The 288,358-nt window shown below is 45.1% G+C and overlaps 2 protein-coding genes and 1 non-coding gene across 9 annotated transcripts in view; all 3 read left to right on the forward strand.

Moving 5' to 3' along the window:
• Window positions 1–11,776: 11,776 nt before the first annotated feature.
• Window positions 11,777–159,531, forward strand: csde1 (cold shock domain containing E1, RNA-binding). 5 transcript variants are annotated; one of them, XM_070858801.1, is made up of 21 exons: window positions 11,777–11,877; window positions 25,644–26,007; window positions 59,376–59,522; window positions 61,441–61,639; window positions 71,136–71,245; window positions 76,973–77,071; window positions 84,208–84,305; window positions 94,570–94,651; window positions 95,458–95,586; window positions 99,120–99,245; window positions 101,322–101,534; window positions 101,842–101,982; window positions 103,583–103,747; window positions 120,997–121,104; window positions 127,121–127,296; window positions 133,832–133,944; window positions 137,489–137,608; window positions 139,343–139,521; window positions 150,321–150,484; window positions 155,459–155,591; window positions 158,527–159,531. In XM_070858801.1, exons 3-21 carry the CDS (start codon window positions 59,385–59,387, stop codon window positions 158,572–158,574), a joined length of 2,541 nt encoding a protein of 846 aa, XP_070714902.1. In that variant the 5' UTR covers window positions 11,777–11,877; window positions 25,644–26,007; window positions 59,376–59,384; the 3' UTR covers window positions 158,575–159,531. The 5 variants fall into 5 exon arrangements, with proteins under 5 accessions (XP_070714902.1, XP_070714906.1, XP_070714904.1 ...); XM_070858802.1 differs by lacking the exon at window positions 11,777–11,877 and adding an exon at window positions 11,928–11,951; XM_070858805.1 differs by lacking the exon at window positions 101,842–101,982.
• On the forward strand, window positions 146,433–146,571 carry LOC139228416 (small nucleolar RNA SNORA14). Its single transcript, XR_011587564.1, has one exon. It is a non-coding gene; the product is annotated as a small nucleolar RNA SNORA14 (small nucleolar RNA).
• Window positions 159,532–247,537: 88,006 nt separating the features above from the next.
• LOC139227776 (AT-rich interactive domain-containing protein 2-like) overlaps window positions 247,538–288,358 on the forward strand; it is a 277,411-nt gene continuing 236,590 nt past the window's right edge. Inside the window, exons 1-2 of one of the 3 annotated variants that reach the window (XM_070858808.1) lie at window positions 247,538–247,595; window positions 249,130–249,223. In XM_070858808.1, the coding sequence (XP_070714909.1) occupies window positions 247,549–247,595; window positions 249,130–249,223 (141 nt within the window). In that variant the 5' untranslated portion in view covers window positions 247,538–247,548. Of the gene's footprint in view, window positions 247,596–247,619; window positions 248,330–249,129; window positions 249,224–288,358 lie in introns of those variants that run through there. The other 2 variants (XM_070858807.1, XM_070858806.1) reach the window with 2 other exon arrangements.

Raw genomic sequence — 288,358 nt, forward strand, 5'->3', positions numbered from 1 at the left:
GTTTCTGTTCCTGAATTATGAAGCAGCTGTCTTTGCTCCTAAATATATCAAACAGCATCACAGGTTCCTTCCTTTGAGAGGGGTTTAATTTCACTGCCATGAGCCCAATCAAACTGCATCAGACTGTCACACCAATCCAAACAGTAGGACAGTATTCACTTATTACTGCTCGTCACTAAAAGCTATTCTCATAGTGTTTGAGGATTTCAGTAATATTTCGCCTAGATTCCCATTTTTTTTCTTAGTTGAGGATTGGGTGAACTATTGAAGGACAGGACCAAAGGTCAGATTTATTCCTTCTCTTGCCTATCATTACTGGTGACTACTGTGTATACTTTCAAGGACATGTTTATGTTTTTTGTAGCTGAGGCACAGTATATCATTTCTGAACATAAATCTGGTAACCTAGCAATAGAAATACACATTGTGCAATCATACAAGCACACAAGTGTCACATTTCAAGTAAGCAAAGCAAGGATTTCATGATGCACACACCAAAAGGAACAATTGTAGTCAGAATATTCATATTTTCTTAGCTTGTTAAACAAGCCATTTGCGTTATAACGTATGTGCTAGTAGAATTACACGGTCAGTGACTGTCGGGAACAGAGAATTGATGCTATGGTGCCATCAGATATTGGGCTGTATTGCCAAGCTCCAGCTTAATTTCATTGAGGTTATCAGATGATATGGACCACACCTCAGCTCACACTTCAAAAAAATGTTCCGATGTCAGGTGCTAAAATTGCTATGGCACTTAATAAAAAATGTAGTACACAAAATACAAATTCAAAACACAACCTTCCCATAGAATTTAGGGATTTAAAAAGAATTATTAGTGAGATTTGGAATATTTACTGTGAGATTGTGAAAACAGATAACATACAATGATCCCAAAAGGAATTGAGGCACTCAGGCAGTACATTTGGGTGCACTGGAATTTGGTTGTAGTTTGACAAATTCAAATTTCATAGATCAGTCTTTGCTATTAATCACTACGTAGTACAGTGTATATAAACTGTTCAGGAGTATTACATCCAACAGAATCCACAACCATTGTACCCTTGTGGAAAGAAGGTAGTGTCCAGTAATCTCCAGCTTAAATGCTGGCCTTCACAGAGGTGACACCACATTTACACTGGCAATCAGAGGCCATGTTGACATAAATATCAGTTGCTAGGTTAAATGCACCAGATTCTGCACTCCAAATCAATCCTGTAATAAAGTAAACCCACTTCTGGATCCATTCAGATGCCCAGTGTAAACTGAGTTGCCTAGTCACGAATCTATTCTGCCCAGTACCGTATCCTTTTCTACCTGCAGTCATACGCTAGCTAGGATTAAGGCACCACGACTCAGTAAAAGTAAGACTGAAGTATAATGTTGATCAACTGCATGGCTACAAGAGACAAACAGACAGAAGCTTCATGGACTAAGGTGGGTAAAGCCTTGAATAAAATCACACCAACCAAGGATTGCCTGGTGGCTCAGTGAGTTTATCCAATGGAGCTAAACCATTGAAATTAATCACTGGTCTCGCTGATCTCAACAGGGACGGTGGTTGAGATGCTACAATTTGTTTCAGCACTCCTAGGTTAGGGAGGGGAGAATTGGCCAGGATTTCTTCTCCTGATTGCTGTTTACTGACCCCTGCTGGATGTGTTCATTGATGGAAGTTGTTCGGACTGGATTGCCTTTGTTTCTCATCTTGACAGTCTGTGGGAGGGAGGGGACGGATACAGCAATTACACGATAATGATTGAAGTCGCAAAGCATTACATTGCAATAGAAGCTTTCTCCTGGCTTTGAAACTTTGAATGTCCCAATAGTTTTTGAATTACAGCTAACCAAATTATGTATTCTTTGATAGACAACGATTTTCTTTGTTGATCCAATCAGGCACGCGTCAAAGAACGCCAACGTACAGATCAGGTACTATCTCTAATGGCCAAGTCATCAAAAAAGTTGGCTGTGATGCATATTGTGTCAGAAGTTTTTTGGGTAGCACAGATGTTATGTGCTAGTAGCCATTAACATTCTGTATGCAGGGCCTTTCAGGTTGGCTTAAATTCAGCAGAGTTTTGACCATATCAATAATTCACTTAGCCAAACTGGAGTTATACTATGATGAGGTGGAACTTCATGGGTGCTAAAGCACAAATTACATTCATCCAAGATCCTGTAAAGGAATCTGAAACGGGACTCTAAATTCAGAAACATACTGTTATTTTGATTTCAGAAAGTGGTTTGATAAATCAGTGAAGGTTAAATACTAGACCACTCTGTATCTGCAAACATATTTTGCTTCCATATAAATTTGTGTTTAACAATAGAAACAATTAGTAATTCAGCCTGAAATATATACTCTGCTAGTGTAGTGTTTTCCTATCCACTGAAATGATTAGGAAAGTATGCTGGGCATCTTATACATCATTCCAGTGTGTAAATCGAGAAAAGGGTAATTGTTAACCCTGTGACATATTGACCCATTCACACTACTTGTGAGTTTTATAAATTTCAGTTCATGTGTGCAGTCCCATAGAGATCTATAATATCTTAAAAATCTTACCTCTGCACAAAGTTCATCTCTGCACAACATGACTTCCTGTTATCGTGTTTTTGTCATATTTTTTGTGTCAATGTTTTCTCATTTTAAATTCCACAATCTGTATTTATGAGCTTTGCCGATGTAAACTCATCATTTTATTGTCTTTTACTACCATTATTGACATTTTTACTTGAAAGCCACTGTCTCTCCCGAAAGCCTGGCTTTGATTGGATAGTTATACTTCACAACAGTTAAGTGCGAGCTTTCAATTGCATCTGTATATTCGGAACATGTGCAGTTTGCAGAGTTTTCCAGCATACAATCTGTGCATCCCCAGAAGCTGAAGGTTGTGTTCCCTCATCCTGTGAGAATTGGATCATTTATTTTTCCAAAAGACTGAAAGAAAAAGAAGATTGAATTCTCAAAGCATTTATTTCAGACGTGATGAACTTATATAAATATAATATAATTGTGATTTTATGGTATGAACTCACAGAAAAACAGAGGCAGCACGTGAAAACAATAACAACTGTTATCACATGAGGGACAGCAGTGGGTTCAGTAAATTATCTTATTGTGGCTTCTTTGTTAATTTTCCTACATCATAACAGTGACTATATTTCAAAAGTACTTAATTGGCTGTAAAGTGCTTTGGGGTGCCCCGAGGTTATGAAAGTGCAATCTAAATGCAAATTCTTTCTTTATGAGAAGAATAGATAAATTAAGTACAGACAATAGAGTTTTTATAATTATAATTTTTGTCACTGGGTCAGAATCCTGGAACTCAATACCTAACAGCATTGTGGATCCACCTTCACCACACGGACTGCAGTGGTTCAAGAAAAGGGCCCTCCACCACCTTCTCAAGGGCAACTCGGGATGGGCCATAAATACCGGCCTTTCTAGCGATGCTCACATCCCAAGAATGAATTTTTTTAAATTTACAACTTTTGAACCATTTTTGAGGTTTAATGATTTTTTATTAAAGGTTGGAAACTGCAGAAATAATTAACTTTGAGCATTTTATTGGCTACTTTTTATTTGCTTATGGAAACTCAAGTTTATTAAAGACAATATAAATTGCCAAACTCTCTGATGCTAACATTTCTAGTACATATCAGGAAATTGGGATCTTCCAACCAATGATTTTCCGTTCATTCATTTTAATCAGCAGACAATTTGTCGCTAAATGTTTTAAGATACAAACATAAACATGAGAACTGACTGATGACGAGGGAAGTACCTGACATGTTGGAACATGTGGGGGTGAAGGCTTAATAGTTCAGAAGGGGCCAATAACAGTATTAGTCTCATTCTCCTGGGTTTCCTTCCCCACAAGGGTGTTAGACCCTGCTCTATGGTCAGTGAGCTCTAGGAATACATTCTCGTGATTTACCGGCACTGAGAGGAGTCTCCGGATCTTGGACCAGGGGAGGTTCTGGATTTCCCCAACATAGATGCAGAAAGAATGTTCCCAATGTTGGGGAAGTCCAGAACCAGGGGTCACAGTCTAAGGATAAGGGATAAGCCATTTAGGAACGAGATGAGGAGAAACTTCTTCACCCAGAGATGAACCTGTGGAATTCTCTACCACAGAAAGTTGTTGAGGACAATTCACTAAGTATATTCAAAAAGGCGTTAGATGTAGTCCTTACTACTAGGGGGATCAAGGGGTATGGCGAGAAAGCAGGAATGGGGTACTGAAGTTGCATGTTCAGCCATGAACTCATTGAATGATGGTGTAGGCTCGAAGGGCCGAATGGCCTACTCCTGCACCTATTTTCTATGTTTCTATGTTTCTAGGACAGAAAGTTTGAGGAGAGAGATCTTGAAGTTCAGCAGGACGTATGAAGTCATTTTGGTGCTTTGGTGGTTGCTGGTATCTGAGACTATTAGGGGCAGCAGTGTCTATCACCTTAAAAACTCCCTCCCCAAATCCCAAGTTTCCTCTCCCAATGATCCCAGATCCCAGGACCTGACCCAATGTTCCTAGCACCTCCTTCTCAAACATCATGGCACCCTGCAATGTCACTAGCAGACATCCAGACCCTGGGAACCCACCTCAAAGTAGTTAGACCCTGAGACCCCATCACAGTATTGTCAAATCTCAGGACCACCGCTAATGCTGATAAGTTGGTGTCCTTTTGGTAATACATCACTGTTCTTCTCCAATACACTGTAGGCAAATATACATTAATAGAAATACAGGTAATATAATCCCCCATGACATTGCTCATGAGTAGTCTGGGGTCTGGAACACAACTGTAATGCTAACATTTTCTGTCTCTTTAAGACCACTGCACAGATACTCCATGTGAGGAAGTGTCTAATGAGCTATTTGGTTAAATAGAGGTTAATTATTGCTGTTGGAAGTTTCTGTCAATTGGCTTCTATTTTTAATCACAACAAACTTCTGATTCAGTTATACTTCCTGCTGGAGGATTTTGACCAATCAGGGCTGCAGAATGATGGCCGTGTGTTCTGGTTTGTCCAGCTCAAAGGCTGGAGGGGAAACCATTGACTTTCTCTTTGTTTATGCCAATTTCAGCATTGTATCCCACTCCAGAATAAGGTCTATGGACAGCAATTCATATTCATTTTGTTTGCCTCTCCCTGGAGCTTGTGTGACTGGATGATGGGGAGAGAGTTGCACCATGATAGGAATGGGACACTGACAAAACTCCTGACCAATCTTTGGCATCGCTTTTTTTTTAATAGAATTGTTTTCTTCCAATTTATCCAGATTGCCACATTCATTGTTTACTTACTTGCAATTAGACTTTCTGGCTTTAAAGGGATACAGTTTCTCCTGAGTAGTAGAGTAATATATTGACCATGGTATAGATAGGTCTGTGCTTATAAAAACAGTTTAGTATCCAATTTAGACTTAGCAAAACCACAGTGGAATCTCAGTCTCTCATTATATGTATGTATGTATGTATGTATGTATGTATGTATGTATGTATGTATGTATGTATGTATGTATGTATGTATGTATGTATGTATGTATGTATGTATGTATGTATGTATGTATGTATAGATAGATAGATAGATGTCTTGCATACATCATCACCTGTTACATGCTCTGTATAAGAAAAGCAACAAATCACAACTGAATGATCCTAAAAAAGACAAAGGTAAAGAAACCCAATTTCCTGCTTTTTTTCAGGCTCTGAAATGGTTATCTAATTTCCCATGGTTTTGCTTAAGAATTTATATTTATTAGAAACAAACAATTGAAAATGTATGAAATTAATATTAAAATGACATGGAACAAAGAATCTCAAAGAACTTCGATTGGCTGGGCTCAACTTTTTACAATTTTATTCTGTAAACTGTTGTCATTAAATTTTACAAAAGTTTACAAAAAAAATGTCTTACACTTTTCACTGAGGGGTCAGAGTATATAGAAACAGACTGTTTCCAGTGATTCCTGGTTACAGGGTTTTCAGATGGGTTAGAGAGGGGGGGGGGGTGTCAGTATTGAATAAAGAAATAATTACAGCTGTGAGGAGGGATGACATGTTAGCAGGGTTGTCCAATGAGGCCATATGGGTTGAACTGAAAGACAAAAAAGGGTGATCACACTGCTGGGAATGTACTATAGACCCCCAAACAGTCAGAGGGAGATAGAAGAGCAACTACATTAGGCAAATTTCTGAAAAGTGCAGAAACTATAGGGCAGTAATAGTGGGGAATTTAACTACCCTAATATTAACTGGGATAGAATTGGTGTGAAAGGTATAGAGGGTGCAGAATTCCTAAAATGCATTCAGGATAACTTTTTTAGCCAGTACGTAGCAAGCTCAACAAGGGAGGGGGTGGTTCTGGACTTAGTTTAAGGGAATGAAGCTGGGCAGGTGGCAGGGGTATCAGGGGAGAGCATTTTGGTACTCATGATCATAATTCAGTTAGATTTAGGGTAGTTAAGGAAAAGGACAAAGAGACCCAAAATAAAAGTTCTCAATTGGCGGGGGGGGGGGGAAAGCCAATTTTACTAAACTGAGCTGTGATTTAGCCAAAATGGACTGGAAACCACTACTAGAAGGTAAATCAGTGTCAGAGCAGTGAGAGGCATTCAAGGAGGAGATCATGAGGGTTAAGAGCAAATATGTTCCTTTTAAAGAAAAATGGTGGGACTCACATCTAGAGCCCCCTGGATGTCAAAGGGCTTACAGGGTAGGATAAAAAATAAGGGAGGCTTATGACTGATACCGCAGGCTCAATACTACAGAAACCTTGGAGGAGTATAGAAAGTGCAGGGGTGAAATTAGGAATGCAGAGAGAGCATTAAAAAAATATTGGCAAGTAAAATCAAGGAGAACCCAAAGATGTTTTATAAATACATTAAGAGCAAGAGGATAACTAAAGAAAGAGTAGGGCCTATTAGAGACCATAAAGGTAATCTGTGTGTGTGGAGGTGGAAGATGTGGGTATGGTTCTTTTGTGTCCGTTTTCACATGAGAAGGGTGATGCAGACATGGCAAGTGTGAAATATTAGATGAAATAAACAGAGGAAGTATTAAGGGGTTTAGCATTTTTGAAAGTGGATAAATCCCCAGGCCTAGATGAAATGTATCCCAGGCTGTCAAGAGAAGAAATAGCAGAGGCACTGACCATCATTTTCAAATCCTCTTTGGCTAGAGGTATGGTATTGGAGGACTGCTAATGTTGTACTGTTGTTTAAAAGGGGAGAAAGGGATAGACCGAGTAATTACAGGTCAGTCAGCCTAACCTCGGTGGTGGTAAAATTATTGGAAAAAATTCTGAGGGACAGAATAAAGCTTCATTTAAAAGACATGGATTAATCAAAGACAGTCAGCATGGATCTGTTAAGGGAAGGTTGAGTCTGAATAACTTAATTTGAATTTTTTGAGGTGGTAACAAGGAGGGTCGATGAGGGTAGTGCATTTGATGTAGTGTATATGTATTTTAGCAAGAATATGATAAGGTCCCAAATGGCAGACTGGTCACAAATGTAAAAGCCCATGGGATCTAAGGACAAGTGACCAGTTGGATCCAAAATTGGTTGAGGCAGGAAGCAAATGGTCGATGGGTGTTTTTGTGACTGGAAGGCTGTTTCCAGTGGCGTTCCACAGGGCTCGGTACTGGTTCCCTTGCTTTTGGTGGTATATATCAATGATTTTAGACTTGAATGTAGAGGGTATGATTAAGAAGTTCGCAAATGATACAAAAATTGGCTGCGTGGTTGATGATGAAGAACAAAGCTGTCGACTGCAGGAAGATATCAATGAACTGATCAGGTGGGTAGAACAGTGGCAAATAGAATTCAATCTGGAGAAGTGTGAGGTAATGCATTTGGGGAGGGCTAACAAGGCAAGGGAATAAATAGTAGGACACTGAGGTGTAGAGGAACAGAAGGACCTTGGAGGGCATGTCCACAGAGCTCTGAAGGTAGCAGGACAGGTAGATAAGGGGCTAAGAAGGTATACCTGATACTTGACTTTTTTAACTGAGACATAGATTATCAGAGCAGGGAGGTCATGCTTGAACTGTATCAAACACTAGTTGGGCCACAGCTAGGTTACTGCGTGCAGTTCTGGTCACCACGTTACAGGAAAGATGTGATTGCACTAGAGCGAATACAGAGGAGATTTACAAGGATGTTGCCTGTATAGAATTTTAGCTATGAGGAAGAATTGGATAGGTTGGGGCTGTTTTCTCTGGAACAGAGGAGGCTAAGGGGAGACCTGATTGAGGCGTATAAAATTATGACTGGCCCAGATAGAGTGGATAGGAAGGACCTATTTCCCTTAGCAGAGGGGTCAACAACCAGTGGGCATAGATTTAAAGTAATTGGTAGGAGCTTTAGAGGGGATTTGAAGAATTTTTTTCATCCAGATGGTGATGGGGCGGGGCTCGTCCAGAAAATGCCTGAAAGGGTGGTAGAGGCAGAAACCCTCACCACATTTAAAAGTACTTGGATATGTACTTGAAGTGCCATAACCTACATCATTGAAAGTTGGCATGCAGGTACAGCAGGCGGTGAATTATTGGGTATGTTGGCCTTCATAGTTAGGGGATTTGAGTATCGGAGTAGGGAGGTCTTACTGCATGTACAGGGCCTTGGTGAGGCCTCACCTGGAATATTGTGTTTCAGTTTTGGTCTCCTAATCTGAGGAAGGACGTTCTTGCTATTGAGGGAGTGCAGCAAAGGTTCAGCAGACTGATTCCCGGGATGGCTGGACTGACATATGAGGAGAGACTGGATCGATTGGGCCTGTATTCACTGGAGTTTAGAAGGATGAGAGGGGATCTCATAGAAACATATAAAATTCTGACGGGACTGGACAGGTTAGATGCAGAAAGAATGTTTCCGATGTTGGGGAAGACCAGAACCGGGGACACAGTCTAAGGATAAGAGGTAAGCCATTTAGGACTGAGATGAGGAGAAACTTCTTCACTGAGTTGTTAACCTGTGGAATTTCCTACTGCAGAGAGTTGTTGATGCCAGTTCATTGGATTCATTGGATATATTCAAGAGGGAGTTAGATATGGCCCTTACGGCTAAAGGGGTATGGAGAGAAAGTAGGAAAAGGATACTGAGGTGAATGATCAGCCATGATCTTATTGAATTGTGTTGCAGGCTCGAAGGGCCTGTTTCCCTCTAAAGCTCCTGCACCTAGTTTCTATGTTTCTATTACAGACCAAGAGCTGGAAAGTGGGATTAGGCTGGATAGCTTGTTGGCCACCATAGACATGGACTGAATGGCCTCCTTCTGTGCTGTAATTGTCTATGATTCTATGATTGAGGTGGCCATAGATGGAGTAGAGTATATGTGATTGGTTTAGGACAGAGAACAGGAGAAATCTTTTAAGTGTGTTGAGGCTGTGGAATGCACTTCGTTAACAATTTAACCAGAGGTCACACCATGTAGGTTTAAGGTTGGCAGTCCTCTAGGATTGTCCAGGAATTAAAGATTAAACTCCCGAAAACTGATGTGAGCAATCCAGGAGAAAAATCATAGGGGCACTTTTTCATGTCTGCAAGATCCATCAAATCCACTGGGAGGACAGACACACCAATGTCCGTGTTCTTGCTCAGGCCAACAGCCCCAGCATCGAAGCACTGACCACACTCGATCTGCTCCGTTGGGCAGGCCACATTGTCCGCATGCCCAACACGAGACTCCCTAAGCAAGCGCTTTACTCGGAACTCCTAAACGGCAAGCGAGCCCCAGGTGGGCAGAGGAAATGTTTCAAGGACACCCTCAAAGCCTCATTGATAAAGTGCAACATCCCCACCGACACCTGGGAATCCCTGGCCCAAGACCGGTGAAAGTGGTGGAAGAGCATCCGGGAGGGCGCTGAGCGCCTCGAGTTTCATTGCCGAGAGCATGCAGAAACCAAGCACAGGCAGTGTGTGGCAAACCAGACTCCCCATCCACCCCCTCCTTCAACCACTGTCTGCCCCACCTGTGATTGAGACTGTAATTCCCGTATTGGACTGTACAGCCACCTGAGAGCTCACTGATTGGAAGAAGTCTTCCTTGATTTCGAGGGACTGTCTACAATTTTTTTAGATTTGAAAAATATTTGTTTTGGGAGAGTGAGGAGGTGGTCATGAGATGAAATCACCAGAAAATGTTGGAATCAATCATTAAGGATGAAATAACAGCGCATTTGGAAAGCAGTGACAGGATCGGACCAAGTCAACATGGATTTATGAAAGGGAAATCATGCTTGACGAATCTTCTGTAATTTTTTGAGGATGTAACTAGCAGAGTGGATAAGGGAGAACCAGTGGATGTGGTGTATTTGGACTTTCAAAATGCTTTTGACAAGGTCCTGCACAAGAGATTAGTGTGCAAAATCAATACGCGTGGTATTGGGGGTAATGTACTGGCATGGATAGAGAACTGGTTGACAGACTGGAAGCAGAGAGTCGGGATAAACGGGTCCTTTTCAGAATGGCAGGCAGTGACTATAGTGGGATGCCGCAGGGCTCAGTGCTGGGACCCCAGCTATTTACAATGATTTAGATGAAGGAATTGAGAGTAATCTCTCCAAGTTTGCGGATGACACTAAACTTGGTGGCGGTGTGAGCTGTGAGGAGGACACTAAGAGGCTGCAGGGTGACTTGGACAGGTTAGGTGAGTGGGCAAATGCATGGCAGATGCAGTATAATGTGGATAAATGTGAGATTCTCCATTTTGGGGGCAAAAACACAAAGGCAGAATATTATCTGAATGGCGGCAGATTAGGAAAAGGGGAGGTGCAACGAGATCTGGGTGTCATGGTTCATCAGTCACTGAAAGTTGGCCTGCAGGTACAGCAGGCAGTGAAGAAGGCAAATGGTATGTTGGCCTTCATAGCTAGGGGATTTGAGTATAGGAGCAGGGGAGGTCTTACTGCAGTTGTACAGGGCCTTAGTGAGGCCTCACCTGGAATATTGTGTTCAGTTTTGGTCTCCTAATCTGAGGAAGGACGTTCTTGCTATTGAGGGAGTGCAGCGAAGGTTCACCAGACTGATTCCAGGGATGGCTGGACTGACATATGAGGAGAGACTGGATCGATTGGGCCTTTATTCACTGGAGTTTAGAAGGATGAGGGGGGATCTCATAGAAACATATAAAATTCTGACAGGACTGGACAGGTTAGATGTGGGAAGAATGTTCCCGATGTTGGGGAAGTCCAGGATAAGGGGTAGGCCATTTAGGACTGAGATGAGGAGAAACTTCTTCACTCAGATTTGTTAACCTGTGGAATTCCCTGCCACAGAGAGTTGTTGATGCCAGTTCATTGGATATATTCAAGAGGGAGTTAGATATGGCCCTTACCGCTAAGAGGATCAAAGGGTATGGAGAGAAAGCAAGAAAGGGGTACTGAGGGAATGATCAGCCATGATATTGAATGGTGGTGCAGGCTCGAATGGCCTACTCCTGCACCTATTTTCTATGTTTCTATGAATACTTCAAACCACAGTTGGCAACCTTGCGTATCTTGGGTGGTTAAAGCCATGTGGGGAACGGAGTGGCGCTTGTGATTTAGGCCAAATGCTCATGAGTATAAACAACATGCCCTGTTTTCTGTGGTGTAATGGCAATATATTTACTCCTGAAGAAATGAGATGCTGAGAATTGCATGGTGAGAGAAATGAGGCTGAGCCAGAAAGCTTTCAACATGAGGCCTCAATGCCCCTGAAAGGGTTAACCGCCCCTCCCCCTAGCTGCTCCTCCCACGGGGAGGGGGCGGCTCCATCACGCGAGACTTGGCTGGAGCTGTAGGCGTTCTCGCGAGACTTTGATTTATTCCTACGTAATGTGCCGTGCTGCTTATGGCGGCGCTGGAGTGCTTCTGCTGTTGGGGTGAGTGGCTGTGAGTGAAGATCGCCGGGCGCCTGCCGCTCCTTCCTCCCGCCCTGGCGCGTGCTTAGCAGGCCGTGAGTGGGCGGCGCGGCTTGTGGGGCCGGCGGCGCGTCGCGGGTTGTGGGCCGGTGGCGGCGGCGGGCCCCGGGCCTGGCCCGCCCCGGGGGTGGGGATGAGGTGAGGTGAGGGGAGGAGGAGGGGAGGGGAGGGGAGGGGTGGGGGTGAAATGTAGAGCTGCGGGGGGAGCGGAGCGTGTTATGGTTTTTTTTTGTCCGTCATGTCGCCTCAGACCGGTCGGCGGCTGTCGACACTTTGTGCGGTGTGGGGATGGTCCGTGAACCGGGGCGGGGACCGTAACCGGCCGCCTTCTCGCTCTTTGTCAACGAGTCGGTGGCTTCCGGCTGCATGTTTGTTTTATGTAATCCCGAGGCACCCCCCCGTGAAAATTTCTGGTGTGGATCACCTTTTATGGGTCGACGTTGATGGATGTGGCGCACGGCCAATCGCGGGCCGACGACGGAATAGGGTTGGGACTTCCTGCGCCGCGCGCTGCCTGCTGGGAGCGGTAGTCTTCGTTTCCGGGAGGTTGGGGCGGCCGGAAGGGAGGGTGGAGCAGCGCGGGACTACAAAGCCCACCGTGCGCAGCGCCGCGCCGCTCCTCTGCTGGCTGGCCAGGGCCGTCAGTCGATGCACAAAGTAGGTGCAATTGCGCAACCTTGTGTGTTCGGTGCTTGTAAACAGCGTGTAAAGATCATGGGCGATCTGTGCAATATTGTACTTCAACACTGAAGGCTGGATTCTCCATTAACTTATGTTAAGTGTTACGTTAAGTCTCCTACAGTTATTAATTTCAATGTCTCTCTTTTTGGTTAAGGACAGAACAAAGGGTTAGATGGAGGGGTAATGGTGCAGCTAACTTGGTTTGGGAGAATCCTTGTGTTCGAGTAACTCTCTGGTTTCATTCTCCAAGATTCAATTTTTAATATCTACATGCATTGCGTTAGAATCTAGAATGGTTACAGCATGAAAGAAGGCCATTCGGCCCATCAAGCCCAAGCCGACTCTCAGCTCGTCCCACTCCCCTGCTCTTTATCCGTAGCCCTGTAAATTTTTTTCACCTTTGGATACTTATACAACTCCATTTTTAAAAGATAAGATTGAGTCTGCCTCCACAGTCCTTTGTCAGTGCATTCAAGATCCTAACCACTTGCTGCGTAAAAATAGTTTTTTCTTGCATCGCCTTTGGTTCTTTTGCAATGCCAATCACCTTAAATCTGTGTTATCTTGTTCTCTACCCTTCTGCCAATGGAAACTCCTATCTATCTATCTATCTATCTGTCTATCTATGTCTAGATCCCTCATGATTTTCAACACCTCTGTCAAATCTTCTCTTAGTCTTCTCCACTCCAAGGAGAACAACCCCAGGTTCTCCAGTCTATCAACGTAACTGAAGTCACTCATTCCTGGAATAATTCTTTCTGCACCATCTCAAAGGCCTTCACATCCTTCCTAAAGTGTGGTGCCCAGAATTGGACACACTACTTCAGTTGTGGCTGAACCAGTGTTTTATACATGTTCATCATCATTTCTATACTTTTATACTCTCTTTATTTATGAAGCCCAGGATCCCGTAAGCCTTTTTAACTGCTTTCTCAATCTGCTCTGTCACTGTCAATGATTTGTGCACACATACCCCCAGGTGTCTCTGTTCGTGCACCCCCTTTAGGAATGTGCCAGTTAGTTTGTATGTCTTCTCACATTTTGGTAGAAAGAATATCACTTCACACTTTTCTGCATTAAATTTCATCTGCCACGTCTCCGCCCGTTTCACCAGTCTTCCTGAAGTCTATCACTTTCCTCCTCACTGTTCACTATACTTCCAAATTGTGTGTCATTTGCAAATTTTGAAATTGTGCCCTGTACACCCACGTTCAAGTTGTTGATATATGTCAAGAAAAGCAGTGGTCCTAGAACCGATCCCTGGGGTATACCTTACTTCAGTCCGAAAAACAACCATTCGCCACTACTGTTTCCTTTAGTCATTTCGTCAATTTTGCATCCAGGCTGCCACTGTCCCTTTCCTTTAGTCATTTCGTCAATTTTGCATCCAGGCTGCCACTGTCCCTTTTTATTCCATGGGCTTCAACTTTGTTGGCAAGCCTATTATGTGGCAATTTGTCGAATGCCTTTCGGAAATCCATGTACACTATGTCAACCGCATTACCCTTATCAACCCTCTCTTACCTCATCAAAAACTCGATTGCCTTTTAACAAATCTGTGCTTTCCATAATTAATCCACACCTATCCAAATGACTAAATTTTATCCCTGATTACTGTTTCTAAAAGCTTTCCCACTACCGAGGTTAAACTGACTGACCTGTAGTTGCTGGGTTTATCTTTGCACGTTGTTACAATAACTTTTTTGCAGTCTATTATTTGTGAATTCAGAATTGATTTATAGTTATCAGCTGACTAAGATCAAAATCGGGAGACTTTATTATGGCACAGTTTAATATTGGCATATCTATTACTTTGACAGTAAAACAAAAATACGTTGGAGTTCATGGTCAAGCCAATTTTTTTAGTCAACTCCCAAGCTGGGCAACTACACATCAATCAAGCCTTTATATGGAAATAAAATCTTGCTGATCTAATGTATAATTTAATTTACTTCTAGAATGTAACACTTTTACTTAAGTCAATAATAAATTAAAATTGCACTCTAGATTATGGAATCGTTTTTCTACATAGTAGAAGCATTTATAATATATAAATGTTGCAGGGTGATGAAGTCAAACTTACAATATACCTCTCTATCAGTGGGTCAATGATTAGTTGAACCATACAGACTGCTTGCAAATCCCCCCCCCCCCCCCCCCCCCCCCCCCAACCAAGGTCTCCAAATGAGTTACCTGTTTTAAGTCGGCGATGGTATGGCTGTTACAGTTGGCCTGAGAGCTGACAGGGGGATGGGTGGTTGGGGGCAAATGAGTCCGAGTTTCCATTTGTGATTGTTACCAAGCAGCTCCTGCTGCAGAGGTCTGCATATATACATTGGAGACCACAAGATCGATCTTTGCTGTGATTGCATTTGCAGTCTAATGTCTTGCAGCAGTCAGTGTCGAGGCTCACTAAAGAATAATGGCCATTTGGGCAGCGTACCAAAGAGCAACCCATGTTCATGGTATATCCATATGCTCTCTTGGAGAACTGAGAAAATTAAGAGAAATTGAGCTAGACCTGAGTCAACTTTCAATGGTAAGATTGTAACAAATGCAGTCTTTGCTAAAAGATTTGGTTCTGTTAAATTGCAGGAAGAGTAATTGTGCCAGTTAATCGTGATGCATGTATCTTGTGCATTTCTTTTCTTGTGAATAGATTGAGCAGTTGTTAATGTGGTACTTTGACCTGATAACATTCTAGCCTTCTTTCCCCAATTTCAGTGTACTATGTCTACAGACCTTCTTTCTAATTTATCATTACTTTTACTGTTATCTGCTTCCTTTCCTGACTGTTTAATTTTGCTGCTTTATGGTTTCATGGGTATTGATCACCCTCTGCTTTCTCGCCCAAGTAGCCATTGATGTGTGAGCCTTAACAGTGAGTGTTGGAAGCTTTGATTGTAAACTGAAGTGCCAGTAGCATATAGTGGAGACCAAATCTATCCTCATCTGCTATCCAAGTATTTCCAGCAGGGATTGCTAAGTCCAGCAGAGGCTGTGGACGACTTCTCCTTTACTTAACCCAGGGGTACTGAAGCCACTTGGAGTACCACTTTGGCTGAGATCAGCTTACTGGGGATTGAATCTGCAACCCTCTTGGTCTATTCACTTGCTGGGACAATGGAAGAGTTGGTATTTTCTTTGGGAATCATTCAAATTGTGTCTCGTGTGTTGTATTTCATATTTGTAAATGCATAATCTTTCAAAGTTACGGCATCAATATTGGGATTCATATACTGATCAAGTTATTGCAATCCATTTTTAATGGGCAGCCTGTATACTATTTAATTCTGTGTGCCATTGTACAAAATCCTTTGAACTTCAACTGCGGGGTGGGGGGGGGGGGGAAGCTTTTTTTTTTAAGGAACTGAATGATGATTCTGTTTTTATAACCCCATTCTGAAGGTGCAGCATCATCTTGATGTGAATGTACCTCCCATTGATGCAGCTGAGGCCACAAACTCAGCGACATGGTGATCACCTTGTGCAATGTACTACTGTCCTAACGTGTAGTAGAACCCCCAAGAGTCATCAATTAGAATATATGGCATTCATTAATACTTTATTTTGGTGTCTGATTTGATTAATTTGCCTCAATTGTATAGCTAAACTTTCTAAGACTAACTTCCAACATGGTGTCCTATTCTATTATTGGTTCAATCTTTAAATGTGTGGTCAGCAACATTGCACTGTTTTCAGTTTACTATGGTTAGTGAACATGCTGTCATCTGTTTCATTATAACTTGAGATGTTGGGCGCAGTCGCAGGCAATTTGAGCTTAACTGAATTGGAAGATAAGTTAAATTTAATTGAGGCTTCATGGTTTTTTCACTTTTTGATTTCAGATATTGCTGTAAACTTGAAATTCTATTGACCTGCCAGAAAAAGCTATCAAATCTCATCACAAAGTATAACTTGTACTTCAGAAAATTTATCAATTTCAGTTTGTTCTGAGGACATTTTGAAATAAAATTAGTTCTTCAGATCACTTTGCCAGACAAGTTGCCTTTGAATCTCCAGGCTGAAGGCTAGATATGCAGCCTGCTCCCAGTCCTCTGCTGTGTTGCTGTGTAACCAGCTGCTAAACAGTATCTTGCTTGTGGGTGTTTTGCATCACCCTCTGGGATGAAAGATCTGTCCTTTCCTCACTTTTTCTCTTGGCGGATCAGCTGAGATTGGGAACTCAACAGGTGGGAAATTGGACATATGAACTTGTTTCCCGGTGTAAATCTGAGTAACTGTTTATCCTCATCACCACAAGCCCCCTCCCCCAATCTCCATTTTCTTGCCTTTTTTTCTTGAAGGATTGGGTTCCACTGGCTGACCTTCCGTATCTTGCTTAAGTGACCATTCTTCTTTAAGCATGGACAGAGTGTTACCAGATAGGATGTGGGGGATTCTAGGCAAGATTGCATTTTTCTCTTCCGCCAAGGGCCATTGAGGACCATGTAAGTTGTGATATTGTAGACCAAGGGTGGAGCCTTGTGCTCTTTGTAGTTTCATGGTACACCAGCTGGTGTCTTTTTATTAACCAACCCATTGGGGAAACTAGTTCTGTTTCTCGTTATTCATAAGCTTGGGATTACAAAAATCTTTCTGGATTAAATGTGCCCTGAGATGACTGGTATATGTACCAAGATGAGAAAAAGTCATCAGATCCTTGTGCACTTAACCCATTTTTTGTCTGTCCAGGGCCACTTGGGAATCCTCTGCAAACTCAGGTGATTAGGCAATCCCCAGGAGGCTACAAGCTCAGGTTTTTCCTAAAATAACTTGTCTGTGATCTACCATTTAAAAAAAAAATGCATCTCAACACTTTGAAGGACCACAAGGAATTGATACTCGCCTCCACCCTTTGAATCCTGTTCCACAGATCGATTTACCCTCTGGGGAAAAGTCAAAAGTTTCAAACATTCAACTTCAGTCCCTGCTTTTGTAATTCAAATGGGAGGTCTCTAGTTCTACAGACCCAAGAATGTCAAAGTCTATCTACTTGTTTATCCTTAATAGTTTGAAATACCTGTGTCGATCCCCTTAAAGTCGATGCTTCTCCAGTGAATCCGAATTGGAGTCAAGAAGTTTGCTTTCATAGCTCAAGGCACTTAGGCCAAGGTTCATCCATGTTCACCTTCTTCTCTAATGCCACAATGTCCTTCTTGAAGGGGTACCAGAATTGTACACTGTACTCCAAATGAGGTTTCACCAAAGCATTGTAGAACACAATTGTGCTCCTAGTTTGGTACTGAATACATAGAATATCAGAATCTACAGCACAGAAACGGGTTATTCAGCCCAATTGTTCTGTGCCGGTGTTTATACTCTCCTCAAGCCTCCTCCCACCCTACCCCTGTATTCTATTCCCATCTCTCGTGTGCATGAAACTTCCCCTTAAATGTGTAAATGTTGTCTGCTTCATCCACTCCATGTGGCACTGAGTTCATTATTTGATCTGGTGGTGTATATTTATGCCCTCTTAGTCTGGAATTGGCCAGAAATTGAAACTGCTTCTCCACATCCACACTATTGAAGCCTTCATAATTTTAAAGTCCTCGATCAAGGCTCCCCTCAGTCTTTTTTCCAAAGTTTGACATTGCAGCCCAGAAGCCTGTTCACATTGGTTTCCTGATACTGCGCTTAAACCTTCAGGGAGTGGTTAGTGATCACTTCCAAACGTCTCACTTCCTGTCACGTTTAGCCTACTGCATGCTGCAGTTTATATTGTATTCTGCACACCTATGTGCATACCTGCACTATCATCGATTTTTGCGAATCTTGTCCCCAATCTATCCAAATTCAGTTGCAATCTATTTTCTATTTCTATAGTTCTGACTTCACTGCATCATTTACTATCATCTGCAAGTCTGTGCCCAGCCCCAGATTGTTAATAAACAGAAGGGAACCTAGCACCGAACCCTTGTGACTGGACCCAATTGGGAAGCTACCACATTTTGTGGTCTTTAGCCAATTTACGATCCATCTTGCCATATCACCCTTCATCACTTGATTTTTAGCTCCCAGGCCCCATGAGGCACTTTAGTAAAAGCTTTTCGGAATAGCTGACTTAGTCTCCAGGCAAAAAAAAGTTGAATGTCAATGCTGATCCTCAACTGTAATGTGTGGGTACTCGGTACTTCCCTCTTATGTCACTGAAGCATCACCAGTTGGGCAACTAGTAAAGACAAACTGTACTGATAAATATATGGACTGTTGTCTCTTCCTTGCTGCTGTTGCACTGTTTGCCTTACCTGTTTGGCTCAGTATTTCACTAGAATATTCCACTGGATTCAGATATAAGTGCTACATCCACATTTTCTTGATTTGCATTAGACAACATCAGAAGTCTGCGGTTCCAATTTCTCCATTTTCTTTTGATTCACTGCAAGGAGAGAGGTACAAATATTTTGGATTTTATTTCAAAACCCCTAAATCCTGAGTTTCCTTCTCCCATAATGCACTGAACATTAAGCAAAGTTTTGTTTCTGTATTAAATACAGGTACAACGTCCGGAAACCTTGGGACCAAGGTTTTTGTGTTTTTCCAGATTTCAGAGAAGAAATCAGATGTCACGAATCCTGAAACCCCTGGGCCGAGTTTTAGGTTTTTCCGGATTTCGGGGATAATCCGGCATCCCGAATCCGAAAACCCTTGGGCCGATTTTTGGGTATTTCTGGATTTCGTAGCCGAAAATTCGACAGTCCGAGATCGGGCCGTGCCGGTCTGTGTATTTTTCTGGATTTATGTTTGAAAAGGTATGTACAGCTTAAGTCTGGTTTTCGGGAAATATTTTTGGACGACGACTCCTGCGATCTGCAGTGTCCAGTTTTTGGACAATTCTGGTTTTTAGAATTCTGGATTTGGGACATTGCACCTGTACTTCTAATCTAGCACAACTTGTTCAGTGCACTTATTTCCAAAAAATATCCTATTTTGCCTCAATCTTTGTCCCAAAAACCCTCATGGTGACCTTGTCCAACTCTGGATTTATTTGCTTAACCTTCACGTGTAATATTCACCATTGAAAGATGCATCCTGGTGTTTATACTGTTCCATTCAATCTACCGCAGTCCTCTTCTGGGAATTGTTCCTCTTGCTGTGCGTACCTAAAGGGCTTATTCCAACCAATGATAAAATTCGTCAAAGCAAAATACTGCAGGTGCTGGAAATCTGAAATAAAAACTGAAAATGCTGGATAAACTTAGGTCAGATAGCATCTGTGGGGAGGTAAACTTAGAGTTATCATGTCATTTCAACCTTTTATCACAACGGGAAAATCTTGGCATTGAACAACTTTTAAACTATTACAGAGCAAGGGAAAAGAGGACAGGAAAAGAATAAGATGGAGGGCAGGAGTGATTTTAAGTGACAAAAATAATGGTGCAAGGCAAAAGGAGATGAGATTTATTGGCAAGATTCATAAGTTGTCTTTAGATTAGTACATCAGGGTGTATATGATCCACATCTGAGCCATATAGGAGGGCGGGTATCACTACTACCCTGCAGACCATAAGATTGGTACCAGATTTGAGGTCGTGGTCTTCAAACACACATTTCCTCAGGTGATCAAAGGCTACACTGGCGCACTGGAGGCGGTGTTGGACCTTGTCGTCTATTGCTGATAGTAGGCTCCAGAGGTATGGGAAATGGTCCATGTTGTCCAAGGCCACGCCATGGATTTTGATGACCGGGGGGCAATGCTGTGTGACGAGGTCAGGTTGGTGGAGGACCTTTGTCTTACGGATGTTTAGTCTAAGGCCTCAAAGCACTGGAGAAGTACCATCAGCGCTGCCTCTGCAAGATCCTGCAAATCCACTGGGCAGATAGACGCACCAACATCAGTGTTCTCGATCAGGCCAGCATCAAAGCACTGACCACACTTGACCAGCTCCGTTGGGTGGGCCACATCGTCCAAATGCCTGGCATGAGACTCCTATAGAAAGCGCTCTACTTGGAACTCCTACACGGCAAGCGAGCCCCAGGTGGGCAGAGGAAATGTTTCAAGGACACCCTCAAAGCCGCCTTGATAAAATGCAACATCCCCACTAGCACCTGGGATTCCCTGGCCCAAGACCGCCCAAAGTGGAGGAAGAGCATCCAGGAGCATGCTGAGCGCCGAGAGCATGCAGCAAACCAGACTCCCCACCCTCGCTTTCCTTCAATGACTGTCCCACCTGTGACACAGACTAATTCCTGTATTGGACTATAGTCACCTGAGTGGAAGCAAGTTTTCCTCGATTTCGAGGGACTGCCTATGATGATATCGGTGTATAATTGGAGCAATTTGAACTGTTCGTCCATGTTTATTTCCAATTTCCCCCCCCCCCCAATGGTTTGAATGTTTTAGTGCAGGCTTGTTTCACATTTTAGAAAAAGGAAATGTTTTTTTTTCACTGTTTTCAATTGGCCTCCTTCTAGCTAATGGTCTCTCTCCTCTCTCTAGCATTAATTGTCCTCCAGTACTTTATCCTATTTTCCATTCTCTAAGTATGAGCTTGGACAGTGAATGTTGGCAGGTTATTTGACATTGGGAGAAGAGAGAATTGCAGTGAAAGCTGATCCTGTCCTCAGCCAGCATTTACAAATGGGCACTTTCCAGCTGGAGTACAAGACTGTGGTCAAGAATGGGGACATGAGATATTTCCCCCTCTTTCCATCCCTCCCCTCCCCCTGGCTCCTTCCTTAGGCCAGGAGCACTGAGTTAGTATCTCTGCAGTCACTCTGGTTGAGATGGGCTCATTCATTTGAAGTCTAGAAATCAAACTCTTTGGTCTGTGGTTAGTTTATCAGTTGAGCCATTTGATCCCTTTTTTCTTTCCACCCCCCGCCACACACACACACACACAAACACACACACACTCATAAAAGCACTACTGTGTTTATATAGTGATTATCGATGTGAGTCATATGGTCCTCATTTCTGCTTGAGGCTTGCTATATCTTTGCAGCTTTGATCCTAAGCTGAATGTTCAGTTGTGCTTGTGCTAAAAGCAAAGATGTACAGTGTAATACAGATAGAATACCAGAGAAGGCTTGACTGATGCAGTCCCCTGCTCACCTCTACCCTCCAGTCTCTTTAGCAATAACTAGTCAGTGCACTTCTGAACTGTCTTTCTCCCTGCTTTATGTACTGTTCTGTATGCTCCTCCTCCCTGCAAGGTTATACTCTGAAATCAAGACCATCTCTTCTTCAACTCATTTCTTTCTCAGGACTTCAAACTGTGGAGTTCTTTACTTTCCACCGTTTGTCAATTGCATAAGAGCAAATCATTTCTTACCTACTGTTGACATCAGCTGATGCTTTCTGATCTGCTTCACCTTTTACTCTGCTCGGTCATGGTGTCCTGCATTATGTCCTGGTCTTTCAGTTACCTGGACAGGTAAGAGGCCTACTTCTTGGTTTGTACAGTTATAATCTGTTGGGATGGAGTTTGACTCATCCTGTTTGCTTTATGCATCATTTCACAACTGTAATGTCTTGCAAAATTGATGGTAGGTTACCTGGTTGAAATGAACTAAATTGGGGAAAACCTTCTGAAATTTTGTTAGTCTTCATAGTTCCTTATTTGGTTGTTTCTGGGTTCAGTTGATTCAATGAACTGTATTGATTTGTGTGAACAGTTTTAGTAGAAGAATTCCTTATTTTGAATAAATTTCAGACCAAATAAAAGTCTGCTTAATACAGATTATCAAATTCATTTTTAACATTAAATTACCACTTTGCTGTTTATTTATATTGCTTAACTCATGTTGGGTCATTTCTTTTTTAGTGCATTAAAAAAAAACGATTTGAACTTATGCTGGGTGTGATTCTAGGGTTTCTTGCTATGTTTCAACCTTGCAATTGGTGTCTGCTCCAAGGCCATCAAGAGGGGGAAATAATCATTTACTTACTCCTGATCATTATCCAGTGAGCCTCCACTCAAAGCATGTTCTGGTCATTGCATTACTATACTAGAGAGGGTACAGAAGAGATTTATGAGGATGTTGACAGGATTGGAGAATTTTAGCTATGTGGATAGATTGTAGTCTCTGGGGTTATTTTCTTTGGAACAGAGGAGGTTAAGGAGAGACTTGATTGAGGTGTATAAAATTGAGGGACCCAGATAGAGTGGATTGGAAGGACCTATTTCACCTAGCAGAGAGATCAATAACCAGGGGGCATAGATTTAAAGTAATCGGTAAAAGGATTAGGGGGGAGTTGCAGAGAATCTTTTTTCACCCAGAGGGTGGTGGGAGTCTGGAACTCACTGCCTGAAAGGGCGGTAGAGGCAGAAACCCTCACCACATTTTAAAACTTACTTGGATATGCACTTGAAGTGTCGTAACCTACAAGTCTACAGACTAGGAGCTGGAAAGTAGGATTAGGCTGGATAGCTCTTTTCGGCCGGCAGGGACACAATGTTTCTGTGATTCTATGTTATGTTGGGTGAAGGCAGGGTCGATCTTTGTAATCTTTCTTTCTCCCCCCCCCCCCCCCCCCCCCTTCCCGGCCTGGAGTGAGGTTGAGACGGATTGGATGTATCTATGGAACAATTATACCCTTCAAAAAAGGATGAGAATTGTTTTTTTTAAACCTTGCCTTTGTACTCTTTTATTACAGCTACAATCTAACTATATATTTTCCCACATTAGCCATCATCTTGGCCTTTCGTATTTAATTATTGAAAATGTTGTGGATTGGTTTTGTGTACATTAAGAACTGGGTTGCGACTAGACTGCCTGGATTTATTTCATTTGAGCCTTGCAGTCGAGAGTAGACTTTCTCCCTACTAATCTAGCTGGATTTAAACCCACCTCTTAGAAATAAAAGGGCCATAATATAATCCACCGCATTGCTTAGCCCTTCACCCCATCACATTTGATATTGCCTAAAACTGGGGCCCCATTTTCCACTTGCTGGATTTTTGGTGTCCGTGTATGTTTGTGGCAGGAAAAAAAAATCGGGACTTTAGCCAAAGAAATTTGGTGCCGCGCTCTCCGAAGTGGGGGGGCGGAGTTTCAAGTCTGCGCTAAAAACTCTCTGGACATGTGCGAAAAGCTGACGTTGCTAAGGCAACCAGAGATGCTGAAGCCTGCTCCCCCAAAAGGTATACCCCACCTTTGCCTCAGGACCACTGCACCCCCCCCCCCCCCAGGCTGGATCTGCTGCATTCCCGGGCCAAATGGCCCTCCCGCTCCTGAACTTCAACTCGGGGAGGGAGGGGGCTGCCGCCATTCGGTTCGGGACTGCAGCAGGTCCAATTGGTGGGGAGCAGTCCTTGCGGCCCGGAAATCTTCCCTTGCTCCAAAAAGAGTTCTCTGTGGAGGGGGGGGGAGGGGAAAGGTATCTTAATCGTGTATTCTTATTGCCTCGCTCCTGTCCTCTTGTACCCTGCGCTAAATTGTGGACGGCCAAAATCTGTTAAGTCCAGAAAAATGGCGCCCAGTCCAGTTTTGACTTGTGTCTGCGGCACAAAATGTTAAACTGGCGCACATGGTCGACGCTGGCGTCCAAGCGTTGGCGAAAGTTGGAAAGTTAGAATTTCAAGCAAAAAACGGTGCACAATCGTGGCGAAAATAGGGGCCATAGTACCACGACACACAGTTGTAATATTGTCCCCAAATGTTTTTGATAGCAGTTGAGATGGTAACGCAAGATTGACTGACTGCAGAGCAATACAGTGCTCTCAACTGCTCAACTTGCTCATTTGTAAGAAAAGTTAGATGAGAAAATTCAGTTTGATTTAAAAAGCTATCCTGGTACATTAACACTCGTAACATCTGGCCTCATCTTAAATTGCTCAAAGTTTTAGCTACTATTATGCACATTTTCCCCCCAAAATTCCCAAGAATTATTACTTAAAAAATATATATATCAATTTATTTCATAAATCTTTACTTGTCCTCTGGTGTGAGGTATGTGAGCCTGGATGGTGACTATTGGCATGCTATTTAATCATTGTATACCAAGTCTGATCTGGAGCTTGCAAGGGACACTGTGTAGTGATCAGAGTGGAACTTTTGGCTGAAATTCCCCCCCTCCTCATCCTGGGGTCATAAGACCTTTTCTCTGCTGAGATTCATGAGCTCAGCACAGACTTCAAATTATGAGTGCAGGTCTTTGTGTCAGCTGATTCATCTGGGAAATAATAAGCCAGTCCAATGCACATGTCCAGGCAAATGTTTGCTCCAGAAATGTGGGGGAGGGGGGGGTTTGCTTTGTAAGCAATTGAGACTGAACAAGGAGGTAAACAAGTTTAAAATGTCTGCAATTCCTTCACCTTTTTGAGTATCATAGGTATTCTTAAATGATTTGTTTACCACACCAGTGTCTTATTTCTCCCTCCCCCAACTCTAAATACTTTGGGCTGCTCCAAGGTGCTGCATAAACATAACGTGTGGTATGGGTAAAATTGAATTCTTTTGTAGCAGTTAACCGATAACATTTGGAGCCTGTAATACGCCAGCCCCACAGCTCTGGTACTATTTGATTATTCAACTGATACTCCATTAATGTAATCTCACTGCAAGATATGTATGTCGAGGGTTCGAGGAGAATCATAATGTATACTTGAGGGTGATTGTGCCAATCCCTTATTAATCATTGGGGGTTAAGGGCCCAGCGTCCTAATCTCAAATGAAGCTTGGGATTTGGATTCTGATCTGCAAAGTCCAGTTACATGCTGTTATTCTTTGTAATAGATATACTTCTAGTTGTGTCTGTTTTATTCTGTTGGTTTGTGTTGGCAGCTGCTGTCTGGGGCAGACAGTTCACACATTCCATGTTCTTGATATTTGATTATTTAATGGTTATGATGCAATTCTTGTAGATTTATTGACATCTCCAATTGATTGCTAGGAAATTCTACATCTAACAGGTTGGATATTTTTAATGTACACTGCAGTGGGATTGTAGATTAGAACTGGGGACAGCAGCTTGTGGCTTGTTATTCAGTCAAGCTGTTCAGCCTTTTTCTTGAATACAATGTTTTTTTAAAACAATGTAAAAATCCTTAAATGGCAGCTTTTTGCTATTTTTTTAATGTTGATTCTCTTTCTCTTTTCAGTATGAAGTGAAATAGAACTGAATTTACCATCTGAAACTGCTGCTTCAAGTTCGGATCACGTTGAGAAATAAAAATAAGCTGAAACAACCAAAGAGCAAACTGCAGCTAAAGAAAACTTGATCTGAAACCGAAGTTTGTGCCTACTCAACAGCCTACAAAGAGCACTTCCCAACGCTGCTAGACCTTCTACTCTTCTCAGTGCTGTCCTGGGACACACTCCCGTGCAGCAAGAATAGGAATTCTCTGCTAGCTTGATAGATCCTTTTCTCTGCCTCTTTGTCCATCCAGCATTTGTAAATCTCTTGAGCGTGTGCTAAACAGATCAGACAACGGTACAAAGTGCAATATTCAACATCACTACAAGGTATGTAATCCACCAGGATATTCACTGAGGGGGAAAAAACCAAATCTAGCCTCTGGTAGCCTTCCCTCCCTTCCTTTTTCAATAATAACCTGCATTTCTATAGTATGTTCAACATGAAAAATGTTGAAAGGTACCAAGTCTGGGAGAAAAAGACCTGAGCCAGTAGTGAAAGGGTTGGGAGTAGTGACCAAGGGCCTGGCTGAAAAGATAGGTTTTGAGGAGACATTTAAAGGCTGAAAAGAGATGGCAAAATGCAGAGTTTAGCGAGGGAGTTTGAGTAGAGCGGAGATGGTTGAAAGATTTGCCAATGATAACTTTGCACAAGATGCTGATGTATGAGGACCAATGGGCTTAGTGAAAAACTGGGGGAGGTTGGAGCGACAGCATGGAGCAAGGCTATGGCAGGATTTGTAAACTACTTCGCCTTTTCTCCCACTCCGAAGTGATGCACCTTCTCTTGCGGAACTCTCAATTGATGATGCACGTGCACCAGAACTTACTTAAAATCCATTCCTGTGCAACTTGCTCCACAGGAAATTGCTGTCCCTCTCTTGTTTTATTCATGTGCGGTGCATTGGTGGTATTACATCTTTAGAAATTATAAAACATTAGCTAATTCAGTCCTTTTACGCTAAATCTCACCCCTCCAGAAGAGAGTGCTGCATGTCCCAGAAGCGCGAAGACTGCGTGAAGCAAAATGGTTTTTAATCAGCTGAAATGAACCAAACAAAGCATAAGAATATAAAATAGGAACAGGCGTAGGCCATACAGCCCCTCGAGCCTGCTCTGCCATTCAATAAGATCATGGTTGATCTGATCACTGACTCAGCTCCACTTCCCTGCCCGCTCCCCATAACCCCTTATTCCCTTATCGTTTAAGGAACTGTCTATTTCTGTCCTAAATTTATTAAATTTTCCAGCTTCCACAGCTCTCGGAGGCAGCGAATTCCACAGATTTACTTCAGAGAAGAAATTTCTCATCTGTTTTAAATGGGCGGCCCCTTATTCTAAGATCATGCCCTCTAGTTCCAGTCTCTTCCATCAGTGGAAACATCCTCTCTGCATGCACCTTGTCAAGAACCCTCATAATCTTATACGTTTCAATAAGATCACCTCTCATTCTTCTGAATTCCAATGAGTAGAGGCCCGACCTACTCAACCTTTCATCATGGGTCAACCCCCTCATCCCTGGAATCAACCTAGTGAACCTTCTCTGAACTGCCTCCAAAGCAAGTATATCGTTTCATAAATATGGAAACCAAAATTGCACGTGTTATTCCAGGTGTGGCCTCACCAATACCTTATATAGCTGTAGCAAGACTTCCCTGCTTTTATACTCCATCCCCTTTGCAGTAAAGGCCAATCAGAGAATAAACCATTTATCCTGACTCTCTGTTCTATTAGTTAGCCAATCCTCTATCTATGCTAATATATTACTCCCAACCCCATGAACTTTTATCTTGTGCAGTAACCTTTTTATGTGGCACCTTGTCAGATGCCTTCTGGAAGTTCAAATACACCACATCCACTGGTTCCCCTTTATCCACCCTGTTACATCCTCAAAGAACTCCAGCAAATTTATCAAACATGACTTCCCCTTCATAAATCCATGCTGACTCTGCCTGACCGAATTTTGCTTTTCCAAATGTTCTGCTACTGCTTCTTTAGTAATGGACTCCCAACATTTTCCCAACCACAGATGTTAGGCTAACTGGTCTGTAGTTTCCTGCTTTTTGTCTGCCTCCTTTTTTAAATAAGGGTGTTACATTTGCAGTTTTCCAATCTGCTGGGACCTCCCCAGAATCCAGGGAATTTTGGTAAATTACAACCAATGCATCAACAATCCCTGCCGCTGCTACTCTTGACCCTAGGATGTAAGGTCCAGGGGATTTATCTGCCTTTAGTCCCATTATCTTACTGAGTACCACCTCCATTGTGATTAAGTTCCTCCCCCCCCATAGCCCCTTGACTACCACGGTTGGAATATTGTTAGTGTCCTCTTCCGTAAAGACTGATACAAAATATTTGTTCAGAGTTTCTGCCATCTCCATGTTCCCCATTACTAATTTCTCAGTCTCGTCCTCTAAGGGACCAACATTTACTTTAGCCACACTTTTTTTTTCCTTTTTTATATACCTAATAGAAACTCTTGCTAGCTGTTATATTTTAGTCTATCTACCCTTTCTTAATCATTTTTTTAGTTCTTTGCTGGCTTTTAAGTGCTTCCCTGTCTTCTGTCCTTCCACTAGTTTTGGCCACTTTGTATGCCCTTGTTTTTAATTGGATATCATCCTTTATTTATTTAGTTAGCCACGGGTGGCTATCTTTTCTCTCATCCTGTCCTCCTCACTGGAATATATTTTGAGTTGTGAAATATCTCCTTAAATGTACACCACTGTTCATCAACTGTCCTACACTTAAATCTATCTTATACGTTTCGATAAGATCACCTCTCATTCTTCTGAATTCCAATGAGTAGAGACCAACCTACTCAATCTTTCCTCATAAGTCAACCCCCCGCCCCCCAATCTCAGGAATCAACCTAGTGAACCTTCTCTGAACTGTCTCCAAAGCAAGTATATCCTTCTGTAAATATGGAAACCAAAACTGCACGCAGTACTCTGTGTGGCCTCACCAATACCCTGTCCAACTGTAGCAAGACTTCCTGGCTTTTATACTCCATCCCCTTTGCAATAAAGGCCAAGATTCCATTGGCTTTCCTGATCACTTGCTGTACCTGCATACTAACCTTTTGTGTTTCATGCACAAGTACCCGCAGGTCCTGCTGTACTACAGCACTTTGCAATCTTTCTCCATTTAAATAATAACTTGCTCTATGATTTTTTTTCTGCCAAAGTGTATGATCTCACACTTTCCAACATTATACTCCATCTGCCAAATTTTTGCCCACTCACCTTAGCCTGTCTATGTCCGTGCAGATGTTTTGTGTCCTCCCCTCACATTGCTTTTCCTCCTATCTTTGTATCGTCAGCAAACTTGGCTACATTACACTCAGTCCTCAGTCCCTTCCAAGTCGCACTGGTATTAAAATTGATACTTGCTGTTAAAGGTGCAAAAATAATTGGCAATATGTGCTACATTTGCCAGAAACTTGCTACTAAATAACTATATTCAGAAACTTGATTGCTTAATTCACTTGCTGAACTAAAAACAAAGTTTTCCATGACATAGTGGCAGATGAGATGAAAAGTGTTGTTTTGGTACCTTGTATGAAGATATCTCCATTTAAATACATATTTGTTCTGAACCCAATGTGGTCGTGGAATGAAAAGTTTTCAGCAAACCTAGAACATTTTTGAAATTGAAAAGAAGTCCAATGGATTACATTTGTGGATGGCTTTGGTAATATGCATCTATTTTTGTCAGGCTGGCTACATAAGGAAACTAGTTCATAAAGGTGCTTCTGTTTTTGTATCCTGCCTATGGTGCATGACACAAATGGAATTATATTTTCAGGAAAAGGAAATAATTGCTGTTCTTCACACTATATAACCAAACAAATGGGGCTACTTTTTTTGAGACCATATTTTGAAGTGAAACTATCCTTCTCTTGCAAAGGATGCATACAATGCAGAATTGAAGTGTTTTTTTCTTCAATGTTGTCTGCTGGATTAGTGAAGAGTGTAATGCAGTATTTTAGTACATTAATGAGGGGAAGCTGACAAAACATCTTTGGGGGGCAAATATGTATAGTTTGTTATGAGATTCTGGAAGCTCTCGCACTCGTGTGTTTATATAGATTATGAAGTAAGGTGTGACTGGCAGGTTTAAAGACATATTGACCCAAGTGTTCTGACATTGTTTCTAAATTTAGAGCTCAAAATATTTTTTTTTCCTTACTAGTCAGTCTAGTTGAGCAATAACATTGTACACTGGGTGTTAGACTAAGTGCAGTTTTCAGATGAAGCGAGATTAGAGATTGGGATGATTGGAGCAGGGTGCACAGGAATAATTCTGCAGTAATTGCACATTCTGTTGTATATTTCCATTTATAAATTCCTATGTACACATTTATAATGAAAACTGTATGTAAACTTTGCACACTGTAATTGCATCCTCCTGCCAGTTGCAACAGTGCACATAATAAAGTTTGACGAAGTGTGCACAGATTTTTTAATATATTACTAGCTGATTGCCCACTGCATTGTCGACACCAAGTGGCACAGGATTAGAGCGCAGAGGATAACGAACAGGGTGTCCAGATGTACATTTTTAAATAGGATAGAGATGGATATAAAGTAAACATACTTGGCCCCCAGTTAAAGTCAATATTGTCCCTATTGGATATTATTTATAGTCAGCTAAAAGTTACAGCTGGGCAGTGCAAAACTGAATCACTACAGCACTATCATCTGCCAATAAAGCATGTGGTAATTAGTTGGTGGCAAAATGTAATGGTTCGTTTTTTTTAAATTGGAACAATAACCCGAAGAAAGACTCACTGACTCTAATCCATCTCTCTCACCACCTCTCTTGTGTCAATGTGTGTCTCGTGTTTTTTTTAAGATAAATGTTATCAACAGTTTTGATTAGTTTAAGAAAAGCTACTCTATTGAGTGCGAGAAGCTAAAAAATGTTAAATCTGTACTGGCGCAAATTACGTATATTGCGTAACCTGAGGCCTTCAAGTATAACTTCAATGCAGGCATCAAGACATTTTGGTGGATGCATTTAATTGTTATGAAATATGTTTATATTGTTTAAACTTTTATTTTGGGCATTAGAAATTTCAGTGAAGGTGGGGGTAGTGGGGCAGGATGTTGAGAAAGATTGATTTCTCAGGACCTGTGGGCAGTGTGATCAGTTTACATAGGCAAACCCACTATAAATGTGAATGTAGCAATTTATAATGGGGAAGAAATTGACCGTGAGATGAGGTTTTGTAGACTATGTGCAGGTGCAAGATTTCTCATCTGAAAGATACACGTAATGTAAATATTTTGTAACTGACTATTTTGAAAGCTGAGAAGATAATTCATTATTGAAAATTGCATAATTGAAAATTGGGTTTCTAATGTCATTTATATTTGATACAGCATTAATGTGTGGCTGCAAATTTGGATCTCATTTATCCAGGGTTTGCCAAATTAGCATCTTTTTAAGTATCTTGCTACAACTAATTCAGATTGCTTTCTTTAAGAGCAACTTCCTATTTTGTCGTAGTAACGGTGTCTTGCATTTACAGATGTCATGAATTTGTTCTGCATCCTTTTATTTTGCACTTCTGTACTAAACCCCATTTTGATATTTCTAAATGGTATCTTGATTTTTAAATTGAAACTAGTCACTAGATACTAATGCACATGGGGAGTCGAGATCAAGTGAAGTTAAAGGGCTAGATATATTTGGATCAGGGCAGATGTAAGATTTTTAAAAATACTGATATCACCCTGTAGCAAAACTTGTAGGGACATTGGGAAACAGATGTAGACTTTGTTGGTGCACAGGCGTTTCAATGCCATGTAGTCTGATATTCGGTGACATTGCTGTTGGGAGGATGTAATCACAATGTGGTGAGTTTACCTAGGCAGTTCCCATTATAAGTGAGGGCTGCGGAATTTATAATTTGAAAATTACAGCAAGTAAGGTCATCATAGACGGGAAGTATGCAGAGGAAAGATTTTTAATCTAGTGGTATAACTACTCTGCTGCAGAAGAGCTGCATTAATCGCTTTCAGTAATTGCAGTCTAAGCCACTCCTTTGCATGCATTCCATGTTGTTACTTGCCTATACAGGAATAGAATCATCTATTAAATATTGCAGTACTAAATAAATGTCTGCACTGAACAGAATGAAATGGAGTGCAGAGTGTTTTATTTGGAGGAGAGGGGGAAGGAGTTGCTGTTTTTTGTCTACACTAGTGGTGCTTTGTGTTGCATGTAGATATTTAATTTAATTGCCCATAATTTTAATCTACATCAATTTACTCGAACGAAGCTGTATACTATATTACTTGGGTATAAATCTAGGGATGGCAGTACAGGTGGTGTTGTAAGGGCAGCATGTGGGAGTTTCTGAAGAGCATTGTGATCCTGAACAACCACGTTTGCAATAAGTGCCTGCAGCTTGAGCAACTTCAGTTCAGAGTTGTTGAGTTGCAGTCTGTGGTGCACACATTGTGGGACATCAGGGAGGGGTAGAGTTACCTGGACACTTTGATCCAGGGGGCAGTCACACCCTTGGGTAGTGGTCATTGACAGGAGGGTGTGACTGGAACTCTGGCAGGTAAGGAGATCCCAAGAGCAGTGCTGGAGGAGCCTCGGCTATTGTCCTTATCCAACAGGTATGAGGTTCTTGCTGCCTGTGTGGATGAGGGAAAAGCCTGCAGGATGGATGAGCAGTCTGACCATGGCTCCATGGTGCAGGAGGCCATTCAACTGGGGAGAAAGGGAATGCAGTTGTAGTAGGGGACAGTATAGTCACAGGGATAGATACTGTTCTCTGCAGCTGCAACCAGTTGTTCTGAAGGTGTGTTGCCTGCCCGATGTCGGGGTTAAAGACATCTGGCTGGTGAAGAACTTGGAGTGGGGCGGGGAGGATCCAGTTGTCATGGTCCATGTAGGAACTAACAACATAAGTAGAACTAGGAATGAAATTCTGCTGAGTGAGTTGGGGTCCAAATTAAAAAGCAGAACCTCAAAGGTGGTAATTTCTGGATTGTTACCTGAGCCATGTGCCAATTGGCATAGCGACAAGCAGATTATTAGGTTAAATGCATGGCTGAGTAGTGTTGGGGGCAGAGGTTTTGCTTTGTGGGGCTCTGGCACCAATATTGGGGAAAGAGGGAGCTGTTCCGTTGGGATAGGCTCCACTTGATCCGGGCTGGAACCAGTGTCCTGGCGAATCAAATAACTAAGCCAGTAGACAGGCTAATGAAGGGTGGCTGGGAGGATTTAGGAAAGAGTAAATCTAAAAGCAGCAAGAGAAATGTCAAGACTCTAGAGCAGAGCTTAGGGTAAAAAATAAGCAGTGGACCAGGAAGGGTCAGAGTAACAAAGGTATTAGGGCATCAGTGACTAAGGTGAAAAATAGAAAGTCAAAGCTGGAGACACTATCTGAGTGCGCAAAGCATTCGGCACAAGATAGATGAATTAACAGCGCAGATAGAAATTTAATAGGTTTGATCTAATGGCCATCATGGAGATGTGGTTGCAAAGTAACCAAGGTTGGGAACTAAATATTCCAGGATATTTAACTTTTAGAAGAGATAGGTAAAATGGAAAAGGTGGGGGTAGCCCTGATGAAAGCTGGGATAAAGACGGTAGCGAGAAAGCATCTTGGTTCCGAAAATCACGTAGAATCAGTTTGGGTGGAGCTAAGAAACAGCAAGGGGCAGAAAACATTGGTGGGAGTTGTTTATAGGCCCCAAAATAGTAGTTGTAATGTAGGGCAGAGTCTAAATCAGGAAATTAGAGGTGCATGTAACAAGGGTAATACAGTAATCATGGACTTTAATCTAAATGTAGACTGGACAAACCAAATTTGCAGTAATAGTGTGGAGGATGAGTTCATGGAATGTATACAAGATAGTTTTCTAGATTAGTATTGCACAGGAGGCCCATGCTTGAGAGGTGGTCAGTCTGTGACCTGTCCTTTATTCCTTAGCACTCAAGTGATGAAGGTGGGTGAGCTTCCCCTTTTATACCTGAAGGTCCAGGTTAGGAGTGTTTCCCACCTAGTGGTCATTGTTCTTAGTGTACAACTTAGGTCAGATTATACATGGGTTACAATGCTGGTTGAATACATGACATCACCTCCCCCCCCCCCCCCCCCAAAGTCTTATCACAGGTTGAGTCTCTCTGGTGGTTTATGCTCTTGTAGAGCGCCTGAGTCGGGGCTCCGGTTGTTGGGCGCTGGCCTGAGTGCTGTTTGCGGTGCCTCAGGCCTATCCAGACTGCGCACAGTGATTGGGCTCTCCTCCCTTTGGTTCTGGTGTTCAGTCACCTGTGGTGGAGTGAACTCTACATCGTGTTCTTCCTCTGCTTCTTCTATGGAGTTGCTGAACCTCCTTTTTGTGTGATCCACGTGTTTGCGGCAGATTTGTCCATTGGTAAGTTTAACTACCAGAATCCTATTTCCCTCTTTGGCAATCACACTGCCTGCGAGCCATTTGGGCCCTGCAGCATAGTTGAGGACAAAAACAGGATCATTTACATCAATACGTTGCGCCCTCGGATTCCTGTCATCGTAGTCATATTGTGGCTGACGCCTGCTCTCGACAATTTCTTTCATGGTGGGATGTATAAGGGATAGCCGGGTTTTGAGCGTCCTTTTCATTAGCAGCTCTGCGGGTGGAACCCCTGTGAGCGAGTGTGTTCGGGATCTATAGGCCAACAGGAGGCGTGATAAGTGGGTTTGTAGAGAACCCCCTTGGATTCTGAGCATCCCCTGTTTGATTATCTGCACTGCTCGTTCTGCCTGGCCGTTTGAGGTGGTTAATTCCATTGCCTGCCATGAAGTCCTGGAATTCAGTGCTTGTGAAGCACGGGTCATTGTCGCTGATGAAGACGTCCGGTAGACCGTGGGCAGCGGACATTACCCGTAGACTTTCTACCGTGGCAGAGGCTGTGCTTGAATTTAAAATGACACACTCGATCCATTTGGAGTAGGCGTCTACTACAACCAAAAACATTTTTCCCATGAAAGGACCTGCGTAGTCCAAATGGATGCGTGACCAAGGCTTGGCGGGCCAGGGGCTAAGGGAGGGGGGCTTCCCTGGGCGCATTGCCCAGCTGGGCACTTGTGTTGCACCTGCGAACACAAAGTTCCAGATCTGCATCTATCCCTGGCCACCAAATGTGTGACCTGGCATTTGTCTTCATTATGACCATGCCCAGGTGCTCATTGTGGAGTTCTCTGATGAACACCTCTCTGCCCATCTGGGGCATGACTACGCGGTTTCCCCACAATAGACAATCGGCCTGAATCGAGATTTCATCCCTGCGCCTGTGACGTCGTTTAAATTCCTCAGGGCATGCCCTGTACGTAGCTGCCCAGTCCCCATTCAGGACACATTTCTTGACTAGAGACAATAGCGGGTCTCTTTGTCCAGACTTTAATCTGATGGGCTGTCACGGGTGAGCCTTCGCTTCCAAAAGCTTCAACAGCCATGACCATCTCAGCAGCATGCTCGGTAGCCCCCTCAGTGGTGGCTAGTGGGAGCCTGCTGAGTGCATCGGCGCAGTTTTCGGTGCCTGGTCTATGCCGAATTGTAACGTCATAGGCGGCTAACGTGAGTGCCCACCTCTGTATGCGGGCCAATGCGTTTGCATTTATGGCCTTCTTGTCTGCCAAAAGGGATGTTAGGGGTTTGTGATCTGTCTCTAGCTCAAATTTCCTGCCAAACAGGTACTGGTGCATTTTCTTTACAGCATATACACATGCGAGCGCCTCCTTTTCTACCATCCTGTAACCCCTTTCTGCCTGGGACAGGCTCCTGGAGGCATAAGCTACCGGCTGTAACTGACCCTTGACATTGACATGCTGCAACACACACCCGACACCATAGGACGACGCATCGCACGTTAACACAAGTTTCTTACATGGGTCGTATAGTGTTAAGAGTGTTGGAACATAACAAATTGTGTGCTCTATTAAAAGCCCTTTCCTGGCTGTCCCCCCAGACCCATTCGCGACCTTTGCGTAGGAGCACGAGTAGCGGCTCTAGCAGCATGCTCAATTTGGGAAGAAAGTTACCAAAATAGTTCGAGCCCCAGGAACGAACGCAGCTCCGTCGTGTTACGGGGTCCGGGTGCTCTCTGGATCGCTTCCGTCTTGGACGCAGTAGGGCTGATCCCGTCTGCTGCTACCCTCATCCCCAGGAATTCTACCTCCTGGAGCTAGGAAGACGCAGTCTGCGTAGCACCTCCTCCAGGTTGTGGAGGTGTTCTTCAGTATCGTAACCCATGATGAGGATGTCGTCCTGAAAAACCACTGTCCCTGGAATCGACTTGAGGAGGTTTTCCATATTTCGTTGGAAGGTCGCAGCGGCTGAGCGAATCCCGAACGGACATCTGTTGTACTCAAACAACCCCTTGTGTGTCGTGATGGTGGTCAGCTTCTTCGACTCACTCGCCAGCTCCTGGGTCATGTAAGCTGAGGTCAGATCCAATTTTGAAAAAAGTTTGCCACCGGATAGCATCGCAAAGAAGTCCTCCACTCTTGGTAGCGGGTACTGGTCTTGGAGTGACAACGGATTGATGGTAGCCTTGTAATCGCCACATATCCTGACCGACCCATCCGCCTTGAGCACCAGCACGATCAGGCTCACCCAGTCACTGAATTCGACTGGCGAGATGATACCTTCCCTCAGCAGGCGGTCCAATTCGCCTTCTGTCTTTTCCCGCATCACGTACGGCACCGCTCTGGCCTTGTGATGTACTGGCCTGGCGTCCGGGTTTATGTGAATCACTACCTTGGCCCCCATGAAAGTGCCGATGCCGGGTTGAAATAATGAGTCAAATTTATCCAGGATCTGTGAGCATGATACTCGCTCCACAGAGGAAATTGCATTGGCATCGCCCCATTTCCAGTTCCTGACAGCAAGCCAATTCCTCCCCAGTAGTGCGGAACTGTCCCCTGGGACAATCTGGAGTGGCAACCTGTTCTCCGAATCTTGTCATGGCCCACAAAGATTCGGAGAACAGGTTGCCTAGCACCGGAATGATCTGCTTTGTGTAAGTTCGTAGCTGTGCGTCAATCGGCAATAATTTTGGCCTCCTGGCCTTCGACGCCCACAACTTTTCGAACTGTTTGATACCCATCAGGGACTGGCTGGCCCCCGTTTCTAGCTCCTTTGATACTGGTATGCCATTGAGGAGCACTTTCATCATTATCGGTGGCGTCCTGGTGTATGAACTGTATACGTGCTCCACATGAACTTGCTGAACTTCAGCTTCCAGCGATTTTCCCCCAGCGTTCACTTCTGCAATTTTTGCAGGTATTTCGCTCATCTCTGCAAACTCTGGCTGAGTGTGTGCCTCCATGCCTCCAACATGAGCTGTTGTTTGAAACAAAAGGTCCCTTGTCAGTCGATCGTCCCTGACTACCCCTGTGACTGTCCTTGAATGCGCCATTAACAGGTGTTGATGGCCCCATTACTGGCCGCATTGTCTCTTGCAATAGCGTGAATCGCCGTTCAGCTTGCAATTGTCTCTGTCGAACTCCCCTTCTGGGTTTGACTACATGTTGGGGCATGCCCGATTGCCCTTGTCTGCCTGGAGAACTGTGTGCTGCTTTAACAATGTTGAATCTCCGTCCCAACCATTCCTTAACACAGTACCTCTCGTCTGTTCTGCTCGTGGCCATGCTCACGTGGTTTAAATCCCAGTTTCTCGTTGCCATTGATACGTCCTTACTACACAGTATAAATGCACACGCGGCCCATGCTTGAGAGAAGGTCAGTCTGTGACCTGTCCTTTATTCCTTAGCACTCAAGTGATGAAGGTGGGTGGAGCTTCCCCTTTTATACCTGAAGGTCCAGGTTAGGAGTGTCTCCCACCTAGTAGTCATTGTTCTCAGTGTACAACTTGGGTTACAATGCTGGTTGAATACATGACAAGTATGTTGAGGAACCAACTAGGGAACAGGCTATTTTAGATCTGGTATTGTGTAATGAGAAAGGGTTAATTAATAACCTTGTAGTAAAGGGGCCCTTGGGGAAGAGTGACCATAATAGGAAAGAACGGTTGAAAGTGATTTCGTTAAATCCGAAACTAGGGTCTTAAATCTAGCTACGTAGGTATGACTGGTTGGCTAAGGTGGATTGGGAAACTACATTAAAAGGTATGACTATAGACAAGCAATGGCTAGCTTTTATACATTCCTTTTTTGAGGCATAAAAACCCCACAAGAAAAGTGGTCCAACTGTGGCTAACAAGAAGTTAAAGATAGTATTACATCAAAGGAAGAGGCTTCTATTGTCAAAAAGAGCAGTAAGCCTAAGGATTTTAGAATTCAGCAAAGGAGGACCAAGAAATTGATAGATAAAGGCAAAGTAGAATGAGCGTAAACTAGCAAGAGACAACAACAGACGGTAAAAGTTTCTATAGATGTGTAAAAAGGAAAAGATTAGCGACTGAAACAGGAGAAATTATAATGGGGAATAAGGAAATGGCAGAGAAATGAAACCAATATTTTGTGTCTGTCTTCATGGAAGAAGATGCAAAAAAAATTCCTGGAAATAGTGGAGAGCCAACGGTTGAGCGAGAATGAGGAATTGAGAGAAATTGATATTAGCTTTTTAAAGTACTGAAGAAATTAATGGAACTGAAAGCTGATAAATCCCCTGGACCTGATGGCCTACATCCTAGGGTTTTGAAAGAGAGATACTGGATGCATTAGTTACATCTTCCAAAATGCCATAGATTGTAGAATTTCTCCTGCAGATTGGAAGGTAACCAATGTAGCTCCACTCTTTTTAAGAAAGGGGGGAGAGGGAAAACGGGGAACTACAAACCAATTAGCCTGACATCAGTAGTAGGGAAAATGCTCATATCGATTATTGAGGACATGGTAACAGGGCACTTAGAAAATAGAAAATAATAAGATTGGGTAGAGTCAACATGGATTTATGAAGGGGAAATCATGTTTGATTAGTTTTTTGAGGTTGTAACTAGCAGAATAAATAAGGGGTAACCAGTGGATGAGGTGTATTTGGATTTTTAGAAGGCATTCGATAAGGTGCCACACAAGAGCCTATTAAACAAAATTGGGGGTAATATACTAGCATGGATTGGTTAATGGACAGAGAACCGAGTAGGAATAAACGGGTCATTTTCGGGTCGTGGGGTACCGCAAGGCTCAGTGCTTGGGCCTCGGCTATTCACAATCTGTATCAATGATTTGGATTTGCTGATGGTACAAAGCTTGGTGGGAATGTAAGTTGTGAGGAGGGTGCAAAGAGGCTTCAAGGGGATATCGACTGGCTAAGTGAATGGGCAAGAAGATGGCAAATGGAATATAATGAGGAGAAATGTGAAGTTATCCACTTTGGTAAGAAAAATAGAAAAGCAGAGTATTTTTTAATGGGGTGAGATTGGGAAATGATGTTAGTGTTCAAAGGGACCTGGGTGTCCTTGTACACGAATCACAAAGTTAACATGCAGGTACAGCAAACAATTAAGAAAGCAAATGCTCAGTTGGCCTTTAATACAAGAGGATTTGAGTAGCAGAGTAAAGGTGTCTTACTGCAATTATATAGGTCCCTGGTGAGACCACACCTGGAGTATTATGCACAGTTTTGGTCTCCTTGCCTAAGGAAGGATATACTTGCCATAGAGGGAACATAAGAACATAAATAGGAGCAGGAGTAAGCCATCTGGCTCCTTGAGCCTACTCTGCCATTCAATATCATGGCTGATCTGATCTCGGCCTCAACTCCATTTCCCTGTCCTCTCCCCATAACCCTTGACTCCCTTATCGTTCAGAAATCTGTCTCCACCTTTAAATATATTCAATGATCCAGCCTCCTCAGCTCTCGGGTAGAGAATTCCAAAGATTCACGACCCTCAGAAGAAATTCTTCTAATTTCTGTTTTAAATGGGCGACCCCTTATTCTGAAAGGGAGTGCAATGAAGATTCACCAGACTGATTCCTGTGATGGGGGGTGGGGAGGAAAGAGAAGATTGTCCTGTGAGGAGAGGTTGTGTAGATTCTGTCTATATTCCCTCGTTTAGAAGAACGAGAGGTCATCTCATTGAAACATACAGAATTCATGCAGGGAGGATGTTTCCCCTGGCTGGGGAGTCTAGAACCAGGGATCACAGTATCGGAATAAGGGGTAGGCCATTTAGGATGGAGATGAGGAAAATTTCTTGTAGAATCATAGAAATTTGCAGCTCGGAAAGAGGCCATTTCGACCCGTCGTGTCTGCGCTGGCCAACAAAGCTATCCAGCCTAATCCCATTTTCCTGCTCTAGGTCCGTAGCCCTGTAGGTTACGGCACTTCAAGTGCACATCCAAGTACTTTTTAAATGTGGTGAGGGTTTCTGCCCCTATCACCCTTTTGGGCAGAGAGTTCCAGACCCCCCCCCCCACCACCCTCAAATCCCTTCTGAACCTCCTTTCTACCTTCACTGAGGGTGGTGAACCTTTGGAATTCTCCATCCCAGAGGGCTGTGAAGGCTCCGTCTTTGACTGTATTCAAGACAGAGATCGATTTTTTTTTGGATATTAAGGGAATCCAGGGATATGGGGATAGTGCAGGAAAGTGGAGTTGAAGTAGAAGATCAGCCATGATCTTATTGAAAGGCTAGAGTGGCTGAATGGCCTACTCCCCCTAGTATGTTCAAATGGTTTGTAACCACTGGGCTTAGTGTTTGCTTCAGACTAAATATTTCACTTGACACTGCTGTATTTCTTGATGTTGTAATATATTGACCATATGGTCAGTGGAAAAATATCAATGATTATAGTATTTTGCTTTGTAATATTTTTGTTCAATTTCTACCTTAAATTGGCATCCATCAAATATTAATTGTCTGGACTATTTTGGGTTATAAATATTGCAATTTATAAACTCTAGTTTTTGCTGTCTTTTTGTTAGTGCTAAAGATGTGTGTAACAAAGTAACTTGTTCCACCTTAAGCGCCCATTGTTGTCGAGTACTTCCAGGTCAGATATGATGTAGGTCAAATGGAATGTACAGGTTCTACTCTACCCCAACCACATCCATGCAGTCCTGTCTCCACTCTATTTTCAAACCCTTGTCATACCTGAGTAAGACTCATAATCCTGCATTGTGAAACTTTGTGCTTGGTTCAATAGTTGCTAGGTTGGCATTGCTTAAAAGTTAGGTTCTGGATGTCTGGCTAGACTTTTGTATCTCCCTGATGGGGAAATAAGATTTGAAAGCAAATTGCCTGACTTGTGTATCTTCCATTTGTTGACCGAGCCTAAAAATCAATTCCTTTGGGCTCAAGTTTTGGACTCCCGCTAGAACGGCGCACATCGGAGAGGCTCGCCTAATTTGTAGAACCGAAATTACGCCAAATACTTACCTTGCGATTCTCCGATATCTGTAGGCCCGCTTCCAGATCGGCGCAGGAGCTGCTGGGGGGCGGAGCTACAGCCCTGCGCCAAAAACAGTGCCGGCAGCTGCGCGCGTGCGGAGTGGCTCCTGGCCCTCCCAGCGCATCCTGTCTCCGGCCGACGACCCTATCCCTGGCCGAAGGGATGTCGCCCCTATCCCGGGCTAAGTGGCCTGACACCTCCTGCCTCGTCGGCGGCGGGGTGCGCCCAGCATCTCCTGGGGGCGGTCCTCGCCCGAAGTCCTCGTCGGCGGCCCGGCTTCTCGGTGCGGGCGTCAGCATTGTCGTCCTCGGTGGCGTGGCCCGCCCGCCCGGCATCTTGCTGGGGGTGAGCCCTGCCTGAAGTCGCTCCGTGGCGACCCAGCTTCCAAGTCGTCGTCGGGGCCCATTCAGCCCCCTCTCCTCTCTCTCTCGCGCTCTCTCCTCTCTCTCTCTCGCGCTCTCTCCTCTCTCTCTCTCGCGCTCTCTCCTCTCTCTCTCTCTCTCTCTCGCGCTCTCTCCTCGCTCTCTCCTCGCTCTCTCCTCGCTCTCTCCTCGCTCTCTCCTCGCTCTCTCCTCGCTCTCTCCTCGCTCTCTCCTCGCTCTCTCCTCGCTCTCTCCTCGCTCTCTCCTCGCTCTCTCCTCGCTCTCTCCTCGCTCTCTCCTCGCTCTCTCCTCGCTCTCTCCTCGCTCTCTCCTCGCTCTCTCCTCGCTCTCTCCTCGCTCTCTCCTCGCTCTCTCCTCGCTCTCTCCTCGCTCTCTCCTCGCTCTCTCCTCGCTCTCTCCTCGCTCTCTCCTCGCTCTCTCCTCGCTCTCTCCTCGCTCTCTCCTCGCTCTCTCCTCGCTCTCTCCTCGCTCTCTCCTCGCTCTCTCCTCGCTCTCTCCTCGCTCTCTCCTCGCTCTCTCCTCGCTCTCTCCTCGCTCTCTCCTCGCTCTCTCCTCGCTCTCTCCTCGCTCTCTCCTCGCTCTCTCCTCGCTCTCTCCTCGCTCTCTCCTCGCTCTCTCCTCGCTCTCTCCTCGCTCTCTCCTCGCTCTCTCCTCGCTCTCTCCTCGCTCTCTCCTCGCTCTCTCCTCGCTCTCTCCTCGCTCTCTCCTCGCTCTCTCCTCGCTCTCTCCTCGCTCTCTCCTCGCTCTCTCCTCGCTCTCTCCTCGCTCTCTCCTCGCTCTCTCCTCGCTCTCTCCTCGCTCTCTCCTCGCTCTCTCCTCGCTCTCTCCTCGCTCTCTCCTCGCTCTCTCCTCGCTCTCTCCTCGCTCTCTCCTCGCTCTCTCCTCGCTCTCTCCTCGCTCTCTCCTCGCTCTCTCCTCGCTCTCTCCTCGCTCTCTCCTCGCTCTCTCCTCGCTCTCTCCTCGCTCTCTCCTCGCTCTCTCCTCGCTCTCTCCTCGCTCTCTCCTCGCTCTCTCCTCGCTCTCTCCTCGCTCTCTCCTCGCTCTCTCCTCGCTCTCTCCTCGCTCTCTCCTCGCTCTCTCCTCGCTCTCTCCTCGCTCTCTCCTCGCTCTCTCCTCGCTCTCTCCTCGCTCTCTCCTCGCTCTCTCCTCGCTCTCTCCTCGCTCTCTCCTCGCTCTCTCCTCGCTCTCTCCTCGCTCTCTCCTCGCTCTCTCCTCGCTCTCTCCTCGCTCTCTCCTCGCTCTCTCCTCGCTCTCTCCTCGCTCTCTCCTCGCTCTCTCCTCGCTCTCTCCTCGCTCTCTCCTCGCTCTCTCCTCGCTCTCTCCTCGCTCTCTCCTCGCTCTCTCCTCGCTCTCTCCTCGCTCTCTCCTCGCTCTCTCCTCGCTCTCTCCTCGCTCTCTCCTCGCTCTCTCCTCGCTCTCTCCTCGCTCTCTCCTCGCTCTCTCCTCGCTCTCTCCTCGCTCTCTCCTCGCTCTCTCCTCGCTCTCTCCTCGCTCTCTCCTCGCTCTCTCCTCGCTCTCTCCTCGCTCTCTCCTCGCTCTCTCCTCGCTCTCTCCTCGCTCTCTCCTCGCTCTCTCCTCGCTCTCTCCTCGCTCTCTCCTCGCTCTCTCCTCGCTCTCTCCTCGCTCTCTCCTCGCTCTCTCCTCGCTCTCTCCTCGCTCTCTCCTCGCTCTCTCCTCGCTCTCTCCTCGCTCTCTCCTCGCTCTCTCCTCGCTCTCTCCTCGCTCTCTCCTCGCTCTCTCCTCGCTCTCTCCTCGCTCTCTCCTCGCTCTCTCCTCGCTCTCTCCTCGCTCTCTCCTCGCTCTCTCCTCGCTCTCTCCTCGCTCTCTCCTCGCTCTCTCCTCGCTCTCTCCTCGCTCTCTCCTCGCTCTCTCCTCGCTCTCTCCTCGCTCTCTCCTCGCTCTCTCCTCGCTCTCTCCTCGCTCTCTCCTCGCTCTCTCCTCGCTCTCTCCTCGCTCTCTCCTCGCTCTCTCCTCGCTCTCTCCTCGCTCTCTCCTCGCTCTCTCCTCGCTCTCTCCTCGCTCTCTCCTCGCTCTCTCCTCGCTCTCTCCTCGCTCTCTCCTCGCTCTCTCCTCGCTCTCTCCTCGCTCTCTCCTCGCTCTCTCCTCGCTCTCTCCTCGCTCTCTCCTCGCTCTCTCCTCGCTCTCTCCTCGCTCTCTCCTCGCTCTCTCCTCGCTCTCTCCTCGCTCTCTCCTCGCTCTCTCCTCGCTCTCTCCTCGCTCTCTCCTCGCTCTCTCCTCGCTCTCTCCTCGCTCTCTCCTCGCTCTCTCCTCGCTCTCTCCTCGCTCTCTCCTCGCTCTCTCCTCGCTCTCTCCTCGCTCTCTCCTCGCTCTCTCCTCGCTCTCTCCTCGCTCTCTCCTCGCTCTCTCCTCGCTCTCTCCTCGCTCTCTCCTCGCTCTCTCCTCGCTCTCTCCTCGCTCTCTCCTCGCTCTCTCCTCGCTCTCTCCTCGCTCTCTCCTCGCTCTCTCCTCGCTCTCTCCTCGCTCTCTCCTCGCTCTCTCCTCGCTCTCTCCTCGCTCTCTCCTCGCTCTCTCCTCGCTCTCTCCTCGCTCTCTCCTCGCTCTCTCCTCGCTCTCTCCTCGCTCTCTCCTCGCTCTCTCCTCGCTCTCTCCTCGCTCTCTCCTCGCTCTCTCCTCGCTCTCTCCTCGCTCTCTCCTCGCTCTCTCCTCGCTCTCTCCTCGCTCTCTCCTCGCTCTCTCCTCGCTCTCTCCTCGCTCTCTCCTCGCTCTCTCCTCGCTCTCTCCTCGCTCTCTCCTCGCTCTCTCCTCGCTCTCTCCTCGCTCTCTCCTCGCTCTCTCCTCGCTCTCTCCTCGCTCTCTCCTCGCTCTCTCCTCGCTCTCTCCTCGCTCTCTCCTCGCTCTCTCCTCGCTCTCTCCTCGCTCTCTCCTCGCTCTCTCCTCGCTCTCTCCTCGCTCTCTCCTCGCTCTCTCCTCGCTCTCTCCTCGCTCTCTCCTCGCTCTCTCCTCGCTCTCTCCTCGCTCTCTCCTCGCTCTCTCCTCGCTCTCTCCTCGCTCTCTCCTCGCTCTCTCCTCGCTCTCTCCTCGCTCTCTCCTCGCTCTCTCCTCGCTCTCTCCTCGCTCTCTCCTCGCTCTCTCCTCGCTCTCTCCTCGCTCTCTCCTCGCTCTCTCCTCGCTCTCTCCTCGCTCTCTCCTCGCTCTCTCCTCGCTCTCTCCTCGCTCTCTCCTCGCTCTCTCCTCGCTCTCTCCTCGCTCTCTCCTCGCTCTCTCCTCGCTCTCTCCTCGCTCTCTCCTCGCTCTCTCCTCGCTCTCTCCTCGCTCTCTCCTCGCTCTCTCCTCGCTCTCTCCTCGCTCTCTCCTCGCTCTCTCCTCGCTCTCTCCTCGCTCTCTCCTCGCTCTCTCCTCGCTCTCTCCTCGCTCTCTCCTCGCTCTCTCCTCGCTCTCTCCTCGCTCTCTCCTCGCTCTCTCCTCGCTCTCTCCTCGCTCTCTCCTCGCTCTCTCCTCGCTCTCTCCTCGCTCTCTCCTCGCTCTCTCCTCGCTCTCTCCTCGCTCTCTCCTCGCTCTCTCCTCGCTCTCTCCTCGCTCTCTCCTCGCTCTCTCCTCGCTCTCTCCTCGCTCTCTCCTCGCTCTCTCCTCGCTCTCTCCTCGCTCTCTCCTCGCTCTCTCCTCGCTCTCTCCTCGCTCTCTCCTCGCTCTCTCCTCGCTCTCTCCTCGCTCTCTCCTCGCTCTCTCCTCGCTCTCTCCTCGCTCTCTCCTCGCTCTCTCCTCGCTCTCTCCTCGCTCTCTCCTCGCTCTCTCCTCGCTCTCTCCTCGCTCTCTCCTCGCTCTCTCCTCGCGCTCTCCTCGCGCTCTCCTCGCGCTCTCCTCGCGCTCTCCTCGCTCTCGCGCTCTCTCTCTCTCGCGCTCTGTCTCTCTCCCTCTCTCTCTCTCGCGCTCTGTCTCTCTCCCTCTCTCTCTCCCAATGCTGCAGTAGGTGAGTAGAAACTTAATTTTTTATTTATTGATTTTATTATCTTTTTGATTTTATTGATGGCTCTTTATTTGTAAAAGTGAGGTGTTTAATGTTTGTAAACCACCCCCCCCCCCCCCCCCGTACCCAATCTCTCATTCCCTACGCCTGATTTTCTAAGTGTAGGCAAGGTTTTTCTGAGTGTACAAACAATCTACACTTACTTCATAGTTAATTTGGAGGAATTTTTCGTTGCCTAAACTTGCAAAACAAACGTAAGTGGCTGGTAATGCCCCCTTTTGGGAAAAAAAACTGTTCTAAAATGAAACACTTCTAACTCACTAGCATTGGAGCAAACTAAATGCCAAGAATTGCAATTTCTAAGATGCTCCATTCTAAACTCGTTGCTCCAAAAAAATAGGAGCAACTCAGGCCGAAACTTGAGCCCTTTGGTTCCATCTCGGGGTCAATGGTGCACGGCATACGGTAACCCAAAGAGGTTGGGGAAGGGAGTGAGGAACAGAGACAGATTTTCTTTCTGTTGAGAAAGAATAACTTGCATTTATATAGTGCCTTTCACGACCACCGGATGTCTCAAAGTGCTTTCCAGCCAGTGAAATACTTTTTGGAGTGTAGTCACTGTTGTAATGTGGAAAACACAGCAGTCAATTTGCGCACATGCAATCTCCCACAAACAGCAATGTGATAATGCCTGATAATCTGGGGTTTTTTTGTTGTTGATTTGAGGGATAAATATTGGCCAGGACACTGAGATAACTCTTCAGCTGCTCTTTGAAATAGTGCCATGAGATCTTTTAAGTCCACTTGAGAGAGCAGATGGGACCTCAGTTTAATGTCTCATCCGAAAGACAGCACTACCGGCAGTGCAATGTTCCCTCAGTACTGCACTGGAGTGGTCAGCCTAGATTTTTTTTTTTTCTTTGTGCTCAAGTCTCTGGAGTAGGTCTTGTCCCCACAACGTTCTGACTCAGGCGAATGTGCAACACACTGAGCCACAGCGGACTTTGAGAAATTGGAGATACTGAGATGATGGGGAAATTAACTGTCACTCTTAGACATAAAATGATCCTGTTTCAATTGCCAAACAGCCAGAAGTTACGCAATAGCATGTCGTGCATGGCTCTGGTCCATAGTTTTCTGTTTTTCCCCAGTCTATCTAATCCGGGAAGTATGACAGGCTGAATGAGCCATACAAAGATTCAAACCCACGATGCTCTGTCACTCGTCTGACTGAGCTATCCGACCTGACGTATTGGTGGAGCAGATTCTCGGGTGGAAATTTTAGGCAGGATCATGAGGGCCGCTCCATCTGCTTTCCACTGAAGCAAGTTATTAACAGAGCTTTTCATGTATCGCTACTCTTGATGTGCTTCTGGTGATATGGATATGATTTTAAAATACCTGACTGCTGTAGTCAGAAGATCCATGAGTGATCCCTGTAGCTTTTTGATTTTTAAACAAAAATCATTTAGACAGCTTTTAAAGATGTATCCTTTCCTTGCTCCTTTAATTTGAATTTTCAGTTGCCAGAAAATTTTAGGTAAGTAAATTCTGTAGTTGTAGATATTTCTATTGGAAGTTGCTTAATTCAAGTTTACAGGAGTAAACCTGTAAAAAAATTTAAAGCATTATTGTACAAATAAAGAGCACAAGTAACCTTCAGCTCTAGTAAAGGTACATTTCACCTAACTCAGTTTGCTACCTTTGGTTTTATCTCTCCTGTTTCTGTGGTACTGTTTATTTTTTTTAAGTTTGTTAAACTTTTATTTGGTTACCAGGCACAGATGTGCAGTGTTGATTCAGTGTAGCTTAACCTATTATGACCCATAGTTACAAAAAGTGCTCATGTCTTTGTTTTAAAAGGAATTGTCAGATTTCAGTAGCATAGAGATGTGGAATTTTGTGTCTAACTTGGCCATGAAAAAATTCATAACTTTGTTTGCTGTTTTTTTTTCTCTTTATTCATATTGGCTGAAATTACTCTTTGATCTTTAAACCATTTTAGTCCATAATTCTGTTGTACATTGATATTTACCTAAAGAGTGTTCATTCTATAAACTATTGCATTAATTTCATAAACACTTACACAAGACTACATTTTTTAATTTGTAGATGCAATATTCCTGAGTCGCTCCTTTACTTTGTTACAGTAGACGTTACCAGTTGTCCCTATGTAATGGTTTAGTGGCAAAGTATAGCAAGTTGACTTTGGTGTTCTGACCAGAGGAACAGTACAAGGGATGTATGAGTTGGATGATCCTGTCTATCGCACTCAGTTTCTGTCTGGATAATGAAGATGAGGGGTAGTTTTTGAGGTGAACTGAAACGGGCAGCTCCAATCCACACAGCAGGTCCCTTGCAAGGTATCCGGAATATTGCTACAATTGAAAATGCCTTATTCAACTGTGGTTTTTTGCCATCCGTTTTCTCCCCTTTCCTCCTTTGTGGCATATGGTTCCACAGGCATTGGGCACCTTCCAATATCATTCAAGTGGCAATATGGAAACCCACACAGTGACCGTTAATATCTGGTCCAAAATTAATCCTGTTGTTCCTTTTGTGCGCTTCCAGTAGGAGTTGCATGTAGTGAGGAGGAATGAGAACCCTGATCTCTCCTTTCCCTGCCCCTCCCCTCAACTCAAAATCGAGACATGCTAGATTGTGGATCAAATATAGAACCTTCCTGGCCTGATGGCTACTCAGTGCCCTAATTAGTTGTTGAGAGCATTTTTGTATCTCTTAATTGCCTCATTGTATTTTGAGTTGCCATATTAATTCTCCTGCCAGTAGTGATGATGCGTACAGCTCCAGCAGTAAGCAAACGAGTTGTTATATCCTGCTCAATTGTATATACATCCAACAAAAAGCTCATCGCAGCATGCTGCTGTATCTTGCAATGTTTAACTTCCTCACAGGTCTTAGTCATTCTCCCAACTCTCCCAAAAGAGATTCTATTTTATTTCTGACTTATAATTTACATTAACAGAAGTGTACTGATAATTCTTAAGATCACATGACCACTTTACTCTGTAAACCAGGGTGCATGCGTTGCAAACGAGCAAATTTTATATTAAAAACTGGCGTTTTTAATATAAATATCAATGTAAAACAGTTTAATCACCTGCTTCAAGTTATCAATCAAGCTGCTGTTGGTGTCCAGGTAAGTTCTTTTTTTTGCAGAGCCTGCAGTGATGGCCCTTCCCTTGGAGGGAGGGTGTCTTCCAACGTGGCAGCACTGCACAAGTACTGCCCCGCTTGCTGCCTCTTTCGCTCCAGGAAGGAAGTGGAGCGCTTGATTTAGTGCTTCACTTCCTTCCTGGAGCACAAACACCGAATTTAAAAATGTTTTTAAAACATTTCAGACTTTTAAAAGTTAGTGCCCCAAACAGGATGCTCCTGAATTTCTGCCCCTAAATATTAACACCACGCTCCATAATGTCAAAATTGCATCTGAACTGAAAAACCCTACATCCTGCAATAAAAAGATTATGCTGATGTACAATTCTTCACCTTTTATACTATTGGGGATAAAATTTCTGCATGGGCTCTCCTGGACTCCCACCTTAACTTTGTAAACCCTGGAAAACTGCAGAAGCAGTTGAAGTTTCTGCTGAAGTTATAGAAGTGACGTTTTTGCAGATGGATTAAATTAAATTAAAACTCTTGGGATCCAAAATTCAGTACCGCTGGAAAGCTGGTACCCCCACTCCAATCTATTTGTGGCCATTAGTGGCGCAATTTTTTCGTGGCTGGGCCACCCCAGATTCAACTCCAAAAGTGAACAAATGGGTCTCAGTGCTACTGAACCCTTCCAAAGTAGAATTTTCAGCAGTGTGGCTGTCTTAATTTGAGTGTTATCGCCACTGAGAAATTCAGCATGCAGGCAAGAGTTTCTAATGAACCAGCTACTTCCTGACCTTTTTTTTTAAAAAAGGCCAGCGTTTGCATCAAGACCCTGAGGTGGGTGGGTGGCGGGGGAACGAGGTTGGAAGGATGGCTGGGTGTAAGAGGTGCAAGGAGAGCCAACACGTTCACTGATATGGAGCTGGAGACACTGACGGACAGTGTGGATGACACAAGAAGAATACTGTTTCCTGACATGGGGAGTCCTGGCAGACCGCCAGTACATAATGCATGGAGGGAGATTGCAGGGGAGGTGTCTGACACCCCCATATATGTGAGAATGCACCCTCCCAGGAGCTGGCCAATTTGCACCCAGCCCTTTCAGGGTGGCGATGGGTCGACGCTTCCTAGCTCTGGGCGACGGGGATCCTTAGTCTCCTCCGATGGTACTGTTGGCTTGACCTTCAGTGGCTGTCCCCTCATGATGGCCAGGCTGTGCAGCATGCAGCAGACCACTGTGATTTAGAGACCCGTTGAGAGTACTGCAAAGTGCTACCAGAGTGGTCCAGGCACCAGAATATCTGCTTAAGGATGCCTATGCATTGCTCAGTGATGCACCTGGTGGCACAATGAGCGTCATTGCATGCTCTGTTGCTGTCTTGGGATTCCGTAGAGGAGTGAGCAGCCACGTGGACAGGGGCTATCCCTTGTCCCCGAGCAGCCAACTGCACTCCTGATTTGGGCCGGTGAAGATGGCGGACTCACTGGTCTGGCGAATCATGGCTTCTGCCTCCCTTGCCTGCTGCCTGTCTGCACGGTGCTGATGGCGACACCACCTCCTGCGTGCTGTCCTGCTTCTGACCAGGTGTACCAGGTGTCGCCCTCCCAACACTCCTATCCTCGGGGTGAACCCTGCCAAATGGGTCTCTGCAGCCCACAGGACTCCACTAAAGAGTCATACCTGAAAGTTGTACAAAAGTAGAGGGGCATGTGCAAACCTCCGCGCAACACTCAACAGGTTTAATGGAGCCAAAACGATTTAATAAAACTATGAAAAGCTAAATACTGCGGATGCTGGAAAATGAAATAAAAACACTAAATTAATAAAACTACAGGTTGAACCTCCCTTATCGGGCACCCTCGGGACCTGACCTGTCATGAACGGATTTTGCCAGATGAGGGGTCACGTGTTTAGGTGGACTGCGCCTTTAGGTGCTGTTGCTGGGGTAAGTGTGTGTGTGTGTTGGCTGGCTGATTTTTTTTTTTCTCTTTTTTTCAATCAACCACCCAAACTCTTCCCTTCGGGGACGGTTAATTTTGGGCCCTCACTCTTATTCTCGTGGGTTTTTTAAAGCTTTCACTTTAATTTCATTATCCAATGTAATTTTGTAGAATGTTCAGGCTGCTGCTGGATTTTCCTACAACTTTGCTCATTCTTTGTTGGCTTTTTTTTTTGCTTGTAAAATGTCTGTAGGCTGGTAGAAGGTAAAACTAAATATCACAGGATGTGGCATGATGGTTTACAAAATCATGTGCATTTGTAGCTTTGTGTTTTAGCAGGATTAAAGTGGCTTTAACTGCAGCTGTGTTGGGGGCTTCTCATTCCTAAATATTATTTCACACCTGAATATTGCAGGACACCATTTGGAATATCTCTGGAAATTTTCCAAAATTACTTGTCTGAAGTCCTGAATTACCAATACCTATAGAATTGGACAGTGCCTCGTTACCAAAGGCACTGCACAAAAAGGAGAGCAGTTGAGGAAAGCATTGAATCTTTTTTTTCCGTGAAACAATGTAACGGTCGCATTATACTTGCCATATATCTGGTGCAACACTGGTTTCTAAACCAATACTTAGGATTTGAATTTTAAATCATCTCGGAACATAAGGAAATGTCTATCTTGGATCAATGAAAGTTTAAAAAAAAAAACATTTATTCCCTCCAAGAAATTTGTTACAAGTTGACTCTAATTGAAAAATCAGAAATTAACATTCTTCAGTTTGGCACATCTTTTGATTTCATATTTATTCGTTTCTGGGATGCGGGCATTGCTGGCGAGGCCAGTATTTATTGCCCTTCCCTAATTTCCCTTAAGAAGCTGGTGGTGAGCTGCCGCCGTGAACCGCTGCAGTCCGTGTGGTGAAGGTACACAGTTCCACAGTGCTGTAAGGAGGGAGTTCCAGGATTTTGACTGACAATGAAGGAATGGCGATGTATTTCCATGTCCGGATGGTGAGACTTGGAGGGCCTGCTGCCCTTGTCCTAGGTGGTAGAAGTTGTGGGTTTGGGAGGTGCTGTCGAAGAAACCTTGGCGCGTTGCTGCAGTGCATCTTGGAGATGGTGTACACTGCATATTGAACGCAGTTTGAACGGTTTGCTGTGATTGAACAAAATTCAATCAGTTGACATCTACTGGTATCATGACTAATCAGATTTCACTATAAAAGTTGGAGAGTAAAGGAAAGAAAAGAAAGATTTTAGAAAATATGTTGCAAAAATCCAGTTAGAATTGGGAAATTGACTGATCAAATGTTTATTCATATTGCACTGCTAACCCATGTGTTTTTCATTGTCCTTGTATAGGGTGAGTTATAGTACCAAACTTGGTACAGGTGCAATGTTCTGAATCTGGAACTCTGAAAACCGGAATTGTTCCAAATCTGGAATTATTGTCTGAAAACTGGACATTGAGGCAAAACCCAAAATCCGGCACAGATTCGATCGAGGATTTCAGACAAGAAAATTAAGTCTGAAATTCCGAATCCTTGCCGGATTTCGGACCTCACCGCTCAAAACCCAGCATGGATTCGGTCGAGGATTCTGGATTTCAGACTCTTGATTTTCTTGTCTGAAATCCAGAAAATCCCCAAAAAGGAAACTGACTCAGTCCTGAGGTTTCTGGATTTCAGACGTTGTACCTGTGTGCACTCTAACCTGGGATTACTGCCAACGGCAATACACTTCATACCTCTCAATCTGTACTCTTATTCTACAATTCATTTTAAGTATCAACACAATACCAACAAATTCAAGCCCTAATTTTAGGAAAACCATGCAGTATTAGTGTTTTAAGCTCCTAGATTGCACTAACTTATTAGTTGTGTGTGATAACTTTGAATGTACTTCAGTAGAAAAGTGGAGTTTTTGGTAATGGCACAATGTGCATATTTAAAACAACAAAATTATACCATACATGGGCTCCTTAAACTACTGTTTAGTTAACTTGATAATGCTTCTACAAACAGTAATTTTACATTTTCCACTACTCTAACACGGTTTTTTTTCTAATCATTTACTCGCACACTTTTAAAACCATCGCAACCTCATGGATATGGCTGGCGTTTGGAAGGACTTTATAAAGTGTTGTTTAGTAGCTTCGTTCCCCTGTTGCACTGACTTTTTTTCTGCAGCCAGGATATGAGCAACACATTCCTTTGATGGAGCGAACTGGTCTCAAGTCTTGCTTCCCATTAAAATTATATTGGGCAGAGTCCCAACCTGTAAAACAATATTTTTAGAAGTTTCATGACTCCTGTCCATAGGTGGTACTATTATGATGCATGCAATTCACTCTCTCAATTGAAGTATCTGAATACAAATGACCCAATAATTAAAGTTTTTGAACACTAGTTTCCTACTGTTTAGGTTGCTTAATTCAAATCATTGGATCAAATTATTTTCAGTGCAAATATGGACTGAATAATTGAACTTGCACTGCACTTGTCGATTAAACTGAAGACTGTGTAATACAAAACTCTGAAGCTTACTATTTCTAGCATACCGGCTTTTGCAGAATGTTAGTTTCACAGAACCACTCCTTCAAAAAAAGAGCATTTCATATTCTATGTAATTAAATCCTTGGCTGGATGGTGGTTCCTTTGTGATGAGGGATTCTGCCCAGCTTCTTGCAGAAATCTAGGAAACCTGCAGTTAATGCAAGGTTAAATCTGCCTAGGATAACAGTAAATTATTAGCAAGTTAGTTTGGTTTTATATATTAAAATGTTGATTCTCAACCGAGGAGCTACAATTGGTCTCTCTGCCTCTGGGCTAGGAACAGTAAAAACAAAATCAGCCAGGATTCGTGCTCCTGATAACTATCCAATGCCTCTTGATGGAACGTGCACGTGGAAAGAATCAGGCTCAGCTGTAGTGCCCTCCCGTGGTTGAAAAGGCTGCTGACAATACTATCTAGACCTCTGAATAATGAATGGTCACTTGTACACTGCTGTCATCTGTAGAACTATCGCCTAGTATGTGTCCTCGGTGGGGCAGGGGAAGGAGGAGTAGAAGTGAAGTATTGTTTACTTGCCAATGCTGTACATCATGTTGGTCATAAAATCCACATAGTGCTATTTCCTGTACAGTCCCCGCAGCTTGTAATGGGCGCATTTGTGCGAATGTGATTTGCTCTATTAACGCTGGCTGTATGATTTATTTGGATACATGAGTAACCTGATCTTTTGGGTGGTTTGTCTGGGAACCGATGTCAGTAGTGTTCTGCCAAAGCTTCTCTGAGTGACTGTAAATTTGGCTCACCAAGCCTGTGTTTCAGAGGAGCCTGCTTATAAAGCCCACGGCAGCTGTCATCTCTATGGTCATATCAGCTGAAAGTGTTGTTGATGTACCAGCGCCCAAGGGACTTACGGCAACATTCTTAACTTGCATTTCTGTAGCACCTTTTTAACTTGGTAAAACACAAGGCACTTCACAGGAGAATTATCAAACAAAAGCAGATGGAAATATAAATACTAAGTTTCATATATTTTGATTGTACCTGTACATGGTTCAATTAGCCTGCTGCTTCCACTTTGCCAGCACCCTTTCCCTGTCTATAAACGTGGCAGCAAGAGAGGACAGTTAAAATGTTTGCAGATAGGAACAGGAATGACAGAAAAAAAGCATTGAGAATTGTCCTTCAGCTGAATTAATGCACCTACAATATTTTCTGTGACTTGGATAAAGACTAAAATGGGTCCATTGGACTAGCCTGCTGAGGCAACTGTGATAAGTTGATGAACATTATTAATTTAGCACCGTAACTTGGGAATGGCTCTAAGTTACATAAGAGTACCATTCTTAGTTTGATCAGGTGCCCGTGATTGACAGGTGGATAAGCATAGCGTTTGTCAAAAATAATTGGAGAACTCGAGGCTATAAACTTTGAAATTGACTGCCAATAGCTGCAGAAAATGCTGGAAATCTCAGCAGTCAGGCAGCATCTGTGGAGAGAAATGGGGTTAACATTTCAGGTCTGTGAACCTTTGCCAGAACTGGAAAAGTTCGAGATGTAACAGATTCTTAAGGCAGTGAAGGGAAAGAAAGAACAAAAGGGAAGGTCTGTGATGGGGTGGAAGGCAGAAGAGATTTAAGAGACAAAAGGGATGATGGGCAAAAATAAGATGTTAATGGCACAAGTTAAGAAACACTAGTCTAGATGGGGTATGAATGGTGGATTTGTCACCAGCTGCCATGGGGAAAAAGGGAGGGATTTGTAAAAAGAAAGAGGAAGGGGGGAAAAATATATGGGCAGAGATTATGGTCTGAAATTGTTGCAATCGATGTTGAGTCCAGAAGGCTGTAAAGTGCCTAAACGAAAGATGAGGTGGTGGTCCTCGAGCTTCATTGGAACAATGTAGGAGGCCGGGGTCAGAGTGGGCGTGGAGAATTAGTGAAGTTCGGGATCGCACGTACGGACTGAACGAAGGTGTTCTGCAAAGCAGTCACCCATTTTGTAGAGGATACCACATCATGAGCAGCGAATACAGTATACTAAATTGAAAAGTACAATTAAATCACTTTCACCTGGAAGGAGTGTTTGGGGCTCTGGACAGGGAGGAAGTAAAAGGGTAGGTATTTCATCTGCGCTTGCACGGGAAGGTGCTGTGGGAAGGGGAGGGGTTGCTGTGGGTGATTGCGGAGTGGCGCAGGTGTTGAGGAGGGAGCGGTCCCTTTGGAATGTGGCGGGGAGGAGATGGCGGGGGATGATCCGTTGAACGTGGAGGCTGGTGGGGTGAAAGGTGAGGAAAAGGGGAACCCTGTTGTGGTTCTGGGAAGGGGTGAGAGCAGAAGTGCAGGAAATAGAACGGACACAGTCGAGGGCTGTGTCAACCACGGTGGAGGGAAATCCTCAGTTGAGGAAAAGAAGACATCAGAGACACAAGTGTGGAAGGTGGTGTCAGAACAGATGCGACGGAGACGAATGCCAATGGCTATTGCTTTTTGGCCGATGTGGTTGCACATTTAAGTGGTGGGAACTGTTATCACTTACTGTAGTGTTACTTATTCTAATTTAAGACTGCTTTCACTGCTGTTTTTGATTTAAGGTTATTCAGAAAGCCTTGAATTTTTGTACTGAAAAAATACAAATTTAACCTCTGACTTGTTAAATAATACTGCCTGAAGATTTTTATTTTCCCAAAAATTAAATGGGATTTGATTTTGAAAACGAGCTTTCCTGGCATGTAATACATTCTCGTGCTGTGCGCTAGCTAGAGATCTCTTCTGACAGTTCATTGCTATTCATGTGGCAGCTTGCCACTCCATTAATGTTGCAAGTCCAGTGACTGGTGATTGAAAATTCTGGAAGTACTCAGCAGGTCAGGTAGCATCTGTGGGGAGAGAAACCGCTAACGTTTCAGGCCGGTGACCTTCCGTCAGAACTGGAAAATGTTAAATGTAATTGGTTTTAAGCAAACACAGACCAGGAAAGGAGGGTGTCTGCTTGCAAGAGACCTGCCCTTTCACCACCTCCCTTCCCACTGTCCAGGGCCCCAAGCACTCTTTCCAGGCAAAACATGATTTTTTGTACTTTTAATTTAATATACTGTGTTCGTTGCTCAAGACGCGGTGGTCTCTACGTCGGGGGACCAAACACATATTGGATGATTGCTTTGCTGAGCACCTCCATTCAGCCATTTTATTGTCTGTCACGCTCCCACTCTGCTTCCTACTCTGTTCCAGTGAAACTCGACGGATGCCTGAGGAACAGCACCTCTTCTTTCAATAGGCACTTAACAGCCTTTCGGAATCAACGTCAAGTTCAACAATTTCAAACCCTGCTCCCATTTTTTTTACACACCTGCAGGTGCTGGAAATGGCTGTTATTTTAATCACTCCTGCCTTCCACCCTACCAGACTGTCCCTTTTGTTGTTTCCTCCACACCACCACCACCACCACCACCAACACCAACCGCCCCCCCCTCCACCCCAGTTTCCCTGTCTCTGCACTTGTCTCTAACATTTTCCAGTTCTGACAAAAGGTCACCAGCTTGAAACATTAGCTGTTTGTGTCTCCACAGAAGCTGCCTAGCCTGCTGAGTATTTCCAGCGCTTTTTGTTTATATGTTTTGCCTTGTTTCGCTGTGACTAAACTAAGTTTCAAACCATCAGTACTCTTTAGGGTTAGTTTCTGAGACTTTTGCAAACTGTGGAACTCTCTTCCACCCTGCCCCCCCCCCCCCAAATTGTAAAGTGAGGTTACTTTGTCCTCTGATCTCATTAACTCGAATGTTCTGTGGGTCGAGTTCAACTGAAGTTGCACGATGTTGTAGATGTGGGATGGGGGAGAATGGAATCAGCAGTGTAGTATGTGTATTCATAGTTCTTCAATTGGTAACTGGCCAGTTCAGAATTAATGAGCAAGTGTGACTGGATGTGCAAATGTTTCAGGGATTTTTAACAAATTGCTTTTATGGTTTCAGCAAAGTGTCAACTATCCTGATGTGAAACATCAGCTCTGTTTCAGTACCATCTTCAGTTAATGGTGGGATGCTGTTACTGGTCTCTTGTCCACATTTGTATTAATTTCTCCAATTATCTGATTTTAGCTTTTTGTAATTATAGGCTGTTCTGAAGCTGTATATAATTTAACCATGGAAGTGAGCTGCTGTGAAATCTAACTGGGGTGACGATTTCTGTTACCTGTGTGAAGAAAAGAAAATCAAATCTGAGTTTGATAGCTAATTCTGCCATGTTTTGTGTAGGATGGGCCTGGGTCAGAACTACCTGAATAGTAGTGTTCAGACAGTCATCGAAATAAAATTAGTGAGTGCGATATGACCGCTCTCCACTTAATAGTTAGTAGGGACAATATTTAAAATAAAAATGTGTTGTCTATATACTTAAAAACAAGAACTGCAGCCGTTCCCAATTTATTTTAGTGAATCTGCTCAATAATGAGCGTCAATGACCATTGGGCAGCTTCCTATATTCCACTTCCGCTTTGCATGTCCTGGCTGTTCCTGCGTAAGACATGGAGAGAAGGAAGCATTGCACCTGCCACATCTGAATGAGATTACCAATTTGTGCTGGATTCTGGGAAGCTTTGTGCTGGGGTTTGTGCCCACTAGGAACTAGGTAGCGATAGCCCAAGCTCAGTTTATGTTCGACCCTTTGCAGCTGGCAGAAAGACTTTAAAACCCAGAACCTGGTATTGCAGCACTTCCAGGAACGGTGCAGCCTTGGCTCTAGGCCTTTTGGCTAAGAGCAAAATCATTGGTGCAGAGTGATCTTTGTTTGGGCGCAAGGTGACCTTTGGCGTTTATGATCTGACAAGTTGATCTGACAAAGAATTGGAAAGATTGGCAACGAATAAAAGATTTTAAAAAAAGATTTTAAAACCCTTTGGTCTGGACCTAGAAACACTGAACCCAGAGATATAAATGACTCCAGTCTAACCATTTGACTGCACCACCAATCATTTTTACCTTTTCCATTGTGATTATCTAGTTAAATAGAGCCAGATTTTTTTCTTCTGCATGCAAGTCCATGTTAAGCAGAAACATGTGGTTATAAAAGTAGCAAGTGATGAGCAGATTGCACAAACTGGGAAAAGTCTGCAACGGTAAATGTACCATGTTAGGTTTTTTTGAAGTGTGCAAAGCTGTAATGGACTCTGCTAAAATGTCACTTCAAACTCCATGTGCTTGAATCAGAGCTGTTGCATGCCAGGGCAACACTCTGCGTTTAGCATGAACTTTTCAGTGTTTAAGTGATTTCTTGCAAGGCTACTGATTGGAGCAGGAAAGGGGCAGGAGTATTGCGTCAGAATATGTAAACTAGAGTGAACTATCTTTGTACAAACTTAGATGTTTTCGGGAACAACTCTTAACTATTGATATAGTTCTGGCTGTTACCAAGACTTATTTTTAAGAATAAACACACACTGCTGCTTTGTAACTCTTCCTGTTGAGGATTTACTCCAAATAGGCTGTGATCATTCTCTGAACCACAGGATTGTGCCAATCTTGTCATTAAATCAAATCTCCCAACAGCATAAATTTAAAATAAATTGGAGGGGATGGAAAGTCTGCAGATAATCTCTCGTTCAAAGTACACCCTGCCCTTTTATCAAATTGTCTCTTTTTTGGCGTGGCGACCCTAGAGTAGTTTCTCCTCCCTGCTAAGTTACCCTGTTGGATATTGATGGGGAATGTTCAGAACAGTTCCAGAGCAAACTGCTCTGGAGTTGTGTGGCCCTGAGCAATCCCCAATTGTGAAAATTTCCCAACTGTTACTGTGACCTGGGAGTGGGCAATTTGAGGATGCCACCAAGGCTAGGTTGAATTCATGGTTTCTGTTCCCTACAGAAATGCATGGAACAACCCAGCCCCAAGCAAGGCCGCACTTGAACTCCATGTTCACGTCCAATAGTTATGACTTTGTTTGCTGCATTCAAACTGTAATCGTACAGGTTAGCTCAACTTCAGAGGCATTTGAAATGACTTTTTTTAACCTGTTTTTCTGCCCAGTATTTTTTTTCTCCTCCTTTATCGTCCCTACCGCTGCACTTGGGTGCAAGCTTCCCTCTGTTCGCTTGCCCAGGTGAACTTCATTCAGGCCTGCATAAGACATCTGAGCCTCCCCCTGGTGGGCACATGCATTGCCAACCTTGGCTTCCCTAAATCATGAATGCTAAGGCCATCATAACATTCTCACTACCACCCTGGCTGAGCGCATCGAACTCCAAGCAGACTGAGGATTGAAACTGGAACCTCCCTGGTCTGTATTGGCCAGCTACTCTCTGGATTAGCTTGTTGATCCATTGAGGACCCCAATTTGTTTTGTCATTTCCATCTATCTTGTGGTTTATGCTGAGAATTGTGTTTTTTGAAATGAATTTGAATTTTGAAATGAATTACATGGATCTGTTCTATAATACTGTACTTTAATACTCCAGCTGTATAAAATGGAGAGCCTCTACGCTGTGTCTTCAGAGCATCTTGCTCCTCCAGCTTCTAGTACTCACTCTCGCCCTCTTTCAACTACACGCTCTGCCTCAATCAGTGCTAAAAAACAGAAGAGAATTCCTCTTTACCAGCGATCAGTAAGTGGGGAGGAACTGATCCAGTAGTCATGCTAACAGCATGTAGTAACGGTAGCATTACCACTGACTTGGGACATAAATGCACTTGCATGTACTGAAGTTGAATGCTTTTCCTTAAAATATGAATTTTTGACTAACTGAGGGTGTCTCAGCATCACTAGATTTCTGTTTGTGGTTGGTAATATAAAATGGAAACATTTCTTTTGGGTAGAATTAAATATAACTTGAATTATACCAAATATGATACTGAATCCATAGTATATTAACCATTTCTGTTTTGACCTGACCAGTCTGAATTAAAATTATATGGAACATAGAAATGTTTAGAGCAAGGGCAGCTGTTTTAAAAACCTGGAGTAACTGATACTGGGCTTCAAAGGTCATTCTTGGAGCAAAAGGAAGAAAGTCTGCATCTGGTATAATTGTTGGAAACACACCAAGTCAGTTAGCATGTATGGAGAGAATAGACAAGTTAATGTTTTGGGTGTGGACCCTTCAGAATTGGAAGGAGGTGGATTGTATAATGTTCACTTGGAATTTAAATTGTTATGAATAGGAAAAAATGAAGACCTAAATAATTACTAAAACTATACTTTTTATTTTACTAAAAAACTAATCCCAATAAAGCTTAGACTGGAGCACAAATCTTAAGTTGGTCTGAGGTAGATATTGCAGCAATATTATATCTTTGAAGTTCTGAGTCCCATTGAACAGGCAGAAGTAGAAATGATCCCATATTCAAATGCTGTCAACTCAAACTTGTATCCTGTAGTCACCTTTGGTTTTGCCAAGTGTTGGGCAACTGTCTTGTTCTGTTCAAAGAAAATGTTCACAGCCAGGACTCTGCGATCCTCATAGTTCAGAGGTAAGGCTCGTTACAAACATTTCTAGAAATCTAACCTCTGGCAACATCAGTTTTTAGAAGTGATGAGCATATGCTTTTAACTGACTCAAAGCTGGTTGTTTGTGCTAATTAACACGGATTCACTGATTGATGTAGATGCACGTGGAGCTCAAGCTAACAATCTCCGAACTTCCGCAGAGATGATTATTGATTTTGTTTAAGTTGACCAGTTGGGTCCTTTAGCTTTTTCTGCACCCATTTCTTTTTAAAAGAGCTGTATTGATCATTTAGCTGTAACTAGTGTGACTAGTTGCTGAAGGATCTGAGTTTTAACCCCTGACTCTGGGGTGTTTTGTTTTAAGAAGGCTAGAAGTATTATTTTGGTTGTATACTATAAGCATTCATTTCTCTCCATACTTGAATGCTTTCACATTCGATTCTATGTCCTTCATCCTGAAATCCAGGATCCTGTCAGTTGTCCATGTTTCCTATTTGCATGTCTAAAAAGTGATGTCCCCTCTAAAACTACCTCAGAGTTGTCACAAAACTTGTGGTTTATTTTTGCTGAAATGGCTGTGGTAGAAATATCTATACTTAACGGTGTGATGTTGTGATAAATATTCTATTTGAATTATCAAATCATTGTATTTTGAAGCTTCAGATGTCCCTTGGCAACCAATTAAGCTCCAATAAATTTGTGTTGAGCCAAGAACTTGAGATAAGTAATGTGACTTTCAGTGACTTTGAAGAATTGCTAAAAATATAGTTTCACTGTTTTTCCCCCTTTTTTTTTCCCCCTCCAAAAAAAATTAGCTTGTAGTAAAAGATTTGCATGTCTGTGTACATCACATGTTTTTGAGTGGTGACTGTGTCTTAATGAGATTTTTCTCTAGTACACCTTTGTTAAATTTGCATGTTTAGTACATGAAAAAAGTGCCATTTGGAAAATCCATCTGTGATCATTATCGAAGTCTGGTTACAGCCTGCTTTGATTTGCAGTGATTCTTAAAAGGGGATGCTTCTGTGTGAGGTCTTTTGAATGTTGGATTAATACGTACCTTTTTTCCTGTACAGATGAGCTTTGATCCAAACCTTTTGCATAACAATGGCCACTCTGGTTTTGCTAATGGTACCTCAGGAGCCTTGCGCGAAACAGGTATTATCGAGAAGCTGCTGTCATCATACGGTTTTATCCAGTGCACTGAACGTCAAGCCAGACTCTTCTTCCATTGCTCACAATACAGTGGCAATCTCCAAGATCTCAAAGTGGGAGGTGAGAAATAGTCACTGCTGGGTGCATATAATGTACCAGCTCTGTCGCTTGTAGGAGCTTACTACTATGCCAATGAAATTGTTATATTCACAATATAGTTCTGCTGTTGCATATTGTAAGTGAAGCAATAATTTTTTCCAAAATTCCTTCATTTTGACCATTTGAATTGTTAATGCAAGCATAGCTGCTATTCCTGGAACATGTGGACAATATGTAAACTACACAGTTCCAAATAAAAAGAATACAAGCATGTCAAGAAAACCATTAAACCAAATCTGTGGCAAAGCTGATTCATTACAGTAGAAATTGCCTTAAAGGAAAACACGTACTCCCCTATTACATATTCAAAACATGCAAAAAATCAAGGAAGACCTGCAGAGTCAGTGCTCGGACCAAGATTGATCTGGCATAGAAAATAGGCGCAGGAGCAGGTCCTTCGAGCCTGCACCACCATTCAATATGATCATGGCTGATCATGCAACTTCAGTACCCCACTCCTGGCTTCTCTCCATACCCCCTGATCCCTTTAGCCGTAAGGGCCACATCTAACTCCCTTTTGAATATATCCAATGAACTGGCATCAACAACTTTGTGGTAGAGAATTCCATAGATTCACAATTCTCTGGGTGAAAAGGTTTCTCCTCATCTCGGTCTTATATGGCTTGCCCCTTATCCTTAGACTGTGACCCCTGGTTCTGGATTTCCCCAACATCGGAAACATGCTTCCTGCATCTAACCAGTCCAGTCCTGTCAGAATTTTATATGCTTCTGAGATCCCCCCCCCCCCCTCTCATTCATCTAAATTCCAGTGAATATAAGCCTAGTCGATCCAGTCTTTCTTCATGTCAGTCCTGCCATCCCGGGAATCAGTCTGGTGAACCTTCGCTGCGCTCCCTCAATAGCAAGAATGTCCTTCCTCAGATTAGGAGAGCAAAACTGCACACATTACTCAAGGTGTGGTCTCACCAAGGCCCTGTATAACAGCAGCAAGACCTCCTGCTCCTATACTGAAATCCTCTCTATGAAGGCCAGCATGCCATTTGCTTTCTTTACTGCCTGCTGTACCTGCATGCCTACTTTCAATGACTGATGTATCATGACACCCAGGTCTCATTGCACCTCCCCTTTTACTAATCTGTCACCATTCAGATAATCTGCCTACCTGTTTTTGCCACCAAAGTGGATAACCTCATACTTATCTACATTATACTGCATCTGCCCACTCACCTAACCTGTCCAAGTCACCCTGCAGCCTCTTAACATCCTCCTCACAGCTCACACTGCCACCCAGCTTAGTGACCTCTGCAAACTTGGAGATATTACATTCAATTCCTTCGGTCTAAATCATTAATATATATTGTAAATAGCTGGGGTCCCAGCACTGAACCTTGCGGCACCCCACTAGTCACTCCCTGCCATTCTGAAAAGGACCCGTTTATTTCCACTTTGTTTCCTGTCTGCCAACCAGTTCTCTATCTACGTCAATACATTACCCTCAATCCCATGTGTCTTAATTTTGCGCACTAATCTCTCGTGTGGGACCTTGTCAAAGGCCTTTTGAAAGTCCAAATACACATTCACTGGTTCTTCCTTATCCACTCTACTAGTTACATCCTCAAAAAAATTCTAGAAGGTTTGTCGAGCATGATTTCCCTTTCATAAATCCATGCTGACTTGGACCGATCCTGTCACTGCTTTCCAAATGCACTGCTATTACATCTTTAATAATTGATTCCAACAATTTCCCCACTACCGATGTCAAGCTAACTGGTCTATAATTCCCTGTTTTCTCTCTCTTTTTAAAAAAAAAAAAAGTGGGGTTACATTAGCTACCCTCCAATCCATATGAACTGATCAAGAGTTCATGGAATGTTGGAAAATGATCACCAATGCATCTACTATTTCTAGGGCCACTTCCTTAAGTACTCTGGGATGCAGACTATCAGGCCCTGGGGATTTATCGGCCTTCAATCCCATCAATTTCCCTAACACCATTTCCTGACTAATAAGGAGTTCCCTCAGTTCCTCCTCCTCGCTAGACCCACGATCCCCTAGTATTTTCAGGCGTCTTCCTTAATGAAGACGGGACCAAACTATTTGTTCAATTGGTCTGCCATTTCCTTGTTCTCCATTTATGAATTCACCTGATTCTGACTGCAAGGGACCTACATTTGTCTTCACTAATCTTTTTCTCTTCACATCTATAGAAGCTTTTGCAGTCAGTTTTTATGTTCCCTGCAAGCTTACACTCTCGCTCTCTTTTCCCCCTCCAAATTAAACCCTTAGTCCTCCTGTGCTGATTTCTAAATTTCTCCCAGTCCTCAGGTTTGCTGCTTTTTCTGGCCAATTTATATGCCTCTTCTTTGGATTTAACTCTATCCCTCATTTCCCTTGTTAGCCACGGTTGAGCCACCTTCCCCGTTTTATTTTTACGTCACAGGGATGTACAATTGTTGTAGTTCATCCATGTGATCTTTAAATGTCTGCCATTGCCTATCTACCATCAACCCTTTTAAGTATCATTCACCAGTCTATCCTAGCCAATTCACGTCTCCTACCATTACTGAGGAATGTTCCAAGCATTCCCATTAATTGCTGCAGGGAATATGTCTTTGGACTGGCCTGAAAGGTGATCTTGAGCTGCTCCATCCTTAGCTCAGAAGCCATGCAACTGACGTGAGCATCCAGTTTAGTTTCTAGGAGTCGGTGGCTCTGCATCTGTGATTAGTCTGGTCTTGAAGTCCAGGTTGCCATTGCTTTCAGTGGGGTTGTTCATGGGCAGACAGGATCAATTTCCCATGTTGATTTAACAATAAGGCAAATGTAAATTGGTGGGCCTGGAGAGGCTTTAGAGGTGAAGTAAGCCACATGCCACAGAATAACCAACCTTTGACACGCTCCCGTAGCCATGGCATTTCTGTGGCTGATCTAGTTCGATTTCTGGTCAATAGTAATCACCAGTCTGTTGACTGTGTGAGGGACCTAACTATGGTAATGCCATGGGGAGGTAGTTATGCTCTCTGGTTGGAGATGGTCATTGCCTGACACTTGTGTGGCATGAATGTTACTTGCCACTTATCAACCCAAGTCTAGTTGTTGTCCAGGTCTTGCATGCAGACTTGTACTGCTTCATTTTCTGAGAAATTGCGAATGGAGCTGAACCCTGTGCAATCATCAGCACACAGTCCTACTTCTGACCGTACAATGGAGGTAAGTTCATTGATGAAGCAGCTGAGTACCTCCAAATGCTGTCCTGAGGAACTCTTTTATAGCAATGTCCTGGGACTGAAATTATTGGCCTCCAGTGACCACAGCCATCTTTCTTTGTGCCAGGTATGACCCCAGCTAGGGGTGTTTTCCCCTTGATCCCCATTATAGAAACTTGAACAGAAGTAGGCCATTTAACCCCTTGATCGTGTTCTGCCATTCAATGATGATGGCTGATCTGATCTCTGACTGGTTTTACTGGAGCTCCTTGGTGCCAGACTCCATTGAATACTGCCTTGATGTCAAGGACAGTCATTCTCAACTCACTTCTGGAATTCAACTCTTGTGTCCATATTTGTACCAATGCTATAATCAGGTTTAGAGACGAGTGGCCTTGGAGGAACCCAAACTGAGCATCGATGAGCAGTTTGACGAGTAATTGCTGCTTAATAGCACTGTTAATCACTGCTTCTATCATTTTGCTGCTGATTGGGAGTAGGCTGATGGGACAAATAAATCATTTACTTCTGTTTCTGGTTATATTGGTACAAGGAGTTCAGCATTTTATAAAGAAGTCCAGCAGTTACATGAAGATACAGAGACTGAAGCTTTCAAATTGTTTGGTCGATTTTAGCTTGTTTTTCCACACTAAAATGTTGGGCCCAAGATTAATTTCTCAATGATACTTATTTACAGAGCACATTAGATTCTCCAAGTGATGGTAAGAGGATATTATAACTTCGTATGTGTAATAGACTTGATGATTACATAGAATTTACAGCATAGAAACAGGCCATTCAGCCCAACGGGTCTAAGCTGGTGTTTGTCTCTCTGCAGCTTCCTCCACCCACCTTGCTTCATCCCACCCTATCAATAGATCCTTCTATTCCTTTTTCCCCTCCTGTACTTCTCCAGCTTCCCCTTCAATACATCTGTGCTATTCACCTCAACCACTCCATGTGGTAAGAGAGTTTCATATTCTCGACACTGAATAAAGAAGTTTCTCAATTTCTTTATTGGATTTATTAGTGACCCCCAGTTTTGGACTTTCTCTCAAGTGGAAACATTTTCTCTGGGTCTACGCTATTGAGCCTCTTTCATAATTTTAAGGGCCGATATCCGGTCACCTCTTAGTCTTATCTTTTGTAGAGAAATGAGCCCCAGCCAGTTCAGTTTTTCCTAATACTTGTATCCTCTCTGTTCTAGTACGATCCTTGTGAATCTCTGTTGAACTTTCTCCAGTGCCTCTACTCTTGTAATGTGCACAATACTGTGGTACAACCATGGTTCTGTACATTTAACGTAACTTCTCTGCTTTTGAATTCTATTCCACTACAAATGAGCCCTTGCTTTTATAGCTTTGTTGGCCTGCATTGCTACTTTAAATGATTTGCAAATCTGTACCCCCTAGATCCCTTTGAGCCTCTACTCCATTTAGACTCTTATTTTCCAAGGAGTATGTGGCCTCCTTAATCCTCCTACCAAACTGCACCACCTCATCCTTGTCTATATTGAAATTCATTAGGCATTTTTGCAGATTATTGTTTGCTATTCTTCGAATCAATCAGTGCAAGAAATATCTAGATTCTGAAGTGTCTAAGCCTTGTCTGTTAATGTGTATTGCTAAGTATTGTGGAAGTCACCAAATTAATTTGGCAGTTGCAGAAGCATAACACATTTTAGCCGTTTAATTAGGCCGATGACCACTTTTCTGAATTAAGGAATTATCCTAATTCCTTAAAGCATATTTGTGAAATGGAACAAATTTTAAAAACACTTCAATAGATCCCATGTGTAATGAACCTGGTGAAATAAATCCTTGCTGATGAAGTTTGAAAATTCTGATTTGAATGAAGTTGTAATAATGCTGAGTGTGGAATGGCAATCAAGTATCTTGTGCATCTTTAACCCTGTGTTTCAATTTCCCATCGGCATTGAGAGATTTATCTGTTTGACCCCAAGTGGCGCTTTGGAGTCCATATCCTCTCCACGACGCATACCATCTATTTCCACCTCCACCCCTGCCTCAACCTATCAGCTGAAACACTCCATCCGAACCTATTCACGTCAACTATTTGAATGCTCCCCTGGCAAACTTTCCATCCTCCATGCTCTAAACTTCAACTTATGCCTGTATCCCATCGAGCACCAAGTCCTGTTCATCTGTCACTTCTGTCCTTGGCTTCCAGTCTCCTGATTCCTCCAATTTAAAATTCTCATGCTGGTATTCAAATCCTTTCATGGCCTCATCCATTCTGTGTAACAAAAGTTCTCCATTCCTCCCAACTTTTGACTTGTGTGCATCCCTCCCTCCCTCCCTCCCTCCCTTCACCCTACCATTGGTGGCTGCAGCTGCCTAGAGCCCATGTTCTGGAATTCTCTCCCTGAATCTCCACCTCCCTGTCTTGACCTTGCTTAAAACCCACCTGTTTTACTGCTGACAGCTACTACATTCACAGATTAGTAGTTCACATACTACACTTAAAACTGTGGAAACTATGTACCTTTCATTATTTTAATTTGGTACTACTTCAACATTGCAGAGACAATTACCATTTTTGCTGATGGCCCAAGATGTTAATGCATGTGCCCATTTTCGTTAACTGACTAGGGCTTCAGCATAGTTCACCGCTACAGTAACCTAAGCAGTAATTTTGCCATCATGTCTGGATCATAAATGTCAGCATAGACTAGTTGGACCAAATAGTTTTTTTTTTAAATTGCACTCGGGCAAAAATCCAGTTTGCCTCACAATTCTTAACTGCAGCCTAACCTCTGATATTTGTACAGGGTTAGTATTCTACTTTTGATAACTGCGTGTATAAAACCTCAGGTTCAAACTTGTGGGGTTAATCTCTATCCTTAGTTGTTGTCTTCATTCTCTCCCCAGTTGTTTTCTCCTCATGGTATGGCTTACGGCTGTCTAGATTGTCAGTCTTGAACTGTTGGGTAATGGTGCAATATACCATAAATTTGCTTTTAACACTTAACTGTCAGCATTCCAAAATGTGGTGTGTGCATCAAAAGCAGATTTTTATACTCTAGTACAAAGGAGCCGCCTTGCTCCACCTATTGTAATTTAACCAATCATGATTTATTTTAACCAGAATGTACTACCTTAATATCCCTTTGCAACTTTCTTTTGGTCTTGATTATTTACTCTGCCTCCAAATTTAGTTTCATCTGCAAACTTAACACAGCCCATGTCTAGCCCTGTATCCAAATCACGAACATACAGAAATGGTCCCATACCGTTTACTTAAATATAAAGTTGAGGTATAATACAATTCAGAACATTTAAATCTGTACTGCAGTGCTTTGAGTCACTCTGCATGGTGCCGTGCTCCATTGCATGGTGTGAAGTGAATGGAGCCGTACACTGATCAAGTTCCAGACACATTACACACTAACTCAACGTGCAGCTGGGTGATTGACAGCCTTGACATTGATCGTACACCATACTTTTTCCTTGTTCTCTGCCACTGATGCAAAAGTTCTAGTTTAGAATCTAGTGCGCATATATTATAAATGCACAAGATACAAAAAATCTAGAAATTTACAGCGCAGAAGGAGGCCATTTCGGCCCATCTTGTCCGCGCCAGCTGATAAAGAGCCGCACGGCCCTTGGTCAGCAGCTCTGAAGGTTACATGAAACCCATGAACAATGACTGAGAGGCAAAGAGCACCCAGCCCAACCAGTCCGCCTCACACAACTGTGACACCCCTTATACTGAAACATTCTACACTAAACCCCAACCGGAGCCATGTGATCTCCTGGGAGAGGCAAAAACCAGATAAAACCCAGACCAATTTAGGGAGAAAAAAATCTGGGAAAATTCCTCCAACCCATCCAGGCGATTGAAACTAGTCCAAGAGATCACCTTGGCCATATTCTAATGCCTGCAGTACTTGCCATTATATCTGCGCCGTCCAGCAAAAGGTTATCCAGTCTAATCCCAATTACCAACTCTAGGTCGGTAACCCTGCAGGTTTCGGCACTTCAAGTGCCCATCCAACCATCTCTTAAAAGTGGTGAGGGTTTCTGTATCCACCACTCTTCCAGGCAGCAAGTTCCAGATCCCCACAACCCTCTGCGTAAAGAAGCCCCCCGCCCTCAAATCCCCTCTAAACCTTCCACCAACCACCTTAAAACTATGCCCCTCATAATAGACTCCTCCACAAATATACATCAATGATTTAGATAAAGAAATTGAGTGTAATATCTCCAAGTTTGCAGATGACACTAAGCTGGATGGCGGTGTGAGCTGTGAGGAGGATGCTAAGAGGCCGCAGGGTGACTTGGACAGATTAGGTGAGTGGTCAAATGCATCGCAGATGCAGTATAGTGTGGATAAATGAGGTTATCCACTTTGGCGGCAAAAACAAAGACAGAATATTATCTGAATGGTGACAGATTAGGAGAAGGGGGAGGTACATCAGTCATTGAAAGTTGGCATGCAGGTACAGCAGGCAGTGAAGAAGACAAATGGCATGTTGGCCTTCATAGCTAGGGGATTTGAATATAGGAGCAGGGAGGTCTTACTGCAGTTGTACAGGGCCTAAGTGAGGCCTCACCTGGAATATTGTGTTCAATTTTGGTCTCCTAATCTGAGGAAGGACGTTCTTGCTATTGAGGGAGTGCAGCGAAGGTTCAGCAGACTGATTCCCGGAATGGCAGGACTGACATATGAGGAGAGACTGGATCGACTGGGCCTGTATTCACTGGAGTTTAGAAGGATGAGAGTGGATCTCATAGAAACATATAAAATTCTGACATGTCTGGAAAGGTTAGATGCAGGAAGAATGTTCCCGATGTTGGGGAAGTCCAGAACCAGGGATCACAGTCTACGGATAAGGGGTAAACCATTTTGGACCAAGATGAGAAGAAACTTCTTTACTCAGTAGTTAACCTGTGGAATTCTCTACCAGTGTTGATGCCAGTTTGTTAGATGTATTCAAGAGGGAGTTAGCTACGACCCTTGCAGCTAAAGGGATCAAGGGGTATGGAGAGAAATCAGGAAAGGGGTACTGAGGTGAATGATCAGCCATGATCTTATTGAATGGTGGTGCAGACTCGAAGGGCCGACTGGCCTACTCCTGCACCTATTTTCTATGTTTCTATGAAATAGGCCCTTGCTATCCATTTATGTCCAGGCCCCTCAAATATTTTGTACACCTCAATGAGGTCTCCTCTCAACCTCCTCTGTTCCAATGAGAACAAACCCAGCCTATCCAATCTGTCCTCATAACTAAGAATCTCCAGTCCAGGCAGCATCCTAGTAAATCTCCTCTGCAACCTCTCTAATGCAATCACGTCCTCCTTATAATACGGCGACCAGAACTGCACTGTGGCCTAACCAAAGTATTATACAATTTAAGCATAACCTCCCTGCTCTTATATTCTATGCCTCGGTCAGTAAAGGCAAGCATTCTGTATGCCGCCTTAACCACCTTATCCACCTGGCCTACTTTCCGGGATCTGTGGACAAACACTCCAAGGTCCCTTTGTTCATCTACACTATTAAGTGGTGGTCTGCTTAATGTATATACCCTTTCCTTATTAGCCCTCCCAAAGTGCATCACCTCACACTTCTCTGAAAGAAAAGGTTCACATTGAAAGATGCTCAATGCATTGTTGTAAAACCTCTAAGCTTAGCCCTGTATTGAATGTGATTTATGACCAGACTGTAGCCATTTCCATCTGCATTAAATATGCAGCTGCCTGTAACAAGCTGACAAATTGGTGTTGCTTAAGAGCCCACAGTGTAAAGATACTAAAGAGGTTTTGCTCCAGATGTCATGTTTAAATATTTTGTCATTCAGTAAGTACTTTCACACGAAGCATCCCAGAGTAGATTGCTGCACAGCAAGCAAGCAGGCAACCTTTTTTTTAATTTAGAATGATGCTGAGTATCATCATCTTAACTATTTCCAATGTGTGAAGCTGAATAATAAATCATGCCATTAAAGTTCAGTCAGCTTGCGCTACTCTCTCTCTCTCTCTCTCTCTCTCTCCACCTTCCCCCCCCCCCCGGGTGAATGTGCTGATTTGTGCTAAAACAGTTTCATGCTTATGGAGGAGACCAGACTTGGGAGTTCACACTTTATCTTTAAGTTATAGTGACCTCGCTTGCTTAGTGTCTTTTTGATATGAAATTGGCTATCTGAAGCTGCATTGGTGCTGGGAGCACTGCGCAACTGTTAAAGCATATATGTGTGCAATGTTGACTGTCACGTGTCTGGCCTAATAAGAGATCTGTAATGATAACCAATATGACTTGATCTGCAGATGATGTGGAATTTGAAGTGTCTTCTGACAGACGGACTGGAAAACCGATTGCTGTGAAACTGCTCAAAGTGAAGCCTGAAATTTTGCCTGAAGAAAGGATCACTGGACAGGTAAGGGCCAGTTACATTGTTGCACTCTGATCTGGTAAATGTCTTGTCAACATAGATTTTTAAAAATATATAATTATGACTTATGAACTGATTCTCTTTTATATATAACTTGGTAAATAAGTGTATTTTTTTCCATAAAATGTTTACAGTGGCTATTCTGTAAAACTACAATCCTGAATGCAATATCTGCTACAAAATAAATCTAACTCCACTTTTTCAGTAGCTATTGAAATAACTGATGAAGTCAATTTGAGTTTTTATCATGAAAGCATGCAGCAAGCCTGATCTTTTTCAAATCCCAAAATGTTAACCCTTTCAAAAGCTGGGGGTGGGGGAAGGTTGCTGCTTTAAATTCTTTGTTCTCCACATACCATTGGTAGCCCCTTAAACCAATAAATCCCACATGGAATGTTGAGGTTTGAATTCCTGCCCCTTTGAGAGATCACCTTGTCTGCATCTCCCACGTGGTGGTACTGAAAGTAATTGTCATGTTGGGCTTGTTGATCCAAGTTTGAGACTTTGTAGTCTTCAGTTGTACTGGGATTTCACATGTACCAAGCCCTTGAGATCTACATGTGTTCTGAAACCAGAGGGCGACATGCCTTGACCAGTGACTGCTCTGTTTCCGAGCTGTAAAATCGTGATGGCTGAGAAAGTTCTGTGCAAACTTCTACCGAAGGTCCAAAAATAGCCTTGCAAAGTAGAGGAGATGATGGCATATATGGAAGTGGCAACATCAGAAATGACCCTGTTGCACTTTCTCTTCCTGCTCTTGCATGCATGGGATAAGTGTCACTAGTACCAGTCTTCATACCAATTCAACTAACCTAAGTAAGCAATGGGGGGGAGGGAGGGGTGTTAAGTGTTCCTTTGTCTTGCATCACATGCCATTCCCTTCCTCTGCCATATTGTATAATTTGTTCACCCAATTTTGTTCCTGTGAAACAATGCTTGCAGTTCAAGATTTTTCCCCCATCTGTTTTGTCTTTGGCTGAGTTTGAGTATCAATTTTTTCATGGAGCCTCTAACTTTAACCCAAAGTTTAGCTTCAAAATAAAGTGCAAAGTAGGAGTGAGAACAGGGCTGAGTTGATCAAGTCAGAGAATTGACAACCTCCTGACACATTGAACCTTTCCATCAACTCAGTGGTTCCCCAGGAAACATTCCCTTCCCCTCCTCTTTTTCCAGCTATTTAGCTGCTCCATGTGAATGATCTCTACTCATCAACCCTATATGTGCTCTCCATTAGTTTCCAGTGTACACAACCTTCAGTAAGATGTTGAAAACGTTTCAGTCCTTCAGACACAACTGTTACTGGATTCACAAGCTGCTTACCCTTTGTTTCCACTCAGTCCTCCATCTATTCACATTCTTATCTCTCGTTGTTCTCTGATCGTAAATAGAACTGCACTTGCATTCTTCAAGGTGAATGCAAGAAACTGTTTTCTTTTTCATACCAAGCAGTACTTTGTCCAAAGCGGGCTCTTAATACTCAGTTTTGAATATTGCTGTTGCATCTGTAGAAGCTCTTCTAATACCTTCCTGCTTGGTGATATTCCTTTCACCCATGAAATGAGCACCTAGTTACTGCTTCTCTGAATCATCCTGTTTTGTTTCTCACATAGGCTCATAAATGTCATCCTACACCTGTTCCTGCATTCTCACTATTTTGAAATCAAAACTCATTGCCCTGTATCATGCTCTAATTCATTCCTTTGCGGGACCACAGTACAATGGAACGTCTTGACTTTGTTTTTCTCGTGTCTACAATCTTTTGGAAAAACTCAAGCTTGGTGCTGCCTAATTACCACTACTTGATTTTACTCTTTTTTTTTTTGTGAAACTTTGGGTTTCGCTGCACTAAAGGCCTTGGCCCTTCAATCAGTTTTCTCAATTTTAAAAAAAACACTTGAGAATTTCGGAATTTATAGAACTTTTACTGTTTCAAGAGGAGGCAGTTCTAATATCCATGGAAATAAACGGAAGACCCAGAATCTGCGCAGAAAACAAGTGTGGTGGTCAAATGCTGGCATAAATTCTGTGCCAGAATCCAAATCTGCACTGGTATGTTTGCACTTCAGTAGTGAAGATCTCATCAGGTAAGTGTATATAGAAATTCAAACTCATTCAGGGAAACAACTCTTGCTTTTAGGTGGTTGAGAAATCACTGATCAAGTGAACTGATGGTGGCTCAGGAGAAACGTTGTTATGCAACTGACATTCGCAAAGCAATGATTAAAATCTTCCATGACACAACTAGTGTCGAGCCCAATATTTCTGGTCTGTGCTCCTTGCTTAATTTGTAAGGAAAGCATGGATAGGTCAGGAAGAGAAGAACTCTGTGCCCCAAACAGTGAATCACCTTCTTTGAAAACAAATTAATTTGCTACTCATTAGACTTTTGGGCCATATTTACTGTGGGGGCTCTGCCACATTCAGGTATATGACTATCATGCTTGTATGTTATGGAGGGCTTGTTGCTGTCACTAATATTAGTGTTTGCAGATGGGCTTCATAACCATGGGTGGGAGCTCTCAGTTTTGCCTATCCTTTTCTGTGTGCTTGGTATATTGCTTTTACTAGTGGCCCAACTGGGTTAGACATTACAGACTCAGTCTTATTGAGGATGGTGTAGATGTAGTCTGCAGATACATTGGATCTGGACAGTCCTGGCATGTGGACCTGCCTGTGCTACAGGCATGCATAGATTAAAAAATAAAAATCAAATATGAATTTGTCCAATAGAATTGCCCTTCAGTTGCACCAGGCTTTTTATTAGTTTCTACTTTGTACAAATATTCTCTGCCCAATCTTTCTCTCCTCCTCTCTCTCTCTCTCTCTCTCCTCCCCCTCCTCTCCTCCTCCCCCCACCCCCCTCCCCCTTCAACTTTGCCCTGTGTGAAAGAGGCTGCTCTCTGTCTCTGAGGGCAACCCTGCTTAAGACTAAAGCACAATTGTCATGCAAAAAACAGCCACTGAACACAATAGTATGGTAGTCTTTTAAAACCATCATCTTGGCAGGTCCACCAGTACCACCAGAGACCTGGGTGTGGAGAAAAGGAGGGAGATTGCATGGTAAATGTAGCAATCGATTTGACCGGAGAGTACCAGAGCAAGGAAAGCTTGATGAGGGTACTCTTTTTTTTGAGGGTCTATCAAAATGTATATGGGGATTATATTGTGCGATCTCCAATGCACTTTTTGTCTCCTTTTTCTCCATTCACCACCCCACCTCAGGTCAACTTTTATTCCTACGCTATAAAGTAGACAGGAGAAATTGAAGTTATATTCATTCATTTGTGAATAGCCGCTTAATGAGAGCACACAGTAAACTGAGGAAGGAACTAGTAGAACTGCCCAGATATGTGCGAGGTAATGCATTAACTAAGGTGTTGTTTTAAGTTGGAATCGAAATTCCAGATTCTTGGAAGTGGAACCCTACTCATCAAAACAGAAGAGTACTGGGGCTAGAGTTGGTATTGGTTGTCCCATATGTTGGTTTGAGACCACTACGACTAAATTACACACATCAATCACCCAGCACATGTGATCATTAGGATGAGTACTACATTGGTGTAAGATTTTCAGTGGTAGAAAAGCTACAGATATATTGGTGGGCTTTAATGGTACAACTACCTCCACAGATCCCCCAACTGGATGTTGATGACATTTGGGGAACTGGTAGGGAGAGACCATGCGGTTTCTTTGTTTTGTTTGTCGTGGTCAGGTGTTGAGCATTTTCAGCCATGATGCAAGGTCTTGTGTGGATGGATAGCACTGCAGTGGTTGAATTTTGTTAAATCAAGAGGAATGTTGCCCCTTTAGGATATTTGAGATTGGATGTCTGTGCTGGCAACCCAAGTAGCTAGCCAAGCACTCGAGCAGATGAATGATGTACCATCACAAAAGGGTCCTCCAAAAATCAGACTGATCGTATTCCCTGAAACTGAAGGAAAGTGTGTTTTTTTTTTGATGGGGGATAAATTCCTGCTAATTCATCAGATGATCATCCAGGTGGAGAGATTACATGTGTTCTAATTCATTAGGTTATTGGGGTAAAGAAGAAGGGAATGGGGTTAATTCTAATTGTTCTTTGACCTCACCAGCTTGTGGAGACTGGCTTTTCAAAAGGGAGGACGTTTTGTATGTTTTACTGTCTTTCCCTGACACTCTGGCTATTTAAAATGGCAGATTAACTAACTGGTCCACAGTTACAGGTATGGCATCCAGTTAAACTATCACTGAGCGAATAGAAAAGATTTCTAGTTTTTGAGAACACAACTAGGTCTTGCCATGTGTGCAGTCCTTAAGTTCATGTTGCCTGCAGTGTTTACAAAAGGGTGTGGAACACTGTTCCATTGTGATGCACAAGAATTATAATTACATTCTGCACTCCATTAGTGGGGTTGAATGGGTAATCTACTTCTAAAATTATGAAGGGGGGCAGAGAAGAGTAGCACTAGTGTGTGTTTGGATCTGTTTATTAGCTATGGGACAGTTTCCCACATTAGATACTGTCCTCCTTGTGGCTTGAGTATCAGCCAGCAGGGTGAGTGCCTTTTTGTTTTGATGAGGACTAATTCCAGGTGGCTTCACAACATTCTACCTTTTATTACTCAAAAAAAAAAGTCGATATGGATTGCAGTGTGGACCACTGTAGTATATTCTTCATACTTTTAGCAAATACTGTGATTTGGCTGCTAATGGGGATATTAGTTTGACAGGACGGTTAGCCTGTCAGAATCTAACTAGTAAGGTCTTTCTGACTTGCTTTTTCTGAGGTATACGTGGTTTGTGGAGGATAATAAAACAAGTATATTTACTATTTTTATAACTTCAATTTTATTTTGAAGTAGTACTCTACATGTTGCTCCTTGTCTCTCCTCTTCCCCACCCTTTTTCTGTCAAATCTAGACCTTGCTTCAATAATAGAGTTCTTGTATTATAGCTTTCCATTTTGATACTATGTATGTTCCTGGTATTAAGAAACTCTTAAGGTCTGACCTGTTCTGGATTTCATAACGCCATGGAATGTACATACCCTTCTTGAAATTAAGTGAAAATGGACTTTTGGTGGTGGGAATTGGAGAGGTTTCCTGCATATATCTGGATGTGTGGAAGGGAAGTTGCATAATCCAGGGTAAATCTCTTGAAGGGACAGATGACTCTTGTGATTATCCCATTGTATCACTTGATATTTCCCATGGTATGTGGAGGATAACTTATTTTCATGATTGAAGGAAACTACCTATTGGTGAGTAAGCTACCTTTTCTTTAATAGAACAGTGTCTGCAAATTGCTTACTGTTGTCTTCAACTAAGAGTTTCTTGGCAACCACTGACCTTTTTAAAAGAGAACTTTTTTGCCAACAAATCATCTCAATCAGGGGTTGAAAAGTTGGATGTAGTGGTTTGGAAACAGACACTGCCAATATATTCAGGTTGTCGGGCCATTGCAGGTCTGATACTACTGTTTCAGTACCAAATTACTGCTGCTAGACACCATAAGTGTGTTGTAGTCTGACTGGGATACCCAGTGGCAGAAATCTGGTACTATAACAGGTCACAATTTTCCCACCAATTCATAAGACATTGGAGGAATATTTTCTGCTGGTCTAAACCCAAAAATAGAGAGACCTGGGGCCTTGGACCAGTGGCATTTTCAACCCCTGGAAAGCCTTCATGTACCCTCCTGACATTATTCTTTGTTATGTCATGGTATGTCCAGGTTGTCTGTGCTGCTCCCCTTAAAGTTGAGAACAAATCTGGGCTGAAACCTTCATCTCCTGGTCAGACTTCAGGCAGTGTGTGCTATGAACGCAATGGGGTAAGATTGGATTTTGTCTTTCCAGGTAATAAATGATCTTCAGGTAGGTCGCCCATACAGGCACTTGAGTTTAGGCATGCATGCATACGTCAGCCAGATTGTTTTAAATTAGATGGCTCCTATGTTGTGGGTAACCTCCCACCCCAAAATAAATTCCATACCCCAGTAATCTTGGTCCTTTTACTCTTAGCCATGCTAAGTGCTAATTTTGGCCTCTTTGTCAGTTGGGTAGTGTTTGAAGAAAGGTCATTGTAAAACACTTCTGTGTGGGGTAAACTTTTGTTTAATTACAAGTAGTTTAGCTTTTTCTAAACTTTATTTTTTAACGACTGTAGTTTCACAATGTACATAATGAAGCAAAAAGATCTGTTTTGTTTAGCAAAAGCATGGAAATGTCCAAATGTGGCTTTGAGATATCAACCAGGTTCTACCACTGCAGAAATTGTGTGGCTCCAAGCTACATTCCTTCAGTGTGTGCTGTGCATGATCTTTAAAACAGTTGGAAGGTTTGCCACCTTTTGTAGTTTAATGCAAATGCTTGTTTCAGTCCCTGGAAAAAAAAAACTGGATCCTTACAGAGCCTTACGAACATTGATTTCAGCATCTTTACCTGCAGATGGGGCCTCATCAGCAAGCTACAGGATATCACCCTGTATTGGTTTAAGGGAAAGATATTTGTTTATGCAAATATGCAGTACATAGAGGGTCAAAATGGACATAAGAATCCCTGGATACCAGGAATGCACATGGCTGATGACACCTGACCCTTATGTGAAAGAAGATGCATGAACTGACAGCATGTGATGCTATTATCACTGGGGCTTGTGTTCCATTCTTTTTATGCTGAGATGGCTCCTGCCTTCGGTTATTGGACAGATTTTCTGGCCGAAGCTGTCCTTAGAAGTACACAAGACAAAGCTATGGCAAGACTTTACATATTTCTCTTTAAACAGTAGAAAGGTTTCAAGTAACAGACCTTCTATGGCTGAGAACAATTCCACTTTAAACCATGTTGTCTGATTTTAGGAGCAAGAATGGTGGGAAGAATCTGCTGTCAACTCATTTGGAAGGGCTTCCAGTGGGAAAACAGATCACAGTTATGTACTTGGAAAAGATTACCAATTGTTCAGAGTGAATGGTTGGTTTCTATAAATCTTAAATCTGTATACTTCAAATCCTGACTCTCTTGGAACACATTCATTTGCCTTGTTCTAATCTAAGGATTGAGTATCTGATGCAAAGTTCTCTTCTGGTTTTCAAATGTAGCCAGGGTAATTATAAAGTGCATTTTAGTGATGGTGGCTTGTTTTAATATATGATTCCAAGATTGTGTTTGCTGTAGATCAGTGTATTGCCTGCACTCATCTCAACTAAAGAGGTTGATCTCTTGTGCAGTGACTAACTTGAACAAAAATGTCAGCAACAATGCATTATGTAAAAATGCTTTTAACGTTTCAACGTTTGGCAGTATCCCTCATGTAGAAAATGGGATTTCTGAAACTTTGAATTCCACACTTGCTCATCACAGGACTTCCTTTTTATATTGTGGTTAGTTTCCACAGCAAGCAATGAATTGGTTTCCTTGCCAGAGGAAGGATCCCCCCCACACAAGGATGTTATTTTGTGGAGAATCTCTCTTTAAAAAGTAATTGAGAATGCTCCACATCTAATAACTCATCTTAAAGAAGTTTTGACACGGCCAAGTTACACATGAGATAAGTAAATGGATATAACTAACTACAAACTGATAAGTCAGGGAAGAGGTTTCTGAAACCATATTGTGTTGACTCCACACTTGGGGAAGTAACTACAATGGGTGTTTTTTTGTGCTTCAGGATTTTGTATTAGACCTTTCAAAGATTCCTGGCCAATTGCCAGTTACGTCGTAGAAATAGGCAACTAACTGTACTTCAGCGATGGAATATTGCTGAATATTGGCTATTCAACCGCTGGAGTTATTTTGCAACAAGGCCAAAATTGACCCGCTTCAAATTTTGGTAATAGGCATTTGCTGTTTCTCCTTGGATGCTTTGGCATTTTCCTGGAATAATCAGTTGTTTTCTGCATTATCCTCCACATACCATGAAAAAGTCCAGCAATCCCATGAGTGAATTCACTACGGCATACCTTTTTAAATTAATTCCTTTTCCAAGTATGATTCTGCCCTGCATAGAGTAACCATGTGATGCTATTCCTGTAAATAAACCAGCCGACCGCATCACATTCAGTTTTTTGTTAATTTTTCATGAGTTTTAAATTTCACCTTCCATGTTTTTTGTGAAATTTCTGTTTACCAAGTACCAGTTTTAAAATTTCCAACTGCAAATTTCTTGTTTGCCCTTTGGTAGATTATGCTGCACTTTATGATGTATTTAGGAGAGGAGTAAACAAGTGGAAACCCCTTTTTATGGTGAGGATTTCATTAGATTGCGTTGTTGAAGCAGCATTTCCTTTGCGTGTTTCTTGAGACTATCATGAGAGCTAACTGCCTGTTTCCATGATGAAACATTGAGGAGTACAAATTTGGTTCAGCCAAAATCCTTGGGATTTGCTCCTTTTTATTGAGGACTCTGGGCAAGTCCATGTGGAAAAAGGCTGAGTCGTTTCAACTCCACACTCATTAGAACAGATGGGACAGGTAATGTTATGCCTGCTATTTGCCCACTACTATATCTTCAGAATAGATTGCGACCGGTTCCTAATCCTGTCAATGATGGAGGTAGCATTGAGGATATGTCATCATGTCCAGACACAGCTAGTGAGTTTGTGCAGCAGGTTACAGTGGCCCCCCAATTCAGATATAGGGCATTGCCTGATCTCCATATAGGTAATAGAGTTCAGGACTCCCGTTTCTTTCCTGATTTATAACTAACTCTGCATGCTTCGGATGTGGCATCTGTTGGGGATAATAAATGTAAAATGCTATCCCACAATTGGAGGGGAATTTGATGCCAGTCACTGGCCAAGACCCTTTGTCAGGTTGGCTTTGTTGCTAAAAGTGGTATGACATCTATATTTAGTAGTTGTTTAGCATTGCAATCCCCTGAAAAAGGTGTTTGTAGACAGGGATCTATGCCGTCTCTCAGTAACATAAAATTTTCCGTTGCAACACGTACTTGATTGAGCATACTTTGAGTTCTACATTCAGCTTTTTTGCTGTGGGGAGGATATAGAGAAGAAACTAGGTGTTCCCTTATGAAGTGAAGGCAGGGGAAATGTACTATGCAGTTGATTCAGAATGGTAGAACATTAATCTCGAAATAGGTTGTCTGCAGTTGGCCTATTGCTTGGAAAACTTTTGTGGTGTGTGGAGAGAAATTTTGGGTTTGTATTATGACAAAAACATTGTGCAAGTTAATGTTTCACTTTAGTTTGTTCATGGAGATACTTTAAGGGTTATCCTTTATTCCTACTCCATCCCCAAGCCTGCACCTTGCATAACCTGTAACACCCTGTGAATGAACTGCTTCCTCCTGCTGTTTAGAACTGGCTGGGGACAGTGTTTGTGAAAGTAGCTTATTTTTTTATCTCGTGAAGTTGTTCCTGATCTCCATTCTGTGCCATAACAATGTGGTAGAGATTTGGAAATGAACAGAGTAGAGAAATAGTGCTGTATCACCCTCGCCTCTCAATGTAAATTTGAGCTTCAGTGTAATGGCAGTAACCATTAGGACTATAATGTTGAGACCATTTTTCGTGTGGTCTATTGTCAGTTAATTCAGTGTTGCTAAAGCCTTCTCCTGAATTACTTCTCAATTTGTCTAAAATTCCAACAGTCCTAGCATCCTGGTCTATATAAAATTAAGACTATATACATTTTTTGTTTATTTAAAAAAAAATGTTTGGGGAACATTAGTTAAAGACCTATCTTTTGTGTACATTTTTTTTGATGGAACTATTTAATTTGTTTAGACAAGCACCAAAGAAAATGGATTGTAAGTTTTCTTGTCTTTGTCTTTGACGTCTTGAAACCTATTTGTTCTAATAGGGTGCATATGTTGGCTATTTAGCTCTTTGTGACAACATTAAGGTTACCTTTTGTCTTTTGTTGGGAATGGGGGTGGAAGAAGGGCAGAGCAAGAATCCTGGTATACCCCTTGAAAGGCGACTAGGCTTAGAAATGGAGTTCTTTTATGGTAGGATTTGGAAGGTCCTTTCCATGCTTATTGGTACCCACCTTATGGTGTTGAAATGCTATAGAAAGCTGCCCTTTATGGTTGCAATTTTTTCAGCATACAGAATGCAGTCTTGTGGTCTTGTAAGATGACCTTGAGCCTTTACCTAGGATAGGCTCAAAGTTCTATTAAACCAGTCTTGCTCTGTAGAGGCTCTAGTTTCATCCACCTGTGGCTTTCCTGGAAACAATCATAGAGAAATGTGGATTGTTGCAAGGCAGCTTGCTTTTATTGAACCATGTAGACTAAACTGGACCATTTTTGGCCCCTTTTTTTTTTAAGGAAGAGGTGTTTGGTTACTTCACCTTGTTTGTGTGTCTGTAGATTGAGCTCCCCTTGCCAGTAGGAAGTGCTGTATTCTAATTAAATGTCTTCCCAGCTGATGACTATCATTTCTGACTGCTTTTGGAGCTGCTCCTGTCACACCCAGACTAAAGAGCACTATTTAGCTTAGTTGCAAAAACTATGGGAGAAGAGGAATCTTGCAGATGGCATCAATTTCCTACCTCTGTTTCTTTGGCCATTTCTTCACCCAGGTGGATAGGTGACTTGTTCCTAGACCTTGTGTAAATATAAAGCTGTTAAATTAGTCACTCAAAATTGAGTGGTGCAAATGCATCTTCCCTTTGAATATTTTCATTTGTTCTGTATCTATACTCTTTCCAGAGATTATTGTGGGGAATTGCATTCTGCCAATACTCTGAGCCACTGGGCTGCTTGGCGTCTGTTTTTATAGTTTTTCTTTGATCTGGGTATTACTTTGGAAGTCTTTAGCACCGAGCCTTTTTCATAAAGAAATGTTACCGTTGTAATTCTCTCAAATGTCTACCATACGCTATCTTGCCCTTCTCCCCTCTTACCTGAATCAGTTTTCCTCCCGATACTGTTGCCATTGAAGCATGTTATTATAAGGGAAGCAGTTATCTGCACAAGTATGTAAAACATTTAATTGGCACGTTTAGAGCTAAACCCAAGTGTATATGGGAGACTGACCTTTTTTGAGGAATTTTATGACACTTCTAAATCTGTGTAATATGTTGAGCATGTGGCTAATGTCCATTTCTGTGCAGTTAACTTTCTTCTTTACCCACCAAGATGCAAGAATTTATAGATAGATTTGGATGATTTTGTGGGGAAAATCCGATGCCTTTTTCCGTTAACAGTGGGACCGTGTCATCCAACCCATTTACCCTCATCAAACTCACTCCATTTGTTTTAAGTGTCTTACAATGTGTACCAGTAAGAGGCTAGTACCTGTTTACAGCAAAAGACTGGCAGACCTGCTATCCTGCTGGCTTTTTAGTGCTGCGACTAGAGAAAATGGGAACTTTGCATTTGCATCCAAATTCTGCTTAATTTTATTAGTCAATAAACAAAAATTAAGTTCAAAATGTTTCAAATACTCCAGTTAAAGTTTGCTTCACTCCATCTTGAGTGTTGAGAGACTATCTATTGCCTAAATAGGATTTGGGTGACTTCCATCTGAATTACGCTGCATAGTTTACATCGATGCAAACTATGTAATTGGCCTATAAATGTTTGCTTCTCTTTCTTGCCCCCCCTCTTAATCTCCACATACTAATTTCTTGATCTCTGCTGTGCTGCTTTGGTGGAGGTGGCATAGAAGGTGGTGAGGGAATGTAAAAATGTTCTAGTGGCTAGTTAAAGAGTGGTATTCGAGCAGGTTGACTGCTTATTCAGATGGTATGTATTGAGGTTGGTTTGATGGGCATGAAAAATTACAGAGGAAGAATATTGAGATTTTTCTGTTGTACTTGAAAGAAGTGATGATTGGTGCATGCCTAGCGTTATAGGCATCCCCATTGGTTGTTTATCAATTGAATAGCTGAGCTATACAGACTAGAAAAGTGCGAGATTTGATCTGTGACCAGTGCTGAATTAACTGATCTCAGCTGGGCACCACTAGTGGTGCTGGAATTGATCTCAAAGGCCCTAGGTTTGGGGGAATTGACCCAGATTCCTTCACCTGATTGTCCTGGACTGGAACTACATCTTCATGAACATGGGGTGAGGACAGGATTGGGCTCAACTGATGATTCCTGCATTTAAGTAAGATTGACAACACTCTTGACACCATGAGCCATGTTACAAACTGTTAGATTTTAAATGGAATTGGTGAAAAAGATAACTTGGAGTAAATGCTTTAGAATGTTATTAGCTTGTACTTGAAATCCTCAATGCAGTGTTCCAATCTGAACCATTGCCAACTGATCACGATAAATGAAGGGACAATAGATTTCCTCCTGGGGGGAAAAAAGTAAATTTTCATCAGCCATGCATTTTTCCCACTGGCTAGTTGTAGAGCAATGTCGCACTGTGTCATGGAGAAATCCTCCAACAAAAATTTTGGTTTTTAAATTTAAAAAAAAATGATGGGCCAGATGTTTGAAATGTAATCTGTACGAGTCTTGTGCGTTTGTAATTGGTATTTTTATGTTGCTGTTTTAACATTTGTTGACCTTTAAAATTGCTATTTTTTTGCCTGCATGTTTTGAGTTTTCAGATTTTCCAGATCGTAACTGTTTATGTACCACTATCTATCTGCTAATTTTGTACTCTAGGGCTAGCAAAATTTTGTTTTCAAGGCTGTTTATAACAACCAACTTTAATCGGGCTGCCTCTTAATATAGATTAAAGTCTGAATAATTGGGGCTGTATGTCAGTGTCTTCAGTTGTAATGGTGTATTGTATTTATTTCAACTCGCTGAACAGCCCTAATGGCAAATAGCTACAAGCTATATAAATACCTTTTTTTTTTGAAACGTGATATTTAAGTGCTATTCTCTATCTTGTCTTGACTGTTTTAGCAGAAAGCTGGTGGTACATTATTGCATACATAAACATTGAAGTTAAAGGAAGTTTTTTAATATACTGTACATAATTGTGCTAAGGAACATGAGCTACCTTTAAAAGCTAACTGATTACTTTTTGGTGGTTTAGGAAGTATTTTATCTGACATACACACCTGAAGATGTTGATGGAAATGTCCAACTTGAAACAGGAGATAAAGTTTCTTTTTCCATGGAAACAAATAAACAGTATGTATGGCCACCTTGGTTTATTAAAATATTGGTATACTTTTTGTGATTGGACGATGTTGCTTGCTGAGAATTCCAGCAAAACAGTGGCGAAATGTTGAAGTCCTGATGAAGCGATTAATATCCTGAATAGATGATGTGTATTTTCATGAATATACTTGTTTAGTAATTGTCCCTCATTTATGCATTACAGCAATTCAAAGCATTTATGCTGTAGCACACCAACAAAATTTACCTTGCTAGAAGTATCTTAAGATTTGAATAATCTTCTATAATCCTTTTGTGATAACATGTACAGAAAATACTTAATTTCCATAGCAAACCGATAAATTTATCTTGACACTGTCCAATCGAGAATTATAATTTAACTACATAATTCTAAGATTTCTTTTTGGAAATCTTTAAAGTTTTTAATGACATCCATTTGTTGCCATAGTTAAAATGAATCTGTTTTTGGGAGAGGATGGACTTAAAATTGTAGTGGGAAGGAGGAGAAAAAGGAGATAAAAGGAGAGAACATTAAAAACTATGCAAATAAGTGAAAATTGTCAAGAGATGTATGTGGAGATGAAGATGTTGTTGCTGTTAAATTTAAGTATTGCCAGAATCGGCGAGGACAATATGTTGGACACTTAGACATGCAATTATCCCTTTCCACACAAAGGCACTTCAGCTAGTTTGTCAGTAGTTATGTACTCCTTCATTTCTACACATGCAAGTTTGTGGGGGAAAAAAAACATTTTGACAGGAAAATCAATTCCCCAACATTTAAGGTAATGAACATTTCTTGGAGCACCTCTTGAGTATAGGTATGCCCTCTGATCACGATGTGACCTTTTACAAAATTGCTTTTAAAAGCAGAAAATAATTAGAGCCGATTGTGGTGGAATTGCATTTTGAAGAGCCAAACTTGCTGAAGTGAGACGTTACCAATTCCCTCTGCAGCCAACATCTTGGGCCAAGGAGATGATATCCCAGAGGGTTCACAAACTGAAAATCCAATGCACAGGAGTTTATCCAATGCACAGCTGAGCCATACAGACTTGGAAGATCTCTCATTTGATTATCTGGTCTGTGCTCAAGTTAGCAGATCTCAACCAGGGTGTCTGTAGATCTGTTGCAGTTGGCTTTGCCAAGGCTTCCGGTTCTGATAGCTTTCTGGTGACCTGTTGGAAGTGTGTACGGATATAGATGGCGGTGAGCTGAGGGCATGGGTAGGGGAGGTTATATGAAGGGTGAAAGTGAAGGAGCATGGGAAATGAATTCAGAGAAGGGGCGAGGGAGCTGAGGTGCAAATTGAAATCCGAGGATGAGGATGTGCTTGATGCAGCGACTAAGCAAAGAGAATGGAAGAGCTTGAGGGAGTGATAAATGATCTTAAATAAAAGGTTTGAGGGATGTGGATGTGCCAGATGAAGGTGAGGCCAGGGTGTGACTTGCAGGTAAGAACTGCACTGTTTCCATGGCATTTTGGGCAGCGCCAGTGAGAACAAATGGAATCTGCTGGGTTGGGGACTTCTGTTAGGGGAAGCCCATGAGCTGTGTTTCAGTGCCAGGATGGCGGTTTAAAGTAACTCTGCCTATAGTTGCCAAGGGGCTTGTTCACATTAAGCAAATATTGTGGAGGAAAATACCAAGGGATCGTTACTGTGTGCTGAGGGATTGAGAGGAGTGTTGGAGAGGTTGACCAGTGAGGGGAGAGGTGGCTAGAGGGCAGAAGACTGGGCACGTGGAATTGCTGCGCTAAGGCAGTGATGGGTGCCAAGTTGGTCCATCTGAGATTTCAGAGAGGCATAGGTATACTGGGGCTAATTCATGGGAATGTGGGCCTTGGTTGGCAGCAGGTTGCAGAGCAGTGATCGGTGGAGGTAAAGGATTGGAAGGATAAAATACTAGGGGCTGGGTGGAGGAGGAAATGAAAGGTGAGAGGAAGCCGTGGAGATGGAAAAATGAAACTAGAAGTAGTGGGCCCAAGTCTGGTGTACATGTAAATGGACAGAAAGGGAATTCTAAAGACATGGTGGAGACTTGACAAAATGGTTAGCAGTTCAGAATTAAGAGAATATGTCCAGAATTTCAGTCTGGGGGACAGGAAGTTGTGCCTGGGGTGGGATGGAGGGTTGGGAGCCGCCACCACCGTTCAGTGATGAGAGGTTCAGAGTCTGAGCGAAAATGGGCCCAAGAACAGAGAATCAGAATATCAGCTAAGTTGGAGGTTTCATAGATTTCTATATTTCAAGGTGCTATACATGTGCAAGTTGTTGCTGTTGAAGGAGGAGTAAGAGAATTAACCAGGGGCCAGCGGAGACTGGTCCAAGGGTCCAGCAGAAGTGTTGTAGCTTCCAGTGCCAGAGAAGTAGCGGGAGGGAAACCTAGGAGCTGGGGAAGGTGGAAAATAAATCTAGGAGACCAGCAAATATGAGTCGGCATGGTTTTATGAAAGGGAAATCCTGTTTGACAAATTTGCTGGAGTCCTTTTTGAGGATGTAACAAGCAGGGTGGATAAGGGGGAAACCAGTGGTGGTGTATTTGGATTTCCAGAAGACATTCGATAAGTTGCCACATAAAAGGTTACTGCACAAGATAAAAGCTCATGGGGTTGGGGGGGGCGGGGTAATAGCATGGATAGAGGATTGTCTAACAGAAAACAGACAGTTGGGATAAATGGGTCACTTTCCGGTTGGCAGTGACGAGTGGGGTGCCACAGGGATTGGTGCTGGATCCTTAACCATTTACAATCTATATTAATGACTTGGATGAAGGGACAGAGTGTAATGTAGCCAAGTTTGCTGATTTATACAAAGATGGGTGGGAAAGCAAATTGTGAGGAGGACACGAAATCTGCAAAAGACAGGCTAAGTGAGTGAGCAAAAATTTGGCAGATGGAGTATAATGTGGGAAACTGAGGTTATCCACTTTGGCAGAAAAATAGAAAAGCAAATTGCAATTTTTCTCCCATTTAAATTATAAAGCGCTATAATGCAGAGGGTCCTGGGGGTTCCTTGTGCATGAAACACAGTTAGTATGCAGGTACAGCAAGTAATCAGGAAGGCAAATGGAATGTTTAGCCTTTATTGCAAGGGGGATCCAGTATAAAAGCAGAGAAGTCCTGCTACAACTGTACAGGGTATTGGTGAGGCCACACCAGAGTACTGTGTACAGTTTTGGACTCCGTATTTAAGGAAGGATGTACTTGCATTGGAGGCTGTTCAGAGAAGATTCATTAGGTTGATTCTGGAGATGAGGGGGTTGATGTATGAGGATAGGTTGAGCAGGTTGGGCCTATACACATTGGAGTTCAGAAGAATGAGAGGTGGTCTTATTGAAATTTATGATGAAGGGGCTAGCCATTGTGGATGCAGAGAGGATATTTCCACATAGGGGAAACTAAAACTAGGGGGCATAGTCTCAGAATAAGGTGCTGCCCATTTAAAACTGAGATAAGGAGGAATTTCTTGAAGGTTGTAAATCTATGGAATTCTCTGCCCCAGAGATCTGTGGAGGCTGGGTAATTGAATATATTTAATTCGGGGGGGATGGACTGATTTTTGACCGATGAAGGTTATGGGTAACGGTCAGGGAAGTTGGCTGAGTCCATGATCAGATCAGCCATGATTTTATTAAATGGCGGAGCAGGCTCGAGGGGCCAGGTAGCCTGCTCCTATTATGTTAAGATTGAGTAGAAAGAATCACCGAGGATGAGGATCTGGTCCAAGTTCAGTCCAGCAATGAAGTGGCAGTGGGAAAAGACAGCATCTGCAGCCATAGGTAGCAGCAGAGTGAACATTGTTTAGCAGAATTGTCCCGAAAAGCAGGGCCAGAACAGCAATGGGTGGAGTCCCAGTGGAGGAACAGAAACTCAGCTTCTGGAGGCTGGTTGTGCTTTTTGGATGTAGAAGCAGACCATTGGTGAATGTAGTCCCAGCAGAAGACTAGGAGCATTTAAAGCTCAGAAGCCAGCAGGAATAGTAGAGTTCCACTCTGGGGCCCAGCAGATTTCTAACTGAAGCCCAGAAGCCAGTCAAATTTACCCCAGGAAATGTTCTTGGCTAAAGGGGTAGCTTTGTGGAGTGGCATCTGGTTGAACAGCAGATTCCCTGCAACAGGGAGTTAGGGAGATTGGGTGTGAGCAAAGACCCAGAGGTCAAAGCAGCATCAGTGTGAAGGACAAAGCTACATGGGTGGGGGGGGGTGGGGGTTGGGCACTGTGGTTAGGAACTGCTGGCTTTAACAATATTTGTATGTAGCAAAGCATAGTCATAGAATCCAAGGAGTCTAGGGTGGTCCAACAGAGCTGCATTGTCTTGGTGGAAGTAGAGTCCAGAAAATCAAATGGGAGCCGAGTCTAGTGGAACAAGCAACCAGTTGAAGCGAAGGACATCTGGATGAGGGTGATGTAAGGGGTTTTCACAGGGTTGTGTTGTGCCTTGGGTGTCTCTCTCTGGGCTTCTGCCCTCACAGCTTATGCCTGGCCTGTGAGGTACCCTGAGTGCTGCAAGAGCACCCCTGGAGAGACTGTGTCCACAGCTTATGAAGGGGGTTTTGAGACTCGTGCGTCCCCACAGCTTATGCCTAGCCTGTGAGGCACCTGTGAGTGTCAAACACTCCTAACCCCTTCTTCCCTAGCCTGTGACACACAGTTGAGCGTTTTCGAGGCGCTCCTAGCTTCCCTTACACGGTTCTGACATAAGACTCACGATCAGATGTAATACAACAGAACTGAGACAAGGTGATTCCAAGAGGAACTTTAGGCTTCCAATTTATTTGACAAGGTGTAACTCAACAAACAGCAATACACCAACAAAACAATCCCCCTAAATCCCACTAAAACAGACCCAACGAAAATCTTTACACCAGTTTAGCAGTACAATGCCCAACCTCCCACCTTTCCTGGCCTAACTGAGTTGGGAGTTCTGGGGACCAGAGGTTATACTCACTACTGTGCCTTCCGCCGTCTGGTGGTTTGTTTCTTCTGTCTTCGGTGTCTTCGGACACTGGTTTTCCTTCAGTGTCGAGGGGCTTGTGGTTGTGGTTGTTGAATCACGAGGGCAGGGAAAATCATCACTTCTTTTTTTCACTACGTCAGAAACCCCTTTTTTATAGCCAGATTATCCAGTCCGCCTCTCCTGCTGAAGTCGATTCTTCTCATTGGTGGACTTTTGATTTTGAAAAATGCAGCAGTTTGAGGTTTTTAGGTTTTTTTCCTACTCAAGGTTTGAGTGGGTGTTGATTGCATTGGCCTCCTGTAGCCATTGTGCTAGTCTGGCCTGAGCCAGATATTTCTATGCCTGATGAAAAAGGTGTTGGAATATGTATGTGGCATTGTTTAAATGCTAATGTTTTCAAGGGGCAAGTTTCGAGGGTATACAGTTCCCAGACAATTGGATTAGTTCCAATGTCCAAACTGGCCCTTTTGATATTGACCCCACCCCTTTTCTTGCAGACCTTTTTAAAAAAAAAAAATCCCAAATTCGATTAAAGTTCGTAGTTTCTTCCATGTGCACTTTAGGATTTCAAACTTTCTGGTAGATAGTTCCAAATTAAATTCCCTTTCCTATGAGTCCAAACACTGGGGGGGGGGGGGTCTCCATTTGTGTCCCAAAGTTTTCCTTCCATCGGTTTCAATTCACAGCACAGACTGATCCCACAGCCCTTTTCCTTCTGGGTAAAATGAGGGGGGTTTTCATCCTCCCCTACAGTGAGCAGCATGCCAGAGTGGGTTGCTGGGACTTGTAGATTGAGCTAAAATGTAGCAGCTATTCAAGAGCAGTGGATCATGAGCACTGAGGGAGAGGAGACCGGGGGCAAGGGGCAGTGAATGGTAAGAGTTGCAGAGGAGGGAACTCCATAGTGAGCAGATTGGTCAAGTGTCATCGATCTATTTAAAAATTGTATTGCATTGATGTCTAACTCCAGAAGGTTGTAATAAGGATCCTGCTGCATCGAGGTTGGATACGCTGTTGGTGTGTTGTACAGGTTGAAGGACTTAATAAACCAGTTTTAGGGGAGGAAGTGGACTGCACTATTGCCTAATTTAAGTGTGGACATTATCCATATAAAATTCCTAAAGACTGTTCTAGGCAAAGAGTGAAGAATGGCACGTGTCTTGGAAACAGTGACAGCAATTGAGGACTTGCCTTTAATTCCCATTCTGAGGCTGGTTGATGGAATTCTGTTTGAGGCACTTGTATTCTACAGCACGCTTATGATCTCTTTCAATAAAGGAGAATCTAGCGAAATAACCTGGAGCCTTGGTACAGGTTTAACCTCCCTTATCCAGAACCCTTGGGACCTGGCCTGTTCTGGATAAGGGATTTTCCAGACAAGGAGTGGTCAACGTTAAATTGGATGGTACAGGTACTGAGCAAGGGGATATCGCGGCAGAGAGATCATGGGGTGGGGGGGTGGGGAGAGAGGAGGAGAGAGAGTGACTTCAATTTATTAATGTTGGAGTTCTGCACGTGCGCCACCTGGTGGCTGGGAATGGTTCTGGATGAGGGAAGTTCAACCTGTAGTTTGTGGCTCAATGTGCTGCTTTGGGTTGTCATAGCATAATATCTGATGCATTGAAGGAGTATGGCTCTTTGATAGGTTTCTTGATCCATTGCAGAGGAATGCTCCTGGGTTTCAGGTAGGCAGAGGGTGACTGAGGGCCTAGCCTAAAGAGGTCATTCTCAACAGAAAAGCTTTTTTTTTCCCCCTCTGCATTTTGTATTTTTTTAGTAACAAAATGGTTTTGCAGCTAACTTTTATGTGCATTGGTACTTTGGTGTCACATTACCAAAACGTAGGCCAGTTTTGACTCTTCTTTGGCAACAGTTTATTTATACTGGACACTTGAACTAATGACTTGCAATCTTAAATCTCTGAGCTTATTTTGTCACATTGGGTTAGCATTCTGATAAACTAAACTAAATGTGAGTCTTTGGCATTAGAAAACTAAATCTAAAGTTTGCATAATATTGCGACCATTTCATTTACCAGATAATTGTTGCCACACTCCTTTTTGAAAGGAGAGGTTACTTTAATTGCAGCATTTGCATTCTAGGTAACTGGAACTAAAGACGTTGCCAGTCTGGGCAGTTTCATTCAGTGATGCAATCAGCAATTCTTTCATGAGCTTCACTTAAATAGGTTGTAGAGTATTTCATTCGTTAAGTGGTCAGGAACCACCAAGGAACAAGAATCAAAGGTTTATCTTGCTATTGTCTGCAGAGTAACGATATTGAGGTGACTGTTGTGCTCCTCTCTGCATCAACTCTCAGTCTCGCAATATATGTATAGTATTCCTGATTCTGGAACAGCAGCTCAGCCTTCACATGTACAGCTTTTTGGGTTCTGTGTCTGGTATGAACTTCCTTTTTGTATGTGCAACTTCTTTTGTATCAGCTTGGTCTATCTGCTGTTGCTTCTTTCTAACAGTCAAGGTGTGATTCCAGAAAGAGACCTTGTTTATCCCCTAAAAGTTCGTGGGGTTGGGGGTAATATATTAGCATGGATAGAGGATTAGCTAACTAACAGAAAACAGAGAGTCGGGATAAATGGTTCATTTTCTGGTTGGCACCCAGTAAGTAGTGGGGTGCCGCAGGGATCAATGCTGGGACCCCAACAATTTACAATCTATATTAACGACTTGGAAGAAGTAACGTAGCCAAGTTTGCTGATGGTACAAAGATGGGAGGAAAAGCAGTGAGTGAGGAGGACACACACAATCTGTAAAAAGACATAGGCTAAGTAAGTGAGCAAAAATTTGGCAGATGGAGTATAATTTTGGAAAGTGTGAGGTCATGCACTTTGGCAGAAAAAAAATCAGAGAGCAAGTTATTATTTAAATGGAGAAACATAGAAACATAGAAAATAGGTGCAGGAGTAGGCCATTCGGCCCTTCTAGCCTGCACAGCCATTCAATGAGTTCATGGCTGAACATTCAACTTCAGTACCCCATTCCTGCTTTCTCACCATACCCCTTGATTCCCCTAGTAGTAAGGACCTCATCTAGCTCCTTTTTGAATATATTTAGTGAATTGGCCTCAACAACTTTCTGTGGTAGAGAATTCCACAGGTTCACCACTCTCTGGGTGAAGAAGTTCCTCCGCATCTCGGTCCTAAATGGCTTACCCCTTATCCTTAGACTGTGACCTCTGGTTCTGGACTTCCCCAACATTGGGAACATTCTTCCTGCATCTAACCTGTCTAACCCCGTCAGAATTTTAAATGCTTCTATGAGGTCCCCTCTCATTCTTCTGAACTCCAGTGAATACAAGCCCAGTTGATCCAGTCTTTCTTGATAGGTCAGTCCCGCCATCCCAGGAATCAGTCTGGTGAACCTTCGCTGCACTCCCTCAATAGCAAGAATGTCCTTCCTCAGGTTAGGAGACCAAAACTGTACACAATACTCCAGGTGTGGCCTCACCAATGCCCTGTACAACTGTAGCAACATCTCCCTGCCCTGTACTCAAATCCCCTTGCTATGAAGGCCAACATGCCATTTGCTTTCTTAACCGCCTGCTGCACCTGCATGCCAACCTTCAATGACTGATGTACCATGACACCCAGGTCTCTCTGCACCTCCCCTTTTCCTAATCTGTCACCATTCAGATAATAGTCTGTCTCTCTGTTTTTACCACCAAAGTGGATAACCTCACATTTATCCACATTATACTTCATCTGCCATGCATTTGCCCACTCACCTAACCTATCCAAGTCGCTCTGCAGCCTCACAGCATCCTCCTCGCAGCTCACACTGCCACCCAACTTAGTGTCATCCGCAAATTTGGAGATACTACATTTAATCCCCTCATCTAAATCATTAATGTACAGTGTAAACAGCTGGGGCCCCAGCACAGAACCTTGCGGTACCCCACTAGTCACTGCCTGCCATTCTGAAAAGTACCCATTTACTCCTACTCTTTGCTTCCTGTCTGACAACCAGTTCTCAATCCATGTCAGTACACTACCCCCAATCCCATGTGCTCTAACTTTGCACATCAATCTCTTGTGTGGGACCTTGTCAAATGCCTTCTGAAAGTCCAAATATACCACATCAACTGGTTCTCCCTTATCCACTCTACTGGAAACATCCTCAAAAAATTCCAGAAGATTTGTCAAGCATGATTTCCCTTTCACAAATCCATGCTGACTTGGACCTATCATGTCACCTCTTTCCAAATGCACTGCTATGACAGGAGAAAGATTGCAAAGTGCCGCAGTACAGCGGGACCAGGGGGTACTTGTGCATGAAACACAAGGATAGTATGCAGGTACAGCAAGTGATCGGGAAGACCAATGGAATCTTGGCCTTTATTGCAAAGGGGATGGAGTATAAAGGCAGGGAAGTCTTACTACAGCTATATAAGGTATTGGTGAGGCCACCTGGAATAATGCGTGCAGTTTTGCTTTCCATATTTACGAAAGGATATACTTGCTTTGGAGGCAGTTCAGAGAAGGTTCACTAGGTTAATTTCTGGGGATGAAGAGGGTTGACTTATGAGGAAAGGTTGAGTAGGTTGGGCCCCTACTCATTGGAATTCAGAAGAATGAGGTGTGATCTTATTGAGACGTATAAGATTATATGGGGGCTTGACCGGGTGAATGCAGAGGGGATGTTTCCACTGATGGAGACTCGAACTAGAGGGCATGATCTTAGAATAAGGGGCTGCCCATTTAAAACAGATGAGTAATTTCTTACGCAGTGAATTCCACAGATTCACAACCCTGAGAGCTGGGACATTGAATAAATTTAAGTCACAAATAGGCGGTTTCTTAATCAATAAGGGGTTATGGGGAGCGGACAGGGAAGTGGAGCTGAGTCCATGATCGGATCAGCCATGATCTTATTGAATGGCGGAGCAGGCTCGAGGGGCCTTATGGCCTACTCCTGTTCCTATTTCTTCTTGGAGATGGCAAAATGAAAATGGCTGTAATGGTACCTGTATGGTGCCAAATTCTTAATTGGGGGGGGTGATGTGTTGCTTTGTTTTTGATGCTAGGCCATTCAAATAATCAAAGGCAGTATTAATAAACCCCATGAAAGACTACATTTGATAACTGCAAATGGGATATTGTATGAAATGCTTCCACATTATTTTAGCTGGCATAAGTGTGTGCAGGTTAGTTGTAGAAAGTCTGTTATACTTTCAATTATAACTTTCCTGTACATTTGCCTATTGGTGCATTTGTGCTTTTAAAATTATTTTTAGCTTAGCTGTACAGATTACTGTAATAATCTGATTTGTACTAACTGCAAAATGCTTTTGTTTCTCAGTACTGGTGCTGTAAATGCTCACAACATTGTGCTGGTGAAGAAGAAACAGGGCCGGTGTCAAGGTGTAGTTTGTGCCATGAAGGTATGTTTCCTGTTCGAACTATTCATTATCTTGGGTGAGAGAAATACTAGGAAAGCTGGCAAATCTCATTGGAAGGAAGAAGACAGGTTTGGTCTTTGGTCTGGTCTAAAATTACAGGGGCAGACTCGTGGATGAATTCAATTCAATTCTAGATTTAAAAAAAAAAATAAATTAAAACATAGGACTGCTGAACTTTAATCAGAATTTGCAAAAACAAGTCCTTAAATAAGTTATCCACTCCTCAATTCCTCTGCCTTTCTATTTTGAGAAGCAGCTCAAGGACTGAATTGACATAGTGTTCTAACTGTTCCTAGATTTGAGTAAATAGTGTAGCTTTTAGTGCTGGCACTGAATGATATGATAGAGGTTCCCATTCTTGGTCTTGACTATATTATCAGAATCATAGTTGAGTTTCTGCTAGCCCCAATCTCCGTTCCCTGGACTTTGAAAGGAGGAATGTTGTGGTCTGTGCCAAAGAGACCCAGAATAGCTATATGCATCCTCGTCAAATTTCACACACCACTTTTCTGAATGAACTGTCTTTTTATTGAATTGGGTCTGTTTAGTACAGTAAAAAATTGATTGTCAATGCTGGTATGCAGTTAGTATGGAAAGAGAGAATACTGCATGTTTTGTTGAGCCAACAAACACTGAAGTTGATCTAAAAATCTGAACTGAGCTACTTGGATCAGAAAAATACCAGCCTGTACAAACTACCCTGTAATAATCTACTTGGACCTTAAATTTTGTACATGGACATAGAAATACGTACTGTGTTAATGTTGATTCTTTACTGATATTTATAGGAAGCATTTGGATTCATTGAAAGAGGTGATCTTGTGAAAGAGATCTTCTTCCACTATAGTGAATTCAAGGGAAACCTGGAAACCTTGCAACCAGGCGATGATGTGGAATTTACTATTAAAGAAAGAAATGTAAGCAATGAAGCCATCTCCTGTGGGAGGATAATTAATAAAATTGGTTTCAGGAAATGTAGATCAAAATGCAAGAAAAGTGAAGAGCTAAGTGTCTGCTCATTTAACTGGTGTGGTACCCTCCCTGCAATAACTTAGTTGCATCAATGTAACTATGGTCTACATTTTCCAGGATTTGACATGGCTGTCTTTTTTTAAGTAAGGGCACCACATATGTTTTTCTGTAATCCTGCAATGTGCTGATTCTCTGAGCTGTTGAAAATATTTACCAGGGCATCACTCAAGACCTCTGCCATTTCTTCAATACCCCAAGATAAATTATTTCTGGTCCTATTCCTTTTTTCTATCATGGGCCTTTTTAGTTTAGCTAGCAAAATTTGCCTTGTGTTCTGCAGGTAACCTCCCCATATTTTAGTCTTTTGCCATCTAATAACAAAAGTTGAAATTTGTAATTACCTTCAAGTAAAGTTTAAATCATAAGTGAATTTAAGGAGAAGCTATACAAGGATATATTGATAGGATGAGATGAAGTAAGGTGAGTGAAGGCTCATGTGGAGCAGAAACACCAGCATAGACCTGTTGGGCCATTTGGCCCGTTTGTGTTGTAAAATTCTAAGTAGATCTTTGCAGAACTGTAATTTGGAGTAATAGATTTCCAAGTATTACTGTTGTCAATTTTCAGGGGTTTGGCCACTGGCTACACAGCCCTTTAATAATCATGATATGGACTTCTCACTTTCTTTAAATTTGGGTTTTAGACCTTTTAAAAGATCTAGAACTGCATATATGTAATCTCAGCTTCCTCAGTTCTACTGGTATATACATTATAAAGTGTCATACTGAGCCATAAACCGGAAAGATCTTGGTTCTCAACTCAGCCTGTGCTAAGTTAGTTGGTCTGAGTTGGGTAGTCGTGGGTGAACCATTAAGCTGCTTGTTTCCTAGAAAGCTGGAAGGGAGAAAATCAGCCACATTTTCCTATCATTATACTATATTCCAGCAATTCTTGTTGGATTATGCACACTTGAACATTTGAGTTGAATCGAATTGAGCTTGGCAGTGCTATCCCTCCCACCATCAAAATAGCCTGCTGACTTTTGATGTGTTTATAGGCACACACAAGTTGCTGCTTGATTAGATTGTAGGCCTCAGTTCTGTAAGGAAGGAAATACAACTCCACAACCTGGGCCACCGCCATTTGTCATGTTACACCGTAGGTTAGGAAGACTGCATGGACTTGAATCAGAATTGATAGTGCTGGAGAAGATTGAGATGACTAATTCCATTACTTGTATTTGGCTGCAAAATGATTGTAGGACCTACAGTAACCAGTCTGTATCCTGAATTTGTTAACTCATTCTGAATGGTAAACATGGCAGATTTCAAAAACACTTAGAAATTACAATTGCATCTCCTTTTCACTTGAAAGTTTAATTCTCATAGTAAAATCATTTGATTATAATTCCTTTTATACATTTGCCTTTCCCAACTTTGGAATATGGTTGAGACTGTGTAGAAATATAATGCTGAACAACACAATACATCTACTTTCCTCCTTGTAATCACTAGGACCTACCAGTCTTCTAAGAACTAACATCGACAGGTGAACAGATTATTGAGTGATTAACATTCTTGAGTGGTTGGAGTAGTATAAAATATAATGGTACAGTGCAAACGCTATCGTACCTACTGTGGTTATGGCATCCGCAATTACAAACAGCTGTGGTTCGACTTTTGTAAATGTTACCATTTTAACCTACTCAGAATTGTAAGGGGTTTGGGTTCTGCAGTACACAATTACTTCAAAAATTGTTTTCAAACTATTGCTGTTAAAATCACCTTAAAGTTGTAGGATGGGTATGTCTAATTTCAACATGCATGCAGCAATTCCCAATTTAAGTGGGTTTCGTGTTTCAGTCACTGAATATAAGTGATGTTCAGTCACTGAATATAAGTGATGTGCTCCCATGTATGGGCACTTAGCAGTTGGGAATTCATTTTCAAGGAAATGACCATAACTGATTTTCTGAACATTTTTTCTAAATTTGGCAGTGTACCATATATACTATGCCTGACATCAGTAGTGGGGAAAATGTTGGAATCAATCATTAAGGATGAAATAGCAGTGTATTTGGAAAGCAGTGACAGGATTGGTCCAAGTCAGCATGGATTTATGAAAGGGAAATCATGCTTGACGAATCTTCTGGAATTTTTTGAGGATGTAACTAGCAGAGTGGACGAGAGAGAACCAGTGGATGTGGTGTATTTGGACTTTCAAAAGGCTTTTGACAAGGTTCTGCACGAGAGATTAGTGTGCAAAATCAAAGCACATGGTAATGGGGATAATGTACTGACGTGGATAGAGAACTGGTTGGCAGACAGGAAGCAGAGAGTTGGGATAAACGGGTCCTTTTCCGAATGGCAGGCAGTGACTAGTGGAGTGCCGCAGGGCTGAGTGCTGAGACCCCAGCTCTTTACAATATACATCAATGATTTAGATGAAGGAATTGAGTGTAATATTTCCAAGTTTGCAGATTACACTAAACTGGATGGCGGTGTGAGCTGCGAGGAGGATGCTAAGAGACTGCAGGGTGACTTCGACAGGTTAGGTGAGTCGGCAAATGCATGGCAGATGCAGTATAATGTGGATAAATGTGAGGTTATCCATTTTGGGGGCAAAAACATGAAGGCTGAATATTATCTGGGTGGCAGATTAAGAAAAGGGGAGGTGCAATGAGACCTGGGTGTCATGGTTCATCAGTCATTAAAAGTTGTCATGCAGGTACAGCAGGTGGTGAAGGCAAATGGTATGTTGGCCTTCATAGCTAGGGGATTTGAGTGTAGGAGCAGGGAGGTCTTGCTGCAGTTGTACAGGGCCTTGGTGAGGCCTCACCTGGAATATTGTGTTGAGTTTTGGTCTCCCAATCTGAGGAAAGATGCTCTTGCTATTGAGGGAGTGCAGCAAAGGTTCACCAGACTGATTCCAGGGATAGTTGGACTAACCTATGAGGAGAGACTGGATCAACTGGGCCTTTATTCACTGGAGTTTAGAAGGGTGAGAGTGGATCTCATAGAAACATATAAGATTCTGACAGGACTGGACAGGTTAGATGCGGGAAGAATGCTCCGGATGTTGTGGAAGTCCAGAACCAGGGGACATTGTCTTAGGATAAGGGGTAGGCCATTTAGGACTGAGATGAGGAGGAAACTTCTTCACTTAGCGAGTGGTTAACCTGTGGAATTCCCTGCCGCAGAGAGTTGTTGATGCCAGTTCATTGGATATATTCAAGAGGAAGTTAACTATGGCCCTTACGGCTAAAGAGATCAAGGGGTATGGAGAGAAAGCAAGAAAGGGGTACTGAGGGAATGATCGGCCATGATCTCAAAGGGCCGAATGGCCTACTCCTGCACCTATTTTCTATGTCACCATGAATTAAAAACAATGCTTATAAGTGCTTTCAATTAGAAAACTTCTAAAATAACTGCTTCAGTAAAAATGTACAATATACAGTCTGATTTTTTTTTCCCTATAGGGAAAAGAAGTTGCCACTGAAGTGAAACTGTTACCCCAAGGAACTGTTATATTTGAGGATGTTAGTATTGAACAGTTTGATGGAACTGTCACCAAAGTTATTCCAAAAGTATCCAGTAAAACCCAGGTAAATAGCCTAACACCAGCTTTTCCATGACTATTGAAAGATAGCTGTACAAAATTTGTTAGTAGTATTGCTTGGAATTTTGCCTACTGGATTGAATAATCTGCATAAATAAGTGCACGCTCTCAGCAGAAAAGTGGCAAAATGGCCATTTTGTCCAACATGGCTAATTTGATAAAATATTTATTCATAAATCAGTGGCCCAAATGATATTGGAGAGATTGTATAAAACAATTTCAACTTCAAAAAAAGTTTGCATAAACAATAGTTAATGTGAGGTCAGGAGAAGAATCTCAAAGCAAAAATACAAATGGAGAAAGTCAGGACCATACTGAATAGTATTGCAACAATAACCTTTTAAAGTACAAGTACATAATTGTCAAACAGTGTCGGCTGTAGCTCAGTGGGTAGCACACTTGCCTCTGAGTGAGAAGGCTGTGGGTTCCAGTCCCAATCCAGGGACTTGAGCACAAAAATTTAGACTGATACTCCAGTGCAGTACTGAGGGAGTGTTGCACTGTCGGAGGTGCCGTCTTTCGGATTAGCCATTAAACTGATGTCCTGTCTGCTCTTTTGGGTGGACCTAAAAGATCCCATGGCACTATTTCGAAGAAGAGTAGGGGAGTTATCCCCAGTGTTCTCACCAATATTTATCCCTCAAACAACATAACAGATTATCTGGTCATTATCACATTGCTGTGCACAAATTGGCTGCTGTGTTTCTCACATAAGTGAGTACACTCAAAGTACTTCATAGGCTGTAAAGTGCTTTGAGATGTCTGGTTGTGAAAGATGCTATAGTCTTTTCTTTATGTACTTGTACTCTTCACTGACTCTTGAGCAATCTGCTGGCTAATATTAAATGACCATTCTTGCTTTTGTAGCAATCTTATTGGCTGCTGATAGTTTGTCACTGACTTGACTGTTGGGTTTGGCTCTGGATTAATGGTGGATGGAGGGTTGTAATTTGACTTTTCAGGTTGTCCAGCAATGCTCAGTAGTCTCTGGTGACAATTTATGTTGTAACAGCCATCAGTGGTTTTGAATGCTATGATCTGTGGAATAATGTGACTAAAATTGCTTTTGTCAATGGTTCTTAGTAACCACATTACTAACCAGGAGTGACCTCACAATGGCTGACACTATCCTCGGGGGAGGGCAGGTTTACAAAATTCCTTTCAAAAAATGTATTACTTGGGTTATAAATAGAATATAAATTGACATGGGAGATATCAACATTTTTGTTTGAAAATTAATAAAGCTATGCATCGCAAGCATGTGAACAATGAAGTAGCAGGAAATGCATTGCAGTATGTGTGTGTGCATATAACGTATAATGTCCTGAAACCGGAAACCTTGGGACCAAGGCTATTCCGGTTTCCAATTTTTTTAGGATTTCGGAGAAGAAATCACATGCCCCGAATCCGAAACCCCCCCGGATTGAGTTTCGGGTATTTCCGGATTTCGGAGAACAAATTCTTTATCCCGAATCCAGAAACCTCGGACGATTTTCGCGTATTTCCTGACTTCAGAGACAATCTGATGTCCTGAATCCGGAAACCCTTGGGCCGAGTTTTGGGAATTTCCGGATTTCGGAGCATTACGTCCAATGGCCCGAATCCAGCAACTTAGAGGCCGGGCCGCGCCGGTTGGCATATTTTTTTGGAATCATGTTTGGGAAAAGGTATGTACAGCTTAAAAATCCGGATTCCGGACAACGACTCTTGCAATCTGCACAATATCCGGTTTTCGGACAATTCCAGTTTTTAGAACTCTGGATTTTGGGTGTTCTATCTGTATATCCTTTTGGAGATCAACTAGTTGCAAACTGATCATATAAACTGAAACTACGAGCATTTTAGTAATATTGACAATGGTCTAAGTGGAGGAGAACCTTCATTCTTGTGACCAATATTGGAAGGGGAGCTCATTGTACTTCTACAAACGTTGAATGCAAAATTGATTGATTCAAATTATTGGATAATTTTTTTTCTGGTGTAAAAAAAAACTTAGAATTATCAGCAGTTTTTTTTTTAATAATCACTTTACCAACTGAAGAGCTGCATTTTTTTTTTGCAGACTGACCCATTGCCAGGACGCATCAAAGTAAATTTTGCCATTTCCAAAGAACTTCCCTTTGGAGATAAAGACACAAGATCTAAGGTGACACTATTAGAAGGTGACCATGTCAGGTTTAATATCTCCACTGATCGACGTGACAAATTGGAACGTGCTACAAATATTGAAATCCTGACCGATTCTTTTGAATTGACTGGAGAATCCAGAGAAATGGTAAGCTGATCACACCTTTTTAGACTTCAAACAACTGGGTTTAATGCAAGTAACCTGTTCAGATGTGACTAGATATTGATAGCCTTGAGAGCTAGAAGTAGTTTCAGATGGGGAGGTAAGGCAGTAACAGAGATGACAAGAGACGTGGAGTTGGGAGCAAGAGTATAGATTATGATTCAGTATATCTAGGATAATTTTGTTAAAAACTAATTGCCAATGATGCCTAAAGATCAGTGAAAGCATCTGCATTAGGATTTCTAAATCCCTTTTTTTCTGCAGACTTACAGATTCTCTTTTGTCTCTGTAGGGTGTGATTGCAGCCATGAGAGATGGTTTTGGTTTCATTAAATGTGTAGATCGCGATGCTCGAATGTTCTTCCACTTTAGTGAGATCATGGATAGTCTCCAGCTCCACATCTCAGATGAAGTTGAGTTCACAGTTGTCCCTGTAAGTGGTTCAATTTATATATTGGATGCTTTTATTAAAATGTGTCTAAATACTGATTGGCAGCTTTTCCAATGACTTGAGTTGATAAATGGACCATACACTGGGTCTCTGATCCCTGGTTCATTGCTCTCACCTGAGGTTGTGGTAAAGACACTACATTTGGCCTCTGTAGTCAACATTGTGTCTACAAATTGATTAATTTTATATAGCACTTCACATCCAGTGGGGTTAGCTTAGCTGCAGTTGCTTTAGGTGAACTGTCCTATTGTATACAGTAAAATCCCAGAAACCATAATTTAGATGTATAATTCTTGGCTTAATTTTGATGTTGGTCGGTGAAGGAATATTGGCTGTGGTACATGTAGAATAGTGCTGTAGGGTCTTTTGTATCCATCCGACTCAGTAGACAGGGCCTTAATTTAGCCTCTGACAATGCCGTACTCCCTCAGTATTGCATTACCTCCTGAAGTGTCAAGCTATCTTGTGCTCAATCCTGGAGTGGGACTTGAACCCATGACTTACTGCCCCAGAGGTGAGTGCTGCCAACTGAGCCAAGCTGATGGTTGATTTTAGATGTGAAAAGTTACCACTTGTGTGAGGTATCCAAAAGAGACAGTTACCCAGGGAACTGTTCAGAAGGAAATGGGGCAGGGGAGGTGGGGATAGAAAAGCAAAATAAACAAAGTAATTGAAAGCTTGAAATATCAGACTTCATGACAAGTTATTTGATACCCACTGTTGGGTTAATAATTCAGTTTATTTCATGTGTTTGGTACAGATACAACGTCCGGAATCCTCGGGACCGAATCAGTGCTGGATTTTGGATTTTGCCAGATTTCGGATCTCGCCGCTCACCGAAATATCCTGTTTTTGGATAATTCCGGTTTTCAGAGTTCCGTATTCAGGACGTTGCACCTGTAAATGTAAACGTTACAAAAGAAAATCTCATGGTGACCCAGGGTCAAGTGACAGCATTACTTCAAGATTCTTGTATGCAGTTTAAAGTGTGTTTTGCTGTTGATGTACAGAGTATGAATCCTTTGAACATTTTCTGCGGTGAATTCAGATCACTAAATGGAGTGGAAGAAACGCTCATCAAGGAAAGGAAGATTGGAGGCTAGGTTGCTTCATGCACACTTGGCCTCCTCCCAGCAAAGCATCTTTGGGGTAGATACGGTCGTCTTGCTCTAGGGAATAGTGCATGGGGTGCTGGAGATGAATGAGAATTCTCCCTCCTTCACACCCTTCCACAGTGGTTTCAACTAGCAGTCAAATTTTAATTTTATGGAACACAATACTGGTGCATAATTTTTCTGTTTCTAGAGGAGAATGACTCCCACTTCCAGTCATGTGCAGAGTAGATACAGAAGATGCACATTTTAAAACCAATTTTCTAATCTTCACAAGATGGCTGATCTTCAAAATGTTGTTCATAAAATTTGGATATTTTTCCTACAATGTCAAAACATTGAATTTTTAGTATCTTTCCCAATATAAATCATACAAGAGTCATGGCAAGTCTCTTTTTTTCTTGGCAGTCTATATATTGGGTATTAGCTTTATTAATCTGTAATTAAAATTGTTTTTTTTTCTTCTAAAGGATGTACTTTCAGCCCAGAGGAACCATGCAATTCGTATTAAAAAACTTCCAAAAGGGACTGTGTCCTTTCACACGCAATCTGAGCAGCGTTACTTTGGGATGGTGGACAAAGAAGCTACTGGTTCAATATCTAAATCCACCAGCCCAGCCAAGGGTAAAGAAAAGGTAATCTGACTTGGAGCAATGTAATGTAGACACTGCAGATGACTGTTACTACTTAAAGAAAAATTTGAGAAACTTATTGGAGACTCTTTCCAAACACTTATCCTTGGGCTAATGAACCTTTGGAATTTGGCTGTCTTTAAAAACTGTAGCTTGGGATGTTGGATATGTAATTTTGAGATGCCCTTTTGTAATTCAATGCCATAATATATTTAATTTTGTAGAGAAAATTGCTAACTTATTTATCTGAACTGATTGCAATATGATTATGTGGCTGCTTTAGAAATGTTAACCAAGATGTTGGAAAAATCTCTGGAGTGACGTAGGGTTCTATCTCTAGTTACCCTGATCAAAGAATGGAATAGAAAAGGTTGAGATGACCAATGTTCCCTTTTATTTTGGCCCATGTGGCCTCTTTAATGAACTGCACGGACCATTCAAAATTCCGCGCATATGCAGCTTTTCTATTGCAAGCCGGTCACCTGTAGCGTGGGACCTCTAGAGCACTTCGTGGTCATGCAGCTCAGAGAACATTGGAGGTGACCTAATTGAGTTTTTCAAGATGATGATGATGGATATATAGAGAATGGCTGTTCCCTCTGACGAGTGGATCAATAACCAAAGGTCATAGATTTAACATCATTGGCAAAAGATCTGCAAGGGGCGATTAGAAGAAAATGGTCACGGAGTTGTCGGGATCTGGAATGCTCTACCTGAAAAGGTGGTGAAAGTTGATTCCATAAAGGGAGTTGGACAGATACTTGATGAGGAACTTGCAAGGTTACGGATAAAAAGCAGCGTGAGGGACTAAGCACGACCAGCCAAATGGCCTTCATCTATGTTATGGAATTCTCTGCCCCAGAGAGCTGTGGAGGCTGGATCACTGAATATATTTAAGGCGGTGATAAGACAGATATTTGAGCGATAAGGGAGTAAAGGATTATGGGGAGCGGGCAAGGAAGTGGAGCTGAGTCCATGATCTTATTGAATGGCGGAGCAGGCTCAGGGGGCAAATTGCCTACTCCTGCTCCTTTTTCTTATGTTAAGTTTCTGTGATTCTATGAAAGATGTTAAATGTGCTGTCTTAGAATTGCTCACTTTCTGAGTAGGGTCTGCATGCCATGATACTGATATCTTCCAAACTCTGCACTAATGGGAAGTTGGAAAAGAGTTAGCAGTTCAGTTCCCTAGTGGAAGGTATGGCGATTGTTGGCTGACATCTATTGGAAATCTTGCTTGTAGGTCCACAAGAATGGCTGACTTTAGAAATAACATTCACATTTAAATTAGATGAGGCACATTGTGAGGCAGAGTATCGGGAACTTTATCATGTTTCTGGATTGAGAAAGTAGAAGTGTCTTGACTTGATCACAAAATTCAGGCTTTATCCCCTATCGACACTAGCAGTTTAAACTGGGAAAGTGGTTATGACTAGTGTAAAATGCCTTTAGGACAAAACAAATTTGCTGACAAATGATCTATGGGTTTTAATAAATTACAAGCCTCCAAACTAATTCCTGATGTGGCATCCTTTTGAGGGCAGCTATTTTCTGATATTTTTGTTCTCCCCAAATATAAAGTATGTAGGTTGACATCTCTAGCACACTGCCATCATAATAATGTGCCTTGGATGGGCTGCTAAAGAATAGCAGTTTTTAGTCTGATGTGTATATGTATAGACTGGGCAAACCAAATATGCAGTAATAGTGTGGAGGACAAATTCATGGAATGTATACAAGATGGTTTTCTAGATCAGTATATTGAGGAACCAACCAGGAAACAGGCTATTTTAGATCTAGTATTGTGCAATGAGAAAGAGTTAATTAATAACCTTTTAGGAAGAGTGACCATAATGCGATAGAATTTTATATTGTGTTTGAAAGTGATTTTAGTTAAATCCAAAATTAGGCTCTTAAATCTAAACAAAGCAAACTATGTAGGTATGAGGGGTGAGGTTGGCTAAGGTAGATTGGGAAATGACATTAAAAGGTATGACAGTAGACAAGCAATGGCTAGCATTTAAAGAATGCATAATTTACAACAAACATGCATCCCTTTAAGGCACAAAAACCACATCGGTAAAGTGGTGCAACCGTGGCTAACGAGAAGTTAAAGATGGTATTAGATCAAAGGAAGAGGCTTATAATGTTGCCAAAAAGAGCAGTAAGCCTGAGGATTGGGAAGATTTTAGCATTCAGAAAATGAGGACCAAGAAATTGATTGAGAAAATAGAATAAGAGTAAACTAGCGAGAGACATAAAAACAGACGGTAAAAGCTTCTATTGGAATGTAAAAAGGAAAAGATGAGCAAAAGTAAATTTGGGTCCCTTGCAGGTTGAGAAAGGAGAAATTATAATGGAGAATAAAGAAATGGCAGAGAAATTAAACACATACTTTGTGTCTGTCTTCACGGAAGAAAACACAAAAAAAACCTCCCGGAAATAGTGGAGACCCAGGGCTCTAGTGAGAATGAGGAACTGAAAGAAATTAGTATGAGGTTTTTTTTTTTTGAAAAAGGACTGGAGAAATTAATGGGACTGAAAGCTGATAAATCCCCTGGACCTGATGTCCTACATCCTAGAGTTTTGAAAGAGGTGGCTATAGAAATAGTGGATTGGTTGTGATATCCCAAAATTCCATAGATTGTAGAACGGACCCTACAGATTGGAAGGTAGCAAATGTAACCCCACTGCCATCAGCAGCAGGTCGGGGCCATAAAAGGAGTGGCGAGCGACCCGGGAGCAGTGTGGAGGCATACCACTTCAGGGAGCAGCGCGAGCTGGTGCAGGAGGGCGACAGCAGTGAAGAGTGACGACATCAAGCTCCAGGTCGGTGATTGGAGCGTGGGCAGATACAGCAGAAGCGGCGAGATTGGAGTGAAGGAGTGCGAGAGATTGTAGAGCGATGTGATCGGGGCCCAGAAGAGGCGAGGGCCCAGGGGCAGCACAGGCCAGCCCACACTGCGATATGTGTGTGCACTTAAGTCCATGCAGCAGAGCTGGTCTCCAGTTATCTTTGGTAATCCTTGCCACTGGACCTAGCTCTGTCGAGTCCGTGTGGTGACTGGTGTGCAACGGCCACCACACGTTTATTAAAAAAAAATCCACGCACAGGCATTTTCCATCCTTGATGTAGTTCGGGTCCTTTGAAATACCTGTGAACTCATCCTTTTTTTGGGCGTGGAAGCATGTCATTCTCGTTTCGAGGGACCGCCTATGATAACTATTTAACAAAGGAGGGAGAAAGAAAACTGGGAACTACAGACCAGCCAGCCTGACATCAGTTATAGGGAAAATGCTGGAATCTATCGTTTAAGGACATAGTAACAGGGCACTTAGAAAATAATAGGATTGAGCAGATTCAATGTAGGTTTATGAAAGGGAAAATCGTGTTTGACAATTCTGTTTTTATTGAGGTTGTAACTAGTAGAATAGATGAGGGGTGGATGTGGTGTATTTGAATTTTCAGAAGGCATTCAATGAGGTGCCACACGAGGTTATTAAACAAAATTAGGGCTCATGGGATTGGGGGTATTATACTAGCATGGATTGAGGATTGGTTAACGGACAGAAAACAGAGTAGGAATAAATGGGTTATTTTTGGATTGCAGGCTGTAACTAGTGGGGCACCGCAAGGATCAGTGCTTGGGCCCCAGCTATTCACAATCAATGATTTGGATGAGGGGAATAAATGTAATGTATACAAGTTTGCTGATGATACAAAGCTAGGTGGGAATGTAAGTTGTGAGGAGGATGCAAAAAGACTTCATGATGTAGACAGGCTAAGTGAATAGGCAAGAACATGGCAAATGGAATATAATGTGGAGAATGTGAAGTTTATAACTTTAGGAAAAATAAAAAGGCAGTGTTTTTTTTAAATGGAGAGATTGGGAAATGTTGGTGTTTAGAGGGACCTGGGTGTCCTTGTACATGAATCACAAAGTTAACATGCAGGTACTGCAAAGAATTAAGAAAGCAAATGGTATGATGTACTCAAATCCTCTTGTAATAAAGGCCAAGAGTAAAGATGTCTTATTGCAATTATATAGGAGCCGAATGGCCTACTCTTGCTCCGAATTCTTATCTTTTATTTTGTGTGTAATTCTGTTTTTAGTCTGTAAGCTGGATTGCAACTATCCCATTTTTTTTTTTTGTTCGGTGATCAGTAAAATGATAGAAAACCTTGTTGGGTAGGAATAATTGTAAATGCAATAATAGTCTGATTCTAATGTGGTTATCTGAATCTTCAAAATTTGCATTTGTCGTGCTGATTTTGTTTAAAGTTGACTAATTTGGGAGGTGTAAATTTACATAATTTTTAATAAACTGTTTTGGTTCTGCACCACACACTATTCCGTTGCTGAGTCTACTATTACTATGCTATAATTTGGTGGCAATGAAGTGTTCGCAGACTGACTTTGCTTTTCAACCTACTTTTCTTAAGCATCTTTACTTTGGGCACTTCCACAACTGAGATGGGAATAGAAACATAGAAAATAGGTGCAGGAGTAGGCCATTCGGCCCTTCTAGCCTGCACCGCCATTCAATGAGTTCATGGCTGAACATGCAACTTCAGTACCCCATTCCTGCTTTCTCACCATACCCCTTGATTCCCCTAGTAGTAAGGACTCCATCTAACTCCTTTTTGAATATATTTAGTAAATTGGCCTCAACAACTTTCTGTGGTAGAGAATTCCACAGGTTCACCACTCTCTGGGTGAAGAGATTCCTCCTCATCTCGGTCCTAAATGGCTTACCCCTTATCCTTAGACTGTGTCCCCTGGTTCTGGACTTCCCCAACATTGGGAACATTCTTCCTGCATCTAACCTGTCTAAACCCCGTCAGAATTTTAACGTTTCTATGAGGTCCCCTCTCATTCTTCTGAACTCCAGTGAATACAAGCCCAGTTGATCCAGTCTTTCTTGATAGGTCAGTCCCTCCATCCTGGGAATCAGTCTGGTGAACCTTCGCTGCACTCCCTCAATAGCAAGAATGTCCTTCCTCAGGTTAGGAGACCAAAAATGTACACAATACTCCAGGTGTGGCCTCACCAAGGCCCTGTACAACTGTAGCAACACCTCCCTGCCCCTGTACTCAAATCCCCTCGCTATGAAGGCCAACATGCCATTTGCTTTCTTAACCGCCTGCTGTACCTGCATGCCAACCTTCAATGACTGATTTACCATGACACCCAGGTCTCGTTGCACCTCCCCTTTTCCTAATCTGTCACCATTCAGATAATAGTCTGTCTCTGTTTTTACCACCAAAGTGGATAACCTCACATTTATCCACATTATACTTCATCTGCCATGCATTTGCCCACTCACCTAACCTATCCAAGTCGCTCTGCAGCCTCATAGTGTGAGCTGCGAGGAGGATGCTGTCACCCAACTTAGTGTCATCCGCAAATTTGGAGATACTACATTTAATCCCCTCGTCTAAATCATTAATATCAGTGTAAACAGCTGGGGCCCCAGCACAGAACCTTGCGGTACCCCACTAGTCATTTTGAAAAGTCCCCATTTACTCCTACTCTTTGCTTCCTGTCTGACACCAGTTCTCAATCCATGTCAGCACACTACCCCCAATCCCATGTGCTTTAACTTTGCACATTAATCTCTTCTGTGGGACCTTGTCGAAAGCCTTCTGAAAGTCCAAATATACCACATCAACTGGTTCTCCCTTGTCCACTCTACTGGAAACATCCTCAAAAAATTCATGAAGATTTGTCAAGCATGATTTCCCTTTCACAAATCCATGCTGACTTGGACCTATCATATCACCTCTTTCCAAATGCACTGCTATGACATCCTTAATAATTGATTCCATCATTTTACCCACTACCGATGTCAGGCTGACCGGTCTATAATTCCCTGTTGTATCTCTCCCTCCTTTTTTAAAAAGTGGGGTTACATTGGCTACCCTCCACTCCATAGGAACTGATCCAGAGTCAATGGAATGTTGGAAAATGACTGTCAATGCATCCACTATTTCCAAGGCCACCTCCTTAAGTACTCTGGGATGCAGTCCATCAGGCCCCGGGGATTTATCGGCCTTCAATCTCATCAATTTCCCCAACACAATTTCCCGACTAATAAGGATTTCCCTCAGTTCCTCCTCCTTACTAGACCCTCCGACCCCTTTTATATCCGAAAGGTTGTTTGTGTCCTCCTTAGTGAATACCGGACCAAAGTACTTGTTCAATTGGTCCGCCATTTCTTTGTTCCCCGTTATGACTTCCCCTGATTCTGACTGCAGGGGACCTACGTTTGTCTTTACTAACCTTTTTCTCTTTACATATCTATAGAAACTTTTGCAATCCGTCTTAATGTTCCCTGCAAGCTTCTTCTCGTACTCCACTTTCCCTGCCCTAATCAAACCCTTTGTCCTCCCCTGCTGAGTTCTAAATTTCTCCCAGTCTCTGGGTTCGCTGCTATTTCTGGCCAATTTGTATGCCACTTCCTTGGCTTTAATACTATCCCTGATTTCCCTTGATAGCCACGGTTGAGCCACCTTCCCTTTTTTATTTTTACGCCAGACAGGAATGTACAATTGTTGTAGTTCATCCATGCGGTCTCTAAATGTCTGCCATTGCCCATCCACAGTCAACCCCTTCAGTATCATTCGCCAATCTATCCTAGCCAATTCACGATACACACTGGTCAATTGGTCAATCAAGTCTACACCAGTGTTCCCTCCACTAGTGATCTAATCCTCCTCTCCTCGTTCCCCATATCCTTTCCATGGTGCAGAATTCTACATTCTAATCACTAGTGGAACAATTAACTCTGGCCCTGGGTGTAATCTACCTTTTCAGCATTCTCTCCTTTCATAGCAGCGCATTTGGAAAGAGGTGACATGATGGGCCCAAGTTTCCACAGGATAAAAAACGGGCGCCCCTCCGAGCTGGCGCCCGTTTTTCGCGCCAAAAACGCGCTATTCTCGAGCGCTTTGCAGCTCCTTGTCTGTTTTGCGCGGCGCCCAGGGGGGCGGAGCCTACACTCGCGCCGATTTTGTAAGTGGGAGGGGCGGGTACTATTTAAATTAGTTTTTGCCTGCCGGCAGCGCTGCGCGTGCGCGTTGAAGCGTTCGCGCATGCTCAGTGTAGGAAAAAACACTGGCACTCGGCCATTTTTGTAGTTCTTTGTAGCTGTTTAATTTTTGAACATTTTTTAATAAAATCACATTGCCATTAGCACTGAGGCTTCCCTTCTCACTGTCTCCTTCCCCTCCCTCCCCTCCGCGACAACAAACGGCTGTCTCCTTCCCCTCCCTCCCCTCCGCGGCAACAAGCCGCTGTCTCCTTCCCCTCCCTCCCCTGCGCGGCAACAAGCCGCTGTCTCCTTTCCCTCCCTCCCCTCCCTCCACGGCAACAAGCCGCTGTCTCCTTCTCCCTCCCCTGCGCGGCAACAAGCCGCTGTCTCCTTCCCCTGCGCGACAACAAGCCGCTGTCTCCTCCCCCTCCCTCCCCTGCGCGGCAACAAGCCGCTGTCTCCTTCCCCCTCCCTCCCCTGCGCGGCAACAAGCCGCTGTCTCCTTCCCCCTCCCTCCCCTGCGCGGCAACAAGCCGCTGTCTCCTTCCCCCTCCCTCCCCTGCGCGGCAACAAGCCGCTGTCTCCTTCCCCCTCCCTCCCCTGCGCGGCAACAAGCCGCTGTCTCCTTCCCCTCCCTCCCCTGCGCGGCAACAAGCCGCTGTCTCCTTCGAACGATGGCTGAAGCACTTTCACACAGGTAGGAAGATGGTTTATTTAATCTTTTCTTTGCTTATAAATGTTTATTCAGGTTGGATTTATTTGTATAATATTTGTAGAAGTATAAATAAGGATTGATTGTAGAATTTAATGAGTTCCCTTCTCCCCCCCCACTCCCCCACCTCGTTCTGGACGCCTAATTTGTAACCTGCGCCTGATTTTTTAATGTGTAAAACAGGTTTTTTCAGTTCTACAAAAATCTTCACTTGCTCCATTCTACTTTAGTTTGGAGTACGTTTTCACTGTGGAAACTTTGAAATCAGGCGTCAGTGGCTGGACACGCCCCCTTTTGAAGAAAAAATTCTGTTCTAAAGTAGAACTGTTCTACCTCACTAGAACTGCAGAAAAAAAATTGTGGAGAATTGCGATTTCTAAGATAGTCCGTTCTCCACCAGTTGCTCCTAAAAATCAGGTGGAAACTTGGGCCCGATGGGTCCAAGTCAGCATGGATTTGTGATAGGGAAATCATGCTTGACAAATCTTCTGGAATTTTTTGAGGATGTTTCCAGTAGAGTGGACAAGGGAGAACCAGTTGGTGGTATATTTGGACTTTCAGAAGGCTTTCGACAAGGTCCCACAGAAGAGATTAATGTGCAAAGTTAAAGCACATGGGATTGGGGGTAGTGTGCTGACATGGATTGAGAACTGGTTGTCAGATAGGAAGCAAAGAGTAGGAGTAAATGGATACTTTTCAGAATGGCAGGCAGTGACTAGTGGGGTGCCGCAAGGTTCTGTGCTGGGGCCCCAGCTGTTTACATTGTACATTAACGATTTGGACGAGGGGATTAAATGTAGTATCTCCAAATTTGTGGATGACACTAAGTTGGGTGGCAGTGTGAGCTGCGAGGAGGATGCTATGAGGCTGCAGAGTGACTTGGATAGGTTAGGTGAGTGGGCAAATGCATGGCAGATGAAGTATAATGTGGATAAATGTGAGGTTATCCACTTTGGTGGTAAAAACAGAGACAGACTATTATCTGAAAGGTGACAGATTAGGAAAAGGGGAGGTGCAACGAGACCTGGGTATCATGGTACATCAGTCATTGAAGGTTGGCTTGCAGGTACAGCAGGCGGTTAAGAAAGCAAATGGCATGTTGGCCTTCATAGCGAGGGGATTTGAGTACAGGGGCAGGGAGGTGTTGCTACAGTTGTACAGGGCCTTGGTGAGGCCACACCTGGAGTATTGTGTACAGTTTTGGTCTCCTAACTTGAGGAAGGACATTCTTGCTATTGAGGGAGTGCAGCGAAGGTTCACCAGACTGATTCCTGGGATGGCGGGACTGACATATCAAGAAAGACTGGATCACCTGGGCTTGTATTCACTGGAGTTCAGAAGAATGAGAGGGGATCTCATAGAAACGTTTAAAATTCTGATGGGTTTAGACAGGTTAGATGCAGGAAGAATAATCCCAATGTTGGGGAAGTCCAGAACCAGGGGTCACAGTCTAAGGATAAGGGGTAAGCCATTTAGGACCGAGATGAGGAGAAACTTCTTCACCCAGAGAGTGGTGAACCTGTGGAATTCTCTACCACAGGAAGTTGTTGAGGCCAATTCACTAAATATATTCAAAAAGGAGTTAGATGGATTCCTTACTACTAGGGGATCAAGGGGTATGGCGAGAAAGCAGGAATGGGGTTCTGAAGTTGCATGTTCAGCCATGAACTCATTGAATGGCGGTGCAGGCTCTAAGGGCCGAATGGCCTACTCCTGCACCTATTTTCTATGTTTCTATGTCTGCTTTGACTGTCATGCTTGGCCTTTTGAAGATACACTGATTCTGATCAAAACAGAAAATGTTGGAAATACTCAGCACGTCAGACAGCATCTGTGGAGAGAAAAAAGGTAACGTCTCAAGCCGATGACCCTTCATCAGATGATTCTGATCATTTGGTTCTGACTTCAAAATCAGGATAGTGGGAATCACTGGAGTAAATTGGTATGCAGTAAGTGGAGTGCTTTGGTAGACTAAGGTGTTCAATGCATTTATTTTTAAAATGAGCAGGTGTGTTATAAATCTAGAAATCCCTCCATGGACATAGCTACAACAACTGACAAAGGCATGGGTTCAGGAATATGGTAGGGGGGACCTAATTGAAAGATTTGGCTTAGTGTGAGGGTGGGATGCAGCAGAGGCGACTGAACGGTATCAATCTTAGTGATGTAGATCTCCATGAGAGCTGTTCAATTTTTTTTTGTCTCTTCCAACTGCATTTAATGTTTTCTTGCTGCATCCTCTAGCTGAACCGTGTGTACACAGTCTCTTGCAGGCTCCTATCACTACTGCCTTAAGCCACTGGGCGATGCACAGGGATACCCTGGGATTGCCAACTATTATACCCAATAGGTAAAACTCCTGGCCTCTGCTCAACACCACACTGGAAATGAGTGTATGTAATCATGGTTGTAATGTTCTGCCTGCCACTCCCTGATGTAGTTTCGCATATATTATTGTGCTATGACATTACGCTGCCCTACATTTACTTATTCTGAGAGTGTAGATGAAAGTGTTTATAATCAACATTGCAAACCTATTTGTTCAGACATATGACTAAGTAAATGTGTGTCTCTGAATATTGAAGTTGGGGATGGAAGAAGGAAAAGAGAGGTGCTATGGAGCTCATGCCATAATGTCCTAGTTATGGGCCCAAGTTTCCACATGATTTGCGCCTGATTTTTAGGAGCAACTGGTGGAGAACGGACTATCTTAGAAATCGCAATTCTCCACTTTTTTTTCTGCAGTTCTAGTCAGTTAGAACAGTTTCACTTTGGAACAGAATGGGGAGAGAGGGAAGTCATTAAATTCTGTAATAAATCCTTATTTATACTTATACAAATATTATACAAATAAATCCAACCTGAATAAAAATTTATAAGAAAAGATTAAATAAACCATCTTCCTACCTGTGTGAAAGTGCTTCAGCCAGGGAGAATGCTGCAGGAAGTCTCAAGTTGAGGCAGCTGTTCGTTCCCGTGGGAGTGGGGGGAAGGAGGCAGCCGTTCGTTCCCGCGGGGGGCGGAAGGAAGCCGTTCGTTCCCATGGGGGGGGGGGGGAAGGAGGCAGCTGTTCGTTCCTGTGGGGGGGGGAGAGGAGGAGGAAGCCGTTCCCGACGGCGGTGGGGTGGGGGTGGAGGAAAACGGCTGCCTCAACTTTGAGGCTTCCTGTAGCCTTCTCACTGCTGCAAGAAGCCTCAGTGCTGATGGCAATGTGCTTTTATTAAAAAATGTTCAAAAATTAAACAGCTACAAAGAACTAAAAAATGGCCGAGTGCCAATGTTTCCTTCACACTGCGCGTGCGCGAACGCTCCCAACGTGCACGCACAGCGTTGCCGGCAGGAAAAAAAATAATTTAAATGGTACCCGCCCCCTCCCACTTACAAAATCGGCGTGAGTGGTAGGCTCCGCCCCCCTGGGCACCGCGCCAAGCAGACATGGAGCTGCAGGGCGCTCCAGAATCGCGCGTTTTTTTTCGGCGTGAAAAACGGGCGCCCAGCTCGGAGGGGCGCCCGTTTTTTATCGTGTGGAAACTTGGGCCCTTATCAGTGTAGGTTGTTGCTCTCGTGATTAGTGTCATTTTTAATGTCATCCTTTCCCCTCAAATACTTGGTTCTGTCCGTTCTACCAGTTGACTTTCTCTTGACGCTCCAGCTTTTCTCTGCCTTGGACTGATTGGGTTGAGGCTAGAAGTCATGGAGCTGAATTATTTTGGGGTGTGGGGGTGGGAAAGCAGGTTAAGCTTCTGGAAAAAGATTTTGATCTTGAAATTTCTATTAAGTTTGTGGCTTAAATTAAATTCAGAGATGGGTTTTTAAGATAGCGGACAAGTTTTTAAGGAATTTCCGTGAGCTTTGAGGTCCTGTGGACATGAAGGGGGGAGCTAGCTTTTATCAAAAGCATTTTGTTAACATTTCTCGGCTGAAACCCGTATAAATTTATTTAATGAGCAAAAGTCTTGGTCCTTTTCCCCTTACCCAATTTGAATGCTTTTTACAATAAGAGACAAATTTCCTCATTTCTTTTTTTCCCCCACCCAATCAAAGAAATCGCTGATGCTGAAGGTAAAAGTTGGCAATATAGTCATAGCTGGTACTTTATAACCTGTTGAGTCCTGGACAAGTTTGAGTAATCCTGTGTGCTCACTAGCAAAAAAGCTGATGTTCAAAAGCTGGAGGTGCGAAACATGATAAATGTGCTGGTATTCATTTGGCCAGCATCTTGGATAGTCATTGGTTAACATCTTGTGGATATAATGCTGTTTTTGTGTATTGTGCACTGTATTGGCATTTTTGAATTGGATCTCTTGATTTGTACTTTACCAACTGTGACCTTGCCCTGAAAAGGTGCCTTATTTTCTTTCCCATCTAGTCTTTCTACTTTGGCTTTATTAAAATTCTCCTTTTTCTTTTCTTGTGTTATCGTTGCTTGTTCAGAAAAAAGGAAAGGTATGGGAATCCTTTCAAATCCCGTTTATCACCATTAGTAAGGTGCATGTTGCTTTTCATTGGGTACATTTAGGTTGTGGTTCTTTGGCTGCTTTGATGCAAGTGGCAAATGGAGTTTTGGCATGGTTTGACAGGTATGATTTAATATTTGTGGTGAGGTTAGTTGAATCCTCCTGCGAAAACCCTAAATTCTTGTATTGAATGGGCATTTTCAGATTTCTAAATAAATTGTAGGAACTAGTTATTGGCTCAAATGAGTTTCTCACTTGGCTTATCCCAAGTACATGTGATACTTGTAGATTGCATTCTGCCTATCTAATTTTAATGAACTTTATAGAAACGTGCCTTAACTTTCTTAATTTCTACATAACCTAGAATTGGCTTGTGCAAGGTGAAACTGGAGACAAATGATCTGCCAAACACCTAGTTCATATTATTCACAGGATGAATAGTTTTGTTGCATTAAATTGAGTCCAGAAAAGCTGTTTTCCTCAAAGGCACAAAAAACTGAAATTAGGTGAATATGGTCATAAATTCTATTTTACTTGGGTTTGCAGTAGAATTCCTAGCTATGTTATCTCAATGTGGACTTGGATAACACATGGCCAAAGTTAATGTCCAGTGTATTATTTAAGCTGGGCCAGTCGTAACATGTTGTGCTATTGACATTCTTCTGAATTGGCTTCCATGCCTGAGACAGGAAGCACCAACTATCCTGCAGTTTGCCAGTTTGACTGGCTTTTGCTGTCTTTTCAGTGCAGATATGGCAGTCTAAATTATAACTGAGATAGCTAGCCATTTGACCCAGGACTGCTTCAATGATCTTGTCATTCCAACATGCATGCTAACTTAGCTCTTTGTAGAATCAACTTGTTCAAGATTCCAATTCTGCACATGTAAATAGGCAGAAGCAAATAAGTGTAAATCATGAGCCTTAAATTTAACAGCTGGCAGGGTCTGATCCCAGTATTGGTTTTCCTTGGCATTGTCACTTTGCTGTTTTTGAATTGACATTGTGATTTTATATAAATGGTGGATGGAAATCAGCAAAGCTTTAGTGCTGAGTCTCTGGTTAATCCTGTTGCCTCTTGAAGGTGTAGCATATTGTGTAGTTAGCAAGATTGCTTTACATTTAACAGTGCTCTTTCTATAAGGCAAGGTCAACATAGATTTGAGGTAACATGATTAGATATTTCCATTTGGATTATTGAGCCATCCAGATATGCAACTTGTGATGGCGAAATTGAAATTTGATACTGAAGTTTTTCTGGGGTATATTTATAGCGCATTTATATACAGTAGCTTAGTAATGTATCAATTTGTTTGTGGGGGGGTTGTACTGACTTGTATAATAAGTACATCACGTGAAATTTAGCAGTAGTGGTATATATTTCCAGCAACTGCGACCTGCATGAATTTGGTTCACTGTGGTGGCAGTACCTTTCAGTTTTGTTTGTTGAGGATCATGTGGGGCATCACACCCTGTACAGCTAGCTGTATATGGTATCACTAATAGGGTGCAGTGATAGCAATTTCAGTATTGCTAGATGCTTAAAATTTAATATCTGCCTCTTCGTGTAATTACTAAAGATTTACCCTGAAATAATGGAATGTACCTTTTTGTGATTCACTAATAGCATGAAGTACAGTATAGCAGAAATGTAGAATGTTTGCATTTCATTCAGAACTACTGTTGAGTGCTTTCTCTGCATGGTTGGTGTCCAATCGCAGAAAATGTGTTAAGATTGTGTGTAGTGATATCAAGATTTGAATGTGTCCTAATTCCTTTTAAATTTTAAGCAATGTGGTATAGTGCATGGTGCACTACATTAAACCTGATAGGAAGGCACGTGCATGCACAATTGTGGCATTACAAGTTTATCAAAAGCAGGAACCCAACACACATTTTCTAAATGGTACAAAGCTGGGAACTGTGGTGGAGCAGAGCGATTTTAGGGGTCCAGGTATAGAAGTCACTGAAAGATAGTGGACAAGTAAGGCTAATGGAATGTTAGCCTTTATCTCGGAAACTGGAACATGAAGGGGTGGAAGCTCTGCTGAAACCCCATTTAGAGTACTGCATTCGGTTCTGTGTACTGCACCTCAGGAAGGATATATTGGCCTTGGAGGGGTTGCAGTGCAAATCCACAAGACTAATACTAGGGCTAAAAGGGTTAAATTATGAGGACTAAATGTATTCCCTTGTGTAAAAGATCATGAGGTGATCTAATTGAGGTGAAGATAATTAAAGGAGTTGAAAAACAATTTCCTCTGGTGGTGGGGTCCAGGACAAGGGAGCACTTAAAATTAGAGCTAGGCCATTCAGGGGCCCTTCACAGGGAAGTAGAAAACTGGAACACCTCTCTCCTGCATTCCCCCCCCCACTCCCGGCCCATTAACTTGATGTTAAAGGCAAGGTGTGGAGAAAAGCTATGAGGAAAGAACACTGGCAATATAGATGGCAAAAGTAGGCAAGCCACAATTAAAAGGATACCTGAGGGAAGTGAAAATTAAAAGGGAACATTAGAACAAAGTTATAAATTAAAAGACTGTGAAAAAGTAAATAGAAAAGTGGTCAAACAAGAGAAATAAGACTAAAAGGGGAACACTCTAATTAATTAGTCTAAGATTGAGGCTATGGTCTATTTACATTTTGGAATGTTTATGAACAAGAAAGCAAGACTTATGAGCTATTAACTGTCTGCTAATCAGTAAATTCAAAGGAAAGGTTTTGGCAAAATGCTGTAAATTACAAGAGTAGGCTAAAGTGAGGGGATCATGAATAGCATTAGACTTGGCAAAGCAGTCACCACAGGTCGCTGAAATGATCGGACTAATGTGAGACCTTTAGAGCGAGCCGTCGGGGTGGAGGTAGAAACCATTACAACCAGCGTTAGGGTGGCCATGATAGAGCGACCAGGGCTGAAAGAAAAAGAAAGACTTGCATTTTTATAGCACTTTTCACAAACCCAGGACGTTCCAAAGCGCTTTACAGCCAATGAAGTGTAGTCACTGTTATAATGTAGGAAATGTGCGCAGCAACCTTCCACAAACAGCAATGTGGTAATGACTAGATAATCTGTTTTAGGTATTGGTTATGGGGTCTATATTAGCCACGACACTGGAGAGAATTCCCCTGCTCTTCTACGGAATAGTGCCATGGGATCTTTTACGTTCATCTGAGAGCAGACGAGGCTTCGGTTTAATGTCTCATTCGAAAGACGGCACCTCCGACAGTACAGTACTCCTTCAGCATTGCACTGGAGTGTCAGCCTAGTTTTTTGTGTTCAAATCTTAAATGCACTCCAGCATTGCAGATGTTCAATAAGGTTTCTGAAGAAATGGTAGTTGGAAAACCAGAGAGGACATCCTGGACTATGATGATGGTAGGTCAAATTATTGTAGTTAATGGGGATTCTTTGCTCAGGAAAATGGATAGCAATGTGTGGCATAAAGAAAATGTCTTCATGCTGGCGATCTGTCTACCTGGAGCGAGATTATATTGAACGGTTACATGGAATACTGAAGGGGATATATAGCAGTAAACAACAGGGAGAAAATGCAGGGGCATGAAATGTGACAAAAGAAGATTTCCTCAACTCAACAATAGGGATACAAAATAACGTTCTCTGATATACTCCTGGTTTTTGGAAATGGAAAAAAGTTGTGGATATAAACGAGTACTAGCAAAATAACTATCCTGCCTTCACAAATAACTGGAATAAACCAATTCAAAATCAAAATCTAACTGATGCTGGAAGCAGCATCTGTGAAGCGAGAAACCGAGTTAACGTTTCAGGTCGATGACCATTTGTCAGACCAGACAGCTAAACCAAGTAGGATTCAAAAATAAAGGGCAAATTTTATGATAGTATCAAAGTTGTTCACACAATTGTCAACACCTTTCAGATAGAGTAGTGAAGACACAAATCCTGGTAACATGTAAGAAAGTTATATTTTGCAGTGTGGGAGGGAAATGTTGGTCTTTCTGAATGGAACATAGAATTATAGAATAGCACAGCACAGGAGGAGCCATTCCGCCCATTGAGTCTGTGCTGGCTCTTTCGAAGAGCAGTCCAGTTAGTCCCACTCGCCTGCTCTTTACCATATCCCTCCAAGTATTTATCCAATTCTCTTTAGAAGGCTGCTATTGAATCTGTTTCCACCACCCTATCAGGCAGTGCACTATAAATCCTGACCACTTGTTGCATAAAGTTTTTCCTCGTGTCTCCTCTGGTTCTTTTTGCCAATCGCCTTTAAATCTCTGCCCTTTGGTTACGATCTTCAGCCATTGGAAACAGTTTCTCTTTATTTATTCTCTCTCTCTATCTCTCTCTCTCTATCTCTCTCTCTCTATCTCTCCTCTCTATCTCTCTCTCTCTCTGAGATATAGGGACAGCAGTAGGTGATTCAGCCCCTCGAGTCTTTTTCGGATAAATGAGCTAATAAGTCAAATGATCTTCCTCTTATTCTTGTGATTGTAAAATCTCCATGTTCATCCAGTGTTCAACACTTGACTACATAGAATTTACAGTACAGAAGCAGGTCATTCATCCCAACTGGTCTATGCCGGTGTTTATGCTCCACACGAGCCTTCTCCCACCCTACTTCATCTAACCGTATCAGCATATCCCTTTTCCTTTTTCCCTCATACTTCTCTAACTTCCCCTTAAATGTATCTATGCTATTCACCGATCACTGGGGAAATTGTAAGTGAGCACCACTTACAATATGGTAATGTTTTCAACAAGAGGAAATGTATTAAATATTGGGAAGTGTTATTTTGGTGGGGGAATGATATTTACAGAATCTTTTTTTGAAATGCGACATGTTTGATACTGGAAAAAACTTTGCATGTTAGTTTAATAACTTCGAATTAAAAATATATGAATGTGGATTTTTTTTTTACACATTGCTTTTGATGAGCATAATTGAATTTTTTAGGAACCAGAGAATCCTACAATGAAGACAATTTTGCAAACTCTGGTCCAGTTAACATGGGTTGTGGCAAGGAGTGGCTTCCACTGTTGCTGACCTTGTCCTATTTTGTCGTTCTTTAGGATGCAGAAGAAGGACTCATTGCATATGAGGAAACTGGTATAAGAATGACTGTGCCATATCATATAAAAGACCTGGAAGGGTGTGCAATTCCACAGCTTGGTGATAAGGTAAACTTCTTTATGAATCGTAAAATCTTACCAGTACAATTTTTCAATTGCTACTTAAGTTAAAATGTCGATCTCTGTTAAATGATTAAAGCCATGATTACATTTTGAGCTACAACCAGCCCAAAATGTAGTAGCGATCCACAATTTGGGTTTCTATTGTAGCTAAATATTTCTGAAGATTTGTCAATGCCTCTTATTGCGGTACTTCGATTGTAGAATGTGTACGCTGTAGGTTATAGTAACCACACGAAGATAGTACACTTGCCTTCTTCTCTAAGGTACCTAATTTCAGTTTCTTCATTAATAGAAAAATACTAGCCCATCTCCTGTGAAGTCGAGCCGAAGTACAGTATTCCACTCCAGCATGGTTGGAGGGCTGAGGGATAACTGGACTAATGCAGGGAAAGTGGTGTGGAGGGGGTGACTGAGAAACAAATGATCATGAGTTGCTAGATGGAAAAAAAAACTCCTATTTCATCTTTGTCCTCTTCATAGTTGTATCATATAACAATAATAGGGTCGTTTACTAATTATAGCAATCGAGCTCTCAATTATTCTACAACAGACCCTATTTCTAGTGATGGTTGATGGGTAACTTGTGCAGGGCACCGTGAGAACTCCTGCCCTCCCAATAGTGCTATAGGATCTTTTGCATAAGAACATAAATAGGAGCAGGAGTAGGCCATACGGCCCTTTGAGCCTGCTCCGCCATTTAATACGATCATGGCTGATCCGATCATGGATTTGGGTCCACTTCCCTGCCTGCTCCCCCTAACCCCTTATTCCCCTATCAGTTAAGAAACTGTATCTCTGTCTTCAATTTATTTAATGATTCAGCTTCCACAGCTCTCTGAGGCAGCGAATTCCACAGAGCCACAACCCTCAGAAATTCCACCTCATCTCAGTTTTAAATGGGTGGCCCCTTATTCTAAGATTATGCCCCCGAGTTCGAGTCTCCACTATCAGTGGAAACATGGTATTCTAGGGTAGCCTCACCAATACCCTGTATAACTGTTGCAAGACTTCCCTGATTTTATACTCCATCCGCTTTGCAATAAAGGCCAAGATTGCATTGGCCTTCCTGATCACTTGCTGTACCTGCATACTAACCTTTTTGTGTTTCATGCACCAGAACCCCAGGTCCCGTTGTACTGCAGCACTTTGCAATTTTTCTCCATTTAAATAATAACTTGCTCTTCAATTTTTTTCTGCCAAAGTGCATAACCTCACACTTTCCAACATTATCCTCCATCTGCCAAATTTTTGCCCACATACTTAGCCTGTCTTATGTCCTTTTGCAGGTTTTTTGTGTCCTCCTCGCACATTGCTTTTCCTCTCATCTTTGTATCGTCACCAAACTTTGCCACGTTACACTCTGTCCCTTCATCCAAGTCATTAATATAGATTGTAAATAGTTGGGGTCCCAGCACTGATCCTTGTGGCACCCTACTAGTTACTGATTTGCCAACCCAAGAATGAACCATTTATCCCGACTCTCTGGTTTCTGTTAGCCAATCCTCTATCTATGCTAATATATTACCCCCAACCCCGTGAACTTTTATCTTGTGCAGTAACCTTTTGTGGCACCTTGTCAAATGCCTTATGGAAGTCTAAGTACACCGCATCCACTGGTTTCCCTTTATCCACCTTGTTTGTTACATCCTCAAAGAATTCCAGCAAATTTGTCAAACATGACTTCCCCTTCATAAATCCATGCTAACTCTGCCTGACTGAATTATGCTTTTCCAAATGTTCCTGCTACTGCTTCTTTAATAATAGACTCCAACATTTTCCCAACCACAGATGTTAGGCTAACTGGTCTATAGTTTACTGCTTTTTGAGTGCCTCCTTTTTTTAAATAGGAGTGTCCTTTTTTAAATAGGAGTGTTACATTTACAGTTTTCCAATCTGCTGGGACCACCCCAGAATCCAGGGAATTTTAATAAATTACAACCAATGCATCCACTATCCCTGCTGCTACATCTCAAGACCCTAGGATGCAAGCCATCAGGCCCAGTGTCCTCTACCGTAAAGACTGATACAAAATATTTGTTCAGAGTTTCTGCCATCTCCATGTGCCCCATCACTAATTCCCCGGTCTCGTCCTCTAAGGGACCAACATTTACTTTAGCCACTCTTCCTTTTTATTTATTACCTGTAGAAACTCTTGCTATCTGTTTTTATATTTTGTGATCGTTTACTTTCATAGTCTACCTTCCCTTTCTTAATCAATTCTTTTTAGTCATTCTTTGCTGGCTTTTAAAAGCTTCATCTTCCCTCCTCCCACTCGTTTTGGCCACTTTGTATGCCCTTGTTTTTAATTGGATACCATCCCTTATTTCTTTAGTTAGCCACAGATGGCTATCTTTTCTTTTACACTCTTTCCTCCTCACTGGAATATATTTTTCTTGAGAGTTATGAAATATCTCGTTAAATGTTCATCAACTGTCCTGCACTTTAATTTATTTTCCCAGTCCACATTAGCCAACTCTGCCCTCATACCTTTGTAGTCTCCTTTATTTAAGCTTAGTACACTGGTTTGCGATCCAACTTTCTTGTCCTCCATCTGAATTTGAAATTCAACCATGCTATGGTCACTCATTCCAAGGGGATCCTTTACTAGGAGGTTGTTTATTAATCCTGTCTCATTACACAGGACCAGGTCTAAGATAGCCTGCCCCCTGGTTGGTTCTGTTGCATCCTGCTCAAGGAACCCGTCCCTTATGCACTCTATGAACTCTTCCTCAAGGCTATCCTAACTGGGTCGATGGGGATTTCGGTTTAATGTTTCATGCGAAAGACAGTGCAGTGCTCCCCCAGTACCCAGAAAGCCATGGGATTGGAGAGAAATGAAGCTCCAGACTGTTCATTAAGATGGGGAGTCCTGTAACGTTCTTTGGAAGAAGGGGGATAGCACATGACAACTGCCAGGTTAGGGTGGAAAACCTTCTGTGGGGGGGTGGAGGTGGACGGGCGGGCAGGGGTGCAGACGCAGAGTTCTGCAGCCTGAGAAGATAGCAGGCCACCAATCAGCAGAGATTTCAATTGGCTGAGGTCTTTTGACAGTATGGGGAAATCATGGAGTGGGAGTATATCCGAGGAGTACATCCGTCAAGGCGCCAAGCCACTGAGGTTCATGGTGGAGGGGCTACGAGGACTGGGTTGATGGCCAGCTCTTGTTAAAAGCCAAGGTGCATAGTAGGCCTGCAGCCAAGGTCAATAGCAGCCAGGTGGGGAGAGGGCGGATGGCCGAGCTGTGTAGTGGTTGGGTAGTGTGACAAAAACAGGGCGATGAGCACGCGTGGTGGCTGGTGGTGTTGAATGGCATACGTTGCAATGTTCTTACCTTAGGTCCAAGGAGACTCTGTACTGCTCAGGCACATTTGCCCTTTTAATTGAGAAGCTGGTGCATAGCCACCATGTGACCATGGTATGGAGCTGCAGGACGACTCCATTGTAATTCTTTTACTATTTCAAGTTCTGATTTTGGTTTTGAAACCTAGTATTGCATGACAGATTTAGTGCCATCTACAGATGTAACAAGTGGTGCAATTAAATTATACTTCAATACTGAAGTTGTAGGACTGGTCTTTCCAGTCTCTTTTGGAATAAAATGTTGTGACCCACTCAGCAGTTTTGATATAATAGATATTGGTCTCGGCATACATTCCCACTGACGCCTGGGAGTCCCTGACCAAAGATTGCCCTAAGTGGAGGAAGTGCATCTGGGAGGGCGCTGAGCTTCTCCTAATCTCGTCGTTGAGAACATGCAGAAAACAAGAGCAGGCAGCGGAAGGAGCGTGTGGCAAACCAGACTCCCCACCCACCCTTTCCTCCAACGACTGTCTGTCCCACCCGCGACAGACTGTAATTCCCGAATTGGACTGTTCGTCGCCTGCGAGCTCACTGAGTGGAAGCAAATCTTCCTCAATTTCGAGGGACTGCCTATGATGATAATGCATTTCCAAAGATTACAGACTTAGTATGTCTGCTTTAACGTGCTTGTCGCCCTGTAATATGGCTGGAGAGCACTATTTAGCGGTGTTTGGAAAGAGTGTAAATTTCACTTCTTCATATTGGAATGGAAATCTTCGTTTCTATTTGATTTTTTCCCTAATGCAATAGTTACAGACCCCTACCAATTTTGCTCTTCTGATGGATTGCTGATTGGTGTGCAACAGCCATCACGAGATGTTTTTCTCCCTTCTCTTCCAGTTGTAAAGCAGCTAGGTCATGATTAGGTTGGGATCAAACTTGCATCGTGCTGCCTAGTAGTTTAAAAACTTAGTTGAAATGAGGGCAGTAATTGAAAATTTACATTCTTTATTTCTCCAGACATTGAAGAGAATGAATGATGCTGTGAGTGCAGATAAAACATCTGCCGGTGAATAGGGAAAGGTTGTTAGTCTGGTTGACCGTGGAGTTAATATTTCTAGAACTTAACCATTTTCCACAAAGGAATTAGAAAGTTACTTTTAATGCTGTGTTTTTTAAAAAATGTGCATCCTCTCCTGTTTCTTTTAATGGAGCACTTGAAAGAGGGGTGTTTAGGATGCTAATTGGATATTGTTTTACATAGATTCATTAGTTTGAGTATTCAGAAAGACATCTCTCGCCATAGTGTTGTAAACCCGATGATTTATCGGTCTGAGACGGGTTTTTTGATAGCGAATGGCTTTAAGAATTGAACGTGGACACTAAAGGAAGCAGTCAGATTTTTGGATGGTGGACCATGCATGAACAGGCAGACAGCGAAAGACTGGACTGCATGGAGTGGTTCTGCTCTGGGTTGTAGGATAAGAATAGAAGCATTATTAAAGTTAAGAAAAGCCTCAAGTGAAGGTAGCCTCGTGTCTTTATTTTATATCATTATGCACATATAAGATGTACATATAAGGGGCGTGGGGAGGAGATGCTGGGGTGGGTGATTAGCCATGATCTTGTTGAATGGCGGTGCAGGCTCGAAGGGCCGAATGGCCTCCTCCTGCACCTATTTTCTATGTTTCTACTGATTGAACTAAGTGACTGATCATACCTATTGCTCTGTACGTTTCACCTTGCTGCTGAATAAAACGGCTTGTCTATCAAACCAAATTCGCCCTGTCCAGTGTTGACTCATCCCACCTTCTGAGACACTGAAGAAACATGCAAACGGTATGAGGTTCCGATCCGGATTGCAACGGGATGCTACTGTAGATACAGGACAGTGAGTCAACCTCCATAAAAGCAAGATGTTTGAACCACTTGAGGGAGCGACTGACACCAAAGAATGTTCTAGTTACAGCAGACCTGAATTTGTAATGTGGGTTATCAATATACAATTGCCACAATAGTGAGGAGAGAGGGGTTAGAAAAAATGTCTTTACATTTAATTATTGGAATATAGAATGCTTTGCCACAGGGAGTAATTGAAGCAGAGAACTTTAAGGGCACCACCGACCCCTACTTGGTCTGTATGGAGCAGCTACTGATTGGATAAACTGCCCAAACTGTCGAATTGGTGTGAGCAGATGTGTGATATGGCTTCAGAAAACTATTTGAAAATTCTTCCATTTGCTCTCACAATGGCTGTTAAAACCGAACTCATTTTCATGGGCCTTCACCCACAAAAATATTTAATAAAATTGTAATCTTGCGTCCTGCCTGAGCAGGTTGAGGCTTCCCCCAAGGTGTTTAATGCAAGTCCTTTGTAGCCGACAAAAGGACCATCTTCGGCTGATCAAGCAGTGTGATGCATTCCCGTGCCCAATTCACAAGCTGGTTATGGTCACCTACCAGAGTTGTGGTGATCCATACTAGCACCACGGTCATGTGATGTATCTGAAGTTTCAACCGAAAAATAACTTTTTTTTATCTGTCAGACTTGTATACCGATTCTATATAGCAAAGTATGTGCATTTCCATTGGGGTATAGCAGTGCTAGTTTTTATAAAGCCAAATTGCTTACATGGAAATGTTGCAATTAAAAAAAATTCTTGCTTAAAGGTACTTATTGTCTCTTTAATCTTTCTTGTAGATTGAATTTAGCATTTGTGAAGTTAAAAGAACTGGTCTACAGAGTGCAGTGTCAATCAAAATTCTAAATCGTAACCCCAATGCCAAGAGACTTGTAGGCTATGTAGCAGCATTGAAGGATAACTTTGGTTTCATAGAAACTTCTCAACATGATCAAGAAATCTTCTTCCACTACAGGTGAGCCACATATTTGACTTTGAACTGTATTTACAGAATAATGTGGAATGTAGTCATCTGGAGGAGTACATATCTAATGAGTCTGAAATCCATATCATTGATCACTATTTGCTCACCTGGTCCAGAAGCCTTAAGCATGACCTTTCTTGGCAAATTTTGAGTGAATAAATTGGGTGTGCATTTTACTGAAATAGGTGGGTGTTATGTTTTGCTACTTTGCATAGAATTTGCAATGCTGCCTTTTTCTACAGTCAAGACTTTGAGGGTTTTCAGATCTTGCATATATGGAAAGTGTGATCACTGGCATCCCATGATTGATCCCATGATAAATGTTTAGATCAAGGATTCCCTTCAGTGAGGTTAACCATGTGGTATTGTAATGAGGTTTCACTAATGTATGGAGAATTTAAACTGCCAAGTGTATTCCATGCCAAATTCATTGCTCCATCGGTTTAGACAGTGTAAAATGGGCTATTACTGTCCATGTTCATGACCACTAAACAGACTATTTAGTTTTATTGTTGATCCTTTTACTAATGCATGACTAAAATCTAACACTAACACTTTTAGTTTATGAAAATACTTGTATGCTCAACATGGGAAGAAGCAAAGTGAACTGTGCAGTCAGGCATTCACCACTAGATGGAGCCACTAAAATGAGGTATTCCACATATCACAGTAAAATAGCTCAAGTATGAGGCTGCTTTCTATATTGAAGTAAATTAGATTTGTGCATTTTTCAGAAGTGTGTGCCATTTGAAGAATAAATTTCTAAAGCTTACTTTTCCACTTGATACTGGAGTATTTTTGACGTTTTTGTTGGTACTAAAAAGTCAACAGCCAGCCATAAAGCAATGTGCCAAAAATTCTGGTTTCTTGACTACACCCATGCTGCCATGCACTTTGAAGTCTTTTGTGTTTCCTTTCGCGCCCCCACCGCTCCCTTTATAAAAATGTTTTAAAACTTTTCACAGTACGACAGCTCCACAAGCAATGGCTCCATCTTCTCTTTCCAGTAGAGTGATTTGAAACAAGACGAGCAGCTTCTTAAAATGGATTAGGGGAAGAGCTAGGGTCCAACCTTCAGCTTTAGTCATTCTTCGATCCGTCAACGGATGCTCGAGTGTCTGAGCAGCTCCCTGCAGCTGGGCAAGAGGAGCTCATCTTTCAGGCGAAACTAGTGTGAGGAATGTGGAATGCCAAGGACTACAGTGCCCTGGACAGCAGCTTGCTGATGGCTTCCCCCCTCTTACTCCTACACCTACTTGCATCACTACCACAAGCTGGAAATCGGGAGAAAGAAACACTTACCGATGCAGAAGAAATTCTTGGAGGAAAAATATAAAGAGGAATGGGTCTCTGATTGGCCTTTCATTCCATCCAACATTCCTGTGAATAATTGGTGGTTTTGGTTCAAACGTAGTTTCTTAAAAGCCAAAAATTGGTTGCTACGTTAAGAAAAGGAAGAGATAGAGGATCAGATTTGTGCATGTTCACAACTTCTCTCTGACCACTTTTCCCAAAATGTTGCCTGGTGTTTGTATATATGTTTAAATGGTTTCCAACTGAATTTTCCCACTGGGCTTCTAGATCCAGTTCATTGGAGTTTCACTTTAGAGCACAGATATTTGTAAACTCAGTACCTAAAACACATTCTCGCCTTTTTCTTTTGCATAGTCTTTGTCAAATTGACTTCAAGGCATTTCTAAAAACTGCCTTCCTTCCCATCCCCATTCAAATTATAACTTTTCCCCACCATAGTTATTGTGGCTCTTTGAGGGGGTGGGGGGAGAATGGAAGGCAGGCAAGTAGCTTAGGTTAGAATCTGGGTCAGATTCCCCACTTTCAAAAACCTTCTACTGTCCATTTTCCTTCTGTGCTCTTTTGCTTCAGAGCTTTTCCTTTGTTTACAAACTATTGACAGACAGATGGAGAAATTGCACCTTAGCTAAAGCAACAACTGCCAAATGTTCCCCTCCATATGCTGTTGCTACTAAACAGTGGAAAAATCTTAACCCAAAATGTGTTTCGAAGTATGAGTTGCATATCAAGTTAATAACAAAACTTAAAAGTTCACTTTTTTCATCTGACTGTGTAAGTGGCACAAAATACCACTTCCAGAATTACTCGTACCTTTTCTGAAATGCCGTATACATAATTGTATCTATCTAAAGATGAGCATTTGCAAGGAGTAACTGATCAGCTAGTTGGAGGTACAGCTTCGCCCTCCCAAATCCAGAGTTCCAAGCTCTGGAATATTCCGAAATCTGGTCATCGCGCTGATCCGTGGAGCGGTCATCCGAAATCCAGAAAATGTTCTGAAATCGGGACATTTTTTGTAAACCGCGCTCGTGGTATTTTTTCACCAAAAATACCACTAATCACACTATTTTTTTTTATATCGGCCCAGCGGAAACCGCGATCCTCCAACTTTAGTCAGGCCTATTACCGCTGTGAAAAGCCTTGGGAGTGGGGAAAACACCCAAAAATTGCAAAAAGTAAAAGAACACAAAACATTCACAAGACACTTGCCTGCTGAATCACTGAAAAAGAGTTTAAAAAAATAAAAACTTTAACATGCCTTTTTTGCAGGTCTTCATACTTACCGTTGTCCCAATGGCTGCAATGCAGGTTTTTCCCAGGCGGTTATTTTCTAACTATCTACGGGTCACCGCTGAGCCAAATAGTTTTTTTTTCACAGCAGTAAATAATTCTCTTCCCCCCCCCCCCCACAAACGCACGCACGCACCCATGCACAGCAAAAAAATTGAAAAAATTCATAACATTCACAAATCCCTTACCTACTAAATCGCTGAAAAATAATTTTAACTATTTTGCAGGTCTTCATACCTACCGCTGTTCTTGGGGCTGCAACGCAGGTTTTCCTTGGGCATTTTTTTTCGCCCAGAGTACGGGTGCATCAAAATTCAGGATGTCGGAAATGTGTTCTGAAATCTGGAAATAACCGAACCTCAGCCCGGGCGTTTCCGGATTCGCGATGTTGGGAATATGTTCCGAAATCTGGAAATACCCAAAATCTAGTCCCAAGGTTACTGGATTCAGGAGGTCAAACCTCTACTATATCCTGTTTCACAACCTGGTCTCAAGTAGTGCTAATTAACATTTTTTTTGAAGAAAGCCACATGAAGGTTAAAACGATTGAAAAATTCTCTCAATCTGCAACTTTACGAATTATTTTCAATTAAATATTTACATTTAATCCATAATATATTTACACATTTGCAATGCCTGGAAATAGAACATAGTTTATAGAAAGTAGCACTGGCTTGGCTAACTAGCATATTTAATGTGGCACATCCAGTTCTATCCATTCAGTGCTGAAATGAGATGCTTGGTTCATCTTGATGTAAGGCTCATCAAAATTGGGTTATTTTAGGTATTAATAAAAATTGGGTCACTTGTATAAATGGGGAACAATTTAATGCTTGCTTTCTAATTTTGCAGTTTGCACAGTGAAATGTTATAGATTATGACCAATAGAAATTGTCGGTAGGTATTACATTTATTTTTGTCCCTCTTTTATTACCATTGTGATGAGACATTCCCCAGAACTGAGTGCATGATGATGATGACGCTCACTAAGCAAAAGTGGCCTGGGATCACCTGTCCGCCAATTTCCCCCCCCCCTCCCCATGAATGATGCCTTGCCTTCAAGGCAGTGGTATGGTTGGGAGCTAGTCAAATGGAGGAATTTACTGTTATGAATCCACTTTATACCACTTTGCCAGTTAAGTTGGGACATTATCCTAACTTTACATTGACCAGAATTTTGTGTATGGGTGGACTGATCAAATATTACTTGCTGTTCAGGAAGCAAAGTTTAAAGTTGTATACAAGAGGATGAATTTTGTTGCAAGACCACAAGGACACAGTAAAACCTTGGTCTAGCTACATGCATTTAATTTAAAATGTAGCTGTGCCAGTATCGAAATCCTATATGGCTCAGAGACATGGACTATGTACAGCAGGCACCTCAAAACACTAGAGAAGTACCACCAGCGCTGCCTCTGCAAATCCATTGGCAGGATAGGCACACCAACATCAGTGTCCTTGCTCAGGCCAGCATCGAAGCACTGACCACGCTCTTATCAGCTGTCAGGTGGGCCACATCGTCCGCGTACCTGACACAAGACTCCCAAAACAAGCACTCTACTCTGAGCTCTGACACGGCAAGCGAGTCCCAGGTGGGCAGCGAAAACGCTTCCAGGACACCCTCAAAGCCTTCCTGAAAAAAATATAACATCACCGACACCTTGGAATCTCTGGCCCAAGACCGCCCAAAGTTGAGGAAAAGCATCCGGGCAGGCGCTGAACACCTCGCGTCTCTTCGCCAAGAGCAAGCTGAAGCCAAGCATTGACAGTGGAAGGAGCACATGGCAACCCAGGCTCCCCACCCACCCATTCCTTCAACCACCGTTTGCCCCACCTGTGAGACTATAAGTCTCGCATCGGACTCTTCGGTCACCTGAGAACTCATTTTTAGTGTGTAAGCAAGTCATCCTCGACTCTGAGGAACTGCTTATGATCCAATTGGCATCAGATATGTACAGCTATCAATATCAAAGCAGCACTAGTAGTGCGTCAGTCTTGTTAACTCTACATTGTAGGCCCATTTAAATGCTTGGAGCTGTTGTTCATTTGAAGTACAGTAATTTGTTTATTTTTAAACCAAAGTGAGTTACTCCCAATGAGTATACAAGACTTAGAATAACATTTTACAGCACAGAAATGGGTGTGTCAGCCCATTGCACCTGTGCTGGGTTTACAAAAGACCAATCTGCTTTGTCCGATATCCTATTTTTTCTTTTTCAAATATTTATCCACTTCCTTTTCAAACTATTATGAATTCTGTTTCCATCAATTTCTGGTACGGTAATCCATGTTGTGCGAGCACTGTGTACACAAAATACTAACCCCTTTGTTCTTTTGCCGGTAAAATGATGCCCTCTGGTTACTGACTCATCAGACAGTGTAAATGATTTCCCTTTTTTGGTTCTCTGGTGTGAGCGATGCTGGCAAGACCACATTTTCTGCCTACCGCAGGTTTTCCCTGAGAAGCTGCTGGTGTACCTCTTTGAACCTAGTGATGTTGCTCCCGCAGTGGTGTTGGGGAATTCCAGGATAGTAACTTAATTTTGAATACTGCTATCAGATCTGCTTTTAATTTTTGGGGGGTCTCTATTGAACAGAGAGCCCCCCCCCACTGCCCACAAACAAACTTAATGAGAAACTTTAGGATATCCACCTCCTGCCGCAAAGCCGTTTAACCAGTAAGTTAATGACATTTACCATTAATCTGATTTAGCCTTTCATTAAATTGGGGGGTACCGTAGCATGGTGGACTAATGATCCAGTGACGTGAGTTCAAATCCCACCACGGCAGCTGGGGAATTTAAATTTGGTTAATTAAATAAATCCGGAATAAAAAGCTAGCATCAGTAATGGTGACCATGAAGCTGTCTTTAAAAAAAAAAAACCATCTGGCTCACTCATGTCCTTTGGGGAAAGAAATCTGCTGTCCTTACCTGGTCTGGTCCATATGTAACTCCAGACCCACAGCAAATATGGTTGATTCTTAACTGCCCTCTGTGGTTCAATGTGGCGGCTCACCACCATCTTCTGAAGGGCAATTCGTGGTGAGCAATAAATGCTGGCCTTGCAAGCGATGCCCATAATCGTGTGAACAATTTTTTTTTTTAAACACTGACTGCACAGTTCACCGATTTCCCCCTCCCAGTTCATGATGGCACTTTTCTTCCCTTTTTATCCCTACCTGTTGCTCCAGAGGAATTGAAGCTGTCCTGCATGTTGGCAGTAGTTTTTGTAGATTAGGAATTGTTGTACACACCGTGTAGCAAACTTTGGATTCCTGGAGAAGCTAAATCATGTCGTGGAAAGGGAACATCGAGGAGCTCGGTTGATTTTAATCCGCAAATGCAAAAAGGCAGACACGACGTCTGAATTGCAGTTGTAACAGATGCAGAACAGTGGATGTTGCTGTCTCCGTGGCTGTATACCTTTGAAATCTGTCCAACATTTACTGAGTTATTTATCAGGAGCTATAGAAATCTATGAAGCCTAGATATTGCCATCAGTGTAAGACATTTTGCTGGTGGAAATTGTGATATTTGTGGGATAGCCTCTTAATTTGAAGACCGTTTCTTATCTGAGTAAGCATAGCTGTTACCCCCCAAAATAAATGGAGCACATAAGGTGCTGTAACTAGAAACTTCGCAATTGATATTGATGCTAATGGTGTTTTTTTTAGGCTGGTATAAGCGACTGCCCATTTTAAACATGGCTGTTTTAAGTGTTGGGGCTGTGTTGAAGTGTGATATTAACCAGCATACTGACACTTTACTATTTTGCCAATATTTGAATCTCTCCTGAGATATTGGTCTTGGCACAAAATCAATACAAAATCAATACAAGCTGTATACACTTCAACCTTTGAGCAGTGCTGCAACTATTGAGCTTGTTACATTTCATACACTGGTGTTCTTGCGGTCCCCAGTGAGTTCTCGGGCGATGTTGATGAGCTGGATGTCGGAGATGTTGTGGAATACAGTTTGTCAAAGGGAAAAGGAAACAAAGTGAGTGCTGAGAAAGTCACCAAGATTACTACAGGTAAGAGCTCGGTGAACTTTATGGATTTAAGAAATAACTGTGCTTCTAATGTGATAACTACCAAGTACCACATGGGAATCCAACTTTTGGGGGCAAATGATTAATTTATATTAGAGTTAAACGATTTGGGTTAAGTATGGTTAGTTGGAATTCCTTTATGTGTAACGAAATATGAGGTACTTGATGGTAGAAGAAAATTCAATGCCAAAATCTTGTGATTGGTTCCTTACCAGGACGAGTGTTTTCATGGTCTTTCCATGGCTGTAGCTGTCCCCAGAATACTGCAAAAATTGGAGCCAGGACAGACCAGTTACCCAGCCACTTTCTCAGTAATCCTGTCTTTAAAGCGTGACATGATGGGATATGATTCAGTGGACTGCAAGTATATAAACCTTGTGCAAGTGTTCAATGAATTCCTTCCTTTTTCTACTATCCTCTTGTAAAGGTGCAAATTAATTTCTCTAGCACCAACAGGAAAATAAACCACTATAAGTGAGCTTATATGAAGAGTATAGTGTAAATGGGATAAGTGTGACCTGGTCCACTGTGTACAACACCTGCTTTTCAAATGCAGACATATAAAGAAATTGTATGGATTACTTTTGTGGAACTGATCCAGTAAATATTCAAGTAAGATTTCTACACTGGATTGAACTGAATTCTAGTGGAATTTTGTGCTTAGAATTGAATATCCTTCAATTTGGTATTTATTTGTCCAAATTTTACAGTACATTAATAAGCATGACACTTCTATTCTGGATATCGTTAATTATAGTCGCTCAGTTGCTCAGCACAAGTAATTGTGTCCTTTACACCACGCAGTCCAGGTAAAACTGGTAAATCCCACAGCATTCCTATTAGTTTTCTACATTCAGACTTTTGATCAGGTCGTCAATATTCATCAGCTGATGAATATTAATATTGTAGCTTTGCAGTTTGGAGTCGTCTTGATGCACAAAATGTAATTGTGTTGGCAGCAATGGAGATGTAGGGAGATGGCAGAAGACTGGGCCCAGTGCAATGTGATCTTCCCACTGTGTTTAGATGGCAATTTAGTAAACTCTGCAGCATTCCTCCTTCCGAGTCCCAATCATGGTCAGTGAGTTTGAATAGTTGAATGATACAGGCCAGGAAGGTCCTAGGTTCAGTCATAAAAAATTCCTCATCTATTGTTTGGCAGAAAGGATCACTCAGCAGTCTTGGGGATGGGAGGATAACATTGTGAGTTCCAGTTCCTTTAAAAGTAGAAGAACAGAGAGACTTTGGGATTGAGGTACCAAGATCTTTAAATGTGGGAGGACAAATTGATTTTTTTTAAAGATAAAGCATTGGGATCTTGGGTTTTATTAGACGTGAGCATGCAAGCAAAAGTACAAATTGTTGGTTAGGCCACAGTTTTGAGTGCCTTTCGGAAGGATATCTAGACAGTACTAAGGTGCAGAATGACACCAGGGATGAGAGGATTTAGTCATGAGGAGAGAAATTGAGGCTCTTCGATGGATTGAAGATTATTGAGAGGAGATTGAAAAGAATTGAGATGTTTTGATGAAGTAAATCTGAAAACTAGTGGGCATAGGTTTTTAAGATTACCAAAAGAACAAAGGGAAAGGTTGGAAGAAATTTGTTCGGAGGTTTGTTGGGACATGGCCTGCCCCACCAGAAATGGTGGCAGAAGCAAGATCCAGTATTGCTTTAAAATAGATAAGTTGAAAAGAAAACAATTAAGTGCTTTGATAAAGGGCAGGGAAATGGGACTATGAAGGCTCTATCCAAGCTGAGGGCTTCTTTCTGTGCTGTAGAATTCTGTTATTTGTGATGACTACCTGGTGAGTCCTGCTGGGAAAATGCTTGTGTGGATGATGGGACTTTTTAAAAATCTGTTTATACAGACTTTCATCAATAAATAACCAGATGTTTGATCTAAATTGGTAAAACATTGATTTTTGTCCTGAATTTGGTGGAATCCCTAGAATTTCCTATTTTCTTGCTAAATATCCGTTATGGAATTTCACATTCATGGCATGTGTAATGTCGGCGCACTTTGAGGAGCCTTGATACTGACTAGAGAGAAGTTGTGAACAAAATGGAATCACTGCATACAATGATTGCAGCATACTGCAGAATTAAACACTTCAATATTTGTCAGATTTAAAATATATATTTGGGCTTCACCATATGGTGCTGATGTGCTACTTTAAACATACATTTTAGCAGTCAACATTCTGCAGTGCACACTCCATTCACACACTAAATGTATTTTACTGTTAACAGCTTGACATGATCATGGAAACTTGACAGTTCTCTGCTGTTGCAACTATCAAAGAGGTGTCTGATGTGTGCAGCTATCTGTGGGTTTCCTTTAGCTCATTAGTCACTTTCTTATATCCTTTTAAATTTAGTGGTCAAAAAACAGATTGTACTGTCTTATTCTGAGCTTGCACTGGTTTTGTGAGTTCACTCTCCAGCCCCCCCAATTTTATCATGTTTTTTGATCCTAAGAATAAAAAATGAAACAATCTGTTTTTAAATTAATAAAATGACTTTGAAGGTCCTTAATGACAAAATTGGGCTCCAAAGTGATGCCCAAATAGTTTAATACTCATTTGAAATCTTGTGTGAACAATGACCTCTTGGGTCTGTTACTGGATGTCCCCTCCTGCTTCCAACCCAGTAATAAGTTCTATGCTTTTACGAGGGAGAATAATTGGCAAAAAGATAAGGTGTATGAGGACTGGTAGATTTGCACAGGTGACCATCATAATTGGATTTTGGCAACCAATTGTTTTTTTTTTATATAAAGAAAGACAAACAAAAATGGTTTTGTTTTGTTTGAGGCAACTAATGTTGGGCATGAATCCTTACTATGCATCTTCAATCTATAGGGGACATTATCTGCTATTCACAAACCCATATTGCGGAATTGTAAACACCCACCCTGATTTTTAATTTATTAAAAGTAGTTGACAAGTTGAGATGCAGTTTCGTGATGCATATTTCCAACGTGGGTATGAGTGCCAAAATGGAAAATCACCCTTTTATCTTCAGCATCTACTCTGGTGATTTGCTGGCCTTGTAACAGTAGGAAAGATTGGAGATTTATTTAGTGCTCTAAAACCAATAGGATCAAACACTATGTTGGATTCCCATTTAACTTGAAAGTTGTATTGAGGTTTTATCTGAATTGTTTGTTACAGTAATAAGATATTTAGATAAGATGACATGGCCTCAAGATCATTTAGGATGGCAGACATTTCAACATGGACCAGGGTTAATTCCAGAAAGAACAGGATACAAGTACAAATGGAGTCTCTTTGATTCATCTCGCTTCAAAGTATAAAGCAGGAAGATTGCAGAACCCTTGTATCTGTCATTTGCCCTTTGTTTCAAAACTAGTTAGAGGTATCCTGGGAAATTCATACTGCTGCATGTAGTTCTTCCCCATTTCAGATATCCCGCTTCTATGGCTGTCGGCTGTCTATAATCAAAATGACTGTTGTGGCAATAGGTTATTCCTCACAGCTTGAAATGTTTTATCTTTTTGCAGTGAATGGTCCCAGTGATGAAGTGTATCCAACTGTCTATACTGGTAAAGTGATGAGGCCATTACGCAGTGTGGATCCACAGCAGGCAGAGTATCAGGGACTTATTGAGGTTACAGAGGAGGGTGAGTTTCTCTTACCACTGCAACTATGCTTTCTTTTCAAATATCTGCACTGGTGCATGAATCGCACCTGCAAAATAGAGGATTTTGTGTGTGGTGGTAAATCGGGGGGGAAATCCCGAGCCAATGATGAGCTATTTGGTCCAGGAAAGCAAAATTGCTAAGGTGACCACTATCAATCTGTATTCTACTAATACAAACTGTAACTCACCCCCTGGTTGCTAGTTAATGAACAATCATTTTTGTTGTACTATGTTCTCTGTTTTCGAATCAAAAACAGATCATTCCTTAGCTCATTAAATGTGGTCTCTTTACCCCTCCAAATTCCCTTAAAATAACAATTCAAATATTTGACACAACATTGTAAAAACAAAGCTTTTTTCAATATAAAAAAATCGTCTCTGGTCTGTTCCTGCTGTTAACTTTCAACCAAGCCTGTGTCAACTCCAGACTCAACTCTTTTGTCATTTTCCCCTCCCAACCTTCACCCTGTGCAATCTTTAGCTTGCTATTGATCCTGTCCTTACTGACCTACATTGGCTTTCAGTCCCCCAACACCTCATTTATAATTCTCATCCTTGTGTATAAATCCTTTCATGGACTTGCCCCTTCCCATCTCTGACCTCCTGCAGCCCTCCAAACCCACCTCCCCACCAAGCTCTATCTGTTCCTCTGACTCTGACCTTTTGTGCTTCCTCCAACAATGTCACCTTCAGTCACCTAGGATGAAGGCTTTGCTTCAACCTCTCCATCTCCCTTCCCTCCTTTAGGATTTTCCATAAAATCCATCTCTGACCAAATGCTTAGTCACCCCTCCTCTAACATCACTGTTGCCCTCAAATACATTCATTTCTCATTACACTTCTTTGAAGCAACTTGTGACATTTTTCTTCATTAAAGTTGCTAACAGAAACAATGAACATTATTTTTGAATATATTTGTGTTGGAGTACTAAAAGTTCTAATAGTAAAGAAATGAGGTTAAATGCCCAAAGTAGAATTGCATCCTTCAGTGCTTAAGCACTTCTCAGTCCAATCCTTTATCCTAAAATTAGTCTTTCTTGGCTTTGGGATAAACCTGGCCACTCAACTCACGAATCAAAAATCAATAGCATTTTATTTAATCGGGCTGTCCACTCTCCTGTAGTTGTGCAGTTTTTTTCTAGTCTAATCCCGTACATGATTTACTGACACAGGACAATGATCCTCTGCAAGGATTTTGCCATCCTGTGTTGAGCTCGGGTGTCCTGAGGATCCTTGAGTCAGTTGAGCTTTGAAGTTGCTACCTCACAGGGAAACTTGCCTTTTGCATCATTCATGAAGCTCATTGATCCAGTGTGAGCCTAGACACTGAATATTCAATGAGGTATTCCACTGTGGACGTCAACCCTGATCTGTCCTTGTCCAATGCCTGCACTTTCCAGTTGGGCTTCACTCAAGAAAAGCGAATGCACGGACACTTTTTTCACTCCTTAGACCAGAATGCAGAATGCCATTGTAGCTCTAAAACTGCTGTCCTGAGAATTGAGCTGGCATTTTCTGGTCTACATGGCTTAGCATACATGCATTAGAGTGCATTTGCCTACCAAGGCATTTGGGGAGCTCAGAAATGGATCTGAAAGTAGGTTAAATTTCATGCTTCATAAAAGTCAAGCCATTGTGTACTTGTGCTTTTGCAGATAACGTACTGAAAATAAATTATGCCGTTGAGTACTCAGGAGTTGGTATGTCCTTGCAGGCTCTATGAAAGGAGAAGTGTATCCTTTTGGCATCGTCAGTCTGGCAAATAAAACCGATTGCCTTCAGAAGGGAGAGACTATCAAGTTCCAGCTATGCACTGTGGCCCAGACAGGACAGAAATTAGCCTATGATGCCACACCTTTACGAAAAGGCACTGTGGACTGTGTGAAGGACCAGGTATGAGCTAAAACCAGTGACTGTTCTAGATTGTGCGTGGCTTATTTCATTTCACTTTCCAGTATTTCTCCTCTTGGTGTAGTAGAATTTCAGACATTTCACTTTCCTAATTGCGCTAGGTTTTTGTATATGTCCTCCTGGAGTGAGATACTGTCCACAATAACATCAGACCACTTGGACTTTCTTGCACAACTTGGGCAGGTGTACAGGTACAGGAAAATTGTATGTGAGGAGAGACTGGCACTTTCTATCCTGCATCACTTGACCTGTGACCCGATCGTTATTGTGGACAAGGCCACGGTTGGAGGAATCTGCGTGATGAGCAACGTGAAAATACACCTGCTCCCTCAAAGCAATTCGATAGTTAGAAATTGACAGGTTCACTTTTTTTAAATGAAACACATGAGGTAAACTACATCTTCATTTTTAGTGTTGAATAACCACAATCTCGTTTTTATATATTAGAAATTACTAGAGTCTATAATTAAGGATCGAGTGACTGAACACCGTAAAAAATTTTCAGCTGATCAGAGTTGGTATGGATTTGCAAAGGGTAGGTCACGCCTGACGAACCTGATTGAATTTTTTTGAAATGAGTAAAGTAGTGGGTAAGGCAATGTCTATGGATGTTATTTATATGGACTTGCAGAAGGCATTTGATAAAGTCCCCCATAAGAGACTGTTAGCTAAAGTTGAAGCTCATGGAATTGAAGGCAAACTATTGACCTCGTTAGGAAATTGTCTGAGTGGCAGGAGACAGAGTAGGGATAATGGGCAGGTACTCTAATTGGCTGGATGTGACTAGTGGTGTATTGGGGCCTCAACTATTCATCATATTTATTAACGACTTGGAAGATGGGATAGAAAGCCACATATCCAAGTTTGCTGATGAGACAAAGTTAGGTGGCATTGTCAGCAGTGTAGAAAGCATAACATTAAAAAGAGATATTAGATTAGGTGAATGGACAGAAATATGACAAATGAATTTCAATGTAGGCAAATGTGAAGTCATCCACTTTGGACCTAAAAAGGATGCAAGAATACTTTCCAAATGGTGAAAAGCTCGAAACAGTAGAGGTCCAAAGAGACTTGGGAGTCCAGGTACATAGATCATTAAAATGTCATGAACAGGTACAGAGAATATTCTTTTTAAAGGCTAATGGAATACTAGCCTTTATATCTAGAGGACTAGAATACAGGGGACAGAAGTTATGTTACAGCTATACAAAGCCCTGGTTTGACCATACCTTGAGTACCGTGAGCAATTCTGGGCATCGCACCTTAGAAAGAATATACTGGTTGAGCATCCCTTATCCGGCACCTGGCCTGTGCCAGATAAAGGGAAGTCAACCCGCGGAGGGTGGGTGCGGGAAACAGTGCCCCGGGCGGACCCAGAGTGTTGGCGGGACCCAAAGTCTGGTTGGAGGTCGGCCGCTTTCTGCGCTTGCACCCCCGGCCACCAGAATCATGCCGGACAAGGGAGGTCCAACCTGTATTGGCCTTGGAGAGAGTGCAGTGTGGATTTACCGGAATGATATCTGAACTACAAGGAGAGATTAAACAAATTAGGGTTGTATTCGCTAGAATTTGACAGGTTAAGGAGTGATTTGATCAAGATATTAAGGGGAATAAATAGGGTAGATAGAGAGAAATTATTTCTGCTGGTTAGGCAGTCTAGGACTAGGACATAATTTAAACATTACAGCCAGATTTTACAGGAGTGAAATTAGGAAACACTTCTACACACACGCACACAGGGTAGTAGAAACGTGGAACTCTTCCGCAAATGCCTTCAATAAGGTACCCCTTAATAGACTGATGAACAAGGTCAGAGAATGTGGAGTAGGGACAAGTAGCAGAATAGATAGCTAGCTGGCTTCAAGACAGAAAGCGGAGAGTAGGGGATAAAAGGTAGCTATTCACAGTTGCAGAAGGTGGGTAGTGGTGGTCCACAATGAAATGAAGTTCAACACAGATAAATGAGGTATTACATTTTGGTAGGAAGATAAGGGAGGTCACTGATTACTTGACGGGTGCGAGTCTAGGTGGGGTAGAAGAACAAAGGAATCTCGGAATACAGATGCACAAATGAGACAAAGTTGCGACACAGGTGTTAGCAAGGCAATAAAAAAGCAAACCAAGCATTAGGGTTTATTTCCAGAGGGATAGAATTGAAAAGTAGGGAAAGTTATGCTAAACCTGTATCTAACCTGGGTTAGATCACACTGGGAGTACTGCGTACAGTTCTGGTCGCCATATTATAAAAAGGATATAGAAACATAAATGGGTGCAGGAGCAGGCCGTGCGGCCATTCGAGCCTGCACCACCATTCAATATAGTCGTGGCTGATTATGCAACTTCAGTACTCCACTCCTGCCTTCTCTCCATACCCCCTGATCCTTTAGCCGTAAGGGCCACATCTAACTCCCTTTTGAATATATCCAGCAAACTGGACTCAACAACTTTCTGTGGTAGAGAATTCCACAGGTTTGCAATTCTGAGTGAAAAAGTTTTGCCTCATCTCAGTCCTATGTGGCTTACCCTTTATCCTTAGACTGTGACCCCTGGTTCTGGACTTCCCCAACATCAGGAACATTCTTCCTGCATCTAACCTGTCCAATCCTGTCAATCTTATATGCTTCTATGAGATCCCTTCTCATTCATCTAAATTCCAATTAATATAAGCCTAGTCGATCCAGTCTTTCTTCATATGTCAGTCCTGCCATCCTGGGAATCAGTCTGGTGTACCTTCGCTGCACTCCAACAGCAAGAATGTCCTTTCTCAGATTAGGAGACCAAAACTGCACACAATATTCCAGGTGAGGCCTCACCAAGGCCCAGTACAACTGCAGCAAGACCTCCCTGCTCCTTTACTCAAATCCTCTTGCTATGAAGGCCAACATGCTACTTGCTTTCTTTATTGCCTGCTGTACTTGCATGCCTACTTTCAATGACTGATGTACCATGACACCCAGGTCTCATTGCACCTCTCCTTTTACTAAACTGTCACCATTCAGATAATCTGCCTTCCTGTTTTTGCCACTTATCTACACTATACTGCATCTGCCATGCATTTACCCACCCACCCACCTAACCTGTCCAAGTCACCCTGCAGCCTCTTGACACCCTCCTCACAACTCACACTGCCACCCAGCTTAGTGTCGTATGCAAACTTGGAGATACTACATTCAATTCCTTCGTCTAAATGTATATACATATTGTAAATAGCTGGAGTCCCAGCACTGAACCTTGCGATACTCCACTAGTCACTGCCTGCCATTCTGAAAAGGACACGTTTATTCCCACTCTTTGCTTCCTGTCTGCCAACCAGTTCTCTATCCACGTCAATACATTACCCCCAATACAATGTGCCTTTTAATTTTGCACACTAATCTCCTGTATGGGACCTTGCCAATGTTTGGAGTGAGGGTGTTGCCACGATGCCTTGTAATTGTCCCTTTGGAGGAACAGGGTGTTGGTGATGAGTTCGTGATCTAGACATTTTGTCAGGAGTAGGGTATCACTGGAGTTGTCTTTCCCTACCCCCGCTCTGTCAATCACGCCTCCCCAGAGGGCTGTGTCTTTGCTGACACTGGCGTTGAAGTCACCTAGGAGGATCAATTTGTCGCCCGTGGGGACGCAGGTCAGGGATGTTTTGAGGTAGGAATAAAAACGCTCTTGTCGTCTCATCCGTTGCATCGAGTGTTGGGGCGTATGCACTGATGACTGTGGCGCATTGGTTCTGGGACAGGGTGAGTCGAAGAGTCATGAAGCGTTCGTGAACCCCGCAGCGGAAGTCTTTGACCAGCTCGTTTTTGATGGCAAAGCCGACTCTGTGAAGACGGCGTTCTTCCTCTGGTTTTCCTTTCCAGAAAAAGGTGTAACCTCCACCTTGTTCATTGAGCTGGCCTTCCCCTGCCCGCCGGGTCTTGCTTAGGGCAGTGATGTCTATGCTAAAGCGTCTTAAGTTCCCAGGCGTTCCGGCCTGTCGTTGTTGGAGTTGTCCATGAGGGTCCTGGCATTCCAGGGCCCGAACTTCATGTTAACAGAATGGAAGATGCCTGTGCGTGAGTTCTCAACGTGAGGTGGCCTCTGCACACCGGCAACCACACGGGCTTAGCTGAGCAAGGTCTTGGTCCAGTGTCAAGGGGGTCCAAGACGACTGAAGACCAGGCACTGCTTTGAGCCTAATTGCCTACGGCGAGATGTTGGCCACGAGCTCAGCGCCGAGTAACGCCCTTGATGGTAGGTGGCCCGAGGTTTGGTTGGAGGCAGGCATTAGGAAGGTCAGCTATCCGCTGGAGTTCTGAGGGATGTTTTAAAAGTTTCTTCCAAAGTTTTCCAAAGTTATTTAAAGTTTCTCCAGAGGTTTCAAAGGAAAAATTCTCCAAATTGTTTAAAAAGTTTCTTAAGTTGATTAAAAGTCTAAAATATAAGTCAGGAGTAGGTTACTCCCCTTGCTTAAATCGTGGGCTGCCCTGACTTCTGAAGACCATCGCAGGTCGGTGCTATAAATAGAGCTGGAGCACCAGGCCCTGGAACATCGTGGGCTGCCCCGACCTGTGAAAACACCACCGCAGGTCGGGGCTATAAATGGAGCTGGAGCGCCGGGCCCTGGAACATCGTAGCGGAGGTGCGGCAAATGAGGGTAGAGGGCCCAGAAGAGCCGCGGGCTCGGGCAGTACGGACCTGCCCACACTGCGATATGTGTGCGCACTTGGTCCGTGCAGCAGAGCAGGTCTCCAGTCGTCCTGGTTAACCCTTGCCACTGGATAAAGGCCTAGTTCTGTCGAGCCCGTGTGGTGGCTGATGCGCAATGGTCACCACATTTTTTTTTAAATCCACGCACCGGCATCTTCCACCCCTCAATTGGAGTTCAGGACTGCAACATCGTGTCCTTCATTGAAGCATCTGTGAACTCTCATGGAAGCAAGTCATCCTCATTCGAGGGATCGCCTATGACGACTCCCCTGGCACTGCTCCATGGGCGCTGCCAGCCCTCTGTTGTCCTGGGCCGGCCCCGGAGTCCCTTCAGGTGGTTAAACGCCAGCCCCGGACTCCCTTCGGCCAGTTAAACATGGCTCCGGACTCCCTTCGGCCGGTTAAACGCCGGCCACGGAGTCCCTTCAGCCAACTCGGAGCTGGCCTCGGTAGCGACCCTGGAGTCCCGGCGGCCCAATCTGTGGAGGCGAAAGTAGCTGCATGTAGTTTCCTGTGGTGTCGGGAGGTCGGCGGCCTCGGAGGACCCGCTGTAATCCCTGGCTAAAAGGACTGCTTCCCATCAGCTGGACCACTGCAATCTCTGGTCGAATGGCCCTCCCGCTCCCGAACTTCAGCTTGATAACTGATAATGTGGTTAGGTGTTTTACTGTTGCTTTACTGAAACAGTAAATAATTGGAGGAAGCGCAAAACACCCACAGTAGCTTATAAGCGCGTCCATTTTACTAAAAGAGGAACCGATGAGCTTTGGGAATGAGTATGCTGCAATATTTACTTCCATCGCAGGCATTGCTTACAGATGGCTTTCCTTTTAACTTGTATGCGTGTCATGGCTCGGGATGGGGTAAATGTACTACGTGATATGGTAACCAGTAAGTTCCCAGTGATGACTCATTGTCTGTTACCCAGACTGAGCTAGGGCAGTAATGTTGGGAAACACTGTTGCAATGAGTGAGGGGAAAATCAGCCAAGATATTTGAAGCCAAGAACTGTCCAGTTTGCTGAAAGTGCATGTGTTAGTATCAGGTGAGAATACGATTAGGCTCCAGTGTGACAGCGCACTGTAAATAACTCATTGGCACTAGTGAAAATGTACACAACTGTTTTCAGGAGAGGTAACTGAAGAAAAATCAGTTCAGGTCCACAGCTAGGAATATTCATGTGAGGGAGAATAAGTTTGAGTAACTAAGACAGTGATAAAACGTGGATATCCAAATTTCACAGGCTTGCTATTTCATGTCACAAGCTGTTGCTGAAGCTAAAGGGAGCACCAGTAACCATGGGGGCAGGAATCTTAGAGGAAAGCAGGCAACTGGGTGGTTGGTTAGCTTTGTCTGTCGCCACTAGGACTGGAGTTTGAGCCCACTTAAGCTTTTTATAATCAGGCCTTATGCTTTAATTTGCAAACTAGTGTTGATTTTACCATGTTCACATGGTTCTGGCTGAGATGGTATTGAATAGATGTCGATTGCTGATTCAAATGATTTCAGAGTCATGATTCAGGACTCTTGAGCAGTTTTTGATGTGTATTCTGAGCAAAAGTTGGCAAAAAGGTATCCTTTCAGCACAGCCCCTTGCTGAGTGTTGGACATATAGGCAATAACTAGTGGAGTGAATGTGTTCAGCTTCATGAACGGTTGTCAGTTTTTACAAGCCATTTGACCGTTCCTTGTGTGACATTTACACACAGGTCGGTTTTTGAGCCTTGGCATCAGAGATGGGGTCTGCTGCCTTATTTTGTGAAGTGGTGCACAAGTGTGATTGAGAATTAGTGCAGTGCTCCTCACCATCTGATTGAACAGCAACAACTACAATTTGTGTTTGTATGAAGAGGTGATATCAACATGCGTTGTATGAGTAGAGTGTCCCGTGCACAATTTGAGGAAGGCTTCTGGGAGATGATTGCCTCCTGGTTGCACTCTATCTATTGTTGGAAGTGGTGAACAGATAGGAGACTGAGGAGCACTTCAGTGTGGGGGAGGGGAGATTGCTCATACATTAGGGGGTGAATCGAGTGAAGGTATGCGAAGCTGCTCTTGAACAGCAGTCACTGGTGGGGGGGATATAAACGTTGCACTGTTATTTTCTTGGCTGGTTGAAGATTGCTTGTCGATCCATTAACCTGACGCTGGAGGCCTGGGTGTTGAGTGGAGTAGCTGTGGGCAGGAATGTGCAGGCTACGATTGCCAAGCTGCATTCTTTTTAACCCCCTGGTGGTGCCTTTTTATCTTGCCGTCCAGGACAAGAAGGAATGCTAAATGAAAGCTCCAGAGAATTCCAAAGTGCAGAGCTTCACTTGTGCTTTTCACTATTTCACATCTCTGACAATTGTATAAAGGAGCAACTGAGCTGTAGATGTGCTTTTTCATCGATTTTGAGGGTGGCAGGAGATTGTTGCACCTTTTCAGCGCACATATTAGCGACGCATTGGGAACTGCAAGAAAGGAAATGGGTGTTATTTTTGGCGGGCAGTGTACAAGGTTCACAAGATATTTTACAGCCATTATGTGGCACAGTGTTACTGTTTCAGTGACCACATCAAATGCTGATGTAAGCTCTCCTGGCTTGTGTATTTAAAATGCAAAATCTATTGTTTTGCATAGATCCCAAACAATGGCCATTTCATTAGTAAAGTTTGGCCATTCAGGAAGACCTGCAGCACCTTGGTGTTGGCAGATTCTTGATCTCTAATCTACTAGTCTTTGAAGAAAGGCTTTTAACCAAATCCAGGCACAGACACCAGAAAGGCTGCAAAGGTAGGCTATATCTCTGCTCTTGGCTCCAGGACAGGGTATTCTTTCAAGTTGAATAAGACAAACCACCAAAGTGAGCGAATGCTTGCATGTTTATTTTTGTACCAGTACATCAACGGATACTGAACCGTTTGTATCGAGCAACTCCCTTCATTGATCTGTGTTTTACCTACTGTCAAAACATTTTACAATTCAAACCTAACCCTGCCTCATCCAGTGTTAACTTGGTCTGACTTTAGAGGGCTTGAAGGACTACATGTGTAAAACATGGGGGTCCAATCTAGAACGCTTGAGGAGGTTCACTGTTGTACTCTTGGGTCTTGCTACTGTGCTAGTAGATATAGAGCAGTGCGAGTCAACGCAAAGAAGGATATACTTGCTTTGGAAGTGGTGCAACAAAGCTTCTCTAGATTGATTCCTGGGATGCGAGGGCTCTCCTATGATTAAGTAGAATGGGCCTATATTCTCGAGTTTAGAATGAGGTGATCTCATTGAAATGTATAAAATTCGTAGAGGGCTTGAAAGACTGTTCCCCTAGCTAGGGAATCTAGAACTAAGCATCATAGTCTCGGAATAAGGGGTTGGCTATTTAGCACTGAAATGAGGGAGAAATTTCTTCAGAGGGTTGTGAATCTTTGAGCATCCACAGCCCTCTGGGGTAGAGAATTGCAATCGTTGAGTATATTCAAGACTGAGTTCCATAGATTTTTGGGTACTAAGGGAATCGAGGGATGTGGGGATGGGGTGGGAAAGTGGAGTTAATGTAGAAGTTCAGCCATGATGTTGAATGGTGGAGCAGGCTTGAGGGGCAGAATGGCCGCCGCCTCCTATTATGTTCGTATGGTATAAAAGGAAAGTACCCTTGGATCCCACCTCCTTTCAAGAGGGGTGCTGTATACAACAGAAGTAAAACAATGTTTTAGATTCTAGTCCATAAATAGATGACCTATTTGTGCATTATCTTGCAAAATATAGTAAAAGATGTACACAGCAAATTGGTGGCATCCATTAGCCTGAAGGCTGTGCTAACATCAATCTATCCAGCTTGCTGTAATGGTAAATTTTGACATGCATTTTTGGTTTTAATTCAAAACTGGAGCTCCTCTGAGTCACCTTGACAAAATCCACCTCCTTTTCCTTCGTGACAGCCGATACTAACTCCCACTTCACCAATTACTAACTGCAGGTTTATAGTATTAGTGTCCACAGCTGTTGCGTGGCTATTTATTACCCACTTTGCTGTCTCCGTGGCCCTGACTTAAAAATATATATATTTTTTTCCCCTTCCAAATCAGTGTTGCAGTATTTTTCATCTCTTGCAGGAAAATAGTGATTAGTACCATGCTCAGAGTATTCTTGACAACCTTTGCTCTTTACCCTGATTTCTACTCCAATTTAGTAACAGCCATGGATCTGTGTATGCCTATTATAAAACCTTCAAAATGGAAGGAAAGGCAGACTTTTTCCTTTGGCTGTGCCTGTCCCACCTACACAAGTGCGTATTGGTCATTGAGTATCGTTAATGCTGATTTGAGCTGGGTAATTAAATATAATGTCAAAGAATTGAAATACATATACCAAAGGTTTATGCCTTGGTATAATACATCCAGGCAGTTCCATATCCGAGTTCCTGATCTTGGGAGGGAAGCTAAAATATGATGCTTCCATCTGGAAAATCAGGAGGTAAGTACCTGTGCCCCAGTTAGTGGCAAAATTCTTGGAAGCATGTTGGCTGTCTTTCAATCAGAATGCTGTTCAATCAGAATTATTGAAATATTTTAATTTTCAGGTGTACACTACAGTTTACTTAATGTAGTAAGATTTGATTAAAGTATAGATGGTGCTACCTGTTATTTTGAGTTTCTGTTCAGTGTAGTAAGGGACCTCATAGCGTATATAGTATTGGAGATTAGTAAACAATTCTGTAATTTTTTTATTTAAAACATTTTTAATGCATTTGACTGGTGAGATTGTAATTTGTGTAGGACCTACTGTAGACTGGCAGAAAACTTGTCTACGCACTGCATTCCAAATAAGAGATTTTGTGTACAGGTGTGTTTTTTTTTTTTAAATCATGGGTGCTCTGGAACCAGAATGTAGATACACTAATGAGAACACTTATCAGAATGATTGTTTCATAGGTCATGAAACTGTTTTATGATTTTTGTAAAATTGAAATGAAGCTTTTTCCCAGTGCAGAGTATCCCATAGTTACTAGGACTGCAGCAGTAGTTTCCATGGCAATACACCATTTGTACTGCATTTTTGAAAAGGGTGTATCGGGGAGTATAAGTTTCACTCTGATTACACATCTGTGTAGTGTTAATTTGACTCCTTCACCAACCAGCACATACCATCCCACGTTCTGTTCACTGAAGTGTTTTTTCGCCATTTTACATTTTTTTTTTTAAATTTGAGTTTTTCATACATTAATTCTAACAATGCCCTACAAAAGAAAATATGCAAACCAAAATTTAGGATAGTTTTGGAGCATTATTTTAATCCTGTGACTAGATAGAAGGAATTGGCCCGATTGCTGCACTTGAAGTAGAAAATATAGCAGCAAAAATAGCGACTTTACTTCACTAATGTTAACTTCAAAAATTGGCTTATTTATGCTTTGAGTTTTATGCTGAGTTGTTAACCTGTGGAATTCCCTACCGCAGAGAGTTGTTGATGCCAGTTCATTGGATATATTCAAGAGGGAGTTAGATATGGCCCTTACGGCTAAAGGGATCAAGGAGTATGGAGAGAAATCAGGAAAGGGGTACTGAGGGAATGATCAGCCATGATCTTATTGAATGGTGGTGGAGGCTCGAAGGGCCGAATGGCCTACTCCTGCACCTATTTTCTATGTTTAAACATTTCAAATGTTATGCAATCCAACTGCATCACCCCCCCCCCCCCCACCCTTTCAAAATGAAAAGTTCTTTGCCTGGTCTCTTACTCTTACTCTTATGTACTCTGGTTTCTCTGTCTGGCAATCTGATGCAGCACCTGCTAGGGTATCGGCCTTTTCATCCCCTCCTCTCTCTCCACATGGTTGGAGTTTGAGACCAATAAAACTTGAGCTATGGAGAGATTTCAGAATTGGGGTAACAGCCAATTTTGCCGCTTCAGCTATCAGTGGGGCCCTTCAGTTTCTCATTTCACTATTTTGGCTTTCACATATAGTTTTATAATATCACTGAAAGCTGCTCTGCAGAAAAGGTTGCTGAAGAGCATTGTAATCGCAACTGGATTTCTGCGCACTGCCTAATTTGGTTATTCCACTGAATATTTACGTATAATTCTCATGACGGTGACTTGTTTCTCTGTTTTCCTAGTTTGGCTTCATTAACTATGAAGTTGGCGATGGTAAAAAGCTGTTCTTCCGTGTGAATGAGGTATTGGATGGTGTGGAGTTGCAGCCTGGAGATGAGGTGGAGTTCTCTGTCATCTTAAACCAACGTACAGGAAAGTGTAGTGCCTGCAATGTATTCCGTGTCAGGTAAGGTTCTGCTGCACTGTTTATAAATCCTCGTAACAAAATGTTACTAAATGTTCTTTGCAGGTGGGAGTGAGAGATTTTACTGTTGGATATTGAACTAAAATTAGAGGCTTTTAAAGGAGCAGTGTGGCACAAGACATACTTGATTACGTTTACATCTCTCCCATTTTTCATTTTTTTTTTGTATTAATCAGTGGGAAATAGGCCAAATCCATTTTTGACTGCCACTGTTAAAGACAAACCAGGTCCATAGTAAATTCAACTTCATAAGAACACCTTAGACTGTGGTCCAAAGCCTGTTTTCTTGCCTTGATTTTTAGTTCCAATGGACCCAAATTTGGCCCACCCATTTTTTTTTCGGTGCGCTCATGTCAGATGCGCCGACTTCCTAGGATAAAAACGGTGGCAAAAAGTTGTCCCTGCATTCTGGCTGCTCTGTGACCTCTCCTATGGCTTGGCGTGGCAATTCACTTAGTGGGGCGGAGCTAGAGCCCTGCGCTTGAGTGCCGACAGCTCAACGCATGCGCACTGGAGGTTTTGATCGGGGGAGTGGGGAGGAGGGAAAGAGTGTTTTGATCAGGGTGGTGGTAACTTTTTATTTGGATATTTTCAAAACATTATGTAATTATGTTTTGTCTCTTTACTATTTTTGTAGTTTAAGCTTCCATGAATGCTTCTGTTGTATAGTAAATTAACTTTGCGAAGTTTGTCATATGTCCTGTATAGCTGTTTGATCCTATTCACATTCTTTAGTCAAGTCATTAAGTACCTACCGGCACTGATTACTTAACTCTCCAAGGGTGTGGCCACATACACTGGCCTAAGTTAGCTTGGCGCAACTATTAGCTGTGCAGTGGCTTAAATGGCTAAAACGGGCGTAGGTGGTTGGTAACGCCACCTTTTTGGGGGAGGGGTGGGGGGGAGGAGAAACGAATCTTTTTTAAAAATCCTAACTCACTTACACTGGCGCAAATTAAGTGTGCAGAATAGGGATTTTTAAGATACTCTAGAAAAATCACGCTGCTCCAAATAAAAACGGAGCAACTCCTGGGCAAATTTGGGCCCATAATCTCCATGTGGGAAGTACCTAGAACCATGCTAAATATGTTGCAAATATGAAGCAAAAACCAAATGTTCCCAAGTCTGAAAATTGAGTGTTAGAGAAATGGCCAGAAACAAAGAAAAACATCAAAATGGTTGCTTATAGACTCTTTTCCCTGACAACAGTGACATATCAGTGCTACTGCTAAATTTTAAGCATGGATAGTATAAGAATTGGTAAAAAGAAGCATCACTGAGGACATCTGAGGTCTGAACGCATCATATGGTGCAGTTACAAATAAATCTTTTGTTTTCATCTGTTGCTATGAAAGAAATTACCATAGCAACCATTTATTCCATATTGACATTTCAGACAGACACCTGTACTCATTTGTCAACCACATAATAAAAAAAAGTAATAGTATTGATTTTTTTTTTAAGTTAGAAGTACTGAAAAAACAAAATAGATTTGAAAAAACATTGGAGGCTGAAAAGGAATACATTATGAATCATGGGTATCTGTTTCCCCAGCCTGAGAAGTCTTGGGCAAAGATGCAACATTCTCACAACCTACACATGAGCCGATGTCCGTGCAAGGTAGCTTGTTGAGAAGACAAGTAACCATTTATTCCATACACACTGGGTCTTTTTGCATGAACAATGTGCAAGCTCCATTACACTTGGTGGTGCTGGAGTAAGTGTCATCCAGACTGTGACAAGTACATCTTCAAGCTTCCACCCATGGTCCTTTTTGGAGATGGGATTTCCGGCATGTTCTCAAGACGTCGTTTGTGAATTGCAGACTGGTAATTGGCACGCTGTGTATGTGCTTGTTTCTGAAAGCAAATCTCTGACTGTCTCCTTAACAACTTCTTCTGTTGCAAGGTCTTCTACAAAAACAAGATCACTCTCATTACTGTGTGATCGGACAAATTTCAGGAAAGGATAAGATTTTTACATTCTACGTTTAAGATTATACATTTGATGAGCTGCATCAATACCCTCTTTCTCAAAAATGCATTTCTTAAAGCAATCTGTTCAGCTTTGTCATTCTAAGAACTTTACGATTCTTTACAATCCTGCCCCCTCTCACACTCTCAGAAATGCCTATATCCTGTCTGGTAGAGGTTGCCTTCTGGAGGTCTTCCTGCTCCTTTCCTGTCAAATCTGGTGTAGCTTTGGTAGCAGTTAAGATGATACCTTGCTTCAAGCGCAATAAGATCTTGTCCATTGATATGCAACAGGTTTGTGGGTTTCTTCTGCAAGGAGCAGCTTAGCTGCAGTTTTAGTGTCTCATTGTACCAGCGCCCCTCTCCGTCTCTTTCTGCTGTGTCTCCAATGTTCTTGTCCTTCTTGCAGAGAAGGCACTGTGCTGTAAGAAGATGGGAAGCCCTCGCAGGTATAACCTTGGGGTCTATTGTCTTTGAGTGAAGCAGTCGAACTTTGGTAGCGGCTTCACTCCTCTCCTCTTTCTGTCCTGGTTCTGCGAAGGAATGACAATAACCCTTGGTCAAAAAACCTGTTATTGTGTTTGTGTGTGTTATGGCCAAAGTGAGAAGTTTAGAGTCTGTCAATGTACACAGAAATAAGTAAATGGGGCAGAAGCTGGCCCACGAAATGGAACGTGTCAAGCGGCATAATCATTGAACTAAGGAACGAAAGTTGGATATAAACATTTGTAGGCTGTCACCGTTTCATAGGAAATACTGTAAAATCACATGTACTCACGTTCATATGATTTTCCCTTTCTTTTTCTTGGCTCTGTCGATCTTGGATTTATCAGTGAAACAAACGTATGTAGCCCTGTCGATGATATCCAATCGAATGTGGGATTGTTGCAAGTGTTTCTGGTGCAATATCCAGCTCCAGATCTAAACTTTCGATTGCATTCTCTGCAATTTTAGTTTCTCTAGTTCCAGTACATTTCCACTGATGAACACTCGTGAAAAAGGTTATCCAGCTAGAGTCTGAAAAATAAATGATGTTGCCTTTGGCTTCCACAACTACGTGCATGCAGCACGCCATTGTTTCAGTGCATGCAGTCACTGACTAATCGATCCAGTACAGAGATTGTGATTGGCTGATTTCGTGGTACTGACCAATACAGCAGTTGTGATTGGTCATTTTAAGTAACTCGCAATTATGTCATCACTCTGGGTTTTGATTAGATTTCTGCCTTTTTTAATGAATATTTCTGCAAATATTCACTTTTGATGGGAGCATTGATTTTTTTTCTGCTAAGTGGTCCTGAAACTAATTGGTGTGAATATGATGTACTTCCACAGAGGGGACTACAGAAAAGCATGTTTTTGAGACTCTGTCCACAGTCTATTACTGTGCTGTTCCTCTTCCTCCCCACCAATTTTCCACGCCAGTTTTCTCTGGGTCGTTTTGTTCTGAGGTAATTGGGTTGAGATTGTCTCATTCGTTTCACCTAAGATCCTTGCAGCAACCACAGATCAATGGAATGGATAGAACCCAGGTCTCATTGATTTTAAAATGTGCCTGAGTCACCTGATCAAACTTTTTTTGTTGAAAATAAACTAGCCTTCTTTCCCCTGGACATCTTTGGGAATGTGAATGACCACTTTTGTGTGGTCTTTTTTAAAATGAGGTGCTACACAGGGAAGACGAAAAAATACTTTAAGCATCTAAATGGAATACTGACAAATTATCCAAAGTTGGAGACCATTTAAAAACCTGTCTGTAGCGATTACAACATTACAGAAGCAGGAACGTTCACTTCTTCAGTTATGCTTCATCAATAGGGCCCTCTGGTTTTCTTGCCTTCAACATGTTTTGGCTTTGGTTTATAATTTCAGTGGCAACTGAATAATAGAGCTGTATAATCTGAGATCAATATCTGTATAGATAGCTCACGGTGCCAAATGTAGTTATTCTATTTAAATGCGTTTCCTGCTGCTTGAAATTTGGTTCTAAAACCCTGTAATGTCTTTATCTATGGCATATAGAAAGAAAAGCAAAATATTTACTAACTGATCTCTAAGTTGTCGACTTCATTAATGTTTGACTTCTGGTCAAATTCAGAAATAGATTTCTAAGATACTGCCACTGCATTTGGTGTTCCCAAGATTGTTGTATGTTCCTATCATAGCACTGAATATTTTCTGCATATACCATTGCAAGGTGCCATGAATCTTCCAGTGTGTGGAGATCAATGCACACTTTCCTCACCGCATTCATTGGCTGTCAAGGTCACTTGGTACAGAACATGTTGCCTAAACCAATTTCAGATGCACAGTGTAATTTTTCTGTTACAATTTTGGTTAGTGATATTCTGAAACAAACACTTGAAAGTGCCTTCCTTGATTTGTAAGGGCATTTTTTTAAATCAAGAAATTTGTTCTTTTTTTCAATCTTCCTAACACAGTGGACATCCAACACTTAGCAAATATTTGTGCGGTGGAATACTATTGAACATACCCAGATCATTTTTTATCATGTTTAGGACCAGATATTTAAACATCTGAAACTTGCAGAACCAGAGGTGAGAATGCTGCAGAATGTGGTGGGTTCAAACCCCACTCCAGATACTCGAGCACACTATCCAGCTGACACTCCAGCGCAGTATTGAGGGAGTGCTGTATTGTCTGAAGTGCCATCTTTCAGATGAGACATTAAACTGAAGCCCCGTCTGTCATTAAGTGGACATAAAAGAGCCCATTTGAGGAGCAGTAGCCAGCTGCTTGCTTATCCAGCAAGGACCACCCTACCCATTGAGGCACTGGTTTGCAAAGTTATTTGAAGCCGAGAAAAGAATTCCAACCCCTGATTTGCTCTACCCCTCCATAAATGCTTTTCTGCCAAAATGTACCTTTAGACTGTGCACAGTCTTAATTTTTGTTATGAATCTTTATCGTCATAATGCATGGTAAGTTTCACTATATTTAATGTGTATATTTCTCCTTGCAGTGAAGGTGTCAAGCCTGTGGCAGCTCCACGTCCTGACCGTTTAGTACATCGTCTGAAGAGCATCACCTTGGATGACGCAAGCGCTCCAAAACTGGTTGTGCTTCGCCAGCCAAAGGGACCTGATAACACAAAGGTAAATGCTATCACCTGATGGTGAGAGATTGTTTTAAAGCTGTGGTATTCTATTGCACACTAGTGATTATATGTTGGAGCCCTACATTACAATAATTAACTTGGGTCTGATCTCTCTCCCTAACATTGATTTGGATCACAATTTTGGAATGAAGCTTCCAATCTGACTCTTCCATGTGTCTTTGGCATTGCTCTGCAGTTACCTGTATGTTGAGATTTGTCACTTTTTTTTAAATCCTGCTGAAAAATTGCAAGGGGGATAGAATATAAAAGCAGAGAAGTCCTACTACAACTGTACACGGTATTGGTGAGACCACATCTGGAGTACTGCGTATAGTTTTGGTCTCCATATTTAAGGAAGGATATACTTGCTTTCGAGGCTGTTCAGAGAAGGTTCACTGCGTTGATTCCGGAGAGGAGGGGTTGACTTGGTTAGGTTGGGCCTCTACTCATTGGAGTTTAAAATAATGAGAGGTGATCTTACTGAAACTTGTAAGATAATGAGGGGGCTCAACAAGGATGCAGAGAGGATATTTCCACTCATAGGGGAAACTAAAACTAGGGGACAAAATCTTAGAATATGGGGCCGCCCATTTAAAACTGAGATGAGGAGTTGGTGAAACAGCAGTATCAATCTGGGTTTGGTCCTTAATGCTGACTTGCATTTTGACAGCAAAATCAAATTGGAAGCAAAACCATACAAACTTGAGGTTTGTAGCACTAGTCATCCCAGCTGAAATTGATTAACTCAACACAGAACAAGATTGCACTTTGGTCTTGCTGTCTAGCTCATTTTCACACCACTGAGTCATTAGGGATTCAAAATAAATTTGAGTCATCTCTAACCACTGAAGTGCTCCTTTGTACAGGATTATCTGTTTTGTGAATGAACCAACAATTGTAAATGGAGTTGCTGAAGAACCAACAGCTGGAATTTACCTGAATGAAATGTCTTATTAACTGGGTACTAGTAACTCTTTCTTATGTCAATGCAAACACTTGGCTACACCATTTTATCCCAATGAATGAATGAATTTGCTGCGAGATGTACAGAAGCATACAGACAGTAGGTTTCGGGATCAGTTCCTGGTCTGTGGACCTTGGGGGATGAGTCCAAACTGTTTGACTGCAGAGGACATTTCAGTTGAGTGTGATTCTGACCTTGCCTAATGCTCACAACTGCATTTTCCATCAGGGTCACTGGATGAGGAACAGGGAAGTTGTTCCTGTTTTCTTTCTCCACCAAGCCCATAAGAAATAGGAGCAGGAGTATGCTATTCGAGCCTGCTCCAACATTCAATAAGATTATGGCAGATCACCTACATCAACACTTTCCTGTGCTATTCCAATTTCCCTTAATATCTAAAAATCCATCGTTTTTTTTTGTCTTGACTATACTCAGATTCACCACCCTCTGAGTGAAGAAATTTCTCCTCATCTCAGTCTAAATGGCCATCCCCTTATTCTGAGACTTGTGATCCCTGGTTCTCTACTCCCCAGCCAGGGGAAACTGCCTCCCTGCATCTACCCTGTCGAGCCCAGTAAGAATTTTGTATGTTTCAATCAGATCACCCCTCATTCTTCTAAACTCAATCTCTCTTTATCCTCATAAGCCCAGGGGTGCTGATTCAATTGCAGCACAGACTGGAAATCGGAGCTGGGTCTTTCTTGTCTCTCTGGTTTAGAGCTAGACAGCTGTTGTTTTCTCCGAGTTTATTGAGGGAAGTTCATTTCAAAAATTCACCACCCTCCATGAAGTAGTTATTTTTGATCGGCCCATTCACCACCTCTCTTCTGAGCATCCTCTTGTCTATTTTCTTTCTGATCTACGCGTGCTTGTGTTTGCTGGCCTGATGAGGGAGCTTTACAGCACGTTACTCCAGAATCTATTAAAGTTAATGAGTTGGTGTGTAAATGCTGTAAGTATGAGGAAGGGAATCGGCGTGAGTGGGACTCTTGAGGGTAGCCGGTTGAAATTGGCAGAAGAATGGGTCTTTTGTCTTTGTTTTAATGCCAATTTATAATCATTTGTCCTTTCAAAAAAAAAACTTTTTAAAAAATTTTAAAACTGCTCCTTTTCATCCAAACAGGAACCCTCAAGCAGCTGGGAGTCCTGTAAAACAGATTAGCACATTGCTGTTCCTAAGAGAAATGAAACCTTGAATTTTATTTAGTGCACAGCACAGATCTGCTCGTAGGTTTATTGTTTTGTATTGAATAGCTTTCATGATTCTAAGGTATTTCATTAAACAAAGATGGCTCAGTTGTCGGCTTCTTGGATAACCATAGCATGTGAGCAGGTACTGAACCATACTGATCGTAGGTTTGAACCTTCGGTGCTGAGTCTAGCTGGGATTGTAGTGGGGGCACCACAATTGGCTGTTTTATGTCCTTGGCTGAGGAAGTTTTTTTTTGAAGAGTACTTCCTGTTCCTGACTTCAGAGGGTCCTGCTGGGCTGGATTGCCTCGCCCACAGTCAACAGCCTGCCAACACTCAGCATCTGAAATGACATAAGTATTGGTCATTTGGTGTGCTGCCACCTGTGGATCCACAGATGTCATTGCCTTCAGGAGAGCAGGAAGTTGGCCGGCTACCATGCCTCTGCCATTTCAGTGATTCAGCTCAAGTTGAGCATTTGCTATCTGCCTAGCAAAGTTGGGTAATTCCTGTGGTTAATCACATATATTGCTGCTTATTTGACTTGCAAGTGACGGCTGAAAGGTATTCAAAATCAGCACAAGATTCATGACTCTAGCTCTGAAGTCTGCCGAGTTTGGCTCCTGAGTTTTAATTTACTAACTGAGCCCACTCTGCAGTCTTCTAATCAATGGAAATTTAATTCTAAAGCCCAAACTTGTCAGCTTTGTTCTGATGTATCCGGTTTGATGAGAGGAACCTTTGGGAAATTAACCATTTGTTTTTGTTTTTCTTGCAGGGATTTACTGCAGAGAGAAAGATTCGTCAAGCTGGAGTCATCGATTGATTTCTTTTCTCTCCCCCAGCAAGCACATTACCCAATGCAGTATCTTCGGGGAGGGTTTACGCAAGATTAGTCTGCCTCCACCACCCTCTGTGTTTCCCAGTCCAAAATGGAAATGGAACACAATTTATCTATTTTCAAGCAAAACTTCAGTTCTACCACTTGTCTGTGCTTTTATCAAAAGCTTAAAAAAAAAGTACAAAATGAAGCAAAAACAAAAAAAAAATACAAAAAAAAAAGGTAACGCACAGGCTTGGGGCAGCGAATGAGCAGGAAGCCTTATAGTTTCACAACCTTATAGGAGCTTGATTTAAAATCAAACAGCATCGTACATCAATGCTAATTTGAAATTTGTAAGTTTATTTGCCTTTATATGTTAGTAATGAGAAAAAAAATCTGTGAAAAAAGCTATACAACTGAAACACTTGAGTGCCATGAGTGCTGGCTTTCATTAAACCCTTCAGTACAAGTTTGTTGATGCTGTGGAGCACTGCAGCCTTGGAACATTTTTCCCTATTCCAGAAACTAACAGATTTGTGCCTAAAAACAAATATCACTGTTATTTCCCACAAAGGGCACCCTGTGTAATGCCGAATGAAAAAGAAAACGGCTGATTTTTTTTTTTAAAAGTATATTAATGCATCAAGGTGGAAATGTTAATCGTTGGTACTGTATATATGCCTTTTGCATAGAAACAGGGAGACTAGTTGATATCAAGCGTTAGTAATCTAATAACTGGTCTGTGTTCCTATACCAAATAAGATCAGGAATTTAATTGATGTTGATGTGGGACAGAGGCAGTACCCTGTTTCTGTTTCGCCTCTGCTCACAGTTTGGGATTTGTCTAAACTGGGAGATTGCTTTGTTCTTGCAAGAAGGAAAAAAAAAACACCTGGCTTTCTTCTGTGTCCCTGTTAATGGTCATGAAAAAGAAACTAGAATAAAAAGTTTTACCATAAATTTTTGAAATCTCGAATGGACTTTGTCTAGATCACAGTACATTGACATTCTGTGAAATTCTTTCAATGTTGACACTGCCTGAACTTGGATGCTTGACTAGTAACTTGAGGGCACAGTGTGCACTAATAAATGAAGCATGGGTAAGAACTTTGCAGCTGAAATTGCAGAGAATCTGCATCAATTATGCCAAGAATGTGGCCTTTCATCCCAACGAGGGTAGTCAGTGGAGTCCTGGAAAGGAAACGCCTGCTGCCTTGTCACCATCTACACTAGCAGCCTGTCACTTCCTGACATGGGGATCTACATTTGGGAGGGGTTGGGGGGGTGGGGGAGCATATGTGAAGAGAGAAGAAAGCAGGCATTTTCACTAATTTTATTTCCATTACATAGTATATAATTTTTACAGCCCAGAAATGGACAATTCAATGCGACACCAAGGTTGCGAATTGTGGTTCAGCTTCAGAGTTGCCATGGAGAGGAGTGGAGTCTGTGGCTAGGAAACGGAGTTTGGGGTGCGGGACTAACAAAGACAATAGCCTGGAAATTCTGTTTGGAGGCTTCCGTCCGGCAATTGCCTCTGACCGGAGAATTTTTACGAATCTACCTGGTCTAGGAGGTGCCCTGGATTCCGTTGGGGAAGCCTTCTCTTCCCACGCTGCGAAGTGCGCTCCCGTCCGGAGGGTTCCCACATAGAAGATGCAGTCACACGTGCCTGCTCAACCAATCAGATACAGTATTCACAGCTTTCCCATTAATAGCAATAAGCACTCCATACTCCATACTAATAAAAAAAAATAAACACCACACAATTAAAATTAATTGAAATTAAAGTTAAATGCCTTGGGGGGAAAAAACAGTATTTTCTTAAGTTTTTTGTAATTCGGGTTAAAAATAAACTTGCCTTAGTGGGCAGAGTTTTTAACAATAAAATGGTATTTTATTTAATTTTATGATGTTTATGTATGTTCTTAAACACTTGCACCTGTAAAAGTAGGCTATGCGCCTGCTTTTATCAGGCGCTAGAATTTTGAGGACATTTGCTGGGCAAGATATGCGTAAATCTCACAATCCTGCCCAAGCAAATGTCCTCGCTCCCAATCTGCGGATCATCTGTCAAGCTCCAGCATTGTGTGCTGAAAACCGGCTTTTCCGATGCCTTCCTAGGTCTGTAGACACTCTGTACGGACCCGGGAGGCAGGAATTTTAGGGCCAATGGCTTCAGTCTTTCCAACATCTAGATCGAGGAAATTTCTGCTCATCCAGTACTGGATGTTGAACAAGCAGTCTGACCGATTTGAGTGGAGGAGTTGAGAAGGTGGTAGTGAGGTAGAGCTGGTTGTGGTCAGCATACATGTAGGATGTGTTTTTGGATTAAGTTGCTGAGGGGCAGAATGTAGATGAGAAATGGGAGGGGGTCCCAGAGATAGATCCTTGGGGGACTTGAGACGTAATAGAGCAGGAAGAGAAGCCATTGAAGGTGATTGGCTATTACTGGATAAAATGATTGAATCGTACCACACAGTAGGAGGCCATTCAGCCCATCGAGTCTGTGCCAGCTATTTCGACAAGTAATCCCAATTAATCCCACTCCCTGGCTCTTTCCTCATCCCTGCAATTTTTTTCTCCCAAGTATTTATCCAGTTCCCTTTTTGAAAGCTGCTACTGAATCTGTATCCACCACCCTATCGGGCAGTGCATTCCAAATCCTAACCACTCACTTTTTTTTATTTCTCTAATCTCTGGCTCTTTTGCCAATCACCTTAAATCTATGCCCTCTCCTTACTGACCCTTCAGGCATTGGAAATAGTTCCTCTTTATTTGCTCTATCTAAACCCTTCATGATTTGTAACGCCTCTATCTAATCTCCTCAACTTTCTCTACTCTAAGAACAATCCCAGCTTCTCCAGTCAAGCCACAAAACTAATTCCTTATCCCTGGAACCATTCTAGTAAATGTGTTCTGTACCCTCTCCAAAGCCTTCATGTCTATCCTAAAGTAAAGAATTGGACACAAGACTCCAGTTGGGGCGAAACTAGTTTTTTTTAACAAAACAGAAAATGCTGGAAATATTCAGGTCAGGCAGCATCTGTGGAGCGAGGATAGATAAAAATGTAATCAAGCAAGGGCAGTCCCACCCAGCTTGGATGTCTGAGGAGAGGTGTTGGAGGATGGTGTGGTCAACAGTGTCAAAGGCTGCAGATAGATTGAGGAGGAGGAGTGATAGTTTACCACAGTCACATAGGATGTTGTTTGTGACTTTGAGGGCCGTTTTGGTACTGTGGCCGATAGTACGTTTGAATCCCTCCCAATTGGAGGGATTCAAACATACAACATCCAGATATCTTTCTATTCCTTTCTCCCTTGTTTATCTGGCTTCCCTTTAAATGCATATGTTAGTCACCTCAACTACTCCTTGTGATAGTGAACGCTACATTCTAATCGCTTTCTGGGTAAAGAAGTTTCTCCTGAATTCCTGATTGGATTTATTAGTGATCATCTTTTTATGGCCCCTAGTTTTAGTCTCCCCACAAATTGTAACATGTTGTCTACATCTACCCTATCAACCCTTTTCATAATCTTAAAGACTTCTATCAGGTCACACCTCAGTCTTTGATTTTCTAGCGAAGAGGCCCAGCCTGTTCAATCTTTCGTGATTGGTATAACCTCTCAGTTCTGGCATCTTCCTCGTAAATCATTTTTGCACCTCCTTCCGTGCTTATGTGTTATAATATGGAGACTAGAACTGTTCACAGTACTCCAAGTGTGGACCAACAAAGGTTCTCTACAAGTTTAATATAACTGCTCTGCTTTTCAATTCTATCCCTCTAGAAATGAACCCCAGTGCTTGGTTTGCTTTCTTATGACATTATTAACCTGCATCACTACTTTGTGATTTGTGCATCTGTACTCCCAGATCCCTTTGTTCTTCTACCCCATTTGGACACTTACTTTCCAAGGAGTATGTGACTAGCTTATTCTTCCTACCAAAATGTACCACTGCATACTTACCTATATTGAAGTTCATTTGCCAATTACACACCCATTCTGCAAGTTTATTAATATCTTCCTGATTTGATTTGGAATGGCAGAGGTTGTAATGTTCCCCACAAACCTCCCTCAAAAAATTGAGACAGGATGGTTTTGAGGGTAGGCAGAAAGGGGACCTTACAAGAAGCTATTGCTTGATTTGTGGATCCTGAATTCCCGAATCTTTGCAATTCAAGGTGGTGCAGGTGGGAGACTGGCGATCCATAGATTACTTGAATGATGCATACTTCAACACTGGAATCTAGAGTGAATGAATGGGGTGTACCTTATGCCCCATATGCAGTGCTACCTTTACCTCTAGCATTGGTTTTCTACCCTTTCTCCATTGGCGCAAGGAATAGTTCGAAACAAGCAAACGTGCGCACTCCAGTGGTGATCACAGAGCACCAACATGTTGCAGCTAAGGTGCATCCTCGTTGATGATCGCATCTCCTGTTGGGAGTGCGGGGGTGGGGTGGGCATAGGTAAAATGGATTTCTCCTAGAAACAACTACATTCAAGCTCTCATTTTTTTACTAAACATTTTCAAAAGCAATGAAACCAAGAAGATAAAGGTGGACATTCCAAGCCATGTATTGAACAGGATCTAATACACTCCCCAGATCTTTTTTGATGCCATGAGTATGTGATTCTTGCAAGTCATGGATCGATCAGTCTAGTATTTGAAGAGGGTTAAAAATGAGATGTCCATTTGAACGGCCCTTGAACAGCTCCCTCTCCAGAACGGTCTCTAGACTTGGCCAATGATTTGTTGATGCTCCAAGCTAACTCCACCCTGCATATAAATCAACTTCATTCCACTACAGGGTGTTAAACTAAACTTTGGAATCTTCTGTAGTGTCTCCTTCCTATCTGTTTATGACCAGGGCATGGTCTCTCCTAATCTTTTCCATCCCTACTAACTTGAAATCCCTGTGTCCAATTCGTGAGTGCATTTTAGCTATCATTTCAGTCTCAAGCCCATAACCTCTTCCCCCTTTTTCTTGGCCTCAGGCCTTTCTCTCCTCTCCTTCCTATCATCCAATCATGCCACCTTTCATTTCTCCCCTTGACTCATCACTCCTTCCTGTGCCTTACTGCTGTTCAATCATGGTGCCAAGCTTCAAACCCCCTTGAATAATCCCACCGCTGCCTTCTATTTCGCTCTGCAATCTGAGAGGGCTATTTAAGTCTATCGCTGCCTCTTACAAGCAGCAACACCAACTGCCCCATCCACCTCTTGCTAACCTACCTGCTGAGCGAACCCTGCCAACCTCCTTCCTGTTCCACTCACTCAGAGGACCAGGATCATACACCTGGGTGAATTATTTAAGATTTTGAAATGCTGCTTTTTCAATGCAATGTAACGGTCAAAAAAAAATTAGAATTCCATTAGGTTTGATTACAGCATATTAAAGAAAAAACTGCAAAAACTTAGTTTGTGCTTGTGAAGGCTCATTGCTATGGTAACAAGCTGGCAACATTTGTCATGTGTAGTGTCAGCCTTGCCTGTCGGTCACCAGGTGCCACTGAACATCTCCCATGCCTCTCCACCCACAAATGTAAAGTGATCATGGACTTTTGACATTAAGGCTGAGAACATCTTTATAGCTGTCTGTTTTGCCCCTTTCCCTTCAAGCTGAGGTTCCACCATGTCCTAGCCCTGAACCTGTTTTTCTGTTTTCTAACTCCCCTCGTGTCCTATTTCCACTCGTGCTGTCTACAAGCTCTTATCAATGAGACCCACCTCCTGCACCACTGACTCCCTAAATTATTGACCAACTTCCCTTCCTTTGCTAGCAGACATTATAAATGGTTCCCCTTGATCCCACCCCTTTCAAACTTGCTGTAATCACCCCCTTCCCAAAAGAAACTACCTTTACGCCCTCTGGCAAACTTATCACCCCATCACCACTCTCCCCAAGTCCTTGGAACATTTGTCACTTCTGAAATCTGCCCATCTTTCCCTTAATTTCAACAACTTATACTTATATAGTGCCTTTAACATACTAAAATGGTTCCTGTCTGAATCAGTCACAGGTTTCCATCCCTGCCACAGCACTAGTGTGACCCCAAATAACATCCTCGACTGTGACTGGTGAATTATCCCACCTCAACATCGGTGTGGCCTTCGAAGTAATCGACCATACCATCTTTCTCCAATGCCTCTCCGTTGTCTAGCTCTGGGACAGCTTTCACTTGGTTCTGCTCTTAATCATCCAGTAGTAAGCAGCAATTACTTCTTTTCACACCACTGTACCATTTATTTCGGAGATCCCTAAGAATCTATCGTTGGTTCTCTTCATCTACATGTCAGCTTTCACTTCTCTCAACCACTTCAGTGCGTCTGTGTTGTCAAACTGCTTGTCTGACATCCAAATTTAGATGCGCTGCAATTTTCCCCAGTTAAGCACTGGAAAGACAAACCATTGTCTTTGGCCTCTGCCACAAACTCTATCCTTACCACTGATTCCTTGCCTCTCCCCAGCCATTGTCTCTGGCTGAACTAGAGTTTCTGTAGTATAGTATAAAAACAGAAAATGCTTGAAATCTCAGCAGGTCAGGCTGCATCTGTGAAGAGAAAGAAGAGTTAATGTTTTGGGTCAACGACCCATTGTCATTCGGATGCTGCCTGACTTGAGATTTCCAGCATTTTCTGTTGTTCCAGATTCCAGCATCCGCAGTATTTTGCTTTTGTATCTGTGGTATAATATTAGGCAGTCCTTCGTGTCGAGGATGACCTGTTTCCATACCAAAAAGGGATGAGTTTGCAGGTGTTTCAATGAGGGACCTGACATTCCAGGTCCTGAACTACATCCTAAAGGGTGGCAGATGCTTGTGCATGAATTTTTTTAACGTGGAGTGGCCTTTGGGCACCAGCCACCACATGAGCTTGACAGCACGGTCTTAGCCCAGTGGCAAGGGTTAACTAAGATGACTGGAGACTTAAGCTCTGCTGCACGGACCTAGTATGCACACATACTCCTACTGTCCATAGATCGCGCAGTGTGGGCTGGCCCATGCTGCATCTTCCCTGGGCCCTGACTCCGCTGTTATACACTGTGCTGCTCCTGGGCCTCTGCCTTGCTGCTGGGTTCCTCGACTTCGACACCACCGCTCCTGGACCCGTCGTTTTTCGACTTCCAATATCATCTCTCCTGGGTCCCAATCATGTTGCTGCTCCGGCTCGACCCCGCTCCTCCTGCACCTGGGTCCTGGTCCCACCCACACTCCAATTGGCGACCTGGATTTTGGTGACGTCAATCCAGTTGCCCTCCTGGAATGGCTCGCGTTGCTCCCTGAAGAGGCTAGCTCCATCTCTTATAGCCGCGACCTGCTGATGGTGTTCTCTCGTGGGGCGGGGGGTGCGGCTGCCAATGGGGTACAGATACATGAATCCTTAAAGGTAATATTTCAGGTGGAAATGGCCATTTAAAAGCTGGAAAACGCCATTTTTAAAAGGAACTACTAAGATTCAGGGTTCTGCATATAAAGACATTGAATACCAAAGCAAGGAATTGATAAATTTGTGCAAGACATTGATAAGACCACGTTGGACTATTGTAGACTGGGCAGCTCATTGCAGAAAAACTATTGAAGGCATGAAAAAGGTATAGTGAAGATTAACCAAGAGATTATCGTTACTGAAGATACTATTTTTTTTTAAACTGGAACATCGATTGCTGTGAAAGAACTTTAAAAAATTATACAAGATTTTGAGCCTTTTTCGGAGAAACTATTTGTACTGTCTCCCTTCTACCCATGCGTCTCCCAACACTTGCACAAAAGCGAGAGTTAGGACAAATATCGCCCCCAGATCAACTCCCACTAACCCGTGGGGGGAAGAGAGCGAGAGTCTGGAGGAGGAGAGAGAGAGAGTCTGGGGGGGGGGGGAGGAGAGAGAGAGTCTGGGGGGGGGGGGAAAGAGAGAGTGAGAGAACCTGGGGGTGGGGGAGGGGAAAGAGAGGGGTGGGGAGGGGAAAGAGAGGGGGGGAGAGAGAGAGCCTGGGGCGAGAGAGAGGGGGGGTCGAAGAGAGCGAGAGAACCTGGGGGAGGGGGGGGGGAAGAAAAGGGGGGGGGAAGAGAGGGAGGGAGGGGGGAAAATGGGGGGTGGGAGGGAGAGAGGCGGGGGGAAAGAGAGAGAATCGGGGGGGGGGAGAGAGAGAGTCGGGGGGGAAGAGAGAGAGAGAGAGAGAGAGTCGGGGGGGAGAGAGAGAGAGTCGGGGGAAGAGAGGGAGAGAGTCGGGGGGGGGAAGAGAGGGAGAGAGTCGGGGGGGGGGAAGAGAGGGAGAGAGTCGGGGGGGGAAGAGAGGGAGAGAGTCGGGGGGGGGAGAGAGAGAGAGCCTGGGGGGGGAAAAGAGAGAGAGAGAGTCTGGGGGGGGGGGAGAGAGAGAGAGTCTGGGGGGGGGGGAGAGAGAGAGAGTCTGGGGGGGGGGAAGAGAGAGAGAGTCTGGGGGGGGGGGGAGAGAGAGAGTCTGGGGGGGGGGAAGAGAGAGAGAGAGTGGGGGGGGGAAGAGAGAGAGAGAGTGGGGGGGGGAAGAGAGAGAGAGTGGGGGGGGGGAAGAGAGAGAGAGTGGGGGGGGGGAAGAGAGAGAGAGTGGGGGGGGGAAGAGAGAGAGAGAGAGAGAGTGGGGGGGGGAAGAGAGAGAGAGAGAGTGGGGGGGGGGAAGAGAGAGAGAGAGAGAGTGGGGGGGGAAGAGAGAGAGAGTGTGGGGGGGGGGAAGAGAGAGTGTGGGGGGGGGGAAGAGAGAGTGTGGGGGGGGGGAAGAGAGAGAGTGGGGGGGGAAGAGAGAGAGAGTGGGGGGGGGAAGAGAGAGAGAGTGGGGGGGGGGAAGAGAGAGAGAGTGGGGGGGGGAAGAGAGAGAGAGAGTGGGGGGGGGGAAGAGAGAGAGAGTGGGGGGGGGAAGAGAGAGAGAGTGGGGGGGGGAAGAGAGAGAGAGTGGGGGGGGGAAGAGAGAGAGAGAGAGAGTGGGGGGGGGAAGAGAGAGAGAGAGAGTGGGGGGGGAAGAGAGAGAGAGTGTGGGGGGGGGGAAGAGAGAGTGTGGGGGGGGGAAGAGAGAGAGAGTGGGGGGGGAAGAGAGAGAGAGTGGGGGGGGAAGAGAGAGAGAGTGGGGGGGGGAAGAGAGAGAGAGTGGGGGGGGGAAGAGAGAGAGAGTGGGGGGGGGGAAGAGAGAGAGTGGGGGGGGGAAGAGAGAGAGAGTGGGGGGGGGAAGAGAGAGAGAGTGGGGGGGGGAAGAGAGAGAGAGTGTGGGGGGGGAAGAGAGAGAGAGTGGGGGGGGGGAAGAGAGAGAGAGTCGGGGGGGGGGAGTCGGGGGGGGGGGGAGAGAGAGAGAGAGTCGGGGGGGGGGAAAGAGAGAGAGAGAGTCGGGGGGGGGAGAGAGTCGGGGGGGGGAAGAGAGAGAGAGAGAGTCGGGGGGGGAGAGAGAGAGAGCCTGGAGGGGGAAGAGAGAGAGAGAGAGTCGGGGGGGGGGGAAAGAGAGCGAGAGAGCCTGGGGGGGGGGGGAGGGGAAAGAGAGGGGTGGGGAGGGGAATGAGAGGGGGGGGGAGAGAGAGAGCCTGGGGCGAGAGAGAGGGGGTCGAAGAGAGCGAGAGAACCTGGGGGAGGGGGGGGAAGAAAAGAGGGCGGGGGAGAGAGGGGGGGGAAAGAGGAAGAGAGAGAGAGAGAGAATCGGGGGGGGGGAAGAGAGAGAGAGTCGGGAGGAGAGAGAGAGTTGGAGGGAAGAGAGAGAGAGCGAGAGAGAGAGTCGGGGGGGGAAGCGAGAGAGAGTCGGGGGGGGAAGAGAGAGAGTCGGGGGGGGGAAAGAGAGGGAGAGAGTCGGGGGGGGGGAAAGAGAGGGAGAGAGTCGGGGGGGGGGGAAAGAGAGGGAGAGAGTCGGGGGGGGAAGAGAGGGAGAGAGTCGGGGGGGGAAGAGAGGGAGAGAGTCGGGGGGGGAAGAGAGGGAGAGAGAGAGAGAGAGAGAGTCGGGGGGGAAGAGAGAGAGAGTGAGTCGGGGGGGGGGGAAGAGAGAGAGAGAGTCGGGGGGGAGAGAGAGAGAGTCGGGGGGGAGAGAGAGAGAGCCTGGGGGGGAAGAGAGAGAGAGAGAGAGAGAGTCTGGGGGGGAAGAGAGAGAGAGTGCGGGGGGGAAGGAGAGAGTCTGGGGGGGGAAGAGAGAGAGAGAGAGTCTGGGGGGGAAGAGAGAGAGATAGAGAGAGTCTGGGGGGGAAGAGAGAGAGAGAGTCTGGGGGGGAAGAGAGAGAGAGAGAGAGTGGGGGGGGGGGAAGAGAGAGAGAGTGGGGGGGGGGAAGAGAGAGAGAGTGGGGGGGGGGAAGAGAGAGAGAGTGGGGGGGGGGAAGAGAGAGAGAGTGGGGGGGGGGAAGAGAGAGAGAGTGGGGGGGGCAAGAGAGAGAGAGAGTGGGGGGGGAAGAGAGAGAGAGTGGGAGGGGGGAAGAGAGAGAGAGAGTGGGGGGGGAAGAGAGAGAGAGTGGGGGGGGGGAAGAGAGAGAGAGTGGAGGGGGAAAGGAGAGGGAGTCTGGGGGGGAAAGGAGAGAGAGTCTGGTCGGGAGGGGGAAGGAGTGAGAGAGAGAGAGAGAGAGTCTGGGGGGAAGGAGAGAGAGTCTGGGGGGGAGGAGAGAGAAGGATGCACTTACGCTAGGGTAATGGACTTCAGCTGGAACTTGGTGGCGTTTGGTGAGGTCTATCCTCTGTGGCTTCTGAAGTCAAAATGGATTGAATTACAAATTGGAAATTCAGAACTTGGGCTGAGCAGTTCTAGTTACACATTCCCGAGGAACTTGAGGGAGCGTGTGGCTTATCCTCCAAGGGGCCAATCAGCAATAGGTCATGTGATAATGGAGAACCAATCAGAGAAACTGCTGCCTTTCCGTTAGTACAAATAGAAGCAGCCTATTTTTCCTACTGGATGAAGGGTGGTTAGAATGGTTTTTGGTATTCAAACATGGAATGTTTTACCACTCGTGATGACTGAGGCAGGAAGTGCAGAAGCAGAATGGAGTCAGGATTGGTGAGTTTGTAGGGGTGGAGGAGGAGATTACATAGCTCGGGAGGGGTGGCTATGGAGTAATTTACACAAGGATGAGAATTTTCAATTTAAGTTTGGGTGGGATTGGGGCCCAAGAGTGATGAACAAATAGGACTTGGTGCAGAATAGCATATGGACAGCAGAGTTTTAGATGAGCTGAAGTTTATAAATGGTGGAAGATGGGAGTTTAGCCAGGAGAGCATTGAGAAATCAAGTCTAGAGATGACAAAGGTACGTGTAGGTTTTCAGTGGTAGATGGGCAGAGGTAGAATTAAGGTGGAAGTGGACAGTCTTAATGATGGAGAAGATATGGGTCAGAAACTCCGCTCAGAGTTGAATAGGACACCGAGATTGCAAACTGGTTCAGCCCGAGACATGGGGGAATGGAATCAATGGTGAGGGTACAAAGTTTGTGGCAGGAGCTTTGATCTTCCCAATGTTTAATTGGAGGAAACTATACTCATTCAAGACTGGATGTCAGACAGCCTAATAGCTTTGAGACAATGGGGTGGTCAATAGAGGTGGTGGAAAAGTAGAGCTGGGTGCCATCAACATATATCTGCAAAGATGTGGCAAAAGCAGCATGTCAATGAGGATGAAGAAGGGGCCGAGGATGAAACTTACGAGAATTCTGAGCTGATGATGAGGTGCTAGAGATGCTGTGACTCCAATTGGATAGGTAAGAGCAGAACCATGCAAGGACAGACCTAAGTAACAGAGGAGGGGTTTTGGAGGAGGATGGTGTGGTTGAATGTGTTAAAAGGCTGCAAAGACATGATTTAGTTTAGGGTCATTTCAGTCCAATGGGCATGGCAGAAGCCTGATTATCAGGATTCAAGCGGAGTTGTGGGAGAAATGGGCACAGACTTTGGAGAGAAAAGGGGGGTTGGGTGTTCTCTATGAGGAGGTCAGGTTCCCTTCTGACCAACTTGAGTGGTTTTGAATTGCTCCCCCTCCCTTGGGTTCTGTACTCTGGATTTATTTGGGGGGGGTGACAAAAGTGCAGAGGACGCTGGTTTGATGCAAAGAACTTTGGTTTTATTACAGTCAAGGTAATACAGGCTTTTCACTCTAGTAAGAAGATACAAGGCCAAACTTACAATCACTCTAATAAAGAACAATACAAGGAAAGGTACAAGGTCAAACTTATAATCACGCTAATAAAGTACCATACACTACACATTCAAAGGGGTTGCAGTAAAATTATACCTCCCACCTCCCAATACCTCATTCTAGCTAGGTTAGACTCCAGGGCAGGCAGGGACTTAAATGCTTACCAATCCTTTTGATAGTTAATGGTAGATGTTGATGTTCTTCCTTCCTTCAAGACTTTGAGGCTGGAGAAGTTAGTTTTACAACTGTCGCATTGGTTTCTCTCCTTGTCTTGATGAGGTAGTAGCAACCACCTCTCTCCCCCCTCACTAACCTCTGTTGAAAACAGGGGCAGTTATACGATTTCAGTGTTCTAATCTTGCCACCCAATCTGTTCACAATCCTTTGTATAATTTTGGCGGGCTTGGTTCTTTGTAATATTTTGTCGGGCTCATTAAAGTTGATATGGCTTGGGTGGATTGATGTTTGAAAACTGTTTCCTGATGGAAATATTAGTTTGGTAATTGCAATGTCCTTTTGTGCTTAGTCTTTTGCATACAGGCTGGATTGGACCTCTTTGTGATGTATATGCTGAAATGGTTTGTCCAGACCCATGTTGATGGGGAGCTATCTCTGGGTGATACTCATTCTTCCAGGCAGTTTAACTCAGTCCTCACACCCAGACAGTTCCAATAATCAAGTGGGCTTCTTTTGTTCCCTAGGTCCACCCACAGGCTTGAATTTGTCTTGTAAAAGTTCATAATTCTATTAAAGTTTGTAGTTTCTTCCATAAGCACTATAGAGTTCCAAACTTTTTGGTAGATAGTCCCAAATTAAATTTCCTTTCGAATGAGCACAAACACGGGGGGTTCTGGTGAATTTTGCTCTCTGCAATGATGATAGAGAAGTCACAGATTTTTTGCGGGGGAGGGAGGGGGTGGGTGTTGGGTATGTATTGGTGGTTTTGAAATGGAGAGGAATATTGCCTCATTTACAAAATAAGCCCATGTGGGGACCAGAAAATGAAGGGGAGTGCTTAATGGAGTTGAGGGAACAGGACATGTCTCTTTTGGACTAGATGAGTTGGAGAAATGAGACAGATTAATGTTCAGGGCTAGGGTCGGAGGTGGAAGTTTGGACAGGAGGTGGGCAGAGGGAAAGCTTGTCTTGGTGGCGAGGGAAAGAAACAGGGTGAACTGAACAGATGGTCTCCATCTTAGAGATGACAAAATTCATGAGCTCCTTGCACTTGTTAGAAGTGAAGGTGGAAGAAGCAGAAAAAGGGTTTAAGGAGGCAGTTGATATTGGAGAACGGGCACCTGGAACTATCCAGGATAATTCTAGAGTAGTGGGTGGTTGAGCCAGATCTGGCAATACATGGTAAAGCTAGTTGTCTGCCAGATATACACAAGTTTTCAGCCCTTGAGGGAGCAAAGCCGAGGACCATACCAGGGTACGACGGGATGAGAGAATGTGAAAGTTTTACTCAGAACAAGGATAACAAAGATGGAATGGATGAGTAAATATATAGCTACGAAGGTATGATGGCGAATGTAGGACCAAGGGTGGTAAGCTCAGTATTTGAGAGTGTGTTTGTAAGGGATTTACAGAAAGACCTTGCATTTACACAGCCCCTTTCACAACCCCAACATGTCCCAGAACACTTCACATCCAATAAAGTACTTTTTAATTGTAGTGATTGTTATAACCTAGTAAACACGGCAGCCAATTTGAGATAAATGATCATATAATCTATTTTTGATGGTGTTGCTTCAAGGATAAATGTTGGCTAGGACTCCAAGAGAACGCCCCTGATCATCTTTAAATCGTGCCATGGGATATTTTACATCTATCTGAAAGGCTAGATGGGGCCTTAGTTTAACATCTCATCTTAGCGCAGAAATCTATTAGTACTGCACTTTGCCTAGATTATATCTCTGGAGTGAGGCTTGAACCCATGACCCTCTGACTCAGAGGCGAGAGTCACCCCTATTAACCCATCTACCTTCGAGAACTCTAAATCTTTCCACTTGGAAGATCTTTTCCAGCTTCCTTTAAACACTTGCAGTGAATCCACACACTCGACACGTACTCACAATATCTTCCAGAGGTCAATGACTCTGTAAGAACTACTTCCTAGCATCTAATTGTTTTCATAACTAATCCTCCTCTGTCTAGCTAGCTCATGTAACCTATCACATGGACAGAATTAAAGTTTAAAGACCGTAATCATATCTCCTTGAAGTCTACACGTTTCTAAAATAAAAGGCCCCAGTTCTCCAAGCCTGTGCGGATAACGAAGCAATTTTAAACTAGGCATCAATCAAGTGCCTTTCCTTAGAACCTTTTCCAGGGTCTTGTAATCGCCCTCCATAACTGGACACAGTATTCTAGATGTAGCTGCACCAAGGTCTTGTACAAGGCAAGTATTGCACTGTTGGTTTTATATGTAATTGTCCTAGCTGTACATCCCAACACCGTTTTCTCTTTTTTACAACAGCTGCCTTGATTTGAGAACTACACTCACCCTCACACACCCTGATAATCCAGGTCCTTCCACTTAATAGCTTTGAGCATGCAACACTTTATAGGCATACTTAAAATTGTCCCTGCCCAAATCCATCATACTGACCATCTCTATATTGAAAGATTTGAGAGAGTCATTTCCAGGGAGTGGGATGCAGAAGAAAGTGGCTAAACAAATAGTAGGAGGATGAGAGTGGTGCTTTGTAAACATAGAAAATAGGTGCAGGAGTAGGCCATTCGGCCCTTCAAGCCTGCACCACCATTCAATAAGATCATGGCTGATCATTCACCTCAGAACCCCTTTCCTGCTTTCTCTCCTTGCCCCTTGATCTCTTTAGCTGTAAGGGCCATTTCTAACACTCTCTCTTGAATATATCCAATGAACTGGCATCAACAACTCTCTGCAGTAGGGAATTCCACAGGTTAACAACTCTCTGAGTGAAGAAGTTTCTCCTCATCTCAGTCCTAAATGGCTTATCTCTTATCCTTAGACTATGTCCCCTGGTTCTGGACTTCCCCAACATCGGGAACAATCTTCCTGCATCTAACCTGTCCAGTCCCGTCAGAATGTTATATTTTTCTATGAGATCCCCTCTCATCCTTCTAAACTCCAGTGAATAAAGGCCCAGTCGATCCAGTCTCTCCTCATATGCCATCCCGGGAATCAGTTTGGTGAACCTTCGCTGCACTCCCTCAATAGCAAGAATGTCTTTCCTCAGATTAGGAGACCTAAACTGAACACAATATTCCAGGTGAGGCCTCACTAAGGCCTTGTACAACTGCAGTAAGACCTCCCTGCTCCTATATTCAAATCCCCTAGCTATGAAGGCCAACATACCATTTGCTGCCTTCACCTCCTGCTGTACCTGCATGCCAACTTTCAATGACTGATGTACCATGACACCCAGGTCTCGTTGCACCTTCCCTTTTCCGAATCTGCCACCATTCAGATAATAATCTGCCTTCGTGTTTTTGCCACCAAAGTGGATAACCTCACATTTATCCACATTATACTGCATCTGCCACACGTTTGCCCACTCACCTAACCTGTCCAAGTCACCCTGCAGCCTTTTAGCATCCTCCTCACAGCTCACACCGCCACCCAGCTTAGTGTCATCTGCAAACTTGGAGATATTACACTCAATTCCCTCATCCAAATCATTAATGTATATTGTAAAGATGGTATGAGATGGCATTGTCAATGATTGGGACCACGGGTAAAGAGCCACAGATGATGGTGGGTTCAGAATGAGGTGATGAGCATGAGTATTGGTAAGCCATCCGGAGGGTTCCCACGCACGTGTGACTGCTCAGCCCATCGGGTACGTGTTTCACAGGTTCCCATTAATAGCAATGAGATCTCCGTATCTACGAGTTCTCATTTGTATTAATAGGGGAATAAAAACAAACACACAATAATAAAAAAGCAGACCACACATATTCAAAATTAATTGAAATTAAAGTTATTAATGTCTTATAAAAATAAAATATTTTTCCGATTTTAAAAAAAAAAAGTTTTTTTAATTATGGTTTAAAAATAAACTTGCCATAGTGAGGAGGGTTTTTTACAATAAAATGTTTTTATAATTTTATTTTAATATGTTTTAGTGTGTTTTAAAACACTTGCGCCTGTAAAAGTAGGCTATGTGCCTGCTTTTTCAGGCACAAGAGTTTTGAGGATATTTGCTGGGCAAGATATGGGTAAATACCGCAATCTTACCCAAGCATTGCACGCTGAAAACCTACTTTTCCGATGCCTTCCTGGGTCCGTAGAAACTTTCGTGCGGGCCCGGGATGTTGGAATTTCTGGGCCAATATCACTGTGATGGCTTCTTGTTAGAGAAATCACACATTAATCCCACTGCACATGCTCTTCCCACAGCCCTGTATCTTTCTCTGCTTCAAACATTTATACAATTTTCCTTTAAAAGCCCTAATGATTTGTCCTTCAGCCACTCCCTGTAGCAAAGTATTCCATGCTTTAACAACCGTCTGATCTTGAGAATAGCGTTAACTATGCTTCCAATTTCCACTCATCCCTTACCTTCACGTGGCCCATCTCTGATGCTTTACTTCTGGAATTTTTCTCTATAGTGATGGGCTTTCCAGACATTTATTACAAGCTCACTTTCTACCTCTTCATACCCTACCTCCATTCCTTTCTCCGAGTTTTTTTGTCCCCGATGCATATGTTCTGATGACTCCACCTTTTCACTCACTCGAGACCACTTCAGCAGTATTTGACATTATTTGACCTTGACCTTATCCATCCCTTTCCCCATGTTTCTGCACTTGCCACTCCACTTTCTTTCACAACCAAGAGAGTCTGTATTCCATCCAATCTGCCTGCAACAGATAATCTGCCATTTCTGCTACAGCATAATCTCACCACCAAGCACATCTTCTTTTTCCTCCCCACGTTTCTTTTTTTTGATATGTCTAAATTTAGCACATACACAACTATCACATCTTTATGGACATCTGGGCATGCTTTCTTGCTAAGGTTTGAATTTAACATTAATAAATTACATCTTTTGGTTAATTTTAAAACAATTTTTAACTTCACCATTTTATCTTCTTAGGTAATCCCTCGGAGTCGAGGATGACTTGCTTCCACACTAAAAATGAGTTCTCAGGTGACTGATGAGACTAATGTGGGACCGACAATCTCTGTCACAGGTGGGGCAGATGGTGGTTGAAGGAACGGGTAGGCTTCGGTTGCCGTGCGCTCCTTCTGCTGTCAATGTTTGGCTTCAGCTTGCATCTCGGCGAAGAGACTCGAGGTGTTCGGCACCTTCCCAGATGCTTTTCCTCCACTTTGAGCCATCTTGGGCCAGGGATTCCCCAGGTGTCAGTGGGGATGTTGCACTTTTTCAAGGAGGCCTTGAGGGTGTCCTTGAAGCGTTTCCTCTGCCCACCTGGGGCTCGCTTGCCGTGTCGGAGTAGAGTGCTTGTTTTGGGAGTCTCCTATCGGGCATGCGGGCGATGTGGCCCATCCATCGGAGCTGATCGAGCGTTGTCATCTCCATGATTTTCCAGATTCACCATTTATAGATAGGCAATCTAACAAAAAGATTTTTTTTTAAATAGTGACATTTGGATTTATTGATATTGCACAATAAATCTGGCCATTACTTCCCCAAAACCTACCATAATAGTCACCTCCATTTTATGGAGGCCTTCTTCCCTCCCTCGCCAGTTCATAGATGCACTCTACACTGCCAACTCTCACTTTAGCTCCTACTTGTCCATGTTGCTTCACGCTAGGGCAGCAGCGATCTTTCAGAAGCTGTTGCAACATTAGCAATTCCTGTTCACGGTAATTGAGTCCAGTCCCAGGAATGGTGTACAGTACCTGCTGGAATCAGGACCGGCAGTGAGAAACACAGCACTCTAACATGTGCTCATCACCCACACCTCATCATCTCCATGATTTTCCTGCTGGATTATCTCCTCACATTCCATTGCTTTCTCTTCCATTTTGGGGACAAATTGAATTTGCCTTTTGTCTTTCAATGCCTTTTCACGGACTTACTGATTTGATCTTTATATGATATGCAGTCTTTTGAAGCTGTTTTCTGCTTTTTAAAATCTATTCACAGGGCATTAAACACAGTAGCTGTCACTGGATGATGGTAGTAATGACCTGGTTTCCTACGCCTTTCAGTTTTGGGCAGTAAAGGGTTACCATGAAACATTAAAGTGTCTTTCTCTTTCCAGCGCTGGCTGAATTATTTCAAGAATTTTCTGTTTTATTAGCTCAGTATTTTTCCAATCTTTATATAAATCAGCGCTCATCGGTCATTGATATAAAAGTGCAGATGCTGCGCTTAGACATATTGCAAAAGACAGTGGAATGACTGCATTTAGCATTTTAACCACAGGAAGCAAGACTCCAAGAGCTGCTTCAATGTCGATTTCCTTCTCAGTCTTCATAATTCTTGTTCATAAATAAATGGAACTAAATCCAGAAAGATTTTTTTTTAAGTTATCTTCCCTTTAAATCAGTCCTTTAGTATTAAACTGTTCCACCTGCAATAACGCTCAATGATTTAAATGAACTCTGTTTCCTCCTCAGCCCGAGCCTGCTGCACCATCCCACGGCTGCCAGCGTTCCTTTGGCTCATCACCTAGTGTCTGTGGGCTGTTGAAACATATTACTTCATATCCAAACATACAGACATTTCATTTACAGCAGGGCAGTACACGGGCTTTCCCCTCCTTACCCAGGGACATGAAGATCAATTATCAAATAACCACAGCATGGAGTCATCTGAACAGTTGCATACTAAGTAGCAAGTAGTTTGAGTCAAGCACATTGCTTTTAAATATCAGAATAAACCAAACATTAGAAAGTAAGAGGGAATCGAGAAACCATATGCAAAGTATTCAATGCAGACTGTGCAAACATTTTTCAGTGGGTAAATTTCCCCATGTACTACTTGGCTTTAAATGAAAACATTATCTGAGTTGGGATGTCTCCACAACAGTAATTCATTAACAGCACGTATTTCCGTGTGAAAAGTAACACTTGCACTTCTACAGCGCATTTTATGACCTCAGGTCATTCCAAAGCGCTTTCTCCTGTTCTCGCATCTAAATCTCTTAACGTTTACCAGACTGCAATAATGTAGGAAATGCAGTAGCTGATATGCGCACAGCAAGCTCCCATAAATAGCAATGAAATAAATGACCAGATAATCTGTCTTAGATGTTGGTTGGTCAGGACATCGGGAAAACTCCCCTGCTCTTCTTCGAATAGTGCCATGGGAACTGTTATGACCATTTGAGAGGGCAGATGAGAATAATGTCTCATCCAAAAGACATAACCTCAGACAGTGCAGCATTCCCTCAGTACGGAGTCAGCCAGGAGCGTCGGCCTGGATTTTGTGCTCAAGTTTCCGGATTGAGGTTCCTTCTGACTCCGAGACGAGATTGTTACCAACTGCGCCACGGCTGACATAAGGCTGACCAACCAGTGGTAATTCACCAGGACAGACTGCATTGAGCACCAAGTTGCCCCGCCCAAATGGCAGTAATATTCGGAATGTTTTGGGGTGGGGTCTCTCTGATTGGCTGCTGCTGAGACATGCTGGTTATTGTAGGCTTGCGCTCTGTGTCCATGAGAATCCGAGAGACCTATGTCAGGTCTCTGGCAAAACCCCCTCTGCCAACAGGGACACCCAGAAATGACTGGACCCTAAAGATCTCGGAGTGGAAGGGCCAATACTGGTTACTGATCAGGAGTGCTGTCCCACTCCCTGTGTGTCTCCCTCCCGTTCCCACTCACTCGGAGCCGGGCTCCGCCGCATTGCCCTGTCTTCTGTCTGGGGAAAGCCGCGGTAAGTACAGTGCTCAGTTGGGAGAGGAGCGGGGATGTAACCGCGAGAGGAATGGTGACCTCAGCCACTGTGGTAGAGAGGCAAAAGGGAACAACCTTTGTATCCAGGGTAGGAAACCCATGGACTCTCCAACACACCGGCCTGTAACTGCTCCCGGATATAATGAACACATGCACAAATATGTTACTTGTTCCTTAAAGGTGTTGCGGGTACAAATAACTGAGAACTGACAGCTCCAGGAAAGGTGCCCCCTTCTCTCGCCAGGTTGGAGTGGCCGGAGTTCCCCGAGTGTTTGGTCAGAGAGTGGTGCGAATGTGGAACAGGCTGGCACATGGGATGGTTCAGGGAAAGCTGCATCAGGACACGAGAGAAAGGAATGGAAGGATGAGCAGATAGGGTGAAGTGAAGGAAGCTGCGAGGAGGCTTGTATGGAGCATAAACACTGACATAGACTAGGATTGTCCAGGAATTCCCTGGAGTCTCCCAAGAATTATCTCCTGGAATAAAAACAGAAAATGCTGCAAATACTCAGCGGGTCAGGCAGCAGCTGTGGAGCGAGAAACAGTTAATGTTTCAGGTCTGTGATCTTTCATCAGAACTGGGAAAAGTCAGCGATATAACCGGTTTTAAACAGGTACAGGGGCCGGGGGGGAAGGTCTGAGATAGGGTGGAAGGTAGCAGAGATTAAATAACAGAAGGAATGATGGGGCATGACGGAAGGGGATGGGACAAGTAAAGAACTCTAGACCTCCCATGATCATCCCCTACCCTCTTACTCCATCATTCCTTTTGTCAGTGACTCTCTCCTGCCTTCCAGCCTATCACAGACCTTCCCTTTTCTTCTTTCCTCCCCTCCCCCTTCCCCGGCCCCTATACCTGTTTAAAACCTGTTACATCTCTGACTTTCTCCATATCTGATGCAAGGTCACAGACCAGAAACATTAACTGTTTCTCACTCCACAGATGCTGCCTGACCCGCTGAGTATTTCCAGCATTTTCTGACTTTATTTTACATTTCCAGCATCCGCAGTATTTTGCTTTTGTATTAATCTCCAGGACGCTGATGTGAGCAAATCCGGAGAACAATCACAGGGGAGGTAAAAATTGTGCATATTTTACATTTTCACTTATTAGTTCTAAAAATATCGGAGAAGAATAAAAAGGAAAGTCTGTTTAACTGGGTGGGACGGTTGGAGGCGGGAGGTTATATTCCAAACAGAGGTGACAACCCTAACGTGGACCTGATGGTCTGTCTGTGTGTTAACATTCCATGGCATTCTATGTTAAGGCAAATTCCACCTTGGTCTTTGCGTTGGCTATATTCCAATATTTACTATTCTGATTTACTTAACCGAGGATGTGACTGATGGGTCCGGCACCCCATGAATTGTGTTCTTCTTGAATGAACTTACACAATCAGCATTTGGAGGCTATTCGACCGTGGAAATTGCACAGTCAAACCCAACCCTGTCCCTACTGAATGTCCACCCACGTGCACTTGCTGATATTATCCAGGGACTCTTAATTCTTTGTAGCCCACAGATGATGAGGCAAATTGTCTCGCCAATCCTTCTGTGACTTTTATCGGCACAGAGCAGGGCTCAAACCAGAGATTAAAAGGGCATTCATAATTGTAACTTCAGTGTAAAGTTATAGGCCGAGAAATTAGATTGCGCCTGAATCGGAGCTTGGTCCTGGTGCAGTGCCTGTGCGGTGGATGTCAGGACTGTGGCAAATAAGCCCGCCGGACTCATTTATCACCAATGAGCTGTGAGCATCAGTCGCGGCCCGAGAGATTCGTCGTGGGGGGAGGGCAGCAATATTGGCAGGTCCCTGAGCTAGGCCAGGGTCTCAGGGGGAGGGGGCGATGAAGAGGGTGAGGTGGCTACTGCAGCCCGTGGTTTTAATGTGGAATAGGGAGGAGCACAATAAGGTGAGTAACTTACCTTTTAGGTGGCTGAACATTGATGGCAGTATGCACAGCGCCGAGTGCCAGTTTCAGGCACACATCCCGCACACATCAGGCACTGAACAGCCCGATCCTATACTGAAGGCGCCGCACTTCTGGAATGCAAGCACACCGCCGGCCACACTGGACCCGTGGATGCCTGTTTTACACCTTTCTGGGCCAGAGTGTAACCGTAGGAGGGATCTGGACACAAGACCTAACATGAGACCGACAAATAGGGCGAGATTCCACCTTCGGAGTCAGTTCTGGCTGTGACACCCGATTTACATTCCACAAGTCAATGTTTGGATCAGAGCCAAACCAGTTTGTCAGCGTTACTAACCCTGCAGTGTGAATACACTGTTACTACAACACAGGTGCTGCTTTTACCCACTGATCCAGGGGCAGCGCTAAATGACTTTGTTTCCATGTAATAGACTTTGCTTTGTTTGAAAACATAAATTTGCGCAGAGAGCCAGATGTAAAAATTCACAATACAGGGGAACTCAGGGCAAAACTCTGCTTTCAGTACAAATGTATAAAACTACCTCTAGCCACTTAATGTTATATAATATTAACACTAATGTGATGTAACACAATTTAACAGATGCATGTAGTGGTGATTTTTTAAATCACCTTTACTGTAATTTTTTGAAAACTATAACCAATAAATTGTCATTGGGGGCAAGGTTATATACAACACTGCTTTTTGTACTCAACCTTTATCCTTCCTGGTCCAGAGAAGGATTTGACAATACATAATTAGGCCAGGTAGCTTCTTTTCAGCAAGCCAGCTTAATTTGTATGTTAATAGTAGATGTAAAGGGAAATAATTTGTATATGCAAAATCATATATTAAAAGTGAATAACACTGCTTGGAACTAGAGTATTTGTCCACTTAGAGGCAGCATCTTGTAATATCCCTGATGACATTTTTAATGTTGCTGTTTCTTATGAACGTTAACATGTACTGCATCTTTCATTGTCCACCTTGTAGAACTTGTTAAGTATGGAAGAACACCACAATGTTTACATACATAACAGAACTCATGTAGAAAGGCACTAACAATTAATTTCTGATTGCAGTATGTCTTCAATCTCTAGGAATGCCAGAATATGTCACACGGAAACCAGCTTCGGGCAACAAGAATTAATGTAATGTATCTATAATTAGATCATTTACGATGGCAAAGTTATTAATGAAATACTATAGAGTAAAATAAATGTATAGAAAAGATCTAGAAACAGTCCATAAGGGGTCAATTCACCTTTTTCAAGATTCAGACTCTCTGAGGATAAAAACAAATAGGTCAACAAATACTGTTTTAAATCTTCTTTCTTAAAAAACATAAAGCTACAATTTCTTGGACATCCCTGTCTCTTATGGGAATACATAAAGAAAAAAAATTGCATTGATATAGTGCCTTATTATGTCTATCATACGTGTCTCGAAGTACTTAACATAAAATGAAATACTTTGAAATCCTGGTCGCTGTTGTTATGTAGGCAAACACAAGTCATTTTGCATACAAACAGCAATAGGATAAATGATCCATTAGTCTATATTTTTGATTGAGGAAGGAATGTTGATCATGATACATAAAGAGCAAGAGGATAACTAAGGAAAGAGTAGGGCCAATTGGTGATCAAAAAGGTAATGTGTGTGTGGAGGTGGAAGAAGTGAGTATGGTTCTTAATGAATACTTTGCATCTTCACAAAAGAGAAGGATGATGCAGACATTGTAGTTAAGGAGGAGGAGTGTGAAATATTAGATGAGATAAACATCCATTTCCCTTTGCTTCCTGCCACTGGGCCAGTTTTAGATCCAACTTGCCACTTTGCCTTGGATCCCATGGATTTTTACATTTCTGACCAGTCTGCAATTTCGGACCTTGTCAAAAGTCTTGCTAAAACTACACTGCTATATACTACATCAAATGTGCTACCTCATCGACCCTCCTTGTTACCTCCTCATACAAATCAATCAATTAAATGGTTTAGAACCTTTGAAAGTGGATAAATCACCAGGCTGTTAAGAGAAGCAAGGGAGGAAATAGCAGAGGCTCTGACCATCATTTTCCAATCTTCTCTGGCTACAGGTGTGGTACTGGAGGACTGGAGAACTACTAACATTGTACCATTGTTTAAAAAAGGAGAAAGGAATGGACCAAGTAATTACAGGCCAGTCAGCCCAACCTTGGTGGTAGGCAAATTATCGTAAAAAAATTCTAAGGGACAGTATTAATCATAATTTAGAAAGGCATGCAATAATTGAGAACAGTCAGCATAAATTTGTTAAGGGAAGGTCGTGTCTGACTAACTTGATTGATTTGTATGAGGAGGTAACAAGGAGGGTCGATGAGGTAGCACATTTGATGTAGTATATAGCAGTGTAGTTTTAGCAAGACTTTTGACAAGGTCCGAAATTGCAGACTGGTCAGAAATGTAAAAATCCATGGGATCCAAGGCAAAGTGGCAAGTTGGATCTAAAACTGGCCCAGTGGCAGGAAGCAAAGGGAAATGGATGTTTTTGTGACTAGAAGGCTGTTTCCAGTGGGGTTCTGTAAGGCTCAGTACTAGGTCCCTTGCTTTTTGTGGTATATATCAATGATTTAGACTTTAATGTAGGGGGTATGATAAGAAGTTTGCAGATGATACAAAAATTGACTGTGTGGTTGATAGTGAGGAAGAAAGCTGTACACTGCAGGTAGATATCAATGGACTGGTCAGGTGGACAGAAAAGTGGCAAATGGAATTCAATTTGGAGAAGTGTGAGGTAATGCATTTGGGGAGGGCTAACAAAGCAATGGAATGCACAATAAATGAGAGGATACTGAGAAGAGTAGAGGAACAGAGGGATCTTGGAGTGCATATCCACAGATCCCTGAAGGTAGTAGGCCAGGTAGATAAGGTGGTTAAAGGAAAGTATCCCATATGCCTTCTTATTAGCCAAGGCATAGAATATAAGAGTAGGGAGATTATGCTTGAACTGTATAAAACGCTAGTTAGGCCACAGCTAGGGTACTGTGTGCAGTTCTGGTCTCAGTACAGGAAAGATGTGATTGCACTAGAGAGGGTGCAGAGGAGATTTCTGAGGATGTTGCCAGGACTGGAGAATTTTAGCTATGAGGAAAGATTGGATAGGCTAGAATTGTTTTCTTTGGAACAGGGAGTCTGAGGGGAGATTTAATTCAGGTATATAAAATTATGAGGGGTCAAGATAGAGTAGATACGAAGGACCTATTTCCCCTAGCAGAGAGGTCAATAACCGGGGGGGGGGCACAGATTTAAAGTAATTGGTAGACGAATTACAGGGAGCAGAGGGTGGTGGAGGTCTGGAACTCACTGCCTGAAAGGGTGGTTGAGGCAGAAACCCTATTCGCTTTTAAAAAGTATTTAGATATGCACTTGAAGTGCTGTAACTTACAGGGCTACGTACCAAGAGTTGGAAAGTGGGATTAGGCTGGATAGCTCTTTTTCAGCCAGCACAGACATGATGGGCTGAATGATCTACTTCTGTGCCGTAAACTTCTATGATTTATCGTACCGCGAGAATGACCTGCTCTGCTTTGAACAATATCATTAGATATTTAACGTGTACCTGAACAGGCAAACGAGGCCTTAGTTTGACATCTGCCCCAAAGGATGGCGTCTCTGACAATGCAGTACAGCCAAGATTAGGTGCTCAGTCCCTGGATAGGGCTAGAACCACAACATGCTAATTCAGGTTGCTGCCAAGTGAGACAACCTGACACTAGAGTTCTTCCATCTGGGCAAATACCAGAAATCCAACAGAACTGCTGAATCCGGAAAAAAAACTTTTGTTTTGTTGCCTTAATTCCTTTGAAGATAAGATTGGTCATGATGGAAGTCACAATATTATTTTCACATGGCAAAATAGTGCAGATTTTAATTTATCTGAGATTAGGTCACAGATATCATGAAGAGTAGGAATGAAAATGAGAAGGTCATTGCACATTATCTGCAGCCCTAACTGGCATGAATGTTTACAGCTCCAGTGGGTTAATCTGGCAATGTATCACCTGGCCATTTCTATGTAGACGAGCCAGTCATTATTGACACACAACAATGAAAACATTTTTACATTACATAGTGATCAAATTCCTACAAATATTATTCCTGATTCTACATTGAATAGCGGGGACCAATTAATAAGATATGATCATGCACCACATGCACCACATAGGAACTTACATCTTACTGATGGGAACAAGCACATTTATCCTCTCTTTTGAAGTAAGGAACAAGCAGTCACCTTTTAAAATATTTGTTTGGGAGAATGGTGTTGCTTTTTTAGTTTAAAAAAAAGCAATGTAAATTTGACAATCTATGAAATGGAGACAGACAGATGTTCGCCCTTCATATTTGCCACCCCAAATTCACAGGAAACACATGGATCAGACAAAGCCGAGGCACACAGACGAGTCAGAACAGTCAGATGAAGAAATCATCGACGACCAACCAACCTACCAGCAGTCTTCAAAGGACTCAAGGGTCATCAGTGAACCCAGAATTTCCAGCACTGACCAGTTCAATAAAAAATCGACTTGCAATTCCTGACATGGCCACTGCCACCCCCAACAAGTCAGTCATCCAGCCATCAGCCACAACAGATCCCGCACACTCACCCAAGGCTGGAATCGAACTGAGACGGTCAACCCGGGAGCGCAAAGCACCGGACCGTCTCAACCTGTGAAAGACTGTGATAAGATCTCAGAGGGGGATATTGTCATGTATAAACATTCTGTTTGAAGCTACCAGATGGAGTCATTGTTGAAGGCCACTGAGCAGCACGCATGTGGTGCTGCTCAGGTATAAAAGGCCAGCCATTTTGAGAGTCAGGCACTTTGGGCCAAAATAAAGCAGAGCCAAGGTTGTACCTTGCTTAGTTAAACAATACTCAGTTTGAACTTTTCTTGCATACATAACATTCTGACTACCATGTTTTTGCCTCAAATAGCTTTTGTAGAGGCTGAAAGATCAATTTAATATTATAATTATAAAGGCTGAACATTTTTGCATATGTTTAAGTGGTCACATCACTTTAAACTTAATTAGCAAATCTTTCCAGATGCAGATAAGATGGGCTGACACAATTTTCCACCTTCCACTTTGATGAACTCTCAGCACCAGGCCCAACATGAGCTGACAACTCACTATAAATGTTTAAATAGGAGTGATCATGAAAGATTCAGACGATCCAGTTCTTAACTGACTCCACTCCATTCAGGCCTACCCTGCAACAAATGCAGAAATTCTGTCACACCATTCCATGATTGCCTTTCACCACATACCCATAACTTCACCTCACACCTATAACTTCACCCCTATAACCTTTCCTTGGTTGTACACAAACAACATGATGATAATTAAAATCCCACCACGGCAAGTTCTGATATTAAATTCAATAAATCTGGAAATGTGTGAACCCTGTGAGTGTGTGGGGTCTTGTCCTGTAACTCAGCAGAATGCAGGACAAGTGGGTCTGCAGTGACCCTTGGGTTACTCTCCTAATGCTTTGCTTGATCATTTGTACCGCACGTTCAGCTTGCCCAGTTGGACGCAGGCTTGAATGGTGCTGACCTTACATGTTTTATGCCATTAAGTTTCACTTCAGACTGGTGAAGCATGACCCATTGTCACTCACCACTATGTCAGGCAAAACATGTGTTGTGAACATGCCATTGAGATTCTTTATGGTTGCCGGGGATGTGCTGGATGACATGATTATGCATTCTATCCACTTTGAATAAGCGTCCACCACCACTAAAAACATTTTGCCCAGGAAGGGACCTGCAAAATCTACATGGATCCTGGACCAAGGTTTGGATGGCCATGACCACAGACTCAGCGGCGATTCCGCTGGTGCTTTGCTGAGCTGCATGCAAGTTTGCACTGATGCATGCATGCTTCCAGCTCAGAATCAATTCCTGTCCATCATACATGGAACCTGGCGATGGCCTTCTTCATCACTATACCAGGACGTGTGCTGTGTAACTCACACACAAACTTTTCTCCCCCTTTCTTGGGCATTACAAAGTGATTGCCCCACAATATGCAATCTGCTTAAATAGACAATTTGTCCTTGCGACGAATGTACGGTTTGGACTCCTCGCACATTTGCTTAGGTATGGCAGACCAATCCCCTTTGAGGATGCAACCCTTTACCACCGATAAAATCGGGTCCTGGTTGGTCCAGGTCTTAACTTGTTGAGCCGTGACAAGGGTTCCTTCACTCTCAAAAGCATCCATGATTAACATAAGATCCGCCGGTTGTGGCATTTCCACCTCCGGTGTGGGCAACGGCAACCGGCTCAAAGCATCGGCAAATTCTCTGTGCCAGGTTTGTGGCGAATGACATAATCATAGGCAGATAATGTCAGTGACCACCTTTGGATGCGGGATGAAGTGTTGGTATTGATACCTTTGCTCTCGGAAAACAATGAAATAAGCGGCTTGCGATCAGTCTCTAATTCGAACCTCAAACCGAACAGTTAATGATGCATCTTTTTAACACCGTATACACACGCTAAAGCTTCTTTTTCTACCATGCTGTAGGCTCTTTCTGCTTTAGGCAAACTTTTAGATGCATACGCGACAGGTTGAAGTTTCCCCGACTCATTGGCTTATTGGAGTACGCAACCAATTCCATATGACGATGCATCACAGGCCAAAACTAAACGTTTACATGGGTCATAATGTACCAGCAACTTGTTCGAGCAAAGCAGATTGGTGGCTTTCTCGAAAGGTCTGTCTTGCGACAACTGGGTGTGGGGTGCAATGCCTTTTCTCAATAGCATGTGTAGTGGTTCTACTAAGGTGCTCAATTTAGGTAGGAAGTTACCAAAGTAGTTGAGTAGACCCACGAATGAACACAGCTCTGTCACATTCTGCGGCTTGGGTGCATTCTTGATAGCCTTTCACGTCAGTAGGTATGATGCAATCAGCAGTGATTTTCCTCCCGAGGAATTCAACCTCCGGTGCCATGAAGACACACTTCGAGCATTTCAGTCTGAGTCCCACTCTATCCAAACACAGCAGAACCTCTTCCAGGTTGTTCAGATGTTCCTTGGAGTCACGACCGATGATCAGGATGTCCTCTTGGAACACGACGCTTCTGGGAACAGACTTCAATAGACTTTCCATATTCCTCTGGAATATTGCAGCAGCTGAGCGAATTCCGAAAGGGCACCTGTGGTAAATAAACAGTCCTTTGTGCGTGTTTATGCACACAAGTCTCTTCGATGTCTCGACCAACTCCTGTGTCATATAGGCTGACATCAAGTCCAGTTTTGTGAACGACTTCCCTCCGGCTAGCATCGCAAACAAGTCATCAGCCTTCGGTAACGGGTACTGGTCTTGTTCCGAAACCCTGTTGATTGTAGTCTTGTAGTCTCCACAGATTCTGAATGTGCCATCACTTTTCAGCACAGGAACAATAGGGCTGGCCCATTCATTAAATTCGACCGGTGATATGATCCCTTTACGCTGGAGTCTGTCCATTCAATTTCGACCTTCTCCCTCATCATGTACAGCACTGCCCGAGTTTTATGATGGACGGGTCCTGCATCTGAGTCCACGTGGATCTGCATCTTGGCTCCCGTGAAGTTGCCGATACCCGGTTCAAACAGCGAGGAGAACTTGCTCAATACTTGGGCACATGCATCTTCCTCCGATGACAACGCCTTTATGTCGTTCCAGTCACATCTGATTTTCTTCAACCAGTTCCTGCCGAGCAGCATTGGGCCATTGCCTGGAACAATCTACAGCGGTAACTCGTCAACTGCACCGTTATACGACACTTTAATTTGTGCATTGCTAATCACCTTTATCAGCTCTTTGGTGTACGTGCGCAGCTTGACGTTAACAGGCCTCAGCCTGGGCCTCATAGTCTTAGTATCCCACAGCTTATTAAATGCCCTCTCGTTCACGATCGATTGACTCGCCCCCATGTTCAGTTCCATCGATACCAGTATCCCGTTAAACTTCACATTAATCAAAATTGGTTTACTCTTGGTTATGAAGGAGTACAGTCCATACACTTCCTCCTCTGGCATCTTGGATTGCATATCTGGATCCGCGCTAGTCTGACTCTCATTCTCCATGTGGTGTGTCGAAGCTCATCTGCGGACACTTGCGCTGGAGATGCCCCACTCTCAGACAGTCTTTGCAACTATATTGCTTAAATCGGCACAGCTGATGCCGATGATTTCCCCCACAATGCCAACATGGAGAAGTCAGATACATTCCCGCTGGCGAACTTTGGGCAGCCACAGGTTTCACGAACGCAGCTGGATAGGCCCTGCCATGTGGCGCTCTGCCAAATGCCAAATCAATCTCATTTACAGTACTTGCTGAGGTGTGGTTCTTCACCGCTATTCACTCCTGTCCATCGTCATACATGATTGAGCGATCTGGATTGCCCTTTTTAAATCCAACTCCTCCACTGCCAGAAGTTTGCGCAGGATCACCTCGTGGTTGATACCAATAACAAAGAAGTCCCGCAGCATGTCTGCCAACACCATCCCAAACTTGCACGGTCCCACTAGACGTCTCAGGTCGGCAACGAATTCCGCCGCGCTCTGGCCCTCCGATCGAACGTGTGTATAAAATCTGTATCTCGAGATAATGATGATGCCGTCGTCTGGCTTGAGGTGCTCCCGTACCAATGTACACAACTCCTCGTACGTTTTCTTTGTTGGATCACTAGGTATGAGTAGATGCTTTAATCAGACTGTAGATCTTTGAACCGCACACAGTGAGGTACACGGCCCAGCACCAAGCTGCATCGTCGACCCCCTTCATTTTGTTGGCCACGAAGTACTGGTTCAAACGGCTCACAAAGTCTGCCCAATCTTCTCCCTCCATGAATCGCTCTAAAAATCCAATCGTGCTCATTTTGCAAACAAAGGTTCTTATATTCTCGTCGCCAAATGTTATGTATGCAATAAAGGTTCAAAGTGAGTACTGTTTAACTAAGCAAGGTACAACCTTGGCTCTGCTTTATTCAAGCCCAAAGTGCCTGACTCTCAAAATAGCTGGCCTTTTACACCTGAGCAGCACCATATGCCAATGACGCCATCTGGTGGCTACAAACAGAATGTACATACATGACACATCGCTCCAACCATCTTCTCAATCTTCCTCGCTGCCATGCTCTACCTCACAATCAAGAAGCTCCCCGCTGGAGTGGAACTAAACTACAGAACCAGTGGGAAGCTGTTTAACCTACGCCGCTTCCAGGCCAGGTCCAAGATCACCCCAACCTCTGTTGTTGAGCTGCAGTATGCGGACGACGCTCAACAGGTTGGGGTGATCTTGGATATAGTCAATGTATTCACTGAGGCATATGAAAGCATGGGCCTTACGCTTAACATCCTTAAGACAAAGGTCCTCCACCAGCCTGTCACCGCCACACAGCACTGCCCTCCAATCATCAAGATCCACAGCGCGGCCCTGGACAACGTGGACCATTTCCCATATCTCGGGAGCCTCTTATCAACAAAGGCAGACATTGATGCGGAGATTCAGCATCGCCTCCAGTGCAGCCTTTGGCTATCTGAGGAAAAAAAGAGTGTTTAAAGACCAGGCCCTCAACTCTACCACCAAGCTCAAGGTCTGTAGTAATACTCGCCCTCCTGTATGGATCTGAGGCATGGACGATGTACAGAAGGCACCTCAAGTCGCTGGAGACATATTACCAATGATGTCTCCGCAAGATCCTGCAAATCCCCTGGGAGGACAGGCGCACCAACATCAGTGTCCTCAACCAGGCTAACATTCCCAGTATTGAAGCACTGACCACACTTGATCAGCTTTGCTGGGTAGGCCACATAGTTCGCATGCCAGATATGAGACTCCCTAAGCAAATGCTTTATGCGGAGCTCCTTCATGGTAAACGAGCCAAAGGAGAACAGCGGAAACGTTATAAGGACACCCTCAAAGCCTCCCTGGTAAAATGTGACATCACCACTGACACCTGGCCGAAGACCACCCGAGGTGGAGAAAGTACATTCGGGAGGGCGTTGAGCTCTTCGAGTCTCAAAGCAAAGAGTGTGAAGAGGCCAAGCGCAGGCAGCGGAAGGAGCACGTGGCAAACCAGCCCCACCGACCCCTTCCCCCGACGAATGTCTGTCCCACCTGTAACAGGGTCTGTGGCTCTCATATCAGACTGTTCAACCATCAAAAACTCACTTTGGGAGTGGAAGCAAGTCCTCCTCTATTCCGAGGGACTGTCTATAATGATGACATGACACAGAACCACCTGAAGTATGTTGCCATAGTAAAACTATCCACTAGTACCCATCACCAGATACATTGCACAATATGCATGCCACAAAATTTTGCCTCGAATCCATCTACTGCTGGCCCATGCTAAGCCCTCACCAAACCTTACAGCTCTTTGACTACTGACCATTCATACCCATACTCCAGCAGCGCACACATTCAAGCTACAAATTACAATTGAAAACCTTGGCACACTCACAACTTCTAAGGGCTTCATAAATAAAAGCATTGTAACACAACCTAACTATAGATTGTGCATCCTTCAATTTACATCATTTGAAGACTAATTCTTTGTTTCAATGACAAGATAGCACAGAAGAGACTCAAACTGGGAATGGGATCAGAAATTAGGAACCTTGGACATCCTTGTATAGAAGAGCACGGGAATGAAGCAGCAAAGCTCAGTTCAAGGCTCGTACCATCCAGTTTTTGGGCTAGACTTTCCACTTAGCTGGCTATCGCCCCAAAAATGGGCGATGTTCCAGCCTTAGCGATGTTTCAGCTTTCAGGATCACAGGAAGATCGGCCATTTTTCTGATTGCTACTTTCGGCTTTTTTTGGGGGATGTGAAACGGGCCTCAGCAATGTGGAAGGCTAGCGTCCCTAGCAAAGGCCTTTCTGCGCATGCGGATTTTTTTTGCAAAGGAGGTTAAAAAAGGTGATAAAGGGATTAAAATTGGCCCCATAAAATCAAGTAATCTGATTTCAGGAAACCCGATTCTAAAACCACGCAGTTTGAATTGGCAATAAGAACAATGGAATGCTTTTAAGGATATGATGCTATCTGGATAAATATTTGAAAAGGAAGTTTATCAATGGATATGGGAAAGGGCAGAGAAATAAAATCAGAATAGGTAACTCCAATTAGAGCTTACACCAGAATAAGCTACATTGTTAAATTATTAAAAATTTTAATGGAATTTTACAATTGTTGTGCAGTGTCTTCTAATAATGTATGGTTAAGGTAAAACATGAATACAATTGTTTGAAAAATTGGCTAGACCAGGCCAGGCAAGGATGAAACGTAACGCAACGGGGATTTTCCAGTCTTGCTGTGGGGGGGGGGGGGGGATCGTGGGTTCATCACCAGGCTGATTGTCCTCCCGAGGTCCTCGTCATCCTCCTCCTCCCCTCTTCTCTCCTGAGGTGGACCAGCAGTCCCGTCTGGCAATTGTTGTCCTCTCCTTATAGCTAGATTATGCAACATGCAGCACACCACAATAAACTCAGCGACCTGGTCAGGGTGGTATTGTAGGTTGCCTCCTGAGTGGTCCAGGCATCTTTTTGACGATATTGCGTGTAGCTATATGGCTTTCATTGTAGCGCTTCTCGACTTCCGACTGGGGATTACGCGGGGGGATCATGAGCCAGCTGGCAAGGCCATATCCTTTATCCCCCTGCATCCAACTGTAATCTTGTGGCTGACTCTTAAACAGATCAGAGACAGTGCTCTCACACAAGATGTGCACATCATGGATCCTGTCTGGAAAAATTAGCATTCACTGCCATGATTATTTGGTTGTGGTCGACAACAAGCTGCACATTCAGGGAATAGAATCCCTTTCGGTTCCGAAACACCTCCACATCCTATAAAGGTGCTCTCAGGGCGATGTGCGTACAGTCTATTGCTCTTTGCACCTTAGGGAAGTTTGATATTCGTGAGAAACCCAAAGCCCTCCCAGTCTGTGCTTCTCTGGTCATAGGGAAGCTTATAAAGTCCATCCTGCGTGTGTGTAAAGGGCTTCAGTCACCTGTCGAATGGAGCAATGTGTGGAGTGCTGAGAGATACCACCAATGTCACCAGCTGAGGCCTGAAAGGAGCCCGATGCATAGAAGGAAAATGCTGCAGTAACCTTTACCTCAACGGGCAGTGCGGTCCTGATGGTGCTGGTAGGCTGCAGATCTCCCTTGATGAGCTGGCATATCTCAGCGATGACCTCCTTTCAGAAGTGCAGCCTCCTAAGACACGTGTTATCGGACAAGTTCAGGTATGATCGCTTTTCCCTGTAAGTGCGTGGGTGTAAGGTCTCCTCCTCTGCAGCAGTCTGCCATCTCTTTGATTGGCCACATAATTCTCTTCAATATACCTTCTCCCATCTTCAGTCTGCAGCATGTGATTATTGACCAATACTGGTAGAGAAATTACAGACCCCATCATCATAAATCGCTATAAATGCCCTAAATATTTCCTCAACTCATAGGCATGTGGTTAGATGATTGCCAAGAGTCAATAAGGCCCTTAAAATCACTCACATTAATTCTCCTCATAAGCCCCTTGTTGAAGCAGCCTCTCTCAGTTCCTCCAACGTTCAAAATGGCGTCCGTAATGCCGAGTTCTACTGAGTAGTGCCAGTCGAGAGCAGCTTTTCTCCAGCGATCTTCTCGTCGAGCGATCAGCCCAGCTATGTGTGGGCGATGTGGCGAAAGTTGCGGTGGGCGATCACCTCGGTGATAGCAGATTCATGTGCTGAAAGTTAGGCCAGTGATTAGTGGGCGATGTTCCGACTTTGTTTTGGCTATTGAACTTATCAGGGCTCTCAATAGGAGGACTTACACTCCGAGGGTCTTCCAACAGCACTTCGCCAACCTTCACATAAGCGAGGAGCAGTATATTAGGAGGCATCGCTTCACCAAGGAGGTGGTCGCAGAACTCTGCCACCTCTTGTAACCAGACCTCCAGCCTCAGATCAGGGTGACCACGGCTCTTCCAGTGGCAGTCAATGTCACCGTGGCCCTCTTTACCAGCGGATCCATTCAGTCGGTAGCAGGAGACATAGCTAACATATCACCATTTGCTGTCTTTCGCTGTATTCGGGAGGTCACTGAAGCTCTCTACACCATGAGAAGGGACTACATTGGCTTCCCGATCGCTAGAAAGAAGCAGGACGAGTGTGCATGTGGCTTTGCCAGGATAGCAGGCTTCCCCACGGTGCAGGGCGACATCGACTGTACCCATGTGGATTTGTAGGCACCATATAACAACCCCAAGATCTTCCATAACCGTAAAGGCTACCACTCACAATGCAGTTGGTGTGTGACCACACACAGCAAATCCTCAATGTAAATGTCCGCTATCCTGGCAGCATCCACGATGCCTTCATCCTGTGCCAGACCAGCCAGTTCTCTTCCAGCCACCATGTCAAGCTCGAGAGTGGCTGTCTGCTCTCCATCTGGCTCATGACACCCCTCCGCAACCCCAACACTCTCACCCAGCACTCATATAATGAGAGCCAAGCCGCCACCAGGAACATTAGACCATCGGCTTATTGATGGAACTGTTCCCCTGCTCTCACCGCTCAGGAGGAGCCCTCCAGTACTCGGCTGAGCAGGTGTCCCATTTCGTGGTGGTCTGCTGCATGCTCCACAACTTGGCCATCATAAGGGCACAGCCCTTGTCGCCAGGGATTGCAGGACCACCTCAGGAGGTGGATGAGGAGAGGAGGACAGAGACGAAGAGCAGGAGGACGAGGGAGAGCAACAGGCGGGAGGGAGGAGGGAGGGGGCAACCAGACAATCGGTCTTCCAGATGGCGGACTGTGACCGGCTCATTAGACTCCGATTCGAATCAATGAAAACCCAGATCCCCATTCACCACATCCCCATCATACCATCCCTGCCGCAGGCCATATCACAGCATGCTCCTGGGCACAAAGCTGAAATGAGAGACACCTGAGCGGCAGCAGTCTGAACTTGCTGGCTGATAGGTAGCAACAAGGGCAATGACCGAGTGGCATTGGTGGGAGCAGGAATACTGTCCTCCTGAGAGAACTAAGTTGGCAGGAGGATGGGCACCAGGATGTAGCATTAAAAAGGAGAAACAAAGGACACAAAGGATTGGGAGAGACAGATAGCACCAAAGAAAGAAATAGTCTGACCCCATCTAATACCTTACTAAGAGAGAACACAGGATAGTCTAAGAGTGTATGTATGTGAACGCACGAAGCATAGTAAACAAGGTTGGTGAGCTGCTGGCACAAATAACCACATGGGGATATGATGTCATGGCAAGAATGGAGACCTGGCTCTAAAAAGGGCAGGATTGTTTATAAATATTCGTGAATATAAAGGTGTTCAGGAAAGATAGGGAAGAAAAGATAAGAGGTGATTTGGCAGTATTAGTTAAGGAGAATGTTACAGTGGACAGAGAGGATGTCCTGGAGGGGTCAAGGACAGAATCTATTTGATTAGAGTTAAGAAATAATAGAGGTGCCATTACACTACTAGGTTTATTCTATAGGCCACAAACTAGTGGGAAAAATAAGGAAGAGCAAATTTGCAGAGACATTTCAGAAAGGTGCAAGAACTATAGAGTAGTGATAATGGGGGACTTCAACTATTCTAATATAGACTGGGATATTAATAGTGCAAAGGGCAGAGAGGGGGAAGAATTTCTGAAGTGTGTTCAGAAGAACTTTCTTGATCAGTATGTTTCAGGCCCAATGAGGAAGGAGGCATTGCTGGATCTGGTTCCGGGGAATGAGGTGGGTCAAGTAGAGCAAGTGTCAGTAGGTGAACATTTAGGGAACAGTGATCATAGTATCATACAGTTTAAACTAGCTATGGAAAAGGACAGGGAGCAATCTAGAGTAAAAATACTTAATTAGAGAAAGTCCAATTTCAGTGGGATGAGAACGGATCTAACCTGGGTAAATTGGAATCAAAGATTTCCAGGCAAAACTGTTGTGGAACAATTGGCTGCCTTTAAAGAGGAACTAGTTTGGGTACAATCGAGGTACATTCCCACTCAGGGGGAAGGTAGGGCAACTAACATCAGAGCTCCCTGTGTGACACAAGATGTAGCGCAAAAAGAGTGCGTATGACAGCTGTCAGGTTGAGAATACATCTGAGAATCAGGCTAAATATAGAACATTTAGAGGAGAAGTGAAAAAGAAAATAAAAGAGGCAAAGAGAGGGTATGAGAATAGAATGGCAGCTAAGCTAAAAGGAAGTGAGTGGGCAAAAATTTGGCAGATGGAGTATAATGTTGAAAAGTGTGAGGTCATGCACTTTGGCAGAAAAAAATCAAAGAGCAAGTTATTATTTAAATGGAAAAAGATTGCAAAGTGCCGCAGTACAGCGGGACCTGGGGGTACTTGTGCATGAAACACAAAAGGATAGTATGCAGGTACAGCAAGTGATCAGGAAGGCCAATGGTATCTTGGCCTTTATTGCAAAGGGGATGTGTTAATATGGAAGAACTCCACAAGACTGAGTACTGTGAGCTAAAACTGATGTGACCTTAGTCTCTTTAATACAACTCCAGAGTGCCTAAGGAGCATGGCAGACAACCTTTTATACACCCTTGCACGATATGCGCAGGTGACCCTTGGGCCTCCAACAGTTGCGCCCTCCGGTGGCAAGTCTTACACAGTTACAATGTTTACATCATTCTCTCCCCCCCCCTCCCACCCCCACCAAAGTCTTTGATACAAATTATTTACAAATTGAGACGATCCGAGGCCCTACGTTCCCTGGTTGATCGTCTGAGTTCAAACTCTGGCATGGGTGAGTTGGTCGGACCATTGCTGCGCTGCGGCGCAGGCTGGTCTGACAGGACTGTTGGGAATGGTGAGTTCATCCTCTTGATTGACAGCGAGGTTGATTGCAAGTTGGGTGTGTATTGGTAGATCGATGATGGTGATGTCCTCTTCAGGTTGTTCCTGGTTGTCGGTGAACCGCAGTTTGGTCTGATCCAAATGCTTTCTGCATGTTTGACTATAGTTTGACTATAAACACTCTATTCCCCTCCTTGGCCAAGCCAGTGCCAGCGACCCATTAAGGACCATGACCGTAATTAAGGACAAACACAGGGTCGTTAACATCAATGTCACGTGATACAGCCGTGTGTACATGTTTTGCTGGTGACGCCGTGTTTCCACATGATCATTTAGATCCGGGTGGACTAGGGAGAGCCTGGTTTTGAGTGCTCTCTTCATTAACAATTCTGCAGGGGGAACCCCAGTGAGCGAGTGGGGTCGCGTCCGGTAGCTGAGCAGAACCCGAGATAAGCGGGTCTGCAAGGAGCCTTCTGTCACGGATTTCAAGCTCTGCTTGATAGTTTGGATTGCCCGTTCTGCTTGACCATTGGATGCGGGCTTAAACGGGGCAGACCTGACATGCTTGATGCCATTGTGGGTCATAAACTCGTTGAATTCCGAGCTGATAAAACACAGTCCATTGTCACTGACAAGGACGTCGGGCAAGCCACGGGTGGTGAACATAGCCCGGAGGCTTTCAATGGTGGCAGTGGATGTGCTGGATGACATGATTACGCATTCAATCCATTTAGAGTAAGCATCCACTACAACTAAAAACATCTTTCCGAGAAAGGGGCCAGCAAAATCTATGTGGATCCAGGACCACGGTTTGGAGGGCCATGACCACAGACTCAATGGAGCCTCCCTTGGTGCATTGCTCAATTGTGAGCACATGTTGCACTGGTGTATGCATGACTCTAAGTCTAAGTCAATGCCAGGCCACCAAACATGCGACCTGATTATAGCCTTCACCATGACTATGCCTGGGTGGGTATTGTGTAGGTCACGTATAAACGTTTCCCTGCCTTTTTTTGGCAAAACCACGCGATTGCCCCATAAGAGACAATCAGGCTGGATGGACATTTCATCTTTGCGTCGGTGAAATGGCTTAATTTCATCTTGCATTTCCCCGAGAACGGCCGACCAGCATCCCATTGAGGACACAACTTTATACAAGTGATAGCACAGGATCCTGGCTAGTCCAGGTCCTGATCTGGCAATCAGTGACGGGTGACCCCTCGCTCTCAAAAGCATCCATGACCAGAAGCAAGTCTGTGGGCTGCGCCATTTCCACCCCGGTAGTGGGCAATGGTAGCCGACTGAGGGCATCAGCACAATTCTCCGTGCCTGGTCTGTGGCAGATAACATAGTCATAAGCGGACAATGTTAGTGCCCTTCTTTGGATGCGGGACGAAGCATTGGTGTTTATAACTTTGCTTTCTGAAAACAGCAAAATGAGCGATTTGTGGTCGGTTTCAAGCTCAAATCGAAGTCCAAATAGGTATTGGTGCATTTTCTTAACCCCGTATACACATGCTAACACCTCTTTCAGCCTTAGACAGACTTCTGGATGCGTATGCAACCGGTTGAAGTTTGCCCGGTACATTGGTTTGCTGTAACACACAGCTGACCTCGTACGAAGATGCATCACAAGCTAGCACTAATTGTTTACACGGGTCATACAGTACAAGTAACTTATTAGAACAAAGTAGGTTTCTGGCCTTCTCAAAGGCTGTCTCTTGAGATTTATCCCAAACCCAGTCGTCACCCTTACGTAGCAACATGTGCAATGGTTCCAGCAAAGTGCTTAACCTGGGTAGAAAGTTACCAAAATAGTGGAGGAGTCCCAGGAATGAATGCAGCTCCGTCACATTCTGTGGTCTGGGTGCATTCTTGATGGCCTCTGTCTTTGAGTCCGTGGGTCTGATGCCGTTTGCCATAATCCTTCTCCCCAAAAATTCAACCTCTGGCACCAGGAAAACACACTTGGAGCGTTTCAGCCTGAGTCCCACTCTGTCTAGTCGACTTAGAACCTTTTCCAGATTGTGCAGATGTTCTGTGGTGTCACGACCGATGACCAGGATGTCGTCTTGAAACACAACGATTTCAGCAGACTCTCCATATTCCTCTGGAAGGTGGCAGCAGCCGAGCGAATCCCAAAAGGGCACCTGTGGTATATAAACAGTCCTTTGTGTGTGTTGATGTACGTCAAACTTTTCGAAGATTCAGCCAGCTCCTGTGTCATGTAGGCCAAGGTTAGGTCCAACTTGAACAACTTCCCCCCCCCGTTAATGTTGCGAACAGGTCATCCGCCTTGGGTAGCGGGTACTGGTCTTGTAATGAGACTCAGTTGATCGTTACTTTGTAATCTGACTGTGCCATCACTTTTCAACACCGGAACAATCGGACTGGGACACTCGTTGAACTCGACTGGTAATATGATTCCCTCTCGTGGAAGTCTGTCCAGTTCGATCTCGACTTTCTCCCTCATCATATATGGATCCGCTCGAGCCTTGTGATAAATGGGTCTTGCATTGGGGACTAGATGGATCTGCACCTTGGCGCCTGGGAAGTTGCCGATGCCTGGTTCAAATAGCAACAGAAACTTGCTCAGCACTTGGGCGCACGAGGCATCATCCACTGAAGATAGTACTTTGATGTCGTCCCAGTTCCATCGAATCTTTCCCAGTCAGCTTCTGCCGAATAGCATTGGGCCATCACCTGGTACAAGCCATGGTGATAAATCATGCACAGCTCCATTGTATGATACCTTAACTGCCGCACTGCCAATGACTGGTATGAGCTCTTTGGTGTAGATGCGCAGCTTTGTCTGAATCGGGCTCAGTTTGGGCCTTTGTGCCTTGTTGCCCCACAGTTTCTCAAAAGCCTTCTGGCTCATAATTGACTGATTCGCCCCGTGTCCAACTCCATTGATACCGGAATACCATTCAATTTGACTTTCAGCATGATAGGAGGGCTCTTGGTGGTGAAGGTGTGTACCCCATACACTTCTTCCTCGGTTGAGTTACCTCTTGTTTGTTCTGCGTGATCTGTGCCAGATCGATCATCCTCTGCCACGTAGTGAATTGCAGCACTCTTGCACATTCGCTGGAGGTGCCCCATTGTTTCGCAGCCTTTGCACATGTCGTGCTTAAATCGACATTGATGGCTCGATGATTACCCCCGCAGCGCTAACATGGTGCTAATGGATTTGCATTCACGCCCGATGGTGGACTCTGAGTCATCCTAGGTCTTGCAGCTGTAGACGTGTAGGCCCTGCAATATGCAGTTCTGCCTGCTAACTACGTTATTTTATGCACAGTACTTGCTGGTGAGCTTTAATGCTGGGAAAATATCTGTCTGGTACTATCGCTCATGGATATGAATGCCTGGGCTATCGTGATGGCCTTGCTCAGATCTCGGGATTCGGCAGACAGCAGCTTGCGAAGAATGACCTCGTGGTCGATGCCAAGCACAAAAAAGTCCCGCAGCATTTCCCCCAAAAATCCAGCAAAATCATAAGTTCCCGCAAGGCGTCTCAGGTCGGCGACATAACTCGCCACGTCCTGGCCCTCAGAGTGGTGGTGCGTGTAGAAGCAATACCTGGCCATTAAGACACTCTCCTTCGGCTTGAGGTGGTTACGGGGAGTGGGCGGGGAAGTGGAGCTGAGTCCATGATCAGATCAGCCATGATCTTATTGAATGGTGGAGTAGGCTCGAGGGGCCGTACGGCCTACTCCTGTTCCTATTTCTTATGTTCTTATGTAATTCAAACCTCTTCTATAGGCATATAAATAGTAAACAGGTAGTAAGAGGAGGGATGGAGCTGATTAGGGACCAAAAAGGAGACCTATGCATGGAGGTAGAGGGTATGGCTGAGGTACTAAATGAGTACTTTGCATCTGTCTTCACCAAGGAAGAAGATGCTGCCATAGACATAGTGAAGGAGGAGGAGAGGAGATACTGGATGGGATAAAAATTGATAAAGATGAGGTACTAGAAAGGCTGGCTGTACTTAAAGTAGATAAGTTACCAGGACCGGATGGGATGCATCCTAGAACATTGAGGGAAGTGAGGGAAGAAATTGCGGATGAACTGGCCATAATCTTCCAATCCTCCTTAGAAACGGGGGTGGTGCCCGAGGACTGGAGAATTGCAAATGTTACACCCTTATTCAAAAAGGGTGTAAGGATAAACCCAGCAACTATAGGCCAGTCAGTTTAACCTCGGTAGTGGGGAAGCTTTTAGAAACAATAATCGGGGACAAAATGAACACTCACTTGGACAAGTCTGGATTAATTAAGGAAAACCAGCACGGATTTTAAAAAATTGCGTTTAGCCAACTTGATCGAGTTTTTGATGAGAAAACAGAGAGGGTTGATGAGGGCAATGCAGTTGACATGGTTTACATGGATATCCAAAAGGCGTTCAACAAAGAGCCACATAATAGGCTTGCCAGCAAAGTTGAAACCCATGGAATAAAAGGGACACTGGCAGCATGGATACAGAACTGGCTAAGTGACAGGAAACAGAGAGTAATGGTGATCGATTGTTTTTCAGACTGAAGGAAAGTATACAGTGGTGTTCCCCAGGAGTCGGTACTAGGATCACTGCTTTTCTTGATATATATTAATGACTTGGATGTGGGTGTACAAGGCACAATTTCAAAATTTGCAGATGACACAAAACTTGGAAGTATAGTGAACAGTGAGGAGGATAGTGATAGACTTCAAGAGGACATAGACAGGTTGGTGGAATGGGCAGATGAAATTTAATGCAGCAAAGTGCGAAGTGATATATTTTGGTAGTAAGAATGAGGAGAGAAAATATAAACTAAAGGGTAGAATCCTAAAGCGGGTGTATGAACAGAGAGACCTAGGGGGAGCTGTGCACAAATCATTGAAGGTGGCAGTGCAGTTTGAGAAAGCAGTTAAAAAAGCATACGGGATCCTGAGCTTCATAAGTAGAGGTATAAGAGTACAAAAGCAAGGATATTTTAATGAACCTGTATAAAATACCGGTTCGGCCTCAACTGGAATATCGTGTTCAATTCTGGGCACCGCACTTTAGGAAGGATGTGAAGGCCTTAGAGCGGGTGCAGAAAAGATTTACGAGAATGATTTCAGGGATGAGGGACTTTAGTTACGTGGATGGACTGGAAAAGTTGGGGTTGTTCTCCTTGGAGCAGAGAAGGTTGAGAGGAAATTTGATAGAGGTGTTCAAAATCATGAGGGGTCTGGACAGAGTAGAGAGAGAGAAACTGTTCCCATTGGCAGAGGGTCGAGAACCAGAGGATACAGATTTAAGGTGATTGGCAAAAGAATCAAAGGCGACAAAAGAAACATTTTTTTTTACGTAACGAGTGGTTAGGATCTGGAATGCACTGCCTGAAAGGATGAGGGATGCAGATGCAATCACGGCTTTCAAAAGAGAATTGGATAAGTACCTGAAAGAAAAAGATTTGCGGGATTACGGGGAAAGGGTGGGGGAGTGGGACTCGCTGAAGTGCTCTTGCAGAGAGCCGGCACAGGCTCGACAGGCCGAATGGCCTTATTCTGTGCTGTAATCATTCTATGATTCTATCTGTCTTCACTTGAGAAGAGGATGTTGAAATTGTAGCAGTAAAGGAGGAAGCAGTAGTGATATTGGATAGGATAAAAATAGATAAAGAGGATGTACCTAAAAGGTTGTCAGTCCTCAAAGTAGAAAAGGAACTCGGTCCAGATGAAATGCATCCTAGGTTACTGAGGGAAGGGTAGAAATTGCAAAGGCTCTGTCCACAATCTTCCAATCCTCCTTGGATATGGGGGTGATGCCTGATGTCCGGAGGAATGCAAATGTTACACCCCCTGTTTTAAAAAAAAGGGGAGAGGGATAAACCTCGCAACACTGGCCAGTTGCCTAATGGTGGTGGTGGGGAAACTTTTAAAGACAATAATCTGGGACAAAATGAATTGGCGTTTGGAAAAGTATGGGCTAATAAATGAAAGTCAGCATAGATTTGTTAAATACAAATTGTGTTTGATTAACTTGATTAAATTCTTTGATGAAGTAACAGAGAGGTTTGACGAGGGTATTGCAGGTAGAAATAATAGAGGCATTTGACAATGTACCAAATAATAGCAAAATTAAAGCCCGTGGGATTAAAGGGACAGTGACAGCATGGATAAAAAACTGGCTAAGGGACAGAAAGCAGAGAGTTGTGGTGAACAGTTGTTTTTCAGACTGGCGGGAAATATATAGTGGCGTACCCTAGGGATTGGCAAGGATCACTGCTCTTTTTGATACATATCAATCACCTGGACTTGGGTATAGAGGGCATAATTTCAAAATTTGCAGATGATACGAAACTTAGAAATGTAGTAAACAATGAGAAGGATAGTAACAGACTTCAGGAGGACATAGACAGACTGGTGAAATGGACAGAAACATGGCAGTTGAAATTTAATGCCGAGAAGTGTGTCGTCTGCACCCTCTCTAAAGCCTTAACATCCATCCTACACTGATGCCCAGAATTGAATACAGTACTCCAGCTGAAGTCTAACTAACTAGTATTTTCTAAAAGGTTTAGCATAACATCCTTGCTTTTGTATTCTTCCTCTATTAATAACGCCAAGAATCCCAGATGCATTTTTTTTTTAAACAGCCTTCTCAACTTGTCCTACCATCTTCAAAGATTTGTGTATATACAGCACTGGGTCTCTCTGTTCCTGCACCCGCTTTTTAGATTTTAGAATTCAGTAAAGGAGGACCAACAAATTGATAAAGAAAGGGAAAATAGAATATGAGAGTAAACTAGCGAGAGATATAAAAACAGATTGCAAAAGCTTCTATAGGTATGTAAAAAGGAAAAGATTAGAGAAAGTAAATGTGAGTCCCTTACAGGTTGAGACAGGAGAAATTATAATGGGAATAAGGAAATGGCAGAGAACTTAAACAAATACTTTGTGTTTATCTTCACAGAAAAATAGTGGAGAACCAAGAATCTAGCGAGAATGAGGAACTGAATGAAATTAGTATTAGTAAAAAAATTGTACTGGAGAAATTAATGGGACTGAAAGCCGATAAATCCCCTGGACCTGATGGCCGACATCCTAGGATTTTGAAAGAGATGGCTATAGAGATTGTAGATGCATTGGTTGTCTTCTTCCAAAATTCCATAGATTCTAGAATGGTTGCCACAGATTGGAAGGTATCTAATGTAACCCCACTATTTAAGAATGGTACCAGGAATGGGGGACTTCAGTTATGTGGTGTAATTGGAGAAGCTGGGGTTGGTCCCCTTACAGCAGAGAAGGTTAAGAGATTTGATAGAGGTATTCAAAATCATTAATTGTTTTAATAGAATAAATAAGGAGAAACTGTTTCCAGAAGGGTCAGTAACCAGAGGACTCAGATTTAAGGAGATTGGCAAAAGAACCAGAGGCAACATGTAGAAACATTTTTTTTACACAGTGACTTGTTGTGATCTGGAACCCGCTGCCTGGAAGGGTGGTGGAAGCAGATTCAATAGTAACATTCAAAAGGAAATTGCATTTAAATGTTACTATTGAAGAGAAAAAATGACAGGGCTGTGGGGAGGAGAGCGGGATTAATTGGATAACTCGACCAAAGAGCCAGCACAGGCATGATGGGCCCAATGGCCTCCTTCTGTGCTGCAACATTCTATAATTGTTGTTCCTTGAGTCAGAGGGGTTGCCCCTTTTCACTCCCACTCCTTTACCAATTTGCTGTTCTGTTGAACTCTAAATGCTCAAATTATAGCAGGCCTTTTGGGGATTTTGCAAGCAATATTTGGATGCTTTGGTTTAAACAAATATTCTAACCGTGTTCTGATACCAAAAGAATATCTGAGAAAAAAACCCCCAAGGAAAAATAACATTAAAAAAAACGGATAATAGCTTAGGCAGTCAGTCAGTCATAGGCAATCCCTTGGAATCGAGGAAGTCTTGCTTCCACTCCTTAAGTGAGTTCTTTGATGGCTGAACAGCCCGATACGAGAGCCACAGACCCTGTTACAGGTAGGACAGACATTCGTCGAGGGAAGGGATCGGTGGGGCTGGTGTGTCGCGCGGTCCTTCCGATGTCTGCGCTTGGCCTCTTCACGCTCTTTGCATTGAGATTCAAAGAGCTCAACGCCTTCCTGGATGCATTTTTTCCACCTCGCACGGTCTTCGGCCAGGGACTCCCAGGTTTCAGTGGTGATGTCACACTTTACCAGGGAGGCTTTGAGGGTGTCCTTATAACGTTTCCGCTGTGCTCCTTTGGCTTGTTTACCACGAAGGAGCTCCGCATAAAGCATTTACTTAGGGAGTCTCGTATCTGGCATGTGAACAATGTGGCCTGCCCAGCGAAGCTGATCGAATGTGGTCAGTGCTACAATACTGGGGATGTTAGCCTGGTCGAGGACACTGATGTTGGTGCGTCTGTCCTCCCAGGGGATTTGCAGGATCTTGCGGAGACATCGTTGGTGATATATCTCCAGCGACTTGAGGTCCCTTCTATACACTGTCCATGCCTCAGATCCATACAGGAGGGCGGGTAGTACTACAGCACTGTAGACCATGAGCTTGGTGGTAGATTTGAGGGCCTGGTCTTCAAACACTCTTTTCCTCAGACGGCCGAATAGGTGGAGCATAGCATTGACGGGCAGAGTGGCCTAGGATAGCAGCGCACCGAGGCACACTTTCCTGGTGCGGGTGTTTCGGATGGCCCCGACTTCTGGTTAGGCAGCGGGCCTTCGACAGCTGCTAATGTAACTTTAACAGCTGTCCTGGGGATATTGGCGCTAGCAGTCCTAGCATGGGAGTGTACTTGTTCCCACGGGGTGTCTTTGGAGACGTAAACGCCCAGTACGTTATGGACCAACAGTTGGAGGCCATTTAAAAAGAGGGTTTGAAGTAGTTCCTTCCACAACCCCTGGTGTGCTGGTAGATGTCATGGAGTTTCTGTGCATAGGCATTCGATAGGGCCCTGTTTGGTGCTAGTTAGGAACTGGTGGAAGTCGATGCCTTCCTCCCCTAGTGTTTGTCACAGTTCTAACTCAATATCCTCTATCGTGCCCTCTGCCAGAATGTCCTGATCCATTTCTTGTTTTAATTCTGAGGAACACGCATCCAGCAGAACCTGTTTAAGGTTGTCCCCTTCTAGTTCCGGAATCTTATATATTCTCCACCGCTGCCTGAGGTCGAGGGGAATGGTGTCCATGTCCACGGCCCCCAGGTTAGTTTTTAGTGCCCTAGCCGATGCGTGGGTGTGGTAGTGGTTCCTACCTCACTACCAGCAGTCGGGAGGGTTGCTCATTTTCCAGGCCAGCCTAGCGTTTGGGCTAGCGAGCTGCCATAGCCCGGGTGACCACACATACTGGTATCATCTCACCTGCCTCGCCATCCTTGTACTCTGGAGGCTGTAAGAGGGAGCACAGGGAGTGGGGTCCTCAGCTATACTGTCTCAACAAGGGCTCGGATCTCTTCATGTATGAAAGGAGCTCTTTCATAGTGCTCAACAAAAATATATTCCAGTGAAAAAGAAGGGCGGTAAGAGAAGGGATAACCAGCCGTGGATAACCAAGGAAATAAAGGAGAGTATCAAATTAAAAACCAATGTGTATAAGGTGGCCAAGGTTAGTGGGAAACTAGAAGATTGGGAAAATTTTAAACGACAGCAAAGAATGACTAAGAAAGCAATAAAGAAAGGAAAGATAGATTACGAAAGTAAACTTGCGCAAAACATAAAAACAGATAGTAAAAGCTTTTACCAATATATAAAACGGAAAAGAGTGACTAAAGTAAATGTTGGTCCCTTAGAAGATGAGAAGGGGGATTTAATAATGGGAAATGTGGAAATGGCTGAGTCCTTAAACAATTATTTTGCTTCAGTCTTCACAGTGGAAAACACAAAAACCATGCCAAAAATTGCTGGTCACGGGAATGTGGGAAGGGAGGACCTGGAGACAATCACTATCACTAGGGGGGTAGTGCTGGACAGGCTAATGGGACTCAAGGTAGACAAGTCCCCTGGTCCTGATGAAATGCATCCCAGGGTATTAAAAGAGATGGCGGAAGTTATAGCAGATGCATTCGTTATAATCTACCAAAATTCTCTGGACTCTGGGGAGGTACCAGCGGATTGGAAAGCAGCTAATGTAACGCCTCTGTTTAAAAAAGGGGGCAGACAAAAGGCAGGTAACTATAGGCCGGTTAGTTTAACATCTGAAGCTATCGTTAAGGAAGAAATAGCGGGACATCTAGATAGGAATAGTGCAATCAAGCAGACGCAACATGGATTCATGAAGGGGAAAGCATGTTTAACTAATTTACTGGAATTCTTTGAGGATATAACGAGCATGGTGGATAGAGGTGTACCGATGGATGTGTGTATTTAGATTTCCAAAAGGCATTCGATAAGGTGTCACACAAAAGGTTACTGCCGAAGATAAAGGTACACGGAGTCAGAGGAAATGTATTAGCATGGATCAAGAATTGGCTGGCTAACAGAAAGCAGAGAGTCAGGATAAATGGGTCTTTTTCGGGTTGGAAATCGGTGGTTAGTGATGTGCCACAGGGATTGGTGCTGGGATCACAACTGTTTACAATATACATAGATGACCTGGAAGAGGGGACAGAGTGTAGTGTAACAAAATTTGCAGATGACACAAAGATTAGTGGGATTAGAGGACACAGAGAGGCTGCAAAGCGATTTAGATAGGTTAAGCGAATGGGCTAAGGTTTGGCAGATGGAATGCAATGTCGGAAAATGTGAGGTCATCCACCTTGGAAAAAAAAACAGTAAAAGGGAATATTATTGAATGGGGAGAAATTACAACATGTTGTGGTGCAGAGTGACCTGGGGGTCCTTGTGCATGAATCCCAAAAAGTTAGTTTGCAGGTGCAGCAGGTAATCAGGAAGGCGAATGGAATGTTGGCCTTCATTGCGAGAGGGATGGAGTACAAAAGCAGGGTGGTACTGCTGCAACTGTATAGGGTGTTGGTGAGGCCGCACCTGGAGTACTGCGTGCAGTTTTGGTCACCTTACTTAAGGAAGGATATACTAGCTTTGGAGGGGGTACAGAGACGATTCACTAGGCTGATTCCGGAGATGAGAGGGTTACCTTATGATGATAGATTGAGTAGACTGGGTCTTTACTCGTTGGAGTTCAGAAGGATGAGGGGTGATCTTATAGAAACATTTAAAATAATGAAAGGGATAGACAAGATAGAGGCAGAGAGGTTGATTCCACTGATCGGGGAGACTAGAACTAGGGGGCACAGCCTCAAAATACGGGGGAGCCAATTTAAAACCGAGTTGAGAAGGAATTTCTTCTCCCAGAGGGTTGTGAATCTGTGGAATTCTCTGCCCAAGGAAGCAGTTGAGGCTAGCTCATTGAATGTATTCAAATCACAGATAGATAGATTTTTTAACCAATAAGGGAATTAAGGGTTACGGGGAGTGGGCGGGTAAGTGGAGCTGAGTCCATGGCCAGATCAGCCATGATCTTGTTGAATGGCGGAGCAGGCTCGAGGGGCTAAATGGCCTACTCCTGTTCCTAATTCTTAGGTTCTTATGATGTTGGAGATAGTATTGCCCGCTATTGGATTTTTGCTAAGCACGGGGTATGGTCAGCATTGGGGGAGGCGAATGTTTGGCACCGGTTTAATTCCCTTAAAGCGCTTCTTGCATCTTCTAATTCCTTACTCATCCTGGTATTTTCTGCCTGTAGTTCAATATTTTGGTCTAATATTTGATTGAGTTTCCTCTGTGTATAATGAGCTCTGTCTTTACCCTTTTGCTCCTAGCATAGCTAGTTGCGAAGGGCAGAAATGCTTTCCTGCCAATCGTAGTTTTGTTTTTGCAGCTGGCCTATCTGTTCTTTTAACTCTTTAGTTTTCTCATTTAACTGTACAGCGCACAAGTGTGCTCCGTAAACTAATTTATCTCAGCCTTTGTTCAGCTTCAGTTTGCATTTCTGGACATCCTCAGAGAGTTTGTCGAGAATATAATCACAGTCCCTGCTACTTACTACCTTCTCGGATTTTTATAAGGTCTGTCGCCGCAAACGTGCCGGCTTTTTCCGTTAGGCTGTCTATTAACTGTTCCTGATGAAATGCCCACGCCATTGTATTTCTGGTTTTACTTTTAACTCTCACTCCTTTCAGGGAATCCCCTAGCCAGTCTAAGCGACGATCACACGCGGTCGACCAAGTCTCCCCGGACCTCGAACTCCCAACACAGTGAATCCCACTTCTGACACCACTAAGATTTGGATCACAGGTCACACACAGATTACCCAAAGGGTCTTAGGAGTTATAAGGCGTTTTATTAAAGAGCGGCAGTTATAAGCATAATCAGATGCAACATGTGATTAAGATAAATGTAGTAGACATACAACCCGTGACAGATGAGAACTATCTACAGCCCGGCACCGAACGGACGGACGTTGATGCAGAACGGTGAACAGATCCCGAGCTGGTGGAGGTGTTAGGCCACAGCCAGCATGGTGGGTCCACCAGAGGTTTGAGCTTGACCAAGGTGTTAGGCTGAAGCCTACATGATATCCACCTTGAGGAGACTCTCCTCAATTTGCCTGCTTCTCTCTCGGTTGCCTGTTTTTATACCTTATTTCGGTGGGCTAGTGGATACCTTGCATCAATCATTTTTTTTACCCATTCAAATGTCCAATCACAGGGGAAAGGGTACCTATGAGGTAATTTTCTTCCTTATCTCTGCCTGAATGTCTTGTTACCCTTTCAAGAGACAGCTTGTTTATCTTCAAGGCTCCTTGCTAAATCCCTTGTCATAGCTACACCTTGAAGGCCTGTCTTGACCTTAGCTCTCTGTCTGCTGAGCTGCACAAGCTTTTCTTTTATAAAAACATTTATTTTATAATTCACAATTTCTTTTGATTTATGATTTTACAGTCTTCCCCATGACATTCAATGGTATTACCAACATTGAATCCCCCACCATCAACATCCTCAGGGTCACCATTTACCAGAATCTTAACTGGACCAGCCACATAAATACTGTGGTAACAAGAACAGGTTAGAGGCTGAGTACTCTGCGTCAAGTGACTCACCTCCTGACTCCCCAAAGCCTTTCCACCATCTACAGACAGAAGTCAGCAGTGTGATGGAATACTCTCCACTTGCCTGGATGAGTGCAGCTCCAACAACACTCAAGAAGATGGACAACATCCAAGACAAAGCAGCTTGCTTGAACGACACCCCATCCCCCATCTTAAACAGTCACTCTCTCTACCATTGGCGCAGTGTGTATCATCTACATGATGCACTGCAGCAACTTGCCAAGTCTTCTTCGACAGCATCTCCCAAACCCGCGGCTTCTACCACCCAGATGAACAATGGCAGCAGGCACATAGGAACACCACCATCTCCACGTTCCACTCCAAATCACACACCATCCTGACTTGGGAAATATATCGCCATTCCTTCATTGTCGCTGGGTCAACATCCTGGAACTCCCTATCTAACTGCACGGTGGGAGAACCTTCACCACACGGTCTGCAGTGGTTCAAGAAGGCCACCGTCTCCAGGGCAATTAGGAATTTTGCAATAGGTAGTGATGCCCACATCTCGAGAATTCATTTTTTTTAAAAACTGGCTGTGAAGCACTTGGGATGTCCTGAAGATGTGAAAGATGCTATATAAATACAAGTTCTTTTTTTTCCAATTATCGCATTGCTGCTTGTGGGACCCTGCTGTGCACAAATTGTTTGCCACATTTATTAACATAAGAAAAGTCACTGTATTTCAAGTAATTAATTGTGCTTTGAGACATTTTGACATAAGTTGCCGTATAAATGCGACAATTATTATTATGCACAGTGCGGCTGGATTTACATGAATATAAATCACTGGATTATCAAAACAGAACCTGGAATGTCTTCTGGGCATTGCATGTGGAACCAGGCGTGCATCGATCACGTGTAGCATGCACAGACAGTATTTTTAGTAATTCTTCCGTCGTCCTCTTTTCTACCCTTCCCCCAATTGCTCTTCTCTCCTGAAGTAGTAATCAAGCTCCAGTATCTTGTGCAACTAGGCATTCTTCATGTGTGGGCCTGGATTGTGCTGGCAGGCTAAGGAGGGGAAGGAGTATCACAGTTGAGCCTTGCCCAGTCCTCACGCCATCTGAAATGTACACTTCCAGGCAGTGGTCATTGGATAGTCATCAAGGGTGGGAACACAGATATAAAAACAGAAATTGCTGGGAATACTTATCAAGTCGGGCAGTATCTGTGGAGACAGAAACAGAGTTAACGTTTTAGGTCGATGTCATTTCATCAGAACTTTGATTAAAGGTTATTGACCTGAAACGTTAACGGTTTCTCTCTCCACAGATGCTGTCTGGCCTACTGAGTGTTTCCAACATTTTCTGTTTTTATTTCAGATTTCTAGCATCCGCACTATTTTGATTTTGTAGTATTGGGAATACGGATGTTTTTTTTCCTTTTCCTTAGTGCACGAGCAGAGACCAATTGTAGTGTGTGCGCCAGCTGCTGTAATCCATAACTAAGCAGGTAATCAAATCTGGATCTTTCCTGATCTGTACACTTATTGGGCAGTATGTTTTTTCATGAACTCCCCTTTTTGTTAAGGTCCATGCACCATACGTCAAATGAGAAAGCACACAGGAAGCTGTCCCCATGGTATTACTGAAGCTGCGCACCTGCTTCGGGCGAGTGAGAGTGGATTGACTTAGCCTGAGATTTTTACTCCACTACATAGCAAAGCAATTTGTCTTTGCTCACTGCTTCCTCATAATGAGAATTATCCATGGAAGAACTGCAGGTTCTGCACCTGCATCCTACCTGTCCATTGCACAGCATATTCACACACTCATACACTGCCACGCAGATTGACCTCGTGTATAAAGCAGACATGTGTTACACAAAGACCACTGTTTTATTCTGTGAAAATCATACTGTGTGTATGTACCAGTGTGAATTATATTCTGGAACCCAGGCAGTTCATGTGTGAACTAGCAAACCTGACTAAATGTAGAGGCCATGTTGCCCTTCTGAGTATTATCTCAACTATTATTCTACTGGAGAATTATCATCTCTATTTAGCAGATTTGTCTCTCAAACTGGGGGAATCCTCCAATTCGGTTAGAATAGTTGTGGAATTCTGGGACAGGATTGATGCCATCAGTAATGAGAGGATGAGTCTAGCTTCACATCATTATCTCTCCTTATAGAAACATAAACTTTCAGTCGCTATACAAATACAGGTACATAATATTTCAACCAGAGAGTTCAAGGTAGAATAAGTAGCATACTACCAGGATTTACTCAATACAAGGAATAAGCCCAGATTGTACAATGAGCTGATATCTGTCAGGTGGCTTTTGAATATGCGTTACCGTGGGTGAAACATTATTACTTTCAGTTTAATGATGGAACTTTAGAAAGTCTGACTACTCACTGCTATAACACAGCCACATTTGGATGAGTATTCCACAGGAATTTATGCACATTCACAGCACACAGTCAGAGGGTTGACATTTCTCAAACCAGAGCTACATCATGAGCAAGATACTGCATGGGTTTCAAACTGGTATGATCATTTGAGCATTACGGTTACTATATCATCTTTCCAATTTTCTGGCAAATTTCTTCCATCTAAGAACATAAGAACATAAGAATTAGGAACAGGAGTAGGCCATCTAGCCCCTCGAGCCTGCCCCGCCATTCAACAAGATATTGGCTGATCTGGCCGTGGACTCAGCTCCACTTACCCGCCCGCTCCCCATAACCCTTAATTCCCTTATTGGTTAAAAATCTATCTATCTGTGACTTGAATACATTCAATGAGCTAGCCTCAACTGCTTCCTTGAGCAGAGAATTCCACAGATTCACAACCCTCTGGGAGAAGAAATTCCTTCTCAACTCGGTTTTAAATTGGCTCCCCCGTATTTTGAGGCTGTGCCCCCTAGTTCTAGTCTCCCCGACCAGTGGAAACAACCTCTCTGCCTCTATCTTGTCTATCCCTTTCATTATTTTAAATGTTTCTATAAGATCACCCCTCATCCTTCTGAACTCCAACGAGTAAAGACCCAGTCTACTCGATCTATCATCATAAGGTAACCCCCTCATCTCCGGAATCAGCCTAGTGAATCGTCTCTGTACCCCCTCCAAAGCTAGTATACCCTTCCTTAAGTTAGGTGACCAAAACTGCACGTAGTACTCCAGGTGCGGTCTCACCAATATCCTATACAGTTGCAACAGGACCTCCCTGCTTTTGTACTCCATCCCTCTCGCAATGAAGGCCAACATTCCATTCGCCTTCCTGATTAGCTGCTGCACCTGCAAACTAACTTTTTGCGATTTCATGCACAAGGAGCGGCCTCCATGCGGCCGGTGCCGTGTTCGGACCACCACCTGGTGTGGGCGGAGCTCGCTTCGCTCCGCGCGAGGACGGGGTCCGCGTACTGGCACTTTAACAACCGGCTGCTGGAGGACGAGCGGTTCCAGCACTCGATCCGTCGATTCTGGGTCGACTGGAGAAGGAAGCAGGGGGGCTTCCCCTCCTTGAGGCTATGGTGGGACGTGGGCAAGGCTCACGTCCGCGTCTTCTGTCAAGAGTACGTGAGGGGGTCGACCAAGAGGCGGGCGGCCAGGGTCGGGCGCCTAGAAAAAGAGGTGCTCGACCTGGAATTCCGTCTCGGTCAAGTCGTCGAGGACCCGGCCCTGCGGACGGTGTACGAAGCTAAGAAGGCCGCGCTGAAGGACCTGCAGCTCGTCGGGTCCCGAGGCGCGTTCGTGAGGTCGCGGATCCGGTTCCTGCGGGATCTGGACCGCGGCTCCCCCTTCTTCTACTCGCTGGAAAAAAGGCAGAGTGTCCGTATGCAGCTCTTGACGCTGCTGGCCAATGACAGCTCTCTCGTCTCGGATCCGGAGGGCATCAACAACAGGGCCCGTGAATATTACGGAGCCCTGTTCTCTCCGGAGCCGTCCAGCGAGGAAGCGCGTAGAGTTTTGTGGGAGGACCTGCCGAAGGTCAGCCCAGAGGGCGCCGAAAATATGGAAGCTCCGCTAAGCCTGGCGGAGCTGACCGGTGCCCTCGCCCGGCTCTCGAGGGGAAAATCCCCGGGGCTGGACGCACAGGGCGTTCTGGGACGTCCTGGGGGGCGACTACGCGCGGGTCCTGGGGGAAAGTCTGGCGACCGGGGAGATGCCCCTCTCTTGGCGCAGGGCAGTCATCGTCCTGCTGCCTAAGAAGGGCGATCTCCGCCTCCTTAAGAACTGGCGCCCGGTCTCCCTCCTCAGCACGGACTACAAAATCTTCGCCAGGGCGATGTCTGCTCGCCTTGGTGCCGTGCTGGACCACATGATCCACCTCGACCAGTCCTACACGGTCCCGGGCTGGACAATCCACGACAACATCCATCTGGTCCGGGACCTCATCCATCATTCCCAGGAGGCTGGTCTGTCGGTCGCCTTCCTATCTCTCGACCAAGAGAAGGCGTTCGACAGGGTGGATCACGACTATCTGCTCGGAACTCTGCGCACTTTCGGGTTCGGGACGCATTTCGTTGCCCGGATCCGACTTTTGTATGCCGCCGCGGAGTGTCTGATTAAGGTTAACGGGTCCTTGACGGCGCCCCTTCGCTTTAGGAGAGGGGTGCGCCAGGGATGCCCCATGTCCGGCCAGTTATATGCCATCTGCGTGGAGCCTTTCCTGCGCCTCCTGCGGATGAGGTTGACGGGACTGGCTCTGCAAGGGCCGGGCGTGGAAGTCGTCCTCTCGGCTTACGCCGATGACGTGCTCCTCGCGGTAGAGGATTCCGCTGACCTGCGGAGGATGCGTGAGTGCCAGGAGATTTACTCGGCCGCGTCCTCCGCCAGGGAGAAATGTTCCGGACTCCTGGTGGGTCAGTGGCGGGTGGACTCCCTGCCGGAGGAGCTCAGGCCTTTTGCCTGGAGCACGACCCATCTCCTCTATCTGGGTGTCTACCTTAGCCCCGACGAGGAAGCCTGGCCGGCGAACTGCAGGAGCTGGAGGCCAAGGTCGCCGCTCGCCTAGGGCGCTGGACAGGACTGCTTCGAGTGCTGTCCTACAGGGGTCGAGCGCTAGTCATAAACCAGCTGGTGGCCGCCATGTTGTGGTACCGGCTGGTCACTTTGACCCCTCCCCCTGCGTTTGTCGCCAAGATACAGAAGAAGCTGGTGGACTTCTTCTGGAACAACAGGAAGCACTGGGTCTCTGCCGCGGTCTTGAGTCTCCCGCTTGAGGAGGGCGGTCAGTCGTTGGTGTGCGTCAGCGCCCAGCTCGCGACTTTCCATCTTCAGACCCTGCAGAGAAACCTTTACGTCGAGCCCCCTCCTAGGTGGTGTGCTCTGGCGACGTATTTCTTCCGCCAGCAGCGCGACCTCAATTACGACATGCAGCTCCTGTTTGTGAACTAGGGGGGTGTCAGGACGCCCTCCAGGAGCTGCCTGTCTTTTACAAGGAACTCATCAGGGTCTGGAACAAAGTCTCCACCAAGCGCAGCTCTCCGCCGGCTGGAGTGGCGGCCGTCCTGCAGAAGCCGCTGCTCGGGAATCCGTACCTCCACGACCGAGGTTTTATGTGGCGGTCGGAAGAGAGGGCTGTGGCTGGTGAGGTGACCAGGGTCAGGGACCTGCTCGATGGCGGAGGAGCGGGCTGGATGGCGCCAGGCACGCTGGCGCGGCGCCTAAATTCAGCCGACGTCCGCCGCGCGGCCGAAGCCATCGAGTCGCTAAAAACAGCTTTGGGCCCTGACTCTGTTAGGTGCATCGAGGAGGCTCAGGCACGTGGGGAGATCCCGTCCGAACTGACCCCCGTCCGGACGGAATTCCTCATTGGCGCCAAACCCCGGAACCTCCCTCGGGGGCCGGCGCCTCACAACTTGAGCCGCCTCGGGGAAATCCCCTCCGTGCCTTTCATTTCCGCGGGGAGGGATTTCCTGTACGGGCTGCTCCTGCACACTCTCAACTTTGCCATCCTCGCCGGCCGTCCGGACACGCCATGGCGTACCATCTTGCCGTCCGGAGGAGGCGGGGGTCCCCGATGGAGGGCACTCTATGCGGGAGTCCTCCCACTATTCATCGGGGACTTGGCCTGGAGGGTGGTGCACGGAGCAGTGCTGTGCAACAAATTTTTAAGCCGGTTCACGGACTCCCAGGCCGCCTGCAATTTCTGCGGTCTGGAGGAGTCCGTGTTCCATGTTTTTATTGAGTGCACGAGGTTGCAGCCCCTGTTCCATTATTTAAAGGGGCTGCTCCTGAAATTCTGGCTGCACTTCAATCCCACTCTCCTGATCTTCGGGCACCCTGTGCGGAGGGGAGCGGTTAGGTCCGAGGGCCTCCTCGTAGGACTGCTCCTGGGCACGGCCAAGGGTGCCATTAGCCGGTCCAGGCAGCGGGCGGTCGAGGGGGTCGTTCAACCTGACTGCCTGCCTCTCTTCCGCTCTTACATCCGGTCCAGGGTGTCCTTGGAGATGGAGCACGCGGTGTCCACCGGTACGCTCGCGGCCTTCCGTGAGAGGTGGGCACCGGAGGGACTGGAGTGCATCATCACGCCCGGCAACCAAATTTTAATTTGATTTTACGTTTTAAAGTTTAATTTGTTTTAATTGCCGGTGCTTTTAGTGTCCCCCTCCCCTTTTATAGGGGGCACTGGAGGAAAAGATGTGATTTTAGTACCCAAAAAAAAACAAAAAATAAAAGAAAAACACAAAAAAAAACACAAAAAAGAAAAAAAAAAGGGGCCTTGTAAATGTCTGGTGTGTCATCCAGGTCGGGTGGCACCGATTAATGTTTTATGTTTTCCAGATAAACTCCAAAAAGAGTTTCATGCACAAGGACCAATGGTGGAGCTTTGGAGGCGTGGCCTATTCACTTGGAGCTGTGCTGCTGAGAGAGAAGGAACTCCCTGCTGAAGCTCCTGTCTGGAAGGCCTGGAGTGAGCCCTGACAACAGCCCAGGAAGAGGAGGAAGGGGCATTCTACAATTCCAATCCATCTAGAGGGAGAGGGGGAGAGCTGCAAATTCAACAACTTTATTACTGCTACAGAGAGTTGGAGAGAGAGGGAAAAGAACAACAACCGGAAAGAAAAAAAACACCATCCAGTGTGGAAGGAGGGAGAAACTTCAACAACCAAAGGTGGGTGCGTTTTGGTGCATTCCCCTAAAAGACTTTGTTGTATTGGTGGGGGGAGGAAAGAAGACCACTCGAGGTCTTACAGCTAGGCCCTACACACCACTGAAGCACCCCTCCCCATTGCCTAGCCTGGGATAGCTGGAGCTACCTGGCTGAAGAGTATTTAAGTACCCTATTTAACATCATTGGGAGTGTGTGCCTGGGTGGCTCCAGCTACCCCAGGTGAAGACATCTTCTCCCCCCACCCGAAGACCATCCGCAAAGACTGTGTTTGCTTTTTTTTCCATCATCTGGGGAGTGCACCCCAAGAAAAACACCCACCCATCGCTATGAGGGGAGACCTGCCCTCGCAGTCTCCCTCTTTCCCAACCCCTCTCTCTTTCTCTCTGCCTCTCCCCTCTCTCTCGGAGAGCCCCTTTCCTCCTTAAAATTAAATGAAGACAACTGAGCAGAGGGAGCAAGGCCCCTCCCCAATTGCCAACTAGGGGAGAGGAGTGCCTCTTTCAGAGCTCCCTCTGTTAAATATTTAAACGAGGCCACTTAAGACCATTGAGGCCTGTGACTTTGGGGTGGGTGTAGCCCTTAAAGGGACCCCATGATGGTGACCCCATCCATGCCGGTGGCGGGGCCAGCGAGGACATACGCGCAGGCGGCGTCCGCATCCACGGCGCCTCCTGCGCCTTCTGCTGCCCTGCCACCTTTCAGACTTGTCACAAAGAAACACGGGGTCAAGAGCTACACTCACCCCACGATGAGCATCGAGGAGTGCGTGCGGGCGATGGCTGGGGTAGTCGGCCCCTCGGCCATTGTCGCGGCCTCCAAGATGTCTGGGAAGGCTGTATTCTTCCTGGGGTCGGAGCGGGCGGTGTCCCTGGCCATAGAAAAGGGGCTCACGGTGGGCGGGGCGTTCCTGCCGGTGGACCGTCTCGAGGCCACCGCGCAGAGGGTCATTCTATCGAAGGTCCCGCCCTTTGTTCCCGCTGGGCTCCTCCTCCCTCACATACATCAACTGGGGGAGGTAAGGTCAGGGATCAACCCCATACCGCTCGGCCTCAGGGAGAGCAGCCTGCGCCACGTCTTCTCCTTCCGCCGCCAGCTCTTTGTCCGGATGGCGCGGGAGGAGACGATGGAGGGATCATTCAACGTGATGCACGAGGGTCGGACGGCGTGCGGTGCCATGCCTGTAGGGAGGTGGGGCACGTTCGCAAGAACTGCACCGCCTCCAAACCACCGAAGACGGCCAAGGCTGGCGCCGCCGCCACCCCTGCCCCTAGTTGCGTCCGCGTGCCGGGAGCCAAAGATGCGCGGGCATCGTCGGAGGCCTTAGTTTTCACGGCCTCCGGCGGGGGGGAGGGAGAGCGTCCGACCGGAAAGAAGGCGCGGAAGAAGACGAAACATCTAGAGGCGGGTCCCCTCGATGCGCCAGACAATCTGTTTACCGCGCTCGGCCCAACCCCGTCACCGGCGAGCGCGGGGTGCCCTGAGCCCGTGCCCAAGCCCTTGACTAATACCGTAGGGGGCTCGGGCGCGGGCAAGACAAGAAAAAGGGGGGAGTGGAGCGGGAGGCCTCGGCAGACATGGAGGTCTCCCTGCCTCCGCGCCCCCCCAGGAACAAAAGGAGGCGCCGCTCCAATGAGGCGGAGGGGGAACAACATCCCTCCGTGGAGGAGTCAGTGCCCGCCGCGTGTCCCGCGTCCCCCACCGGCGCCCCCAAACTGCGCCATAGGCGCGAGGAATCTGTCCCCGGGGAGGGTGAGACAGTCGAGGCTGCCCAGCCTCTGCCCCCCGGGGGTGGCGTGGGGGATCTGCCTGTCGTGGGGGGCGCGGGGCCGGCGGAGGAATGCGTTGCCGTTGGGTCAAGCGTCCCGGGGACTGAGGCGGGCGGGGCCAAAAAGGCCGCACCTGAGCCCGCCCAGCCAATATCTGACTTCCCCCGGGACTTGCTCGACTCGGCAGAAAATGAAACTGTAGACAACTTTAATATACATCCACACGCTGGGCCGGGGGGTGGCGGCGAGGAGGGGGAAGAACAACAACCCTCGCCCCCTACTTTGGAGCTGAGGGACTTGGTGGACGTGGAGGATTTCCTAAACCAGGTCTCTCCGTGTTCCCCGGCTCCTGGGGCGGGGGAGGAACCCCTTCCGCTGTCGCTTCCCGACCCAGCACCACTTTTAAAAGAGCCCAGTGGGGACTCCTCTGCCGACGATCCTGGGGGTGAGATCGGGGCGGAGCCAGGGCCGGATGGAGCGGCCGGGCCGTTTGCTGTACCTCGTGCGGTCGATGGGCCGGCTGCTAGCGACGACCTCCCGGGGGAGGACGGGGACTCGGTGGGGGACGTGGGAGAAGATCTAGAGTCCATCGCCAGTGAGGCGGTGGATCTGCTCGCGTCCGCCGCTGAGACCCTCCTCATTCCTGCAGAGGAACTCCAGGACTTTTTGGTCCAGTGCCAGCGTCGCTGCGCCCAAGCCCGTCTGGCCCTGGAAAGATGGTCTGAGCCGGTGTTGCTCATCGCTTCCGTCCGCGCCGCCGCTAAAACCATGGCCGCGGGCGGGCCCTTATCAAGGGCGCAAGGCCTTGAGCTGCGCCGGCTCAAAAAGTTCCTCGCTGGGCTGCTGAAGGAGTGGAGGTCAACAAATGACTCCATTCCCCCCACACAATAGGTTAGGTAGAGGTTGCACTATGCTCTAGTCATGAAGATAACCATAGCTAGCCTCAACATCAACGGCGGCAGAGAGGCACGCCGTAGATTTAACAATTTTTCGCTCCTGCGGGAGGGGAAATATGCGGTGTGCTTCCTGCAAGAAACCCACACCGTTCCGGGAGACGAAGCCACGTGGCTCCTGGAATGGCAAGGAGAGGTCCGCATGAGCCACCTCACCGCCACTTCTAGTGGGGTGGCCATCTTGCTAGGCCCCCATTTTCATCCGGAGATCTTGGGGGTCGAGGAGCCCGTGCCAGGCCGCTTGCTGCACGTAACGGTTCGCCCGGGGGACGTGCCGCTCCATCTCGTGAACGTGTACGCCCCTCAGCCCGGCCCGCAGCAGGCGCGCTTCTTCGAAGAGGTGTCCGCTCTTCTTGGCTCCATCGACGTCGGCGACTGCATTGTCCTCGGGGGGGATTTTAACTGCACCCTCGAGGCGAGGGACCGCTCCGGTGCCCCGCAGAGCATGACGGCGATGGAGAAGTTGAGGGACCTGGTCGGGTCCTTCGACTTGGTGGACGTCTGGCGAAATCTCCATCCCGACTCCAGCGCCTTTACTTGGGTGAGGCCTGGAGTAGGATGGTCCAGAGTCGACCGCCTTTACGTGTCTCGGGCGTACGTTTCCTGCGTCCCGGCGGCCTCCATGCGGCCGGTGCCCTATTCGGACCACCACCTGGTGTGGGCGGAGCTCGCTTCGCTCCGCGCGAGGACGGGGTCCGCGTACTGGCATTTTAATAACCAGCTGCTGGAGGACGTGCGGTTCCAGGACTCGTTCCGTCGTTTCTGGACCGACTGGAGAAGGAAGCAGGGGGGCTTCCCCTCCTTGAGGCTATGGTGGGATGTGGGCAAGGCTCACGTCCGCGTCTTCTGTCAAGAGTACGCGAGGGTGTCGACCAAGAGGCGGGCGGCCAGGGTCGGGCGCCTAGAAAAAGAGGTGCTCGACCTAGAGTCCCGTCTCAGTCAAGTCGTTGGGGACCCGGCCCTGCGGACGGTGTACGAAGCGAAGAAGGCCGCGCTGAAGGACCTGCAGCTCGTCGGGTCCCGAGGCGCGTTCGTGAGGTCGCGGATCCGGTTCCTGCGGGATCTGGACCGCGGCTCCCCCTTCTTCTACTCGCTGGAAAAAAGACAGAGTGTCCGTAAGCAGCTCTTGACGCTGCTGGCCGACGACGGCTCTCTCGTCTCAGATCCGGAGGGCGTCAACAACAGGGCCCGTGAATATTACGGGGCCCTGAACTCTCCGGAGCCGTCCAGCGAGGAAGCGCATAGAGTTTTGTGGGAGGACCTGCCGAAAATCTGGAAGCTCCGCTAAGCCTGGCGGAGCTGACCGGCGCCCTCGACCGGCTCTAGAGGGGAAAATCCCCGGGGCTGGACGGGCTGACCGTGGAGTTCCACAGGGCGTTCTGGGACGTCCTGGGGGGCGATTACGCGCGGGTCCTGGGGGAAAGTCTGGCGACCGGAAAGATGCCCCTCTCTTGGCGCAGGGCAGTCATCGTCCTGCTGCCTAAGAAGGGCGATCTCCGCCTCCTTAAGAACTGGCGCCCGGTCTCCCTCCTCAGCACAGACTACAAAATCTTCGCCAGGGCGATGTCTGCTCGCCTTGGTGCCGTGCTGGACCACATGATCAACCCCGACCAGTTCTACACGGTCCCGGGCCGGACAATCCACGATAACATCCATCTGGTCCGGGACCTCATCCATTACTCCCAGGAGGCTGGTCTGTCGGTCGCCTTCCTATCCCTCGACCAAGAGAAGGCGTTCGACAGGGTGGATCACGACTATCTGCTCGGAACTCTGCGCGCTTTCGGGTTCGGGACACATTTTGTCGCCCGGATCCGACTTTTGTACGCCACCACGGAGTGTCTGATTAAGGTTAACGGGTCCTTGACGGCGCCCCTTCGCTTTGGGAGAGGGGTGCGCCAGGGATGCCCCATGTCCGGCCAGTTATACGCCGTCTGCGTGGAGCCTTTCCTGCGCCTCCTGCGGATGAGGTTGACGAGACTGGCTCTGCAAGGGCCGGGCGTGGAGGTCGTCCTCTCGGCTTACGCCGATGACGTGCTCCTCGCGGTAGAGGATCCCGCTGACCTGCGGAGGATGCGTGAGTGCCAGGAGATTTACTTGGCCGCATCCTCCGCCAGAATCCACTGGGAGAAATGTTCCGGACTCCTGGTGGGTCAGTGGCGGGTGGACTCCCTGCCGGAGGAGCTCAGGCCTTTTGCCTGGAGCACGACCCATCTCCTCTATCTGGGAGTCTACCTTAGCCCCGACGAGGAAGCCTGGCTGGCGAACTGGCAGGAGCTGGAGGCCAAGGTCGCCGCTCGCCTAGGGCGCTGGACAGGTCTGCTCCGAGTGCTGTCCTACAGGGGTCGAGCGCAAGTCATAAACCAGCTGGTGGCCGCCATGTTGTGGTACCGGCTGGTCACTTTGACCCCTCCCCCTGCGTTTGTCGCCAAGATACAGAAGGTGGACTTCTTCTGGAACAACAGGAAGCACTGGGTCTCTGCCGCGGTCTTGAGGCTCCTGCTTGGGGAGGGCGGTCAGTCGTTGGTGTGCGTCAGCGCCCAGCTCGCGACTTTCCGTCTTCAGACCCTGCAGAGATACCTTTACGTTGAGCCCCCTCCTAGGTGGCGTGCTCTGGCGACGTATTTCTTCCGCCAGCAGCATGGCCTCAATTGTGAGTGTGGGGGGCGTCAGGACCGCCCTCCGGGAGCTGCCTGTCTTTTACAAGAAACTCATCAGGGTCTGGAACAAAGTCTCCACCAAGCGCAGCTCTCCACCGGCTGGAGTGGTGGCTGTCCTGCAAGAGCTGCTGCTCGGGAATCCGTACCTCCATGACCGAGGTTTCAGGTGGCGGTCGGACGAGAGGGCTGTGGCTGGTGAGGTGACCAGGGTCAGGGACCTGCTCGATGGCGGAGGAGCGGGCTGGATGGCGCCAGACATGCTGGCGCGGCGCCTATATTCTGCCAACGTCCGCCGCGCGGCCGATGCCATCGAATTGCTAAAAACAGCTCTGGGCCCCGACTCTGTTAGGTGCATCGAGGAGGCTCAAGCACGTGGGGAGATCCCGTCCGAACTGACCCCCGTCCGAACGGAATTCCTCATTGGCGCCAAACCCCGGAACCTCCCTCGGGAGCCGGCGCCTCACAACTTGAGCCGCCTCGAGGAAATCCCCTCCGTGCCTTTCAGTTCCGCGCGGAGGGGTTTCCTGTACGGGCTGCTCCTGCACACTCTCAACTTTGCCATCCTCGCCTACCGTCCGGACACACCATGGCGTACCATCTTGCCGTCCGGAGGAGGCGAGGGTCCCCGATGGAGGGCACTCTATGCGGGAGTCCTCCCAGTATTTATCGGGGACTTGGCCTGGGGGGTGGTGCACGGAGCAGTCCCGTGCAATAAATTTTTAAGCCGGTTCACGGGCTCCCAGGCCAGCTGCAATTTCTGCGGTCTGGAAGAATCCGTGTTCCATGTTTTTATTGAGTGCACGAGGTTGCAGCCCCTGTTTTGCTATTTAAAGGGGCTGCTCCTGAAATTCTGGCTGCACTTCAGTCCCACACTCCTGATCTTCGGGCACCCTGTGCGGAAGGGAGCGGGTAGGTCCGAGGGCCTCCTCGTAGAACTGCTCCTGGGCACGGCCAAGGGTGCCATCAGCCGGTCCAGGCAGCGGGCGGTTGAGGGGGTCGATGAGCCAGACTGCCTGCCTCTCTTCCGCGCGTACATCCGGTCCAGGGTGTCCTTGGAGATGGAGCACGCGGTGTCCACCGGTACGCTCGCGGCCTTCCGCGAGAGGTGGGCACTGGAGGGACTGGAGAGCATCATCACGCCCGACAACCAAATTTTAATTTGATTTTATGTTTTTAAGTTAATTTGTTTTAATTGCCGGTGCTTTTAGTGTCCCCCTCCCCTTTTATAGGGGGCACTTGGAAAAAATTTGATTCTGTGCCCAAAAAAAATAAAAAAAGGGCCTTGTAAATGTTGGTGTTTCCCCCAGATCGGGGGGCACGGTTTAATGTTTTTTGTTGACTCCTAAAAGAGTTTCATGCACAAGGACCAATGGTGGAGCTTTGGAGGCGTGGCCTATTCACTTGGAGCTGTGCTGCTGAGAGAGAAGGAACTCTCTGCTGAAGCTCCTGTCTGGAAGGCCTGGAGTGAGCCCTGACAACAGCCCAGGAAGAGGAGGAAGGGGCATTCTACAATTCTAATCTATCTAGAGGGAGAGGAGGAGAGCTGCAAATTCAACAACTTTATTACTGCTACAGAGAGTTGGAGAGAGAGGGAAAAGAACAACAACCGGAAAGAAAAAAAACACCATCCAGTGTGGAAGGAGGGAGAAACTTCAACAACCAAAGGTGGGTGCGTTTTGGTGCATTCCCCTAAAAGACTTTGTTGTATTGGTGGGGGGAGGAAAGAAGACCACTCGAGGGCCGGAACATAGCGGGGGGTGTGTGTGTGTGGAAGTGTGTGTGGGGGTCTTGCTTACAGCTAGGCCCCACACACCACTGAAGCACCCCTCCCCCATTGCCTAGCCTGGGATAGCTGGAGCTACCTGGCTGAAGAGTATTTAAGTACCCTATTTAACATCGTTGGGAGTATGTGCCTGGGTGGCTCCAGCTACCCCAGGTGAAGACATCTTCTCCCCCCACCCGAAGACCATCCGCAAAGACTGTGTTTGCTTTTTTTTCCATCATCTGGGGAGTGCACCCCAAGAAAAACACCCACCCATCGCTGTGAGGGGAGACCTGCCCTCGCAGCCTCCCTCTTTCCCAACCCCTATCTCTTTCTCTCTCTCTCTGCCTCTCCCCTCTCTCTCTGAGAGCCCCTTTCCTCCTTAAAATTAAATGAAGACAACTGAGCAGAGGGAGCAAGGCCCCTCCCCAATTGCCAACTAGGGGAGAGGAGTGCCTCTTTCAGAGCTCCCTCTGTTAAATATTTAAACTAGGCCACTTAAGACCATTGAGGCCTGTGACTTTGGGGTGGGTGTAGCCCTTAAAGGGACCCCGTGATGGTGACCCCATCCACGCCGGTGGCGGGGCCAGCGAGGACATACGCGCAGGCGGCGTCCGCATCCACGGCGCCTCCTGCTGCCCTGCCACCTTTCAGACTTGTCACAAAGAAACACGGGGTCAAGAGCTACACTCACCACACGATGAGCATCGAGGAGTGCGTGCGGGCGATGGCTGGGGTAGTCGGCCCCTCGGCCATTGTCGCGGCCTCCAAGATGTCTGGGAAGGCTGTATTCTTCCTGGGGTCGGAGCGGGCGGTGTCCCTGGCCATCGAAAAGGGGCTCATGGTGGGTGAGGCGTTCCTGCCAGTGGACCCTCTCGAGGCCACCGCGCAGAGGGTCATTCTATCGAATGTCCCGCCCTTTGTTCCCGCTGGGCTCCTCCTCCCTCACATACATCAACTGGGGGAGGTAAGGTCAGGGATCAACCCCATACCGCTCAGCCTCAGGGAGAGCAGCCTGCGCCACGTCTTCTCCTTCCGCCGCCAGCTCTTTGTCCGGATGGCGCGGGAGGAGACGACAGAGGGATCATTCAACGTGATGCACGAGGGGACTGCCTACCGCGTCTTTTGGATGTCGGACGGCGTGCGGTGTCATGCCTGTAGGGAGGTGGGGCACGTTCGCAAGAACTGCCCTGCCTCCAAGGCCGCCAAACCACCGAAGACAGCCAAGGCTGGCGCCGCCGCCACCCCTCCCCCTAGTTGCGTCCGCGTGCCGGGAGCCAAAGATGCGCAGGCATCGTCGGAGGCCTTAGTTTTCACAGCCTCCGGCGGGGGGGAGGGAGAGCGTCCGACCGGAAAGAAGGCGCGGAAGAAGACAAAACATCTAGAGGCGGGTCCGCTCGATGCGCCAGACAAACTGTTTACCGCGCTTGGCCCAATCCCGTCACCGGCGAGCGCGGGGTGCCCTGAGCCCATGCCCTTGACTAATACCGTAGGGGGGCTCAGGCGCGGGCAAGACAAGAAAAAGGGGGGAGTGGTGCGGGAGGCCTCGGCAAACATGGAGGTCTCCCTGCCTCCGCGCCCCCCCAGGAACAAAAGGAGGCGGCGCTCCAGTGAGGCGGAGGGGGAACAACATCCCTCCGTGGAGGAGTCGGTGCCCGCCGCGTGTCCCGCGTCCCCCACCGGCGCCCCCAAACTGCGCCATAGGCGCGGGGAATCTGTCCCCGGGGAGGGTGAGACAGTCGAGGCTGCCCAGCCTCTGCCCCCCGGGGGTGGCATGGGGGATCTGCCTGTCGTGGGAGGCGCGGGGCTGGTGGAGGAATGCGTTGCCGTCGGGTCGAGCGTCCCGGGGACTGAGGCAGGCGGGGCCGAAAAGGCCGCACCTGAGCTCGCCCAGCCAATATCCGACTTCCCCCGGGACTTGCTCGACTCGGCAGAAAATGAAACTGTAGACAACTTTAATATACATCCACACGCTGGGCCGGGGGGTGGCGGCGGGGAGGGGGAGGAACACCAACCCTCGCCCCTACTTTGGAGCTGAGGGACTTGGTGGACCTGGAGAATTTCCTAAACCAGGTCTCTCCGTGTTCCCCGGCTCCTGGGGCGGGGGAGGACCCCCTTCCGCTGTCGCTTCCCAACCCAGCACCACTTTTAAAAGAGCCCAGTGGGGACTCCTCTGCCGACGATCCTGGGGGTGGGATCGGGGCAGAGCCAGGGCCAGATGGAGCGCCCGGGCCGCTTGCTGTACCTCGTGCGGTCGACGGGCCGGCTGCTGGCGGCGACCTCCCGGGGGAGGACGGGGACTCGGTGGGGGACGCGGGAGAAGATCTAGAGTCCACCGCCAGTGAGGCGTCCGCCGCTGAGGCCCTCCTCATTCCTGCACAGGAACTCCGGGACTTTTTGGTCCAGTGCCAGGGTCGCCGCGACCGAGCCCGTCTGGCCCTGGAAAGATGGTCTGAGCCAGTGATGATTATCGCGTCCGTCCGCGCCGCCGTTAAAACCTTGGCCGCGGGCAGGCCCTTGACAAGGACGCAAGACCTTGAGCTGCGCCGGCTCAGGTGGTTCCTCGCTGGGCTGCGGAGGGAGTAGAGGCCAAAAAACAACTCCGCCCCTCCCCTCCACGATAGGTTAGGTAGAGGTTGCACTATGCTCTTGTCATGAAGATAACCATAGCCAGCCTCAACATCAACGGCGGCACGCCGTAGATTTAACAATTTTTCGCTCCTGCGGGAGGGGAAATATGCGGCGTGCTTCCTGCAAGAAACCCACACCGTTCCGGGAGACGAAGCCACGTGGCTCCTGGAATGGCAAGGAGAGGTCCGCATGAGCCACCTCACCGCCACTTCTAGTGGGGTGGCCATCTTGCTGGCCCCGCATTTTCAGCCGGAGATCTTGGGGGTCGAGGAGCCCGTGCCAGGCCGCTTGCTGCACATAACGGTTCGCCTGGGGGATGTGCCGCTCCATCTCGTGAACGTGTACGCCCCTCAGCCCGGCCCGCAGCAGGTGCGCTTCTTCGAACCACCACCTGGTGTGGGCGGAGCTCGCTTCGCTCCGTGCGAGGACGGGGTCCGCGTACTGGCATTTTAACAACCAGCTGCTGGAGGACGTGCGGTTCCAGGACTCGTTCCGTCGTTTCTGGGCCGACTGGAGAAGGAAGCAGGGGTGCTTCCCCTCCTTGAGGCTATGGTGGGACGTGGGCAAGGCTCAGGTCCGAGTCTTCTGTCAAGAGTACGCGAGGGGGTCGACCAAGAGGCGGGCGGCCAGGGTTGGGCGCCTAGAAAAAGAGTTGCTCGACCTAGAGTCCCGTCTCGGTCAAGTAGTTGGGGACACGGACCTGCGGACGGTGTACGAAGCGAAGAAGGCCGCGCTGAAGGACCTGCAGCTCGTCGGGTCCCGAGGCGCGTTCGTGAGGTCACGGATCCGGTTCCTGCGGGATCTGGACTGCGGCTCCCACTTCTTCTACTCGCTGGAAAAAAGACAGAGTGTCCGTAAGCAGCTCTTGACGCTGCTGGCCGACGATGGCTCTCTCGTCTCGGATCCGGAGGGCGTCAACAACAGGGCCCGTGAATATTACGGGGCCCTGAACTCTCCGGAGCCGTCCAGCGAGGAAGCGCGTAGAGTTTTGTGGGAGGACCTGCTGAAGGTCAGCCCGGAGGGCGCCGAAAATCTGGAAGCTCCGCTAAGCTTGGCGGAGCTGACCGGCGCCCTCGACCGGCTCTCGAGGGGAAAAGCCCCGGGGCTGGACGAGCTGACCGTGGAGTTCCACAGGGCGTTCTGGGACGTCCTGGGGGGCGACTACGCGCGAGTCCTGGGGGAAAGTCTGGCGACCGGGGAGATGCCCCTCTCTTGGCGCAGGGCAGTCATTGTCCTGCTGCCTAAGAAGGGCGATCTCCGCCTCCTTAAGAACTGGCGCCCGGTCTCCCACCTCAGCACGGACTACAAAATCTTCGCCAGGGCGATGTCTGCTCGCCTTGGCGCCGTGCTGGACCACATGATCCACCCCGACCTGCTCGATGGCGGAGGAGCGGGCTGGATGGCGGCAGACACGCTGGCGCGGCACCTAAATTCTGCCAACGTCCGCCGCGCGGCTAATGCCATCGACTCGCTAAAAAGAGCTCTGGGCCCCGACTCCGTTAGGTGCATCGAGGAGGCTCAAGCACGTGGGGAGATCCCGTCCGAACTGACCCCCGTCCGGTCGGAATTCTTCATCGGCGCCAAACCCCGGAACCTCCCTAGTGGGCCGGCGCCTCACAACTTGAGCCGCCTCGGGGAAATCCCCTCCGTGCCCTTCAGTTCCGTGCGGAGGGGTTTCCAGTACGGGCTGCTCCTGCACACTCTCAACTTTGTCATCCTCGCCTGCCGTCCGGACACGCCATGGCGTACCATCTTGCCGTCCGGAGGAGGCGGGGGTCCCCGATGGAGGGCACTCTACGCAGGGGTCCTCCCACTATTTATCGGGGACTTGGCCTGGAGGGTGGTGCACGAAGCAGTGCCGTGCAATAAATTTTTAAGCCGGTTCACGGGCTCCCAGGCCAGCTGCAATTTCTGCGGTCTGGAAGAGTCCGTGTTCCATGTTTTTATTGAGTGCACGAGGTTGCAGCCCCTGTTTTGTTATCTAAAGGGGCTGCTCCTGAAATTCTGGCTGCACTTCAGTCCCACACTCCTGATCTTCGGGCACCCTGTGCGGAGGGGAGCGGGTAGGTCCGAGGGCCTCCTCGTAGGACTGCTCCTGGGCACGGCCAAGGGTGCCATCAGCCGGTCCAGGCAGCGGGCGGTCGAGGGGGTCGTTCAACCTGACTGCCTGCCTCTCTTCCGCGCGTACATCCGGTCCAGGGTGTCCTTGGAGATGGAGCACGCGGTGTCCACCGGTACGCTCGCGGCCTTCCGCGAGAGGTGGGCACCGGAGGGACTGGAGTGCATCATCACGCCCAGCAAACAAATTTTAATTTGATTTTATGTTTTAAAGTTTAATTTGTTTTTTAATTGCCGGTGTTTTTTTTAGTGTCCCCCTCCTCTTTTATAGGGGGCACTTAGAGAAAAAAATAAGATGATTTTAGTGCCCCAAAAAAAAAACTTAAAAAACCCCCCCCAAAAAATCAACAAAAAAATGGGCGTTGTAAATGTTTGGTGCGTCCCCCAGATCGGGGGGCCACGATTTAATGGTTTTGTTTTCCCCAAAAAGAGTTTCATGCACAAGGACCAATGGTGGAGCTTTGGAGGCGTGGCCTATTCATTGGAGCTGTGCTGCTGTGAGAGAAGGAGCTGCTGCTTTTGCTCCTGTCTGGAAGGCCTGGAGTGAGCCCTGAGAACAGCCCAGGAAGAGGAGGAGAGGGCTGGCTTACTACACATTCAACGTCCAGAGGGAGAGGAGGAGAGCAGAAAATTTATCATTGATTATTACTACAGAGAGTTGGAGAGAGGGGGAAAAGACATCCTGAGAAAACACCATCCAGTGTGGAAGGAGGGAGAGTCATTTCTACAATCTTCGACAGGTGGGTGTGTTTTGGTGCATTCCCCGAAAGATTTTGTTGTATCGGTGGGGGGAGGAAAGAAGACAGTTCGAGGGCCGGAACATCGCGGCGGGTGTGTGTGTGTGGAAGTGTGTGTGGGGGTCTTGCTTACAGCTAGGCCCCACACACCACTGAAGCACCCCTCCCCCATTGCCTAGCCTGGGATAGCTGGAGCTACCTGGCTGATGTCGTACTAATCACCCTATTAAACATCGTTGGGAGTGTGTGCCGGGGTGGCTCCAGCTACCCCAGGTGAAGACATTTTCTCCCCCCACCCGAAGACCATTCTACAAAGACTGTTTTTTTTGCCATCTGGGGAGTGCACCCCAAGAAACACCCACCATCGCTGTGAGGGGAGACCTGTCCTCGCAGCATCCCTCTTTCCCACCCCCTTTCTCTATCTCACTCTCTGAGAGTCCTTTCCTCCTAATTTTTAAAAACGATTAAGACAACTGAGCAGAGGGAGCAAGGCCCCTCCCCATTCGTTAACTAGGGGAGAGGTGTGCCCCATTAAGAGCTCCCTCTGCTCAAAAAATCAACGAGGCCAATTAAAGACCATTAAGGCCTGTGACTTTGGGGTGGGTGTAGCCCTTAAAGGGACCCCGTGATGGCGACCCCATCTACGCCGGTGGCAGGGCCAGCTAGGACATATGCGCAGGCGGCGTCCACATCCACAGCGCCTCCTGCTGCCCTGCCACCTTTCAGACTAATAACAAAAAAACGCTCGGGAATCCGTACCTCCCCGACCGAGGTTTTGGGTGGCGGTCGGACGAGAGGGCTGTGGCTGGTGAGGTGACCAGGGTCAGGGACCTGCTCGATGGCGGAGGAGCGGGCTGAATGGTGCCAGACACGCTGGCGCGGCGCCTAAATTCTGCCAACGTCCGACGCGCGGCCGATGCCATCGAGTCGCTAAAAAGAGCTCTGGGCCCCGACTCCGTTAGATGCATCGAGGAGGCTCAAGCACGTGGGGAGATCCCGTCCGAACTGACCCCCATCCGGACGGAATTCCTCATCGGCGCCAAACCCCGGAACCTCCCTCGGGGGCCGGCGCCTCACAACTTGAGCCGCCTCGGGGAAATCCCATCCGTGCCCTTCAGTTCCGTGCGGAGGGGTTTCCTGTACGGGCTGCTCCTGCACACTCTCAACTTTGCCATCCCCGCCTGCCGTCCGGACACGCCATGGCGTACCATCTTGCCGTCCGGAGGAGGCGGGGGTCCCCGATGGAGGGCACTCTACGCGGGGGTCCTCCCACTATTTATCGGGGACTTGGCCTGGAGGGTGGTGCACGGAGCAGTGCCGTGCAATAAATTTTTAAGCCGGTTCACGGGCTCCCAGGCCGCCTGCAATTTCTGCGGTCTGGAAGAGTCCGTGTTCCATGTTTTTATTGAGTGCACGAGGTTGCAGCCCCTGTTTTGTTATTTAAAGGGGCTGCTCCTGAAATTCTGGCTGCACTTCAGTCCCACACTCCTGATCTTCGGGCACCCTGTGCGGAGGGGAGCGGGTAGGTCCGAGGGCCTCCTCGTAGGTCCTGGGCACGGCCAAGGGTGCCATCAGCCGGTCCAGGCAGCGGGCGGTCGAGGGGGTCGTTCAACCTGACTGCCTGCCTCTCTTCTGCGCGTACATCCACGCCAGGGTGTCCTTGGAGATGGAGCACGCGGTGTCCACCGGTACGCTAGCGGCCTTCCGCGAGAGGTGGGCACCGGAGGGACTGGAGTGCATCATCACGCCCGCCAACCAAATTTTAATTTGATTTTATGTTTTAAAGTTTAATTTGTTTTTAATTGCCGGTGTTTTTTAGTATCCCCCTCCCCTTTTATAGGGGGCACTTAGAGAAAAAAATATGATTTTAGTGCCAAAAAAAAACTTTAAAAAAAAACATTAACAAAATACAAAAAAAATGGGCGTTGTAAATGTTTGGTGCGTCCCCCAAATCGGGGGGCCACGATTTAATGTTTTGGTTTTCCCTAAAAAGAGTTTCATGCACAAGGACCAATGGTAGAGTTTTGGAGGCGTGGCCTATTCACTTGGAGCCTGGAGCAGTGAGAGAAGGAGCTGCTGCTTTTGCTCCTGTCTGGAAGGCCTGGAGTGAGCCCTGAGACCAGCCCAGGAAGAGGAGGAAGGGGCATTCTACAATTCTAATCCATGTAGAGGGAGAGGAGGAGAGCTGCAAATTCAACAACTTTATTACTGCTACAGAGAGTTGGAGAGAGAGGAAAGAACAACAACCAGAAAGAAAAAAAACACACCATCCAGTGTGGAAGGAGGGAGAAACTTCAACAACCAAAGGTGGGTGCGTTTTGGTGCATTCCCCTAAAAGACTTTGTTGTATTGGTGGGGGGAGGAAAGAAGACCACTCGAGGGCCGGAACATCGCGGGTGTGGAAGTGTGTGTGGGGGTCTTGCTTACAGCTAGGCCCCACACACCACTGAAGCACCCCTCCCCCATTGCCTAGCCTGGGATAGCTGGAGCTACCTGGCTGAAGAATCTTTAATCATCCTATTAAACATCGTTGGGAGTGTGTGCCTTGGTGGCTCCAGATACCCCAGCTGAAGACATCTTCTCCCCCCACCCGAAGAACATTCTACAAAGACTGTGTTTTTTGCCATCTGGGGAGTGCACCCCAAGAAACACCCACCCATCGCTGTGAGGGGAGACCTGCCCTCGCAGCTTCCCTCTTTCCCACCCTCCTTTCTCTAAATTTCTCTCTCTGTCTCTCCCCTCTCTCTCTGAGAGCCCTTTCCTCCTAATTTTTAAAAACAATTAAGACAACTGAGCAGAGGGAGTAAGGCCCCTCCCCATTCGTTAACTAGGGGAGACCTCCCTCTGCTCAAAAAACCAACGAGGCCAATTAAAGACCATTAAGGCCTGTGACCTTGAGGTGGGTGTAGCCCTTAAAGGGACCCCGTGATGGCGACCCCATCTACGCCGGTGGCAGGGCCAGCTAGGACATATGCGCAGGCGGCGTCCACATGCACGGCGCCTCCTGCTGCCCTGCCACCATTCAGACTGATAACAAAAAAACACGGGGTCAAGAGCTACACTCACCCCACAATGAGCATCGAGGAGTGCGTGCGGGCGATGGCTGGGGTAGTCGGCCCCTCGGCCATTGTCGCAGCCTCCAAGATGTCTGGGAAGGCCGTGTCCTTCCTGGGGTCGGAGCGGGCGGTGTCCCTGGCCCTCGAAAAGGGGCTCACGGTGGGCGGGACGTTCCTGCCGGTGGACCCTCTCGAGGCCACCGCGCAGAGGGTCATCATTTCAAACGTCCCGCCCTTTGTTCCCGCTGAGCTCCTCCTCCCTCATCTACACCAACTGGGGGAGGTAAGGTCAGGGATGAACCCTAAACTGCTTGGCCTCAGGGAGAACAGCCTGCGCCATGTGTTCTCCTTCCGCCGTCAGCTCTTTGTCCGGCTGGTGCGGGAGGAGACGACGGAGGGCAATTTTAATGTGGTGCACGAGGGGACTGCCTACTGCGTCTTTTGGACGTCGGACGGCGTGCGGTGCCATGCCTGCAGGGAGGTGGGACACGTTCGCAAGAACTGCCCCGCCTCCAAAGCCGCCAAACCACCGAAGGCGGCCAAGGCTGGCGCCGCCGCCACCCCTCCCCCTAGTAGCGTCCGCGTGCCGGGAGCTGTGGGTGCGCGGGCATCGTCGGGGGCCTTTGTTTTCACGGCCTCCGGCGGGGGGGAGGGAGAGCATCCGATCAGAAGGAAGGCGCGGAGGAAGGCGAAACATCTCGAGGCGGGTCCCCTCAGTGCGCCAGACAGCTTGAACACCGCACTCAGCCCAACCCTGACATCGGCGAGCACGGGGTGCCCTGAGCCCGTGCCCGAGCCCTTGACCAGTATCACAGAGGGACTCGGGCGCGGGCAAGAAAAGAAAAAAGGGGGGGTGGAGCGGGAGGCCTCGGCAGACATGGAGGTCTCCCTGCCTCCGCGCCCCCCAGGAACAAAAGGAGGCGTCGCTCCAATGAGGCGGGGGGGGGAACAACATCCCTCCGCGGAGGAGTCGGTGCCCGCCGCGTGTCCCGCGTCCCCCACCAGTGCCCCCAAACTGCGCCGTAGGCAGGAGGAATCTGTCCCCGGGGAGGGTGAGACAGTCGAGGCTGCCCAGCCTCTGCCTCCCGGGGATGGCGTGGAAGATCTGCCTGTTGTGGGGGGCGTGGGGCCAGCGGAGGAATGCATTGCCGCCGGGTCGAGCGTCCCGTGGACTGAGGCGGGCGGGGCCAAAAAGGCCGAACCTGAGCCCGCCCAGCTATTAACCAACTTCCCCCGGGTTTCGCTCGGCCCGGAAGAAACGGAAATTATGAATAATTTTAACGATTCTGTACACGCTGGGCCGGGGGGTAGCGGCGGGGAGGGGGAAGAACAACAACCCTCGCCCCCTACTTTGGAGCTGAGGTACTTGGAGGACCTGGAACATTACTTTGACCGGGTCTCTCCGTGTTCCCCGGTTCCTGGGGCGGAGGAGGAACCCCTTCCGCTGTCGCTTCCCGACCCAGCACCACTTTTAAAAGAGCCCAGTGGGGACTCCTCTGCCGACGATCCTGGGGGTGGGATCGGATCAGAGCCAGATGGAGCGGCCGGGCCGTTTGCCGTGCCTCGTGCGGTTGAAGGGCCGGCTGCTGGCGGCGACCTCCCGGGGGAGGACGGGGACTCGGTGGGGGATGCGGGAGAAGATCTAGAGTCCACCGCCAATGAGGCGGTGGATCTGCTCGCGTCTGCCGCTGAGCCCCTCCTCATTCCTGCAAATGAACTCCGGGACTTTTTGGTCCAGAGCCAGGGTCGCCGCAACCGAGCCCGTCTGGCCCTGGAAAGATGGTCCGAGCCAGTGGTGACCATCGCGTCCGTCCGCAGTGCCGCTAAAACCTTGGCCGCGGGCAGGCCCTTGTCAAGGGCGCAAGGCCTTGAGCTGCGCCGGCTCAAGGGGTTCCTCGCTGGGCTGCGGAGGGAATGGAGGCCAAAAAAAACGACTCCGCTCCCCCCCTCCACAATAGGTTAGGTAGAGGTTGCACTATGCTCTTGTCATGAAGATAACCATAGCCAGCCTCAACATCAACGGCGGCAGAGAGGCACGCCGTAGATTTAACAATTTTTCGCTCCTGCGGGAGAGGAAATATGCGGCGTGCTTCCTGCAAGAAATCCAAACCGTTCCGGGAGACGAAGCCACGTGGCTCCTGGAATGGCAAGGAGAGGTCCGCATGAGCCACCTCACCGCCACTTCTAGTGGGGTGGCCATCTTGCTGGCCCCGCATTTTCAGCCGGAGATCTTGAAGGTCGAGGAGCCCTAGCCAGGCCGCTTGCTGCACTTAACGGTTCGCCTGGGGGACGTGCCGCTCCATCTTGTGAACGTGTACGCCCCTTAGACCGGCCCGCAGCAAGCGCGCTTCTTCGAAGAGATGTCCGCTCTTCTTGGCTCCGTCGACGTCGGCGACTGTATTGTCCTGGGCAGGGATTTTAACTGCACCCTCGAGGCGAGGGACCGCTCCGGTGCCCCGCAGAGCATGACGGCGATGGAGAAGTTGAGAGACCTGGTCGGGTCCTTCGACTTGGTGGACGTCTGGCGAAATCTCCATCCCGACTCCAGCGCCTTTACTTGGGCGAGACCTGGAGTAGGATGGTCCAGAGTCGATCGCCTTTACGTGTCTCGGGCGTGCGTTTCCTGCGTCCCGGCGGCCTCCATGCGGCCGGTGCCGTGTTCGGACCACCACCTGGTGTGGGCGGAGCTCGCTTCGCTCCGCGTGAGGACGGGGTCCGCGTACTGGCATTTTAACAACCAGCTGTTGGAGGACGTGCGGTTCCAGGACTCGTTCCGTCGTTTCTGGGCCGACTGGAGAAGGAAGCAGGGGGGCTTCCCCTCCTTGAGGCTATGGTGGGACGTGGGCAAGGCTCACGTCCGCGTCTTCTGTCAAGAGTACGCAAGGGGGTCGACCAAGAGGCGGGCAGCCAGGGTCGGGCGCCTAGAAAAAGAGGTGCTCGACCTGGAGTCCCGTCTCGGTCAAGTCGTCGGGGACCCGGCCCTGCGGACGGTGTACGAAGCGAAGAAGGCCGCGCTGAAGGACCTGCAGCTCGTCGGGACCTGAGGCGCGTTCGTGAGGTCGCGGATCCGGTTCCTGCGGGATCTGGACCGTGGCTCCCCCTTCTTCTACTCACTGGAAAAAAACAGGGTGTCCGTAAGCAGCTCTTGACGCTGCTGGCCGACGACGGGGCCCTGTTCTCTCCGGAGCCGCCCAGCGAGGAAGCGCGTAGAGTTTTGTGGGAGGACCTGCCGAAAATCTGGAAGCTCCGCTAAGCCTGGCGGAGCTGACCGGCGCCCTCGACCGGCTCTAGAGGGGAAAAGCCCCGGGGCTGGACGGGCTGACCGTGGAGTTCCACAGGCCGTTCTGGGACGTCCTGGGGGGGCGACTACGCGCGGGTCCTGGGGGAAAGTCTGGCGACCGGGGAGATGCCCCTCTCTTGGCGCAGGGCAGTCATCGTCCTGCTGCCTAAGAAGGGCGATCTCCGCCTCCTTAAGAACTGGTGCCCGGTCTCCCTCCTCAGCACGGACTACAAAATCTTCGCCAGGGCGATGTCTGCTCGCCTTGGCGCCGTGCTGGACCACATGATACACCCCGACCAGTCCTACACGGTCCCGGGCCGGACAATCCACTAGAACATCCATCTGGTCCGGGACCTCATCCATTACTCCCAGGAGGCTGGTCTGTCGGTCGCCTTCCTATCCCTCGACCAAGAGAAGGCGTTCGACAGGGTGGATCACGACTATCTGTTCGGAACTCTGCGCGCTTTCGGGTTTGGGACGCATTTCGTCGCCCGGATTCGACTTTTGTACGCTGCCGCGGAGTGTCTGATTAAGGTTAACGGATCCTTGACGGCACCCCTTCGCTTTGGGAGAAGGGTGCGCCAGGGATGCCCCATGTCCGGCCAGTTATACGCCGTCTGCGTGGAGCCTTTCCTGCGCCTCCTGCGGACGAGGTTGACGGGACTGGCTCTGCAAGGGCCGGGAGTGGAGGTCGTCCTCTCGGCTTACGCCGATGACGTGCTCCTCGCGGTAGAGGATCCCGCTGACCTGCGGAGGATGCGCGAGTGCCAGGAGATTTACTCGGCCGCATCCTCCGCCAGAATCAACTGGGAGAAATGTTCTGGACTCGTGTTGTGTCAGTGGCGGGTGGACTCCCTGCCGGAGGAGCTCAGGCCTTTTGCCTGGAGCACGACCCATCTCCTCTATCTGGGAGTCTACCTTAGCCCCGACGAGGAAGCCTGGCCGGTGAACTGGCAGGAGCTGGAGGCCAAGGTCGCCGCTCGCCTAGGGCGCTGGACAGGACTGCTCCGAGTGCTGTCCTACAGGGGTCGAGCGCAAGTCATAAACCAGCTGGTGGCCGCCATGTTGTGGTGCCGGCTGGTCACTTTGACCCCTCCCCCTGCGTTTGTCGCCAAGATACAGAAGAAGCTGGTGGACTTCTTCTGGAACAACAGGAAGCACTGGGTCTCTGCCGCGGTCTTGAGTCTCCCGCTTAGGGAGGGCGGTCAGTCGTTGGTGTGCGTCAGCGCCCAGCTCGCGACTTTCCGTCTTCAGACCCTGCAGATACCTTTACGTCGAGCCCCCTCCTAGGTGGCGTGCTCTGGCGATGTATTTCTTCCGCCAGCAGCACGGCCTCAACTACGACACGCAGCTCCTGTTTGTGAGTGTGGGGGGCGTCAGGACCGCCGTCCGGGAGCTGCCTGTCTTTTACAAGGAACTCATCAGGGTCTGGAACAAAGTCTCCACCAAGCGCAGCTCTCCACCGGCTGGAGTGGCGGCCGTCCTGCAGGAGCAGCTGCTCGGGAGTCCGTACCTCCACGACCGAGGTTTTGGGTGGCGGTCGGACGAGAGGGCTGTGGCTGGTGAGGTGACCAGGGTCAGGGACCTGTTCGATGGCGGAGGAGCGGGCTGGATGGCGCCAGACACGCTGGCGCGGCGCCTAAATTCTGCCAACGTCCGCCGCGCGGCTAATGCCATCGACTCGCTAAAAAGAGCTCTGGGCCCCGACTCCGTTAGGTGCATCGAGGAGGCTCAAGCACGTGGGGAGATCCCGTCCGAACTGACCCCCGTCCGGACGGAATTCCTCATCGGCGCCAAACCCCGGAACCTCCCTCGGGGGCCGGCGCCTCACAACTTGAGCCGCCTCGGGGAAATCCCCTCCGTGCCTTTCAGTTCCGTGCGGAGGGGTTTCCTGTGCAGGCTGCTCCTGCACACTCTCAAATTTGCCATCCTCGCCTGCCGTCCGGACACGCCATGGCGCACCATCTTGCCGTCCGGAGGAGGCGGCGGTCCCCGATGGAGGGCACTCTACGCGGGGGTCCTCCCACTATTTATCGGGGACTTGGCCTGGAGGGTGGTGCACGGAGCAGTGCCGTGCAATAAATTTTTAAGCCGGTTCACGGGCTCCCAGGCCGCCTGCAATTTCTGCGGTCTTGAAGAGTCCGTGTTCCATGTTTTTATTGAGTGCACGAGGTTGCAGCCCCTGTTTTGTTATTTAAAGGGGCTGCTCCTGAAATTCTGGCTGCACTTCAGTCCCACACTCCTGATCTTCGGGCACCCTGTGCGGAGAGGAGCGGGCAGGTCCGAGGGCCTCCTCGTAGGACTGCTCCTGGGCACGGCCAAGGGTGCCATCAGCCGGTCCAGGCAACGGGTGGTCGAGGGGGTCGTTCAGCCAGACTGCCTGCCTCTCTTCCGCGCCTACATCCGGTCCAGGGTGTGCTTGGAGATGGAGTACGCGGTATCCACCGGTACGCTCGCGGCCTTCCGCGCGAGGTGGGCACCGGAGGGACTGGAGTGCATCATCACGCCCGGCAACCAAATTTTAATTTGATTTTATATCTTTAAGTTAATTTGTTTTAATTGCTGGTGCTTTTAGTGTCCCCCTCCCCCTTTTATAGGGGGCACTTGGAGGAAAATATGATTCTGTGCCCCCAAAAAAAAGGGCCTTGTAAATGGTTGGTGTTTCCCCCAGATCGGGAGGGCACGGTTTAACGTTTTTTTGTTCGCTCCCAAAAAGAGTTCATGCGCAAGGACCCGCAGGTCCCTCTGCACCGCAGCATGTTGTAAGTTCTCCCCATTCAAATAACATTCCCTTTTCCTGTTTTTTTTCCCCAAGGTGGATGACCTCACACTTTCCGACATTGCATTCCATCTGCCAAACTTTAGCCCATTCGCTTAACCTATCTAAATCTCTTTGCAGCCTCTGTGTCCTCTACACAACCTGCTTTACCACTAATCTTTGTGTCATCTGCAAATTTTGTTACACTGTCCCCTCTTCCAAGTCATCTATGTATATTGTAAACAGTTGTGGTCCCAGCACGGATCCCTGTGGCACACTACTAACCACTGATTTCCAACCCGAAAAGGACCCATTTATCCCAACTCTCTGCTTTCTGTTCGCCAGCCAATTCTCTATCCATGCTAATACATTTCCTCTGACTCCGCGTACCTTTATCTTCTGCAGTAACCTTTTGCGTGGCACCTTATCGAATACCTTTTGGAAATCTAAATACACACATCCATCGGTACACCTCTATCCACCATGCTCGTTATATCCTCAAAGATATAACGAGCCTGTCTTTCAGGCCCTGGCACTACCTGGGACACAGTTCAATAGGTGCCAGACACCCTACCCTCCATTATGTCACCCAAGTGGCCTTCATTGACCTGTAACCCCAGATAAAAGTCAGCAGGCTATTAGGTCAGAGAGAATTATAGTCTGAGTGAATTCTCACCGGAGAGCCCGATAGGTGCACTCCCAGCAAGAGATCACTTAGATAGTGAGTAACAGCGGGAAACCTGGCCAACTTTCCTCTTCCTAACCCTGAGATGCTGAAGTGGGGGGGGGGGGGAAAGAGGGGATCAAATCTAATAACTTTCTGGTATGTATGCTCCGAGCCATCAGCCCACTTCTTGCTGACTACGCAATAGTTGTATGGCTGAGGCATTAATAATCAGCTTTTATCCAAGGTAGATGAAAAAGAGGATGGCCAATGATAGATTTTGGAGGACCACAGAGGTGATAGTTGGGGGTGGGGGGAAGAAGAGAAGCCATTGCTGGAGATGCTCTGGCTACATTTGGATAGAAGACTTGCATTTATAAAACGCCTTTCATGACCTCAGGAAACCCCAAAATGGTTTACAGCCAATGAAGTATTTTTGAAGTGTAATCACTGTTGTAATGTAGGAAATACGGTAGCCAATTTGTGGAAGGCAAGATCCCACAAACAATAATGTGATAACCAGATAATCTGTTTTAGAAGGATAAGTATTGGCCAACCTGCTCTTCTTCGAAACTTGCAGAATGGGCATATAATTGGCAAATAAAGTTGAACACAGATAAATGCGAGGTATTACATTTTAGTAGGAAGAATAGGGAGGTCACTTATTACTTGGAGGGTGAGTCTAGCTAGGGTAGAGGAACAAAGGGATCTCGGTATACAAATACACAAATCGCTAAAAGTTGCGACACAGGTTAGCAAGGCCATAAAAAAAGCAAACCAAACATTAGGGTTTATTTCTAGAGGGATAGAATTGAAAAGTAGCAGTTATGCTAAACCTGTATCGAACCTTGGTTAGGTCATACTTAAGAGTACTGTGTACAGTTCTGGTCGTCATATTATAAAAAAGGATATAGAGGCACGGGAGAGGGTGCAGAGAAGATTTACAAGGATGATACCAGGAATGAGAGGGTATACATATGAGGAAAGGATGAACAAGCTGGGTCTCTTTTCTCTTGAAAAAAGGCTGAGGAGTGACCCAAGAGGTCTGTAAAATTGTGAAATTTTTTGATAGAGTAGCTAAATAGTGGCGAAGAATATAAATAGAGGCCATAAGATAGTCAGCAAGAAATCCAATAGGGAATTCAGAAGAAATTTCTTTACCCAAAGAGTAGCGAGTATGTGGAACTCACTACTACAGGGAGTGGTTGAAGCAAATAGTATCGATGCATTTAAGGGGAGGCTAGTCAAGCATATGAGGGAACAGGGAATAGAGGGTTATGTGGATAGATTTAGATGCGGAAAGATGAGGCTCGAGCGGAGCAAAAATGCTGGACTGGTTGGGCCGAATGGCCTGTTTCTGTGCCGTATGTCCTATGTAATCCTATGAAATAGTGTCATGGAATATTTTACGTTCACCTCGGAAAGCAGAGAGGACCTTGGTTTAGAACATAAGAAATAGGAGCAGGAGTAGGCCATAAGGCCCCTCGAGCCTGCTCCGCCATTTAATAAAATCATGGCTGATCAACTCCATTTTCCTGCCTGTTCCCCATAACCTTCGACACCCCTATAGTTCAAGAATCTGTCTATCTCAGCCTTGAATATATTCAATGACTCAGTCTCCACAGCAGTCTGGGGAAGAGAATTCCAAAGATTCACAACCCTCTGAGAAGAAGAAATTCCTCCTCATCTCCGTCTTAAATGGGCAGCCCCTTATTTTGAAACGATGACCCCTAGTTCTAGATTCTCCCATGAGGGGAAACAGCCTCTCTGCTTCTATCCTGTCAAGCCCCCTCAGAACCTTGTATTTTTCAATAAGATCACCTCTCATTCTTCTGAACTCCAATGAGTATAGGCCCAACCTGCTCAACCTTTCCTCATAAGACAACCCCTTCATCCCAATAATCAGCCTAGTGAACCTTCGCTGAACTCGTTCCAATGTAAGTATATCCCTCCTTAAATAAGGAGACCAAAACTGTACGCAGTACTCCAGGTGTGGTCTCACCACTGCCCTGTACAGTTGTAACAAGATTTCCCCAACGTTTAATGTCTCATCTGAAAGACGGCACCTCTGACAGTCCTCATTTTAATTTTCAGTTTATATTGTTTTACAACAGGTATTTGCTGACTCCTTAATAACAAGAGTGCAGCAGAATTTGTGTACTGTACACTGTAAATGCTACCTCCACCCAAAATGATTTTTGCCTTCAAAGATTCTAGAGGGTTACTTTTATTTGAATCATCTTTTAAAGGTCTTAATCAAGCATTGGGATCATAATCTGTGTCTGTTGACTTATGGGCTCCTGTTGAGCCTTCGTCCTCCTGTGATTTATGGGAACATTTTTTTTATTGGATTTTGGCAGTTATCGTTTTCACCAGCACTGAGCTTGATGCATTCGTCATAGTTGACCTCAGTATTTGCTATTTTTCTTGATTACCATCTAATCGTTCATATCTGCTTTCAAAAAGGTAAATTCATCTTCCCATAATTTACACTCTTGCATCCCCCCTCCCCCCCCCCCCCCACTACCACCACCACCACTACACACATCTTAATGCTTCTGGCAAAGAACAGCAGCTCGAGTACAAATGTGCAGAGGAGCCCCAATTGCTACATTTTGAGGACTTAGCAATGCCCAAGAATTCAGGACATTTATTTCCTTCATTCCAGAATGGTTCCTTGATCAAAATTGCATCTATTGTATTTGTTGGTAGATCCAATGACTTTCCCATGGTCTGCAATGTTTGAATAAAACACCCTATGTTTGAATAAAACCCATAACACGGGTGGGGTTGGGTGCTTCATAGATAAGAACATAGGATTAATAAACGAAAAAAAGACTGCATCTAGTTTGCCTTCTACCATCCTCGTAGTCACATAATAATGATAATCGAGTTGTTGACTAATTATGGCAATCAATCTCTATCGATTAGCCTACAATGGGCCCAGACATGGGTGCAAGGAAAACTCCAGTGATGGAGAGCTTTGGAAACTATGGCCCCAAGTTTCCACACGCGGCAAAACAGGCGCCCCTCCGAGTTGGGTGCCCGTTTCTCGCGCCGAAAACGGCGCCGGAAAAAAACCACGCTATTCTCGAGCGCTTTGCAGCTCGATGTCTGCTTGGCGCGGCGCCCAGAGGGCGGAGCCTACCACTCGCGCCGATTTTGTAAGTAGGAGGGGGCGGGTACAATTTAAATGAGTTTTTTCGTGCCGGCAACCCCGTGCGTGCGCGTTGGAACGTTCGCGCACGCGCAGTCTGAAGGAAACATTGGCACTCGGCCATTTTAAAAAGTGCTGCAGAAAAAGTGAAAATTTGTTTATTGAACCCTTGCAAAGGCTTGTATTTTAATTTTCTTGATATTTCTGTGTGTGAGGGTGAGGGAGTGCACTCTGTAATTAAAGATAGACTGTGATAAACGGGACACATGCACTTGTTTGAGACTATTCAAATTCTTTGTAGCTGTTCAATTTTTAAAATTTTTTAATAAAACCACATTGCCCTTCCATGATCAGCACTGAGGCTTCTTGCAGCTTTCTCCCCCGCCGTCCGTCGGGAACGGCTGCCTCAAGTAATGAGGCTTCCTGCAGCCTTCTCCCTGCCTCCACCCCCCCCCTGCCGTCGGGAACGACTGCTTCAAGCAATGAGGCTTCCTGCAGCCTTCTCCCTGCCTCCTCCCTGCCGTCGGGAACGGCTGCCTCAAGTAATGAGGCTTCCTGTAGCCTTCTCCCTGCCTCCCCCCCCCCCCCCGCCGTCGGGAACGGCTGCCTCAAGCAATGAGGCTTCCTGCAGCCTTCTCTCTGCCTCCCCCTGCCGTTGGTCGGTCCCGACGGCAAACCGCTGCCTGAAAGGCCTGCCTGAAGCACTTTCACACAGGTAGGAACATGGTTTATTTAATCTTTTCTTTGCTTATAAATGTTTATTCAGGTTGGATTTATTTGTATATTTGTATAAGTATAACTAAGGATTTATTGTAGAATGTAATGACTTCCCTCCCCTCCCCCCCATCACCTCGTTCCGGACGCCTAATTTGTAACCTGCGCCTGATTTTTTAATGTGTAGACAAGGTTTTTTCAAGCCTACAAAAATCTTCACTTGCTCCATTCTAAGTTAGTTTGGAGTACGTTTTCACTGTGGAAACTTTCAAATCAGGCGTCAGTGGCCGGACACACCCCCTTTTGAAAAAAAAATTCTGTTCAAAAGTGAAACTGTTCTACCTGACTAGAACTGCAGAAAATTTAAATGTGGAGAATTCCGATTTCTCAGATACTCCGTTCTCCACCAGTTGCTCCTAAAAATCAGGAGCAAATCATGTGGAAACTTGGGGCCAATAGATCCAAAGTCACTTGTTCCTCCCAAGCACGCTACACTTACCATATGTAATGTCTCAAATTAATCATATATGCCTGAATGCCAAAATATTATTTTCAACATGACGCTGGTATAAAATTCATATATTTAACGAGTAGCCATATGGAACAATAATTATGCATTTGTGAAGCATTTCCTGTTAATTAGAGTCACTTTTCCTGCGAGTGGAGCAATATTTTCTTTCGCCTTGCTCTTTGGGATCTTTGTCAAGTTGTTTTTAAAATAAATTCTACGATTATGATGCAGAGTTAACACTGGTATACTATTGAAACTAGTACAATTAGCAAAGAGATGTGACAGTGGAAATACAATTGATCTGAAGCATCAAAGAATTTACTCCAATGCTGATGGATGCTAATTGTGCTACACCCCTGCCCACAGGGACTGTGTGCAAAAAGTGTTCCACTCATGTGCTCTGACATCCCTCCCTAAGCTTACTGCATAAATATAAGATGTACCCAGTATTCTCATTCTTCTGAATCACATCTTCTCTGTACACCTCTCTTTTCCCTCTTCTATTTTGTTTTCTTTTAAAAAATTAGTCTATAAACTAAATGTAGAAAATTCCAGTTAAATCCACATGATTGCATTACCAGGTCACAAACTCTTCTTGGGTTATTATGCCTATGCGGATCTATCACTTTCTCACGATCACATTGCTCATAACTTTTGACCTTTCACCGAGTTTTACCTGGCTCCTTATCCGTGAATACCAACATTCCCAATCCAACCACTGACCACATCTGATTATACATACCTCCCAGCGGCAGCCAATTTGCTCATAAACAGCAAGGAGAAATATGACCACTTAATCTAATTTGGTAATGTTGATTAAGGGATGAATGTTTCCTGGGACAACTCTCTGTACATAATAAAAGTGCCAAGCTACCGGTTTAACATCTCATCTGAAAGTCGCTGCTGAATTCCTTATTCTATTATAAATAATTTGACAAAGTTGTTACTTTCAGCTACACAAATATAATAGTTCGATTGAGTGTGCCCTTACATCTTTAAAAAATAATTTCCTTCCACTGTGTGGGAATCAGGATTTCAAGAATGTAAACAAGGAAATTATAAAACGGTGTCCTCTGCTTTGCCTCTTCAGCGTTACGCAGCGCACAGCCACTTTATCATTGTCAATCCAAACAAAACAAAGAGATGACATTCCAGATGAGTGCCAGAATGAGCAAGTGGCCAATATCATTCTGATGCACAAGATGTCAAATTTATCTAAAAGTGGTTAAGTTTAATATTAGCAATGGCAAGAAATCAGAGTATGACTCTCAAGTGATGCTGTCTCGTTAACTTTCACAGAACAGAGTTTAATACTACAATTCTACATATTGTGCAGGGAGCTCACAGAAATAATAGCAAGGCTCCAAATACACAAATCACTGGGACATGTGATAAATTTAACAATTGTGTCAAACCCCATTAAAATTAGTTTCTCAGTACAATTGGCTCACACACACACACAATATATTATATATGTATGTATGTATGTATGTATACACACACACAAACACACACAATAAATAAAAACAGAAATATACACACTCTTAACAACCCAGCATATATGCGTTTATACAAAAGCAAAATACTGCAGATGCTGGAAATGTGAAATAAAAACAGAAAATGCTGGAAATATTCGGCATCTGATAAGAAAGAAACAGAGTTAACGTTAAAGGTCGATGAACTTTCGTCAGAACTGGAAGATATCAGGCACTACATTTAAAGGGGTGGGATGGAGATTAAGAGATGTAAACGTATACAATGTTTACAAATAAACAACACAACCAACTGTGCTCAATGCCTGCAAATTAACAGCACTTTATCCTGTTGTAAATTATTACCCAAATATCCCAGTAAACCCAGCACCAGGAGGTGTCAACTGCACTATTCTCACCCTTAGCATGCTCACTGCTGGAGTGGAGCTAAATTATAGAACAAATGGGAATCTGTTCAACCTCCACTGCCTCTAGGCCAGAATCAAGGCCGTCACATCCTCTGTCATTGAACTACAGTACGCAGACGACGCTTACATCTGTGCACACTCGGAGGCCGAACTCCAAGCCATCATCAACACCTTCACCGAAGCGTACGAGAGCATGGGCCTTCTGCTAAACATCTGTAAGATAAAGGTTACCAACCTGACCCCGCCACACAGCACTGCCCCCCCCCCCCGATCATCAAAATTCACGACAAGGCCTTGGACAACGTGGACCATTTTCCATACTTCGGGAGCCTGTCAGCAAGAGCAGACATTGACGACGAGGTCCAACCTTCAGTGTGCCAGCGCAGCCTTCGGTCGCCTGAGGAAGAGTGTGTTTGAAGAACAGGACCTCAAATCCGGCACCAAGCTTATGGTCTACAGGGCGGGAGTGATACCTGCCCGCCTATATGGCTCAGAGACGTGCACTATATACAGCAGGATCCTGCAAATCCCCGGAGAGGACAAACACATCAACGTCAGTGTTCTTGATCAGGCCAACATCCCCAGCATCGAAGCACTGACTGTACTCGACCAGCTCTGTTGGGCGGGCCACATTTATGTCTGGCATGCCGGACACAAGACTCCCAAAGCAAGCGCTCTACTTGGAACTACTACACGGCAAGCGAGCCCCAAGTGGGCAGAGGAAACGTTTCAAGGACACCCTCAAAGCCTCCTTGATAAAGTGCAACATCCCCACCTACACCTGGGAGTCCCTGGCCAAAGACCACCTTAAGTGGAGGAAGAGCATCCAGGAGGGCGCTGAGCACCTCGAGTCTTGTCGCCGAGAGTATGCAGAAATCAAGCACAGGCAGCGGAAGGAGCGTGTGGCAAACCAGGCTCCCCACCCACCCTTCCCTCCAATGACTGCCTGTCCCACCTGTGACAGAGATTATAATTCCCGAATTAGACTGTTCATTCACCTAAGAACTCACTTTTGGAGTGGAAGCACGTCTTCCTCGATTTTGAGGGACTGCCTATGATGATGATACAGCAGACACCTCAAAACGCTGGAGAAGTGTCACCAGCGCGCCTTCACAAGATCCTGCAAATCCATTGGCAGGATAGACGCACCAACGTCAGTGTTCTCGCTCAGGCCAACATCCCCAGCATCGAAGCATTGACCACGCTCGATCAGCTTTGTTGGGCAGGCAACATCGTCCGCATACCTTACGCGAAACTCTCAAAGCAAGCGCTCTACTCGGACCTCCAACACGTCAAGCGAGCCCCAGGTGGGCAGAGGAAACGTTTCAAGGACACCCTCAAAGCCTCCTTGATAAAGTGCAACATCCCCACCTACACCTGGGAGTCCATGGCCAAAGACCGCCCTACGTGGAGGAAGAGCATCCGGGAGGGCGCTGAGCACCTCGAGTCTCGTTAATGAGAGCGTACAGGAATCAAGCGCAGACAGCAGAAGGAGCGTGCGGCAAACCAGACTCCCCACCCACCCTTTCCTTCAACAACTGCCTGTCCCACCTGTGATAGAGACTGTAATTCCCGCATTGGACTGTTCAGTCACCTGAGAACTCAATTTTAGAGTGGAAGCAAGTCTTCCTCGACTCCGAGGGACTGCCTATGATGATGATCTACCTGCACATTTAGGGAGACGGCAGGAGCCCGACTTCCAACGGGAACATTTGCGATTTCATAGAAATTCACGGCACGGAAGGAGGCCAATCGGCGCATCGTGTCCATGCCAGCCGACAAAGAGCTGTCCAGCCTAATCCCACTTTCCAGCGCTAGATCCGTAGCCCTGCAGGTTACAAGTGCCCATCCAAGTACTTTTTAAATGTGGTGAGTTCAGGCAGTGAGTCCCAGACCCACCGCACCACCCTCCGGGTGGAAACATTTAGCAATAAAATTCAACCAGTTCTGAGTGAAATACTTAGCTCCTGAGCACAACCCGACACTCCACCTCCCTGCGCGTCGCCATTTTGAGGCTTTGACAAAAATAAAACCGGCCGCGCGCGGTGCCTGCCGGTGCTTGTAGTTCGTCACGCCGGTCCGTTTCTTTCTGTCAGTTGGGCTGCAGAGGCCGCGAGAACTACAACCTGACGAATGCTCGCGCACCTCCGCTATCACTCGGCGCTCCTTTAACCTCGCCTCCGCGGTACACGAACTACGCCTCCCGACGGGCCCCACGCGCATTCCGGCGCCTGCGCTGTGATTTGCAACGGCGCCTCTGGCGGCGAGAGGATCACACGGAGCTGGCGCAGCGCGCCCTGGGCGTCGTAGTCTTCGCACGTCGGCCTGGCTCCCGTCCCCCAGCGGCCGACGGTGGGGCTGCGGACTCCAACTCCCAGCCTGCCTCGGGGCAGGTCGGCAGGCATGGCGGCGGGCTGTTTTGCGGAATTGCAGGACCCCCCCTCTGGCGGGTAATTGCTCGGCCGCTCGGTTTTCATTGTCTGTGAGGGAAGACGGAGAGAGAGTGTAGAGAAAAAAAATTTGAAAAAAATTAAAATTCGTTTTTTTTCGAAAAAAATATATCTATAAATTTAACAAAAAAAAAACCCCACCGGAGTCCGATGGAGAGAAACGAACCGAACTCCTGCCAAAACCCCCGGCCCTTTGAGAGAAAAAAAGCAGGCGAGAGACGGTGATGAGGAGATTAAAATCTCACCTCCCCCCTCACAGGCTGCCAGGATTGTTATAGGAGAGCGGCGGAAAAAATCCCTCCTCGGTCAATCCAGCGGCACCGAGCTGCTTCTCAGCCTCCCGGCGCTCCGGCTGCCGTGCCATTTACCGGGCTCTGCTCTCGGCCAAGCCTTTTTTTTCCGCTCACCCTCCTCCTCCCAATCTCTTGCTTTCATTCCCCCGTCGTGGCCGGCGATGGCTCCGGCGCTCGACTCTCCGGAGATGAGCAAGAAGAAACTGTAAAATATATATATTATATATATGATCCTACAAAATAAGGATTGATTTATCTCCGGGGTTCTCTGGCTCTGACCTTTTTTTGTTTTTGTATTATTTATTTGGGGAATATTTTGTGTGTGTGTGTGTGTGTGTGAGAGAGAGGGATTATTATGGCTAAAACTCCGAGTAAAAGCGGCGGTTTGAGGACTGGCAGGAGTTTCCTGGATGAGCTGCGGCACTTTCACAGGAGTAAAGGGTAAAAAAAATATATTTTCACCAGAAAATAAATACAACTTTTAATCAGGGGGGGGGACATGAATTTACCATTTGGAAATAATACAAGGGAGGGATGAGATGTGTGGTATTTTTATTCAGCGGCCTTCAAAGGCTTTATCCTGTCATTCGGTGTTAGAACAGCCATCAAAAGCGACAGGGAATGAGAATTATTTTATTGTAAAGGTTGACATATGTTCGCTTAAACTTTTTTTTAAATAGTGAGGGGACTTGAGCGGAGAGGCTTGAACATTAGCTGCCATTCTCGCCACCTTTCACCACCATGTGCCAGCAGCAATTATTGGCAAGGAAGTATTTTTCTTTAATTTTTATTTCCACTCTTTTAAAAGAAAAGGAATTATTCGAATTGCAGTTTTAAAATCCTCTTGCCCAGCGTGTTGCTGTTGTTATCTGTCAGGTTGAAGGGGGGGGGCTTCTCCATCACTGTGTGTGGGAGGGAAGTAGAACTTTAGAAATACTTTCCTTTGAATTTTTAAAAACCTTTTTCACCTTTTTAATTCAAAGCTATTGGGAATTTAATTTTTTTTAGGTGACTGGATTTAGCACCAGAATCTGACTAGCTTTGAGTGCATCATTCAGTATTTACAACAAAAAACAAAACATTTTTATATTCCCATGTTTTATATCTCATTTATTCCAAACTTTGAGTGGGAACCATGCGTTTGTGTTTTAAAGTGCTACTTACCTTTTTAAGAATTACTTTTTTTTAGAAAAAACCTTTAAAAATTGTGTGTAGCTGAGTCTTATTTTTAATGTTTTTAGGACATCCTTTAGAAAGATCCCAATAATCGGAGGGAGAGAGTTGGATTTGAGTGCTTTATACAGCAGAGTCACTTCACTCGGGGGATTCGCCAAGGTAATATTTTTATACAATAATAATTATGCCTTTTTAAATTAAAAAGTTAATATTTCACGCTCCACCAATTGAAAGGAATCCTTGTTTCTTAACAGACCCTTTGCGTGTACGTTTTGTTTACTGCTGGCACGGACTTGTATTTGTTTTAAAGAAAATAAAACATTGGTTGGTGTGAGTTTTAATATTTTTTACAAATAGCTTCCATTGTTGAGAGAAACTAGATTCAGGACCCCTTGGGTCTCTGACACAAACCTGTATGTGGCTGGATCTGAGGATTCACATATTTTTACCGAACATTTTCTGCTGACCAAACTTTTAGATTCCCCAATAATTATTTTTTATATATAGTTGTTAAAGTGTAAGGAAAATAAATATAAATTTTCAATAGTTATTTTTAAAGGCTGACTTCCAATTTTGTTTCCGTGAACTGGACGTGTACTGTCCATGATATATATATACATATAAAAATATTAAAAGGAAGGTTGTTAAACGTTACCTTAAGAAAAGCTACAGTTGAGCCTTTTTAGAAGATGATTCATAAGATTTATTTGAAAGATTATCTGTTTTTGCGAAATAAACCAACTTGTGTGAGCCCTTTAAGGCCTGCCCCGTTCCCCAGTCAGAGTGAGTGAGGGAGCGAGTGAATGAAACTGAAAATTAGCGACTGTGTAACATCAATAATGTGAGCAAGAGGGAGAGCAGTGCAGCGAGGATTCGTGAGAGTCTGCAATCCGACCGCCTGCTGTAGTTAAACTCTACTCTTAAAGGGAATAGCTCGCGTGTATTTGTTTAACAAAAATTGAGTTGTTAGGCTTCATGCCTAGCTAGGCCTTGTGGAGGCCTCAATCAACATAAATTGAAATAAGAATTTACAAAAGACATATCGGACTTTTGAAAGGGATTTTCTTTGCACTTTAGAGTTTGGTTAATAATGTTTACAGATCATATGTTGAATATTTAGATAATTGTAAGTTGAACAGCCAAGTGTTGCACCCTCACTCATATATTCGTTGGAAAAATACTACTCGTTAAAATGCCCTGATACAATTTCTTTCTAGAAATGTCATTAAATGAATTTATTTGGTATAGTAATTGCCATAAAATTGCGTGACCCGTTCCCCAAATTCTTAAAAAAAATCAAGCTTGGGTTTGTGGGGTGGGGGGAGGGGGGAAAGAAAGCGAAATTAGATTTTTAAAAATAGCCTAGTTGGGAGTGGGTAACTTAGTATTGAACAAACTCCAATCACTTATTTTAGCCTGTGGCAGTTTTTTTTTCTTGCTTCGGTTGCAGTGCATGTTGTATAGCAGAGTTGTAGGGCTGGAGGAGATTAGAGATATGGAGTGTTTTGAACACAAGGGTAAGAATTTTAAATTTGAGGTATTGGTGGACCAGGAAGCAATGTAGGTCAGCGAGCACAGGGGTGATGAATGAGTGAGACTTGATGCCAGTCAGCATACGGGCAGCAGAGTTTTGGATGAGCTCAAGTTTATGGAGGATAGAAGAGAGCATTGAAATATCAAGCCTGGAGGTAACAAACAACAACTTGCATTTATATAGCGCCTTTAACATAGTAAAATGTCGCAAGGTGCTTCAGAGGAGTGCAAGCCACAGAAAGTGATATTAGGGGAGCTGAAAAGAGGTAGGTTTTAAGGAGAGTCTTAAAGGAGGAAAGAGTGGCAAAGATTTAGGGAGGGAATTCTGGAACTTAGCGCTTCAGCAGCTGAAGGCACAGCCGCCAAACACCAGTATGGATGAGGCATTTAGCAGCAGATGAGGAGACGGGCATCGTTAAAGGTGCCTTTGTGATGAAGAGGATGTGGGGTTGGAAGCTTAACTCTGGGTCAAATAGGATGCCAAGGTTGCAAACAATTTGGTTCAGCCTGCAACAGTGGCCAGGGAGGGGGATGGAATCGGTGGCGAAGGAACAGAGTTTGTGGCAAGGGGCTGAAGACGACGGCATTGGTATTTCCATTATTTAATTGAAATAAATTTCTGCTCATCCCGGACTGGATGTTGGGCAAATAGGCTGACAACACAAAGCCGATGGAGCGGTAGAGAGAAAGAAGTAGTGGCGAGGTAGAGCTGGGTGTCATCAACCTTCCGTTATGTCTTGAAATAATATCACCGAGGGGCATGATGTAGATGAGAAATAACTTCAGAGGTAATGATGCCAAGCACTTTAACTATATCAATGGGTCAAAGCAGATGTAGTACGACTAACTTATTCAGCTTGAATAAATTGGCCCTGTATTTTCCAAAGTACTGTAACTGGAAGGAGGAAGCCCTATTCATCTTTTGTTTTTGGGGGTTATATAACTTGGTAACTTAGGTACTTTGATGCAGTGTTCAAAAAAAATATTTGATCTTGTATGTGCTATTTCCTTAGGCAAAACCATTGACTAATCATTGAATACGATTTAAAGTCATGAACTTATGCTACCATCTGGAGCCATGTATTAAGACAATGAACTAGGTAGATCAATTGGTCACCCCAACATATACTACTAGTTGGTGTTCTGGAGGCTTTTTTCCTCTCCTCCTAGAAATTTCCTCCTTTATCCTGTGGGAGCCTCTTTCGGCCATTTTTTTGATACATTTATAATTTTGATGTTCCCCATGACAGATACCTAAATGAAAAATGTTGAGTTTGCGACAGATTTTTATGGTGAGAACATAATTGGTGAAAGTTGTTCATATTTTTATTGATACAAGGGTAGGGAGGACATGGGGTCAGGACTAGGTATAAGCGAATGTGTTAATGGTATTACCGTGGGGCCCTATTGGGTTGGTTATCATCAATTTGTTTTGTAAGTTAACAGAAAAAATGCGCTTTCATGGGCAGTATTCCTCTCCCGTTGCTCACATTCCCAACTTACATTTCTGATTGCACATAGCAAATCTCCAAGCTACACCTCTGTACATTTGAGAGCATTTAAAAAAAATGGTTCTCCCTTCCCCTCCTCTCCTGAACTTTCTGATTGGCTCTGCATTGTGTTCATAGAATCATAGAAATTTGCAGTACGGAAGGAGGCCATTTCGGCCCATTGTGTCTGCGTTGGTCCAATGGTCTCTTGGGCAATGGCAGCCCTCAGGTAATTTGCCCAAGTAGCTATTCTTCATGGCCTGGGTTGAGACTGTGGGAGCAATGGAACTGAGTCTGATTCTGTTCTAACCTGACGTCTGTACAGGCATACTTGCCAGTGTGGATAGTTGTGCGACAATCAGGTGTGGGAACCCTGATTGATTTTTGTTCCCTTTCCCATGCTCGGGTCATTGTGGCCCTCTGTTGTGTTCCCACTATTGTCCTAGTTGATGTCAGCTAAGCCAGGACAAAGCAGGAACTGAGTGTGGTCTGTAAGGCTCACTATTTCTCCCCCCCCCCCCCCCGTCCCTCCCAGGCAGTGAATTTACCAGCCAAGCCCATGGACAGGGCAATTTCAGATTTATTTACTAGTTGTTTGAGGAAGTGACATTCCAGATGGATAGTTCAAAGCCCTGTGATGTGTGCACCTCCAAAAAGCAGTTACGCACGAAAGGTTACTAGATTAGCTCAGTGCAGTGGAGATTCAACAACAACAACTTGTATTTATATAGCGCCTTTAATGTAGTGAAACGTCCCAAGGTGCTTCACAGGAGTATTATGAGACAAAAAAATCTGACACCGAGCTACATAGGAGAAATTAGGATAGGTGACCAAAAGCTTGGTCAAAGAGAGGTAGGTTTTAACTAGTGTCTTGAAGGAGGAAAAAGGTGGAGAGATTTAGGCAGAGCTTAAATCTCTCCACCTTCCAGAGCTTAGGGCCTAGGCAACAGAAGGCACGGCCACCAATGGTCGAGCGATTATAATTGGGATACTCATGGGCAGAATTAGAGGAGCGCAGACATCTCTTGGGGCGGGGGCGGGAGGGTGGGTGTGAGGGTGAGGGGCTGGAGTTGGAGGAGCCATGGAGGGATTTGAAAACAAGGATGAGAATTTTGAAATCAAGGCATCGCTTAACCGGGAGCCAATATAGGTCAGTGAGCACAGGGTTCATGGATGATTCAAATGACTTCTCATCCTCGGTGATTTCAACCTCCATGTCAATGCATCATGCTCTCCTCTGAGTTCACTGCCCTCCTATCCTCCCTTAATCTCTCCCTCCATATAAACTCCTCTGCCCACTCGACCTTGCCATCTCACGTGGCTTAGCTATTCCCATTGTGTCAATCACAGATAAGGCCATCTCTGATCACTTGATTGTATTGCTCTCCACCCACATTCCCCTTCCCCATCCCAACTCCGTTTCCTTCTGTCTGCCCTAGAAATAACTCTTCCCCCAAGTCACGTACAACTGCACTTTTAAATTCATTTCTGCAGCTACCGATCTGATCAAACACACCCTAACCTCCACCTTTGATGTCCTAGTCCCCATTAAAACAATTACTCTCTCTCACCCTGGTCCTTCCCTCTACGGCTCTCACTTCGCTCCCTTCAGTCCTGGGGATGCAGACTTGAACGTTTATGGCAGACAGCTGGTTTAACTATGCATCGCCAGATCTGGCGGGACCTCATAAAGCACAATCGGGTCCTGCTCTCTGCCAAAGCTGCTCATTATTCCAGCCTGGAATACAAAGATAATCCCTGGATTCTCTTCTCCACTACAAGCCATCTTCTTAAATCTCTCTCCCCTGCCTCTTCCACCCTCACCTCCAACAAGTGCAAGGAGTTTATGGTCATCTTTGTTACTAAGATTGAGACCATCAGTTCAGCTATCTCTGCCACTTCCCTCCCTTCACCTAGCCCGCCAGGCCAAACTACCCCTAAGGTTTCCCCTGCCCTAGCCCTGAACTCTCATCTTTCTCTAGTTTCTTTCCTATCTCCCCTCATGCCCTCTCCAAGCTCACCTTGTCCATGAGATTCGCCTCCAGCTCCCTCGATCCTATTCCCACCAAACTGCTGACCACTCAACGTCCCTTCCTGTCCCCAATGTGAGCTTATATTGCTAACGGTTGCTTCTCCTCAGATATGGTCCCCCTCCCCTTCAAATCTGCCATCATCACCCCTCTTTAAATAAAAAACCCACACTTGATCCCTCTGTCCTTGCAAACTACCACCCCATCTCCATAGTCTTTGAACGTGCTGTCGGTTCCCAAATTTGTGCCTATCTTAACCGCAACTCCGTTTGAACCTCTCCGATCAGGTTTCTGTGCCTCCACAGTACTGAAACAGCCCTTATCAAAGTTACAAATAACATCCTATCTGACTGACCGTGGTAAAGTACCCTTCCTTGTCCTTCTCGACCTGTCTACAGCCTTTGATACGGTTAACCACATCATTCTCCTTCAATGCCTCTCCTCCGTCGTCTAACTGGGTGAGACTGCACTTGACTGGTTCCATTCTTATTTATCCAGTGATAGCCAGAGAATGGCTTCTGTTCCCCCTTACCCACCGATACCTCTGGCATCCCCCAAGGGTCTATCCTTTACCCCCCCCTCCCATTCTATCCCTCGGCGACATCATCCGAAAACACATCAGGTTCCACACGTACGCTGACAACAACAACTTGTATTTATATAGCGCTTTTAACATAGTGATTCATTGGTGGTCTTAGAGATGGAGCGGATATGTGGTCGGAAGCTCATTTCAGGGTCAAATATGACACCAAGGTTGCGAGCAGTCTGGTTCAACCTCAGGTAGAAGTTGGGGAGAGGGATAGAGTCAGTCGCTAGGGAATGGAGTTTGTGGCGGGGGCTGAAAACAATGGCTTCGGTCTTCCTTATATTCAATTGGAGCAAATTTCTGCTCAACCAGAACTAGATGTCAGACAATTTGGAGACGCTGGAGGGGTCAAGAGAAGTGGTCGTGAGGTAGAGCTGGGTATCACCAGTGTACATGTGGGTACTGATGACACCCAGCTATATCTTATCACCACCTCTCTCGCCCCATTGTCTTCGGTCCTAGCCACAGACTACATCCCTCTGCCTGAGCCTGAACCAGACCATTCACAACCTTGGTGTCGTATTTGACCCTGAGATGAGCTTCCGAACACACACCCACTCCATCTCCAAGACCACATACTTCCAACTCCGTAACATCGCCTGACTCCGTATCTGCCTCAGCTCATCTACTGCTGAAACCCTCATCGATTCCTTTTGTTATTTGTAGACTTGATTATTCCAACACTCTTGGCTGCCCTCCCACCTTCCACTCTCCATAAACTTGAGCTCACCCAAAACTCTGCTGCCGAATCGTTCTCAAATGCCTCCATGACCATGAGCAAGTCCGCTGGCTGTGCCATTTCCACCTCGGTGGTGGGCAATGGTAGCCGACTGAGAGCATCAGCGCAGTTCTCTGTGCCCAGTCTGTGGCGGATTACATAGTTGTATGCCGACAGCGTGAGCGCCCATCTTTGGATGCGGGCAGTGGCATTGGTGTTAATTCCTGGTGATCTCTTGTCACCATGGAGATCAGGGTGGACAAGAGTGACCCTTGTTTTAAGTGCCCTTTTCATGAGCAGCTCAGCTGGTGGAATCCTGGTGAGTGAGTGGGGCCTGGTGCGGTAGCTGAGCAGTACTCGGGACAACCGGATCTGCAGGGAGCCTTCCGAGACACGTTTCAAGCTTTGCTTGATGGTCTGAACTGCCTGTTCTGCCTGGCCGTTGGATGCGGGCTTGCAGGGGGCAGATGTGACATGTTTGATCCCGTTGCGGGTCATGAATTCCTTGAATTCAGCACTGGTGAAGCACGGCCCATTGTCGTTGACTAGGACATCAGGCAATTTGTGTGTGGCAAACATGGCTCGTAGGCTTTCAATGGTGGCCGTGGATGTGCTTACAAACATTATTGCACATTCAATCCATTTTGAGTAAGCGTCCTAGACATTTTGCCTAGGAATGGGCCCGCGTAGTCTACATGGATCCTCGATCATGACCACAAACTTAGTGGTGCCTCTCTGGGTGCATTGTTCAGCTGCGAGCAAGTGTTGCACTGGCGCACGCATGACTCTAAATCTGAGTCGATGCCAGGCCACCACCGGTGAGATCTGGCTATGGCTTTCATCATTACGATGTCTGGGTGGGTGTTGTGCAGTTCGCAAATAAATGTGCCTCTGCCTTTCTTGGGCAAGACCACGCGATTGCCCCACAAAAGACAGTCCGCCTGCAGGGCCAACTTGTCTTTGCGCCTGTGGAAGGGCTTAATCGTTTCCTGCATCTCCACTGGGACACTGGACCAGCTCCCATGGAGGACACAGTTTTTTTTACCAAGGATAGTACCGGATCCTGGCTGGTCAAGGTCCGTAACGGGGGACTTTTCGTTCTCAAATGCCTCCATGACCATGAGCAAGTCCGCTGGCTGTGCCATTTCCACCTCGGTGGTGGGCAATGGTAGCCGACTGAGAGCATCAGCGCAGTTCTCTGTGCCCAGTCTGTGGCGGATTACATAGTTGTATGCCGACAGCGTGAACGCCCATCTTTGGATGCGGGCAGTGGCATTGGTGTTAATTCCTTTGCTCTCCGAGAATAGCTATGAGCAGCTTGTGGTCAATTTCAAGCTCGATTTTGAGGCCAAATAAGTAGTGGTGCATTTTTTATACCCCGTAAACGCACGCCAGAGCCTCCTTTTCAACCATGCTGTAGGCCTTTTCGGCCTTGGACAAACTCCTGGATGCATACGCAACCGGTTGCAAAATCCCCGATTCATTAGCCTGTTGTAACACACACCCGACCCCGTATGACGACGCATCACACTAATCGTTTACGTGGGTTATACAGGACAAGCAGTTTGTTAGAACACAAGTTTCTGGCTTTCTTAAAGGCAGCCTTTTGTGAACTCCCCCATACCCAGTCGTCTTCCTTGTGCATGTAGGTGTTCTAGTAGGGTGCTTAACCCAGCTAGGAAATTACCGAAATAGCTAAGGAGTCCCAGGAGCGACCGCAGCTCCGTCATGTTCTGTGGTCGCGGCATTCTTGATGGCCTCCGTCTTGGCGTCGGTGGATCTAATACCGTCTGCAGCAATTCTCCTTCCTAAGAATTCGATGTCCTGTGCCAGGTGAACGCACTTCGAGCATTTCAATTTGAGCCCCACGTGATCCAACCGACTAAGAACCTCCTCCAGATTCTTCAAGTGCTCCATGGTGTCCCGATCTGTAACCAATATGTCGTCCTGGAAGACCACTGTACAAGGAACCGACTTTAGCAGGCTCTCCATGTTCCGCTGGAAGATTGGTGCGGCCGACCGAATCCTGAACGGGCACCGGTTGTAGATAAACAGACCTTTGTGCGTGTTGATGCAGGTGAGGCCTTTCGAAGACTCCTCCAGCCCCTGCATCATGTAGGCCGAGGTCAGGTCCTGCTTGGTGCACATCTTCCCTCCAGCCAGGGTTGTAAATAGGTTGTCTGCCTTGGGTAGCAGGTACTGGTCCTGCAGCGAAAAACGGTTAATCGTTACTTTATAGTCCCCGCAAATTCTAATCTTACCGTCCTCCTTGAGTACTGGGACAATCGGACTAGCCCAGTCGTTGAATTCCACCGGCGCGATGATGCCTTTGAGTTGCAGCTTGTCCAGCTCGATTTCCACTTTTTCACGCATCATGTATGGTACCGCCCGAGCCTTGTGATGGATGGGTTGCGTACCGGGAACCGGTATGGATCTGCACTTTCGTCCCCGAGAAGCTTCCAATGCCTGGCTTGAATAACGACGGGAACTTGCTTAGAACCTGGGTGCATGAGAAGTCGTCGACTGACGAAAGCGCTCGGATATTGTCCCAGTTCCAGCGGATTTTCCACAGCCAGCTTCTGCCAAACAAAGTGGGCCATCCCCGGCACAATCCGCAGCGGGAGTTCGAGTACTGCTCCATCATAGGAAACTTTGACTTTAGCGCTGCCAATTATAGGGATTAGTTCCTTGGTGTAAGTCCTTAGTTTGATGAGAATGGGGTTGAGCTTGGGCCTGTGTGCCTTCTTTCCCCACAGTCTGTTGAAAGTCTTTTTACTCATTATGGACTGACTTGCCCCCGTGTCCAGCTCCATAGATACTGGAGTGCCGTTCAGTTCAACTTTCAACATTATTGGTGGGCATTTCTTCGTGAACGTGTGTACCCCGTACACTTCTGCCTCCTCACTGAGTTTCCAATTCAGTCTGATCCACTGTGGATCGATCTTCCTCTGCAACGTGGTAGTTTGCAGGGTTTCTAGCTCGCCTGCACATTTGTTGGAGGTGTCTCCATTGTTCTGCAACCATTGCAACTTAAAGCGGCATTGATGGGGCCGATGATCACCTCCTCACCACCGCAGCGCCAACAGGGTGTTAACTGCCTCGCATTAATAGATGATGGCGAACTCTGGGTCAGTTAAGGTCAGGCTACAGCAGCCAGCATGTACGTTCTGCCATGTACATTTCTGCTCAAAACCAACGTTACTTTACGCACAGTACTGGCCGAAACTTTTGTTCTGCGTAATCTGCTTGATGTCGCTGGTGGACATGAATGCCTGGGCTATCGTTATGGCTTTACTCAGATTCGGAGTTTCTACAGTCAACAGTTTACGAAGGATTGTCTCATGTCCGATGCCCGGTACAAAAAAGTCTCTGAGCATTTGTTCTAGGAATCCCTCAAACTCACTGTCCTGCGAGGCATCTTAGTTCGGCGACACAGCTCGCCACTTCCTGGCCCTCCGATCGTTGACACGTGTAGAACCGATACCTCGCCATCAAAACGCTTTCCTTAGGATTTAGGTGCTCCTGGACCAGCGTACACAATTCTTCGTAGGATTTCTTTGTTGGTTTTGCCGGGGCCAGGAGATTCATGAGGCCATAGGTTGTTGCCCCACAGACAGGAGGATCGCCCTTCGTTTGGTGGCGTTCTCGGCCCCTTCTAGCTCGTTAGCCACAAAGCATTGGTCGAGTCTCTCCACGAAGGCCTCCCAGTTGTCCCCTTCTGAGAAATTCTCCAGGATGTCGACTGTTCTTTGCATTTTCATGTGGTTGTTAGTTACTTCGTCGCCAATTGTTACACATAAATGGTTAGACAGAGTACTGTGTGTAATGAGCAAGTGTGACCTTGGCTCCTTTATTACAATTCCAGAGTGCAGGCACCTCGTGGGTGGCATGCTTATATACTGTGCTCCCAAGGTGGGATCCCTTGGGACTCCAACAGGTTGGCCCTCTGGTGGTCAGGTGTGATGCAGGTTACAAAGGGTTACGTACATAACACTAATCAACTGCTGCAGAGCAGCAGTCAACAAATCAAGTAAAATACTGAAATATGTACTCAAAGCAGTGAAGTCTTAAGTCAAGCTCACCACATAGTGCTCTGCTGACATTACATCTTGAATACTGTGTCCAGTTCTGGTCACCAACCTTTGTTTTTGAGTTAGATGTGTGAGGAAAGATTAGAGAAACTTGACATTTTCAGCCTCAAAATTGTGATTGAGAGGTGACCTTATTGAGGTACTTAAGATGGTAAACAATAGGGAAGAGATAGATTTAGAATATTATTTCAAGATAACTTGCAAGAGCTGGGCAATGGGACACCAGTTCAAATTAGTTAAAGGCAAATTTAGAACTGATGTCAGGAAATTCATCTTTACTTCCAGGTACAGTAGTGGAGGCAAAAACCCTGGAATTATTGGGTACTGCATTGGGAGACCAAACGATCTTTCTTGATGGATGAACTAAAATGGGTCGAATAGCCTTCCTCAACTAACTTGTGATCTTGTAATGCCTCATTTAATCTGAGTGATTTTAAGGGTATACCCCAGTTCAAGATTGTGAAAGAGGAGCTTGAATAGGAAGGGACCTCACTGAATGTTACACATAAGGTAAACTCAAAATATGACTTCTAAGTTAAGCCAAGAAAGTATGCCAAGAGAACGTATACATTTAAATTAAGGAGAAGTAAATTCAAATAAATATTGAAATCTGTGTAGGCAAAAAACATTAAGAACACTCAAAATCCAGCAGGATTCTAGGCTGGGACACTGAGTACTGGAGGGATGAGCTTCAGTGGGCAATTTGTTTTGTTTATCATCTTTGACTTGCATTTATGTAGTAGCTAGCAATCTCCTATGGGACTTCTCACTAAGTCAGATTACATCCTTTATAAGGACAGCAGCATACCATGCACAATGTATTATTCTGCTAAAATGTCGGTCTGTGTCTTAGTATGTCCCTGTAATATTGTAGTGCATTATTGTTGTGGCTTTCTGGATAAATTAGAGGCTAATTGTTCTTAGCTAGATCCTGAAGTCAGTTAGAGGTCAGAGTGGCTTTATATTTTTTAGAAATAATTTCTGAAGTCTGGTATTTTCTGTTGGTATATTGTCAATTTCTTTCTCCATATTTTTATTTTGGGCATTATAAAAATTTGCAAGTGATACCTCAAGTATGACAAACTCATCGCAAAGCTTTTTTATATAGCAGGTATATCATGGTCAGTAAAAGATTACGAACGGTGGAAAAGGACAGCAGGGAGCATATGAAGCATGGGGTTGCAATAGAGTTGGTGTGGGTAGGTGTCTGTTTGGGGTTGGGCGATGCTGGTGTGGGGTCTGTTTAATTTATAGGATTAGGTGGTAGGAGGTGTAGGAGTAAGCAACAGGCAAAGCAAGAGCAAGTTGGGAATTTGAGAAATACTGCATCTTTTTTGGCGCCTCTTATTTTGAATAAAATAATGGCAATATTTTTATCAGTGTTCTGTGTGAGTTTTAGGTGAGTTTTCTGAAGTGAAAATCAGCTAGACTTGGTTTTTGATTATCATTATAGTAATTGCGTAATAATTGCATGCAGTGAGAGGGGTTAAAAAATATGAAATTCAAGGAGAAATGACACCAGGGAGCTTATGAAGCTTGGGGCTGAAACGGAGTTCGAAGATGGTGATGGACGATGTTACCTTGCTAGGATCGGGCAGCGGGAGGCATAGAAAAGAAAGCGGGGACATCGGGGACCAATGGAAAAAGGCAGCAGAGGGGGAACTTGGCAACTGGGGTAGAGTTTCTGCTTTGGGCACAACCGGCAATCTGGGTGCAAATTGCGCCCAAAATTGCACTAGTTTTGAGAAATGTTTTTTCCCTCATGTTTCTGCCTAAACTCACTTGCACATCCTCGAATGTAGAATACAATATTTTCAAAGAAATGTTTTGTTTTAAAAAAAAATATTCCTTGATATATTTGAGTGGTAACTTGATGCAGTTTGATATAGCTGAAAATGGGTTTGTCTCAAAAAATAAGCATTTTAATCAGTGTCTAGTCCACCATCTGTCATCATCATAGGCAGTCCCTCGAAGCGAGGATGACTTGCTTCCACGCCAAAAAGGGACGAGTTCGCAGGTGTTTCAATGAAGGACCTAATATTCCAGATCCCGAACTACATGCTGAAGAGTGGAAGATGCCTGTGTGTGGATTTTTTTTAATGTGTGGTGGCCGTTGCACACCAGCCACCATCTATGTGTAACCCAACCTTAAATAACTGAAAATGACTTTTAAAAAAAACTATACTGAACCATTTGCTAGTTATATTGGTGTACAGTAGTCAGTTTCTTAGTAAATGAATAAAAATAGTATTCTAAAGTTTAATAACATTAGTGTCCTTGCGCCTAAAAGAACCAGCTTAATTTTAAGAGCCTGTTCGAAGGCCCGCAAATGATTGCAGTGAGCGGCAGCTCGCAATGATTCATTCGATCTGGGTGTGTGGCCAGTTTTGTGGGCGGAGCCAGCTCCTAACGTAATGTTTCTTAAACTAACACAAAAGATCGCAGAAACTCTATTTGCTTTGGATATAATTTGTGTTTGAATTCTGAAATCCTTTGTGCTGATTTTGGGCAAATTGCGCTGAAAAAAAAAAGAATGCACCCCGGTGGAAACTCCAGGCCTCTGTGACTGAGGAACGTGGTAGTGAGGAGTGCAGGCTGGACAGGCATTAAATCAATCAAAATTGGTATCAAATGAATAAATCAAAAACAGCTTATGTTGATCTTGGTTGGAATTATGTAGGAGATTAAAGACGGAGATGAGAATGGAAATGAGGGAGGAAATCAAATGACAACTCACGGAGGTCAGGAACACACTTAAAGGCAGAACAAAGGGGTTAGGCAAATCTGTGTTGGTCGTTTCAATGCAGAGGAGACACTGAGTAGCAAATAGATCAAGAGGATGCAGATGCATTCGTTATAATCTACCAAAATTCTCTGGACTCTGCGGATTGGAAAGCGGCTAATGTAACGCCTCTGTTTTTAAAAAAAAAAAGGGGGCAGACAAAAGGCAGGTAACTATAGGCTGGTTAGTTTAACATCTGTAGTGGGGAAAATGCTTGAAACTATCATTAAGGAAGAAATAGCGGAACATCTAGATAGGAATAGTGCAATCAAACAGATGCAGCATGGATTCATGAAGGGGAAATCATGTTTAATTTACTGGAATTCTTTGAGGATATAACGAGCATGGTGGATAGAGGTGTACCGATGGATGTGGTGTATTTAGATTTTCAAAAGGCATTCGATAAGGTGCCACACAAAAGGTTACTGCAGAAGATAAAGGTACGTGGAGTCAGTGGAAATGTATTGGCATGGATAGAGAATTGGCTGGCTAACAGAAAGCAGAGAGTCGGGATAAATGGGTCCTTTTCGGGTTGGAAATCGGTGGTTAGTAGTGTGCCACAGGGATCAGTGCTGGAACCACAACTGTTTACAATATACATAGATGACCTGGAAGAGGGGACAGAGTGTAGTGTAACAAAATTTGCAGATGACACAAAGATTAGTGGGAAAGCGGGTTGTGTAGAGGACACAGAGGCTGCAAAGGGATTTAGATAGGTTAAGTGAATGGGCTAAGGTTTGGCAGATGAAATACAATGTCAGAAAATGTGAGGTCATCTACCTTGGAAAAAAAAACAGTAAAAGGGAATATTATTTGAATGGGGAGGAATTACAACATGCTGCGGTGCAGAGGGACCTGGGGGTCCTTGTGCATGAAACTCTTTTTGGAGTTTACCTGCAAAACAAAAACATTAATCGGTGCCACCCGCCCTGGATGACACACCAGACATTTACAAGGCCCTCTTTTTTTTACTTTTTTGGGGTTTTTTTTTTTGGGCACTAAAATCAAATTTTCCTTTTTCCAGTGCCCCCTATAAAAGGGGAGGAGGACACTAAAAGCACCGGCAATTAAAACAAATTAAACTTTAAAATGTAAAATCAAATTAAAATTTGGTTGCCGGGCGTGATGATGCACTCCAGTCCCTCCGGTGCCTACCTCTCGCAGAAGGCCGCGAGCGTACCGGTGGACACCGCGTGCTCCATCTCCAAGGACATGCTGGACCGGATGTAAGAGCGGAAGAGAGGCAGGCAGTCAGGTTGAACGACCCCCTCGACCGCCCGCTGCCTGGACCGGCTGATGGCACCCTTGGCCGTGCCCAGGAGCAGTCCTACGAGGAGGCCTTCGGACCTACCCGCTCCCCTCCGCACAGGGTGCCCAACGATCAGGAGAGTGGGACTGAAGTGCAGCCAGAATTTCAGGAGCAGCCCCTTCATATAATGGAAAAGGGGCTGCAACCTCGTGCATTCAATAAAAACATGGAACACGGACTCCTCCAAACCGCAGAAATTGCAGGCGGCCTGGGAGTCCGTGAACCGGCTTAAAAATTTATTGCACGGCACTGCTCCGTGCACCACCCTCCAGGCCAAGTCCCCGACAAATAGTGGGAGGACCCCTGCGTAGAGTGCCCTCCATCGGGGACCCCCGCCTCCTCCGGACGGCAGGATGGTACGCCATGGCGTGTCCGGACGGCAGGCAAGGATGGCAAAGTTGAGAGTGTGCAGGAGCAGCCCGTACAGGAAACCCCTCCGCGCGGAACTGAAGGGCACGGAGGGGATTTCCCCGAGGCGGCTCAAGTTGTGAGGCGCCGGCCCCCGAGGGAGGTTCCGGGGTTTGGCGCCAATGAGGAATTCCGTCCGGACGGGGGTCAGTTCGGACGGGATCTCCCCACGTGCTTGAGCCTCCTCGATGCACCTAATGGAGTCAGGGCCCAGAGCTGTTTTTAGCGACTCGATGGCATCGGCCGCGTGGCGGACGTTGGCAGAATTTAGGCGCCGCGCCAGCGTGTCTGGCGCCATCCAGCCCGCTCCTCCGCCATTGAGCAGGTCCCTGACCCTGGTCACCTCACCAGCCACAGCCCTCTCTTCCGACCGCCACATAAAACCTCGGTCGTGGAGGTACGGATTCCCGAGCAGCGGCTCCTGCAGGACGGCCGCCACTCCAGCCGGCGGAGAGCTGCGCTTGGTGGAGACTTTGTTCCAGACCCTGATGAGTTCCTTGTAAAAGACAGGCAGCTCCCGGAGGGCGGTCCTGACACCCCCCAAGTTCACAAACAGGAGCTGCGTGTCATAATTGAGGTCGCGCTGCTGGCGGGAGAAATACGTCGCCAGAGCACACCACCTAGGAGGGGGCTCGACGTAAAGGTATCTCTGCAGGGTCTGAAGACGGAAAGTCGCGAGATGGGCGCTGACGCACACCAACGACTGACCGCCCTCCTCAAGCGTGAGACTCAAGACCGCAGCAGAGACCCAGTGCTTCCTGTTGTTCCATGAAACTCTTTTTGGAGTTCACCTGCAAAACATAAAACATTAAACTGTGCCACCCGACCTGGGTGACACTCCAGACATTTACAAGGCCCTTTTTTGTTTTTCCTTTTTTTTTTTTCTTTTCTTTTTTTGGTTTTTTTTTGGGCACTAAATTCACAATTTTCCCCAGTGCCCCCTATAAAAGGGAAGGGGGACACTAAAAGCACCGGCAATGAAAACAAATTAAACTTTAAAACGTAAAATCAAATTAAAATTTGGTTGCCGGGCGTGATGATGCACTCCAGTCCCTCCGGTGCCCACCTCTCGCGGAAGGCCGCGAGCGTACCGGTGGACACCGCGTGCTCCATCTCCAAGGACACCCTGGACCGGATGTAAGAGCGGAAGAGAGGCAGGCAGTCAGGTTGAACGACCCCCTCGACCGCCCGCTGCCTGGACCGGCTGATGGCACCCTTGGCCGTGCCCAGGAGCAGTCCTACGAGGAGGCCCTCGGACCTACACATGTTGTTCCATGAATCCCAAAAAAAGTTAGTTTGCAGGTGCAGCAGGTAATCAGGAAGGAGAATGGAATGTTGGCCTTCATTGCGAGAGGGATGGAGTACAAAAGCAGGGAGGTCCTTCTGTAACTGTATAGGGTATTGGTGAGGCCGCACCTGGAGTACTGCGTGCAGTTTTGGTCACCTTACTTAAAGAAGGATATACTAATCTTGGAGGGGGTACAGAGACGATTCACTAGGCTGATTCCGGAGATGAGGGGGTTACCTTATGATGATAGATTGAGTAGACTGGGTCTTTACTCGTTGGAGTTCAGAAGGATGAGGGGTGATTTTATAGAAACATTTAAAATAATGAAAGGGATAGACAAGATAGAGGCAGAGAGGTTGTTTCCACTGGTCGGGGAGACTATAACTAGGGGGCACAGCCTCAAAATACGGGGGAGCCAATTTAAAACCGAGTTGAGAAGGAATTTCTTCTCCAAGAGGGTTATGAATCTGTGGAATTCTCTGCCCAAGGAAGCAGTTGAGGCTAGCTCATTGAATGTATTCAAGTCACAGATAGATAGATTTTTAACCAATAAGGGAATTAAGGCTTATGGGGAGCGGGCGGGTAAGTGGAGCTGAGTCCACGGCCAGATCAGCCATGATATTATTGAATGGCGGAGCACGCTCGAGGGGCTAGATGGCCTACTCCTGTTCCTAATTCTTATGCACACATTCATTGCTGTCTTACACAGGAGTGGTGTTTTGAATCTAGACAATGGTGTGGGAAAAGTTAAATAAACCGGTGTTACGACTGTTGTGCTTACATGAAATGCGTTGGGGAATGAAACAGAAAATCTGGATGATGAAAGACTGAACAAGATATCCTGGTGGGTGAAGTCGTTCAGGAAAGCAAGAGGAAGAGAAGGTGATATTACTGGTGGGATCACATTTTAGGTGCTGGAAATAGTGGAATGTAATGTAGCAAATGAAGAGGCTAGTGGGGTGGAAGTTGAGGATAGCCTGAACCATGCCATTGTCATGGGAGAGAGGACATGGAAAATTGGTGCAGACATAATCTATGGCCCTGGATCATAGGCGAGGGGAAAACATTGGTTGGAGTATATTACCGAAGCTGTGGTATGGAAATTGGTATTGCCCGAGCAGATATAAATGAAATGGAGAAAGCGATTGAGACTTTACAGCAAGCAAGGTGGGAAGAAGCACAATCCAAATAGTTTTGGAGTCAGTGGACTTCTGATGGGCATCTTTAGAAAACCCTAGCCAATTTTTAGAGGTCAAGGAAGAGAAGAGTCAGAAATAGACCACAACTATGAGGTGGGTGGACATTGGATGTGTAGTCAGTAAAGTTCTGAAGATCCAAGTGAAAGCAGGAATGGCACTAACATTGATCAGTGTAATGGGTAAGATTGTAACGAAGAATGTTTCACAGAACCTGTATAGTGACACCTTTAATCTGGAGGAAGTCACTGGAGATAAAAGAGAAACTGTTTATTGCATAAGAGCAAGAGTAGGCCATTTGGCCCCTCGAGCTTACTCTGCCATTCAGTGAGATCATGGCTGATATACCTTAACTCATTGCAGAAGGGTGATGGCGGCAGATATGGACTGGTTGGAACATTAGTTGAGGAAGAAGTGAGAGCCAAGTGAGGAAATCTAAGTGTAAAGGGGTTGTACTTTTCATAGTGACGAGGAGGCCTTGGGACCAGAAAACCTGAGTGACAGAGCATCTGAAGCTCAAGGGTATGGGAAGATAAAGACTGGCTAAGATGGAGGGGAAGGAGAAAGTGTCCAGATAAGAGACTACTTCAATGTGACAGGAGCAAGCTAAAAGAAAAATAGAAAGACTTGGGTTTATACAGGACCTTTCACGATCTCAGGACGTCCCAAAGTGCTTTACAGTAAACAAAGTACTTTTGAAGTGTAGTCACTGTTGTAATGTAGGAAAACAATGCGTCTGCTGGTAAGGCCCTGTTTTTTGGGGGATTGAGTAGAAATGGTCTGTGCAGGTTTTGAGAACTGAGATTTGAGGGAGGAGTTGGGGAGATCTTCAGAAGAGATGGGATCATTGATGGTCTCGGAAATGATAGTTTGGTGTCAGTAGTGGATTCGTGGTATGGAGGTCAATTGGCAATTGGCCTCAGCAGCTAAAGGTCTTCACATCATAAAACAGTGCCATCCTCAGCAGGGTTAGAACTAAGAAATGGAGAGCTACAAATTCAGAGAAAAATAGATGAGTAGGTAAAGGGAGTGGTGGAGAAGCTCTGATGGCTCAAAATGTCGCAGTTCTTGACGTAGTTTGAGAAAACTAGAGTCCAGGACAACCGAAATGGCTGAATAATAAAGTGGCCTGATTTACAAAGAGGCGTCCTGAATAAAAGCCCTGGGTTGAAGGCGGCAGAAAACAAATTCAGCAGCATGTTGAGCTTGGCAATTGTTAATGTGGGGTATAGGGGGTAAAGATAAGGTCCTTTATTGAGGATGGATTGTTCAATTCAAAAGGGGAATGTCAGAGGGAATAGCCGAAAACCTGGTTAATAGGAGTCTGGACAGGAGTGAAGTTAGAAGGGGAAATGGGATTAGAAGAAATTGAAAAGGAAGTGTGACCAGGCAGCCGAGTAATTTGATTGGTTTTGTGATGCTTACTTGTTGCTGATTGGTAGCTTCCTTAATAAGTGAATGGGAGTGGTTTTAGAATGTACATAGTCAGTGCGATATTTGAGGGAATTATGATTTTTTTTGTCTTAAAGATGTGAATGTGTTTTAAATGCAAGATTTTTAATTATACATGCCTACACATACGGTTGACTTTCTTCAGTTCTTTTTAGACACAGCTTGCTGGTTTTGACGTTCTTTAATGTGTATTTGACACATACACTCCCAACACATGGTAGAATGTAGAGGGGGAAGAAAGGAACTTGCATTTTCATAGTGCTTTTCAAATTATTAGCACATTCCAAAACTCTTCCGCGCCAATGGATTACCTTTGAAGCGTCATTACAGTTATGAAGGCAAGGAAATTGTGCACAAACAGCAAATGAACAAAATAATCAAATAATCTGCTTTGGTGGTGTTGGTTGAAGGATAATTGTAGATTGAAGGAAAAATGTTGACAATGACACTGGAAGAACTCCCCAGCTCCTCTTCAAATCATGCCATGGGATTGTTTTACAGTTATCTGAGCATCCAAACAAAGCATTGTTTAAAGTCTCATTTGAAAAATGGCACTTCGGACAATGCAGCTCAATACAGAACTGGTCAGCCTAGGTTGTGTGCTGAAATCCTGAGGAACCCATAACCTTCTGACTCGGGTGAGTGTGCTACCACTGAGCCAGGTTGATGTGTTTGTGTTTTCCATGTGATGAGTTGCTAATAGTGCTTGGAGGCCAGAAGATAAAGATAAGTGGTCGAGTCACCCCGGTCTACTCTTGTTAACTCTGAAACTGGTAATGACACACCATTGGTATTGCATGAGGTAAACGTCCCCTGCCCCCCACATTTTGCATCAAAGTGGCACAATCTACAAATTAAAAAAAAATCAAAATTGGTCTGCTAGAAGTGTCCCAAGTGTGGCTATTGAGGGAGGAGAATATTGAGTTTGCTGTGAATCCCTACCTGGCACCCGGCACCCATGGAACCAGAGAGTCTAGACAATAAGTCTTGCATCCTGTCTCGGGTGGTGTGGGGGGAGGGGGAAAAGAGGGGAAGCATCCCAACTGAGTGTGATTTTACTCTTGCCTGCTATCTTTCTGATGGGTGTCATTGGATAGTGATGAGGAGTGAGATGTCTAGTTGATTTTTATTACCCTCTACCCCAGGGGCTCCCCACAACTTGGTTGCCAGCTGGCTCAGTAAAGGCAGGGGCTGAAGCTGGTAAATCCAGAACTGCAGTCCAGTACTTAAGAGTATGTGGTAAATGCTTATTTGACAGACTATTAAGCAACAACTATTGTTCTAAATTGAATAAGAAGTGAATAAAATCAGCTGCCCTTCTTGCTCAGTTGGTAAAGGCAGCATTTAACTGAGTCATACAACCCATAAGAGGTTTCTGGTTTGATTCAGTCTTTGCTCAGCAATTTAAAAAAAAAATTGTTCCTGGGATGTGGGAGTCGCCGGCAAGGCCGGCATTTATTGCCCATCCCTAATTGCCCTTGAGAAGTTGGTGGTGAGTATCCGCCTTGAACCGCTAATTGGGATTCTATAATTGGCCTTAGTGCCAGGAATCAATGCCTTGAGTAGATGAGGAGGGGAAAAAAATCTTTTAATTCACTGAATTAAAGATTGAGCCTGACTTTAAAAAAAAAAAATCCCCAAAGAATGGAAAAGAAGTATATTGTAAGAGATTGGGGATGGGGTAGGGAGTGCAATTACAGCTCTAGTTTTCATGTGTCAAGTTCCTGAACTCTGCTGAGAGGCAATGGAAAATCTGAGGGCTCATCAAAACCATGCTGCATCCATGTACCTCATAATTCCAGAATGATATTAATAGAAGTCTGGGATCAGGTCACTTACCTCTTCTCTAGTTTGTCATTTTTTTTGAGGGGGAATGAAGAGAAGAAAATTCCAAGGTGCATTTAAAAAAAAATCTACAGATGTAATTCTTTTCTGTCCACTCAAATGAACCAAATGATGTAGAGTAATTTAAATAGTATTGTATTAATTAATGTTCCAATCCAAGAACCGAGTGATAAATTCAGTGCCAGTGCATAAATATGGAAACTGGGGCCAGTACTTCAATGCTAAATTCAAAGGTAGCTATCTTGAAGAAACAAGATATTGGGCTAGCTTAAGAAGACTCTGCTGGAATGCGCTTTAATTTTTTTTGCATATTATTTTCCCCCTTCCCTCTCTTGAAGACATTGAGTACAATTCCATGCCCACTGGGGTTTATAGACGAGCCCAATCCTGGCATAACATGCTTGTTTCCAGCAGAGGTCACTGCATTGCAATCAGGAATGTGAGCCAGACCTATTTATTTAAACAGGATGATGAAAAATGTTTAATTGGAGTTGGGGGACTGAGAGCCAACAAGGACAACATTGATGGATGAGTGGGACTTGGTGTGAGATAGAATATGGGCAGCAGAAATTTGGATGAACTGAAGTTTTCAGAGGATGGGAGGTTGGTCAGGAGAGCATTGAAATAGTGGAGACTAAGGCCCCAAGTTTCCACATGATTTTCTCCTGATTTTTAGGAGCAACTGGTGTAGAACGGAGTATCTTAGATATTGGAATTCTCGTCATTTAGTTTGCTCCAGTTCTAGTCAGTTAGGACAGTTTCACTTTGGAACAGAATTTTTTTTTCAAAAGGGGGCGTGTCCGGCCACTTATGCCTGTTTTCAAAGTTTCGTCAGTGAAAACTTACTCCAAACTAACTTAGAATGGAGTAAGTGAAGATTTTTGTATGCTCGAAAAAACCTTGTCTACACTTTAGAAAATCAGGTGTAGGGAATGGTGGGGGGGGGGGGGGGGGTTTAAAGGGAAGTTTACAAACATTAAACACTTCAGTTTTACAAATAAAGAGCCATCATCAATAATAAATGATAAATACATCAATAAATCAATCAAAAAAAATTAATAAGAAATAATTTTCTTTAAAAATCAATAAATAAAACATTTTCTACTTACCGACTGCAGCACCGGGAGCCCTCCAACAGCGTGCTGGGATGCCCCCCCCCAGTGTGTCTCTGTCAGTGCCTCTATCTCTCTGTCTGTCTGTGTGTGACTCTCATTCTCTGTCTGTCAGTGTCTGTGTTTGGGAGAGGGAGGGGGAGTAGAGGGAGAGAAGGGGGAGGGATGGGGGAGAAGGGGGAGAAAGGAGATTGGGGGGGGGGGGAAAGGAGAAGGGGGAGTGAGGCTGAACGGGCCGGGCCCGAGACTTTGGGCAGGGCCCGTCCCCAGCACCAGATTTACAGGTGGGTGGCGTTGGGTCGGGGGGGGGTGGTGGGAGGGAGGTCGGTTCGGGTCGGGGGGAGGGAGGGAGGGAGGGAGGGAGAGGGAGGTCAGGTCGGATCCAGTCGGCGGGGGGCGGGAGTCAGGTCGGTGTCGGATCCAGTCCGGAGGCGGGAAGCGGGAGTCGAGTCGGGTCGGGAGGAAGCAGGAGCTGGCCGTGGGAGGGGCCTTATTCACGCAGCCCCAGTGAGGCCATTCGGCCAGGGCTAGGGGCTGCGTGCTTCGGGCCCCTCCCACACAGTTTCGGGCGTCTGGAGCTACTGCACTTGCGCGCCCACTGTAGCGCATGTGCAGAGGTCCCGGCACTGTTTTCAGCGCAGGGACCTCGCTCCACCCCCTACAGCTCCTGCTGCGCTGCGCCGAGGGCCAGAGGACCTGCAGGGAGGTGGAGAATACGGAGGGTTTTTTTAGGCGCACTTTGTGGCGCGAAAAACGGGCGTCCAGGTCGGGACTGTGCCGTTCTAGGCGCGGCTCGAAACTTGGGCCCTAAAGGTCTGAATTAGGATTTCAACAGCAGATGGTCTGAGGGAGAGGTGGTCATAGTGATGGAGAGGATATGAGGTTGGAAGCTCAGTTTGGTCTCGAAAGGATGCTGAGGCTGCGAACAGTCAGGTTCAACCTGAGACTGGCTGAGGAGGGGTATGTAATCAATGAAGTTTGTGACGGGCTGAAGATGATGGTTTTGGTCTTTCCAATGTTTAAATGGAGGAAATTATGGCTTGTCCATGAGTGCACATTGGTCAAGCAGTCTGACAGCATTGAGACAGTGGAGGGGTTGAGAAAGGTGGTGTAGAAGAAGAGCTAGGTGTTGTCAGTGAACATGTGGAAGCCAACCCCATACTGGGGACAATAATTGCCGTGGTCGGTGTCATGTAGATGGAGAAGAGGAGGGGGCCAAGGATCGGTCCTGGGAGACACAGGAGGTAACGGTTCGGGGAAAGAACGAGAAGACATTACTGTAGATGCTCTGGAAAGGCAAGAGTGGAACCAAACCAGGGCAGTCCCACTGAGCTGGACAATGGAGGAGAGGTGTTGGAGAGGATAGTATGGTTGACCGTACAAAAGCTGTTGTGAGGTTGAGGAGGGATAAACCACCGTGGTCACAGTCAGAGGATGTCATTCATGACTTTTGTTAGGACCGTTTTGGTGCTGTGGCAGGGCCGGAAACCATATTGGAGAGAATCAAGCATGGAGTTGCAGGAAAGATGAGCACAGGTTTCGAAAGCGATAACACATTTCAGGACTTTGGAGATGGGGTGGTAGTTTGCGAGGACAGAGGAGTCTGAGTGGGTTTTGTGAGGAGGGACTGATGACAGTTTTGAATGGCAGGGAGACAGTACCCAAGGAACTGTTTACATAAGAACATCATAATTAGGAGCATTCGACCCCTCGAGCCTGCTTCACTATTCAGTAAGCTTATGGGTGATCTTCTACCTTAACTCCACTTTCCTGCACTATCCCCATATCCCTTGATTCCCTTAATATTCAAAAATCTGTCGATCTCTGTCTTTAATGTACTCAACGTCTGAGCAGTAACAGCCCTCTTGGGTAGAGAATTCCAAAGATTCACCACCCTCTGAGTGAAGACATTTCTCCTCATCTCTGTCCTAAATGGCTGACCCCTTATTCTGAGACTGTGACCCCCTGGTTCTAGACTCTCCAGCCAGGGGAAACATCCTCCTTGGATCTATCCTGTCAAGCCCTGTAACAATTTTTTAATGTTTCAATGAAATCACCTCCCATTCTTCAAAATTCTAGAGAATATAGGCCTAAACTACTCAATCTCTCCTCATAGGACAATCCCCCCATCCCAGGAATCAGTCTTGTGAGCCTTTGTTGCATTTCCCTCTAGGCAAGTATATCCTTCCTTGGGTAAGGAGACCAAAACTATACACAATACTCTAGATGTGGTCTCACCAGGGCCCTATATAATTGCGGTAAGGCATCTTTACTCTTGTACTCAAATCCTCTTGTAATAAACGCCACGTTTGCTTTCCTAATTGCTTGCTGTACTTTCATGTTAACTTTCAGTAATTTGTGTACAAGGACACCCAGGTCCCTCTGCCAACATTTCCCAATCTCACTGTTTTTAAAAAAAAAAAATACTGTTTTTCTATTTTTCCTACTAAAGTGGATAACTTCACATTTCTCCACATTATATTCTATTTGCCATGTTCTTGCCCACTCACTTAGCCTGTCTATATCCCCTTGAAGTCTTTTTGCATCCTCCTCACAACTTACATTCCCACCTAGCTTTGTATCATCAGCAAACTTGTATATATTACATTTGGTCCCCTCATCCAAATCATTGTTATAGATTGTGAATAGCTGGGACCCAAGCACCAATCCTTGTGCTCCCCACTAGTTACAGTCTGCCAACCTGAAATTGACCCGTTTATTCCTATTCTCTGTTTTCTGTCTGTTAACCAATCCTCACACCATATATTACCCCCAATCCCATGAGTCCTAGTTTTGTTTAATAACCTCTTGAGGCACCTTATAGAATCCCTTCTGAAAGTCCAAATACACCATATCTGCTGGTTCCCCTTTATCTATTCTGCTAGTTACAACCTCAAAAAACCCATGTCAAACATGATTTCCCTTTCATAAATCTCTGTTGACTCTGCCCAATCCAGTTATTGTTTTCTAAGTGCCCTGTTACCACATCCTTATTAATAGATTCTACCATTTTCCCTATGACTGATGTCAGGCTAACTGGTCTGTACTTCCCTGTTTTCTCTCCTCTTCCTTTCTTAAATAGCGGGGTTACATTTGCTATCTTCTAATCCGCGGGAGCATTTCTAGAATCTATGGAATTTTGGAAGATGACAACCAATGCATCCACCATTTCTGTAGCTACCTCTTGCAAAACCCTAGGATGTCGGCCATGAGGTCCAGCGGATTTATCAGCTTTTAGTCCAATTAATTTCTTCAGTACTATTTTTTTACTAATTTCTTTCAGTTTCTCATTCTCGCCAGACCCTTGGATCTCCACTATTTCCGGGAGGTTTTTTGCGTCGTCTTCTCTGAAGACACACAGCATTTGTTTAATTTCCTTATTCCCCATTATAATTTCTACTGTCTCAGCCTGTAAGGGACCCATATTTACTTTCGCTAATCTTTTCCTTTTTACATTCTTATAGAAGCTATTTTGTAAAGGTGCTGAATCTTGCTATGCATCTCCAGTAGCTGGCTCAGTTATTGTCTAGCAGGTGTAGTTAAAGATATATTTACGAATCGATTAACAAATCCCAAAGCACCCCTGCACCCAGGGCAAGGGAGAAAATTTGATCTCCCTGATGGCTGTTTTTCATGAATCCAGGAGGTTTACATGGTGTTTCTGGCTCTGCTAGACCTGTGCTTTGGGAAATGGCAGCACAACACCCCTCACACCAAAGCTGTTTTTATTGCATCCAAGATTTGATATTGTCATCCCTTCTATAAAGTGAGCAGTTAAAGTAGTCCTTGCATATGCAACAACATAGTGGTCCACAGGCCTGGACTAATAATCCAAGGATTGAGAGTTTAGATTCTATCATGCAGTTTGAGAAATTAAATTACATTTATAAAGCAAAGTCTGGAATTAAAAGCTGATGTCAGTAAAAAGTGACCATGAAGCTTTCGGATTGTTGTAAAAACCCAGTTGCTTTACTAATACCCTTTAGGAAAGGAAACCTATTATCCTTACCCGGTCTGGTGTATATGTGACTCCAGTCCTACACCATCTTCACTGCCCTCTAAATGGCTGAGCAAACCATTCAGTTGTATCATCACCTTCCCAGGGCAACTAGGAATGGGCAATAAACACCAGCCGTCCCAGCGACACCCACATCCCGAAAATGGAATTAAAAAAAAATATATATTTTTATTTTGCTCATTCACATTTAGTACCGAATGTCAGCAACCGGGTCTCAGGTCAGGAATAGTACAAGTTGAAAACTGTACAATATGATATTTCCAGTTTCTGCACCAGCCGTCTGAATGGTCTCTCCGAATGCAACTGCTAATTAAATATCAAATTATGGATGTATTGTGCAGCCCACTGGGAGTTTGACAGACATGGTTCCTTATTCATTTCCCATTGGAGCCTTACAGTCAGTTTCCATCAGTTGGGGCTGCTTTCAAATCCAGTCCCAAAGGTGAAGCAGAGTGTTCCAACTGGGTCCTCTGGATATAGTGCCTTCAATCTTTAGTAGATGCTTCCACCCTGCTTTACGAGTAATGATTCTGTACTCTTGACCTTTATTAAAGACACTAAGCTGTGTTGATGTATTACTCAATTTCACTTTTTGAACGGAAAGGTTCATTATTCGATCTCCTGAGTGGCATTCATCAAGCATGTCTCTTGTGAAAAGTATTGTCATGGTTTTTTTTCACTTCCTGCTTCTCCTCCAGTTGTTTTTCTGCTATTGCTGCTTTTAGTACACTGGGGTAATTTGGTGTCTGGATTGCTTTATATGTAGTGATATAATGATCCTCTTAATTTTTTAAAGCAGCATTGCATTTTAGGCAATTCGAGTCCATCAAATGTGTTTGCTTCTGTACTTATACGTAACGCGCTGCAAAACTTTGTGTAATATTGATCTATTTAAATGCGGTTATTTTAACTACTCTACAGTTGCAGAAACGTCCCTGCTGATTTTATTAATAAACCATCAATACAGAAGACTCACTAATATTAGCCTGCCTTGGTGGTAGCTCTGGTGACAAACTGTGCAGGGGAATGAGAAAATGTAGTGTGCACCTGGCCTTAGCTTTATCATGCATCTTGTTAACAAGACAAATGAAATTGGCCAGCTAGACTGAAACCAGTTCATTTAATAGATCAGTGACTGTAGGGGTATTGACTGCTCCATTGAACCAATGATTGCATTCATGTGCTGTCACATGCTCACTGCACTGAGCTCGCACTCACAGGAAGCCTGGTGTATTAGAACTGTTTGTAAAATGTGTGCACCTGTGTGTATACAGTATGGTGACTGCTTTTTTTAAAGTTTCTACTATTGGATCAGTGACTCTTGTCAGTTGGTAGTCTTAATTTCAAGTTAAATCTTTCATAACTTCTGCAAAATGTTCCTTACTTTATAGTTCATGTTTAAAATGTATTTTTTCATCCTGCAACATTCATGAAATTTCAAACAAAAATACAACTATCTCAACATGAAATATGCATCAGGTTTCACCTGAATTGATGCAGATTAATGGTGTGCTTTGTTAGTATGAAGATATGTGATGTGATTTATGCCATAGCTACTGCACAAAATGCATTACAAAGGAACTCAAACAAATGTATATGAAGTAACTAATCCAGATGGGATATACCCTAGAATCCTGAAAAATATTTTTAGGAGATGAGAGAAAAGAGGAGCAATACCCGAGTATTAGAAAAAAAACAAATGTCCAGATATTCAAAAAAGAAACAAGATGTGTACCTGGAAATTAAGTCAATTGGCCTAACATGGAATAAGGAGAATGTGTGTGAACATAATGAACAGCACTAGCAATGTTCATCCAAAAAGTATGGAAACCACAATGAATATTCAGTGTGATTGAGGCATAATACATTGTGCCTCATTCATTTTGATTTCTTAAGGAGGTAACAACTTATGGTTGAGGGCTGTCCACTGACTATAACTTACTTGGATTTTCAGAAGGTATTTGAGAAAAGAGAGATATTATTAAAGAAGGGTAAGGCAATGACAGTAATAGGAAGTTTGACTTTGTTTTGATATTGGCTTGGGAATAGGAAACTGTAGTAGTGATAGTGGAAAAAATGCTGTGCCTGGGGAACGTTGCTGCTTTTATATTGAAGCCAAGGCAGTACTTCTCCAGTGCTTTGAGGTGTAGATGGTCCACGTCTGTGAGCCATATAGAAGAGTGGGTATCACTACTGCCCTGTAGACCATAAGCTTGGTGCCAGATTTTAGGTCCTGGTCTTTAAACAATCTCTTCCTCAGGCGACTGAAGGCTGCGCTGGCACACTGGAGGTGGTGTTGGACCTCGTTGTCGATGTCTGCCCTTGCTGATGGTAGGCTTCCGAGTATGGAAAGTGGTCCACGTTGTCCAAGGCCGCGCCAGAGATTTTGATGACCGGGCGGCAGTGCTGTGAGGCGGGGTCAGGTTGGTGGAGGAACTTTGTCTTATGGATGTTTAGTGTAAGGCCCATGCTTTCGTACGCCTTGGTGAAGATGTTGACGATGACTTGGAGTTCAGCATCAATGTGTTCAGTGACCAGGCCAGCATCGAAGCACTGACCACACTCGACCAGCTCCGTTGGGTGGGCCACATCGTCTGCATGCCCGACATGAGACCCCCAAAGCAAGCGCTCTACTCTGAACTCCTACGCGGCAAGTGAGCCCCAGGTGGGCAGAGGAAATGTTTCAAAGACACTCTCAAAGCCTCCTTGATAAAATGCAACATCCCCAACGGTACCTGGGAATCCCTGACCCAAGACCGTCCTATGTGGAGGGCGCTGAGCACCTCAAGTCTCATCGCCGAGAGCATGCAGAAACCAAACGCAGACAGTGGAAGGAGCGTGCGGCAAACCAGACTACCCACCCACCCTTTCCCTCAACCTGTCTGTCCCATTTGTGACAGAGACTGTAATTCCTGTATTGGACTGTTTAGTCACCTGAGAACTCACTTTTGGAGTGGAAGCAAGCCTTTCTCGATTTCGAGGGACTGCCTATGATGATGATGCAGCCCAGATCTAGGGAGAGTGTGCTAACAGCATGTATTTATCTTTGATATGTGCAACTGGTTTTCTTGTTAACCAGCTGCACTGTGGGAGCCCATCTCTTTGCACATGCATGGATTGACTGTCACATTTTGGTCAGCGTGCATGCAGAGTAATAATATTGCCATGTGATGATATGATAGAATAGCGGTTATGTTACTTGACTCGTAATCCAAAAGCCTGAACTAATAGCGAGTGCAAATTCCACCATGGCAGTTTGAGAATTTGATTTCAGTTTAAAATAAATAAATCTCGAAATAAAAAGCTGATGTCAGTAATTGTAAGATATTAGTAAGCGGATTGTTGTAAAACCCCCAACAGGTTCACTACTGTCCTATAGGGAAGAAAACCTACTGTCCTCACCTGGGCTGGGCTATGTGTGACTCTAGTTTCGCAACAACATAGTTGACGCTTAACTGCCCTCTGAAATGGCCTAGCAAGCTTTTAGGGCAACTGGGAATTGGTAATATATGCCGGCTATGTCAGTGTTCCCCATGTTCTGAGAATGAATAAAAAAACAGCGGACCTGAAATTGCGGTCGGAGGCATCCTGCCAGCAAATGCCTCCGATCCGCAAGAAAAGTACGCACCTACCTAGTGCCTCCGTATCTTCTCACTCTTGCAGTCCTGGGCCTGCAGGTGCACGCCTGTGTAAAGGCCCAGGGATGCATGTGGTTTGCAAGTGTCTGTGGGATCATGTGAGCCCGCCCAACCAATCAAAAACTGGGATTCCCATTATGCCACGGGGATTCCATTTATGTATGGAATCGCCATAACATATAAGGAATGAAGTTTAAAAAAAAAAAAATTTTCCACACAACCTAAAAAAAAAATTCACCACATGTTTAAAATTAATAAAAATACAATTGAATTAATTTAAAATAAAAATGCAATAAAATTTTTTTTAAATGTTTTTTTTAAAAAAAGGTGCCAAAAATAACACACTAATTTTAAAACATTTTAAATGTTTAAATGATTTTTAAAAAAAACATTATTTTGATACTTATTTTCACCCGACCGCTGGTAAAAGTCCCATGCCTGCTTTTACCCAGGCGTAAGAGTTTCATGGGCATTCGCTGGGCAGTAGTTGGGCAAATAGCCCAACCCAACCAGGGGGGCACTTATGACCGTGTACGCCGTGCCTATGCGGGCATAAGCCCCATAAAATCTGTACCAAGGTTCAGTAGTTGTTGTAGAAATGTTTGTTTACTGGTGGCAGGAAGACCAGTGGCAATTGGGAAGACTCAATAAAATTTGGGTCTTAAGTTCTGGTAGGTTTATTTTGATGTGGCAGCCTCAGAGATGTAACTTGTTGGAGAGTTCGACTTGTAATGTAATATAATGTTTTCTGACAATGTAAAGCAATGTGACACGGTGACAAGTATAAGCATGATGCACAGCATTCAAAAACATCCCATTTTAATGCAGATAAAAGTGAAGTAATGCACAGTTAATCTGGAACAGCAAAGACCTAAGACCCAAGACTCGAGTATTTTAGCAAACGAGGAGGCAGAAAAGGATCTGGATGTGAATCGTCATCTACTGAAAGTTTGCTATCAATGTCAAGCTGTCAACAGAATTAATCAATGCTAGCTGATATCCCATGGTTTACTCCTAGTGAGTCAGAGGTTTTCTAAGGACAGTGATGTTGTGCAAAGTAATATTACCAGGAACAGCTTTTGGGGGTGGCCCTGTGATCTGAAATCATTGGCGAAAGGGGTCTTGTGGGCTGTCAGTACGTTTGAGGGGGCCCCATGGTCTGAGCATGGTGAGGCAGCTTTCAGAACTTGGGAGCTTTGTGGATGTAAATGCTGGCGTCTGCAACCATCGGGGAGTGAAATCTTGGGGTCTGGGAGCATTGTGGGCAGATACTAGAAGCACTGAGGGGCCAGTTCTTGGGTAGAACTGAGTCTAGGATGGGGTGGGATGTAGAATGCAGCAGTTTTGAGGGGGGGTGGAGGTGATGCCCAAATTGAAATATTATTTGATTTTCAATTGGAGGAAAAATAAATCCATTCTTGATAAATGATCATTGTTTTCTAAATGCCAGCAAAATAAACGACACCTGCTGTAATCACAGTTGTCTTACTGAAGTTAAAAATCAGTACTGAAAAGGAGCAGTTATAAATGTGAGACTTACTTGGGTTCTCTCCCTTTTCTGACTCTCGTGTGTTCTCTCATCTTCTCTGCCTTTCTGTTAAAAATAAGCAATAATTAAAGCTTTTTAGAAAAAGCAAGGATAAGTGCCATTTACTTCGACTCAGAAATCTACTGATGCATGCTGGAAAATTATGGAAACTGCACGTGTTCAGAACACAAGTTGTGTAAAATTCTAGCTGTTCTGAGGATCGGCTATGGCCTTAAAGTAAAAACTTTAAGGATAAAGGAGGCCAGAGAATTGGGAAATTTTTAAAAGCCAGCAAAGAATGACGAAAAAAAATGATAGAGGGAAGATAGATTATGGAAGTAAACTAGCATGAAATATAAAAACAGATAAGAGTTTCTACAGGTACATAAAAAGGAAAAGAGTGGCTAAAGTAAATGTTGTTCTCCTAGAGGATGAGACTGGGGAATTAATAATGGAGAACAGGCTGATGGCAGAGATGTTGAACAAATATTTTGTATCAGTCTTCATGGTAGAAGACACTAAAAATATCCCAATAGTGGATAATCAAGGGGCTACAGGGAGGGAGGAATTAATACAATCACTATCACTAATGATACTTGGTAAAATAGAAACACAGAAAATAGGTGCAGGAGTAGGCCATTCGGCCCTTCGAGCCTGCACCACCATTCAATAAGATCATGGCTGATCTTTCACCTCAGTACCCTTTTCCTGTTTTCTCTCTATACCCCTTGATCCCTTTAGCTGTAAGGGCCACATCTAACTCCCTCTTGAATATATCCAACGAACTGGCATCAACAACTCTGCGGTAGGGAATTCCACAGGTTAACAACTGAGTGAAGAAGTTTCTCCTCATCTCAGTCCTAAGTGGCTTATCACTTATTCTTGGACTGTGTCCCCTGGTTCTGGACTTCCCCAACATTGGAAACATTCTTCCTGCATCTAACCTGTCCAGTCCCGTCAGAATTTTATATGTTTCTATGAGATCCCCTCTCATCCTTCTAAACTCCAGTGAATAAAGGCTCAGTCGATCCAGTCTCTCCTCATATGTCAGACCAGCCATCCCGGGAATCAGTCTGGTGAACCTTCGCTGCACTTCTTCAATAGCAAGAACGTCCTTCCTCAGATTAGGAGATCAAAACTGAACACACTATTCCAGCTGAGGCCTCACCAAGGCCCTGTACAACTGCAGTAAGACCTCCCTGCTCCTATACTCAAAACCCCGAGCTATGAAGGCCAACATACCATTTGCCGCCTTCACTGCCTGCTGTACCTGCATGCCAACTTTCAATGACTGATGTGCCATGCACCCAGGTCTCATTGCACCTCCCCTTTTCCTAATCTGCCACCATTCAGATAATCTGTCTTTGTGTTTTTGCCCCCAAAATGGATAATCTCACATTTATCCACATTATACTGCATCTGCCATGCATTTGCCCACTCACCTAACCTGTCCAAGTCCCTGCAGCATCTTGGCATCCTCCTCGCAGCTCACACCGCCACCCAGTTTAGTGTCATCTGCAAACTTGGAAATATTACACTCAATTCCTTCATCTAAATCATTAATGTATATTGTAAATAGCTGGGGTCCCAGCACTGAGCCCAGCGGCACCCCACTAGTCACTGCCTGCCATTCTGAAAAGGACCGGTTTATCCCGACTCTCTGCTTCCTGTCTACCAACCAGTTCACTATCCATGCCAGTACATTACCCCCAATATCATGTGCTTTCATTTTGCACACCAATTTATTGTGCAGGACCTTGTCAAAAGCATTTTGAAAGTCCAAATACACCACATCCACTGGTTCTCCCTTGTCCACTCTACTAGTTACATCCTCAAAAAAAATTCTGGAAGATTTGTCAAGCATGAATTCCCTTTCATAAATCCATGTTGACTTGGACCAATCCTGTCACTGCTTTCCAACTGCGCTGTTATTTCATCTTTAATAATTGATTACAACATTTTCCCCACTACTGATGGCACTAAAGGCGGACAAGTCCCCTGGACCTGATGGCTTACATCCTAGGGTCTTAAAAGAAGTGGCTGCAGAGATAGTGGATACATTGGTTGTAATCTACCAAAATTCCCTGGATTCTGGGGCAGTCCCAGTGGATTGGAAAACCGCAAGTGTAATGCCCCTATTTTTTTAAAAAAAGGAGGCAGACAAAAAGCAGGAAACTATAGACCAGTTAGCCTAACATTTGTTGTTGGGAAAATGCTGGAGTCCGTTATTAAGGAAGCAGTCGCGGGACATTTGGAAAAACATGATTCAATCAAGCAGAGTCAGCATGGTTTTATGAATGGAAAATCATGTTTGACAAATTTGCTGGAGTTCTTTGAGGATGTAACGAGCAGGGTGGATAAGGGAACCAGTGGATGTGGTGCATTTGAATTTCCAGAAGACATTCAATAGGATGCCACATAAAAGTTTACTGCACAAGATAAAAGCTCACTGGGTTAGGGTTAATATATTAGCATTGATAGAGGATTGGCTGACAGAAAACAGAGAGTGAGGATAAATGGGTCATTTTCCGGTTGGCAAAGTAGTGGGGTGCCGCAGGGATCGGTGCTGGGTCCTCAACTATTTACAATCTATATTAATGACTTGGATGAAGAGACAGAGTGTAATGTAGCCAAGTTTGCTGATGATACAAAGATGGGTGGGAAAGCAAATTGTGAGGAGGACACAAAAAATCTGCAAAGGGATATAGACAGGCTAAGTGAGTGGGCAAAAATTTGGAAGATGGAGTATAATGTGGGAAAATGTGAGATTATCCACTTTTGCAGAAATAATAGAAAAGCAAATTATTATTTAAATGGAGAAAAATTGCAAAGTGCTGCAGTACAGAGGGACCTGGGGGTCCTTGTGCATGAAACACAAAAAGTTAGTATGCAGGTACAGCAAGTAATCAGCAAGGCAAATGGAATGTTGGCCTTTATTGCAAGGGGGATAGAGCATAAAAGCAGAGAAGTCCTGCTACAACTGTACAGCGTATTGGTAAGGCCACACGTGGAGTACTGCGTACAGTTTTGGTCTCCGTATTTAAGGAAGGATATACTTGCATTGGAGGCTGTTCAGAGAAGGTTCACGAGGTTGATTCCAGAGATGAGGGGGTTGACTTATGAAGGTTGAGTAAGTTGGACCTATACACATTGGAGTTCAGAAGAATGAGAGGTGATCTTATTGAAACATATATCGCCAAGGTAGATGCAGAGAGGATATTTCCACTCGAGGAGGGGTGGGGGGAACTAAAACTAGGGGACATAGTCTCAGAATAAGGGACTGCCCATTTAAAACTGAGATGAGGAGAAATTTCTTCTGAGGGTTGTAAATCTATGGAATTCTCTGCCCCAGAGAGGTGTGGAGGCTGGGTCATTGAATATATTTAAGGCGGAGATAGACAGATTTTTGAGTGATAAGGGAGTAAAAGGTTATGGGGAATGGGCAGGGTAGTGGAACTGAGTCCATGATCAGATCAGCCATGATCTTATTGAATGGCAGAGCAGGCTCGAGGGGCCAAATGGCCCACTCCTGCTCCTATTTCTTATGTTCTTATGTAAATAACTTTAAGGCATTAAAAGGCTGTTGAATGGTTAAATATAATTGTGGGAAAATGTATGTTTGTTTAAAACCTTATTTTGAACATTAGCAATCTTCGTTACTGTGAAGAAAAGGCATACAATTATTTTCAGTGTTCTCAGCAATTTGAATGGCTCACTTTTTTAGTTGGTCGTAGCTCCTGACCGTTTGAGGATTGGCTATATTGATAGGGTGAGATGTAGTAAGGTGGGAGGAGGCTCATGTGGAGTATAAAAATCAGCATAGATCTGTTTTTCGACTTGCCTGTTTCTGTGCAGTAAATTATATGTAATTCTAAGTCCTTAATAGTTTCTGTTCGGCAGTTAGCCACCTGTGATTTGCTGCTGTTATTTTGAGCCCGTCAACCAAGTGTGACAGTGAAATGGTAACTTGGGGTTTTGCATATATAGGAAGTAAGGTTAATGGATTCAGGCAGAGCATGCCATTTGCAAGACTCTTTACTTGCAGATCTTCTGTGGTGTTGCTCATTAGTTCTGGGAGATACGCCATTTGGCGGTTTCTGTGACTATCAACAATCTCCTGTGGCAAATTATTGTGACACGGGTGCTGAAATGAAAGTTCAAGTTTAAAAAAAAAAACTAAAAGCCTATTTAAGGTTACTGAAATGAAAGCAGGCTCTGTTGTTGATGCATTTAATAAATCAATATAATCTTGAAGAGTTCAGCGCTGTGAATCCAGCTTGGAAGCAGGACACTTGAAAGAATGCTCTGGTGGGGATGGAAGGGTGTAGGTGTAAGAAAAGGCAATGGCTGGGTAGTTGGGAAGTAGAGGGGATGTGATGTGGAGAGCGTAAGGCCCAGTGGCTGTTAATGTGGATATAAAAGATGGAGGTGGAAGATAGCCCAGTTGCCAGTCTGATGGCTGTTAAAGGGTTAGATTGGTAGGCCCAAATGATGGGCTTGGAGCCATCAAGGAAATCTAGCAGTTTTGGAGCAGGGGAGGCTGAGGCCTGAAATCAAAAATGGGTAGCTACAAATGGGTGTGGTGGTAGGGAGTGGGAAAATTTGGTTTAAAAACACAAGAAACTCAAAAATTGAGATCACAAAATTGCAAGCAAAACTGGGTGATTTACACAATAGTGCCATCAAATGGCTGGAGACCTGCAATTACAGCCTAGAAAGCAAATATTGATGTACCTTTACTCATTCTAAAATGTTTACGCAATGTTTTCCCATTCTAAAATATTCAACATATTGGGTTTTCCTATTATAAATGTTGACAAAAAGTGTGATACAAGTGTGTCACATGCAAATATCTGGGAATGGCGCAAACACACATACGATCAAACAGGGCAAAATAGTGCTCCACTGTTGGGTGGCATGGGGAGGTGGAAGAATATTGTCAATGGAGAGCAGTGAGCCAGGTATGCAGAGTGCAGCTGAGAGAATGGATAAATATTCTGATGTTTTGATTTGATTCTCTTAGAGATCAGGGAGTATTAATAGAGAACCGCCCCCCCCCCCACCCTGCCGGAAAGTAAATAGTTGGGTACAGTTGATGATGGGGTAGTGGGTTTGAGCACATAATCTAGGTGAACAATTAAATGCAGTGCTGAAGGAGTGATGCAGAGAATAACAGAAATTACAGGCCATTTGGCCCCATCAGTCCGTGTTGGAGTATATTCTGCACGAGCATTAATCCTAATCTCATGTTCTGCTCCCATATCCCTTTATTCCCCTTTTCTTCAATCACCTGCCTAATCTATTCTTAAGTGGTGACGTGGTCTCTGTTTCTATCTCTAAGTCCAGTAGTGCATTCCACAGCTTCACAATCCTGTCCTGAATCTGTTAATTTTATATCTATGTCCCCTCATTGTATACCTTTCATCCAATGGAAACCGTCTGTTGTTATCTACTCTGTTCCATCCCTTAATAATCTTATCTCGACCAAATCTCCCTGTAATCCCCTCTATTCTAACAAAAACTGGCCCATTTTTTCAAGTCTTTTGTATTTGTATGTTCTCATAGCAGGCAGTATCCTAGTGAATCTACACTATATCCCCTCTCTTTCCTCAACATCCTTCCTATAGCGTGCAGCCCAAAACTGCAAACGGTATTCCAGCTGTGGTTTCACTAAGGTTTATATAGCTTCACTAGTACATCCTGATTTTTATATTCTATACCTCTTGCCATAAAACCCAATGTTATATTATTTATTGCCTTATCCATTTGAGCTACTTTTATTATCTTGCGAACCTGAACCCCCAAATCCATTTACTCTTCATCATCCAGCCTTCCCCCATTCAAAGTATATTACTTGTTTTTACTAAAATGTGCCACCTCACTTTTACTGACATTGAATTTCATCTGCCACTTTTTTGCCCATTCCACTATTTTATCAATATCCCTTTGTAGCTTCCTTTGGTACTTTTACTATGCCTCCTATTTTAGTATCATCTGCAAATTTTGACTCCACTACCTCCAATCATATCCAAATCATGGGCATACTCAATGAACAGAAGCACTCCCTACTTCAATCCACTCTGAGAAACTGCTTATATAGAAATCATAGAAATTTACAGCACGGAAGGAGGCCATTTCGGCCCATCGTGTCCACGCCGCCCAACCAAGAGCTATCCAGCTTAATCCCACTTTCCAGCTCTTGGTCCGTAACCCTGTAGGTTACGGCACTTTAAGTACATATCCAAGTATTTTTTAAATGTGGTGAGGCTTTCTGCCTTTACCACCCTTTCAGGCAGTGAATTCCAGACTCCCACCACCGTCTGGGTGAAGAAATTTCCCCTCGTATCTCCTCTAAACCACCCCCAATTATTTTAAATCTATGCCCCTGGTTGTTGACCCCTTCGCCAAGGAAAACAGGTACGTCCTTTCCGCTCTATCCAGGCCTCATAATTTTATACACCTCAATCAGGTCTCCCCTCAGCCTTGTCTGTTCCAAAGAAAACAGACCCAGCATCTCCAATCTTTCCTCATAGTCAAAATTCTCCAGTCCAGGCAACATTCTTGTAAATCTCCTCTGCACCCTTTCCAGTGCAATCACATCTTTCCTGTAATGTAGTGACCAGATCTGCACGCAGTACTCCAGCTGCGGCCTAACCAGTGTTTTATACAGTTCAAGCATAACGTCCTTGCTATTGTATTCCATGCCTCGACTAATAAAGGAAAATATTCCATATGCCTTCTTAACCACCTTATCTACCTGGCCTGCTACCTTTAGGGATCTGTGCTCCTGCACTCCAAGGTCCCTTTGTTCCTCTACACTTTTCAGTGTCATACCATTTAATGTGTATTCCCTTGCTTTGTTAGCCCTCCCCAAATGCATTACCTTACACTTATCCAGATTGAATTCCATTTGTCACTGTTCTGCCCACCTGACCAGCATATTGATATCTTCCTGCAGGCTGCAGTTTTCTTCATTATCAACCACACAACCTATTTTAGTGTTATCTGCAAACTTCTTAATCATACCCCCAACATTCAAGTCCAAGTTATTGATATATACCACAAAAAGCAAGGGACCCAGCACTGAACTCTGCTGACCCCACTGGATACAGCTTTCCAGTCACACAAACATCCATCAACCATTATCCTTTGCTTCCTGTCTCTGAGCCAAATTTGGATCCAACTTGCCACTTTGCCTTGGATCCCATGGGTTTTTACTTTCGTGACCAGTCTGCCATGTGGGACCTTATCAAAAGCTTTGCTAAAATCCATATACACCACATTATACACACTGCCTTCATCAACCCTCCTGGTTACCTCCTCGACAAATTCAATCAAGTTAGTCAGACACGACCTTCCCTTAACAAATCCATGCTGACTGTCCTTGATTAATCAATGTCTTTCCAAATGAAGATTTATCCTGTCCCTTAGGATTTTTTCCGATAATTTTCCCACCACTGAGAGGCTGACTGGCCTGTAATTACTCGGTCTATCCTTTCTCCCTGGAGAATGATGGTCAGAGCCTCTGCTATTTCCTCTTGCCTCAACAGCCTGGGATACATTTCATCCGGGCCTGGGGATTTATCCACTTTCAAAGCTGCTAAGCCCCTTAATACTTCCTCTCTCTGTTTATCTCGTCTAATATTCCGCACTCCTCCTCCCTCATTAAAAAGTCTGCATCGATCCTCTCTTTTGTGAAAACAGATGCAAAGTATTCATTAAAAATTATACCCACATCTGCCTCCACACACACATTTCCTTTATGGTCTCTCATAGGCCCCACTCTTTCTCTAGTTATCCTCTTGCTCTTAATATATTTATAAACTCTTTGGGTTTTCCCTGATTTTACTTGCCAACATTCTCTTTTGCTTTTCTGATATCTTTTTTAATTGCACCCCTGCAGTTCTTCTATTCCCCTAGTATTTCTGCAGTATTGCGTTCTCGGTATCTGTCATAAGCTTCCCTTTTTTTCTTTATCTTACCCTGCATATCCCTTGGCATCCAGGGGGCTTTAGATTTGTTCGCCCCACCCTTTTTCTTTAAGGGACATACTTGCTCTGTACCCTCAGGGTCATCTCCTCGAATGTCTCTCGCTGCTCTGACACTAATTTACTTTCCAGTAGATGTTTCCAGTCCACTTTGGCCAAATCGCATCTCAGCTCAGCAAAATTGGCTTTACCTCAATTGAGAACTTTTTTTTTTTCCAGGTCCACCTTTATCCTTTTCCATAACGACCCTAAATCTTACTGAATTATGAGCACCAGCACCAA

This window comes from Pristiophorus japonicus, chromosome 17 (assembly GCF_044704955.1).
Source record: "Pristiophorus japonicus isolate sPriJap1 chromosome 17, sPriJap1.hap1, whole genome shotgun sequence".
Taxonomy (NCBI): domain Eukaryota; kingdom Metazoa; phylum Chordata; class Chondrichthyes; family Pristiophoridae; genus Pristiophorus; species Pristiophorus japonicus.

Bases quoted from the DNA above. Each gene is read 5' to 3' on its own strand.
- csde1 (XM_070858801.1), top strand. From the start codon at position 59,385: ATGGAGAGCCTCTACGCTGTGTCTTCAGAGCATCTTGCTCCTCCAGCT. The intron at 101,535-101,841 runs GTAAGCTGATCA...TTGTCTCTGTAG, and splicing joins CTGGAGAATCCAGAGAAATG to GGTGTGATTGCAGCCATGAG. The intron at 137,609-139,342 runs GTGAGTTTCTCT...ATGTCCTTGCAG, and splicing joins TATTGAGGTTACAGAGGAGG to GCTCTATGAAAGGAGAAGTG.